This window comes from Schistocerca piceifrons, chromosome 5 (assembly GCF_021461385.2).
Source record: "Schistocerca piceifrons isolate TAMUIC-IGC-003096 chromosome 5, iqSchPice1.1, whole genome shotgun sequence".
NCBI lineage: Eukaryota > Metazoa > Arthropoda > Insecta > Orthoptera > Acrididae > Schistocerca > Schistocerca piceifrons.
The window spans coordinates 22,177,942-22,466,299 of record NC_060142.1 but is presented as its reverse complement, the minus strand read 5'-3'; the positions used below and the strand labels follow the sequence as shown (position 1 = coordinate 22,466,299).

The window sequence follows — 288,358 nt, the reverse complement described above, 5'->3', positions numbered from 1 at the left end:
TGTTTTCAGTTTCTGGAATGCCGCTTGGCAATCGGCCGACCACACAAACGGAACGTTGCGCCGACGTAATCGGTGCAAGGGGGCAGCTATTTGTTCAGCATTGGTTCAAAGGGCTCTGAGCACTATGGGATTTAACATATATGGTCATCAGTCCCCTAGAACTTAGAACTACTTAAACCTAACTAACCTAAGGACATCACACACATCCATGCCCGAGGCATGATTCGAACCTGCGACCGTAGCGGTCGCTCGGTTCCAGATTGTAGCGCCTAGAACCGCACGGCCACTCCGGCCGGAGAAGCAATGTGCAACTCAATGTACAATTTGTTCACCTGGCGTTACACAGACGGTGGCAAAGCACTATTTATTACATTGACACTACTATGCAAACCATCTGCTAGAACACTGTCTTTAACACTGAACAGAATGTGCGTGTCCAGAAGCACGAGAAGCAAGTGAGTTCCGTTTACGCCGTTGGCACACGGATTATACATGTCCAACCCGTCCACAATTTTAACAAGAATAATTACGCGATGGGCAATTTTCGCGTTTGTGACGCACATGACACTTTGGGCACGATTTCAAAGGTGCCCGCGAAGAAGCAACCTGTCTGTTGTGACGCAAAGGCTGTTGGCGGGGACGCCAGCTACTTCCGCCTTGGTGACTGGGAGCACGCGGTGTGCGCGGCAACTGCGTCCGTCGACGGTCGCTCTGTTGTACACAATGTCCGTCCGACACACGACGAACGGTAGGCAAGTCAAAACTATTTGGAGCACTTTCACATGCAGCTCTACTCTCCAAGACAGCTACGAGACAGCTAGAGAGGGATCGGGGTCCCGCAAAATCTGTTCCCTTATGTGAATGTCTTGCACATTCTGAGTTATTGCGTCACGAATCATATTATCTGCAAAACGTTTTCCACAGTCGCAAGCAAAACGAGAGACACGAGTGAAGCCCTTAAGGTCAGTGATCCACTGTAAGTTTGACCCGGCTGTTTGCGATAACGAAAAAAATCTGAATCTGGCCGCAGCAACTAGAGTTTGCGAGTCAAAGTACTGCGATAAGGCCTGGATGCACTGTTCATATTGCAAAAGTTCAGGTCGGGAGGCCGGGAAAAGTTTTTCCAATAAACGGTACACTTTAACACCGGCGGAGGCCAAGAAAGTTTTAGCTGAGCTAGGTGTTGGTGTGCTGCCATGTGCGATTCGAGTAAGGCCGTATACTCTTGCCAAGTTTCTTCCTCTTGATTGAAGGCTCTGTACGGTGGCGTGCAGGTTGGTCGGTCCGTTCGGCCGACGGCAGCAGGGGAACTCGATTGCTGCTGCGCTGCTACGAGTTGTTGCACGCCAGACAGGAGTTGTGTCATCTGCTGCGTCTGAAAAAGCAAAATCTGTTCAAGTGTGACTGTGGATGCACTAGGCGTTTGCGCCGGATTGCTAGAAGCAATGGGTGGAGGCGCGGGAGTAGCCATGCGTTGAGAACAAGATACCAATAAATGAAACAAAGGTGCGAAGCGCTCCAAACTGTAATCAAAAAATGTCCACAAACAATTCTGTTAGTTTGGTTAGGCGCAAGCAAGAAACAATTTGCAAATGGTGCACAAGCGGAAAGCGAACGATGAGGCAAGTGGGGTTGACCGCGGCGTCGGGAGGGAAGGTCCGATGGCTTCTCCAAAAGCCTCGTCGCCACTTTTGTGACGGCTCCCGAACCCAAGGTCCTCGGCTGTACTTTTGGGGCAGCTACCACAAATTGTATAAAGCTTGGCTAGTGAGCAGGATGTAGCTATGTCTGTTCGCCGAAAAATAATTAATGACCAGAATTTTTCCAGCTAGAATGAAGAGATAGCTTATCTTTATTTCTGACGAAACGTGCACCAGCAGTACAAGTCCAAGTAATATCCAAGAGTAATCCGTGTACTGAGCCTAGTCGAATACAATAGCAAATATAACACTGCAATGGCTCCCCTATAAACTCCACGAAAGGCCAGCAATAGACAATCGACAGTAGACTGTCCGTCTCGGGGCCAGCGCTCCTCCTTATATGCAAAAGGCAGAGGGCGCTGCGGACCCGAGCTCAGCCATGGCGCGACCTCTTCCGTCGTCGGTAACGCCCTGAGACGCCGACGGCCGCGACAGGAACTGTGGCCAGCGATGTCACGGTCAGGGCGCGCGTGCGCGAGTTGCTTGGTTGGTTGGGTCCTTGGATACAAGAGAGTGTTCATGACTAGGATGCACCAGGATACGTCAATCGGTGGAAACTGGAGCTATGTGGCCCTCAGGTCAATATTTACAAACACTTTTCGATCCGCTAAATGGGCCATGATGTCCTGTACCTTGGGTATTAGGCATGCATCAGCAGCTTAATGGCTCTTGATGAACATCTTGAAATCTACACAAATGCGTAAGGTACCATTTGATTTTTCAATAATGACAATAAGTGTGGCCCACTGGCTGTCTGGGACTGTAGTAAGGAAGCCCTCCTTTTGTAGGCACTCTAATTTCTCCTGAAGCTTAGCCATAATTGCAAAAGGAACATTTCTAGCCTTATAAGACATTGGAATTGCCAATGAAAGAAGGGTGACATGGGCTTGAAAGTGTCAAACGCCCGAAGAAGATTGTGAAAATACGGAGTCGAATCTTAAAAAAAGGTTCTTGGGGTATGGGTTTGTACTAAGGTAGTTGACCGTGGTGCAGAGTCGTCAATTCCTAATCCAAGTGTTAAAAAAGTCCATGCCTAAGAGACAGACAGCTCTTGGGGCATCCAACACCAAAATCCTGGCTGTGATATTCTGTGACTGATACTTGGACTGCAAATTGTCCAGTAATTTTTGTAAGGTCATTGCTGTAACTCCCTATAGAGGTATCAAAGAGTTTGGAAGGGGGTGCCCCACGCTATAATATGGTCCCTAGTCAACAATGGTCCTGGTGGACCCTGTCTCTGTCTGCAAGGAGATGGGTGTGTTGTTGATTTTGATCGTTAAAGAGAGACTTTCTGCAGTGTGCAGGAGTGCTGACTGAACATACGCTACTTTTGGATGCAGTTCCTTCATGTTGTCTGTCCACATGTCTAAGGCGTCCATGCGTGAGCAGCTCACTGACATCTTCAAAAGTGACTGAGACTTCAGCACTATGTTCGGATTTCCAACAACAGGTGCACTTTGCTAACTCGTAATGACTTTGGTGTCACTGATGACTCATAAAATAATGCTGTTGGAGACAATTCGATGTGCCGTGTCTCTGGGTGAACTTTGCTACGTCAGATCAGTCAGATGTTTGTAATTGGGATGGAGGACGACGTATTGTCTGATTTGCCAATACTTGTGAGGGGTTCTGTAGGTAGCTGAAAACTAAAGGGATTGTTTGAATGCCCTGTTGAGAGATGTTTCTGGACGTGTGTGCTTGAGTTTCAAGAGATGGGTTCTAAGACTGTCATCTAGGTTGCGCACTAAAATCATATCTTTAACTAATGGAATTGCATGTGATCGCTTGCCTTGGATCACTGCACTGGGAACGGCGCACACGAGATAAAGCCTGTAGAGCGGCAATCCATTCTCTGTGTGATTGGACTTTTTTACAGATAAACAAAAATGTGGTGGGCTGCCGCCATGTGCACTTGAGAGTGAAACTATTCAAATAAACTTATCTGCAATTTGTCGTATGGCAGGTCATTGCAATAGGTAATAAATGGCCAGGTCTATATAGACCAAAAAGAAAATGTTGCTCATCACTACCTGAGAAGCTGTGAGTCAGGAAATCGTGCTCTATGTGTACAATGTAGTTTCCTCATGATTCGAACTTCCTGTTGAGTGGCTGGAGGGCTAGTGGCGCCGACCAGAAACCCCTGACTGTGGAGCTGATCTCGAAGAGACGGTAGTAGATTTTCAGAGGCAGTATGGAGATGGCTGCCAGATGCTTGATTAGTGGTTTGTGGTACGCCGAATCTGCCGGACTAGCTTCAACACTTGTGCAGATTGATCTACCGGTTCTATTATGCTGTAAGCAACGTCATGATGAGCGTGCAGTCAAGTGGAAGACACGTGCAAGCACTGACTACATGGATCAGAGCAGATGTGTGAAGCCGGTTTTCTTCACAGTTTCCTCTAAAACATCCAGATTAAATAACGTCAAGAACAGTGTACAACTCTGGTATGTCCACTGTTGGCGGCACAAAATGTACTGAGGTAGCAATGATTGAAAAAGTCCTTTTATCAACATTAACAGCACATCTAGTCAAATGTGTATTGATACAAAACATGAATTAAGCCACTTCTTCAAATGGAACAATAACAATTCTAGTGCATGAATGATGGTTAAATTCTAACTGAGTCTATATTCCTTAAACACTCTTTATGAAGGTCAGAGTACTGTAGGGAGCAAAATTGTCTAAGTCTGGCATGTAACCATTTGAAAGTTAAACAGGAATAAATTTACATGTCCAGAAGTCTGCTACGACGGCAGAGTTCGCGTCTTCTTCGGTGAGGAGGCCACAAGCATTCTAAGTACACAGCTGGAAGCTTCTGGGTTCCCAAAATCAGACGTGAATGGCAGCAACATTGTGGAGGTGGCACTCCACTGTGAATCCAGATTGAAAGAATCCGTGAGAAATTTGTCTCCTGTCCCTCGAAACTTACTCAGAGCAAACTGGTCTGGTTTGTTCTCAGCACTACCCTGAAAATCACACAGGGACTGAGGCAGATCTATTTTTGAACATGTGCCTTATGCAAGAGAGTAGAACCGTGTGGCCTGCAGCCCCTATCGGCGCTTGGGATGGCTCCTGGAGGATGGTATGAGCGCAGCTGCCTGAGTTCCAGAAACTTGTCCCCTCTGTGTTAGGCGTCCTCGAAGCGCTGACACTGCAGGAGCTAAGCCCGGTATAGCAAACCCTATTTCATTCCCCACTACTCTTCATAATCGTTCAAATGGTTCTAAGCACTAAGGGACTTAACATCTGAGGTCATCAGTCCCCCAGACTTACAACTACCTAAACCTAACCTAAGGACATCACACACATCCATTCCCGAGACAGGATTCGAACCTGCGACCGTAGCGGTCGAGTGGTTCCAGACTGAAGCGCCTAGAATCTCTCGGCCACAGCGGCCAGCACTACTCTTAATAATGGGTTCAGTTCGGTGAGGAGACGTTTGCTGTTTTAAAATAGCACTTTTAAATATGAGGGGAGGAAAGCGATGTTAGGGTTTGTTAAATACCTATTAACGCTGCTCCAGCACAATTGAGTTTTTCTTCCTTTAATACTGACATTGGTAACTTTGAAATGCAGTTGGTGGATTTAAAAAAAAGGCAAACCATTGTGGAGATCGAAATTTGAACGCCTTTGTGGTGCTGTAGAAATATTGGGGAGAAACGAATGTGATCTTAATTAACAGCACAAATGGTAACCTGTGCAAGACTTGGAGAATGAGGATATGTTTATTTTTAACATCTGGAATTGTTTTTCTGAGCTGAAAAAACTAGTTTTTGCTGTTATGCATATTCGTGCGGATAATCATTTTTGTTATGGTCAGACTAAATTACAGTCGTTTGACTTCTTTAACTGCTCTGGGAGATGGCTCATTGGAACTGCAACAGATGAGATATTTTTTACATGAGTGATAACACTTGATGCACTAATTAACGAACTGTTCTCTTGAAGTACAATCTTCAACATTTGCAAAGGGACATTTCCGTCTGAGACTTGAATAACACCGGTCCTGCTTGATGATGTTGATTGCTTCAAATGGTTCAAATGGCTCTGAGCACTATGGGACTTAACTTCTGAGGTCATCAGTCCCCTAGAACTTAGAACTACTTAAACCTAACTAACCTAAGGACATCACACACATCCATGCCCGAGGCAGGATTCGAACCTACGACCGTAACGGTCGCGCGGTTCCAGACTGTAGCGCCTAGAACCGCTCGGCCACTCCGGCCGGCTTTGATTGCTTCAGTTGAAGTCACGAACTGTGCAGAGCGCACCATGCTCGACCTCTGTACGAGGATGCTGCTGTCCTGAGAGAGAGGGCATATCTCCTTAGCCTCTCCCATTAGTTGTTGCGGCGGGCCGGGGTGGCCGAGCGGTTCTAGGCGCTACAGTCTGGAACCGAGCGACCGCTACGGTTGCAGGTTCGAATCCTGCCTCGGGCATGGATGTGTGTGATGTCCTTATGTTAGTTAAGTTTAAGTAGTTCTAAGGTCTAGGGAACTGATGACCACAGATGTTAAGTCCCATAGTGCTCAGAGCCATGTTAAGTCCCATAGTACTCAGAGCCATTTGAACCATTTTAGTTGTTGCGGATTACAGGAGAAACGTGACGTCGGCAAGTGGAGGGCTGATGTGTGGAAGCTGGTGAGGAGGCAGGCAGGCTAACTGTAGCTGATGGGGGCTCCCCGCCCACGTCCCAGTATCCACTGTGTAGGCGACTGAGAACAAGGGTCGAAAAACCAGTAGCAGGCTGCAGGCCCGCATCCAGGGAGGCAGACGCTGTGATCGGCTGGACGTTAACAAGACGTTACGGAGTGACGTGACGATCTTCCACTGGCAGCTCGCCCACGGACGTGGGTTCGGGTAGCTGGGGGGAGTCTCAGCGACAGTGGCGTCAGTGGCGGCGGCGAGGGCAGTGGCGGCGGAGTGAGGTGACGTCAGCAGTGGGGCGTCGATCTCCGTGCTCCGCCGGTCGCGACTGACAGAGGGACGGATGGGTAGCGCAGCGTCGTGCTGCGTCTGCGTGCGGCCGGATCACTGACGTACCCGTAAGCAGCACAGCTCGTTTCGGTGGCGCTGCCGTAGGTCAGTACAGCCGTGTACGACATAAAACAAAAGTCCGATTGCTCTGGTAATGACACAATGCTCCCAACGCTGTTTCTTTCCAAGGACTTTGCAGTACACTTCATCCTGCCTCTGAAACTTTCTCTCATTGTGTGTAACAATTCTCTTGTGGCGGCCGCAGAAGAGGCAAGAGGGCATTATGCCTACAGTCGTGCAACAATTCTGCCGGCATCTTCCCGTCATGTGACAAGGAGTGGTAAGAGGGCAGAAAAATTTTCAGTGCCTGCTTTAGTTTGTTCATCCATGTTACTTTTGATCGTTAGAACAAACTGCTCATCCTCCCTGTTTTACTGTAGATGAACAGGTGCCGTGGTCACATGGTGTATACCACTGGCGGAAGAAAACCGTTAGAGATCAGCAGACGTGAACCGTGGGTTATTGTCCGAGACAATGAATTCAGGAAGACCTCAAGACAAAATATTAGCAGACGAAGCCAGTACCGTACTTGTAGTAGCGAGAGATGTTATCGGGACAACAAAAGGAATCTTTCCATAAGCATCTACCACTAACAACCATCTCATGTTCTAGAATAGCCCTCGAAAATCAATATGAATGCGTTGCCATAGTCCAGACAGAAGAGGCCACTCAAAAAAAGCGGAGCTTACTGATTTTCTATACAAACTTTGCAATGAGTGGTCGTGTGTTGCATCTGGGCGACCATACCTTACGAAGTACAATGATGGTAGGCGAGTTGCTTTGAGCAAACTATCGGCAATGACCTCGGTGCAATAAAGAGAGAACTTCCTGGTGTAGTGATTGAGGGATCACAACCTGTGCATCATCTTTCTCTGTGTGCAAACGCAACACACCTGATCATGTGGAAAGTGCATGATGGTGCAAAAAAAAAAAAAAAAAAAAATAGCGACACACCACTGGGTCGGGGATGTCTTTCGAGGTGCATGGCCATCCACGACGCACGTATTACAAAACATCCCGCAAGGCTGCGCCAGAAAATAGTGGAAGCGACAACAAGACAGAAATGGAGAAGGAAATTTGAAGAACTTTAAAATACTGAGAATCGATTTAAATACATAATTCCTCAGATAAATCAAATGCCGGGCTGGTGCTCAAAAATGGTTCAAATGGCCCTGAGCACTATGGGACTTAACATCTGAGGTCATCAGTCCCCTAGACTTTGAACTACTTAAACCTAACTAACCTAAGGACATCACATACATCCATGCCCGAGGCAGGATTCGAACCTGCAGCAGCAGCGCGGTTCCGGCTGAAGCGCCTAGAACCGCGCGGCTGCACCGGCCGGCCGTGCTGATACCAAATGGCAACTAAGACAAGATGTAAGTTTTCGAATGTTGGGCAGTGGGTGTACACTACAACTACTACTGATAATTGGACAATATCAGAGCCTAGTGATACTGGTTTTGCGCTGTCCAAGGTAGGACAGGTCTATCAGGTTTGAACAAGGTCAACAAAAGCTGATCATATATCAGTAAATAGAATTTCAGACCGTACAAAACTGGTGGTATTTTGTAACACCAGAGACGATGGTGAGAACCTCATTCTCAAGCTGACTGTAGTTACATTGTGCGTTGTTAAGAGTTTTCAAGGCAAAAGCAATAGGTCTGGCGGAAGAACCAGCCTCACGAAAGAGCACAGTCCCAATCCCATAAGAAGACGGATATACAGTTAACATTTAGCTGTGTCAAAATGAACCAAACATCCGCGACTTAAAAATACGTTTTTCAAATGCTGAAATGCATTCTGCCATTCTTGGGACCACACAAAAGGAACATTTTTTCGGTGGAGCCAGTTAAGTGGAATAATTTTGGTATGATAGGTAAGCTTCCGCATGACTGATCGGAACTCCTTAATGTTCTGGGGCGCCAGCAAATCTCTAAGAGCAGCCAAATGCAAAGTAATTGCATGTAGACTCTATGGATTAACTGTACTATCCAAATACTTCAATTCTACATGAGAAACATTTTTCCTTGCCGAACTTTAAGCCAGCTGCAGAAAGAACTTGAAACAACTAGTCTAAATTTGCTAAATGTTTATGACGACAGTATCTTCTAAATTGTTTGTAAAAGAACGGACTTTTACTGTTAACTGTTCAAGGAAGCACAGAAAAGTTCTGGGCGCTGAAGCACTCCCAAATGGTAACCTCTGAAACTGGAACAAACCTTAGTGACTGTCTGGCACGAAACATTGCTTGGACCATGCAGGGCACTCACAAATCTTTTGTCGGTATCTGCTTAGATACCATGGGGCCCCAGTCTTTGTAGCACCACGATTTAAGGTCCTGGTTTTCCATTTCACTTTCAGTGCTCTCCATGCCTTTCCAGTAATAAATATATTGTCCCCATTGTTGAGTTTGACTTGCCACTGTTTTTCCAAATTTTTCCGATGCGTGAATCATGCAGGGAAGGTCGTCTAATGTGGCATCTGTTCGACCTTATACGTTTCCACCTTAGCACCCTTCCTCTTCAGTTAGGCAGTACGCCAAAAACCCTGCATGGTAGCCTGTACATTGTGGTGGGGTCGTCATGTACATGCATGGTAACAGCCCCTGACCCTGCTATGATCACACTGTTGGTAGCTGAGCTGATACTTCCTCATATACTCCAAACAGTATGTGCCCGTCGTGACTGGGGCATTAGAACTCTGAGCAATGGATTACTGGCCAGGTAGCCATTGCTAAGGTTGGCTGGCGCCCATTAGGATAGCCCTGATTCAGATAGCAGGTGGCACGATAGCGGATGACTTGCATATGAAGTGAATGAAGTTTTCTCCTGCTGGTACTCATACAGCCCCAGCAGTCTTTCAGGAGAGAACTCGTTCAGCGTAGAGAGATACGAAACCAGAATGTTTCCTTCCTTGGTTACACTGTCGGAGCTAAGTGGCAAGCAGAGAAATATCACCCACAATACGTGGTTTGTACAAGAACAAATGGGATTTTTTTTTGGCCACAATGCTTTTACACTTTGTAGAGACTATAAAGGACAAATTTTGGGAAGTTGCAGTCATCTCCAAAATAAAGAGAGGTGTCAATTTTGATTGGAACAGCATCACCTGCCTAGTTACAATATCTGTGATATGCTATCTTGCCACAAGTTGGGTAATATCCTGGTGACTGTCACTCCTCATAACAGTCTAAACATGGTTAAAAGCATCATTTTCCATTGTGATCGCTTCTTGCAGACTAATGATGAGCTACAGACCAATTTAGAGTGACAGGATTGTCGTTTTGTCCATAGGGGGCCAAAGGACAATAAGTTTGCTACTGGGGCCTTCACCTGAGCCTTTGAAGACGATCAGTTGCCTGAAATGAAAAAATGTGGTGGTATGCCAATGTGACACGAAACTATATATTCGCCCACCCCCGCTATGTGGTGCTTCAAGAGTATGAAATCCGGATGTAAGTCTTTGTGTTGTGACGCCAGCCCAGTCTGTAGCGATTGCGGATGTATGTTGCACATGAATGTCCCTTGTGCTCCTCCCACCCCAACTGCGTCAACTATGGAGAACACCACGTTCCCTTCTCACCAGACTACACTGTCTTTCAGTGAGAGAAAAAACATAAGAATGTAAAACTATGGACAGACTGACATACCGAAAGGCCAAGAACAATTTGAGCGCCTGCATCCTGCATACATGGCATTGTTGTAAACTACAGCTACGATGATGTCGTCCTCTCTGCCAAAGGTACTCTGCTCTATTATGCATCCTACAATGAACCCACAGGGTCGTTCGACCATGTATCTTCCCCTCATCATGGGGGGGGGGGCTCCTCCTGTTGCTTTAAGAGCAACGGCTCCCCACCGACCAGGGACGCCGATCCCAAATAGAGACATCCAGTTCCTCACATGAGGAAGGGGCCCTTGGGACACACTAAGGTTTCTGTTGGTATGCAAACGCATATCAGCCGGTGGCTGAAGGAGCCACTGGCTGCTGGTTGTAGGGCTTTGTGGTCTTCTTAAGTCCCTGGAACCAATTCAGGAAAGCCCTCCCAGCCATCCAGATCCCCTAAAGAAAAGAAAGACAAAAAGAAGTCTTCCAAGATAAAGAAAATTCCAGTGGCCCCCTCGCCACCAGATTCCACATGTTCTGCTACTGTACCCATGGCAGTGAACGTGGTGACCCTTGAGGCTCCAGATCGCCCCACACTCTCTGTCACAGAACCTATGTGTCTTAATATGATACCTTCACAAACAGTGGCAGCAAGTGACCATGGGACATAACCTGCTTCCTAGGCCCCTTCACACCCTTAAAAGTACAGTTCTCCATTGGAATTACACTGGTTTTTTCATCACCTAGTTGAGATACATCTCTTAAGCCCCTCCCCTGCTTTCTGCATTACTCTTCTGGAAACTTGGCTTCTGTTTGTGGCTGCCAGGGATATTTTAAGAAACTTGCCAATTATGATAGGGTGTCAGGTGTCAGGCCATTGATATTTCTATTTGGGGCCCTATTCGTCTCCCATCCATCCTCTGGAGAGTCCACAATGACTTGTGTTGTAACGACCTCTTCCCAATCTTCTTGTGCCTCTGTCAATGTCCCTCGATAGACCTGTCGTTTTGAGCTCCTCACTAAATGGAGGCATTGACAATGCTGTCCAGAATGCAACAGCAGCCACTCTATTGGCAGCAGACTTAGTGATCCCCTATTCTTTGGGATCTCCCCCATACCTTGTGAACCTCAGAAATCACTGAGGCCATTGGAGTTCGTGGGTGGGCTCTCCAATACCATAAGCATCATCCATCAATGGAGCACATCATTACATTTAAATGGCTCTGTGCCTGGTTCCACCAGTTAAGAAAATGACAGAAGCAAGAAAACTGGGAATGGTATGCTTCAACCATTGGACAACGTACACCTCCTTTGGAAGTTTGGTTCAGGATGAGATGCCTCTACTGATACCAATCCTCCACTGGTGTGCTTGGTATTTCCTCGAACAGTGCTGTTTTCACTGATCCAGATGCCACAGCCGATTATTTTGCTCTGCATTATGGTCGAGCATCTGCATCTGACAACTAGCAGCCTGCCTTTTGTGTCCTTAAACAATGGATTGGGTGATTGCACTTAGCTTTAACAACATGCCAACTGGAGCCCTATAATCCTCTATTCAATAAGCACCTCATAGAGATAGACAGCAAACATCAAATTAGTATCACCAATGTCCTTTGGAAGCTGCTCAAATATAAGGTGAGCCAGCGATTTGTTGGCTTCTTGAGTCTCAGGACCACCATTCAAAGATGATTTTCGCCAAGGCCAATCCACTGCTGGTAATTTGGTTTGTTTGAAGTCTGGCACCCAGAAAGCTTTTGACAAATGTCAGCACCTTATTGCTGTCTTCTTCAGTCTTCAAAATGGTGACAACACATCCTCGCTACCTTAGATGTGTGGGGTCCCTGGAGCCCACTTCCAAGTTTTCTCTGGAGCTTTTCAGCACATCATACTTACCACATTTGAGTTGGTGCTTCCCACAGCATCCCCCATATCGAGGAGTGTGGGGTTCCATAGGGCTCAGTATTAAGTGTCCCTCTCTTTTTTTCGGCCAGAAATGGTGTAGTAGCAACTGTGGGGTCTTCAGTATCATCATCCTTGTATGCTGATGATTTTTGCTTTAATTGTCGCTGAGCGGCATTCAGGATAAGGAACATTGTTACCCTCATCACCCATTACTCACGACTATCCAGGATTTTCTTTCTGACCTCCATTAAACTCTATGTCTAGTCATGTTTGTTTGGACCCCTTGATAAGTTGGTATCTTAGGGAATGAACATATCGACCGATTGCCAAAGTATGCTATCAGGATGCCAATTTTGGAAATAGGGGCCCTGAACTGGACCATCAATTTGTTCTACGTAATCTACCGTTGGATGTCTGGAACTTGGTTGGCCCTGGACTCTCCAAATAAAGTGATGGCAAATAAGAAGACAACAACAACGTGGCAGTCTTCTCTTTACGCTTCTCACAGAGAATCCACTGTCTTTTGTTGGTTATGCATTGGCTACACATGGCTGATCCACAGCCACATTTTCCAATGTGCGGACCCACCTTATTGCTGATGTGGTGCCTGTCTGTCGGAGGCCCACATCCTATTAGACTGCCCAAATTTGTTTGCTTTGCAGTGATATCTTATACTTCCTGACATGCTACCTCTAGCGCTAGCGGATTATGCCAAAGAGACTGACCTGATTTTACATTTCACCTGTGAAGAAGGTTTCTCCTCATCTCTGTGAGGTGGAGCAGTTTGGCCTCATTGACTGCTTGAAGGGTTGATGTGGTACCCCTCACCTGCTTTGGTCCACGAATCCCATGGCAGCTCTTGCTTGGCAGTCGGGCTTGCTCCTACTCTTCCCATATTTTCATTCTTCTTGTTTCCTTATTTTTGCCGTTTTTAGTGTCTCATATTTCTTAAACTTTTATCACGTAGTCTGCATTGCTCATTTCCTTCGGGTAACCGACGGAGAGGTGGTGTTGGTGGGATGGAGAGGGCACATCTCCCACCACATACCACGCTCTGGATACCTCCAGCTGCATTGTGAGCAGAGTAGGTCGCCCACCATACCTTCCATCATTCCTCTCCTACTTCTCCTTTTTTTATCTCTGTTGTATTGTATCTTCCTTAGAATTGGGTTTCTCAGGATTTGCCATTAGTATCCTTCCTTTGAGGGTTATTCCTGGTTTGATAAATATAGGACGAAGGGGCTGATGACCACGCAGTTTGGTCCCTTTAACTCAGACAATCAACCAGTTAACTAACCAGTCATTGCTTGGACTGTTCGTCAAGCAATAACTACACATGCTTCTCACAAGTTTATTTTAGAAATATATCTGCGTTGTCCCAGTCCATCCATCAATTCCTCCAGACGCGGAGGAGGAAAAGAATCCACTACTGTTGTAGTGGTCATCACACAAACGCAAACCACCTGAAGACTTCAAAATGGCCAGTGGTAATGTCCATTGGCTGGCAGGAATGGGTTGGATAACCCCATTGTCTTGCCTTCTTTGCTATTCCCGAACACGTTTCTCACGTAATGCATGGGGGAAAGGTCGTGAAAGAAAAATTCAATGTTGTGCAGTTCACAGTTATGTGTGCTTCGAAGTCTGTAGCCCTTCCCACACGTGGTTCAATGGGTTCCTTGTACACATGCAGTACCAAAGCCAACCTCCGTTGAGACCACAGTTGTCTGAGGTTCTACAGTAGAGATAACTATTTTTAAACCTGGTTTGGTAGTTGCAGCATGAACACGTGTGTCTTATGTGTTCTGAGTGATAGTATCACGCAATATGGCTTCACTATAGTTAATTCCATATATATTTAAACTCGCAGTGTCTGCCTCTGAGTTCTGCTCTTCACCGTTTGACTGTCTGAGCAGTCAGACGAGCAGACAAAAAACATTAAACCATGCTGCTCCTACATGTATTTGACGGTGATAGTGTTCATCCAACAACTTCACAATATTGTCAAACGTGACTTTCTCGGGAACAGTTGTGGCACACAATTTGACACAGAGGCGATACACGTCTGGACCACAAAAAGTAAGCACTGCACTCCAAACTTTTCAGTTTGTAGGCGACGAAGTGTGCCTATATTTGCGCCATATAGTCCATTTTTGGTCTTGAATGCTGTGTGGGCGACATTTTGGAGCAGCTAGCGGTGGCATTGCTGCTTCCTTGTTCAGTAATGATGTCAGCTGGCTGACAGTGAGCATCAGGCGTTCAATCAGCTGTGCCTGAAACTGCGCAAGTTCCGTCAGGGACGTATCCTGTGGCGGCACAGACGTGGTGAAATACAGTAGGACACACACTGACACAACAGGATAGAAACAGGCAACAACTAGGAAAACATCTACAATTCGTATACGGGGCAGGCAACTGGTATGAAAGACGAGTAGAACAAGCTGCAATTCTCATGACCATTTGTTATGACCAGATGAAACTGCAGTCGCCCTGGCCATAGCTGTGGATTCGTTGCTTGCTTTGGGTGATGGCTTATTGGAACTACAATGGATGGAATATTAGTTCACTTAACTGCATAATGATAAAAAGATTTACTGAAGTTGATAAAATCCTTTGCTTCAGGAGTGCTTGCAAGTGTTATTGACTACTAAAGCATCACTTGATATACTAATTATCGAACTTCTCTGCCGGCCAGTGTGGCCGAGCGGTTCTAGGCGCTTCAGTCTGGAACCGCGCGACCGCTACGGTCGCAGATTCGAATCCTGCCTCGGGCAGGGATGTGTGTGATGTCCTTAGGTTAGTTAGGTTTAAGTAGTTCTCAGTTCTAGGGGACTGATGACCTCAAATGTTAAGTCGCATATTGCTCAGAGCCATTTATTTTTTCAAACTTTTCTCTTGAAACAGAATGGCCAACATTTACGCAAGAACATTTCCTCCTGAGAATCGAATAACACTGGTCGTACTCGACGATGTTGACTTCTTCAGCAGAGGTTACGAACTGGGCACAGTGTTTACATGCTCACCCTTATCTTCAAACTTCAGTCGCTTGTAAGGGCATTGTTGTCCTCACAAAGAGGTTGTATCTTCCTCAGCCTCTCCCATTCAGCATTGTGGACTGCAACGAGACATCGATAATGTTTGTGGTATTGATGTGTGTTGCTGACTTTGGTGTGGCGCCGCGATCTTTGGATGGGGCACCATTTTCAAGCATGAACCTTGTCAGGAGTAAACTGGGAAGTCGTCTTACTGATGTCAACTTGGAACTGTGCCTAAAATTAGATGAAATGAGATACCAACTCGACATGCCCACACTTTCCATGAAGATGCAAGGCTACTGTTCATATTAATTTAAACACATTTTAAAGGTTTCAGCCTCAGCTGTTGTTGACAAGTATTCACATTGTTATACAGAGTATTACAAAACGATATCGATAAAGTTGGAGGTATTGTAGAGGCTGTCTCGAAGAACAAACTGAGCATGAGAACCTGTGTATGGAGACGTCATCCGACAACGATACAGAGCACTAAAGTTGCAGGTGCAGGCGCCTGCTGCTAGGCCACCCTTTCCTCAGCAAACATGCCTTTGTACACCGACGGAATGTAGGCGACGTTGGATAACGTTTCCGGACACTGTTTCCTATCCTCAGTTTGAGTCTGAAGACACTCTCTACAAGGCCTCAAAGTTTGTCGGTATCGTTTTGTAACACCCTGTATGTTACACGACTGGCCAATTTCAGCCTTATGAACCATTTTCAGGTGCAGTTAGTGTCAATGTATTCTAAAATTATACGATCGCAAAACAGCGGACAATTTTGCAATACATTGACATCTGCTGCACTTGAAAATTGGCCGTTAGATGTGATAGAGCCAAGAACAACCGAAATGGAATCGTTTAAAATGCTTTTAAGAAATATATGGATATGATATCCCACATGAAGGAAATGTGCACAATCGTGTTTATATGTCATTTTTGGGATTTAATTTTAAGGGTACCTGACAATCTCATTTGATGAATAACTAATGTCGCTGTTAAGTATGATATAAAGTGTTATTCCCTGTAGCTAATCTGTAGTTTAACGGAAACATAAAACTTTACGTACAGTTAAAGAACGAAGATAGAGTGTTTGGTGTTGAAAAAGGTATGTTGAGATGATTGGGAGATATTCAGAGGATGAACGGAAGAAAATAGACGAAACAAATGTGCAAGGCGAGTATGGATGGGTGTTGGAAATGCTCGACCTCTTTGATTATACTTCTCTCAGACTGAATACATTTTTAACAAAGACCTACTTTGGAGTAACCTAACTTAATAACAATGTACGTGCCTATGTAGATATGTTTAAAAAATTCGGCTCTCAAACGAAATTTCAATCGTTGCACTGTTGGCTCTTGACACTATACCAGGGTATCGTAGGTGGTAAAACTCACTTTTGGAACAGACAGCTTGTTTTCCAACTGCAGGCCGGCAACCATCAGCCCCCTACCACTCAAGTTTCCTAGACGTGCACCCATACTTAAGCAGACTGACGCAGAGGCTGGGAGCATCAAAAAGCGAAACACTAATTTTTCATCCACTATTTCACTATGCTCTTAACATAATTCTTTGGTCAACAATGGTGAAAGGACACTCTCAGCTCCATGGAAGCAGTTCATGAGAAATGACAGTTTCTCAGTAATTTTTCAAATGAGATGATGAGCGACAAAAAAAGAAAGGTTTGGAGAAGCTTCCGCCGCTTATCCGTAAGTTATGAGATCAGTTAATCAATTCATTCTACGTTTCGGTACTCCTACTCCCGCGTGTCACATGTCAGATATGTGACCTCACAGACCGAAATATGCCCCCACTATGATGTTATTCAGAAGACAGGTTTCTATCAATAACCTTCATTTTATTTTTTATTGTCTGTAGTGTAAAAGATGAACGCTATTATTTTATACTTAGCAACCTGAGACAGGAATGCTTCTTGGACCACTCTGTATTTACCTCAACCATGCCAGTCAATGTCTGTGAAGTTCAGCGACGGTTAATCATAGCAAATTAACTTGGAAGGAACAATGGGAAAGCTACTTAATTATTAATACTGACAAATTCTCCCTTTCAGATTAATGCAAAATTTATTTTATAATATCTTTATCTGACTACTAACTTTTTATTACTGAGATTATAATTTTAACATTCTCTGCCTTCAGCTCAATTGATGTGAGGCGCCGTTGCTCAAATATGATTCACTAAGATATCACATGAATTGAAGCGTCAACGATATATAAAAGACATGTACCTAACCTTTTATATTCATTTATTTTATGTTAACATGAATTATGGTCTCTCTTTTTTTATTCTGAGGTCAATGTGCTTGTGGAATAGGACATGACTCTGCCCTCGTAGCCTAACTACTTTCAACAACCCCAAAAACTGAATTATTTACACTAATGCACAAATCACACACATTTATGGACAGTAAATTTTATGGTCATACAATTAGCAAATGCTCAACTGACTATGAAATGGCCTTCTGTGGCTCTGCTAACGGTATACTATGCCTTCCATATTGCTGGCAACGAGTTCTACACAACACTGGTGACTACTTTGAAGGACAATAACAGGTGCAAACATGTAACTCTTTTGTATCGGTTGTGAATAATAGTTGCCACTGTTTAAGTTTCAGCCCTCGAATTTAAATGCATATGATAACTTTAAGTTGCTATAAAATAAAGTCAGTACATTAATCCTAGAAATTCTTTGATTCTGTATGTGATGCTTTGTTCAATGGCCCAGGCATGTGTTCCAGAGTGAAATATTAGTTGCTATGTCTCTGAGCGGTACGTACCATATTCGCACTGACATGGCAACAACTGAAATATATTATACACCCGAACACATGCCTGAGCCACTGAATAACGTGTCACACGCATAGTGAAAGAATATCTTGGATTAATGCATTGGATTTATCTTATAGCAACTTAAAGTTGACACATGGACTTAAATGCTGCCATAAAACTAATTCCTGAAATCTGAAGAAATAAGTGAGTCATGATATGAACAGAGGACCTAAGTATCGACCAGATCTAGCTATTTAATTGACAGCCAGTCAAACTGACATGTCCCCCTGTCAATTAACACAATATATTACCTGCAAAAACAAGCGTTTTGATTAGCATTCTAACTTAAATATTTCAGATACTTACAAAGTTTGAGATGCCTTCTCATTTCATAGCACCAAACAAATACACTTGCTCTCCCCGATCCACAATAGCACTAACTAACAATCTCTTCCAATGCTGGGAATCTGACACTGATCGAACCTCGCCGCTCACGTCTTTGGTTTCATTTATCAAGCTGCAGAGTATCGACCTAGTAAACTTCCGACTACTCCTGATCTATGTTTGCCAAACGCCATTGAACCGTATCATCTTCATCTTTGCCTAGCTGTGGTGTGTCGTCTTCCGGAGCCTTGGCTTTGCTCTGCCGCGATTGGTCTGTTTGCCTTTAACTTTCGGAGGGCGCTGCGTTCTGTGGAGAGACCTGACGACGAGAGTATCGAGTGCTGCTGCCGGAGTGAGACGGGGAGTTTAGTTTCCGGTTGTGTGGCAGCGCAACGTTGCGGGAAAGGTGGTATAACTTCCTGTGAACGCACGTGATTGCTACGAGCGTGTGTACTCGGGACGGCGGCAGTCGTTGTGGACGGGCTGTGTGATAAGGAAGCTCGGCGTGGCAAATGTTGAAGCGGCGTGTCCGCGTTACTATGGCGGAATTGGGGTGATTGACATAACTCGAGTTGGTGCTGGTTGCAACCTGTCGCCGAATGCTTGTCTGCCTTCTGGACTAACGGTGAGAACTTCTTAACTTGATGTGTCTCACTCAATTTCTGCCCATGTCGTCGGGTGTGTTTTGCCCTAAGGTCGTGTGCCATGGTGTTTCGCAATTTTAGTAGAAATCCCGATTCAATGATCTGCTGTTATATTGTCAGGTGTAACTATCACTACAAAAGAGTGTTAACTCTCTGTGTCTTAATAACTGAACCTAAAATATGATTTGTGGTTGAAATTAATATTCTGACTCAAGTGCAATAACGATCTTGTATTTTACAATTTGTTGAGTGGTATTATTATTTAGTACTGGCCGTCACATTTACTAAGTCGAAGATTTACGAAGGCCAGTGGGTGTCATTAACAGTTCCTGCCTAGATAGGCGTTATATTTTGAACCATGTGTTTCAATGTTTAGTAATTTTTATTTTATGTGTTATTGAGAGTTGCTGTCATGCCCCATGTGGACGATTCGCCACGTTGGTGAAGTTTCTAGTCGTTCTGCTGGTGTGTGCCATATTGCTAAAGCAGGCAGTGCTAGCACAGCTGATTGTAAATTTTTCCTAGTCGTGAGGAGCACGGGTTGGTTTTAAGTGCTAACTCATTAACTTCAACCATTCTCAAATATTTATTACTACTGATATTCAGGCCCTTCAGCCCGAGTGGCGACGTCACTACCCCTTTTAGGTTATTAATATTACCTTGTTAGCTTGTTTCATTAAAAAAAAACTTTGGTATATGAGTTTGTCTTTTGGTCTGTACTGCTCCTTTGGACGAAGTAAATAAACTGTTGGTTTTGCATTCTTGTAGCATTATCAAAACAGCATTTGTGGTTGTATTTGATTGGCCCTTCTGGCCGAATGATTGAAGTCATTCCCTTCAGTAACTTATTGTATTGGTCAATAATTAATCAAAGGTGTTGGATCCTTCAGACCGTGATTATCTCCTTATGTTGAATCTTAAGGTTGTCATTCTGACATTACAGTTGTCAATGTTCAGCGGCCCTTCACGCGTGGAGTTTAAAATTTTTTTGTGATATATATATATATATATATATATATATATATATATATATATATATATATATATATATCAGTGAACAAGTGTTTTTTAATGTTTGATAAAATTAAATTGTATTTGAAACTGTAATCTCAATTGGGTCCACGTTTTCACTCCCTACAGCCTTTGAGCTCTGCTTACCTTACGTTTTGGTTACGTTTTCCCATACCACGACATATCAGAAGCATACTGTTGAATATTTCAAAATCCATGCGAGTAAGGCTTTCCACAAGACTGCTGTAATCGATGGTGACAATTTTCTTCACATGATTATGATCAAGACCAAAGATATAAAAATTTGCCTGGAGCAGTTGCCTGAAAACACAATGAAAGTTTTGTCTGTCTACGATCTTCAGAACCATGCTAATGTGTTTCGGTTTATACTTTCGTTGCCATCTCTGCTAGTGACAACAGCTACAAATCAGACTTAAAGAATACAAGTAGCAAGTCACATCTGAATGGGCTCCCCATGATAATTCATCGAGAAGAGAGGAGGGATGTCCAACCTGTGATAAGTGTTATGGTGAAACAAAGAGGCACCGTCTTTCTTTTGTAGTTTTGTACTTGAAGTATCTAGTAAATGGTTTACACATTTGTTCTATTCATATTTTGATTCCTGCCTTGACTTCAAATACACTATATAATCAAAAGTATCCAGACACAAGGCTGAAAATGACTTTCAAGTTTGTTGCGCCCTCCATCGGTAATGCTGTAATTCAACATGGTCTTGGCCCACCCTTAGCCTTGATGACAGCTTCCACTCTCGCAGGCACACGTTCAATGTGCTGGAAGGTTTCCTGGGGAATGGCAGCCCATTCTTCATGGAGTGCTGCACTGAGGAGAGGCATCGCTGTCGGTTGGTGAGGCCTGCCACTAAGTCAGCGTTCCATGACATCCCGAAGGTGTGCTATAGGATTCACGTCAGGACTCTGTGCAGGTCAGTCCATTACAGGGATGTTATTGTCGTATAATCACTCCGCCACAGGCCGTGAATTACGAACAGCTGCTCGATCATGTTGAAAGATGCAGTCGCCATCCCAGAATTGCTCTTCGACAGTGGGAAGCAAGAAGGTGCTTAAAATAATAATGTAGGCCTGTGTTGAGTTAGTGCCATGCAGAACAAAAATACGATCTCATTATAACACCACCACCTCCGAATTTTACTGTTGGCAGATGACGTTCACCAGGTATTCGCCATACCCTCACCCAGTCATCGGATCGCCACATTGTATTCTGTGATTCCTCACTCCTCTGTTCAATCGTACAATGTTTACTCTACTTACACTGAGCAAGGCGTCGTTTGGCATTTACGTGCGTGATGTGTGGCTTAAGAGCAGCCACTCGACCATGAAATTCAAGTTTTCTCACCTCCCACATAACTGTCATAGTACTTGCAGTGGATCCTGATGCACTTTTAAATTCCTATGTGATGGTCGTGATAGATGTCTGCCTATTACACATTACGACCCCCTTCAAAAGTCGGCAATCTCTGTCAGTCAACAGACGAGATCGGCCTGTACGCTTTTGTGCAGTACATGTTCCTTCACGTTTCCATTTCACTATCACATCGGAAACAGTGGACCTAGGGATATTTAGGAGTGGGAAAATGACACAAGTGACACCCAAACACCTGACCACTTTCGAAGTCCGTGACTTCCGTGGAGCATCCCATTCTGCTCTCTCGTGATGTGTAATGACTACTGAGGTCGCTGATGTGGAGTACCTGGCAGTAGATGGCAGCAAAATTCACCTAATATGAAAAACGTATGTTTTTGTGGGTGTCCGGATACTTTTGATCAAATAGTGTAAGTGTTGGTGTGGGACCTAGTCAAATGATTTTTGGAAGTCAGGTAATAATGCATCTATATCACTGCTTTAATCATTTACTTTGATGCTGTCATGTGAGAAAACGTCAGTAGAAATCCGCATGAGTGATGTCTTTGAAATCCTTGCGGGTTAACGTGGTGGCGGTTATTCTTTTGGAGCTATACTTTCAATGAGTATAATTTATATTTGCTATTCTAGCTATGTGACAGATGTACGTTGCAAATTCGAGATGTGAGTAATCTGCCCAAAAACAACTCTGAAGAATCTTTTAAATGAAAGCATATCATCAACATTTGAATCTGAGGCAGATTATTGCCTATCTGATGTGTGTAAGTAGTATGGTTGTATCAAGATACTGATGCATGGAAGGTTCACTGCCTAAAGCTGTTGTTACCTGTTCCAATACGAGATATATTAACTTTTAGTAAATTCACGAGAATTATTCAATTGCGACATTAAACGAGGCTAAGACAAGCTGTATGATTTCTATCAACATGTATACCAAAAAATTAAATTATTTGACGAAACATAGACTTAATTAGAATCATTGAGTTGATTTATAAGCGAAAGTAAAAAAATTTACTCCCTTCTTCTATTATTTTGATTAGCACCTCAACACCATCATTCTACCTGATGTGTGTAACATTTCATTTGTAAATACACATAGCTGTATTGTGTTCATAGTTGGCAATCAGTCTCCTGTGTCATGTGCGATACTTCCAAGAACTTTAGTTTTATGATGTAAAGTAGACACAGCAATATAAAGAAGATGCTGATATTCATTTCCTTTCTTGCATATACTACCTATCATTTCTAACTGTATTATTGCGTCTGGACACGTTTCAGCATTTCTTACTGTAAACAAAATGGATCTTTGGTACAAACTTAGATTAAGAACACTTTATTTTTAACAGTCTGTTCCCACGAGTATTGTATTATATTGCCAGCACAATACAATTTGCAAGGCAGGCAGCAGCTACCATCTGATAGTCAGTGGCAGTACTCCATTTAACGATTGAGATTGCTGATCATATTTTTCGTTATCTACTTTGGCAAAGTGCAATGTTGTTTCTATTTGCATGGCCATTTTTAATATATTATTAGCAGAATTGGGTTCTATTCCTGTAGAGTACTGATGTGTGATATGATTTGTTCAGTTATTGACTGGACTGCCTACACAATTTCCTAGTTCAGTTTTAGAGTTTCTGCGAGTTGTAATTCGGCAGACTGCCAGCTGTTCAGTTAGGACACTGTTGGCATCTGTCTGACCAGAGTTATGGCATGGCATGTTGCCGGGCGATATACCGATATGACACCGGGTTGAGGGAAATGAACTGAAGATGGAAAGAAGGTAAATACGGAGAAAGGAATAATTGGCTGTTGTACCATATAATATTACAGTTATATCCAATTTACCTGATACAGCAGCATCATATCTATTCAGGAAACCTGTGATAATACTTAATCTGTGATAATACTTAACTTATATTGTGATTTCAGACGGTAAACACATACAAGAGTGTGAATATTGATACAAACATCACTTCGTAATGAAACTATCTCTCCTGCATACATGTGAGTAAATTCAGCTTCCCCAGTGAGAACTAATGTGGTGTCCTCATCGCTACTATATCACACTGTAACTACATATAAAAAATATTGCACCATTTATATGTCTGACGTGGAAGAAAATTCATTGTTTGATCTGAAGCAAAGAGGCATTTTTAACCATAGAGCTTATGTATTAGAAATCCACGCATTGTCAATTTTAGAGTAGTTTAACAAGCACCACACACGAACCTACAAAATACTTTTTTAGCGATCTGATATTGTAGGAAATTAGTGTGTATAAGTAATGAAAAATCTTTCTATTTTTGTTGAGGTATCATGATAGGCCACTAACCTTATAGATATCTCCTTCTGTCACTATTGTACTGGTGTTGGTATAGCAGTTACATATACTGCATAAAGATAGATACAAACAATTCTCGAAAAGGTTAATTTTCTGTGTCTATTTACTAAAAATGCAAACAGTCATACAGTGGAAGTTTGTGTCTTTATACTCCAGAGAGGTGTGCTAAACTAGTAGATGGGCTTAGTAGCTTGATCAGCTCTGGGAAGTTGTGTAGCCTGGCGATGTCCAGTGGTGTACTTCTGTCATTACTTGTTGCCCACCAGTCAGCCCCAGCCTCCAGTAGCACTTTCGTCACCTCTGGGTATCCCCACCACGCCACACAGTGCAGCGGCGTCAGGCCACCCTCATTTGTGGCCCTCAGGTCGGCGTGGGCCGCCACCAACAGCCACACCACACCTGTGTGGCCATTCCACACAGCCCAGATCATAGGTGTGTCCTGATGCTGGGTGCAGCTGGCGTCCACCTCTGCCCCAGCCGCCAGCAGCCTCTTGACCACCTCGACGTCTCCTCTCTCTGCTGCCCAGTGGAGGGCGGTGGTCTGCCTGTACTCAGACCTCGCTGTCACGTTCGCTTCAGCCGCCAGCAACACCTGCAGCTCCTCCACGGCCCCCTGCTTAGCTGCCTCGATCAGCCTCCTGTCCTTCTCCTCTTGAGAAAGAGTCCTGCTCACAACAAAGATAGTCTGAAAATTTTCTCTCAGTGCACACTTCCGATTGAGAATATCATCATTGAAGCTGAACTGTGACCAGCTCTAAAAATAATAATCTCCACTAAGAGAAGAAAAATCTACAATTATCTCCCTTCTGTGATGCAGAAGAGTGTGGAAGTCTGTGTACGTTAAGGTACAGTGCTTCTACAGTAGCAGCTTCTCAAAGCCTTCATCCAGTCTTCAATAAAAATTACTACGTTCCACCTCTCCAGAAATTCAGTCATCACATTACGTCTCATGGATAATTGATGCTGATTTCCTTTGAACTCTTGATGCCACTATCAAGCAGTCGCTGTCCTCCATTGAAAAAGAGGCTTCACAAAGCCAACAGTAGCCCTATCTGTGCAGAAATCGGTTCTGACACTTCCAGATATGGCACAGAATATTAATTACGTCTCCAAATGATTAAAGAAAATATCCTGTCATTGTAGCAAAAGTTCAGCCCATATATTTGCAAATTTCTACACAACCCAGTCAAGCAGAAAGAGCTATTGTTTCCCACAACACCATGAAGTTCGAATGTTAGAGATGTTGCAGGGATGAAACTGCAGTTTCCAGCCCCTACACAGAAATACAGAAACTTTCACAGGTAAATGTGGTTGCACAGTGACAAGTATACAGACATGCAATTGCTCTCTCTCTCTCTCTCTCTCTTTCTTTCTCTCTCTCTCTCTCTCTCTCTCTCTCTCTCTCTCTCTCACACACACACACACACACACACACACACAACACGTGTACACACTCTAACCCCTACAATTTTGTTTCTGTGATGTGTCTGGAGGCAACGACAAACCCCATAGGCTATGAAAGTAAATTATAGTTTCAATGGCTTGTATAGACCACCATTCGAAGTACTGCTGTTAAGTACATATTGGCTTCCTGAATAGACTGTAGAACTCAACCCACCAACGTTTGTACTGAGAAACATGCAATGGCATTCGCAAGTGGCGGCCTCACTTCTAATGAGCAAAACAACCACTAAGTCGTACTGTGAGTGTGGAGAATGTGCACACGAAGTGACGGAACTCACCACATGCAGGAGGCGCCGATGTCACCAGGTGGGGGAGCGGGGCGGTCAGCCGTGGGCGGCTCAGCTGCGGCAGGAGTCCCGCTGCGGTCGCTCAGGTCGCCGTGTGGCTGAGTGGCTGGCGCACTGCACAGACAGACGCTGCCTCGTAAGTGTGTTCACATGGGCGCCAGAGGGCAGCTCACTACCGACAATTCTGTGGTGGGGGTGTCCACACCATTAACAGTACACATGGGGCGAACGACAATTGTGGGTCCACTAAGATGAATGACCCCATACCTGCACCTCACGTTACCAAACAACAGTTTGTACAAGATAAAGCACAAACGAAAGGCACAGACAGTGGACCGGATACAGGCTGGAGAGACGGATTTAAATGTACTTAATGTCGTACTATAATCATCGAATGGTGTTTGCAGCTCATGTGTTCGGAATCTGGGCTGTACGAGGGGGAAATAGGAACCTGGGGGACAGTAGGTGCTCAAATCAGCTGGGACACAAATTAAGAGAACGAAGGGGCACGGAATTTGTGATATTATAAAGCTATTCCATTCAAACATTTAACTGCCACTAGAAATATTACTACAGAAATTGAAATAATGCTCAGTACATAGATTTAATTCATACTGACCAACGAGCAGTCTCACTGAACAGGCAAATGTAAAACATCATGTGACTGAAGAGTTGTATGAGTGTGCGAGTAAAACCAGTAAAGTAATGACAGACATTGAATTTAATACATTTCTGAATGACAACTTATCAGAGGTATTCATTTCACTGAAATTAAAAAAAATTGTATCTCATTATTGTATTCAGTGGATCATATATATGAGACTGCGATTAGAAGATTTCATTAGGAATGAAGGAGTCAATATAACAAAATTAATGACAAAGAAGATAGAGAATGCTACAGACAAAGTATGGTGATTATACATAGAAAGTGGTCTGTGATTACTGCCAGCGAGGAGTAGGAACAATCTAAGTTCTGGAAACTGAAATATATATATATATATATATATATATATATATATATATATATATATATATATATATATATAGAGAGAGAGAGAGAGAGAGAGATATGAATAATTATATCACTGATTAATTATTTAAAGCTCTTGTTTGATGTAAGAAAATATGAAATATAGGACTTTGCGTTTTATGATTGCAATATGGAGATATAGTATAAATGGTTTGACAAAGGAACTATTCCAAGTGAGCCACTTGTCGTAAGTTTGAATGTAATGAGTTGATATGTGGGAACAACTGTAAGAGGACTTTCTGCGATAGTGCAATTAGACAGGAAATTTCCATTTGCTACTAATTATGAAGGAAATGTAGTAAGGGGAAATGAAATCAATCGTTGGAGACGTCCATATATCAAATGACGACTATACTATTGAAGTTGTGGCATGTATAGTTCTCTCTCTCTCTCTCTCTCTCTATGTCTCTCTCTCTCTGCGTGTGTGTATGTGTGTGTGTGTGTGTGTGTGTGTGTGTGTGTGTGTGTGTGTGTGTGCGTTTTAATATATGAAGCATGTGCAGCGAAGAAAACAGTAGTTAGGAATTACGACATAAATCCTTTTTAAGTTATAAAGAGCATTTCGATGTTACACACCTGAATAATGCAAACAGAATTATATTTGAACATAATGTGTTAGTAATGGGGTGTCTTGAAAAGACAGAAATGGTGATATGGAAATAGAGTACAGCCTTGATAGCCGGTAGGAGCGGCCGAGCGGTTCTACGCGCTACAGTCTGGAATCGCGCGACCGCTGCGGTCACAGGTTCGAATGCTGCCTCGGGCATGGATGTGTGTGATGTCCTTAGGTTAGTTAGGTTGAACTAGTTCTAAGTTCTAGGGGACTGATGACCTCAGAAGTTAAGTCCCATAGTGGTCAGAGCCATTTGAAGCATTTGAACCTTGATACATCTAAAGGAGAAATAGCTCAGGCAGGATACTGCCCCAATGACGAAAATTACAGTTTGTCAAGCGGCTCATTATATACTGCATGAACATTTTGATACATCTCAAAAAGAAAGGAATTTTATGAGTATTACTAGGAACTAGACTCGAAGGTAATATTTGCGCTGTGCTGTAATATACAATAGAGGTTAGTTCCATCTAAAGGTCTCACCAATACCGAGAATATTAGAGACGCATCAGTAATTGCAAGAAATGTGATATATGAAGTCCTAAAAGAAGGAAAAACTGCAAGATTCACTGGAGGGCCTCTGGTTACACCTCCCTTCAGCAAGAATTTCCTCAAGATCGTGTAAGCTGTACATACAAAGGTAAATCCTCTACTGGAGTCGCATTTCATTTAGTCCCCTGTCATAAATAGTGGGCAGATGTCAGACTTTTTCTGTTTTATTGGGATTCTTTCTCTCCACCGAATTAAACGGATTAGGTGATACACTGTCTCTTGTAGGATCTCTCTTCCCTCTCGTAGCGTCTCTGGAGGTAAGCTATCTATTCCTGGTGCCTTCCCTCTCTTCAACATTCTTATGACTTCTCCTCCATGCCCAGTAGTTCATTCTCCTCTGTTGGTACTGTCACTCCATTTTCTCTGTGCAGTTCTTCTTCCTCCTCTTCCTCTTCTTCCTCTTCATCTGCTGTCGCAACGCTGTTGATGATTTGGTCCACATTCAGCAGATTTTCGAAATAGTTCTTCCATTCCACCATAGCTTTCGTTTAAGTGTTATGATTTGTCCTGCTTGACTTTTGATCATGTCAATCCTTTCATTATATCATTTTTTGAAGAACCTGACTGCCCTGTACAAGTTTCTTGTATTGCCTACTGTTCTAAGCCTTGCTGCCTGTGTTATGTTGCTCTTTAGATGTTCTCGCTTTTCTATTTGGAAGACTGTTATTGCTTCTCTAGCTGTTTCATTGCATCCCAATGATGATCTTTCATCTAAGTCGGTTGCCAGCCATATCAGTTTTGCTGCCTTTCTCTTGTCGACTCTATCTCTACAACCACCATTAAAACAAGGTTGGCTTCTCCTTCTTCTCTCTATCGATTTAAGCACCTAATCTTGTTTTATCTGGTTCCAAACTTGAGCTTAGACCATGGCATGTCTACATGATGTCTCTCCTCATCCAGGGCAGCGCAACTGTTTCGAATTTCAATTGGATGTCTGTCCTTAATGTGACCCTCTTTCAGTATATCAGCATTTATTTTTGGGTCTGCTTCACTTCTCCCACAAGTACTGCAGTCCATTCTTTAATGAATAGTGGTCAACAAAAGATACTGGTCTGATCCTATTTCTGCACCTCTTTCAGGTATTATGTTCTCAGCAACTCTTCCATGTGTAGCATACACTAGTACATGGTCTGTTTAATTCTGAGTGTTTTGTGTGAGCAGCTTCAAAGTAGTCTTATAAATGATTTTGTGAGGAAAGTAAATACTCTTTATCCTTAGGTTATCTGAAGTTGCCAGAATGACTTGTCTTATCGGTTGTTGGTGGAGGGACTGTGTAGAATATGTGGGGCAGTGTAGGGTGTCAGAAGGACCTCTCTTCCTACTTTGGCATTGGCATCACCATGGAACACTTTCACATTGTACGAAAGTGCATCTTCAAATACCTTTCCACTTTCGTGTTTATCTTATGGATATGCATGATATGAGACTATTTTTTGGTTATAATACTTTCCTTCCGTTTATAACCAGCATTGACAGCCTTGAAATTCATGATATTTTCTCTTATCTTGTTGGCTAGTACAAAAACAACGCTTAGTTGATGTTTATTTGCTTTATTTACACTACGTACGTAGCTGCAGAACTTACCTTGATGCATCTGTTCTGTGTGAAATCTCGCCTCTTGCAGTGTCAGTATACTCTTCTTCATTTGGTACCTTCACAACTGCAGATGTGTAGACTGATCTTACGTTCCAAGAGCGACACTTCAGTGAACGATTGTTCTGTGATCTTCTAGCGCTAACCTTTTACTGTATGGCGTCGTTTCCATTCTTGTACTACACCGAATCTGAGGCTATGTATTGGCGTTTCGTAAAAACTGCCTGTTTCATTGTGCGGGTGAGTTTCACCACGTCCAACCGCCAACCTTTAGGATCAGGGGTTCCCACTCAGTCTGCATGACCACGCTTGACCTACCCAGCTTGGAAGACACTACAAGTAGGAAAGCTACCAACAGCGTAGCACTGTGGATCATTTTACCACGAAAGCCCCACTTCCAAGACAAGGTAAGGATACTTCTAAAAATACTGCCTGATTCCTCAATACTGCTCGATGAGAGAAAATGAACTTCATTATGGAAATTGTAGATGCATTGCACACATATGCCTAGAAAATTAAAGAGGAACGTGGAACACATCAAACTGTAGTAGTGATGTGTGAGTAGCGATTACTCTGAGCATTTGTCTCACTGTAGCTCAGATTTCTATGAGTGATGATTTACATCATGGTAATGTAAGGAATGTGGAATTTTGGCTATGATGCTCCCCTCCTTGAACTGCACTGCAACATACTACAGAGTTCCTGGGGCTGGTACTGTGCAACAGACTTGCAGCTCTTTGTCTTCTTCTCTTTAACACAGCATAACAACATTTGTAGGTACCTCAGCAGCAGAGACAGAAAACAGCAACAAAGGTTACTTTGCATAAACAGGTTTATAGTGACCGGACTTACAAAAGACAATTACATGTGTACACTCGATTGTTGTAGCTGCAAACTGTGCACGTCACTGTGTCTGTCTCTGTGCTGAGCAACATATCTTTGTGACCATTGCTAGAATGGCTCCTGCTGTCTTTACAGTCAATGGGCATTTTGTACAGATTATTGATGCCAGATACTGAAGAAGACCTCGGGGAAGAGCAGTTTGGATTCCGTAGAAATATTGGAACACATGAGGCAATACTGACCCTACGAATTATCTTAGAAGCTAGATTAAGGAAAGGCAAACCTACGTTTCTAGCATTTGTAAACTTAGAGAAAGCTTTTGACAATGTTGACTGGAATACTCTCTTTCAAATTATGAAGGTGGCAGGGCTAAAATACATGGAGCGAAAGGCTATTTACATTTTGTACAGAAACCAGATGGCAGTTATAAGAGTCGAGGGGCGTGAAAGGGAAGCAGTGGTTGGGAAGGGAGTGAGACAGGGTTGTAGCCTCTCCCCAATGTTATTCAATCTGTATATTGAGCAAGCAGTGAAGGAAACAAAAGAAAAATTCGGAGTAGGTATTAAAATTCATGGAGAAGAAATAAAAACTTTGAGGTTCGCCGATGACATTGTAATTCTGTCAGAGACAGCAAAGGACTTGCAGGAGCAGTTGAACGGAATGGACAGTGTCTTGAAAGGAGGGTATAAGATGAACATCAACAAAAGCAAAACGAGGATAATGGTATGTAGTCGAATTAAGTCGGGTGATACTGAGGGAATTAGATTAGGAAATGAGACACTTAAAGTAGTAAAGGAGTTTTGCTATTTGGGGAGCAAAATAACTGATGATGGTCGAAGTAGAGAGGATATAAAATGTAGACTGGCAATGGCAAGGAAAGCGTTTCTGAAGAAGAGAAATTTGTTAACATCGAGTATAGATTTAAGTGTCAGGAAGTCGTTTCTGAAAGTATTTCTATGGAGTGTAGTCATGTATGGAAGTGAAACATGGACGATAACTAGTTTGGACAAGAAGAGAATAGAAGCTTTCGAAATGTGCTGCTACAGAAGAATGCTGAAGATTAGATGGGTAGATCATATAGCTAATGAGGAGGTATTGAATAGGATTGGGGAGAAGAGAAGTTTGTGGCACAACTTGAGTAGAAGAAGGGATCAGTTAGTAGGACATGTTCTGAGGCATCAAGGGATCACCAGTTTAGTATTGGAGGGCAGAGTGGAGGGTAAAAATCGTAGACGGAGACCAAGAGATGAATACACTAAACAGATTCGAAAGGATGTAGGTTGCAGTAGGTACTGGGAGATGAAGAAGCTTGCACAGGATAGAGTAGCATGGAGAGCTGCATCAAACCAGTCTCATGACTGAAGACCACAACAACAACAACTGAAGAACTACTTCTAGCATATACAGAATTGAACTGAACCACTAACTGCAAAAAAGGTTAAAACAAATTATGAAGCAACGAAATTCTTGGCTCTCAAAAGATTGTTTTAGCTAACTTACTGCTAATAAACACAGTTCAATGTAGAGATTCAATGGAGTTTTTGTGAGAAGACAATGGAAGGATGAGCTACCAGAAAATAGCCATCAATGGTCGTGTATTATAAATCAGAAATAAATCTACAGAAAATAAGTGGCAACCACTGAGATGCAGAAGTTGATACACACACAAACACACACACACACACACACACACACACACACACACACACACGCAAACAAACACACAACTTCTGTGTGTCTCCTGTATGCACAGTATATGCCACTGGTGCTAACTGCATAGTTCTCGTAGCAATTATTCTTTTTACTTGAGAAACAAGGAAGCCACGTGCAAGTTGAAAATAGTATGGTCTGGGGTCGAACTGGAACACTACAAGACTCCAAAATACGTAGGAGTGACACTTGACAGATCTCTCACTTTCAAATGCACTGCATGAAATGCAAGTAGAAAGTTTCCACCAGGAACAATCTCCTGCAGAAACTGGCAGGATCACAGAGGGGTAGTCAACCTGAAACCATCTGCAATGTCACTATCCTATTCTGTGGCAAAGTATACCTGTCTTGTTTGATATAATTCAACTCGTGCCCAACGGGTGTGTGTAGCTCTCAACGAAACTTGCAGAATTATAACAGGTTGCCTGAAATCCACTCCAGTCGAATGGATTTACCACCTCGCAGGAATAACACCACCACCTGTTCAAAGAGAGATAGCTGTGAACACGTGAATGAAGGCAGTGGAGCGGGAAGTTACCCATCCTCTTGTATGGGTATGAACTGCATCCGCAACGACTGAAGTCAAGGAAGAGTTTCCTTAGGACATCAAAGGAAGTTAGATCCACTGCTGAAAAAGCTAGTTATAACTATGGAGGTCTAAGATCAGCCTTCCGCCTGGTTGAAAAAGAGTTGTTGAAGCTTTACCTGCAGGCGATGATCGGGAAAGGACAAATTGGAAGTCCCTGAACAGATTGAGATCAGGAGTTGAAAGATCAAAAGTTAACTTGGCAAGATTAGGATATACTGATACAAACGATATTTGGTGTGACTGTGGAGAAGAACAGACAGTTCGGCATATGCTTCAGTGCCGATTGCGCCCAGTCTCCTGTACAGAAGATGACCTTTAACAAGCAACAGAAAATGAACTGGAAATGACCAAGTTCTGATCGAAAGTATTTTCGTCATAACTGTATAAAATATATGTACATGTACCTGTATGTTTCTGACAAGATAATAATAATAATAAAACACACACACACAGAAGTGGGCAACATCTATGTGTGGGTTGTCTTGTGCTTACCTGGTTTCTGCTGGAGGACCAGACAGCAGCCTTATCACTCCGCCCAAATCTTCAGGCTGAGTATGCATCGCGTCTGTCCAGCCCTTCGTGCCCAACACCTCGAAAATGTGAGCCATTGTAAAGGCGATGGCAGCCTGCCTGAGGCAGATAAGGGAGTGCCTGACTGCGAGCACCGCTGTGGAAACCACATTCTCCATGGATAGCTGCGCGACCACCTGCTGCTCGCAGGCTGCCTTCAGGGGCAACACACTGTATCTGTCAGCGGCGATCAGCAGCAGGACAGCCGTGCCAGGTAGCTGGGGCGCGCGGAGGGTGTACATGTATGTCAGGAGCTGGCGCAGCACTGGGCCCTCCACGTCTGGGATAACGACTGGAGTGTTTCTGGTTTCCAGTGTTCCATGGCGGAACATGGTGGCGAATACAGGACTCCTGGCTGCCGGGACGGCCCTGTGGGCCACCAGACGTGTGTCACCCGCCACCAACGTCAACACAGCGCCGTCTCCAGCGTCCAGCAAGGTGCTCAGGTCCACAGCTTAAGTCTGATCAACCTCCTCATCTGGTACCAGTCTGGACGATTCTGAAACACGGTGTCACTGGGCAGCCCATTCTCTTACACAGTATGTACTATACTCGTATGAGCCGCAGGCAGATCTGCATCAGGCAGCAGCTGCTAGACGTTTTTCATTGTAAGTAAGTTACCACAATATGATCTCGTTGGTGTGTCAGATTGATCCTGGAAGTTATAACGAATGACCCCTTCTTTTTTTTTTTTATAGAGATACCGATACCATGTATACTATCGCTTTTTGCATAGGTGAAAATTATCTCAGCGGTTTCACTGAAAGAATTCATATGGTTTTGTATACGATGTTTTATATTTCAGGCTAAAATGTATAAAAAAGAAATTAACGTGTTAAAATCGGTATGTACTAAACGTTAAAATTACTGTTCTTTTAAGATAAATGAAATCATATTATTAATTTCACAATAAAATGTCAATTATTAAATTAGTTTTTGGAATTATTAATAAAATAATGATATAATTTGATGAAGATTCTTCTCCTCTTGAGAAAGTTTGTAAGCTCTTTCCATTTGTAAACTCTTGGGAAATTGTGATGACCACAGAATGTAGGTAGTAGTGGACATGCCTCTGATGAAAGTAGACGTTTTCCTAAACTTGTCAACAACAATGTAATTATTGGCTTTTTGAATGTGGAAAACGTAGAAACATTGTTATGTTGAAAGATGTGACAAAGAATAAAATTAAGAATAATACACACAAATTTTCATCAGTTATTTAATATCAGGATCTTAAGAAATCAAAAGTTTCAGCTGCAAAAATGTACTCCTAGACAAGACTTTGAGCCATCAACAACAACAATGAGATAATGAAGATAAGTAAAAAGTTCTTCTTTTGTAATCTTACTCCTCTCGAACTTTTCAAAATTTGTGCAAAGAATGAGGACTTTAATGGTGATGTGTAGGAGGGTAAGATTACAAGGTGAACAGCTGCAATTCTTTAACATTATCCCTTAAAGAATTTTGTAATTACTTAATGTGTGGCTGGAGATACATTGATGATGATTGACAGCTGTTTGTACCTAAATTCAAATAAGTCTGCTGAATGCATGTTAGGGGGTAGGAGCACTACCTATTGCTGACATATCATAATTTGTGGTGGACTGGGTCTCTAAACCAGATTTCCCCCTCATGTGAAAGTGATCCGCCCCACCATCAGGCTGTCTGTGCATGCTTCACAGACTGACCCAAACTTCAATATGTCATACTGTCTACATCCATATGTAATAGTATCCTACATTCACCACTGAATGCTCACAACGTAACTCTGTATTCCCACACTAGTGGGAATGAGACTGTGCAGAATTGAACTTATCACCTATTGCCTGGCTCGGCATGTTATATTTGCTTAATGTCTTGATAAAGAGACAGTGATGACTGAAAGCAATTCGAAATTACATCGTAATAAAATCGCAAATAAGTTTAAGCATGCAAATCTGAGTTCGAGTCACATTCCAGCACAGATTTTTATATGCCACCAGTGGGTAGTACATCTGTTCCTATAAAGCTGAATCCTGTTTACATTCGTGCAGCGAATTTATTTGGATCTAATTTCGAACAGCTGTCAATAGTCATCAGTGTCTCTTCATCCAGACATTAACTAAATATTACTTGCTGAGACGGGCACTAGATCATGAATTTATAGGTCTCGATTCCCCATAGTCTTGTTCTCACTAGTGTGGGAACAGAGATAAGCTGCGAGCATTAAGTGATGAATGTAGGAGACTGTAGTGTAGGGATGTAGACAGTGAGATATGTGGAAATTTGGGTTGGTCCATGAAGTGTGCATGGATGGCCTAATGGTAAGGCGGCCACTCTCGATAAGCAAGAAGTCTGGGTTCGAGTCCTGATCTGGCACTAATTTCCATATATCGCCAGTACGTGGTACATCTGTACCTAATACAGCTGATGCCAAGTTATTCGCATCCAGATAATTTATATAGATCTAATTTTCAAATTGAAGACAGCTGACAGGCATACCTTCTTAAAGGAAATCTCTCTAACAAAGGCACCACCTTCAAAGAAGGTCAGGTATCCAAATAATGAAGGCATTAGTATACTTAATCAAAACATAAGAGATAATAGAGATGAAGTTAGTGAACTCTTCTAGTGTCGATTCTGACACTATTTAAGTGATGTTCCGATAATGTGACAGTCCAGAGGCTTCCTTCATTTGGATACAGATTAGCTGGCTGTTTCTCAATGAGTTATTCGCAGAGTGGGACAGTAGCTATGCATTTAAAAAACCATACTCCATTTCAATCCCTAAATGTGTCAAAGTACTGCACTATATAGCTATTTGAATGATGTGCGAGGACAGTTGGATTTAGTGAAACTACACTTCTAATTATAGTTACTTTCAGGTCTCCTACCTCTGCCTTCAGAGCATTTCTGCTCAAGCTAGAGACTGTTCTCGTATCAGTTTATAGCAAGTACCAAAAATGAGTTGTGTGTATTTTTTCAACCAGGGTGCAGGGTAACAGTTGCACAAACGCAGACTATATTTTTATTCATTCTTCATTACTAGATGGGCATACTGTTAGAAAAAGGGTGAAAGGTCTTTCAGATTATGATACACAAGTTTTAACACTAAAACTTTTTTGTACTTAAACAAATGTTATATATAATTACAAACTATGTAGCAAAGCTAATCCAACAGGTTTTTTAAACCTCACTGCAGAACAAGAGTGGCAGTATGTTTATAATGCTAATAACAGAGATGACAAATATAGTGCTTTTCTTAACACATTTCTTATGTTATTTGAAAGCTGCTTTCCATTAGAACGTTCAAAACAGGGTACTAGCTGCAAAAGCCAACCAGGTTGGCTGACTAGTGCGTTAAGGATATCCTGTAGACCAAAGTGGGAATCACGTCAAAATGTTAGGAGTAGTCACAGCCGAACTACAATAATCCATTACAAACACTACTGTAAGGTAGTTAAAAACGTTGTTAGAAGGCAAAGACTTAGTGGTTTGCAAATAGAATAGCTAATTCACAGGGTAAAATCAAAACAATACAGTCAGTTGTGAAGGAAGTGTCTGGTCAGCAGCAGAAGGTGGAGGATAGAAAGTCAGTACATATTAAAAATGTTATTCTTACTGATAAGTGATTCTGAACATAACTGGTGAATTAAATAAAATCTTAATTTCTACAGGGAATCATATAATTATCTTGGAAATTGGCTTTCTGAAACTGATATCTAAAATATTACTCTGTGATAATGACATGGGGGAGACTGAGTCAATAATTAAATCACTGAAGACTAAGGACTCTCATGGATGTGATGGAGTACCTAGCAGAATGTTAAATTACTGTGCTGCACATGTTACCCCTGAACTTAGCCGTATTTGTAATTTTTCCTTTAGAAATGGTTTCCTGAACGATTAAAGTACTCAGTAGTTAAGTCACTTTATAAAGATGGAGAGAGGGATATTTCAGACAATTTAGACCTATTTTTATGCCCTCAGAGTTTACTTGAAACTTATTGGAATGGCTGTGTATGTAAGGATGATTGATCATTTCATCTCACATAACTTACTGTCAAATGTGAAGTTTGGTTCTAGAAGTGGATTAACTGAAAATTCTATGTTCTGTTTACTCTGTAAGGTACTGGAAGGATTAAACAAAAGGCTGCAAATGGCAGACATATTTTCTCATGTAACTAAGGTGTTTGTGAGCTACTCCCCATCTGTCATAATGGTCCAACTTTTGGAGCATTGTCTTATGATCAATGCAATCAATTATTTGTCCTGTTACTTTAAGAACAGATAGCAAAAGGTCATTCACCACTGTGCTGACAAAGGTATGACGTAGCATCGAAGTGGGTCATGGTTAAATGGAGTGTGCTCCAGGGGTCAGTGCTGGCGTCACTCCTATTCTTCATTTACATAAATGACATGCCTTCTATTATTACAGGTGATTCTAAAATATTTCAGTTTGCTGATGACGCTAGCTTGGGCGTAATGGATGTTGTGTGTAACACTTGTACTGTTTCAGATAGTGTAGCTCAAGACGTACGTTTTTGGTTTGTAGAAAATAAACTAAAGCTAAATGACAGCAAGACTTAGCTTTTACAGTTTCTAATGCAAAATTCAACAAAATCTGACGTTCTAATTACACAGAAAGTGCATATGATTAATAAGTCTGAACAGTTCAAATTTCTTGCTGTTCAGATAGATAGTAAACTGTCGTGGAAAACCCATGTTCAGGATCTTGTCCAAAGACTTAATGCTGCCATGTTTCCTATTAGAATAGTATCTGAAATAAGTGATAGTTCCACTTCGCTTATTTTCATTCGCTTATGACATATGTTATTATATTCTGGGTTAACTGTTTCAGTTTTCAAATCGTAGTTTTGGTTCAGACAATAACCTCTTGTCGATCCCTGTTCATTAGTGGGTATTCTGATGTACAACTCTCAATAGGTATATTCTTTGCTGTCGTTTCTTGTTAACAGTATCAACTTATTACGAAGAATCAGCAGCTTTCACTCACTTAAGACTAGGCAGAAATCCTATCTGCATTTGGATCGCACCACCTCGTTGACTGTTGTGCTGAAGGGCGAGCAGTAATCTGCTGACTCCATTTTTCAGTAAGCAAGAATCCAGAAATGTTAACAGTAAACCACAAGCTTTCAAATGCAAACTGAAGAGTTTCCTCACGTCTCAATCCTCCTATTCTGTCAAGCAATTACCTGAAACATTAAGCTAATTCTTATGTAAATATAAACTTACAGCTTGTCGTCGTTTTAGGATTCATAGCCGGCCGCAGTGGCCGAGCGATTCTAGGAGCTACAGTCTGGAACCGCGCGATCGCTACGGTCGCAGGTTCGAATCCAGTCTCGACCATGGATGTGTGTGATGTCCTTAGGTTAGTTAGGTTTAAGTAGTTCTAAGTTCTAGGGGACTGATGACCTCAGGAGTTAAGTCCCATAGTGCTCTGAGCCATTTGAACCATTTTAGGATTCATAATCATTTTATTTTCTCGATTATTATATTTCTGTTGTTAATTCATGTACTGACACGTTCCATGAGCATAGAGATTTGCTCCTCAATGTGGACCTACGGAACTAGACGCGCAACATAAAATAAATTAAAAGTGTCCTGATCACTGCTTTTGACAGCCGTCAAGAAACCATTAGTTGAGTCCAAAACCTCCAGTTTCGTTCCTTAATGTGTTCATAAAAGAAATAAGTCATCTCTACCTGATTTCTCCTGCCTACCTGCACACTGACTGGTTTCCAGTGTGGTACTGCTGAGCGATTATCGCTGTGATGCCACTGCGTGCCTACGTCCTCAAACGATTTCTGACGCCGTGATCTCACAGTAGGCACGAGCGGCTGTAACTCACTCGTGTGCACTGGGCCTAAGGGAACCGTGGGTGAGCCACACGACAACACACTAGACAGGCCGCCACGTATTGACCAGGGGGGTGAGGGAGGGGGGGGGGGCGAGGAGGTGCAGTCTGCCAGCAGCCAGCAACAGGTGGTGGGGCTGTGAGTCCCAGATGGCTGCACTAGTAAAAATGGTATCTCTCACATGGAACGAAAAAGAAAGGAAGGAAGATTGGGTTTAACGTCCCGTCGACATCGAGGTCATTACATGGAGCACAATCTCGGATTCTGTCAAGGATGGAGAAAAAGATCTGACATGGCCTTTCACAGGAATCGTTCTGGCAGTTGCCTGGAGCGATTTAGGGAAACCATGGAAAACTGGATGACCGAATGCTGGGATTGAACCACACATGGAACGATATTATCATTACTTCAAGGATTTGACAACTGCCTTTTCGTGTAATGACCAAATGAGCCTGAAAATGACTTAATGCAGAATAAATGATTGGTATTATCACTTTCATATTTTTTACATGATTTTATATATATATATATATATATATATATATATATATATATATATATATATATATATATATATAGGGTGAGTCACCTAACGTTACCGCTGGACATATTTCGTAAACCACATCAAATACTGACGAATCGATTCCACAGACCGAACGTAAGGAGAGGGGCTAGTGTAATTGGATAATACAAATCATAAAAAAATGCACGGGAATATGTTTTTTAACACAAACCTACGTTTTTTTTAATGGAACCCCGTTAGTTTTGTTAGCACATCTGAACATATAAAGAAATACGTAATCAGTGCCGTTTGTTGCATTGTAAAATGTTAATTACATCCGGATATATTGTAACCTAAAGTTGACGCTTGACTACCACTCCTCCGCTGTTCGAATTACGTAGGGATCCAAAGGGAACGGTGATGAACCTTAGGTACAGAAGAGACTGGAACAGCACATTACGTCCACATGCTAACACCTTTTTATTGGTCTTTTTCACTGACGCACATGTACATTACCATGAGGGGTGTGGTACACGTACACACGTGGTTTCCGTTTTCAATTACGGAGTGGAATAGAGTGTGTCCCGACATGTCAGGCCAATAGATGTTCAATGTGGTGGCCATCATTTGCTGCACACAATTGCAATCTCTGGCATAATGAATGTCGTACACGCCGCAGTACATCTGGTGTAATGTCGCCGCAGGCTGCCACAATACGTTGTTTCATATCCTGTGGGGTTGTAGGCACATCACGGTACACATTCTCCTTTAACGTACCCCACAGAAAGAAGTCCAGAGGTGTACACTGATGTGTAAACTCGCTCAGTACTCATAAACTATCTAAATAGCGCATAGCATGGCCTACAGAGCCGCTCGCGAAATAATGCAATCAACGAGCGCAAGCACAGTCCACTGCCTCCTGTGCAGTAGAGTACACAGGAGGTAGCGATAAGTGACGCATCAGTCAGACGTCAAACCGTGCACAGGCCCCCGCTCGGCTTCCGCAAGCGTGGCGGTACCCCCATTCATACGTAACACCTGAGAAACTCCTATCCGCTAGACACTGACGATGACGCGATCGCACATACGGTAGACGAGGCCATCAGCTGTCAAAGCACTCACAGACCTCAATTTAGGGCCGCGTGCCACAACACCTGCGAAGTGTGGCAGCTGCAGCTCGGGTGAAAGTAGCATCTCCAGGGGCCACTTGTCTTTACCATTGAAAGCACAGTTGCACAGAGCGTGTTGACACACACGTTCAACCGCACGTACCCGCTCCAACAAGACTGACACATCGCCATCTAAAACATTCTCAATGTTATTCCTACGTCACATGGCTTTGTGAAATAAAAATATCACCCTAGTCCAGCTCTCTGTAATTTTATAGTGCCCCAGAAATAGTTGCTCGCTTTCTTGTTGTCTCAGCTTCTATGCGCTAAAACCCCTACCCTAACAGAACCTGTTCACCAAAATATCGCCGAATCCAGTATTCCTCCCGGACATAATGTGATAGCTTTTCTGGTCTCTACATACACAAATGTTCTCACCGTTCTTATATCCCACCACAATCAATCGAGCATTTTCTTTCTGGGGATTTCTGTCATTATTTTGCAAAGATTGCTAAATTGCACCGACAGTTCCCTCAATCTATACACCCCCAACCAGTTCTTTCTTTTTACAGACGCTACACTCAGTGGTAATAAACTATTTTACACTGATCACTATTTTGCACCGACAACTAAACATCGCAAACTTGTCTACAGGTCATAAAATACATACGATTCTCGCAAGAATATTGGAGTGTCAAACCGATTTCCAACGAGGGAATACATCACCAAGTACTGTCTCGATCTAGTCAACACGCAGTTCATATCCTCCACCATACCAAATCATCCCCTTTACATCAGCGAACCAAAGTCACTCTCTCAGAACTGATGTGCAAAGACAGGCTCATTTCACCCCAGCAGAAACGCGTTACTGTTTCCGCTTTCTTGCTCGCATTTCTACAGACATTTCCAGACTCGTCCATTAAAAGAATAACCATATTTTCACGATAATATTCTACAATTTTCGCCGTACTTCTCGACATCAAGCACACAGCAGTAGCCTCCCGATCGCTAACCCAAAATAATACACAAGATATAGGCTGTAAATTCCTTCTCCACAAACACCAAACTTTAGCGACACGCAGCGTGCTGTAAACCATTGACTAACTAGAAACAAACAGAGTAAACATATATTTGCACCTCAAATACCGAAGTCGGTGGTGTAACAGACTCCAGATGATCAATATTGTTTACAAACCAACTAGGGTCCTTCCCACGTCTAGAGAACAGTCAAACGTGTGTCCAACTCACCACTATCGATATTCCCTCAACTAAATAAAGGCACCAAATGTACAGAAGCAGTCGACCGAAAAATTTACATGGGAGGCAATAACGCTCCACCGCAAACGCACCATCTTCTCAAAGTTACACCAAAGCGGCCCAGCACATACTAAGTATTAGGTCGCTATTCGGTCATCTAGAAGATGGTAAAGTTAACTATGATACATTCCTACACTCCAACGGGCCTCTGCATTCGGAAGACTGCTACCATTAACACGGGAACGCGAATCAATACCATCATAGACTGGCGCGCAGCCTCTTTCAGCAGGCAGGAAAAGCGCCAGGCTACCTGCGCCAAGCCTCTTCACGACTTACGGCACGGTCTTCTTGTCGTGTCGGAAATACCTGCGGGCTCCTCCCTTCCCATCTCTGGTGCACAGATAGCCTTTGACGTTGAACACTAACTGCCTCAGGAGTTATTAATCTGATGTTGCGGAATATTGTACCTCTGCACAAAGAAAGAGAGATAGTGCTTTGCAGATGCAGAGATAGTGCTTAGAGGATGACAGGAAGTGGATGGAGCGATCGCTTGAGATGAAAAGTATGATTTAATGGTAGATTGAGGATGCATTCTAGAGAGAGAGGGAGATGATGCTGGAGGTATTTTTAAATACTCTAGCGTCATCTGGAGAGATCTCTCTGTCTGTCTGTCTCTCTCTCTGTATCTCTCTCTGTCTCTCTCTCTCTCTTTGTGCAGTGCTATGTTTAGTTCCTGTGATGTCTTCAAGTTATGTATGTGGGTGAACATGTTGTCTCTTGCCACTCAGAAGACTGACTGACTGGACTTTTATCGAATGATCTACATTTACAGCACATACATTTATCAGTATGAGTTGCGAAGCATAACTTAACTCATATTCATTATTTCATGAAGTGTAGTTGTCTTCACGAAATATCAATGCTATTGACACAGACATCAGATGCTAACATGCTCCTTCTACTCCAGCACAGACATCTTGTCCACTAAATAATACAAACAATTACAACCATCCTCCTAGTCCAGCAGCTGGACTGAGTCCTTTTCCCGCCATTTTTCCACAGACCGGCATCTTGGATTATATTATGGGAGAGGAGAGGGGGACAGACTACAGCGCCCTCTGGTGGTAGTACTGTAAACTAGGTCATTTGGGCTCTGGACCTCGTGGTGAACTCACTGGAGGGAGCTACTGTCTATGACAACTCAAACTGTTTAAATGAACAATGCATGCAAAATAAAGACTTACGTCCATGTTGTCCGGCAGCTCAATACAGACTGAATCTTTCTCCCACCTATTTCCAGACGGGGAGGGGAGGGAAGGGGGAGGAGGGTGGGCAGGGTGGTTAAGTTAGTGGAGGTAGCCCAATTGACCTATTTTCCCACTAAAATTTGAACTTCCCGCCATGACGTCATGTGACATTGCCACATATATGGCCACCATCTTGAATACATTTGCCAAAAACGCAACATGGGGTGATGCCCACATTTCCTAAGAGTAGAATGGAGAGGTGTGTCAAACCAGTCTCCAGAATGAAGGCTACAACAAGCATCTGTGTTGTAACACCTTATTTTCTAGTTGGTGTATTCTGTCATTGTTTGCAACTCACTGACAGAATATATCTGATGTAAGTGGGAGGATGACGTGTGAGGAATACATAAACATTTGAAGTATGGGTAGTTGAAGGGTACAGGTTGGCTCTAAGGAGGAATTTCGTGGATGCAGTGTATTTTAATCTACTGAGCCTGTATCCAGCGCCTTTCCCTTTAATTTTCTTTGTACTGAAAATGTCATGTAGAGAGGCACCAGGAAACTAATGTACTGTGTTTTCAGTTATTCGTAGGACCCTCTTGTTGTTGGATACGATCTTTTTAGTTTGATTGCTTGTCATTAGCCATGCCTACATTGCCTGTTCAAGTTGTGGATAAACGAATATTTTGTGTATGAACAATGACAGTAATTCTACACTGTTTGTTTCACTAGTCATAATAAGATGAGTCTATTCTCTGGTTTTTTAATCTGTTTCGTTTTTCACGCAGTTCAATAGTTCGTCTAAGTGAGTGTAAAGCTCTTTACAGTTACTTGTGCGGCAATCTTGAACGGAGAGTAGAATATTTAGCTTGTTCGGTTTCTGTGCTAGCAGATTAATGAACTGTCGATGACAGAACAATATTAATTCACTTTTGTAGGGTAGGGTCTTAAACTCGACTTGCTTAGCAAATATTCCAGCTTGTTTGTGCAGGTGTTGACCTGTTTGTTAATTATGCCGCATGTTGGGCAGTGATACTGGTGTGCAGTCTCTGTCCTCTCATTCCACGACCGAGGTTTCGCGACGTCGGCAGTGTTGACTGTGTGTAGTAGTGGAGGCGTGACTGTTCCACGTGGCGTCACTGGCGTAAAACTTGTCGAACGGTGATCACCGAGTAGGGCTTATACACCACTGGCCATTAAAATTGGTACTCCACGAAGATGTGCTATAGACGCGAAATTTAACCGACAGGAAGAAGATGCTGTGATAAGCAAATGATTAGCTTTTCAGAGCATTCACACAAGGTTGGCGCCGGTGGCGACACCTATAACGTGATGACAGGAGGAAAGTTTCCAACCGATTTCTCATACACAAACAGCAGTTGACCGGCGTTGCCTGGTGAAACGTTGTTGTGATGCCTCGTGTAAGGAGGGGAATTGCGTACCATCACGTTTCCGACTTTGATAAAGGTCGGATTGTAGCCTATCGCGATAGCGGTTTATCGTATCGCGACATTGCTGCTCGCGTTGGTCGAGATCCAATGACTGTTAGCCGAATATGGAATCGGTGGGTTCAGGAGGGTAAAACGGAATGCCGTGCAGGATCCCAACGGCCTCGAATCACTAGCAGTGCAGATGACAGGCATCTTATCGGCATGGCTGTAGCGGATAGTGTAGCCACGTCTCGATCCCTGAGTCAAAAGATGGATGCGTTTGCAAGACAACAACCATCTGCACGAACAGTTCGACGACGTTTGCAGCAGCATGGACTATCAGCCCGGAGACTATGGCTGCGGTTACCCTTGACGCCGCGTTAAAGACAGGAGCACCTGCAATGGTGTACTGAACGACGAACGTGGGTGCACGAATGGCAAAACGTCATTTTTTCGGATGAATCCAGGTTCTGTTTACAGCATCATGATGGTCGCATCCGTGTTTGGCGACATCGCGGTGAACGCACATTGGAAGCGTGTATTCATCATTGCCATGTGTATCACGCAGCATGATGGTATGAGGTGCCATTGGTTACACGTCTCGGTCACCTCTTGTTCGCATTGACGGCACTTTGAAGAGTGGACGTTACATTTCAGAAGTGTTACGACCTGTGGCTCTACCCTGCGATCCCTGCGAAACCCTACATTTCAGGAGGATAATTCCTGACCGCATGTTGCAGGTCCTGTACAGGCCTTTCTAGATACAGAAAATGTTCGACTGCTGCCCTGGCCAGCACATTCCACAGAACTCTCACCAATTGAAAACGTCTGGTCAATGGTGGCCGAGCAACTGGCTCGTCACAATACGCCAATCACTACTCTTGATGAACTGTGGCATCGTGTTGAAGCTGATTTCTCAGGATCTATCGACCCAAATCGCGTGAAAATCTAATCACATATCAATTCTAGTGTAATATATTTGTCTAATGAATACCTGTTTATCATCTGCATTTCTTCTTGGTGTAGCAATCTTAATGGCCATTAGTGTATATTGTCTGTAGAATTTTCTTCTTGTTCAATTTTGCTTCCTATGCACGTTGGTAATATTTCTCTGTGTTACATTACATTTTTCTTAGGGCATAGCGGGTTGTATTTCTTGCACTATTTGTTGGATATAATAAGTTATAAGTGCTTTCAATACTTGATACGTTAAGTTGTGTGCTTAAATGTCTGAATCTGAAGTTTTCTATGATCGGATTTCCTGAGTCTATGATGGCTTTAATTTTTTCCTACTTTCTGTGGTTCATAGCCGTAGTTCGTATAATAAATGTGGCTACTCATTAGCTATGCTGTCGCCACATACAATCTTGCTTAAGTATATGGATGTGGTGTACGTATTACGTGATCTAAGATCGAAGTGCCATTGTGATTGATAAAGCTAATGAGTCATTTCTGATTCTGACGAGATTCAAACTGGCTACCAGAAGTTTTCCTTTTTTCCTGTTCGATATTTTTTAGCAAATATCGTGGATCTATCAATGTGTCTCCTGTGACTTTAGCTGGGCTGAGTGAGGGTACCTATTTAATGAGACGTTCAAATATCGTTGTGTGTCTTATAGTATGGTCTAACTTTTAATACGATTGTGTGGTGAATTTTTAGATTTTGCTGCAGGCTGCGTCGTATTACAGCTAGATGTTTTATATGAAACATCGAAAATCATTTCTTATAGCTTCTACAACAGTGTGATTTGGGTTGGTGAGGTCGGTAACAGATGTGGTTGTGAAGGTTGATTTTCTCTGCCTGGGCATCAGATATTGGCTATGATTATAATGGTAACTTCTCTTCCGAGAGTTTCTTCTAAGCGCTCGGAAGACCAAGGCATTGACAAAGCAGACAGTGACAATATCTTTCTCAGGCTTGAATGGAAACACTAATACCTGTTTCGTGGTGCCTCGTGTAAGGTTTAGGCCTTCTTGTCCATCCGCTAGGCAGTGTAGATATGGATCCTATTCCAGGCATGCGAGTTCTCCAATTAATGCCGTAGGAACTTTTTAGAAACTGATTATTATAGCATCCATTACAAGGCCCGCCAGAGTAGCCGAGAGCGCTAACGTGCTGCTTCCTGGAGTCGGGTAGGCGTGCCGGTCCCGGATCGAATCCCCCCGACGGATCAAGGACGACGGCCGATGTGCCAGCCAGCCTGGATGTGGATTTTAGGCGGTTTTCCACATCCCGCTAGATGAATTCCGGGGTGGTGTCCACTTTCCGCCTCAGTTACACGGCTCGCAGACACGCACTATTCCATGGATTACACTCGACACAGACAGTTGGGGTACACTAATTCCGTCCCGGGGGTACGGGGTGGCGGCAGGAAGGGCATCTGGCCACCCCTTAACCATTAACATGCCAAATCCGATTAGCGATGGCTGACCCTGCGTAACTGCGGGACAAGGCTCAAGCGATAGAATAGTATCCACCATAAGTGTCCTCCTTTCAAGTATAATGTTGAGAAGGACTGTGGTGAAGGCACAGAGAAAGTTTTGTGCTTGATTGCTTTCCTGATTTTCTGGATCAAAGAACACTATTGTTTCATCAATGTACTTAACGTTTTCAGCTATGGTGCCTGAGAAAGACTTTTTTGGGTTTTCTTTGCACTCCTCATCACCGTCAAAGTGATCAGCGCTGCAGCTGCCGCATTTTCGTGCTTCTTTTTGCGGGTATATTTTGCATTTTAAGAGGTCGATGGTTTCGACTGCGTTTTCGACTTTTCGATCTATTACAGCAGTTGTGTTGGAAAGTGCTGCAACTTCGACGTTATTGAAGAGGTAATGTTTTAGATGGTTCTGTGGTGTCACCGCCAGACACCACACTTGCTAGGTGGTAGCTTAAATCGGCCGCGGTCCATTTAGTACATGTCGGACCCGCGTGTCGCCACTGTGTGATCGCAGACCTAGCGCCACCACAAGGCAGGTCTTGATATACGATAGAGCACTCGCCCCAGTTGTACGACGACATTGCTAGCGACCATACGGACGAAGCCTTCCTCTCATTTGCCGAGAGACAGTTAGAATAGCCTTCTGCTAAGTCCATGGCTACGACCTAGCAAGGCGCCATTAGCCTTACCTACTTTGAGAGTTATAGTATAAATGTCTCAAGAAGAATGCTGTATTCATCAAAGAATAAAAGTTGAGTATAAAGCAGCTACGTACTTTTCTTGCTACCATTCAATAGTTATCCTGTTCCAGACTTGACGCCAGTCGGCGTGTGTGTACGCGTGCCTTTCTTTCGGCTCACCTCGCAATGTGGCGTAACTAGCTTGTTATGCCACAACAGGTTCAGTCTCGTGAGGTACACAGCGCTTTCTGGAATGGTGAGCCAGTACGTTTTGAGTTGGTTGTTTGTGACTCTATATAACCAGAATTTTTAATAGTGTCGGAAATGATGTGTACGGAAATTTGATTTAGTTTTTCCGTACTTTTAGGTCCTCCTTAGCTTTTTCTTTTGTTATGTCGAGGTCAACCTCGGTTATCGCAATAGCGAGACGGAGTCTGTGTAATTTCTCTTTTGCTTGCAATTTGTCGTGCTTCGTGATTGCTGTTATGGTTGCTTCAGATCGGTAAGTAACACGAACTGTTTTCTCGGGTTTCGAAATGGGTGTTTTGTGATGTTGGCAAAGTTTTTTCGTGATTTTTGGTAAACGACATGGTGTAACAGGCATTTGGTTTAGTGCAGGTTGAAGCGATTTGACAATTTCTCTGTGACCTTCTTCGTTTGTTGTTTATTGTCAGAACTGCCGCTGTGACGTCTTATCAGTGGCGTCATCCGGTCCTGAGGCAGCTGCAGGCTCATTCGACTCGAGGCAGCCGCACGCTACGCATCGCCATGCCGTACCGCCGTAGAAGATACATGAGGAGGACCAGTCTCATTCGGTGTAATTGAAAATGTATCCACTGTCTTGTACACTGAAAGTCTGCTCCTCCTCATGTATCTTCTACGGCGGTACGGCATGGCGATGCGTAGCGTGCGGCTGCGTCGAGTCGAATGAACATGCTGCTGCGTCTAGACACAGTTATCAAGCAACATGACGTCAGAACTTCCTGCCCCCACACGCGCGCACATATTGTAAGGTTTGTTAAAGTGGCATGAGATGTGTTAGATGCGCTGTAATTGGATCTGAATGTAACCAGTTGTAAACCTTGTTTCTCGTGAAAGTAGCAGGTTTCTCTAGTGGAAAGTTGTTTGTTTAAAAGTTCTGCATGGGATATAGATGAATGAGGGTGAAGTTTTTGTATTTCGTGTATCGGGTACCATGCTTGTGGCAGCTTTGCCTCTTTACTGTGTGTTTCTTGTCGGGGTTCTCTGCTAGTTCGCATAGTTTTGCGGATCTGGCGCAGACGGATTTCTTTGCTTCAGTTTTATGTGTGGAAAGCTGTTGTTGTATATCGGGAACAGGACGAGCATTTGTCGGTAGTGGCACAAGTTACACACGATGTAATTGGAAGCAGTTGTGTCTGAGTGATACGTGTGCTGGGGAACAACTAGGCACATGTAACAACTTTTCAGGTAATTTCGCCTGTTAGAATGCATCTAAAATAGCTCTTTTCCACATATATCAGCCTTAATATGTGGATTGCTTTCAGAAATTAATGCTTGATACGCCATGATTGAACACATTGCAACAGATGATTTCGTTGCCGCCCATGCCTGCTAGCTGGTTCGCCATTGAAGACCAGAACATGACAGAAGCGGCGGTAGGTAGTAGCAGGGAGTGGGCAATGGAGGGGCTTCCAGTCTGCTCCTGGTTCTGACTGGCTGAAGCGCCCACAAGTTGAATTTGTGGAGTGGTTTGGTGCTCGGGAAATCGACAAGTTGGGCACCAGCTCTCGTGTGGTTGACCCGGTACGTCATGGGATCTCTGGAGCGGAGTTTGTGCTGTGATGCAGTTTTCGCATCAGAGCTCTGGAGTGAGGGATGCTCTGCGACCTACAGGGTTACGATTCTGGTACGGAAAGCCGAGAAGGTATTCCGAAATGGGTTCTGGTTTGCGCGAATCGATTACTGCTATGGAATTTCCTCTTATTCTCTGCAAATGTTACAGGGTAAAGAGTGTGGACTTTTTCGAGAGTTGTAGCGCTAGGAAAAGTTGGTGACATCAGCTAAGACGGAGTGGCGGTTAGGATAAAAGTGACTGACTTTGACGGGATAATTTGACAGCGATTTTTTTAAAATTTGTTATCTTCCAAATCTGGGAGTGATGTTTTCTGAGTAACCGTTTCCTTATTGACTTTGAACGGTATTTGAAATAAAATGTTGTGTGGCGAGGGCCTCCTGGCAGGTAGACCTGAGCACCTGGTGCAAATCTTTTGAGGTGACTCCTCTTCAGTGAGATGCGCATCGATGAGGATGAAATGGGGATGATGAAGAATACTCAAACACCCAGTCCCTGAGTAGAGAAAACCTCCAACCTAACCAGGAATCGGCCTCGCCCCCCCCCCCCCCCCCCGACATGACAAGCCAGTGTGCTGTCCACTCAGCTACGGTGGAAGACACTTACGGGCAGTTGAGCGTGATGTAGTTAACTTGGCTGTGAGTCTTCCCAGTCCGGTGTTCGGAACTCAGGATCTTGACCAGAGGTAAGTGCGTAGCGGTAGGGCTATTAATCACTGAGTCTCGAGTGATGGGGTTCAATTCAGCCTCGCGGGTCAAGGCTTGGCAGGCGACCCCTGTGTCAGAGTGACTTTACGCGTGTATCGGCGCGGGACACTTACCTGGGTCGTCCAGTAAGCGCCTCCAGTGCACCACGTGACGGCTCTGGAGCGCCGCACGCCGCCAGGAGTGGTTCGGAGTTCGGTCTCGACAGTGGGCGGGGGGAAGGGGGAGCTGAGCCAGCGTGCCCTGGCGTGGGCCGCTCCTGCTGCCGGCGCCCCTCTGTTGTCAAGCATGCTGCTATAAGTGAAGAAGACGTTAGGAAACAGAAGTACAGGTTGTACGATATCAGTCGAATCTAATTTATATATTTATAAATATATATATATATATATACTTAATTAACATATGCTACGAATTACTATTATGTATTCCTTTGTAACTGACGTCCATAAGTTTTCTTGTTACATGACATCTAACTATGACCTTAATATATTTACTTTAAGTTTTACACAGCTTTATCATAATCCTACGTGGCATGTAGCGCGACGGTGCCCTTTCGGTGTTAATGCTTGCCGGCCGCGGTGGCCGTGCGGTTCTGGGCGCTACAGTCCGGACCCGCGGGACTGCTACGTTCGCAGGTTCGATCATGCCTCGGGCATGGATGTGTGTGATGTCCTTAGGTTAGTTAGGTTTAAGTAGTTCTAAGTTCTAGGGGACTGATGATCTAAGATGTTAAGTCCCATAGTGCTCAGAGCCATTTGAACCATTTTTGTCAATGCTTGTGTCAGTGTGATATGATATCCATGATATTTATGTGCCTTCGAAATCCTCAAAACAGTTGATTTCGGTATGCATGAACACTTATAATAAGATTTTGCTTCAGCACATGTCAGACTTTAAAATCCTCCAACATGTATATATGTCGTCGTCATTTCACAATGTACAGAGCGTTGCACTTGTCTAATGTTACTGTATTTCTATAGCGCACAGGTCTATTTTTGATGATGACATGTATGTTTGTCTCTGAATCGCACGACTACTCTTTTCGGGATGCAGTTGAAGACAGGCGAGAACGGTAAGGGCACGAGCGTCATTTTCATTGTATTCGCGATCACGAGGTGGACGGTGCATGTATCCATTTCGAGCTCGTTGAGTGCAATTTAGAATAATGTTTTCACATGGGTGTCGTCTTTTTGGGAAACGATCCGCATGCAACTGCGCAGCTGCAGCGTAATTGGTTTAGCATTCACCTAAAATTTACATCATACCAACAATCTCTGTAGGAGGATAGTGAGCCATGTTTCACTAAAGAATAATTTACTTTCGCCACAGTCGGGTGAGTAATGCAATTGTGAAGAGTTCCCTAACGAGATTGTAATACAATTCCGCCTCCCTCCATCAAAAACTGTGGCGGGTAGGATAGATTTTGTAAAAAAAAAATAGCTTAATTTGGCGTAATGAAAGAATTGGTGCACATTTTGTATCGATACGATGCGTCCTCCTCGGATCATTCTAAATAAATCGTAGTTCTTCGCCAATTTTAATTTTTCTCGATTTCAGCGCCATCTGCCACTGGTTTAAAAATGTTTCATACAAAACTAGATTACTTTTTATGGAGAATCCGAATCTGCGATAAAAATGGGTGTTTCCATTTAAGATTTAAAAGTTGCCCCACACCCCATCCAAGGGGGTGTGAGCTGGATTTCACGTGTAGTATCATTGGATGTCCCCCTTTGAGCTTACGAAATTGTCTTACCAACAATTTTACCTGATGTATAGTTTTCGAGATAATCTCATCCGAGACTTCAGATGGGCCACCCTGTAGATCTGACGTGGGAAACTGTGATTTCAATGCATCGATAGCTATAAGAGGTATCAAAGACGTTACATGGAAAGTTACGTCCAGTCAAAAGAAGGATATAGATTTATGTGGGAAATTAATATTTCTAGAGCCACAGTCATTAGGAGGAGGTATTTTCAATACTTCTCTCGTTGTACAGTGTCAACAGATTAGTGCTGCTATCGTAATATTTAATTGTAATTAAACTGATAAATATGTGGCTGGTTTCCTAGGACGACTCCGCTTCATATCCGGGAATGGATCATGGATCATGGTTTTAGTGCAGGTTTTTACGAAGTACCTTGCTCATGTGGTGACTGTTGGTGTGTGCAGCGTTGACTGCTTTTCAATACATACCAGCGGCCTCTGTCTTGTAGCTGAAATGTGGTGTGGTATTTGTTAGAAGGAAGGTGGATTTGTTGTTGTTACTATCTTATCAGGTGGTAGACCCTTTACACTCCTTGTTCTACCTGGTGTAGCAGAAGGAACCAGCTTGGGAATTCTATAGTATTTTAAGAAATATAGCTAACAGACCTGTAAGTGGTCGGGAATTACTTAATCATGACGACCTAAATTCCTGCCTAAATTTGAAATTACAACTATCATTTTAAACAGCACCGCTTCCAATCGCGATATTTGTTGTTTCCATCAATGGCATTGTTAGCACACTTCCGTCAAACCCCTCCCCTTCTACTGCATTTTCTTCAAAAATGGTTCAAATGACTCTGAGCACTATGGGACTTAACTACTGAGATCATCAGTCCCCTAGAACTTAGAACTACTTAAACCTAACTAACCTAAGGACATCACACACATCCATGCCCGAGGCAGGATTCGAACCTGCGACCATAGCGGTCACGCGGTTCCAAACTGAAGCGCTTAGAACCGCACGGCCACACCGGCCGGCCGCATTTTCTTCAAGGACATAGTGGAACTGAGCTGAAATATGAACTTCTTGCTATCATTTTCGTTTTACACCAGATGGCTTAACTGTACCAGCATCTGCCAATAGAAGATAAGGAAACACGAGACGGGGGAAGGACAGTTTTTGGAAACTGAGCGGCTGCAGGATCGTATCCCAGATAGCCCTAGAGTTTCCCATAAAATATGCTAGTTGTAGTGGCTACCAATAGGAATCAAGGGAATTTTTTACGCGTTGAGGTTATTGATTTAATTAATGTGTCACACAGTTTGATAGTGAGGGAGTGAGGGGATAGCGCAAATGGACTATTTCCAAGACACCTGTGGCCCTGGATTTTGGAGAAGTCTGAGTATTTACCAGCTATTATCTACTTTGTTCAATACAAAAGAGGGGTTAGTATGGTTGCCGGTGGCACGTGCCAGACGCTAACTGGTCCGGAAGTAACCACTTGAAGGAGGGAGAGAGAGAGAGAGAGAGAGAGAGAGAGAGAGAGAGAGAGAGAGAGAAAGAGAGAGAGAGCATGTGTTTAGACAGGAATTTCCCAGCTGTTATTGTTAAAGAACAGCTGCCACGTGATAGTTTGTCCAACAGGAAATAACTGGAGGGGCGAGGGGGAGGGGAGGAGGGTATTGGAGGGAGGAGGGATGGGGAGATTTCTTCCCTCATCGTCCTCTCCTGGTGGTATTGTGAACTAAATCAGTCAATATCTGCACAGCAGGGTGAGCACCTACAGCAGTTGCTTCCACTGAGCTGGAGTGGAAGGTGTATGATGGAAACAAAACAGACAGTGAATCTGATACCAAATTTCAAAGGAGGCTAATGCACAGTGTCATGCATTCCTCCAGAGATAATTGGCGCCTCCCAGCTCATGACTCAAATGGTTGCCAGCAGTCCGGCGCATGTGGTGCTGTGTGGTGGTCACAAAGGTGTGTGTGTGTGTGTGTGTGTGTGTGTGTGTGTGTGTGTGTGTGTGTGTGTGCGGGTGTGGGGGTGAGAGGGTGGGTGGGTGGGTGGGTGTCTGTTGTGTGTGTGTTTGTGTTTGAGAATGTTTCTTTTTTGTTGTTGGTGTAGATATCTTACTTTTGTAGATATCTTACTTTGTCATTGTCTTTCTTGCTGCTTCAGAATCGGTTTATTTTCTGAGCCCTTGTCCTTTTTCAGCATCTGAAGGGTGGTGGGTGAATATTATCCAGTTAAGTCAGATGCTGGCCACATCATCAAAGTCCACTAACGAACCCCTGTAAGATTACTGCCTTATAGTGACACTGATGGTATGTTTGTGTGTGTGTGTGTGTGTGTGTGTGTGTGTGTGTGTGTGTGTGTATTTCAGCGCTGTCAACACCTGCGTGGTCACCACTGTGAACAGCAGTGCTGGCATCCAGAGCATCGTCAGCGACCCCACCCATGTCAGTGTCCAGACCACCTCTGGCAGTGGCAGCTTCACCTCTCCCTACCAGTCGTTACACGTGCGACGACGGATGGGCCGTCGTGAGCGTCGCTGACACATGGGCCCTTGGGATGGGTTCTTCGTAGTGTTACTAGGATCAACTGTCAGCCAGCAGCAGCCACTCAGCCTGTTCTGACAATGAGGATGAGGATGCTCAGGTATGTCACAAAGAATTGCCATTTTCAGTGATCTGATGTGCTCTTGGAAACATGATCTTGCTCACTCGCATCAGTAACATGTTCGGGTATCAATACCCAGTTTTTTTCGTGAATGCTAGTCTGCCTGTTCTAGAAAGGGAACTCCAATATCTTAAAGGATCCACAGTATTCTACCATTAAGTGGCTCACTACGATATGCTGCGAGTTTACTCTCCCAAGTAATGAGTTGTGTCGAAGGGTACTGTCATACATAAGCGAGGTAATAGGGCGAGGTAACGCATCCCCGAGACCTATACAGTATTAGCATTCCGGTTTCCAACAAGGAGATTCGGGTAAAGTTCTCAATAAGGATCTGTATTTGGCCGTTCACGTAAGTGCAGGCTCCACGCATGTCTACCTTCCGAAGGATATTGCTGATAAAAATGCCATTTTTAATGTCCGAAATAACGAACAGTACTGCTTTATGTGGTCGCTTCTGGATTGCGAGAGAAACTATATAAGCAACTGAAAAAATACGAAAGTTATGACTAAGTGTTATGAACACGGTGGCATTAAACCCTCTGTGACCCCTCAGGACGATGGTAAGTTTGAGATGCAGAATCCCTATGTATCTACATATGTGTTTGCCTGAGAAAATGCAAGTCAAATGATGGTGTTGTTATACACATCCTCACTGAACCCTTTCACTTTTACCGAGCGAGGTGGCGCAGTGGTTAGACACTGGACTCGCATTCGGGAGGACGAAGGTTCAATCCCGCGTCCGGCCATCCTGATTTAGGTTTTCCGTGATTTCCCTAAATCACTTCAGGCAAATTCCGGGATGGTTCTTTTGAAAGGGCACAGCCGACTTCCTTCCCCGTCCTTCCCTAATGCGATGAGACTGATGACCTCGCTGTCTGGTCTCCTTCCCCAAAAACCAACCCCAACCCTTTCTCTTTTCTAAGGTTGATGGTCAGCGAGCGAAACATGCAGATTTGTTATTAATGCCTGCCGGTGACAGACAATATTGTCACGTAGAATAAGGTGTAATCAGATGAACGACGAACACTAACTTCACTTGACGAAGGTTTATTCAACACTTCCTTCATACAAGAGCGCGGGCCGAACTGCCTCCGACCAGAACACATACAGTATATACAGGTTGATCCATTGATAGTGACCGGGCCAAATATCTCACGAAATAAGCATCAAACGAAAAAACTACAAAGAACGAAACTCGTCTAGCTTGAAGGGGGAAACCAGATGGCGTTATTGTTGGCCCGCTAGATGACGCTGCCATAGGTCAAACGGATATCAACTGTGTTTTTTTAATCAGGAACCCCCATTTTTTATTACATAGTCGTGTAGAACGTGAAGAAATATGAATGTTTTAGTTGGACCACTTTTTTCTCTTTGTGATAGATGACGCTGTAATAGTCACAAACGTATAAGTACATGGTATCACGTAACATTCCGCCAGTGTGGACGGTATTTGCTTCGTGATACATTACCCGTGTTAAACTGGACCGTTTACCAATTGCGGAAAAGGTCGACATCGTATTGATGTATGGCTATTGTCATCAAAATGCTCAACGGGCGTGTGCTATGTATGCTGCTTGGTATCCTGTGTGACATCATCCAAGTGGCCGGAACGTTCACTGGATAGTTACGTTATTTAAGGAAACAGGAAGTGTTCAGCCACATGTGAAACGTCAACCACGACCTGCAACAAATGATGATGCCCAAGTAGGTGTTTTAGGTACTGTCACGGCTAATTCTCAGTAGCAGACAAATTGCGCGAGAATCGGGAATCTCAAAAACGTCGGTGTTGAGAATGCTACATCAACATCGATTGCACCCGTACCGTATTTCTATGCACCAGGAATTGCATGGCGACGACTTTGAACGTCGTGTACAGTTCTGCCACTGGGCACAAAAGAAATTACCGGACGATGACAGACTTTTTGCACGCGTTCTATTTATCGACGAAGCGTCATTCACCAACAGCGGTAACGTAAACCGATGGTCTTGCACTGGGTTTCTTGAGACACAGTCTGTATCTTGGTGTTTTCTTCCACTTTTGTACACTATGGTAATATCATACTCTTGAAGACGTAGTGTCCACCTGGCGAGTCGTCCTGTTGGATCCTTAAAACCTGTCAACCAACAAAGTGAATGATGGTCTGTAACAACTGTGAATGGCCTTCCATATAGATACTGTCGAAATTTTCACATGGTCCAAATCTCAGCAAGGCATTCTCTTTCTGTAGTTGAGTACTTTCTCTCGACTTTTGTAAGTGTCCCAGAAGCATAGGCTGTAACCTTTTCTTTTCCGTCAGAAATTTGCACCAGAACAGCTCCGAGCCCATACCCACTGGCATCTGTGTGTAGTTCTGTAGGTGCTCTCTCATCATACAGACCAAGTATAGGGTCAGTCGTCACAGCTTTTCGCAGCACATCGAAGGAATCTTGTTGACCACCACCCCTGATAAATTTAGCATCAGCCTTTAACTACTCATGGGGTGGCCTGGCTTTGATACAAAAGTCTTTGATAAAACGACTGTAATAAGAACATAATCCGAGGAAGGTTCTCACATCTCTAATAGTTTAGGAATAGGAAATTCCGTTACAGATCACACATTTTCTGGCTCTGGCCGCACACCTTCGTTTGACACAAGGTGTCCAAGTATTTTGATTTATTTTGCTCCAAATAGACACTTCCTTGGATCACGTTTCAGTCTGCCTTGTTGGAGACACTTAAGAACGGCCCTCAGTCTTTTTATACGTCCATCAAATGTCTCTGAGAACGCTATAACGTCATCTAAATAACAAAGAATAACGTCCACTTCAGGCGACTTAGAAGATTATCCATCATCCGTTCGAATGTTGCTGGTGCATTACACATACCAAACGGCATTGCCATAAACTCATGCAGGCCCTCAGGGCTGATGAAAGCAGCTTTCTCACGATCAGCCTTTCTACTTCGATTTGCCAGTATCCCGAGTACATGTTCATGGTTGAGAAAAACTTAGCCCCCTTCAGACAATCTAAGGTATCGTCAATTCGTGGAAGAGGGTAAACGTCCTTTTCAGTTATCTTATTAAGCTTCCTGTAATCAACACAAAAGCCCCAACTGCCATCCTTCTTCCTGACAAGGGTGACGACCATGGGCTCTGCAAAAGCTGAATGATATCATTTTCTCTACGTCGTCGCGAATTATTCGACGTTCCGTTGCTGACACAGGTATGCTCTCTGGCTTACTGACTGATGATCTCCAGTGCTAATCCGGTGCTTCACCATCGATTTGTCTAATTTGCTCCTCACCTGTAGATTGAAGCATTCAGAGAGCTCTTGAAGAATGGGAAGTAGCTTTTTCTGTTGTTCCTTAGTGGGATTTGGTGATAGTCGAATTAGAACATCTTGTCTCGTAGTGGTAGCACCAATTTCGCCCACAGACTCGGCGTGTGAGGTTTCTATGACGCTCAGCTGTTTATCAGTTAACGGCTCAGCGTTTGCAAGCGCACATGCGTCTTGGAAGGATCTGCGGTTCTAACTACCCACAGTTCATCGACTCCGTTCTTAAACGAGACGGCAGAGGCTGGGATGACCAAATTATTCATCAGTGGTATGCTTCACTTACATTCCACTACAAGATCCATGGGTTGATGCATGGCATGATCCGTGACATTTACCTGTCTGGTGCTGACTGCAGGAATGATCACTTCATCCAGCGCACATATTCTCCACACACTCAGATGTGCACCTTCCTCTCCACAATATCTCGTGTCGTCTAGCATAATCTTCGAGCGACCACAATCTATAATTGCCTGAGAAGCTTTCAAAAAGTCCCATCCGGGAATGACGTCGTGACTACACTTTTGTAGGACGATGAATTTTAAGGGCTGTGTATGGCCACTTATACTCACACGAATGGTACATCTTCCTATAAGTTTTACATATTTCCCATTAGCCACCTTCAGCAGAGATGTTTTGCTGTCGACGAGTATGGTTTTTTGCAAGTGGCGACGGTACTTGTTAGAAATGACTGAATATGATGCTCCCGAGTCCACAAGAGCTTGTGCTGGTCGGCCATCCATGAGGACAGCGACGTAGTTTCCTATCACTTTTGTAGTGATCGACGGCGGAGGATTTTTCTCTTCGGCGGCCTCACCTCCAAGGAAGGTGGCCATTTTTCCAGGTTTCCGCGGCTAGGTGACGGCTGGAGCTGCTAAATGGCGATGGAGACCTTGATCGGCGCGTTGGGGAGCGTCCTCTCCAGCGGCTAGCTTGCGGCGTCCTGCAACCACATCTTCATGTTCATCTTCGTCGTCCCAGAGTTGGCGTCGGCTAAGGTCGGTCTTCTGTCTTCTGGCGCGGGCGTCATCAAATATCCGCCGCCTTTCTCAACAATAGCGCACCACATGCCCGGTCGTCCGCAGAGGAAACATACTGGTTGATTATCCTGGCTGCTCGAGACGTCAGTCTTCCTTGGTGCCCAAACAGATTCCTCATGCGGCATTGTAGGAACATAACTCCGCCTGGGTCTCTACATTTTCACCGTTTTAAAGGGAAATGAAGGACGAGAGATTGGGTTCAATGTCTGTTCCACTTCCCCCATTATGACCTCTTGAAGCGCCTCGGGTCTTTGCTCGCCGTGCAATCCAAGTGCCTTCTGAACTTCTTCTCTCACTATCTGACGGAGACCACTTGTGAAATCAGTTTCTTCCTCCATTACAGACATCGATAAGACGTTTGGAAGCTGTTCAAACTTCTGGCGTGTAATTCTTTTTTGATGCATTGTCTCTATATACTGGCACCATTTTATGAAGTCGTCTGCTGTCGAAACTTCCTTCAGGAGTAGGGCTTGATACTTGTCCTCAGCAACACCCTTCATGAGATGTGCAACCTTATCTTCCTCCTTCATTCTTGGAACCACTATTTTACACAGCTCCAAGACGATGCAGCAGTTTCTCCTGGACGCTGTGACCTGCACTTTAATTCACTTTAGCCTTGCACTTCTGGCATTGTGTGTCGCCGAAATACTTGCACAGTTTCGCCTGGAATACTTCCCAGCTTGTGAACTTCTCCTCGTTGTCCTTGGCAGTGCCCTCCAAGTAGAAAAATACGTTAGCCAAACACACGGTATCATCCCATTTGTTAAATTTGGCTATACGCTCATATACCTCCAGCATCTTGTTTGGATCTTGGGAATCGTCACCAGAGAACCCGGAAGGGTGTCTCATGTGGTGGCACACAGTTGCTGTCATCGTAACGTCCTCTTCTTCTTTTGTCTCCGATGGGTTGCGATCTGTTGAATATTGCTCGAACTCGGGTTTCTTGTCACGTAAACGGCGGCTCTGTCGCGGCCTGTTGGGAGCGACTGTGTCGTCGATAATGTGCGATATCACAAGTTACAATACCCGGCGTTTCCATCAGAATAATGTCGCGTAGAAGAAGGTGTAATTAGATGAATGACGAACACTAACTTCACTTAACGAAGGTTTATTCAGCACTTGACATACAAGAGCTCGGAGCGAACTGCCTCCTTCCAAAACACACACATGGTATATATACAGTTACAGAACATTCCAGTACAATGATTCTTGACATTTGTGGGTACTTCTGGAATGTACTCGAACCGAATACAGAAATTAAAATGGTACAGTCCAGGACCCTCCATTCAGCTGTTTAGTATCATAACCACTACACCACTGTACTACTCAGCTTCTCCTGTGACAATATTTCTGCTGGATCTGAAGCATGTCCTGCCTTCTCTCTGCCCAAATGTTGAAGAATGCTAGTAAACGGAATTATTGCCCTGGGTACCTTAACTTGTTTCAAACGAGCGAGAAATTTATAAATCATCAGACAGATTGCTCTACCATGGACCTGAAGTTTCAGAATTTTCTGCAGAAGGAGCGAGTACCTTTTCCCATATATGCCTACAACGAATGCCTTCTCGCTGCTGTGGCGGGCTGATCCTGCTGTTTTAATGTTGCTTATCAAGCTGTATGCTCACACGATTCAAGTTTTAATCATTTTGATTCACAGGTTGGGGATAACCTGTAAATTATTTGCTACCTGATCTTGAAAAACTTGCAAGGAAAGTTGATGGCATTTATGACACCATCATTCCTAAGACCAAACCACAGGAGGATAAATTACCGTATAAGAATGCGGTTGGCGGTTATATTTCTGAGCAGCCATCAGATAAAGAACCGGACACACCACATAGGGATCATAGACATCTAACTAGCAAATTCCACAGTGCTGCCCACAATGCATGCAGCTTGAATTACCAATTCACAGAACGTATACATGTTTTCATCCACAGTTTGAGCGGGTATGATGCTCACATCCTAGTCGAGCCCCTGGATGATTACAGAAAGACCAGAGATCAGGTTAGTCTCCTACCTGACACCACTGACAGTTTTCAAAGAGAATCACTAATAAAGCTACACTGGTGTTCCTCGACCCACTGACATTCATGCGGGCACCAATACAGAAAATTGCTGAAGCGATGCCAGAGGAGGACTTACATCTCACTCAAGCTGCATTTCCCGATAATGCAAAGTCGCAGCTCGGAACGGAGGAGGAGTTTGTCCCATACGAAAGTCTGTATTTATGGGTGAGACTCAACGAAACTACCTTGAGCGAAATAGCCACATTCTTCAGCAAACTTTAATACACTGCCATATTGCATGTGGTGAACGTAAAGCAAGAGCTACATCTATAATTTAAATGAATATGGGAAACGCTTTATGGACACAGATGTGCGCTTACTTGCACTTCTGGAGTGTATGCGTGGAAACACACGAAATAGATCCTGCCTACTACTACATCACGCCAGGGCTTTCGTGGGGTGTTATGCTGAAAAGTAAAATGTAAGCACTGAACTATTGACCGATATTGACGTGCCATTGTTTTTCGAACGAGGGATTCGCCGCGGACTTTCTCATTGCGTCCATAGGCATGCCAAGTAAACAACCCACAAATGAGTGTACAATTAACTGAATCTGGTGATTTAAGCTACGTCGTGCACTTGGATGTTGAGATATTCGCCATTTTTGACTTCATTAAAACAGCAAATACGAGTAGTTAATACTTTCAGCCAGAAGGCAAATACTTGTTTGTAAATAATGATTAATGTATAATGAGGCGTGGCATAGCGACGGTGGAATTTTCTAGTGATGTAATTTGTCGTCTTTGGGCGGCAATAAAAACAGAAAAATACGGATAGATATACGATCCTTCACTATTTTGTTCGCGGGAGAACAAATGAAGCCTGGAGCGCTAAAAAGACTTGTACTGTTTTTCTGAAGTAAGACGGACGCAGATTTGTGGCAGTCTGATCTAATTTTTACTAAATGTATAAAAACGTGTATGTCTGAGTTGAGTGAAGTGTAAAGAACTGTTATAACTTACCGTGACGACGCACGAGCGACTCAAAGAAGACAATGGCTATATAAAAGAGCGCTAAATGGACATGATACGGACATAAAAATCTTCCGTCATTGTTGTATTAAGCTTAAGGTACGATATATGTTTTAGTTATAATAAATATTTGTTCTGGGAATACTGAATCATTTAGCAGTGCTCATTTCTATTATCTCCTCAGTATTATTTTCATTTTAATTATGCATTTTGCTAATATTACAGACTCCAAGATCAGCAGTCCAATGTGCGTGTTACATTGATAAAAAGAAAACTGTTTTATCGTCTTCTTGCATCAGCTTTAATATCGAATTTCCCTTTTGTGTGATGTTACAGTTGTTTTTGCGCCCTTAAGAACTTTCTGGTCCCTTAGGAAATTTTTTTTGTCATAACAATAACTTCACAACCGGGTATGATCGTATCTACGATCATGAAGTAATTAGAAAGACGATAACGCAACTTCTTAATCAATAGCACGCTAGTTGTGACTGCCTCAAGCCACGCGAAACCGCAAGTAAAAACTATTCACATCTCATAATGCAATATTTTATGACAATGGTCAATCCATGATTCTTACGCCAATTGTGATTGATAAAACAGTTAGTTAAATCTCAATTTCCAACTTTCCATTGAATAGCAACATCACTTCTATTTTGTAACATCACACTTGGCGCCCGAACAGGGACTTGACCAAAAATTAGTTCAAATTCTTGGAAAATTTTCTATGTGCTTGTGTTAATAAATGTTCTGTCGTTTCATGTACACATCGTATCTCTGTGAGAATAACGGTCAATAATGCAGTTTAATTACCGAGAGAAAAGAAAAGAAAAGAGACGTGAATTTGCTGAGACAACATAGCGGTATTCAAGCCATCAAAAAGTAAGTCAGAATTTTGCATACGCAGTGTAGTGCTTCAGTAGCAACGTTGCTTTTCCAAGTCGATCCACATCCTTTCTATCTCCTTCCCGCTATAGAAAATCTGCTTTATTTTATCTTTCAAAGTAAAATTCTTCGTAGTCTGATAACAGAAATTATTTCTCCCCATTGTTAGTATAGCTGTATTACATTTTCAACATGGTGGATAGTGTGTGCAATTTGCAGTGAAGAGCATCTTCATTCATTTGTCTGAAACGGTTAGGTTCCATCTTGTCTTCTTGCCAGATAGAATTTCATTTGTTGCTCACGCGAGAGCGGTGCTCTTAGCGGACTCACCACGTCAGTGACAAACGACGAAAGTCTTGCGTAGCACGTGGTTTACTGACGAAAATGGCAGTTAGTAAACAGAGACAGGTGACAACAGGAGACGGGAGTGAAGACGTTAATAGTATTCCATACCCTTTACGATCGCGAACGGTAGGTTCCCGTGTGGAAACTGAACTAACCATGTCTGTAACAGGGGAAAGTGACCCTAAAGTCCAAATTCTTCCCGCTGCAGCTACAAATGACCTCGGTGCGTTAATGGAAATGCTGAAACAACAGTTTGACGCAGTAAATGAGACTATAAAAACACAAAATGAGACTGTTAACGCCCGATTAGATGCTGTAAGCGAATCAGTAAAAACACAAAATGAGACTATAAAAACACAAAATGAGACTGTTAACGCCCGATTAGATGCTGTAAGCGAATCATTAAAAACACAGCTAGGCACAATCAAAACAGATCTGCATAAAGAAATTACGGCTGAATTAAATACCCATTTGGGTGAGGTGCAAACTAAGATCAGTGATCAAATTCAGAAAATGCAGAAACAGGTGAAAAGTGAAATAGCTGAAGTATCTGGAACATTAAACACAAAAATTCAGGCAGCTACCAAAGAAATAAACTCAGTTAGAAATGCAGTATCTGACATTGAAGGTGTAGTGGAGGATCTGTCGAGGCAGATAGACTCAATCAATATTGAAGAACAGGTTAAGAGCACCGTGAAAGCACACGCGGAGGCATTGTCGGAACACTACAGTGAATGGATAAAGGGTAAAGATATTTTTATCGAAAAGAAGGTCAGGGAGGAGCTTAGGGAGACTGTCAAGGATGTAACTTATGAAATCTTAGCTGCTCCTGGTAAGTCGGGAGACACAGTAGTTTCTGAATTGGGACAGATTCGGAGGACACTTACACGGGATCTTCCCGAGTGGAAGCAGCAAGTAGTGGACGAAGTCAGAATGCTGAGAAACTGTGTAGAAAATCCGCACACGCATACGCAAACTATAGGGAACAACTCTTTAGACGGTGACGAATGTCAGTCAACTCCTTATCGTTCACCGCCTGATTACATGCAAAACAACAGTCCTGTTGAGTCCCGAGTAGGGAAACTAAATGATCCGCCCACAATTGTGAGTTTAATGCAAGAGGAAAGTGTGATTAAGCATCGCACTTTTCCTGTTTTTCATCCGCAGAAGCGAGAAATACACCCCATCGTGTTCCTAAAGAATTTTTCCGGCATATTTCCCAGGAGCTGGACAGACAGACACCGTATTCAGTTCGTCACTGGCTTTATTTCTGGTGATGCAGCATTATGGGGAACGGAAATGGTAGACACGTGTAGGAATTATGAAGAGTTTGAGAAAATGTTCTTGGCAAAATTTTGGAGTAATGGGGTACAGCAAAGATTAAGGAAGGAGGTGTATGGTGCGGAAATTTTCAATGAGAAGCATGGAAGTCTCCGGCGATACTTTGAGAAGTATCTAGCAAAAATTAAATTCTGGGATTCTCCGATTTCTTCCAAGGACGTAATTATGATTCTCAAAAGCAAACTCCCTGTGTCTATTAGAGAGAAATTAGTAAATGTGTCCGAAGAAGACACGGATGTATTCCTTTCTGTGCTGGATTCCTTAGATTTAATTAGCGAGGATGTGCGCTCCAAGGTTGGCAGCGGCAAATTCTTCCCTGGCAGCCAGCAGAATGCATCGCACGCGGACAACAATGCGCCCAAGGAGAGAGCGAGCTACTGCGACCGCTGTTACCAACCTGCCAGCGGTTATCAAAACGCAAACGGCAATAACTTTAAACGGAAGCAGAAAACCAATTACAGTAATCAGCAGAGATACCACCCAATTTACAACCACCAGGTACAACATCAGTACGGAAACCCACCCTTTAATCCTGCGCCTGAGCAGTATGGAAATTCTCCACAAACTAGTGGTAATTTTTCAAATGGGCCAGTGTACAATCAAAGTTACAGGTCGAAAAATAGCAAGTGGCATGGGCAAGGCGGAGGCCACCCAGCACAACATAAGAACAACTATTCACAGGATAGAGGACCGCGGAACAATTTTCAAATGGCACCAAATGCGAACTTTCCTTCACAAGGAAATGGTTTTGCCGGCAACCAAAAGATCGGGCGACATCAGCCTTCTCAAGTATTCTATTCACAAGTGAATGCACCCAGTGGATTTTACCCCTTTACACCGGCATTTGTACCACATAACCAGCACCAATATGAAACGGAACAAACACTTAAGGCCATGAATGACAAACAGGTTAAACATCCTGCGGAAAATTAGAGGCAGCACCTTTCAGCCTCCTAGAGGTCGCTGCCGGTTCCAGTGGGGGTACTAACGAATACTCTGATTCTGAGTATGTTAATGCGATACGGTACGACCATGAGACCGACTTACGAGATGACCTTGCACCTGACCTAGAAGCTCAAGACATTAATGACATTTATGATGAACAGGTCCAGGCTTCGATTAAGATTTCTATTGCCAACATTCCTGTCACAGCCATTGTTGATACAGGAGCAAACATCAATGTGATGTCATCATGTCTCTTCAGACAGGTGTCTTCTGTTTCAAGAGTTTTATCATTGCCGATTCAGGGCTGCTCCATATCGGGAGCGATTGGTCCATTGAAACAGAGAGTTAGTTTACAGACGCAGCTTCAACTGCAGATAGAATCTGTTTTGGTTTTTTGCCACTTTCTAATAGTAAAGAACTTGTCAGTTCCATGTCTCTTGGGGATGGAGTTTCATCGACAAACAAAAGCAGTGATAGATATTGAATCTGGAATGTGTACCTTTATCGTAAATCAACAACAAGTTGTTGTTAACTTGTTAAGGAGTAAAGTGAAGGCAGTGTTGACATTGCATCAGGTTTGGAGACGACAGAGGACCGCCAAACCGTGCTTTGATCAGACAAATGACCTGAGTAAATGGGATGACATAAATGACAATGAGTATGAAGACTTACTTCCTGACACAGACGAGATCGATGCTAAAGCCAAGGAATCGACTGAACTCAGGGGGGAGCAGAAGTATGAGTTGTTCCATTTATTAGTAAGTTACAAGAAAATCTTTTCAAAGAAACCAGGAGTAATAAAAGGGTTCGAGTATAAAATGGAAGTGCTTCCCCACTCAACGTTCTGCAAAGCAAGCTATTCAGTACCCTACGCCCGACGAGAAGCTGTAAAGCATGAGATTAGGAAAATGCTGTGTTGGGATGTTATCGAGTTATCGAATTCGCCGTACTCAAGTCCCTTGTTGTCCGTACTTAAACAGGACGGTAGTGTCAGACTAGTACTGGACGCCAGATCAATAAACAAAATAATTGTACCGATAAGGACTCGGCCTGAAGCACTTGAGGAGCACTTGCAAAAATTTCATGGCATTAGATTTTTGAGTACACTCGATTTAAGAAGTAGCTATTGGCAGGTGAAATTGGCCAAGGAATCCAGAAAATATACTGCTTTTATATTTGCCGGCCGCTCATATCAGTTTAAGGTCATGCCTTTTGGTTTAAATGTAAGCTCGGGAATATTTATTTCTACTCTCGATTTTGTGTTAGGACCTGAACTTCTGCATGAGGTAACTGTTTATGTAGATGACGTGTTGATAGCCACTAAGAACTGGGAAGATCATTTAGCTATTCTACGAAAGGTGTTTCAGAGATTTCAAGAACATGGTGTTACAGCGAATCTGAAAAAGTCAAAATTTGGAAAACGTGAGGTAAAGTTTTTAGGTCATGTGATTACACCTGAAGGGATTAAACCCGACCCGGAAAAGTTGTCTGCGATTAAGAATTTCCCTACGCCGGTAACTAAGAGGCAACTAAGAGGATTTCTCGGTCTTTCGTCTTTCTTTCGACGATTTCTGTCTGGTCAAGTAATGAACAATCCCGCTTTGCACAATCTTCTGAAGAAAAGTACGCATTGGATTTGGACACCAGAGTGTCAGAAAGCTTTTCAGGCAATTAAAGATGGTCTTGTAAACAATAACATTCTCTGTCATCCACAAATGGACAAAGAATTTTGTATCACCTCAGACGCTTCGTTTGTTGGAATTGGATCTTGTTTGTTTCAGATTGAATTAGTAGACGAAACAGAGCAGATCAGAGTGATTAGTTTTGCGAGTAGGGTCTTAACAGAATGTGAAAAGTCCTATTCAGTTACTGAGCTGGAGGCACTTGCAGTTATTTGGTCCTTCAAGAGGTTTAATTATTACATTTTTGGCAGAAAGATAAAAGTGTTTACGGATCATCAAGCACTTTCGTATCTTTTGACCTGTAAATTACAACATCCGCGTCTGACCAGGTGGTGTTTATTTTTGCAAGAATACGACTTTGATATTGTGTATATAAAGGGCAAGGATAACATTATTGCAGACGCACTTTCTCGTTCACCAGAAGGTCTGCCTGAGACAAGTGAGTTGGTAGAACAGATGTCGAATTACAAAGTTCTTCTTATGCAGGATCCCATTCATAGAAAATATTTCTTGGAACTGTGCAAGCAAATCCAGACACTACAGACCACAGATCCTAAGTGGGGAAAAGTAATCAGACTTCTTCAAGAAAATCCAAACCATAAGTTGTCCAAATTCTTCAAGATTCATAATCAGGTATTATTTCATCGTACCTCTGTGTCATCAGACAACTGGCTTGTTTGTATACCTAGCAGTTTTGTCGAATATCTTTTGTGGTATACCCACATTTCTTGGGGCCACTATGGTCCAGAGAAGTGTAAAAAGAAGATTGCTACTTACTGTTATGTGCCCAACCTACATCGTCGGATACACAAGTTGCTAAAATTCTGTGTCATCTGCCAAAAGGCGAAAGCTCTGAATATTCCTACTTTAATTCCATTGAATCCGATCATCGCAGAAAGACCTAATCAGCTCATTAGCATTGACCTGGCTGGCCCACTACCGATGGGTAGGGGAGGTGTCAAATACCTCGTTGCTGTTCTCGACAACTTCACAAAATACGTTCGAATGTATGTTATGAAGACATCTTGTGCTCCGCCTATTATACGCTGTCTTGAAAATGACTATTTCCCTCGATTCGGAGTCCCCGAATCTATACTTTCAGATAATGCATCCAACTTTACTTGCCGCAAATGGCGTGAGTTTTTGGCCCATCACAATGTCAAGCAGATCTTAATATCACGTTTTAGGCCTCAGTCGAATTTGACTGAGCGGATCTTCAAGGAGTTTAACAGATTTGTTCGGACGTACATTCCAGACAAGCAAACTCGTTGGGTTGATTTTGTGACACCTTTTGAGGAGATAGTTAATAATTTGCCGCACACTTCCACAGGTTTTACTCCACACGAGTTGATATCTCGAAAGAAGGAACAGAATGAGTGGGTTGATCCTCTTCCCAAGATACCTAGCCCTGAGGTAGATCTAGATGTCAAAATTCGAGAAGCTTTAAGTTCCATTACCACCAATGCTCAATTAAGGAAGAAAGGCTATGATAAAAAAGTAAACAAAGTTGTAAATTACCATGTAGGTGAAAAGGTATTACTTAAGACTCATTTCAAGCCATCATTAATATGTAAGAAAAATCGCAAGTGGCAACATATGTACCAAGGTCCTTACCTTATTTTAAGGAAACCGCACATAGGGAGTTATTTGTTAACTGACCCGGCTACGGGGAGAGTAAAAGGCTTATTTCACCATCAAGACTTAAAGAAATTTTATAATGGTAGTGGTTAAATACTGTCGTGGAAATGAATTCTTGCTTACTGGAAATTTCCTTGTGTGAACTGTTAATGATAAGTATTGTGTTGAACAGCGCACTGACTACATGGTAACGGCTATTACATGTAAACTTTAAGTATTAAATGCTATGTATGAAAAAATTGTTTATAGTGATGGACATGAACCGATATTTCTTCAACAAGCTGAAGCAGGAAACTGGGGTTGCACCAAGAATTTCAACTTAATTTTAAGTTAGTATTAAAAAAAAAAGTGCTTGCGAGGCGATTGCCCGGAGCTATATAAATATGTAAAGGTGAGAAATGGAGAAGGATGCGTAAATAAGCACTTCTCTCAAGGTACAAGAAGATAGATTTATTTTTAGTAATGTAAGTACTTGAAGTTCTGTTGTAAAAGCCCAAATTACCTGCTTAAAAAAAAAAAGGTACATGTTCAAACACTCCAGACAGTGGACAGGAGTAGAAGAAATAGCTTAAAGTTCAGTTAAAGCGTGCTGTTAAATGGAAAAACAAGTGGTAACCCACATGTGTTCACGCAAGGAGACAATAAGCTGTAGTAAACTAAGTTAGGTGAAATACAGTACAAATAGAGGCAAACCATGAAGCATCAATAATGTAGCGTAAGTACTCCACGAGGCCACTAATTGCTATGAAAGTAAACTATTTCCCTGTGATCTGAGCCCAATGTAAAGAGTATATGAGGAATGTTAGCTGACGAATTGATTTCAGTAGAATCGAGGTACTAAATAACCACACAGCAAGCCACCTGTATCATAAATAAGTCCAAGTAAAGATCTTCAGAAGATCTGTAGTGTAATCTAGCGACCATTCAATACCCTAATTGAAGGCTAATCTAAAGAACAAGCAATGCAGTGATATTTAAACTTAATATTGACTATAACCTGAGTAAGACGTAGAAGTAGCAAAGTATGCTGTAATGAAAGAGGTTGAAATTTATATATGTGCCTATGTTTATTATGATAATTTTATTTACGTGCAGATTTTATTGCAAAAATGTCTCCTAAGACACTCCTCTTATGAAATCCATTTTCCTTCTGCCCGTTCCTTTTGATCCTGGTTCATTAACCCAGACCAAGGGTCGACTTGTAAAAGGCACGTGTGCTTCGGGGCAAAGCAGTGCTTATGAGAAATGAGACACGTAGCGTGATGAACTTCGCTAGCTTTGGTAATGTTTGTTATGGACCGGTTGCGTAAACCCAGTGAACTGTCGGTAATTCCATTCATGCGAAAAATAGTAGACACGCGTTACCCTATTTTTTTTAACAGAGAACGATTGCTGAGTACATGAAGCGAAGAGGGAGACCTATTGTTATCCAGTCTGCCCTCAAATTTATAAAAAAAAAAAAAAGAAAAAAAAAGATTCAGCGTTAAATGTGTACTCGTTAAGTAGTAGATATGCTGCGTGGCAGTAGAAAATGATCTTGGGTGCACTAAAGAATAAATGCAACGAGTGTTGCGAAACCTGTAGTTTTCATAATGAGGAGATGAGCACTTAAAAGAAAGTTTGAAAGAATATTTTTAGGTTCACTAGTGAAAGCAAATCTTGAGATATAAAGAGTCCATTCATAAAGCAGTTGTTCACTGGACTTAACAAAAGGAGTGACCATTAATTGTAAATATTAGCTCGTAAGTGATATTTTGTAAATAGTAGAATATAAGTCTTTCTATACCAGTGGAGGAAACGTGCAAAATTGATTGTTTTGTAAATGAACTCCATCGGCGAAGGAACTAAGCACGAATGCTGTGTGAAGATGCACACTAAAGTGCGACGTGCATAATAAAAATAACTGTTCACTGTATACTAGTGGTAGTGTTGTACTGCAAGTGTAAAAAAGAAGTCAAGGCTACGACAACAGGTGCAACGCAAAGTTCAGTGTTGTTCTAAGTGCGGCGACAGCTAAAACATTCGTCGTCACTTACCTGTGAGCCTCATGGGAGGCAGTTGACAGAGAAGTATGGAGGCAGCTTCAGTGTCTGGCTCCTCCGATGGAAAACGCGCGCGAGGTGTTTGTATCGATGCACTCGTGTGATACGAAGTTCACAAAAAAAAGGAGCACTCGACGACCACCAGCTCTGTTACAGCCTGAGCGCGAACGGATACTGAGTGTTGGAGCTCACGCAACACTGTGCAGCCGCTGTGAGTGGCTGACGTGTGGGTGACGAAACAATCCAAACTTTAAACTGCTAACCGCCATGACTTCCATCGTACATACTGGAGGAAAGACATTTGTACACTTGTGTGACTACATTTTCATATGTAAATTATGCAATTTTCTTGAGTTGAAGTTAAGATGAGTGAGAAGTAGATTGTTAGATTACTCAGACCTTAAAGCCATTAATACCGGCACTCCTGAACACTGCTAAAATGAATTATAATCCTGTCTCTTGATGGACAAAGAAAATGAATGTGCACTATAGGAAGACCCTAAACTCCAGACCAGTCCCGATCCTTAATAAATGTATCCAGTAGCTTGTAAGTCATACTAATAATTTTCCACTTCTTCTGTTTCATATTGTAAATAAAAACCCGGGAAGCCACTTGAATTCCTGGCACCACAGTGGAAAGGACAGATGTACTGCATGATGAACGCCGTAGACAGCTAACACAGAAAGTGAAAGCATCACGAAGTGTAGTGCTACGTTATTAAACTGTAATTGAACCACAAGGAGTCAACAGATGCTCGAACATTGTCCACTCTAGTTTAGTGAAAATAAGCACTCACTGTACTCATGTATTAGTTGTTAAGCTCAAGAGAAAGTAATTCCTGAATTCTATCCCCTGAAGTGCGAAATGAACGTTCACTTATTGTTATAAGCAAATATGGACCAAACTTAAAAATGCACATAAATGTTAGTCTTGGTATTATGGAATGAAGTGACTGATGAACAAAAAATGAAAAACTTTATTTTGAAAAATGATAAATATCTGATATATGTTTATAAATGTAATTTCAATTTAAGTACATGGTACGCCAGTAACATTATGTAAATGTCACACCAAAAATCACGAATATCTCATGAGGACATGAGGATCGAGGTAATCCTTCGGCATTCCCTCTCTCCTCATGGGAGGCAATGAGATATTCGCCATTTTTGACTTCATTAAAACAGCAAATACGAGTAGTTAATACTTTCAGCCAGAAGGCAAATACTTGTTTGTAAATAATGATTAATGTATAATGAGGCGTGGCATAGCGACGGTGGAATTTTCTAGTGATGTAATTTGTCGTCTTTGGGCGGCAATAAAAACAGAAAAATACGGATAGATATACGATCCTTCACTATTTTGTTCGCGGGAGAACAAATGAAGCCTGGAGCGCTAAAAAGACTTGTACTGTTTTTCTGAAGTAAGACGGACGCAGATTTGTGGCAGTCTGATCTAATTTTTACTAAATGTATAAAAACGTGTATGTCTGAGTTGAGTGAAGTGTAAAGAACTGTTATAACTTACCGTGACGACGCACGAGCGACTCAAAGAAGACAATGGCTATATAAAAGAGCGCTAAATGGACATGATACGGACATAAAAATCTACCGTCATTGTTGTATTAAGCTTAAGGTACGATATATGTTTTAGTTATAATAAATATTTGTTCTGGGAATACTGAATCATTTAGCAGTGCTCATTTCTATTATCTCCTCAGTATTATTTTCATTTTAATTATGCATTTTGCTAATATTACAGACTCCAAGATCAGCAGTCCAATGTGCGTGTTACATTGATAAAAAGAAAACTGTTTTATCGTCTTCTTGCATCAGCTTTAATATCGAATTTCCCTTTTGTGTGATGTTACAGTTGTTTTTGCGCCCTTAAGAACTTTCTGGTCCCTTAGGAAATTTTTTTTGTCATAACAATAACTTCACAACCGGGTATGATCGTATCTACGATCATGAAGTAATTAGAAAGACGATAACGCAACTTCTTAATCAATAGCACGCTAGTTGTGACTGCCTCAAGCCACGCGAAACCGCAAGTAAAAACTATTCACATCTCATAATGCAATATTTTATGACAATGGTCAATCCATGATTCTTACGCCAATTGTGATTGATAAAACAGTTAGTTAAATCTCAATTTCCAACTTTCCATTGAATAGCAACATCACTTCTATTTTGTAACATCACAATGTAAACAACTTATACAGGCAACCCATGCAACAACCTAGACCTGTCGAAGGGTTCGATGCCTCTCTGATAAGCAATGCACCAAAGTGGGTAAAAAACTCAAACAGGTGCTGGCTGACGTGAAACACGTGCGTTTTACAGATAGGTTTAACGTACCCTACAAGTTTGCATGACGAGCACAGTGATTTACTGCGCGTCCAGAGCACCGAGTTCCGGAAAACTGATCCCTCCTGAAACTGATGACAACGCTGGAGGCAAAAACAAGGTACATATTACATTAGCGTAATCTCCAGCATTGTCTCGGGTTGGGTCTAAATTGGACAGTTATACGCGCTATTTTCTTGCGTAATTGAAGGGATACATTGATTTAAACACAGAAAAGAGGGCTCACGCGACGTGTACATTTGAGAAAGATTTTTACAAGTTACGAGCGATGCATATTTTGGCAAAACTATGCAGAATGTCAGACAATAAGGTGAAATTCATTTAGTCATCCGTTGGAAGGGGCGTTTTGGCCTAGCAAATTATATCGCCATGGCAAACAGGTCACTGTCTTCAGCAAACATTTCATCACTCTGGAGATAACTAAAATTTCGCTAAAGTTCACGAAGTCGATTTAGGTTGATATGTACGTATTGGACCTATCCATACTAGACATGTACCAGTTCCATTGTGAGTTTGCAAAAACTCCCTTTGCATATTCAAAGCTACTTTATGTGGATACAGACAGCTCCGTGTACTGCGTGAAGGGTTGTGGTTCATATGAAGTAGTCAGTTGTCACCGTGACGCAGTTGGTACGTCTGGTTATGCGGCCTATAATTCTTATGGCATAACACTTGCCTTCACTAATGTTATTCGTCTCGGGAAAGACGAGAGGAATGGATCACCAACTGTGGAATTTGTAGGTCTCTACTCACAGATGCATGCGTACCATACAGAGAAAGGTGCAACCCTTAGATGCGCAAAGCGTGTGCGGCATACACCATCAATGGCCATCACGGTTGAAGGTTAGTGGAAGTGTCTGCACAGTGTTGTTGGCAGTGCTCCATCCCCAGCTCCAAACACGATAAGGTAGTTGAGTACTCAGTCACGAAGACATGAGGCGCACATTGTACTGCAACTGACAATCGGTCTGTCTCAGCATGATGACTAGAATGTCATTTGTTCTGACGGAATCGAATCCTTATTGTATGCACACTACTCACTTGGAGACTGAGTGTGCATGTGCGTGTATGCCTGCGAGCTTGTGTATGTTGTGTGTGTGTGTGTGTGTGTGTAAGAGAGAGAAAGAGAGAGAGAGAGAGAGAGAGAGAGAGGGAGAGAGAGCACTTCGTTTTTCTGCACACCGTTTGTTTGAGTGCACGTCATGCGCGTGAGTTAATCAGTTTTTGCTCGTCATTTGGGTGTTTTCTGCGCACCATGTTTGCGAGTTATGTTTTCTGAACATTGTCTGTGTATTATTTGTACAGGAGGTTACGTTTCTCTGCTGGTGGCCATACCAAAAGATATAACAGTTGCCTTAGTTACCTTAGTCTCACAGAGGAAAGCTGTAAAGAAACACTCCAAACTAAAGTGTCGCCAAACACGGATGCGACCATCATTATGCTGTAAACAGAACCTGGATTCATCCGAAAAAATGACGTTTTGCCATTTGTGCACCCACGTTCGTCGTTCAGTACACCATCGCAGGCGCTCCTGACTGTGATGCAGCGTCAAGGGTAACCGCAGCCATGGTTTCCGAGCTCTAGTCCATGCTGCTGCAAACGTCGTCGAACTGTTCGTGCAGATGGTTGTTGTCTTGCAAACGTCCCCATCTGTTGACTCAGGGATCGAGACGTGTCTGCACGACCCGTTACAGCCATGCGGATAAGATGCCTGTCATCTGGGCTGGTAGTGATACGAGGCCGTTGGGATCCAGCACGGCGTTCCGTATTACCCTCCTGAACCTACCGATTCCATATTCGGCTAACAGTCATTGGATCTCGACCAATGCGAGCAGCAATGTCGCGATACGATAAATCGCAATCGCGATAGGGTACAATCCGACCTTTATCAAAGTCGGAAACGTGATGGTACGCATGTCTCCTCATTACACGAGGCATCACAACAACGTATCACCAGGCAATGCCGGTCAACTTGTGTATGAGACATCGGTTGGAAAGTTTCCTCATTCAGCACGTTGTAGGTGTAGTCATCGGCACCAACCTTGTGTGAATGCTCTTGGAAGCTAATCATTTGCATATCACAGCATCTTCTTCCTGTCGGTTAAATTTCGCGTCTGTAGCACGTCATCTTCGTGGTGTAGCAATTTTCGTGGCAAGTAGCGTAGATTAAGAAATGAGACACCTAAAGTAGTAAATGAGTTTTGGTGTTTGAGGAGCAAAATAACATGATGGTCGAAGTAGAGAGAATATAAAATGTAGACTGCCAATGGCAAAGAAAGCGTTTCTGAAGATGAGAAATTTGTTAACATCGAGTATAGATTCAAGTGTGACGAAGTCGTTTCTGAAAGTATTTGTATGGATTGTAGCCATGTATGGAAGTGAAATATGGGCGATAAATAGTTTGGACAAGAAGAGAATAGAAGCTTTCTAAATGTGGTGCTATAGAAGAATGCTGCAGATTAGATGGGTAGATCACGTAACTAATGAGGCTGTGTGGAACAGAATTGGGGAGAAGAGGAATTTGTGGCACAATCTGACTAAAAAACAAAGGGATCGTTTGGTAGGGCACGTTCTGAGGGAACAACGGATCATCAATGTAATATTGGAGGGCAGCGTGGAGGGTAAAAATCTTAGAGGGAGACCAAGAGATGATTGCACTAAGCAGATTCAGAAGGATGTAGGTTGCATTAGGTACTGGGATACGAAGAAGCTTGGAGAGCTGCATCAAACCAGTCTCTGGACTGAAGACCTCAACAACAACAACAACCTACTAACATATTCGCTCGAAGAAAAAATTCCAAAATGACCAACGTGCGAATAGAGCTGTGAGATGACTGTCGCGTAACCTGATGACAGAATCAGTCTGATCCCTTGCTGCCAGTCCTCCTCTCCGCCTCACGCGGGGCCAGTCTCCGGGGCGCGGGGGCGGGTGGGCGCCGCGGCGCCCCCTGCGGGGACCTGACCGCCACCCCCTCCTCCACAAAGCTGGCCCCGGGGCGCCGCTTTTCATCCGGCCGATGTGCAATTTATGAATTATCCTCGCCATAAATAAAACTCCTTCTAAGCACTCTGCGGGACAACTTGCCGCTTTAGGGCCGAGCCGAGTAATACTGTGCCGCGATGGAAAAGGGTACAATAGTTTGTCACGTCGTCCACCATGGAGAGCTGTTGTCGGCGCTTTCCGTATGAGAGAAACGCTGAAAAAATTACTTAACGTCATTCTCATTCAGAAGGCACCATTTTTATCGTGGTAAACCGTAAACTGATATTCCTTTCTATGCAGAGACTAGTGATTTATGAATAGATAGAACGCTGCTCACGATACTATTCAAAAATCTGAAGGGAACGATTTCATTTCTGGGCTCGTTTTGTCATAGATTCTGGAAACAATGTAAACAGTACAATGAAAATACTAGAAACAATCAAACAGTTTATAGATGAACGCGTTAAAACAAAACTGGCACTGAAAGAGAAGGTCAGCAATCTACAGCGACCATGAAACAGCTAACCAGAGTTACAAATCTTTGCGAACATGAGATAGTTAAATCCAGAGCTATGAATCTTTACTGTTGACAGAACGTCGTTTCAGAAAAGGACAAATATATTTCGAAAATTAGGGAGCGGGTACGTCATGTAAACATGCCTTCCAGGATATGAGAAATCTTTGAACTAGGACATCCTTCAATCTAGAGTCAAGAAAGTCTGCTTATAAATATTTAAATTTAATCTTTAATGAATGGGATGTAAAAGAAGAAAGATATAAATAGAGATAAAAGTATTAGAGGCACGGGAATGTGGGTACATAAGAGATCCACACGGACAAGCTGGATGTAGAGGGAAAAAAATCAGATAGGCTAGTAACAGACATGAATGAAACGGTGAATATTACATATAACATTGACTTTTCAGTAAAACAACAAAACTGTCTCATATCGAAAATATTGGCGAATTGTTTCATTGGGTGATACATACACTATGTGATCAAAAGTATTCGGACGCCTGGCTGAAAATGAAAGTTCACGGCGTTCTCTATCGGTAATGTTGGAATTCAGTATGGTGTTAGCCCACCCTTAGCCTTTTGACAGCTACCACTCTGGAAGGTTTCTTGTGGAATGGCAGCTCATTCTACACGGAGTGTTGTACTGAGGAGAGGTATCGACGTCGGTCGGTGAGGCCTGGAACGAAGTCGTCGTTCCAAAACGTCCCAAAAGTGTCTATAGGATTCATGTCAGGACTCTGTGCAGGCCAGACCATTACAGGCATGTTATTGTCGTATAACCACTCCGCCATAGACAGCAGGTGCTCGAACACGTTGAAAGATGCAGTCGCTGTCCCCGTATTGCTCTCCAACGGTGGGAAGCAAGAAGGTGCTTAAAACATCAATGTACGCCTGTGCTGTGATAGTGCCACGCAAAACAACAAGGGGTGCAAGCCCCCTCCATGAAAAACACGACCACAACATAACGACAACGCCTCCAAATTTTACTGTTGGCGGTTTACGTTCGCTGGACATTCGCCATACCCACACCCTGCCATCGGATCGCCACATTGCGCACCGTGATTCGTCACTCCATGCAACGTTTTTCCACTGTTCAGTCGTCCAATGTTTACGTTTCTTACACCAAGCGAGGCTCGTTTGGCATTTACGGCCGTGATGTATGGCTTATGAGCAGCCGCTCGACCATGAAATCCAAGTTTTCTCACCTCCCGCCTAACTGTCATAGTACTTGCAGTGGATCCTGATGCAGTTTGTAATTCCTGCGTGATGGTCTGGATAGATGTCTGCCTATTACACTTACGACCCTCTTCAACTGTCGGCGGTCTCTGTCAGTCAACAACGATGTCGGCCTGTACACGGCCCTTCACATTGGAGACAGTGGACCTAGAGATGTTTAGAAGTGTGGAAATCTCGCGGCGGAGTTTCAATTTCATCCATAATTATTCCAAAAATCTAGATCAAGGCAGAAACGAGTATCTAATAATATAAATAACTTCAGTTAAAATCTTCTGGGTTATTAGGCCGCGTCATGTTTCTTCTAAAATGTTCGACGTTTCGACCCCTCTGCTGGGATCTTGCTCAGGATCTTTTGGTGTCCACTTCTGCTACATCACTGTCAGAGACGAGTGTCACGTCCACTTACAAAGGGGGAGTTTTCTGGCGTTCGTGCTGGAGAAGTGATAGTATTGGTTAAAATTCATATGGCTACCGTTGGTGGGTCATTGTCATAGGCTAATATTCCCGCTCTGATGCAGAAGAAGGGGCGTTGGTAGCTCATCTCCTGTGGATACCACTGGCGGTCCATCGTCATTGGAGAGAAAGCCACTATTCCACAATTACGCTGGTGGAGGGTTATTGGTTGAAATGTCTGCTACCGCTATTGGTTGGTCGTCATCAGTGACTAGATTCGTAACGGACAGAGCAAGAATGGGGCAATGTTTACCCATAACAGTATTGTCCGCCGAGATGACTTGCAGCGCGTTGTTTATGCCGCTCACACACCGCGGCCGCGTATTTACTTCGTTGATGGCGGGGAGCCACGATGCTGGAAGCCTATCGCCGTCCTCTCCATTGAAATTACATGCATTCTTAGAAATTTCAACCGCTTCCCGGACCTTTCTTCTATAAATGTTTGTTTCTTTAGCCAGTACACGTATGTTATTGAAATCGATGTCAGAGCCACAGTTCTCATAATGTTCCGTTACTGCAGATTTTGCACTTTGTTTTAGCGGCATGTGCCATTCGTGTTCCTTAATGCGTTCTTTAACAGTTCTTCCCATTTCCCTATATACAGTTTGCCGTAGCCACATTTCACTTGACAGACGCTTGCATTGTGGTGGCAATCAGGTGCCTCCGTTTTCCGTCGGAAAAAGTCTTTTATTTTGTTTTGACTAAAGAAAGATGTCTGAAGACCATTTTCTTTAAAGTTCTGCTTATGCGGTCAGTGACCCCAGAAACTAACGGTAACCTAACGGAATAAGAAGCCGGTTCCTCGTCGTTCTTATTAACGGTATAAATATTCCGCCTAAAAGCCCTGTCGATTGAATAACTATCATACCCATTTGCCTTCATTGTCTTCTTTAAAAATTCAACTCCGATTCCCAGTTGTCGTCATCGCTGATACGGAAGGCACGTGAAGACAGAGAGTTGAGTACTGCTTACTTCTGGGCTAGGTAGAGGTGCGAAGTGGCTTCTAAATACCTGTTTGTGTTAGTCGGCTTTCTGTACACTCTGTGACCTAGGGTGTTATAAGATCTTTTGTACACCAACACATCTAGGAACATGAGATCGACCTCCCTCTCAACCTCCAAGGTTAATTTGATTTTGGGGTGAATTCTGTAGTGTTGGCAGAAGGGCCAACACCGTGTTACTAGTAGAGGCCGAAATCACGCGTTTTACCTCACGCAGGTTGGCGTGAGAAGGGATGAACTATACTGACGTGAGGTCTGGAACATGACAAGGAATCAGTATTCAGAAAGCGGACGTAATTAGTTTCATACTTAACATTAATCCATTAATGATGAACGTCTCTCTTGACGGTACATGATTCACAATATTATCTGTTCAGAATAGTATAGTAACTGAATATGGCGCCTTGCTAGGTCGTAGCAAATGACGTAGCTGAAGGCTATACTAAAATGTCGTCTCGGCAAATGAGAGCGTATGTAGACAGTGAACCATCGCTAGCAGAGTCGGCTGTACAACTGGGGCGAGTGCTAGGGAGTCTCTCTAGACTAGACCTGCCGTGTGGCGGCCCTCGGTCTGCGATCACTGATAGTGGCGACACGCGGTCCGACGTATACTAACGGACCGCGGCCGATTTAAAGGCTACCACCTAGCAAGTGTGGTGTCTGGCGGTGACACCACAAATTCCATTTAAGAAATTGTGGAACTGTAGTAGAATTTATGGGAATCCCTTTTCCTGTCATGAAGTATGAACCAGAATATCCACTAGAACTAGATGAAGAAAGAGTAAAAAATCTAATAATTTGAGTTTCTTTTTTTGAATCACAAACAGTTGAAATAGCTGGATTAGAAGGAAAAAGAAATTTTGATCTAGATATACTAAATATTATAATTCTTCAGAATTTGATATGCCTTACTTTATTTTCATTGTTTTCCAAACTAATCAAAAAAATATTCAACTAATTGATTCTTCTTTATTTGATCATGTTAAATTACAAAATATCAATGAAGTTTTTTCTCAAGAATTTTGGAATCTTGATTCACCAAATAATTACCTGAAAGCATATGTTGCTTTCCCGGATTTTAAGAGTCACTCAATTGAGTGACGATGTCAATGTAAATCCCTTTGGTTTTAATGAGAATTATCCTATTTTTGTTATAAATATGTCTAGGAGAATGAATGAGCTAGCTACATAGAAAACTGCAATGAAATTAGTTGCTAGTTTTAATGATAAAATTACGAAAGATACATTTGCCTACATACTCATCCTTGATAAGAAAAATGTAACATATGATAATCAGCATAGAATTTTGAGTGAAAATTTTTAATGTTATTTTTTTATTCTATATAAATGGTTTCTCTACTGACGAAGAAAAATAATGCAAACAATTCTGATTGGTTTATAAAGATTTCGAGCTAGTGGAAAATGAATTGTATACATTATGGGACGTGAATATTTAAATACTAGATATGAAAGTAAAATTTTTATGGAGCTTGATAGTAAAATTAATTCGCCAGACAGATTTACTAAAGTAATAAGTGAATTGGACTTTGAATGTTTTGAAGATGGTGATATTAAACTTAAGTATAATGGAATGAAGAGATATAAAAATAATGATTACGTATTTCACGATCTATAGTTCATTGTTTGATTAATTTTTTATTGATTTAATTTTTTATGTTTTATTTTATTTTTGTGGGTAGGATGGTTTTGCTCAGTAGACAATCCCCGAGTGCACCCAGCCTGCCCAGTTAATACTTTTGATCACACAGTGTAACTGTGGAACAAGCGTTCAAAGAGGTAAGTCATGAGAAAATATAATTTTAATTCAAGGTCTCTATTTTAGAGACGTTTTAAAGGTCGAGGACTACTGGCCTTTTCACATGCCATGAAAAAATCATGTCAGTTTCCTTCGAGTTTTCCAACGGATTATGAGAAACCAAAGGTTTTTACGACAAACCAACATTGTTCAAATGAGATGGATAGTTTGTTGTGTGGAAAGGCAATTGAAAGTATGAGATAAACCTCAGGACAAACTAAAAACGTTCAAGAAACAGCAGCGTTGTTTAATCACTGTACTCATTTGCTCGGGTGTCTCGATTGGGCTATCGGAAGGCGGCTTCCTCAAAGTTATCTGGCTTCCTCTGGGATATACTCCACCAGTTTTTTTAAACAAATCTCAAAGGTTTCTTGGGTTTATCGCAACTTTTCCAATTGGGTATGCTGCACCGGTAGGTAGACGAACGACGTCGTTGCTTGGAGACTTCTTGGTAAGGACGAAGGTGTGTTTTTCCTCTGAATTTATTGATTTGCGTGTTTCATCAAGAGCTTTTGCGTCATACCTGTACGGGAAATGGGAACTGAACGTGAAATGACTGTGGTGGTGGAAGGGGAAGGATGAGATACGTACTAACCAGACGACAAAGGAATGCACAAACACGCAACGATCTCTAGGAGACCATGAGCTGGCATGCCGTCGTCTCTCACATTTTTAAGGTGCCATTGTCCGGACTACTGCGTTTTTAAACTCGTACTTATCAGCCGGAAAGTGGCGGACAACGGTCCTTTAACCATGAAACGATGCGGCTGCCCATGTCGAACTCGAAAATGCCAACATATGAAAATCGAGTAATCACTGATTGCTGCCCTTTTAACGTTCACCAATTCAAATAAATTAACGTAACTACTCAAGAACGCAGAACGCCTGAGCCATAGCGAATCGACTAGAAACATTTGTGACGGCTTAACAGTGGGGCCGAGGGGCGGCTGTGCACGCCAGATACGAATATTCGGATTCCTGAAAAGAACAAAGCTGAAACAGGAGACCAGCCGAACTGGCTGCGGAGGGAACGTTCGGTTGCGTACCATCGTGATGATGACGACGATGGCAGCCACGGTGACGCTGACGGCGAATGTGAAGATGGCGACGACGTCGGAAGAGACGAATCGCTTTTAGTCCAGGAATCATAAAATCGAAACTGTGGAAAAAACATAAAGGACTGACACACCTACCTCAAAACCCATATGGAATCGAGACTCTGTAACTCTGACTGAAAACAAAAAAAAAGGTTCAGATGGCTCTGAGCACTATGCGACTTAACTTCTGAGGTCATCTGTCGCCTAGAACTTAGAACTAATTAAACCGAACTAATCTAAGGACATCACACATATCCACGCCCGAGGCAGGATTCGAACCTGCGACCGTAGTGTGACTGAAAACAAATTTAACATATAGCACCTGAATTTGTGAAAATGAGACCATGCTTTGCTTGGAATCTACTAAGATTATTTATCTAGTATCGCAATTACAGCTATTATGGTGTTCTCAAGTGACAATAGCCAAAATTGTTATCGGAAGTAAATAACAAACGGTCCAAGCGGGCCATGCTATTTCTAAAATGCTGGAGCACTGTGGACGCAGGCAAACAGGAAATGATTGATGTCGAAACTCTACAAAATTATAGATATTGTCCCTCTCATCACTTTTATTACCAGCAATAGTTCGATAGGCTATTGTTGTAAGCCGTGCACGTGCTATTAATACATAATACTCTGCGGTATATACTTATTTAAAAAGCGACTTTTGTTTCGTGTGTCGCTTATATGCCAAAATACTTTTGTCTCCAACCACAAAACAGAGATGGTTACTCAGCGACATGCATGTTTGTGTGATCCAGGTAGTACTGTTACAAAATGAGTACAGTCACATGCAAGTCCAACGGATATAGCCAAGATTTTGCCGAGATATTTGCTGTTTCAGAGGATTCACGAGACAACACCGACACTGACATGTACAAAGCCCTGTACTACACGAAATGCAGAGACCGTGGCAGAAGCAGAAGACCGTAAAGTATGCTCTGAGATGGCGTTCACATTGCCAAAGGGAGCTGCACGTGAGAAACGCCGCGATCTTTTTATGTGTAGCGGCTGCGAATTCTACGGATATGGAGGTCATTATATCAGACCCTTATGCGGCCACCAGTAAATTCCTGTTTATTAGCGTGAATCAGCATACTATGGGTGCCTTTCCTCAGCAAATGCGGCGTGCAGATAGCGTTTGCCTTTTGCATATATTCACACAGAGCGACGCTAACACGGCAGCATTTCCCTCGGAGAGGCCCCATTACCATGGTAACCACTGTGCTAACGCAGAATAAACATTGCAACTGGGTGGCTGCGGGACGGGGGTGGCTGAGAGGTTGGGGGCGGCACCCCCGGCTCGTCACACCCCCGCACCGTCTGCCTGGCTTTCGCTCTCGGTTTCTGCGACGTCTTTTGCTGCAAGTAAAACGAAAAAACTCAGCGTCATTGTGTATGTGTATGTATGTATGTGTGTGTGTGTGTGTGTGTGTGTGTGTGTGTGTGTGTGTGTGTGTGTGTGGTGGGGAGTGGGGAAATGGAGGGAGTTGTATTGAAAAGAATGAGAGAAAGCGAGAGAGAGGAGGATGGGGGGAGATGTACAATTTACGCAAGAGGATGCAAAACTGACAGACAATATAGTTGCCGAGAAGCGCACTGATTGCGTATTGTCGATGATACATTAAGTGCGAAGATCCACACAACTACTTCCTCTTCCTTATAAAGGACAACGTAAATGACTGTGAAGCACTCGGTAATGCAATTGTGAGATCGTCCAGTGTATAGCCAAACGGAAATTCTGAAAATTACATTCACGAACGTATCGAACAAATGGCCGTCGTACCGTGGAACACAGTAGTTCGGCTGTGTGGCCATCTGCTGGCCCGCTCTGACTGAATTCTGTCGCTGCGTCAGAAAGCACAGGGGACGCCGACGTCACAGAGGCCCTGGTAAGCGCAATCGCCGAACTCCGTTCGTTTCAGTCTTCGTGCCGTCCACTGAATGGGGACTAATGAGCAAGCCTCCACAAACCAGATGTAAATCCCTACGCTCTGCACTGCAGTAGCTTTATTGCGCTGTTTGAGGCGTTCCCGATGATTGAGAGGTAGTCAAATAAAAACGAAGCTGGTGGAAAAGGTTATGTTAACATTATTTTCAAAACTAATCGCCATAACCCTCAATACATTTATCCCAGTGGCAGAGAAGACGGTCAATGCCGTTGTGCTAAAATGTTTGCGGCTGACTACGGAACCATGATTCTGTAACTAGGCGTGCGCCTCTTCATCTGTAGCAAATCTACGGTCAAAAAAATGCTTCAAATGGCTCTGAGTGGCTCTGAGCACTATGGGACTTAACTTCTGGGGTCATCAGTCCCCTAGAACTTAGAACTACTTAAACATAACTAACCTAAGGACATCACACACATCCATGCCCGAGGCAGGATCCGAACCTGCGACCGTAGCAATCGCGCGGTTCCAGACTGTAGCGCCTAGAACCGCTCGGCCACCTGGCCGGCTGCAGAATAAAGCCCGCCCACGTGTTACTAAGATTGTTTCTCTTACGCTGCAGACGTTTCGTCGGGGAACCCTTACGTATCCTCATCCCGATCTCTTGCCAGCGATTCTACTGTTTTTTTGAGGCCTGAAGAACGACATTTCTGGCCGTCGATTTGCTCCGGACGAAGAGTTGCACGCCTGGGTACAGTCTTTGCTGGGTAGGTAACTGAAAACATTTTCACACAGTCAATTAAAGGTATTAAATGGCGTTCACTTCTGAAATACTAAACAACTCGTGTACTTTTTCCGTGTATCGTTTTCCTTTCACTCCCCGTATGGTAACTACTCCGAAGAATATTCGTGCGTCGAGTCGTATGATGATGTAGAAAGTGGACAATATTTCAACGCGACAGGTGCTGATCATTTTGTGGTGCGACTGAGAACACTTTTTAAAAATTAATATTACTTCTCGTAACCCACCTTTAAAGGTAGACTCGCCTGTTCGAGTTCTGATCCACTGTAGCATCACGGTCTATCACTCAAATATTTGGTGAGGCGGTGTTACTGGGGCGGATGAGTCCCCGGTCAGGAGCAAATGTGAGAGACTACGAGTTACAGCAATTGATTTTCTTCCGAAAACCATGGTCGCAACTGGGAGTTGCGATCGTTTTTGCATTAATTCTATGGCAATATGACCAAGACAAGAAACTGGTACCATAACATATGTGAGAGTGAGTTTGCTTGTGTATGTGAAGAGTAAAGTGGATGCGCTACTCGTCACGCGGCGCTAGAAGTGGGCCGGGTCCTCAGCGGCGCGTCTAGAGGGCGCTGCTGGAGGAACGAACCACGGACCCGGCGGTGCGAGAATCCCACGCGTGTCAAAGTACCAGTTTCCATCGCGCTGCCTGGCTGCCCCGCCTATCTGCGTGTTCCCGCCAGACTCGTTTGTCTGAGGTCGACGATCTTAGCCCGACCAACGCCGGTTCCTATGCTCTGCTCAGCTGAAATATTTCGTCCCGGTTGATTTTGCCGTTCTGTACATCTATTTCGACTGCTTAATAAAGGACCGATTCCAAATAGACCGAGGCGGCTGAGAGAACATTGTACTTACGGATGAGCTAGCCCCTCCTTTTTTTACCTTTACGTACTGTACATCTATTGATCAAAAAGCCAATCCCGGTAGTTCGAAGAAAGAATAGGTCACACTCGTCTTAAAGAAGGGAATCAAAACTGATCCACAAAATTACCGACTAATATGCTTGACATCCATTTGTTGTATAATATTAGAAAATATTCCGTGCTCAAACATAGCGAGATATCTCGAACGGAATGGCGTATTTCCGACACTATCGGTCATGCGCAACTCAATCCGCTTACTCCTCACATGACATCCTGAACGACATGTATCAGAGCTGTCACGCAGATTCATTACTCCTTGATTTCCTGCCGGCCTCTGTAGCCGAGCGGTTCTAGGCGCTTCAGCCGGAACCGAGCTGCTGCTACGGTCTCAGATTCGAATTCTGCCTCGAGCATGGATGTGTGTCGTCTCCTTAGGTTAGTTAGGTTTAAGTAGTTCCAAGTCTAGTGAACTGATGACCTCAGATGTTAAACCCCACAGTGCTTAGGGCCATTTGAACCATTTGAACCTTTATTTCCGAAAAATGTTTTGCTTTGTACCACATGTAACCTTATTAACGAAACTACTATCGTGTAACGTATCAAGTGAAATTAGTGATTCAGTTTATACCTTCTCGGTAGGCGTGACGCAGCATGCTATCTTGGAGGGATAGTCATCGACAGGAGCAGAAATTATTTCAGCTGTGCCGTAGGGAAGTGTGTTGAGACAGTTGCTATTCACGTTGTGTGTTAATGACCCTGCACATAATATTAGCACAACCCTCAGAATGTCTGAAAAATCTGCACCAGTATTCAGTCGAATCTTCATGAGATTTCGGAGAGCTGCAAAGATTTTCCGTTCAAAATGGTTCAAATGGCTCTGAGCACTATGGGACTTAACTTCTGAGATCATCAGTCGTCCACTAGACTTAGAACTACTTAAACCTAACTAACCTAAAGACATCAAAAAATGGTTCAAATGGCTCTGAGCACTATGGGACTCAACTGCTGAGGTCATAAGTCCCCTAGAACTTAGAACTACTTAAACCTAACTAACCTAAGGACAACACACACATCCATGCCCGAGGCAGGATTCGAACCTGCGACCGGAGCGGTCGTGCGGTTCCAGACTGTAGCGCCAGAACCGCTCGGCCACCAGCGGCCGGCCTAAGGACATCACACACATCCATGCCCAAGGCAGGATTCTAAACTGCGACAGTAGCAGCAGCGCGGTTCTGGACTGAAGCGCCTAGAACCGCTCGGCCACAGCACCCGGCAAAGATTTTCGGAAAAATAAAATTGTGCGCTTCACAATGTTAAAAACAACGTAATATTTTTTGACAAAAATGTGAACGAAACACTGTTTGACTCGGTCAATTCTTTCAAATATGGCATGTTGCTCCATGGTTCGGTATCCGGGTTAAGCTGTACGTCCCCTATAGTGTCAGTTCAAAGGCTGGACGAAGGCAGCGACATACTAGATCCATCACTATCACGCCTACTGAGGCATAGTGCTTAATGCTGTTGCAGATGGAGTTCACAGCGGAGTGGTTCCGCTGGCGTGCACGGCCGATAACGGACTTAGACTCTGCATGGATCAGGCGGAGAGGTTATCCTGGACGCGCGCTGAAGCCGTTCTACCAGCGCGCTCCGCTGATGCGCCGGTCTGGCGCCGAGCCAAGTCGGGCGGGTTGCGTCACACACTCGCTAGGCGCTCAGCGGGCAGTGAGGTACTATGTTTTCGAATTTTTTCAAACTTTTGCATCCTTGAGCCCCCGGTTTTCGATGTACGACTAGCGATTACAGGAGTCAAGGATCACACTTTATTAATAATTATAGTACAAACTGATATTTCCAGTTACAGTTACAAGTCCTTTCATCCATACATGAATGTGGTGTTCAAAACAACTTTCGAATCTATGTCAGCCTTATGATGAAAAGCATCGATCACATAGCCTCAGTCGTAAACAAAGCGAGGTGGCACATTTCGGTTCATTGGAAGAACACCAGGAAAAAGCAATCAGTCTACAAAGGATATAGCTTATGAAGCACCGGTGTGAGCCATCGTGCAATTTATTAAAATGTATGCGACCCATACCAAATACAACCAACAGAGGATGCTGAACATAGAAAGTGGTCAGATACTGTCAGAAACATTTGTAAGTGTGCTGCTGAGTAGCTTGTGCGGAGAGATAACTGTTAAGAAAAAAAAAGAAAGTTGCGCCGTTTCCGAGTAATTTAGCACTGGAATTAGCCAGTCAGGCCGTCGTTTGGTTTTCTAAGACCGAACAAGAGAGTGATGCAGAAACTGTAAATGGGACGGTAGTAACGATCGAGCCCGAGTGAAATGCTGTGCAGTCTCTTGCACCATCACCTGCACTATGAGAACAGCTGACACTAATTGTATCTGGCGGACCGTTGCAATTTGGACGCGCAACGGCCTCATTGGCTAACTTCTGTGCTAGTTAACTTGGAAATGGCGTAACGAAACGAATTTTCTCCTTAACGAAAGGGGCAGCACGAATCGTCACGGGTTTGTGTGACGCATCGCATGGGAGAGTGTCACAGAGGAGCTGTAAAGTCGGTCGCCGTGGCCGTGCGGTTCTGGGCGCTTCAGTCTGGATCCGCGCGACTGCTACGGTCGCAGGTTCGAATCCTGCCTTGAGCATGGATGTGTGTGATGTCCTTAGGTTAGTTAAGTTTAAGTAGTTCTAAGTTCTAGGGGACTGATGACCCCAGATGTTGAGTCCCATAGTGCTCAGAGCCATTTGAACCATTTGAACGTACTGTAGACTGATCTAGCAGCCTTTAGTTTGATGGGAGGCAACAAAAATCTTTACTTTTCCCGCTGAACATGTGGAATAAGTAACATACTTCAATCAACCGTACACGTAATCAGATACTCAAACCCTCAATACGCCTTCATATTTTTTCTGGGCCCATTGCCTAGGAATGTGTTTAGATGTCTTCGATGGATTCATTACAACTTTCAGGAACAAACCTCGAATAGGACACAATGTGCTCGCGCCGCCCTATTTTTTATTCAAGTAACGATGTTTTGAATCAAATTACAACGTTACTGCAGGTCTGTCTTCCATATAACATGTTTTTTTCAGGCAAACTCTGAGAATAAAGTTCCTCAGCCAGCAGGTCCTGAAACACACGTTTTAGGAGATATGACCAAAGGACGCAGCAACGTCTGCTTCATTTCCATGACATCGTGTCTGTCTCTATACCAGCACTTTTTTTTTTTCGGAATGGAAGTGGAGATAACGTAGAGTTTCCTTTCCTGGATAACAGGCTGCATGTTATCGAGTAATCCGCTGAATTACAGGCTTATATCACTATCGTCGATTTGCAGTAGGGTTTTAGGACATATACTGAATTAGAACATTATGAAGCACATCGAAGAAAACGATTTATTGACATATACTCAGCACGTATTCAGAAAATATCGTTCTTGTCAAACAGAACTAGCTCTTTATACTCACGAAGTAATAAGTGCTATCGACAAGGGATGTCAAATTCAATCCATATTTTTAGATTTCCAGAAGGCTTCCGACACCGTTCCTCACAAGCGTCTTCTAACCAAACTGCGTGCCTACGGAGTATCGCCTCAGTTGTGCGGCTGGATTCGTGATTTCCCGTCAGAAAGGTCACAGTTCGTAGTAATAGACGGAGAGTCATCGAGTAAAACAGAAGTAATATCCGGCGTTCCCCAAGGAAGTGTTATAGGCCCTCTATTGTTCCTGATCTATATTAACGGCATAGGAGACGATCTGAGTAGCCCTCTTGGATTGTTTGCAGATGATGCTGTCATTTACCGTCTTGTAAAGTCATTAGATGATCAAAACGACTTGCAAAATGATTTAGATAAGATATCTGTATGGTGCAAAAAGTGGCAATTGACCCTGAATAAAGAAAAGTGCGAAGTTATTCACATGAGTACTAAAAGAGATCAGCTAAATTGAGATTACGCGATAAGTCACACAAATCTGAGGGATGTAAATTCAACTAAATACTTAGGGATTACAATTACAAATAACCTAAATTGGTACGATCACATAGATAATATTGTGGGTAGAGCAAACCAAATACTGCGATTCATTGGCAGAACACTTAGAAGGTGCAACAGGTCTACCAAAGAGACTGCTTACACTACGCTTGTCCGCCCTATTCTGGAGTACTGCTGTTCGGTGTGGGATCCGCATTAGGTGGGACTGACGAATGACATCGAAAAAGTACAAAGAAGGGCAGCTCGTTTTGTATTATTGCGAAATAGGGAAGATAGTGTCACACACATGATACGTGAATTGGAGTGGAAATCATTAAAACAAAGGCGTTTTTCGTTGCGACGGGATCTTCTCATGAAATTTCAATCACCAGTTTTCTCCTCCGATTGCGGAAACATTCTGTTGGCGCCCACCTACATAGGGAGTAATGATCATCACGATAAAATAAGAGAAATCAGGGCTCGCACTGAAAAAGTTAAGTGCTCGTTTTTTCCCGCGTGCCGTTCGAGAGTGGAACGGTAGAGAGACGGCATGAAGGTGGTTCATTGAACCCTCTACCAGGCACTTTATTGTGAATAGCAGAGTAATCACGTAGATGTAGATGTGATGGCTCGTTGGTTCACCGTGCATATAGCAGACAAAACATACTGCCTTTATGTATGAGTTACTTGCCGTTATCACGCGTTTAAGTTAGCCTGTGGTTGCGTGTGTCTGTTCCTAGCTGACATGAAAATTAGGACTAGATTGAAGCTCTGATCCATACCACATTCATGAGGGTGCACGTTAATTACATGCAAGGAAAGACGCTGAAATAATTTGGCCCCAGTGCAACCAGCCGTGAGCCGGGTAAACTTCACATAAATTAAATGAAGACAATGATAATTATTTCCCCTCCAAAGTAAAGACGATTAGAAATGCAGCGGAATTGTATAGTTCGGCGGCCGGGGTGGCCGAGCGGTTCTAGGCGCTACGGTCGCAGGTCTGAATCCTGCCTCGGGCATGGATGTGTGTGATGTCCTTAGGTGAGTTAGGTTTAAATAGTTCTAAGTTCTAGGGGACTGATGACCCCAGAAGTTCAGTCCCATAGTGCTCAGAGCCATTTGAACTTTTTTGTATAGTTCAATAGAGGAATTCTGACCTAGATTTATTGACTCAAAGACAAACATACACATGAAATACAAATATGAGCTGTGTGAGCATCATAAGCGCCACGAGTTATTGACAGATCTACGGACAAAAATAGATAGAGGCACAGTCAAAATCCAGTAGGGGCTTACATGAACAAACTGATGGGCAGCAATGAGATGCCACTTAATTATAACCGATGCTAACGTGTCAGTGATCGAACACTTTATCAAGCTATTGCCAACCAAGGGAAAGTAGTGCTAAGTGCATCCACTGTGAAGACGAGACTACCGCGTTTTGGCGTGAAATCGATTAAGGGATTCCCTGGAGCAGCGTTGCTGTTGTTGTTGTTGTTGTTGTTGTGGTCTTCAGTCGTGAGACTGGTTTGATGCAGCTCTCCATGCTACTCTATCCTGTGCAAGCTTCTTCATCTCCCAGTACCTACCGCAACCTACATCTTTCTGAATCTGCTTAGTGTATTCATCTCTTGGTCTCCCTCTACGATTTTTACCCTCCACGCTGCCCTCCAATACTAAATTGGTGATCCCTTGATGCCTCAGAGCAGCGTATACCACCATAAACAGCAAATTTCGGCGTGTAGACGACGGCTGCGATTCATGGCCGGTTGCGCTGTGACGAAGCTGGCGGCGTCTGCGGTAGAGGGCTCCAAACTCAACCGCGAAACTCAAATTGTCCAGGAGACCAGACAGGTAAGGCTCTAACAAGCCACTCTCTGACAAAGTACGCAAGAAACAGTAACGACCGACTCTTCCGACGATCAGGACGGCTTTCTCGTGCTCCGTTCGCCACAATCCCGCCAGAGCTCCTGCTCTGCTGAGCTAGAGGTTGGCCTTTAGTGGCCCATCGACAATTTTTTTTGCCAATCATGGCTATCAAAGAAAAATACAGATGTGCCACTACAATATTACATCATCGTAACCATCAATAACAGCTCTTCCCGACAATCTCTATGGCAGTCTTAATCATGAGCTGAGGTAAGAGTCAGCCTCCACCACCGCGAGATGTCTGCGTGGGAAGCTCTCGGCTTTGAGACATTAATGGACTGTGCTAGTAGCGGGGTCTAACCGGGGCACCGGAGTGGCGCACGCCCGGTCGAGACGGACGCCCGTTCCCACGAATTCCCAGCAGACAATGCCATAGCCATAGCGTATTTTCTCCGTCTTGTCTCAAAAACAAGTCACTTTGGACAAAGATGTACGTACGTCCTCTTAAAATGGTGTCCGGACCGTCCGCTAGCCGAAGATGCTATCACAAGGCGGGCCGCGGGCGACCCTCTCAGTTGGTTGCCTCGCGGCCAGCATCCCGCCCCTCCCCTGTCTGTTCAACGCTGGGTCGGCGCGGCTACTGAGTAGGGCGGCCTCACTTCTGGGGTCCGTCAGGTTTCTCCACTCTCCCATCGCCAAACGCGCTCAAGTCTGAGACATCCATAGCGGTCGAAAGGTGGATGAAGAAACGATTTTTTAAAAAATCATGTCCCTCACCCACGCAAATTATTTCGCTAATTTGCCGGTACAGAGCATCGAATCACTGATTTGCATTTCTTCCTGTTTCTCGGAGACATGGAGCGTGGGAGGAATGATCGCTTAAATGCCTCTGTGCGAACTGTAAATAGTCTAATCCTGTCCTCGGAATCCCTATGGGAGTGATACGTGGGGGCTTGTAGTGCATTCCTAGATTCATTCCTTAAAGGTGGATCTCGAAACTTTGTAAGTAGGCTTTTTCTGGTCAGTTTCCGTCTGGTCTATAGTGGTCATATGGGAATTAGCGAAGATTACAGAATAAATGGGAAGACCAGTTAACGTACCCTGAATTCGCCAAAAACGCCCCCTCAGGCTGATTGAGGAGACTGAGGATCATTCGAGTACTTATAAATATCGACGTCAGTAAAAAATCTCATCACGTCTTCACTGACCTCCTATAAACGCCTTTACTTTTTCTTGTAGGATTGGGAACCAGCCGTCAACGCCGCAACGTTATGATTTGACTAGCGCTTATAGTATAAAGATAAGAAGAACGGTTCTAGGAACTTGTTATTGCTTGTGAAGAGGAAATTTACCAAAACGTAATAGCTTTGCTGCCAACAAGTAACAACTAAAAGAATGGATGCTTGCTCAATGTGAACACGACTTGGTCACGGAATGCAAAGCACGGCGGGTGTTTGTATCTTTTACAAGCATCCAAAGATATCGCAAGTTTTTTGCCAACGTGTAGTCCACTTCTTTTCATTTGTACAGAATTAATAAGATTAGGACGCAGACGTTCACCTGTGGGTTGGTAGGCATGTCTGAACATAGACTGCTTCAAGTTGGGAGTGTGACATTACTGTCACAATGCGACGCTAGTGTCACATACCACTGTCAGTTCATTTCTACCGCTATTTCACGGTGTACTGGAGCGGCCTGTTTGGAAAGGCAGCTTTTGCCCGTCACGACGGTGTGGTCTGACGCCGGAAACGTCTCTACGGTCTTTTTTGTCGGCAGAAGGCAGCCTGTGAATCTGATTAGGTTACAGGGGCCTGTTCTTGGGATACGGGCAGTTTCAAGCGACCACCTCGTCGGCTGTTGAGTCCAGACAGGCGCCTGTGTTCCCTGTGGTCAGTGAACGTCGCGGCCGCCCCACAGTCCCCAGGAAATAACTGAGGACGACATTTCTGCCTTTCCTCGCGAACTTCAAAGAACCAGATGCTGTGGCGCCGTCCGTCAGTGTTGCAGAGTTAGTTGCGCTAGCTAAAAAGGTGCGGTTCAACCACTAGCATCGTGGCGCTGTGGACTGTATTCTTTGCAGGTAAAGTTTGACCGATCACGAAGTCACTGCTTCGGACCACCACTAACCTCGTGTTTAAAAAAGAGCGTCTTACTCACAAAAGGAAGAAACTCACGTGTGCTTTCCCCTGATTTTTCACCATTTTAGCTACAACTGTCGCCCAACACACTGGGAACAGTATGGAGTCGTCCATTCTCTGTAGAGGTTTTTGAAAGGAGGGTTGAGGACTATGAACCTGGACTTTTCTATTCCAGGCCATCTCAGCGAGGGGGTCACTTCCGGGCCCCCGTCTGGTGCCGATCGGCGCACGCCAACTGTAAGCGTCTTAAGTGTGGTGGCGCTACCCATATTCTGTGCAGCTCTTTACTCGCTTACCTTGCCGTGGAAATTGTGTTGCTTAACTTTACTATAATTTGTGGCTCATTGTTGTAAAGTTAACTTCGATTTTGCGACTTCACAGACAAGCAGATCTTGCCGCGCTTACTCCAAGCAGTCTTTTACAAAAATAGTTCAAATGGCTCTGAGCACTTCTGTGGTCATCAGTCCCCTAGAACTTAGAACTGGCCCGCATCTCGTGGTCGTGCGGTAGCGTTCTCGCTTCCCACGCCCGGGTTCCCGGGTTCGATTCCCGGCGGGGTCAGGGATTTTCTCTGCCTCGTGATGGCTGGGTGTTGTGTGCTGTCCTTAGGTTAGTTAGGTTTAAGTAGTTCTAAGTTCTAGGGGACTTATGACCACAGCAGTTGAGTCCCATAGTGCTCAGAGCCATTTGAACCATTTTTTGAACTTAGAACTACTTAAACCTAACGAACCTAAGGACATCACACACATCCATGCCCGAGGCGGGATTCGAACCTGCTACCGTAGCGGTCCCGCGGTTCCTGACTGTAGCGCCTAGAACCGCACGGCCACAACGGCCGGCAGTCTTTTACACGATGTGGTACCTCTGCACTGTGTTAGCGTCAATGAGTTTTTTTGACGGGATGAAGTCCATATACTCTGTACCTGTATAGAAGTCGCAGCATTATCACAAAGAGGTGCGACTGCGGATTGGAAGGCATGTCTGAACATAGGTTGCTCCTCTCCCAGATTGATCACTTTCGAATTTCCCTCACTTACTGCAAACTTGACAACACCCACCGTACACTTTCAACAACTCTCGTATTCTGCCGTATATGTGCCGATAGATCCGTATCAAGATCACACCTACCCAGTGTAGACGTCGTAGCCCAACGGAACTTGAACCACATACCCTGATCACGAAATAGAGTCAGAAATCGATCCATCCTTCAAGCTTTACCGGAACACTCGCCTCGCTCCTCCCCTCTGACGGCAATGACACAAACTACCGCCTGTAAGAGAAAGCGAACATCGGAAGGAAGTAAAGTTTGAGGCCATAGTTGAGCAGCTGAACGAGAATTTGGAAGCGACTCGCGCATTGCCTTCCTTCTTCTCGAAACCAGCGCGCCACATGCCTGAAGAGATTTAACAAAACAGCGGAAAATCAAAGTAAATAGCTCCTAAACCCGCTTTAAGTGACTTGAACAAATAGTGGAAAGTTTAAATTAGCTTAGCGCTACCGGCTATAAATTCTATTCGTTTTGAACACGGACCGAATGCCAAATAATTGAAGCATATGATTAGTAGCAATAACCACATCCAGAATAATAGACCTAGTGCGATTATTAATTCTGGAAAGCAACAGCATCCATCGTCTCCTCTTCTTCCAGTTAACTTTCCTGCCGTGAGGCACAGTGCCTAGAGCATGTAATGTGCAGCCTGAAAACGCCGTGTTTCCGCACTGTGAGGGTAATCACTCGCCTCGAACAGTAATTCAGTTTTCCAATTGTATTTAGAAGCTTTATGTAGTGACTTGGCAAGACAGCCAAGCCACTCGGAGGTAGCCGAAAGGCACGCGTTTAAGCTCACGCAGACTGGCGTGAGGTCTGAAACAGGACAATGTCTTGAGAATTGCAAATAAAGTACGAAGATCTTGGAATACTTAACTTCAATCCATAATTGCTGTACATCGCTCTTGACGGTACATTAATAACGATCTCAATATAAACTGGTAATGGCGCCTTGCTAGGTCGTAGCAAATGACGTAGCTGAAGGCTATGCTAACTATCGTCTTGGCAAATGAGAGCGTATTTGTCAGTGTAGCATCGCTAGCAAAGTCGGCTGTACAACTGGGGAGAGTGCTAGGAAGTCTCTCTAGACCTGCCGTGTGGCGGCGCTCGGTCTGCAATCACTGACAGTGGCGACACGCGGGTTCGACGTATACTAGCGGACCGCGGTCGATTTAAAGGCTACCACCTAGCAAGTGTGGTGTCTGGCGATGACACCACACTTTACGTACCACTGTAGTAAGGATGGTGAAAACATTCCATTGTGTTACTCTTAGTTTGAAAACTATCGGAATGTACATAATGTTCTTCAAGAAAATGCGTGAAAAAATATGTAAAATCACAATAGGTACATTTCGCGATAGCAGTATTTGGACAGTCCTCACAATCGCATTCGTGAACTGCTAAATCAGATGCCACATCAATCACATTCTTGAAGTCAGCAACATGTACAGAAGCACTGCACCCAGCCGCTTGTTAGGAATATTGACGGACAGGCAGATACAGTGGAGCAGACGGCAGGTTGTCAATAACAGAATGAATTTTCATCATGAAACTTCTATTTCTTATCCTTATTGCATATATTTTTGTGAGTGTGTGGGTTTTATTTTGTCAAGTTGCGCAATGGACTGATCCAACAAGTTCAAAAATGTGTGTGAAATCTTATGGGACTTAACTGCTAAGGTCATCAGTCCCTAAGCTTACACACTACTTAACCTAAATTATCCTAAGGACAAACACACACACCCATGCCCGAGGGAGGACTCGAACCTCCGCTGGGACCAGCCACACAGAATCCAACAAGTACCATTTGGCTCCTGCAAGAAACAATTTCCACCTCACACTACTGCAGAAGTCAGACAGACGCTCCTAATGTACCAACAAGAACTGCTTGAAAAACATTCAGCAACAAATATCTTCTGGAGTCGTCCGCTGTAAGGAAAAGACACAAAAGTACTCTATACATTATTATGTAACTAGTGGAATAGTTGGGTACAGGAATATTGTTAGTTAGTGTATGAAAAACATTGACAAATATTATTTATTGCAAAAAAAAAATTCTGCGAAATCAAGTGAAACTTTTTCTTATAAAAAATTAGTAAAATTCCGGGTTCTTTTCGGAACAGTAGATTGCCTCTTATGGATAGGAATGATATTATTTTACAAAGTATGGAAATGTTCTTTCCTCCCTTTTCTTTACGAATGTTATTTACTCGGCAGAATGGCTGAGAGCCGCGCCTACACAACTTGAATAACTTTTCTAGGTACGGTCAAGGCTGTCGCATGAAAAATGTGATGGAGTGTACTGTTATGGAGGACAGATGGGGCTTGCATACGCTGTAGCGCACAATACCATGAGCTGCGACGACTGCTGCCTGCATCACTCACTGCTGACAAATAACATGACTATCTGTTTCTATCTGGGTTGACCTTCGCCAATCAAACTCCCCCTATGCCTTGATGAAGTCAATGACTCCTATTCGCCCCTAGTCTAACTATTAGCGTGGTACACCGGTCAGATAACCAGTCCACCGCGATGCCATTCAGTACTTGCTTGCAGGCGTTTAACTAGTACTCTGTCTGTGTTCACACCGCACAGTAAGTGTGGCAACCAACATAGTGAACAATGCTTAATCGCGAGTGACTCAATACAGAGTGTCACTCCGATTCGCTAATGAGAGAGGTGCTCTCCCAGTGAAGTACTGAGGAGGAACTTAGTTCCTCACTCTTTGCGTACACGTGCAAGCACACTTGCTCTCGTTACGTGTTCCTGCTCCAAGAGCGACATTGGAACGGCCCCTTTTTCTGGAAACGTTGTAAAGGTATATCATTCGCTGCCTTCCCTCACTCCTCTGACTCTTTGCATCAGAAATATTCCGCCAATCAACGTTGTTCTTTTAAACGGGAGAAAGACGTTTCGTTTAAGTCGACCAATGCGGTAAGAGGTCCGCCAGTCACGATTACCTACTTGTTTCACTTCGATTTCTGTTCTCTTTTCCTTGTGTTTCCTTTCCTTTTTTAGTGTGTTTCTACTCCTCTTGTTTTGCATCTGTATATGAGGATTTGGAACTGCGTCAGGCCTGCGTCTTTTAGTCATTTTCCTTGTTCGCTGTCTGTCTTCGTCCCTTCACCGCATGTGTTCCTGTTTCTATGCCTTTTGGCGCTGATGACCACGCTGTTTAGCGCCCAAAAACCTCAAACCACACGCATACACACACGGAAATCTGTAGCATCTCCGTTAGGCGTATACTGTCTTCCTGTGAGAACTCCATAACTACGCAGTCGGTCCGTGAAAAAATGCGTCTTCTGGGCGCTCCCACGCAATGTAGTGGAATCTGCTTTTAAGCTGAACATGGGAGTCGTTACCCTTTCGCTCCGGAAAAAGCTGTCTTCTCTCTGGGCGGTTGCTTCAGCCGAAGTAGGTATGTTGTTGACCCAGCCCTCTGAAGGGACAGTCTTCCCAGTGGGCTGGTTTCCTCTTTAGAAAATTCCTGTGGCCGTCATGTTGTGTACACCAGCCTCGACTTTTTTCATCCTAAGTGTGCACTTGCGATTTACTTATTAGATTTGCATATCGCTTACATGAATTCATACAAAATTGACTTTATCTTATCGAGTTTGGGTTCGAATGAAGCCTCTTGATCTGCAGAGTACGATTGTGAGGATGGAATATGTAGGAAATGGTCAGGAGACCATGCCACCTTACATTTTATACTGCCATAAGAAATATGAACGAAAATGTTGGACGTGTTCTGTAGACTTTGGCAGAATGGTCATGCATTCAATGCCTTTACCCGCAACTGTTGTTGTGTCCTTGTGAGCACATCAAGAAACTAGAAGTAGTATACATGTCTGGTTATTAGCGAAATTGTTATTAACAGTATTCATGAAATAAGATTTTAAAGGGTCTTTTGACTTTTTTCCACTTATGCAAGTCTCCAAATGCATGGTTGATGGAAGAATGTGTTCAATAACCTTTTCAACTTTCGGGCCGAAAGTTTTTTCCTGAAGACAAACATACACTTACCGAAAATCCAACATCTATTGTGTAACTACGAGTTGCATTGCGTGCAGACTGGACCAAGGCAACTGTTGATTTTTCCCATATTTTAAGATCCAACCCACTTTGGTCAATGTTCCAAATGCAGTATAGCTGTATCTGTAAACTTGCAGTTTTGTGGTTTACTTCTCAGACAGAACCTCTTCGAGATCAGCGAATATCCTGTTTCTTTTCTTTTTTTTTTTTTTTTTTTAACAAATCTGGCTGTCATGAAAACAGTGATGTGTCTATGGCACATTCTGTATTCTTTCTTGAGACGTGCTATGAAAGTTGCAGAACTTTAAACTTTGTGTGCACAATTTCTCTTGTTTTTTGCATTGTTCAGTATTTCAGGCACCAGCAATGGGCACATTTTCTTCATTCCTGGCAATGTCAAATTCGGATAGAATGTGTTTATTTTACCTCCAGTTCTTTGATGGTCTTGTTTCTTCGAAATGGATGTTCATTGCCCCTCTTTTTCTCCACATAATCAAATATTTGTTTAACGTTCTATGTACCTTTTATAGATGGTTGTCTCTTCAATAACGAGCTGTAGGGTGCAACTTTACGTGGAGCTATGTGATAATCATTATGAACACGTTAAAGACGTTCTTCCGAAAATCTTGTCAAAATAGTACCAGTATTGAGTTTCTTTTCCGGTGAAGGTTCATAGTCACCAGGATTGTTAACTTCTCTTTGCAGAGTGATGCTTCTGCCATTGTCATCAGGGTTACAATCCCGAACACAATTAACTGCATTATCGCCTACAACGTGGTTCTCTTCATCCTATATCCTATCTAGTGTAACTTCAGTTGAGCAGTCAAATAAATATTCATGTTTCTGGATAATGGTTCAAATGGCTCTGAGCATTATGGGACTCAACTTCTGAGGTCATTAGTCCCCTAGAACTTAGAACTAGTTAAACCTAACTAACCTAAGGACATCATGCACATCCATGCTCGAGGCAGGATTCGAACCTGCGACCGTAGCCGTCTCGTGGTTCCAGACTGCAGCACCTAGAACCGCACAGCCACTTCGGCCGACTTCTGGATAATCAGATCCACCAAAATCAAAGCGTTATTACCCTGTCCTACACTGTTTTCCGTTGGATAACGCCTTTTTGACTTGAAGCCCACAGTATTTAAAACTTCGCAAACATTAAAGGTTTCGTTTATTTTTACTGTATGTTACGACAATAGTCACACACGTGTACTAAACACGGCAACTACTTGGTTAGGTAACTGATTAATTGGCATGTAAACCCCCACCCCCCTACTCGAAGACTGCAAGCGCTTTTGCGTACAAAGCGAGAACAACACAGTTACATGCTGTCGCAGGTATGGGTAGAAATGTGAGACGGCTCTGTGTACAAACATTTAAATACAAATTCCAGTTCGATTCGAGAGCCGTTACATCAGACAAGACTGTGGTAGCCAACGTTTTGGAGCTCCCTGCTCCTCCAAAGCTTCAGTCTGGTCTACTGCCCAGCGTTGTCACAATCACTGCTCCAGTTGTGGCTTAAAAATCTACCGAGGGCAAAAATCAAAGTTCAAGAGCCCATTACTGATACAGTTGGGAAATTAAAGTCTGACGATATCCTCGTCATCCTCTTTGATGTTCATGATTCTTCTGTAGAGATAATGGACTTCAATGTTGGACAGGGACCATCATTAGCCAGAAGACTGGACTGAGCCTCCACCCATTATGGGCTCTCCTCCAAGTTGAAAGACATGGTCAATGTGTAGTCCCCATGATAAATGACTCCAGTAGTACAATGGAACATAAATCAATTCAGGACTCAACTTTAGGAACTGAAGCTCCTGGCACAGGCACATCTGCTCTTCTTGTGTTTACAGGTAACACATTTCAAAGCAACTGATGCCTTTGTGCTATGGGGCTATACCCTCCACCGAAAGGATGACCTGACTGGGTAAACACCCAAGGGAGGGGTTGCTGTGATGTCTCAGGAGCTGTGCAGCCTTAACATTAGCAGTATTGGCAGTCTCACTCATTTCTCAGCTGCTACTGGGTCGTCCTCATCCATCGACCTCCGTTTCCGCTCTTCATCCCTTGCTGACTCAGCACAATGGGAAGCAACTGACGACCTTCGTTGCAGTGAACACTGACCACTGTGGATACACTTACTGGATGAAGGATTGCTGAGCAGAACCACCAAAATCGATGGCCAGCAGGGCTAACTGCATGCTGTTCAGCCAATTGGCTATTTTTGAACGCTGCAGCAGTGTCCAGAAATGGGTAGACCACATCACATGAGTGAGCCATCACACTAGACTTACCCATCACAAAGTCTTCGGATCATCTTAGGAGACGACCTGTAATCTGCAAGCGGCCTATGGCTCTTCGACAGCTTAAATGCCATATAACAGCGGATAACCACACAGCCTTTTGGTCACGAGAGCCAAGGCTCGACGAACAATTAAGGAGAACAAGAAATGGTCACAGAAAGCGTTCCTGGACTCTATCAATTGTTCCACTTGTTCTATAAAAGTATGGGAAGCCATTAGAAGGATCTCCGGTAAACACAATCGTTGTTACTAGGAGCACTGCTGAAACAGAAATGTCTCCAAACAACACTTAGAGACAACGGTCAGACAATGGCAGAGCATTTTGCTGCAACAACGGCCAATGGCAGCCAGGATCCAGCGTTTCACCACTAATGAACGACTGCAGAGAGGGGCAAGTTGGACTTCAGAACCCACACTTCTGATTCTTACAACTCTCCTTTCTCCATTTGGGAGCTGGAATCAACACTATCTGAGACTCGTCGTAGTGTACTCGATCACGACCAGGTCCGGTGCTACATGCATCGACATTTGCCAGCAGCGTCAAACGCCTCGAGTATTTTAATCTATATGCTATACCGGTAGCTTTCCCAATTGGTTGAGAGAGGCTATTCTGATAACTCTCCACAAGCCAGGAAAGGATAGTACGTGTCCCAATAGTTACTGGAGCGTCACCTTAACGAGCTATGTAGGAACGACCCTGGAGCGAATGGATATCTGTCGTCTGGTCTGTGAGACGCCTCAGCGCGCCTCTACAAGGAAGGCCAAGGAAGGCCTGGGGAAATGGGGATTGAACATCAATGGTTAATGTACATTTCAATTGCAATTTATTGAAATTTCACATAAATCACTAGACTTAAAATGCCGGCCGCCAAAACCAGAGCGTATAGTTACCAATTTCTAAATTCAGAGCACTACAAGGCAAAGATTACGTATAATGAAATTTACCAAATATTCTTTACATCAGTGAGCATTTGAGAGTAAAATTACGTAATCTTAACGGTATAGTCTTTAAACAGATTCAAACAACTCTTACAAACTTTTGGCACTGCGTGAAATAATGTACACAAACTTACAGTAAGACCCATTTGAACCTTAACTGGGCACATCCATGACATTTAAACGAATTTAAAGAATATCTTAAAAAAGACGTATACAGCAACTGTAATACGAAATTTCAAGGTGAATCTTTTGCGTGTAGAACAACAGTAATAAAAAATTTGAAGATGAAATTATTACAAACTATTCGGAGTAACCTTTTCGTACTGCAAGTGGTTTGCACCAGGCGGTTGAAACCATAGTACTCCACAAAAACGTGTCCCAGTATCCCACATTAAGTGGTTCTAAAACATACACAAGACTGTTATTACAAACACAATAAAATTAACAAGCGAAGTATAACGTGGCAACAAACAGCTGAATGTCACAGTCTGGGGATTAGGTTTAGGGATTAGGTAGACCCCTTCCTTCAGTACCAATCTGTGTCACAAAATTAGATGAGACAAGTAAACAAATCCTAGTACCAGGTGATACAACAGAGAGCTACAGTAAGTTAATATCGATTTTTTTCCTTTACAAAAAGTAGAAATTGTTTTAGTTGCAGGGCCGACACTACCAGTCTTAAATAGACAATACCATTAATGCTAAGAGAGCCCACGCAGAGCCAACCATAAGGCTGGCCGCAAGAACACATATGGAGCGTTAAAAATCACACCAAACTTTACGCTGTTCCCAATGGCAAACTTTACTGAATGTCAGATTGTATGCCGTTATATACTTGTCTCACCAAAGGAACAACGGAATAAACAGCAAACATGTAATTAGAAGGATGTTTTACCATGGAATGCTGAACATTTTCAAACAAACCAAATGGTTTAAATATCAAGATGATAATTAGTGGACAAAGGTTCCTTTCAGAGATCCACCCAGTTAAGGAGCATTGCCCAGCTTAGACCACCTTACAAGAAACTCGGCTGGTATAACGTATCGCAACTGCTGTTGCAACAGCGCTGCTGCATTGATAAATGCAAGGAACAACTTCAATCTCCTCACCAGGTATTAAAGAAGAGACGTAAACTTGCAGATTGCGGTCCCGTGGCAGCACGTAGAGTACAACTCTAGCACAGACGGCAGTTTGCAGCACCAGTCCTTCGGCTGCGGTGGAAAAGGCTCCTCTCCCCGCGATACCGCTATCTACGGCGGAACGCGGACCACACGCCAGCCGTCGAAAGCACAGCCGACAGCGGCGGACCGCCCGGTGTTCCGCACGCCCCACCAGCTTTCCAGCTGGGAACCGCCTGCCTCCTCAGCGGTCTGTCTGTGAGACAGCGAGCTCGCTAGAGACCTCTTAGAAGGCGCCCTTTGACGCCCATCAGGCAAAGATGAGCGCATACAAAAGCCCAGTGCGATTGGTCGATTCGCGAAACAGATCAGTCTGGTTGTTAGAGACCAGGCAGCTCCTTAGCCGCTCAGAGTGGTTTCTGGATATTTCGGTCTACTGTCGACAACCTCACACTACAGGCGGCTCTTCAGCAGGTTTTCCTGCGTTAACATCACTGTCTCTGTATATTCTTTGAGATTAGTAAGCTATATGACACTACTTGGAGACACAGTATTCTCATGGAGCTGTATCAATAGGCCTTCTGTGGTCACCTCGCCATCTTCATACGGTCATTCCTGTCTAAGCGGTTTTTAGATACTGAATTGGGAAGTGTTCTCGGATCGTTTTGAGGAGGTGAGTGATGTCCCTCAGGGCAATATTTTAAGTGTTGCCCTCTTTGCCCTAGCCATAAACAGTTTCCCATCTGTGGGAAGGAGTCCTGTACAGTGCTCTTCATTTTTAGTCGATTGGATCGTTTTCTGTTTCTCCTCCAGTGTTGCAACAGTTGCAGCTCACAATGTGGAGATTAGAGGAGTGGGTTCCGAAGGCCGCTTTCCAGTTTTCTGAAATGTGTGTGTATGTGTGTCCATTTTAATCGTTCCTGTCTTATTTTCAATTTACCTGAATTGCATTTCAGGTACTCCATTCTACATTTTAAAGACTCATTGAGGTTTCTCGGCCTCATTTTTGACTCGACACTATCGTGGTTATGACACTTGAGAGGCCTGTACATTCTTTGAGATTAGTAAGTTATATGACACTACTTGGAGACACAGTACTCTCATGGAGCGGACAGGGCACGTCTGCACGTCTGCACGTCTGCTCCAGTTTTATACGGCTTTCGTGCGTTTGAGGCTGGACTCTGAGTGCACAGTGCACGGGTGAGAGGGCCTTCTTGCCTGAAGGTGCTGACGCTATCCACCGTGAGCGGTTTGGGCTGTGCACAGGTGCTTTCAAATCGAACCCGATATCCGGTCTCTGAGCTGAGGCTGGGATGCGCCGCTCACGTTCCAACGGGAGCTCCTCACGGTGTGTCGGGCACCCGAGTTGCCTGCAGCTCTGACTTCACCTGCATACCACGCAGTTACCCATACACCTCTGGAATGTCTTTTCTCCCATCGTCCACGAGTAGCGATGCTGTTTGGGACCCTCGTGCAGTGTGCGCTTGAGTCTCTTGGTGTGGAGCAGGTACTGCAGAGGTTCACAGTAGGTTCAGATTTATTGCAATACAGGAGAGATTGTACTCTTGCATATGTTTTTAAAAGATTATTTTATGACATTTTAATTGAGTACCACGACTCTACAGCTGTCGCTGAGGATGGGTCGCAACAAGGGGACTCCTTTCATTGCTTTCATCTACATCTACATACATACTCCGCAATCCACCATACGGTGCGTGGCGGAGGGTACCTCGTACCACAACTAGCATCTTCTCTCCCTGTTCCACTCCCAAACAGAACGAGGGAAAAATGACTGCCTATATGCCTCTGTACGATCCCTAATCTCTCTTATCTTCTTTGTGGTCTTTTCACAAAATGTAAGTTGGCGGCAGTAAAACTGTACTGCAGTCAGCCTCAAATGCTGGTTCTCTAAATTTCCTCAGTAGCGATTCACGAAAAGAACGCCTCCTTTCCTCTAGAGACTCCCACTCGAATTCCTGAAGCATTTCCGTAACACTCGCGTGATGATCAAACCTACCAGTAACAAATCTAGCAGCCCGCCTCTGAACTGCTTCTATGTCCTCCCTCAATCCGACCTGATAGGGATCCCAAACGCTCGAGCAGTACTCAAGAATAGGTCGTATTAGTGTTTTATAAGCGAGCTCCTTTACAGATGAACCATATCTTCCCAAAATCCTACCAACGAACCGAAGACGACTATCCGCCTTCCCCACAACTGCCATTACATGCTTCTCCCACTTCATATCGCTCTGCAATGTTACGCCCAAATATTTAATCGACGTGACTGTGTCAAGCGCTACACTACTAATGGAGTATTCAAACATTACGGGATTCTTTTTCCTATTCATCTGCAGTAATGTTCATTTATCTATATTAGCTGCCATCCTTTACACCAATCACAAATCCTGTCCAAGTCATCTTGTATCCGCCTACAGTCGCTCCACGACGACACCTTCCCGTACATCACAGCATCATCAGCAAACAGCCGCACATTGCTATCCACCCTATCCACCCTGGGGCACTCCAGATGATTAACACTCACCATCGAGGACAACGTACTGGGTTCTATTACTTAAGAAGTCTTCGAGCCACTCACATACTTGGGAACCAATCCCATATGCTCGTACCTTAGTTAGGAGTCTGCAGTGGGGCACCGAGTCAAACGCTTTCCGGAAGTCAAGGAATATGGCATCCGTCTGATACCCTTCATCCATGGTTCGCAAGATATCATGTGAAAAAAGGGCGAGTTGCATTTCGCAGGAGCGATGCTTTCTAAAGCCGTGCTGATTCATGGACAGCAACTTATCTCAAGCAAATTCATTATATTCGAACTGAGAATATGTCCAAGAATCCTGCAACAAACCGAGGTTAAGGATATTGGTCCGTAATTTTGTGGATCCGTCCTTCTGCCCTTCTTATATACAGTTTTCGCTGTTCTTGCCCTCGAGGTCTGACTGCGTCGAGATTTTACTGTCTTCGATGCAAAATTATTTGCGATCTTGCGGCCACTGGAGCAGACGACATGTGCTTCATTTGCTAAATTCCTTGTCTGTTCCGATTCCCTGAGCGCCCTTCACTCTCTACAACGTTTGTACGCAGCAGATAAAATAGTCCAGAATGTCCAGAACGCCCTTCTCCACCCACAACGGCTGCGGAAGGAGGTGTGTTTCTGCTGAGTACCAGGGCACATGGGTATTGCGTGGAACGAAAGGGCAGATGTAGCAGCCAAGGAGATGTGTTACGATGCTCAGTTAGTTTGGTGCGCCCTCCCCCTGCATATTGTCGCCTCACAGTTGAGACACAGAGTTTTGCTTCGATGGGAGGATGAGATGCCGAAAGCGACAGACAATAAGCTCCGTCTAGCAAAGCCCACAATGCGCCGTGGCGGATCTTCTTGCAGCCACATCGGTGGGAGAATGTTCTCCGCCTCATCTCCACTTAGGCTACAGTGCTATGACGCACAGCTTCTTTTCTCAGAGAGAGGACCTTCCAGTGCACGGTGCTTGTGCCGTACAGACCACGGTGCACCACATGTTGTTAGACTGTGTTTTATTTTGCGACCAGTGCGCAGCGGGAGATTTGCAAACGTTTTGAAAGGATGATGTTAATTCCTCAGTTACAGAATTTTGTGCTGAGTAAAATTCTGTGTAATCTTAAGACTAGTTACATAAGGTGTGGACGGTTAAATAATACTTCGTCAGTCGTGCATCATATTGTACCTCGAAACGGTCTCTTTGCTATGGAACACGTGGTATCTGCGAATGGGGAGAGTTTCCTTAACATATTAATAATTTCCTCTGCCTTGAAAAGGAAAATTAGTGTTGGTTGCCAATAGCTTCTCTTTCGGTACGTTTCCAACTTGTGTTTGGATTTTGAAACACGTATTCTTAATTTGATTTCAATTACTGATCATCTGTACGTGGCAGAGCAATATCGAAGACGTACACTATTAAATACAGCATTACTAAAATTTTCTGGATAGCAATACTTTTGAATTTGGTTCAAATGGTTCAAATGGCTCTGAGTACTATGGGACTTAATTTCTGAGGTCATCAGTCCCCTAGAATTTAGAACTGCTTAAACCTAACTAACCTAAGGACATCACACACATCCATGCCCGAGGCAGGATTCGAACCTGCGACCGCAGCGGTCGCGCGGTTCCAGACTATAGCGCCTAGAACCGCTGGGCCACTCCGACCGGCACTTTTGAATTTGAATAAAATTTTTGTTCCTGGGTACATGCGCATGTTGTACCGTGGAACTCTTTTTAACATCTGGAAAAACCTTATCCCTGCCACCGGATTTGCCCTCTATTTTGCAAGACGAGGCAACGACTGTGGTTAAGGTCTTACGATTTGGTGTCCTGTCCAATTTGTTGCCTCGGATTTTAGGGAGAGGATTTTAATGTGCTGCTGGGTGACTGGCTCACCCAGGCTTTAGGTAAGAGGTCCGCCAGTCACGATTACCTACTTGTTTCACTTCAATTGCTGTTCTCTTTTCCTCGTGTTTCCTTTCCTTTTTTAGTGGGTTTCTTCTCCTCTTGTTTTGCCTCTGTATGTAAGGATTTGTAACTGCGTCCGGTTTGTGTCTTTTAGCCGTTCTCCTTGTTCGCTGTCCGTCTTCGTCCCTTCACTGCATGTGTTCCTGTTTCTATGCGTTTGGGCGCTGATGACCACGCTGTTTAGCGCCCGAAAACCTCAAACCACACACACACACTTAGTTGTAGGAGTAATTTCTGTAATTTCAGAAAAAAACTGCAGCAGACCTAAATTCGGTGCTGTCACGTCAAAATGGAACTAGAAAATATGTTACACTTAATATTACAGGGTTGGGTGAAGGCGAAGCTCTGAACGGTGTTCTGAGCTACAGTACTCTCCACCGTTCCTAATTTTCATGATGAGTGTATAAAAAAAGCTCTGACACAAATCTGAAGTTGTTTAATAGTAGCTGAAATGGTAAAATACGTTTTAATTTGTAGTCTACTGTAGTCATAGACTCTCGTCCTTATAAATGTTTTTATAAACATGACAGCAGTGACCATTTGAGTGGAATAAGGGAATGAGAAGGCGACGAGCGATGACAAACTCTCCAGGTACTTCGTCTTTTACGGCAAACTAGTCGGTCAACTTGGCTTTTGTTAAGACCGAGCGGCGGTAACCGTCTCCAAATGTATTGCGTGGAGAGCCGACTCTCATGGACGCGTTGCCCGGATATCTCTACACACAGACTTTATAGCGTCGGAAGCGACACGCAGTTTCGATCGCGTGGTACACATTTTTCATCCAACAGACGGCTCACAGATACTGGCAGCAAGTGTGACACAGATGTATAGCGCGCTTCGGTATTCATCGTTCTTTGTTAAGGATATCGCTATTCATGTACTCCAGTACCGTCGTGTCCGACATTTACATTCGCTTCTCCGTTCCTCGTTTTTCAGAACTTTTCCCGTTCCCCGTTTTTAATGGCATTTTCCTGTCTCCATTTCAGATATTACAATGAATAGCTGACAGTACTGCAAAGCCATCTCGCTCCGCTCTGAATGAAATATTACTACAAATGTCTTCTATGCAACTTTACCCACTGTAAACTAAATGGGAAGCGAAAACTCCAATATGTTTTCAGGCGAAGGGTGTCCATAGCCGAGCAGATAACACCGCAACAAAACATGGCAAGTACTGAGAAATACGAATATTTGCAAAAATCTTTATATACCACGTTACCATAAAACTTGAACTTCATTGCAAGCTGTAACGACTTGAAATGGTTTGTTTCACAGGATAATTCTTCCGCGGATGAGATTCTCTTATTTACACTACATTGTAATATTGTATCCCCTTTAAAGATAGGGTTTATTGTTAAAATATATCTAGTATGATAAAATTATTGTTTTTACTTACAAAACGCGCAAATTTACTTGCAAATAAACATGCCAAAAAGCTACTTCGGTTCCTGCCTACCTGCAGAGGATATGTGAACTTGGTTCCGAAGGTAATCAGGGAATAGAGGATGAAGCCTTATAAAATAAAAAAACACAAAAAAATTTGTAAAATAAATTTCATCTACAACCAAAGTAAAGGCAGTGTGTTCGAAAGTGAATTTAGAATCTGCTGCCGAGTATTATTCTATACCGTGGTGGCTCACCCTGTGCGTCTGGCATCTCTGTCTACATCTGCATCTACATGATTACCCTGTATTTCACACTTGAAGGTTTGGCAAGGCAAGGGTTCATGCAGTGACTTTCAGACTTTCTAAACTCTTTCACATCTTAAATAGCGCGTGAAAAACTTGTATCTTTCCCTGCGCGGCGCGATCTGTGATTTTCCTTATTTTATTACTCTGGTCATTTCTGTCTATGTAAGTGGGAGTCAACACAGTATTTAGACTTTCGGTAGGAAAAGGAGGTGATAAGAATTTCGTTAAAAAAGTCTCGCCGCTACGAAAACCACATTTGTTTTAGTAACTCCATCCCAACTCGTATATCATATCCGTGACATTTTCTCCTGTATTCCACGGTAATGGAAAGGAGCTGCCCTTTCTTAAACATTTTATATGTCCTGTGTCATTAATGTCTGGTAAGGATCCCATATCACGCTGCAGTACTGCAGAAGAGGGCAGTCTCTTCAGTAGTTCTGTTGCTTCGTCTAAGCGTTCTTCAGCCTCTTGTTCACTTCCCATAAAATTTCCTATGTGACGGTTCCAGCGAACGTTGTTTGTAATTGCAGTATTTAGGCACTTCGTTGAAACTGTCCACAGAATGCTGGAGCGGCTGCTGTTGCTCAGCCCTCTCCGGCACCTGGACGGCGGCTGTCATGGGGTCATCCAGAGAGTGGGCAGAGGCCGCTGGCGCGAGTTCCAGCTGGTCCACAGCGTGCCCAGTTGGGTTCACGACAGCAGACACCGCAGGCTATTCCATTATGTTCATATCTGGTTGCTGCAGGAAGGTGCTATCGGCGTTCGTGTTGGATGCTTGTGCTTTACCTTTATGGAAGTCGAAACTATTGCTGAAATGTTTACTATAACGCTGAACAATAAGTCTGGGAATGGTGTCCAGATACTGCATTTCCCTCAAATTACCATCGATGATGTTGAGGTTCGTCTGACACCCACACATGACAGTAAACAAAACCATGATTGTCCCACCTCCCTGCTGACCCTGTGGGACAGCATGCTGAGACATGCACGGGTAGGTGCAGGTATCTGCCTGCAACTATCACTAGGCGTCAGGAAAATTTTAGCCTTTAGTCTGTGAAGAGAAATCGACACCTTTGAACCAATTCCTAGACCAGGTTCTCCACTGCCTACCTTCCCCACATACCACGATGCTCAGTATCTGTGCTGTTGTTCGTAATGGACACCCAGAGACGAATGTGAGATGTGGACGCGGTTGCGTGGAGGCAACTATCCCAGTCACCTCCAGAAAGGCAGAGGGAAGTTCTGTAGCACTCTCCTCGGAGTACCTATGAACTTTAACCTGCACGTAACGGTCACCATGTGGTGTTGTTGACTGCAAGCGACCACTGCACTCTATATGTTGTGCCTCATGACAGTAGCTCAATTCTCGAATGACACTGCTGTTGTGTACGCCATTTCGGCATGCATGTGGTGATAGTTCTTATCACCATGTGGACATGGCCGAAGCTCTAAATGACCTGCCAAGATGTTGTTCTGACAGAGTGAAGGCTGTACACAAGCTGTAGTATCCCACTTACGATCTGAGGCACAGTGATAAAAATAGCTGTGTAAGTTATGAGGGTGAAACAACAGTTTTCGAACAATTTATTTAAAATAAAAGATTTCTTCGCAAAACTATTGGTTCATTGGCCACGTCAAAAAATCGATATTTGAAAAACCAGATGCACACAACCGATATGGCCGTAAGCAATAGGGTTGTATCAATCTCACCACACTCTGCATTGTTGCTAGATTTATCCAGGATGGCGAATACAAGATGTCTGCCACAATGACACCATGGGCTGTTACCAAATGTCTGCAAAGGTCAAGGTGAAACCAGTTCCATTTCCCCATCATCCCCAGCACCTACCCCACTTCCTGCCTCACCACTCCACTGCACCTGTTTTCAGGCAACTGGCTGGACCAGTCTATGAAGTCCATATAAATCTCCAACATGCCTGAACCAAAAAAGAAAAGGTGGGAAAGCTGCCATCACTGTTGGTCTGAATACTATAGCGGAAGGCTCACATCCAAAAAAAGCAAGTCGCAATCACTGTCGTTAATAATTATAATGATCCCCATATTCAATAATTTCCTTACTGACGTGTATCACTACAATTACACTAGGTCAGCTGGCATACGTGGTATATAACAGTCGAAAAACAATTTAAAATTGCTGCAGTTATAGCTGAGACCATTTCCATTACAGATGCGTATGAGTACATTAACACTCATGCTGGCTGAGTCAACTGACATGAACAACATATTCCACGTGTATACACACTCCAAAACAAATGCCTATCAAATTATATAGACCTCCAAACGTTAGACCCCCCCATCCAGAGGTTTTTCTCACACTGTGCCATGATTTAGAGGAAAGTGGGAAGGAAACACATCTTAATTAAAAAAAAAGGTTGGGATGGCATTATTCACAACATGCGCCAGAATTTGGCAGTGCATCGCGGTCCACAAGTGGTGGGTTGGGCACAGCACAGCTGCACTGGGCTGTCCCAACTGCTCATGGAGGAATAAGGGGGCTGAAGAAGGCACATGCGGTACTCTACCTAACCCCCCCCCCCCCCCCCCCCCCACTCCCCAGCTGCTACCGCTGCTCTGCAACAACCCTCAGTCCTCTGCCACAGGCGGCACGTCTGGTTGATTGGTTGGTTGGTTGGTTTGGGGGAGGGGACAAAGAGCGAGGTTATTGGTCTCATCGGGTTAGGGAAGGATAGTGCAGGAAATCGGCTGTGCCCTTTCGAAGGAACCACCCCAGAATTTTATCGAAGCGATTTACGGAAATCATGGAAAATAGAAATAGCGATGGCCGGACGCTGGTTTGAACCGTCGTCCTACCGCATTCGAGTCCAGTGTGCCTACTACCGCGCCACCTCGTTCAGTCCGCTATATCCTTGTAACAGCCGGCACACAGGGCAGACTCTTGAAAACCACTACCGTTGTCCATACATCATGCCACACAGTCCCTCTCAGTCGACTTGCGATCCTCAGTTCTTTCCGAATCACGTTCCAGCTGCCGAGATCCGGTGCCAATACGAAGGTATCTTAAAACAGGAATTTTCTCACCTGTACTGGCGTTTCGAATGTAAATTTATCATCACAATTCAAGACAAAAGTGTATCTAGCAAAACCTAGTTCCACCAATAGGTATAATAGGAATGTGATTTAAAACCGAGACCTTGGCATCGCTGTAACAGGGTACAGAGTGGCCAAGAAGAGGTAGTATGAACTCTCTCAAAGCTGTCCCATTAGTTCAGTTAGATGAGGCAGTGCCGCTGGGAACGGATATGCAGACTCATCGATGTTCAAGTTGCGTTTGACCGCACAATTTTTTTTCAGTTAAGGCATCAGGTTGTATCCAGTTTACAGCTTAACGTCCCACTGTTGCCTTTATTTAATCTTTAAGACATTGTGACAGATCAAAATTATTGTATTGGTTTACGTGTCTATCTTATTTCATCGTTTCAATCTACTGTAATAGCAGTCTAAGAAAAGACAAGGGAAAGGATGTGATAATTATCATTTCGTTGTAGCTAAGTCTGTGTTGATGAGTTTTTCTAAAAATAATCCATACTGTGTCCAGCCATGCAAGTATTCGTACAGAGGCGGCAAAGACCATCCACGCAACCTCAGTCGACAGCAGAGATCGGGCGCGCCAGAGATCAGCCTTGGCGAGCTGGCTGCTAGAAGATAAACCGGCGGCGGCCAGATTCTCTGTTTCACTTGTTAAGTGGCAATGGTACAGCCCTACATTTGTCTAAATTAACGGTTCAACTGTCGTACTGAAAGGGGTTTCAGTCAGTCAGTATTGAGGAGCTGAGGAGATAGTGAGCTTGGGTCGGCAAGGCTAGATATGTGTTACTGAATGTGAGTTAGAAAACGTTTACAAATGTCATGATTGATACCTGCCTGGAGCAAATTGCATAGATTATTTCGTCAATGTGTAATTTTCCTTGATGTCGTTGAATAAGTGTTGGAAGTTGTTCTTGGAATGAGTCTTGACTGAAATGCAGGGTTTGTTTCCAAATCTTGTCACGGTCAGGGTCTTCGTATTTTGTGTTTCATATGACGAAAGTTCAAGTGATTTTAAGTTGATACGGGCTTAGTCAATAGTAGTTTGTACGCTGTGTCCTTATTTGATAGTAGAATTCGTGAGTCTTAAAAATGCGACGACACTAAAGTATTCACTTCATCAACTTTGAAGTCCGTGTTACGTTGCCTGTGACGCTAGTTAGTGCACACGGCACTGGATCTGGGTATTGCAAATGGTTGAGTGTTGATTTATGAGAGCACAATCTAATATCAGCCGTGAGCGTAATTTTTTGAGTATGGAGTTGTATTATGAGTTGGGAACGTTACTGCGTATCTGGAGTAATTATCTAGCATTATTTCAGAAGCTTTTCTTTACAGGCGAATCAAGCACAGGAACACACGAATAGCAAATGAATTACTACAGACAGTGCATTTTGCCTGTATATATTGTTAGTGACAATAACATTGAGATGACATTGCCCCAGCTGAACCATTTCAAACCGAAAATTCCAACTGCTGCCATTATTTATGTAGCAAAAGTGATGAGTGACAATTAGATTTAGGATTTGCTAGTGGGTACACGAGAGAGAAACAGCTGAAGAGGCTGATATTTTGACTATCTAAACCTTAAAGTGAGATATAAAGTGGTGGCCTAACATAACATTTATTCTGAGTATTTTTTGTATTGTTCATCTCATTCAGTGTGGGGATTGTAGTTTTTTGCAGTCACTCATTCACAACTGACGTTTGGTCGTTGTAAAGCGTTTACACCTAAAACAAAGAAAAATAAACCTTCTTTCGTTAAAAATAAATTTTACTCCTTGAGTTATCAGGGAACTTTCAGTAACTAATTGTAAAAAAAGGAAGAATTTAAAAAGGAAACTAAAAGTTGTAGTTCTGACATTTAGCAAGTAGCGTAAGCACAGTCAAGTCAGTTATAAGATCTAGACAAATGAACTGAGAATAGTTAAACCGAAGATGGTCAGTTACCAAAACTAGCACCTTATAACGTAACACATTAAAGCAATTTCATAAGAATTTGTCGTTGATACATTATAATTAATTAAATACTAGTGCTGGTCAGAATATTTCTATAAGCTTTACTAAAGCAATGAACTTATATACAGAGAGTAAATTTGAAGTTGACAAACAAGAAGAACTCGAAAAATAAGCTTCGCACAAAAAAATGTGTGTGTGCTGATCATTTTCAAGGGGGACATCTGCTGGTGCTTAATTTAGCCCACCACCTCAGCCTCCTGGGGTTGGGATGGGAGGCAACTTTAAAATTTCAAACGGGAACCCCCATTTTTTATTGCATAGTCAGATTCTACATAAAAAACTACGTATATTTTGTCTTAAATATTTGTTTTGATTCTAGGTAGTTGGCGCTGTAATTCAAGAAAATCCATGTTCACATTTTTGTTTGTTTACAAATGTTGACCCAAATATTTGGGTCTACATTTGTGAAACTCTATTTCCTCTCTGTCAAACCCCGCCTTATGGGGAGAGAGGGAGAGTTTTAGCTATAGCGAATAAAAATTTACGAATAAATAACAATTTTTATTTATCCATAATCATTTACCAAGCAAAAATGATAATAAGTATAGTGTGAAATAATCAGTGAACATAACCTGCTAAACATTGAAGATGCTTCGATAGTGCTTTTATTAGTAGTGTACCTAGCAATAATTACTTCCATATTAATTTAAAACATCTGATAATTCTTTATAGACATGTGCTTTGTATTATTATTAAGACATCATCTTTGTATTATTATTAAGACATCACACTTCATGTCGGAACAAGCCTACAAGGATGTGATTGCACTCTCATGAAAGAAAGACAGACTGTATTCTGAATTTTATCAACTGGAAATTACTTTCGTTATGCAAAGAAATTTATGAAATAGTGTAGGCTCAAATGCCACCACAGTAATTTTCTGTCGTAGGTTACATACTACCATTTGGTGTATTCTTCTACAACACTGCTTCCAATCTGTAGTAATATTTACAATAAAATAGCTTGTAAATTTCGTTGATAACATTAAGATGGTCTACTCAGTGATGCCAGTAATAGAAATGTAGAACTTGTTATATTTTGCATCAGCTAACATATGTTTACAATTAGAGAGATGAGGTCACGACCTTTACATTACACTGAACTGCTCCAGTAAAAAATATTCTTTAGTCTTTTCACAGGTGGTGAGCGCTGTTGATAGCCTCTTAGGCGAATTGCTACATTGCGATGAATTTGCAGCTTTTAATTGTGGCTTGGACGGCGCCGAACTTTCCATCGGCATACTGAGCCAGCACAATAGATCTTGCTGCAACGTAATGCATTCTGTAAGCCACAATACAACAACTTCAAGCTGGACCACACAACATATAGACACTTCGTCTTCCTTGCATAACAGCTGCTTAAAATACTGCAGAATTAACAGTAGCAACTTTATCTCGTCCACCCGAGGCTTACATAACAATTATGCTCAGTTTTACCACCAAAATGTAATATACGTGATCTCCACTTCACACATAACCCGAGACTGTCTTCAACTTAGAGAACGTTCTAGTGAGTAAAAAGGCGGTAATGCTGCCGCCCAAACCCTTCCGCGGGGAAGTTCCTACTGATTATAGCTTAAAACTAAAGTAATTACCATGTAAATTTGTTTTTAAATAATTCCATCACAATTACAATCAGTGGCGGCCGCTGAGATATTCCATTGGCGGTGCCAAAACAAACATAGTTTGGTAGCATCGAACGTATTGCGGAATTTTATCGTATATTTGATAAGATGTTTTATCAAATAAAGAGTATTGGGAAACAGAAATAAACACTTATTACAACAGCGCCCTTCTTATACACTGTAAGAGTTTCATATACTCCTGGAGAACATGATAGCAAGCGTTTGTATAGGTGTTAACCAGTAAAGTTCAAAACAACCTATCAACGCTTTAACACTTCTCCTTATTCTGTCTGATGGCAGCACCATGCCATAAGCGTACTATGCTTGCTATAATACCTCACTGCCTTCGGTATATTGTTATCAAAATGGTTCAAATGGCTCTGAGGACTTTGGGACTTAACTTCTGAGATCATCAGTCCCGTAGAACTTGGAACTACTTAAACCTAACTAACCTAAGGACATCACACACGGTCGCGCGGTTCCAGACTGTAGTGCCTAGAACCGCTCGGCCACTCCGGCCGGCTATATTGTTATCCATCTATGCACAGCCAATACTCGTAATAACAAGTTATGAGAGAAAAACTGAATTATTCTAATGAAATAATTTATGTAAAGTGGTAATGATACTTGTATCATTATACATGCCCCTCCATTTCATCACAGGTTGTGTAACAACAACACGAGATGAACTGCCATAGAACAGTGTACATATGTAACATTATATGGTTGATTAAACATTTGTGCACTGTACTGACTCCAAACTCATTTTTATTAGAATTTAAAAATAATTTACCCAACGTACTTATATAAAGTGTTACACTGATGATTGTTAATAGAGCATAGCACTTTAAACCCATTACTTACGCAGTTGAAATTACAGTTTCACTTTTTTTAGGAATATATGGATTTTCCACGAATCTACTACGCTGTCGTAGAAGGCGAACAGGTGGTACTCCGACGTGGCGCGTCCCAGGTGGTGCATAGGGAGGTTCTCACCGGCTTGCCGGTGGACTTGAGCGAAATAAAATAGCTTTCGCGGACCAAACACACAACATCAAGCAATCCACTAGTGTCTGTTCTGGTATCCAGCGACTAATGGTCAGCGTCTGTTCATCTAGTTGGTGCGGCTGTGAAATATGGCTTGATCTCAACAATCAAGTCTGCAATCATTGTGATCTTTTTCAAAGATCACCGCAACTAAACTCAACTTGAAGTGACGATGATGGAACAAAAGGAAGTGAATCTACTACCCCAGGCCCCAGTCAACGCATTACATTTTCCTGTCATCGGATTCTGGGGCACCAGGGACATCATGAGGAAAATAATCGGAGCTTTTCAAAATTTCTTGGCAAACACTAAATTGGCACTCTCAATACAAACACACTCTTCAAAATTGGAAAACTAAAACAACTCACAGACATACTAGAAAAATTTCATATCAAAATTCTCGCCATTCAAGAGACGCGCTTCAGAGATGAAAATTACAGGATCTACAAAGGTAAACCTGTTGTCATTGTTTGGAACAGGATTTGCTTCACATAAATCAGTCATGGATAACATCATAGACTTCAGTTCCATATCAGAATGTATTTCCACACTCTCCTTCAAATCAGGTAATAAAGCATATACAATTATCAGTGCTCGTGTACCTACAAATGACCATAATAGAAAAGAGCCGCAAGAAGTTGAAAACTTATGGGAGGACATGCAATAAGTAACCAACAACATTCCAGAAAGACACGTGAAAATTTTAATGAGCGATTTTAATGCGAAATTAGGTAAAGAAAGAAAGTACAAAAAAATCACAGGTCCGCACTCAGCACACGTTCGAACAGACAAAAGTGGAGAACACCTCATAAAATATTGTCAAATTTTGAACCTCAAAGTTATGTCGATGCAATTTGAAAAGCCAAGACGAAAACTTACAACATGGAAAGCACCCAACACGTGTGGGGAGAGTTCCAGATTGATCATGTGGCCATTTTCACCAACTGTACGCGGGAAATTCTAAATTTCAGAACACGTAACGGATTTTTCGAGTTTGATCATTATTTACTACAATTTAAGATTAGGAAAATCCCAAGACAGAAAAAAACAGCACGAAACAAAATAGTCAAACCTGATCCGGCATACTTGAAGATAAACAGGGACAAAGTTGTTGAAAAGATTAATAGGCATCCAACAGTAACTTAGACAGACTATGAGAAAACAATTCAGAAGGCAATGCGATGGGGGTAACCTCCTAGGAAACGAAAACATAGCTGGTGGAACGCGAATTGTGATCTAGCCATTGAAAGAAGAACATAGGCATGGAAGAAATTCAGCAGTAACAGAATATCAGGAACATGGGAGGAATTTCACGAGATTCAGAAACTATCAACAAAGGAAATCAGAACAGAAAAACGGACATATGACAACAACAGGTTGAAAGAAATTGACGAAGATTTCAAGAGAAATAACACCAGAAATTTTTAAAGAACATTCAAAGAAAATATGAAAGGTTATCAACCTCCTAGCCTCTGCTTCCGAAGAACAGATGGATCCCTCGAAACGAACACGGAAGAAAATTCTAAAATTCTCAAACAATACTTTGATGAACTTCTGAATTGCAAGAAACTCACAGAAAAATTAACCTTCCAAAAGGCCACAGCCCACCCATATTATAGTCCACCCACAATAGAAGAGACAAACATCAAACAAATGAAAAATGACAGAGCAGCAGAAGATGGTATTAGTCCAGAGATCTAGAAGTTCCAAGATGAAAACATCATCAAGCAAATTTGTAAGATTATCTCAGAAATTTGGGTCACAGAGAAGTTGCCAGAGGAATGGACATGTGCTTTAATCCATCCCCTAAATAAAAAGGGTGCTAAGACAGATCCAAATAATTACAGAGGTATACCTCTGGTACCAGTCACATACAAAATTCTCTCAAAGGTGTTATTTAACAGACTAGAACCACAAGAAGTTCCGCAAATAGGGGAATACCAGGTAGGCTTCAGAAGAGGGAGATCAGGCATAAAACAGATCTGGAACTTGAGAAGGCTTTTGAAAATCAGACAGACAAGAAACACTGTAGTTACCTTTGTTGACTTTAAAAAAAGCATATGACTCCACAGACCGACAAACGCTCTCTGACATACTGGAAGAATATGGCATCGACAGAAAAAACAGGGCAATTATACAACAGACGCTCACAGACACCACCTTGAAGATTAAGTTCATGGGAGAAATTTCGGAACCCTTCCAGATACATACAGGTGTCCGACAAGGAGATGGGCTTTCTCCAATCCTGTTTAACATAGTCTTAGACAAAATTGTTAAACAATGGGAAGAACAAGTTAAAGGAATACAGCTAGGAAGAAGACGTGAAACAAGAACAATCATAAAAAGTCTGACATTTGCAGAAGACCTAGCCATACTTAGTAACGACACGAGGAAGCACTGGAACACCTAAATGAAACAGCTGCCAAAACAGGTCTACAGATAGCGTATGAGAAGATTCAATACACGGAACGACAAACCAACAATGTACACATCATGCAAACGATGTATGGATCCGTAAAAAGAGTCGAAAAATTTAAATATTTAGGGGAATACATACAAACAGGAGGATCAAACAAGGCATCCAACATAGAACGAACTGAAAGATTCCAGAAAGCGTACAGAGTCACATGCTCACATTATAATAAGAAAAGCATATCAAGACAGGCCAAAATTTGATACTACAAAACAGTTGTATTACCGGAAGCCCTAGATGCGTCAGAAACGACCACAATTGGAGCATCAGGCGTTATAGAAACAGAAAAAATAGAACGAAAAATTCTCAGAAAAATATTCGGACCAATACACAAAGATGGCATATGGATGAAAAGACCTACAAGTGAGTTTTACCAACACACTGACAGACTCACAGACATGATCAGAAAACGCAGAGTAGGTTTCTACCGACACATACAAATAATGGACAACACCAGGCTCACAAAGAGAATCTTTGATATAGTAAAACATTCAAGCCTTATAACAAATTGGTATCATGAAATAGAGGAAGACATAAGGCAGCTGGGAATCAACAAACAAATGATAAAAGACAGAAAGGAATTCAAAAACAAAATTACGAACGCAAAATTTATGATAAATGAGAATAGGAAGACGGGAGCATTATGGAAAGAACAAAGGAAACAAGAGCATAGTCGAAGGATGAAGAGGTTTTAGGAAGAGAAAAGGAAGAAAGGAAACAAGAGAAAAAGTGTCATCATGAGATATTTGAGTTAAAACACTGTCCATAAGGGAAAAATGATATCAATGAATTAATAAATATGGTTTTTATCAGCATATGTCATTCTTTGAGTGTTTGTATCTATTTTGTTAAAATTCCTATAAAGCCTCACATTCCTCTGCAGCTTTGACTGCCCAGTTACTAGCATCACCACTATGTCTGTTTTCAGCTATTATAACTACTTGTCTTGCTGGTAGTTCTTTAGGGCTCAAGTTCCTAAAGAGATCAACTTCCTAAATTACTTTGTAAATGTCACAGGATGTGTCTTAACTTTGGGATCAATTTTTTCTATTTATATCTCCAATTTGTTATGGCATGCACCTCCAAATGTAACATGAGGTGCTAACACATTTTTCTCTTCTAGCATATTTTACACTAGGATTTTATTTTTGCTGTCTATCTAAATGTTAATCTTTGCAACAGTTTCATTTAGTTTTCCATTCAATGATGCACCAAATTCCTTAATCCTATCATTTGATTGTGACTGTACTTTGTGGACAGTAGTTTCTATATTGTCAATATGTTCCTCACATTTAGATACTCTTTCATTCATAACCTTCACGTGCTCGGTTACTTCATCCTTTACTTTCTGGTCTACAAAGAATTCTACCTCTTCCTGTAGATCCTCTTTTAATGATTCACACATTAAACTTGCCTTTTCATGTGGCATCCTGTCCAGTTGCGTGACCAGTTTTGTTAGTATTTGCATTGCTGTTTAGCTTGAAATGGCTATATTGACTGATTTATTTGTGTTGTTAAGGACTGTTTCAATTGACTTTGTTCTTTCTTGACTGTCTGCACACACTGATTTAATTGTGTTGATAATGATTATAGCTTTTGACTCTGTTTCTATACTGACTGGACCACTTGACTTACAGTTTGCATGGTTTTATTTTGCAGTTGACTTTGTTGACTGAATTTCGTTTTTACTGTTTGTATAGTGTGATTTTACAACTGACTTTGTTGACGAAACTGTGTATTTATTTGTGTTAACATTGAATGTAACCTACCTGTTACTGTATTATCAATACTAAATAGGTTCAGATGTACACCCATATTTACTATTTATGCCTCTGTTTGATACCTAACGAACCCTTCCAAACCTCTTTGATCGGAATGTACTATTTCCTGCTTTTCATTCATATCTAGATTCATAATTGATTACTCTGAAGTTTCCTAGTTAATGTCAGTCGGCTCTTGTTTCTCTGTTACTTTTTCTATGCCCTCTGTTCTAAGTAGACAATCTATTACAACGTTTAGGTTTGCATTCCCGCCAACCACATCCATATTGCCTATGTTACCCAACAGTCTTTCCTTTTTTCCTTGTGGCAGCTTGTCAGGCATCTTGAAATATTTTCTGATATTAATTAACCAAAATAAACAATTAATTTTTGTAATGTTTTTACTCACGTTCACCACACTCAGTTTAACCTGTGAGAAGCTCCTCTAAATTATTTTTCACCTACAACTTCTTTTTACTTTAGTAAACGGTTCCTAATTTCATGTACTGAATTACGAAAAATTTTTGCAAGACTCGCTCACGTGTTCGCTAAACACCATTCTCACATAAGAAAGTCCTATAACTAGGAAGCCACGTGCAATGCTCCACCCAGATTTGTCCTAATATGGATACGTATTCTCCTGTAATTGACGATGAGCGACGATTGGATTCGTACATATTTGTGGGCGGACACTCGCGTGTAGTAAGTAATTAGAATTCAGTTTAGTGATCTCTCTCTCCGATGCAGAGCTTTTATTTTACCACAGAAATGGCATTTTAATTAAAGAAACCGACAAACTAATGCTATTTAAAAACAATGAAGAAGGGAACACAAATATTAACGGGCAACACTTAGAGATGACGGTATTGTACTGCAAATGATCAACATGGATACCATATATGTACAGAGTTTCTTAGCGGAAAACTGATTACTTTCATCTGCACAAAACACATCTCTAGTCAACTTGACACGTGTATGAACAAACGTACTGTTAAATAATCAGTGTATATAACCTACTTAGCCTTGAAGGTGCTAAGCTTTTGTGGTGGCGTTTATATTAGTGGTGTACCCAGTAATCATTACTGTCGTACTAATTTACAACATCTCATCATTCTGTGTAGAAACGTGCTTTGTATTGCAAGCTACTTTCGTCATGCACAAATAAATTTGTGAAATCGAATAGACTGAAATGCCACCACAGTAATTTTTTGTTGTATGTACGAAGAATTACACATTATCTTTTGGTGTCTTCTTCTGCAACACTGCTTCCAGTTTTTAGTAATATTTGCAGTAAAATAGCATGTAAATTTCATTGTCAAAACTAAGATTATCTACTCAGTGATGCCAGTAATAGAAATGTAGAACTTGTTATATTTAGCACCAGCCCACATATCTTTACCAACAGAGAGCTGAGGTCATGACTTTTACATTACACTGAACTCCACCAATAAAAAATATACTTTAGTCTTTCACAGGTGGTGAGCACTGTTGCTCGGCACTTAGGACAATTGCTACAGTATGATGAATTTGCACCTTTTAATTGTGGCTTAGACGCCGCCGAACTTTCCATCGGCATACTGGGCCAGCACAATAGAGCTTGCTGCAACGTAATGCTTGCTGTAAGCCAGAATACAACTACTTCAAGTTGGACCACAAAACATATAGACTCTTCTTCCTTGCTTAATAGCTGCTTAAAACACTGCAGAATTAATAGTATCAACTATATCTCGTCCGTCCGAGGCTTACATAGCAATTATGCTCAGTTTTACCACCAGAATGTAACATACGTGTTCTCCATCTCATTCTGAACACGAGACTGCTTTCCACTTGTACTTAAAGAACGTTTTAGTGAGTAGAAAGGCGGTAATGCTGCCGCCCAAACCCTTCCGCGGGGAAGTTCCTACTGATTATAACTTAAAACTAAAGTAATTACCATGTAAATTTGTTTTTAAATAATTCCATCACAATTACAATCAGTGGCGGCCGCTGAGATATTCCATTGGCGGTGCCAAAACAAACATAGTTTGGTAGCATCGAACGTATTGCGGAATTTTATCGTATATTTGATAAGATGTTTTATCAAATAAAGAGTATTGGGAAACAGAAATAAACACTTATTACAACAGCGCCCTTCTTATGCACTGTAAGAGTTTCATATACTCCTGGAGAACATGATAGCAATCGTTTGTATAGGTGTGTGTGTGTGTGTGTGTGTGTGTGTGTGTGTGTGTGTGTGTGAGAGAGAGAGAGAGAGAGAGAGAGAGAGAGAGAGAGACGAGACAGAGAGGGAAAGAAAAAGATGATTGTCTTAGCTATCTTTTTCCCACGTCTGCGTGAGATATAAGACGTAACACTAGCTCCGAACATCTCTCTCGCACACACAAATGCACGCGCGGGCACAGTGAATGTTCGATCACTTCTACACTCGATGACGTAGGGAAGACAGCTTCAAACTAATTAGTAGGAACAGTCATGGGTATCCATTCATCGCTCGTTCTTGTTGACAAATAAATCTGCCACTGTCAAACTGGAAGCTTCAATTTTACACATGAATAACTTTTCATGGGATTGCATCCCTAAGGTAGTCAGTCGTTCTTCTGTCATGGTGTTTCGTAGAAACGTTTTAATTCTCTTGAACACTGAAAACCACGCTCGGCTTCGGATGTCGAAATAGGCGTCGTTATTAGGAGTTTCAAAAGTTTAACAGTCTCGTTGAACGTGTCACAAAGTTCATCCTCTCATCCGGCGAAAGAAACGGATCTGCGCCAGAAACTGCTTTCAACTTATGCCCAGCATAGAAGACTTGAAGCTTACCCTTCTACTTTCTTTTTATGTGTCTGTATTTTCAAGGTATTTGTCTCGAAAATTTGTGTTGTATTTTTCAAACTGATTTACATCGAATAAGTTGGCTGCAGCGAGGCGTCCAGTGAACTGAAAACGTAGTTTTATTTCAAGAAGGACCGCATCGGATTCATCCAAAGCATCTCTTTTTTTTATGCTCATCAAAAATCAGTGGCCTCTTGGAAGGCTTCGTTTTGTCATTTTCGAAACTAATCACGTTAAGGATGGAGTCAATGTCGTCTCTGATGTTTTGCATTACCGATTCACAGTTCTGTATCTCTCGTTTTGTTTTGGTCGGTTCGGTTATCTTCTTCTTAAGCTGAGTAGAAGGTACGTCTGCATGAAGTATTATCTTAAAGAAAAATGATAGGCAGAAAATGAATTCGTTATCTTGCAATCTTTGTTTGTCCGAACCAGCTTTTTCAATAGGACAGTTTTATGCATTCACTTGTTTCAGTAACTTCCATAACGGTAATAAGATTTTCCCTGTTTCCAAAAACATCTACTATTCGTGAATGATAATTCCATCTCGTGAAACACACACGGTAAGCTTTTTTTAATAATACTGTGCAGCGCTTTTGATCCCTGTGGCGAGTTAGAAAAGAAAGGAGAAATAACTGAAAGACGTGCAAAAAAGACACGGGCTTTGCCATCAACAGAGGCTGCCGTAGGCAGGTTGAACTGATGGGTATAACAATGGACGTGTTTTGTATTTGGGTGTTCGTCTTTAATTAATTTATGAACCCCATTCGACTTGCCACTCATAACGTTTGCATCGTCGTAACTCTGAGCTATTAGTTTTGCTCGGACATCGCCAATTAATGGTCCAATTTCTTTCAGAATACTCTCAGCTATTGTATGAGCATTCTGACTTTCTTGGTTAACAAAGATCCAAAATCTTTTAACAGGCTATTCCGTCAACAACATAAAGAAAACTATATCCAGTTGAAATTCGCAAGACACATCTGTGGTTTCATCCGCGATCATTGCGACATAATCGGCACGTTTTATTTCTTTACGAACGTCATCATGGTACACTTCCAAAATACATTGTAGCATTTATTTCTGAACAGTCTTAGAAATGCCTTTGAACAGTGATGCTTGACTGGGATGAGCTTGAAAATCTTTACCCAGTTCCGTGCTGAACTGAATCAGCTCACGAAAAACCGCCTCATTTCGAGAGGCTTCGGACGCATCGTGGCACCTGACAGCCGGACCCAAAGCACCACAGAAGCGAACGCAGTTTACAGATAAATTCAATATATATATCTATTCTTTTCTACATTTTTGATGTGGCTGTCAATTATTTGTCTACACTGCGAATCTAATTTCTGCTGAAATAACAGACTAAGCACATTATTCATGTGTCCCACATTTCATGTACTTTCATTTTCGACCATATATGCCCAGTATCAGTTATTCCAGTCGTACACCAACTAACATCTCCAACAAATAACACACAAGGAAAGCAAAAAACAGCATTGCTTTCTTCATAGCCACAAATCCATTTGATCTTTTGGTAAATTTATGATTTAAAACTTACGCCGTCGTTCTTCTGCTTACTGCTGCAGATACATATTCTGGTGTCGTATACCTAGTTTTTTTATCTCAATTTTTCTCACTGAAGGTCCTATCACTAAATGGTGTTTTTAATAACTTATTAATTTAGCTCAAGTTTTCTATTTTCAGTCAGCCGAATTTTCCCTGTGCACAAAGATAAATACCGTCAAATATCTGACCGCACGACAGGTACAACGTATTTAAACACAACTGTATTACAAGAACGTAACTAGTATAAACGGAAATACTGCACTGTTTTTTTGGCAAACAGATGCTCAACTGGCGATGAATACGGTAGTTCTTTTCTTCGTTTGCAATAGCCCTGCTGTTGCGAAATATACCAGTATTGAAATAATGCTTCTTAGTTTCAAAATCTAAGGGCATAATTAATTCAAATTATGTATAGCTATTTACAACGATTTTTAAGTGTATTATTTATGTATTAGATATAATTAAGCATTAATTTGAGTTTAGGAATGCATTAGCATTAACTTTCAGTAAGGTTGTAAAACTGGATAACAAGGAACCGACAGCCTGATTTATTCTTACATGATCGCTAGAAGGGAGATCGTGCTTGTATAGGTTCTGCACTTTACTGCTCTCTGGCGGGAGGGACCAGCTCAAGCAACGTGTAGAAACCGACGGCTGAACCTTTCACGCAGTGTTTTTGAGGACAGAAGGCGTTAATCTGCAGTTGGCTCCAAGTTTCAGACAACTACCACGAGAGCGTGCGCGGTGAAATGCGCCTCTCCAAAAAAGAAAATACACACACCGAAACAATGTTTTATGCACAGTTCGCATAGATTTCTTTTTCTTTCTATTTCATACAAGTGGTGCCACGGCACAGCGGCACTAAGAAGCCACCCCTGATTACAATGATGAAAGCAGTTCTACAAAATACATATAACAATACACAAGTCATCATTTAAACAGTAAAGTTCAAAACAACACATGTTAAATTGAAGATTTCTCCTTTATCTGTCTGGTGGCAGCACTATAGAGTGATATGTGAGCTCACTTTGTCATTGTTAACGCTAGATGGCATAAGAACTCCATGGTTCCTCAAATATATGAGTGCCTTCTTTATATTGTTATCCATCCATACACGGGTAATACGCGTAACAGAAATTTACGATAAAAATTTTGTATTATTGAAATGAAAGAATTTACACAAAGTGCAAGCTGCAGCGTGTGTGAGCATATGCATGCACATGTGTCTGTCTGTGTGTGTGTCTGTGTGTGTGCATTGGGGTATACATTCCTCAACTGCTGGCTGATTTGAAACAACAGCTTAAAGAACAGAGATGTCATGTGCAATGTAAGTAACTCATGTGCATGTGCATGTGCTTTTTGTGATGCTCAATCTATTTTTGAATGAGTTAGTGGCATTTACGAATCTTTTCTTACATTACAGATAATGATGATATGTGTGTAGTGAAGTCCTCTTTCATGGCCAACAACACGGAGGAGTATTTGGTGCAGTTTACATTGGCTGCCGAAGTAGGAGGTTGGTCTGGCATGAATCATGAAGCCAATGAATAGAATGCAGCTGCTACAATGTGCTCCCTGGGTGAGGGTGTAGACTGTGAATGATATGTCTGTATGTACACTGCTGGCCACTGTAAATGCAACATCCTGAAGGAAGCATCCGAATCAAGTGAAATTTACACCATGGGTTTGCAGCGATGAGATATGCAACTGATTAGAATTTCAGCGCAGATGCACATCACGCGCGCCTGTGGCGCCACCTCATAGCGCCATTTAAGGCTTGGCGATTTCGATGAGTGTACGTTCGGCACGTGTGTTTACCTTGTGGTTGTTTCACAAGACGATCAGTTATGCCTCGTAGACAACAGCGAACATCGTTTGGTCAAGTATCCGAGTTCGACAAGGGAAGGATAGTGGCTTACCGAGATTGTGGATTATCATACAGAGAAATCGCTAGTCGTGTTGGACGAAACCAAACAACTGTAGTGCGGATATGTGACCGTTGGATGCAGGAGGGTACGACGGACCGACGTGGTCGATCGAATTCACCTCGGTGCACCACTGCACGTGCTGATAGGCAAATTGTGCGCATGGCAGTGACGGATCGCTCAGTGACATCCCGAACCATAGCACAGCACATTGCGTCTGTAATGCATCATCCAGTGTCTGCGCGTACCATTCGACGCCGTTTACAGCAGAGTGGTCTGTCCGCAAGACGTCCATTGCTTCGTCTACCATTGACGCAGAACCACAGACGTCTCCGTCGCCAATGGTGTGATGACAGACGGATGTGGACGGCAGAATGGAATGACGTTGTCTTTACTGACGAGGCACGCTTCTGTCTGCAGCACCACGATGGTCGGATTCGAGTGTGGAGACACCGTGGAGAAAGGATGCTGGACAGCTGCATTATGCACCGCCACACTGGTCTTGCACCGGGTATTATGGTATGAGGCGGTATTGGATATTACTCTCGCACGCCTCTAGTACGCATTGCCGATACTTTAAATAGCCGGCGCTACATATCCGAGGTGCTGGAGCCAGTTGTCCTTCCTTACCTTCAGGGCTCGGCCACAGCCATATTTCAATAGGATAATGCACGACCACACGTGGCACGCATTGTCCAAAGGTTCTTCGTCAATAACCAGATTGAAGTGCTTCCCTGGCCGGCTCGCTCTCCTGATCTTTCGCCGATAGAAAACATGTGGTCCATGGTTGCTCAACGAGTGACCCAGATTACATCCCCAGCTGCCACACCAGATGATCTTTGACAACGTGTGGAAGCTGCTTGGGCTGCTGTACCCCAGGAACACATCCAACGTCTCTTTGACTCAATGCCGAGACGTGTGGCAGCGGTGATCTCCAACAATGGCGGCTACTCTGGCTACTGATTCTGGCAGGAACCACATGTCACAGACGTCTGCAAACGTAATCATTTGATACTTGGTCAACATGTTATCTACAAAATAAATTTTGTTGTGCTACCTCTTGTCTTTCTTGGTGTTGCATTTACGGTGGCCAGCAGTGTATATTGATGTACTTGTTTGGGTGTGGACGGTTGTAACTTATAAATTGACTGCTATTTTTTTTCAGAAATACCGAATACATCATCAACCACACATGCAGGTAGCATGCAGTTACATATGGGTCACAACATGAAGGACAATGAGTTTTTTATGGCTGTAACATAGCCAAGTCACAATAGGCCTGTCGGTCTAATATATCCAAGAGGATGGACGATGTGACAAACAGCACACTCGATGATGCTGAGATAACATCACAGTGCAGTTATACAGACACTGATCATGCTTCTGGCAAGAACCAAACAAACTTATTATTTACTTCTACACACACACACACACACACACAGACACACACACACACACACACACACACACACACACACACACACACACACACATACACACATATTATTTTTTGAGAGTAATATATACATATCTCGTTATTTTAACTGCAGAATAATTTCAACAATCCAGAAGGTGCCTAGCGTGGCAACAACTACACAATCACAGTATCCCACTCTATCATCATGCTGCAGCCTACATAACTTCATTTGGTGCTGCCCATTGTCTCTACAACATACTCGCCATGGTGTAGGTCCTCTCACAGGAGATCCAGGTTCAACCTGCCAGTACCATGGCCCAGCTTAATTGTTATAATTGTCAACCTCCATCTTATAATTAAACTACAGGTAGCAGTGGCTTTCTCTCAACGCTACTACTAATGTAGACAAGCAACAGCTTAGTTGCATGTCACCTTTAAATTACTAGTAGTTGCATGTGAATTTCAAGACCAGGTCTAATTTGTCCACATTCTACTGCCACTTACTGAGATAAAATGCATTTCATGAACTCACGTCCACCATTTCTGAAAAGAGAGCTCTCCAAAAGTGTTCTAGATCCACAGTATTCATCCATTAAGTGAGGTGAAGTGTTATGTTGTGAACCGATGGATCACTCAAACCAAACTGGACATGCTGAGGCGAAGAGCATGGTCCATAGTTTGGAGAGGATAGTGTGATGTTGTGGGGAACTGCTACTGCTACATAGTTTTGAACTTTTACCTTCAGTCCCATATTGGGCCACGTTTCTGAAAGCCATACTAGCACCTCACGTGTTTTTAATCTATTAAATGTAGGCACATCCAACTATCTACAACTTCTAGATGATGTAGCTGCTAAATGGGGTTGTAAAAAGGTCCAAATGTCCAAAATCTTAAAGAATAGTTTTGTTTTGCACGGTCAGTTCCTACGTACCAGAGAAATAAGACAGATGCACAACTTCCACAAATTTCCAGAGAGGCGAAAATATTCATTGGTATTATAACTTTTAAGGTATTGATTTCCTGATTAAAATTTATGACATAAGGAAATTTGCTATGCATAATACTGATGCATCAGTCCATGTTTATGGCCTGAAGGAAACGAAGCTAGATACTTATAGCGAAGTTAGGAAGTCACTTGATCCCTCCATTTCTCTGATTTCACTGGGCAGCGTAAGTGGCATTTAGATTTGGTGCTAATCTACAAGAGGGAAAATTATCATTTTTGTTGGATGTCGCCCATATCCCTACTTCTTTAGTGCCAGTAGAGTAGTGACAATCATAAATGGCATTTTTGTCTGAACTCCTTTACTTTGAGCAGGTGATTAGCAAAGCATCTAAGTGATTGTCGTTGCAAGAAATGGTCTGTGCCAAAATACAAAAAAGAAAAAAGAAATTCTTGAAGTTTAAGAATGTTCAGAATCACAAGCATTGTCCGTTGTAATACATACTCACTTTGAGTGCCTCCTCACTCCTGCGATATGCCGTGAGGACGATACCGCAGCCTCGAGTACCACCTTCAAAGAATGACATAAGCTATGCGCTGCAGCACATTAAGTTGCATGCACGTGTGATTAGAGTCATAATCACTTAGATTCATTAATTGGGGATAATCTTGCCAAAGAGTTTCTCTATGAGCTCAAGCAACTTGCTCTTGATCAGATCTTCTGCACCAACAATCATATTACCAGATCATAGGAAAACGACAATTTACACACACATCAAAAAAAGTTTTGCATCACCTCAGCTCCGAGGGTTCCAGAACCTGTGCAGAGAACTGGAATAGAGATCAACATAAACATCATTTCCGCCTTTTTTGCTTCTCTTGAAAACCATACATTGCATGTTGTACCACCATACAGCGAGAACTTTAGATGTGGTGGTCTAGATTGCTGTACACACTGGTACCTCTAATACCCAGTAGCACGTCCTCTTGCATGGATGCATTCCTGTATATGTCATGGCATACTATCCACAAGTTCATCAAGGCACTGTTGGTTCAGATTGTCCCACTCCTCAAAGGCGATTCGGCGTAGATTCCTCAGAGTGGTTGGTGGGTCACGTCGTCCATAAACAGCCCTTTTCAATCTATCCCAGGCATGTCCAATAGGGATCTTGTCTGGAGAATATGCTGGCCACTCTAGTCGAGCGATGTCGTTATCCTGAAGGAAGTCATTCACAAGATCTATGAAGACGAATGCCTCGCCAATATGCTGCGATATGGTTGCACTATCAGTCAGAGGATGGCATTCACGTATCCTACAGCCATTAAAACGCCTTCCGTGACCACTGGCGGTGTACGTCGGCCCCACATAATGCCACCCCATAACAGCAGGGAACCTCCACCTTGATGCACTCGCTGGACAGTGTGTCTAAGGCGTTCAGCCTGACCGAGTTGCCTCCAAACACGTCTCTGACGATTTTCTGGTTGAAGGCTTATGCAACATTTATCAGTGAAGAGAATGTGATATCAGTCCTGAGCAGTCCATTCGCCATGTTGTTGGGCCCATCTGTACTGCACTGCATGGTGTCCTGGTTTTAAAGATGGACCTTGCCAAGGACATGCATGAGTTAAAAATTGATCTATACTATTTAATTCCTCACTATTTAGTTTAACATAAATTGAATTTGGTTTAATTTTACCATCTGTAACTTTGGTATGATCAAAACTAAATTTATTCATTTATATAGATTAAAAGTTAATAAAGAATTTTTTTGATAACCCCCATCCATTTTCATCAACATTTTATCCAATTCCTAACTTTCGTTTTCCATACATTATTACTCAAATTGCAGTTGAAGCTATTTTTACTCCTAACAAAGCATCAGAAGCATGCAATCTTTCTTCTGAAAATAACTTAAGTTTTTTATGAGCTTCATATCTTTTTTCTAAATTATAACTTTTAAATTCTAAATTAAATTTTATAAATTCTTCTATACAAATAATTTATGGAATATATATATATATATATATATATATATATATATATATATATATATATATATATATATATATAATAATTATGTACATTATATTATATATATTATAAATTATATAAATAAAATAAATATAAAATAAAATAAATTAGGTACAATAAATTATAAATTTACTATCTCTGTTAGCAATATCATCCTGTTTACAAACTTCGTATAATGGACTACTTCCTTGATCTCATCTAATTCTTCTTCTAATTTGGTCACTGGAACACAAAATCGATATCTTGTAACATGCATTTCGAATCTCAGTTTGACAAACTAACCCTTTTCCAAGTTTTTCACTTTTCCTAACCATGTGGGAAACATTATTCAGAAATCTAATCAAACATTGAGTTACGTTGGGACTATTAGTAATAAAATTTCTAAATTTGTTTGTCAACATCTGTATTATTCTGATTTTGTCATTATGATAATTTTTATTTCTTGTCAATTCTTCACCATGAATTACTGTTAATCTATCAATTAATTGATGAACATCATTCATCCAAATAAATTCAACCTGTTTTTTGAATATTATTTTACTAAACTTAAACAACATTTTCAAATCGATCATAAAAATTTTTTTCTCAAAAATTAGGAAAATGTTCTTCAACAATTGTTTTTATTAAATAATTACATTTATGTAATTAATTTGATCTCATTTTATTTGAATTACTGTCAGAATATACAGCATGTGAGTCGAATAAAATTCGAAAATTATTTTCTGAATCAAGAGAATAAAATTCTTTACTTAAATCATCCATAGGTAGTTCTTTTTTGTTAAAAGATTCATTAATCCGTCAGTACCTTCATATTCTTTTTCACCAATTTCTAATTTATCACCTCTGTATCCAATTGGATAGTTACTAACACATTTGAATGTACCAACAGATCTTAATCCAGAAACAATGAGTTCACTATGATTGATAAAGTGTAACATTCTTTCAATCATATTTATTTTTTAACATATTTTTTAAATTTTCTTTCTTTTTCATAATTCGCTAACAAATTACTTATTTCTGATTCACTTAACCACCCTAGAGCTAGAACATAATTTTCAGTCTTTAATGATATTTGTCCACAAGCACATCTAGATCTACATATATAGTCCGCTAGCTACCATTTGGTGTGTGGCGGAGGGTACTATTTGCGCCAAAGTCATATTTCCCCCCGTCTGTTCTACTCGCAGATTGTGTGAGGGAAAAACGACTGTCTGAATGCCTCAGTACGAGCTCTTATTTCCCTTATCTTTGAATGGTGATCATTGCGTGATTTCAAAGTTGGTGGTAATAATATATACTCTACATCCTCGGCATAGATCGGATTTTGGAATTTAGTGAGCAGCCCCTTCCGTTTAGCGGGTCATCTATCTGCAAGTGCGTCCCACTTCAAACTTTCTATGACATTTGTAATGCTCTCGCGATGGGTAAATGTACCAGTCATGATTCTTGCCACTTTTCTTTGAACCTTCTCAATCTCTTGAATCAGACCCAAGTGGTAAGGGTCCAATACAGACGAACAATATTCTGAGACTAGACGAACTTAAGAATTGTAAGCAATTTCCTTTGTTGAAGGACTGCATCGCTTCAGGATTCAACCAATAAACCACAATTTAGAGTTCACCTTACCCGTGACTTGTGTCATAAGATCGTTGCATTTGAGATCATTTCGAATAGTGACACCCAGATACTTAATGGATGTTACTACTTCCAAAGACTGGGCATTTATTTTGTACTCATACCTTAATGGGGATTTTCGCTTTGTTATACGCAGTAGGTTAAACTTACTAATACTGAGAGATAACTGCCAATCCTTACACCACGCATTTATTTTTTGCAAATCCTCCTTAATTTGTTCACAACTTTCGTGTGATACTACTTTCCTGCAGACTACAGCATCATCAGCAAACAGTCCAATGCCACTGTCAATACCATCAACCAGATCGTTTATGTAAATCGTAAAAAGCAGCGGACCTATTACGTTGCCGTGGGGCACACCTGATGTTACACTTGTTTCTGTTGAAGTCTGCCCATTCTGGACGACATACTGCTCTCTGTCTGTTAGAAAAAATTTTATCCAACCGCATATGCCATCGGATATTCCGCAAGCGCACACTTTTAGCAGCAAGCGACAGTGCGGAACTGAGTCGAACGCCTTTCTAAAGTCGAGGAATTTGGGATCCACCTGGGAGCCGGTATCTAGAGCGTGTTGTATATTATGTACCAAGAGGGCCAGCTGTGTCTCGCATGACCGCTGTTTCCTAAAACCGTGTTGGTTTCTGCAGATGAGTTTCTCAGAGCCTGAACACAAAATATGTTCCATGATTCTATAACAAATCAATGCCAGTGAAATTGGCCGGTAATCATGTGCATCCGATTTTCTACCCTACTTATAGATTTCTATGACGTGGGCCTTCTTCCAGTCCCGTGGAACTTTCCGCTGTTCCAATGATCTCTGATAGATGATGGATAAGAATGATGCTGTATTTGTAGGATAGTCAACATAAAAACTTACAGGGATATCATCTGGGCCAGATGCCTTCCTGGTGTCTAAGGATCTTAACTGTTTTACAGTCCCCAAGTGCACTAAACACTATGTCAGCCATCCTTGCGTTTGTTCGATAATTGAAAGGGGGAATGGTGCTGCAGTCCTCTACCGTAAACGAGTTTTTGAAAGGTAGGTTTAGAATTTCGGTCTGCTGTTTAACATCATCCGTTACATTACCCATACTGTCAGCAAGAGAAGGTACTGAATTATTTGTAGTATTGATAGATATTACATACAACCAAAATTTTTGGTAAGAATCTACAGATAAAATATTGCTTTCAAATTCGTTAAATAATCTCCCATTGACCTTTTGACAGCTGCTTTCATTTTGCATAATTTGTGTTTGTCAGCAGGGCAGGGACTGTGTGTAAAATGACTGTACAAAATTCTCTGCCTTCTCAGGAACTTCCCAATACGTTTGTTGAACCAAGGTCGCTAATACCTTCTTCTAGATTAAACGATCAAAAAGATCAGGTCTGTTTGTCACCATGATATCTAATATGTTCCCATCTGGAGTTGGTTTTCTAACCATTTGCTCAAGGTTGTATGTTGAGAGCGCTCCTACGATCACTTCACACGAGTCTTTGCTTCTGCCGCCTGTGGTAAACGTGTTTTCGCAATCAATGGACGCCAGATTAAAGTCTCCACTTATAACTAACGGATAATTTGGATATTTATTTCCTACGTACTTAAGACTTTCCCTGAAACGATCTGCGACGTTTGTTGCGGATGTTGGTGGTCTATAAAAACATCGTATAACAATGGTCACTCCTTGTATGGTTGACAGCTTTATCCTATTTCACAGTCTGACCCAGTATCGATCTCAACTGCGTTTAAACAGCTTTTAACTGCAATGAACACACCACCTCCCATAACATCAGTCCCATCCTTACTAAACACTGTCCACTCCGAGTTCCAAATTTCACTGCTGTTTATGTCTGGTTTCAAGCAGCTTTCAGTACCTAACACAATCTTGGAATTACTGCTGTTTATTTCGGAGAGTAACTGGGCGATCTTGCTACAGACACTTCGACAATTTACTGACATCAGATTTAGCATATTTAAATCCTCTGGAATGACCTGTTTAGGCGAACTAACAATTTTTAAAGTTGGCACACCCACATCAGTGTCATGAACTGGTAATTTTTCAGTCCAACACTTTGTTTCCCGTTCGGAGGAACTTAATCTAATAAAAACCCATGTGCACACCACAAGTCTTGTGCTACCGATGTAGCTGCTTCCTGTGTGTAGTGCACCCCTGATCTATCGAGGGGCGTCCTACAACCTTTCACCCCATAGCCTGGGTCGAGGAATTTGCAACCATTTTCATCAAAGAGTCGATGTAGCCTCTGGTTTAGATTGTCCACTCGACTCCAGACCAGAAGACCTCGGTCCACCCTGGGTACGATGCTGCCAATTGTCAGCTTGGCAGCGATCGTCAGCTTGGCCCTTTCGCCAATTTAGCCAGCTGTCGAAAGGACCCAAGTATTTCCTTGGAACCCCGATGACTGGCATCGTTGGTGCTGACATAATCTCAGCTGGCTGCACCTAGTACAAAAAGATTAACTCATCCAATAAAAGAAACTCATAAATGTGTTTCATTAGTTGCTTTCATTCAACTTCTTTAACTTCAAATATTACAACAAGAATAAGAAATTATATACTAACGCCGAAACAATGGACGCTCCTCTTCGTAAATACAGTTTGAAAAATGTAGCAAAATTTATGCAGTCGAAGAAACCTAATATACAGATTAAAGAAGATAAAATGAAAAAGCATTTGCTAATAATGTTCCTAAACTTATCCCATTAGAGCTCATAAATATTAATTTCAATCTAGCTGATGGAATGTTTGTTAGACATAATGATCATTTTTATAGAGAAACTAATATTATTTCTTCATTTAAACAAAATGCTGAATTTGGAGGACCAATTTATCCAATAAATATTCAAATTTTTCACATATTTCAAAATTGCTGCGTTTCAGTGACAACATGGTGGACATGAATGACCAGTTACAATATTTGTGAGACTGCTTTCCTAAGGAGAGGAGACAACCGAATCAGATCTTGCTTCCAGGCGAAAGAGGGAGCAACGTTATACTGATGAGTAGATTGTACAGCCAAGTACTTTTGCAGATTTGAATCGGTTTTGTACTCACTGAAACAACATTACATACCCTCTCAGTCCCTGAAATTTCGTTTTGTTCCCTCCTCCTTTTCCAGTTACCTGACTTTCTGTGTCATGCAGCGTATTTCAGGTGAGTATTAATTACTTCTACCAGTTTCTATTTTGTGTTCTATTTCTCTTGGTCATCGTGGGTTATTTTGCTCTCAGATGACAAAAAATATGTATTTGCCTAGTACCATATTCATTTCCTAATCTAATAACCTCACCGTTACGTAATATAATTTATTTGCACCTTACTTCCGTAGTATTGCATTTGTTGATGTTAATATCGTAGGCTATTTCGAGGACACTCTTAATTCTCTTATAAACTGACCTTCCAAGTCTTTTGCTACCTGTGAAGGAATTACAGTATCGTCGGAAGATGTCTAAGTTTTTATTTCTTCCTTATAGTTTCGCTTTCCCTTTCCCCCTTTCCCTCTCCCCTTAGCTTCTTCATTGCTTGCTCCATGTACAGATTAAACAACACGGGGATCGACTGAACCGATATTCCCTTCTCTACTACCGCTTCCTTTTCATGTGCTACGACTCTTAAAACTGCAGCCTGCTTTGTCGTGTAGATGCTCTATGACTCCCTGTATTTTATCCCTGGTAACTTCAGGTGTTTAATTTGTCACTCACTTCAATTGGCTGAGCACACAGAACTGAACACGTCCCGTTTTCCTTCTACGGACGCACGCACGTTCCTTCGCCCCTCTAACTACACAGACATAAAAACCTGCTCCCGGCCCTGACAAGCGTCACCGGTCGTGGTCGCCCAGATAGCGGCAGCCCCGCCGCCGACCATCGCGCCCACTGTGCAGACAGGGGGCCCCTCACTGCCTCACTCCACCGGCTCCCGCAGCCCACGAGCCTGCTCCCGCTGTCCACTCACCGTGAGTACTGCGTTCCAAGTCCTTCCCCGTCACTTCCAATCACTTCAACTAGTTATGGGACTTTTATAGAGTCCTAGGTTCTTACAGCACTCCGGACAGTTTACTTGAGGTTCCACTACACTGCACAGTTATAAGATTAATACGACGTCACTACTTGGATTACGCTGCAGTGTCTGCATAGTAGCCATCCTTGTCTGCGAGTGCTGAAATCGCAGCATGATCACAAATATCTGCACACCAATGTGTAATGCGGGAGTCACCACTAACGTCACGTGAGGCGGACCCGCCAGTATTAAAGGAGGCGGGCAGTACTGGGTTGTTAGTGGAGCAGCTACAGCTCCAGAACGGGTCTGTCAAGAGATCTTATCGACTTCAAATGTGGACTAGGAATTCGGTGTCAAGCGAGTAACAGCTCCACCAGGGGCATCTCAACTCTTCTAAAGCTACCAAAGTCCACTCTTGGCGATACTGTTGTGAACTGGAAAAGCGTTTGAACAACCATCGTTCTGCCACCACCAGGCAGATCTCATGTACCGACGAGCAGGAACCGTAGAGGAAAGGGGAAGCTGGCTAAAAAGAAATCTCATGAAATCAACAGAAAGATAATGTACATTCTTCGGGGCCTCCAGCGTGAAATGTGTAGCTGGTGACTTTACACATATATGAATCCAGGTCCGCTGCTTCAGTCGTATTTCCTTATTCCAGTTGGCCTATTATGCCAACAGCTACCACCGTCAGTATATAGAATTGTATCATTAGTCGCTTCACAGTTTTTAGTTATGTGTTATGGCTATGTATTGTGTGTATACGTTTTCTTTCTTCTCGTTATTCTGGACTTCCATTTCACATCGGTGGGCGTTGTCGCTTGTTAAATTGCTATGATTTGGTGATCTATGTTTTTGACAATTTGTTTGTCATTTTTCACATCAATGGATGCTGTCAAAAGTACTTTAGTTTATAGTTATATGTTAACAAATTCCTGACAGCTGAACAAGAGATGATATTGGTTCACAAACTTGCTTTATAGAGGCAAAGAACTAAGTTGGTTAATCGTTTAATCTTTGCTGCTAAATTTGTCTTTGACTATGAAGTGTCGGTGTTTATCCTACTTTAAGATTTCAATAAAATATTCTATACAGTTGTTACTTTTAAAATTTGTTTCTCGTTTTAGTACAGTCTATGGTTATTTAATGGTGGGCATATATATCACCATTTCTTTAAGAACGTTCACCATTAATCCCTTCCGTATTACGTAGAGGATTTTCGTCGCTTGTTCTATACGTTCTGCTTTGTGGTTCTCAGTCTGTAATGAGAAGGAAAAAATGGATACATTACGCTCGTAATTTCTCACGCACTCTCAATATCTAATGTCAATATTTCATCCTGTTCGACATATATAACTATTTTTTACAAATTTTACATTCGATTTTGTATAGGTATGGGTTGTTGTGAACTCGTAATTGCGTTTTCCCTAAATGGATTCACTGTAATTTTTCACTGGTTTATTAAGAGAATTTTGCTGTTGTATTGTTTAGTAATGCATTCAATATATTAGATATGTTTCCTAGATATATAATTTTATGTGTGGGGTTTCCGTTTCGTTGGTGATTCTCTTACAAATTTTATGTTGTTATGGATTTCGTTATGTGTAGTTTAGTGTTATTTCATAGATTTGAATTACTGTGTTTGGTATGAAATCGTTCTGTCGGGCAACATATTGGAGTACAGCAATTTCTTTGTGTATGGTTGATTTTTTGGCGGTAAATTGATCATTCTACTAATCATTGTGTGGAAATATGCATATTTATGCGCCTTATGACGACAGGATTTTGCATCTACTAATAGATAGTATCTTCTGCTCTCAAAATCCTTCATCAATAGTATCTTATGCTCCTGTTCTTCATTCGCAGTTCCAAGATCGGATTCCATATCTTCAGGTAGACGTGACAAAGCATCCACTATTTGGTTGTGCTTCCCTTGAACATATACTACTGTCAAGTTATACTCTTGAAGTGCTAAGGTCCATCGAGAGAGTCTCGCATGAAGTAACTTGCATTGTTGAAGAAAGGACAACGCTTGGTGGTGGCAGTAAACAGCCGTCCGCCCTCTGTTGGTGGTACTGGAATTTACTGAATGCCTGCACCACCGCTGGTGCTTCTAATTCCGTTGTAGTGTACGATCTCTCCCAACACGATGAAACTCTACTCGCAAACGCGATGGGGCAAGAGGTTGGTTGTCAATCAATATTCTTGATACTGAACAAGCACGCTCCCAGTCCAGTGGTGGACTAGTCAGACAACAATCCAAATTCAAGGTTCATACCAGGGTGATGCAGTAGTCTTGCATTTACAAGAGCATTCTTGGCATTCTAAAAAGCAGTTTGACATTCTCGCGTCCACCTCCATGGTCTATTCTTCTTCAATAACTGATGCAGCACCTCCGCATTCATAGACTGATCTTCAATGAAACGGCGAAAGAATGACGTCAGACCGAGATAAGATTTCAGCTGTTTCATATTGCATGGAGCCGGAAAATTCTTTATTGCACTGATCTTAGCTGCGTCGGGTAATATTTCTTTGTCGTCAATCATGTGTCCGAGGAACTTGACCCAATCGAGTGCGAAGAGAGTTTTTTGTAGGTTCGCAGTAGTTCTTGAGCTTTCAAAAGTTGTAAGGACTCTGGATAAGGGTTCTGTGTGGTCTTCCCATGACGATGTAACTATTAAAATATCATCAACAAAACAATGTCAGCTCATTTCCAGTTCCGGACCTAAAACAGCAGCTAATGATTGAATAAATACGCCGGAGCTGACATTCCGTCCAAAAGGTAAAACTTTGAATTGAAAACTTCGTCCAGCATATACGAATGCAGTATATTGTCTTGAATCGGGATTTAGTTTGAGCTGCCAATTGGACATTTGGAGATCTATGGTGGTGAAGAACCTTTTCCTGTCAAACTTCTGAATGAGTTCGTCAATGTTTTCCGAATGGGTCCTAACTACTAATAATAAAAGGCAATAAAAGCTGGTAATAAGTTGAAGTGGACGACATTACAAATCTATATTGGATAAGAGTCATAACTTATCCAATCAATCACGTGAAAGAGTATCTAGAAAATGATAGTCCTTAAATAATTCAGTTTAAATAATACAGACCTAATATTCAATTTCAACCAAGATCACGTAAATCTGCGTAATCACAATGGTAGAGACTTCCCTGAAATTGATAAATCATTTCTATTTGTCAAAATAACAAAGTCCTGTGCTTTTAACAAGGCACAAATAGCCCCGGGACAGCGGGAATTCACGTCAAAGTTCCCTGAAGCAATTCTTATGGTGATCGCTCACAGGTATAGTTCGTACCAACTCAATGAGTCAAAGTCCCACTTCCATTAGAAATCCATTAAATATGTAAAGTATTCACGACCTCTAGCTCAGTTTCCATCACTCACTCCTTTGCAATATCAACTCTCTCCTCTGTCACGTCTCGAAACGAAGCTCATCCTATAACCTCTCAACACCGTTTCAACACTCTATTTCTTACAGAAAACCCACCTTGCTCCCAAGAGCCATTCCTAGAATCCTAATGTCCCAAAGCCACACCGATCGAGCCAATAAGAAACATTCGCTCCCCTTCAAATAGCATGATCTGCTAAAAGCCGTCATGGACTGTGCGGCTGGTCCTGGCGGAGGTTCGAGTCCTCCCTCGGGCATGGGTGTGTGTGTTTATCCTTAGGATATTTTAGGTTAAGTAGTGTGTAAGCTTAGGGACTGATGATCTTAGCAGTTAAGTCCCATAAGATTTCAAACACATTTTTTATAGACAAGAGTACACATATAACCAAAACACATCTATTATTCACAGTGTAAGGAAAAGACTATAGTAAGAAGATTGAGTGTCACAGAGCCGGACTGGTTGCAGTTGCTTGCCTGTATTCCGTAGAGTTGACTGCAGTTTTCATTAATGGTATCAGTGAGCATATAGATTGGCCTCTCTGCATACAGTTGGCCGCACAACTCGTCCAGTAAATATGCATACAACAGAAGAAATACACAAAATATACAGATCACATAAATACAATACATACATTCATATTATCAAGGATATCCTGATAAGTTGGTCGCCAATTTTTCTCCCTTGGCCACTAGAACAAATATTAAGCATTCCCGATAAGAGTAAATGGAAAAGACAGGCAGCCTCGAAACTTTCCGCTGAAAAATTAATTGTAACTACTGTTCTCTACTATTACCTGGTCCTCTTTCCTTCCTAGTATTAAATGATTTAAATAAATCTGTCCTTTGTCGTTACGTTTTAGTGTGAAAATTGAAATTGACCTTTTCATGAAAAATAAAATATTTAATGCTGTGGATCTTAATTACTGTCTTCTTGGCTGAAAAAGAGAAAATTATCAATCTGTTCAGCAATGTCTCCGGTGCAACCGAGCGCACTCAAGGTTAAAGTTTTTCTTAACAGTCGGCGTAAGACACAGCTTTTCAAGATCTGCGTCGTAATGTAGCTCTGAAAAATTCTTGACGTTGTTATTGAAGAGCAATTCAGACAGATACCATTCTGAACAAATATGATTCTGTCGGTAGGGCAAGTTCCACAATTTTTCGCTTTTCACAAAAGAGAATCTGTTCATTCCAAAAGACCGTGATATTAAACAGGGGTTGCACAGTACTACCTAGCATTCAAAATCCTAAGTCTGCTGCTTGCTTGCACTTTATATCGTAATTATTAGGAGAGGAAAGATGAGCATAATATTCACTTTTAAACTCAGAAAAATTTTACCTTTTAAGATAACAATTATTATTTCATAAAACGTTCTTCTCAATGCACAGCTACCACGAGATTCATTTTCTTACAAAAGCGTATACTGACAAAAATTAATATTATCTTATATCGCGCAGCAATGGCTGCTGTCCTTTCCTTTTTAACAAATAGAAGTACACCTCCTTTTAAAATACTTTCTTCTGTAGTCAGGTCTCAGCTTAGAGAAGAAAATCTTTAGTAAAATCACGGAATACACAAATGTGTTAAAAATCACGGAACGCTAACAAGTCAACGCTATTATTTACAATGCTGCGCTCTCGCTAGCGAAAGCGATAATTCATTTTATGAACTGATACTATAGTCGTTGTTTGCTCGTCTAACTCTTCCATAACTTCCTTCGCCTCCTCAATAATACTAGCAAAATAGCCATCAGCATTAGCCCTCATGCCGTCGTACACCCTGAGCGTCGAATCTAATTTTGCTTTTGCCACCGGGACGTCCAAATGTTCAAATGTGTGTGAAATCTTATGGGACTTGAGTGCTAAGGTCATCTGTCCCTAAGCTTACACACTACTTAACCAAAATTATCCTAAGGACAAACACACACACCCATGCCCGAGGGAGGACTCGAACCTCCGCCGGGACCAGCCGCACAGTCCATGACTGCAGCGCCTTACACCACTCGGCTAATCCAGCGCGGCCGTGACGTCCAAGCAATGGTCTTGTAAAATTTTGCTGACTGGATGTGTTATAAAGTCACTCATTGTAAACGCACCTCGTTTGACAATATGACTGCAGCGAGTGTTTTGGGTGGCTTTTCAGAGTTGCGAAACGCTTGCTGGACGCTGTAAAGTACGATACTACTTCTCCAGTAGTACCAGGTGAGTTACAACTTTGCAACTGCGAGACACAGCGAGGTTGAGCTGATGACTTCGACACGGTGCTACTTGCGCGTTGATGGTTTTCTTTTTTGTTGTAGCCACAGCTCCTTTCAATTCTGACATATTAACTGAGCAACCATCACAGCCTATACCCACACAGGGGTCCAGTGACACTGAAAGGCTTTCCATTCTCCTTAGAATCGTAGTACCTAATACTTCACCAGTAACGCTACGCTCTTCATCTTGACTCTCCTGAGGTTCATCATCAATGTTTCCACTACAGTTATAGTCTTTATGGATGTCAACGAAACCCAAAAATCTTTCTTGTAATTTGCCGTGACCATCAACAGCTAAACTCAGTTGGGCGATGTGCTCTATTTCCGTAGTCTCATCGAAGATTATGCTGTAATAATATCTTTCAGTTCCTCCAGTATTCTCGATAACATCACTGTTTGACAGTATAATTAGGTTCGTTACACGTTGTTTTACTTATATAAGTGGCGTTCGCTTTAGTGGTCTCAAGGTGATGTTTTAGTTTCGATCTCCAGCGTCAGTTCTAAATCTTAGAAGAACTCTGAAGTTTCCTCGTTACTCACTATACATTCACGATCATTTTCATTTTCTAATAGACTCCCATCATCTCTATGCCTCCGCAGAGGAATATTTTGCTTTCCATGAAGTATGATTGGTTTTATTATAGGTACAAGACGATATCTGTTTTCATTCTGCTTTCCGTTCACTGCCTTGACAGTTGATTTACGACCTCAAGTTCGCGGTTGTCTCCTGTCGCCAAAAATAATTTTGCATCTGTTGACGTTCCTACGAGGTACTTGAGCTGGAAGTGGGTCTCAAGGTCACTATCTTTACCAGTAAGTCTGGAAAACTTTGTTAGTGGTTCAGTCACAGGTTTCTTGGCGACAACAGATTTCCTCCAACCGTTTTATTATTCACAAAAATTGAACAGTTAGTGCAAAGAAGTACCTGTTTAACTTGTGAGAACACTAGCTATGGATACTGTTCAAAGTGATTATGGTGCACTTGTCTGCGTTCAACCCGTCCTCTCTTGTTGTGCTCGGAAATAGGAAAGATATAACCTTTTTCAGGTTTCCTGTTTTATACCACCACTAATATTTCCTGACGCTAATATATCCAAATAATTGCCAATATCCGTGAGATTAAAGGAATTAGTCGATGAACTTTGTTGTGGATGTTTCGACGAAGTGCTAGGATCTGCCTGTACATCTGGTGATGTTCTTGCGGCTAAATGGTGACCGGAATCTTCAGATATTTCTACTTTTCTTTTTCTTATTACATAACGATTCATTTCATTATATTGTTACGACGTAGGTAAATTAGATGCAAGTTATTCTCGAATAAACACTTTATTCGCACTGAAAAATGCAACAATAGCACACTTAGCACTAATACACACACGGTCATATTCCGCGTATTTCTAACATCGCTAAGCACAACACTGACTGAAGTCCGTGGTAATAGCCAATAGTTGCAGTTGTTTACCTTTTATCACTTCCAAGTTATCGCGACGATTGTAGCTTTCTAACTGACTACCTGGCAGCGACTCTGCTTCCCTTGTACAAAGGGCGTTCAAAAAGTTTTGCACAGTCGTCTCTGATTTTTTATTTTTTGCAGGAGAGGAATGAAATTTTTTGTGAACATACTTGGAACATTCAGCTATAAGTTGGTGTATAAAAGTATTTTCTTTTACTTACAGGTGAGCCATAATGGACCGTGTAGTAGATGTCAGCTTGCGATAACGGTCGATGATGGAGTTCCTCTTCAAGACCGGTAATGACTCTGCCACCGATTCAGAGGAAGTTGCTTCCTGTTTATGGGGAGGATCCAGTGGATCGCAGTTGTGGTTGCAGAGGTTTAAAGAAGGTGATTTCTCTTTACTGGACAATTCACGATGCGGTAGACCATCGACGGCAGTGAGAGATGTGAATAAGGAGACCATTGATCAGATCATCCAAAATGACAGATGTGTGATGACACGATCGCTTGCTGAAATGATTCGTTTGTCACTGGGTAGTGTGATGTCACTGGTATAGTCAGTAGGGTATAGAAAAATCTGTGCAGGTCAGGTGCCTAGATTATTGAAAAGAGAAATGAAAACAATGAGGAAGAATGCGTGCGATGGTCTTATTAGGACCTTTATTGAAGAGTGGAAACAGTGTTTTGACGGCGTCATTGCCCAGGATGGAACATGCTTTTTTTTTTTTTTTTTTTTTTTTCGAACATGAGAGCAAAACCCAATCCATGTAGTGGCGTCATACGGGTTCCCTCGGAAGAAGAAACCAAGACTTTCACGAACAGCAGGCCGAAAGCTGATGGCCTTCTTCCTCTGGGATCAGTGTGGCGTTATTTTCATTGACTTTTTGGAACCTGGCTCCACAGTTATCTGGGACAATTACTGTCTGTCTTTGGGCAAGCTGCGACGTGCCATCAAGACCCACAGACCACAGCTTCAGGGTCACCTCGTCAGACTACACCATGACAATACCAAATCCCATGAAGTATTAATGACACAGGAGAAAATCAGGAAAATGGGTTGGAAAATTGTTCCTCATCCTCCCTACATTCCGGACTTGGTTCAAATGGCTCTGAGCACTATGGGACTTAACTTCTGAGGTCATTAGAGCCCTAGAACTTAGAACTACTTAAACCTAACTAACCTAAGGACATCACAAACATCCATGCCCGAGGCAGGATTCGAACCTGCGACCGTAGCGGTCGCGCGGTTCCAGACTGTAGGGCCTAGAACCGCTCGGCCAGCCCGGCCGGCTTTCGGACTTGGCTCCATCTGATTTTTACCTCTCTGAAGGCCCACCGGCGCGATAAATCATTTGATAGTGAGAAAGACCTTATTTCTTGTGTCAAGCGATGGTGTAAAAGTCAATCTCCAGAATTTTACCAAAGGGCATTTGCATCATGGAAAGAACGTTGGGCCAGATGCGTCACAGCTGATGGAGGCTACATTGAGGACGCTCAACGTATAGCTAAATGTTCCAAGTATGTTCACAAAAAATTTCATTCTCCTCCTGCAAAAAAAAAAAAAAAAAAAAAAAAATAGAGACGTCTGTGGAAAAGTTTCTGAACGCCCTTTGTATATACCGGGTGATCAAAAAGTCAGTATAAATTTGAAAGCTGAATAAATCACGGAATTATGTAGATAGAGAGGTACAAATTGACACACATGCTTGGAATGACATGGGGTTTTATTAGAACCAAAAAAATACAAAAGTTCAAAAAATGTCCGACAGATGGCGCTTCATCTGATCAGAATAGCAATAATTAGCATAACAAAGTAAGACAAAGCAAAGATGATGTTCTTTACAGGAAATGCTCAATATGTCCACCATCATTCCTCAACAATAGCTGTAGTCGAGGAATAATGTCGTGAACAGCACTGTAAAGCATGTCCGGAGTTATGGTGAGGCATTGGCGTCGGATTTTGTCTTTCAGCATCCCTAGAGATGTCGGTCGATCACGATACACTTGCGACTTCAAGTAACCCCAAAGCCAATAATCGCACGGTCTGAGGTCTGGGGACCTGGTAGGCCGAGCATGACGAAAATGGCGGCTGAGCACACGATCATCACCAAACGACGCGCGCACGAGATCTTTCATGCGTCTAGCAATATGGGGTGGTGCTAATAAAACCCGATGTCGTTCCGAGCATGTGTGTCAGTTTTTACCTCTCTATCTATATTATTCCGTGGTTTATTAAGTTTTCAAATTTACACTGACTTTTTGATCACCCGGTATGTCTCGGTACTTTCGAGAACATTCGCTTCCAGAATGCTGCCATGCAGTCTTTTATGGAGTGTGAGTAAATACCTACTGTGAAAGCGACAAGCCAATATGTACCTTACGACGTTTTAATACAAGAGCGAGTTTCCACTAAGGACGTCATTCGGCAATTTAAATGTATTGTCGATTCCGTTCTTTTCTACTGCATTCGACAGAGGGCATTAATAGTAACATTGCGTTTTTAGAAATCTTCTCGAAAGTCCCTATTACCGGAGATATACGCATCAATGGTTTCCCATACCTAAGTCGTATTACGAATTAGGTATGGCTAAGTATTGTTACATTATTAGTAAAAATATTGTTACGAGTCTGTAACAATATTTTTACTGAGAAATTACTGCGAATTACTGCTATTAATACTTCACAATCAACTGATCAATCACACTCTTGACTACACTACACACTTGCACTTGCTACAATTAGATTTTACTTATTCATTCTTCAGTCTTAATATTTCTGCTTCTGAATGTAAGCCAGCTTCCTACGGCGAATAGTCCGTATTTAGTAACACTACGTATCGAAGGTTCTCTGTACAAGAAAACAGCAGAATATTCGCGATTTTTCTCGAACAAACGCCAGACAGAATAACGTATTAATATCATTAGAATGGCCGCGACTTTTATCGTAGGTACGTGTTAGCTATCTATGTGTCAGACAGAAACGTAGAAAATACGATGACGCGGACGTTCGTGCTACATAGGAAAGTACAACTACTCGATAACTCGATCCAGTCGAGTCGACTGAATAAAGAGACGAACGAATGGTGTGTGGACTGATTGGCGGGGGCGGACCGGGTGGCATTGCAGGTGGTTCCGCAAGGGGGGTCGCGCCTCCCCCCCCCCCGCCCCCCACGCATATCCGCCACTGCATAGTGTGATAATTGTTTCGCTTTTAAACGTCCATCGACAGCAGAAAATGATTTGACGTTTGAGAGACCAGTAATTGGGTATCTCCCGATGTTGACGACTTACCTCGTTGTTCTCACGCAGACCCTATATCGTGCGTAAGCAATGTCCTCCTTCCTGTTTTCGACGTGCTCAGCCATCGAAGCGTTACGAAGATAACGGGTTGCGTTGTTTACTGTCTCATATCTCAGTACACGTCAGCATAGCGCATTTACAATGAGCAATTACGTCGCTTTCGCCTGACGTCAGCTGAGATAGGGCAGAACGAAGTTTCCATAAATGTAGCGTTAAAATTCACCACCTTCGCTGCTCTGAACTTCCGTGCATTTTACGACCAACATTCACATACTCCATTTCTTATTTGTTTTAGACACAATTACGGAACAGTGATCGTTAATGTGTGTTAAATTGGAAAAAAGCGTGTAATGTGTCACTCACTTTTCTCTGGGCATGGAAGGTCAATTTTTCAAAAAATTTACTATGACAAACGTACAGGGAAGTTCGTATTAATCTGATAGTAAAATTTGGACATTGGTGTATGGATAACACTAATAAGAATTATTTTAACATTAATGACTAAGTATGCCAACGGCCTTGCGCCAGTGATAGCACCTGTTCCCGTCAGATCACCGAAGTTATGCACTTTCGGACTGGGCTAGTACTTGGATGGGTGACCATCCGGTCTGTGGAGCGCTGTTGGCAAGCAGGGTGCACTCAGCCCTTGTGACGCAAACTGAAGAGCTACTTAATTGAGAAATAGCGGCTATGGTCTCGTAAACTGACATACGGCCGGGAGAGCAGTGCTGACCACAAGGCCTTCCATATCCACATCCAGTGACGCCTGTGGGCTGAGAGTAACACGGTGGCCAGTCGGTACCGTTGGGCCTTCCCAGGACTGTTCGGTCGGACTTTAGTTTTAATGACTAAGAATGAAAAGCTGTTGCTGTTAGTGTTCAGTCTGAAGATTGTAGCCTAACACGTGCAAGTCCATTCATTTTCCTATAACTATTGCAGCCTACATCCATTTCTTAACCTTCGGTGCTTCCACAGGTTACCAGATTGACTATTCCTTCATGCCCTAGCATGTGCATTATTGACTGAATTCTTTTTGTAGTTCAACTATTTATTTTTTTCCAACTCAGTACAACACCTCCTCATCAGATATTAGACCTACCACTTTAACCTTCTCTAGCACCACATTTCAGAACCTTCTATTTGTTTCGTGTCTGAACTGGTTTTTGAACAAATTCTACTTCCTTATATATACTTAAAGACAAAAACTTCCTCATATTTAAACGTATTTAATGTAAAAGTAGATCCTCTTTTTCAGAAAAGATTTTCTTAATATTACCAGCCCATATTTTAAATCCTCTCTACTTCGACCATTATCACTTATTTGCTGTCAAAATGGTAAAATTCCTCTAAACGCATGAGTGATTCATCCCTAAAGCTAATTGCCTCAGCATTACTTCATTTGGTTAGACTACATTTCACTAACCTTCCTGCAGTTTTCTTGGTGGGCATCTTCTAACCCCATTTCTTTTCCCTGAACTTCATTTCCTTCCCAAAAATATCACTGGTTTCGGTTACCACTTGCTCAGTGTACACACTGAAGAACATGAGGGTAAGTTACAACCCGGTCTGACTCTCTTCTCGACTTTTGCCTCCCTTTCATATTCAGCGACTTCTACAGCCGCAGGCTGGTTTCTATGCAAGTTGCAGATAACCTTCACTTCCCTATATTTTATCCCTCCTACCTTCAGGAAGAACTCCAACGAGTATCGTTCAGTAAACATTGTCAAAAAATTTCCCTATATCTACAAATACTATAACTTAAGTCTGCATTTTAGGAACCCATCTGTTAAGATGTGTCGTAGCGTCAGTATTGATTCTCATGTTCCTATGTTTCGCCAGAATCCAAACTAATGCTCCTTATCGTTGGCCTGTATTTATTTTCCTATTTTTCTGTAAACATTTCCTGGCAATTTCGTGCCTTATTATGGAGCCATAACTGATAGTTCAGTAATATTCACAGCTATCAACACCCTTTCCTGGCAATTTTAGTTATTTCGTACCTCTTTATGTCGGAAGATGTTATACGTGTCCCATATCTCGCACAAAAGATGGAATATTTTTGTCACGACTGTGTCTCGTAACGATCTCAATGGAGGGCATATCTTCTGAGCCAGGGGCCCTGTTTGTGAAATATAAGATAAATTACCTGTGATTCGTGTCTAATACAATAGAAAGAAATGTGTAATATCCTTCACTTTAATCAATAGACAGGATGTCGTTTGCTTTAAAGAGTCAGTTCAACCATTCGGTTATAGCTTATACCTTTGACCACAGGGCTGTTTTGTGCCAGGCAGAGAATAAATGATGTAATTATTTTATTTAAAAATTACTATGATTTTACTTTTATTTCCTGGGTTTGAGAATGGTCCAAATGGTTCAAATGGCTCTGAGCACTGTGGGACTTAACAGCTATGGTCATCAGTCCCCTAGAACTTAGAACTACTTAAACCTAACTAACCTAAGGACATCACACAACACCCAGTCATCACGAGGCAGAGAAGGTTTGAGAATGGTGGAGTTTAGTAAAGCATTGGTTTGTAATCACTTCTAGGTTGTGCAAATTACATTGTGACTCATCTATGTATGGCATCTCTGAAAACAAGCTGGCACATAACTGGACATATAATGTTAAACACGTTGGCGCCTGGTGTCAATTCCGTACATAAATACCTGTGAAATTGTCTGCACCAAGAAGGATACACCAGAGAGGAATGAACTGCGTATTGCAGAGTGTCTAAATGAGGGGAGTGGAGTTACAGATCCATACATATCGAACTCTGAGAATTAGATTCTGCTTGCAGCCACTACATCCTGCGGCCAGGGCTTCAAATCCTTGTGTGGTGTGATCAGAGAGCACACAGGTACAATTCTGGAAAGTGATCGTCCATATTGTTCCCATAACAGTCTGAGGAGCATCAACAGCTACTTGAGGACTCTAATAAAGTAGTTTCTGGCGAACCATTTCCATGACATGGCCCATAAACGATATGTTACGCAAACATGCTTGCCAGGGAAGTGATGATTCTTCGTAAAAGTGTCGGACGTACGTCGCCATATGAGGACAGTAATACGTCAGCTGAAATATGGTGTGCAAAAGTACCTCAAGGACTGCTCAGTCATGAACCTTCCTCGCTTCCTGTTGACATCGTCCTGAATATGTAGGAGTTGAGATAACGTATTGTATTCCAGAGCGCCTCAAACCAGCACAGTAATGTACACGGTTGTTCACTTGTATTCTTTATCAACGCTGCATGCAGCATTACATTCACCATGGCAGCTCTATATGTATCATAGGAACTGCATAGCTTTGATTATATAGTTGGTAAGTGTTTCTGTAGTGTTGGCAGAAGAGCCAACACCGTGTTGCTAGAGGAGGCCGAAATGCACGCTTTTAATTACACGCTGACTGGCGTGAGGTCTGGAACAGTTAAGGGAATAAATAGTAGGAAATAAAGTACGTAGTTGATATAATACTTAACTTTAATCCACAATTGGTATACATCGCTCTTGACGGTACGTGTTATAATCTCAATATCAAATGCTATGGCGCCTTGCTAGGTCGTAGCAAATGACGTAGCAGAAGGCTATGCTAACTATCGTCTCGGCAAATGAGAGCGTAGTTGTCAGTGATCCATCTCTGGCTATGTCGGCTGTACAACTGGGGCGAGTGCTAGGAAGTCTCTCTAGACCTGCCGTGTGGTGGCGCTCGGTCTGCAATCACTGACAGGGGCGACACGTGGGTCCGACGTATACTAACGGACCGCGGCCGATTTAAAGGCTACCACCTACCAAGTGTGGTGTCTGGCGGTGACACCACAGTTTCCAAGCAGCACTGTCATCTGCACAACTTGCAACCACATGCTCAGAAACATTGATGGCAATGTTGGAGCAGTACATCTCTGAGCCAGAAGTTCTCACACAGAACACAGTATAATATTGAACTGGAGGTAACTGAGGTAGCAGAAGTAAGTGGAGCTCCCCAGCATTTGCATTCCACAGGGAAGAAGGTTAGCAAGAAAAACAGAACAAGTGCTTTGTGGATGCTTTGTTTTTTGAGTAAGAGAATCGCTTCCGAAAATCTGGCTCATGAATTAATGGTGGATACATACTTATTCCACAATTTCGTAAAATGATTTGAGTGTTTCATAAAAACAATACATCCTACAATCTGCAAGGCCAATACCAATATGAAAAAATGTATACCAGTTACAACTGGATAGGCGACAACCCTTCGGAGTTTGGCTACTGGTGATTCATAGAGAAGTTTGGTGTACATCTTTACTAGGCGTTTGCAGTTTCCGTTGGAAGGACTATAGCTAGTCATTAAGGTAATCTCAAATAATAATAAGTAGTAAACGGGTAGGTTGAGCGAACTAGGGGATTATTTAATAAGAAAATCCACCCAACCTGAAAAAATAAAAATAAAAATTTACTCAGATAATGAACTCCAGATTGTGAAATTCGCATCAGTCCTTTATATTACTATCTTTGAAAAATTGGAAATCCCATTAAATTTTTAATCTATGTAAATATGAGTAATGTGAGTGATGAATTAGAATTAGTCATCTTTGTTAATAGAAATTATAAACCAAGAGAGAGGCTAGTTGAATGTAATATTTGCAAAAAATGTTTCAAACCATCTGTAATTATAGAAAATTTGAGAAGTCAGGATAATAATGACACTATTAATGTATTTATGCAAATTTATAAATAAGAATACAAAATGAGAGTCAATAGTTATGCTGAAACTGATATACGTAGAAATATGAGTGGATATAGGAAACTCAGATTCCCTCTTTTTTATGACTGTAAAAAAGCAGCAAATTATAATTTACCAATCAATAAATTACCAAAAATAACACAAAATTATGTCAAAGCCTATGCCTTATTATTAATAGTTCCTCAGTCAATAATTAGAGAATTAGAAGATAGAGAATGCAGTAAAAATCAACTAATAAATGCACATCAATGGTACAACAAATGCGATATGAATTTCATTCTTTATTAAAACATACAGAAAAATTATTTCAATCTTATTAAAATATATTAAATAATAAATAATTTTTAATATCCACAAGGCAGTGTATCATAATTTTCTAGAACTACTGTTTTATCATACTGAAATGTGAACTCTTACTTAGCCTGTTTGTTGACTAGATTTTTAATATCAACATCTCTAGTGATTTGATTGTATTCTAATTCTGTCTTTTCCTTTATTTCACTTTTGATTACTCTTACCAAAGATGTGTCATTCAGCTTTATAATATTCTTATAATTTAAGATGACTCCCTTTACTATTATCCAGGCTTTTTTTACCATTTATCTTATCATAATAACTTTTTGGGCCAGTTGAAGCCCATTCTGTAACTCAGTTATTTCCTAACTCATCAGTTCATCTACCTAACTTACAATCTGTTTCCACAATATTATCAAAATATACTACACTATCCGTTCCATAATATATAACAGATCCTTTTAGTTTATCTAACATATCACACAATCTAAGCTTTGCATTTGATCTAGTGAATGCAGCTATAAAAATATTTGTAGCTGTATTTTTTTCCACATAATAATCCCTGAAAGTGGCTTTATCTGAACTATATCGTTTTTAATGAAATTATTTATATTATCTAATTGATCATCGAATGATATCTCATAAAATCGCTGTAAATTTGCTATGTATTCTTTTTGATTCCTACTTTGCCTTTGCCCATATTTCCCACATAATGAATTAAGACATATCTTAGCAACAGCTCATTTTCCTGGACTTTCCATTATTCTACTGGGATCTAAGTCAATATTTAATTTCTCTTTAACTTTCTCGATATACTCACTATCAGTTTCAAAATCATGTGGACTGGTTTCTAATTTTATTTTCATAAAATTTTTCACGTAATTTTTAAATATGTTGCTTTTATTTCTAAAATCCCATTCTTCATAGACACCTGAAATTTTATATCCTTTTTCTACAGCTTTCTCCATCAGTTGTCCATATTCCAATAGAACTTCTTTCGTCATCGTTGTGAGTGCATTTATTTATTTTTTCTTGAGTATATATGACACAGAGAGGAAACAACAGCTTTCCATTTATGGTTACTCAAAAAACAGGATGATACAATCTTTTAGGTGGCACTACTTTACATTTTATTAAACCATACTAATTTTTACAATAATATCTTGGTCTATATATTTTTCTTGGGTGCCATTCAGGATAAAAATCATAAAATTGCACAGTAGGATAAAGACTACAACGTCAATATATTTTATTTTGGTGTTAACACCGTCTGCTTTAGCTCTTAATTTTACTGTATTTGTTTGACCACCATAAAAAGTATCTCTTGGATTCAATGGTTCGAAAAGTTTTGGTAACTGTGTGTTTTAAGCATCTTATACTCTGGAGAGATAAGCCAGTCACTTTCCCAGATTTCTACTAAATTATATCCTTCATTTTGTATTTCTGCACATCTTGTTAAAGTCTTTTGATAAAGATCATCCATGGTTTTTTTTATTTTTATTGCTAATCGTCTCATTTTTAAAACATTTTTTAGAACCATATCAAAATCAACCATGGTATTGATAAACAGTATTATTTTCTTCATTAAATCCATGTATGTTTGCCCTGGTTATTTTTACTCCTCCACCATTAAGACCATGCAAGATATTATGATTGTTGAAACCTGTTTAACCACCATATGGATTCTATACTATAATTTTCTTTTTGTGTTTATCCTATACAGTGATTGTATTTTCAGGTAATTATGAGATCTGTAGATAGCTATACAAACACCTGAAATTGTCAAATAATGGAATGGATCAATATTAGTTATCTCTAGAAACTGTTTTAATAATTCTGAACAACCTCTTCCCAATATATCTATTGCAGAATTACAGAACTCATTAATTTCTTTCTTCATATTGAATGCATAATTTTCTTTAACTCTGGACCTATGCCATTTCAGAAATTTTTCTATATCTTTCGGTTTCATAGTGTCAACACAATAATGTTGAGTACGTGGAATTGGTCATATGTAATTTTCATTTGCATGTGTATTCAATGAATGTGGAAAATATCTTTTCTTCAGTTCATTCAAATCAAATGTTTTTGGAAACTAATTAATGGATCTTGTTCAAAATTATTGCTGTCTATCATTTTTAGACCTAAGTGTTTTATCTCTAATAACATCAGCTTACTTCCCATGTACATGGTATATGGTTTTATTGTATTTTCAACGCAGTAAAAATGTTCAAATGTGTGTGAATTCCTAAGGAACCAAACTGCTGAGGTCATCGGTCTCTAGACATACACACTACTAACTTAAACTAACCTTGTACTAAGAACAAAACACACACACGCATGTGTACACACGCACGCATGCACACAAACACACACACACATACCAACACACACACACACACACACACACACACACACACACACACACACACACACACACCTATGCTTGAGGGAGGACCTGATCCTCTGGCAGGAGGGGCCACACATTCCCTGACATGGCGCCTCAAGCTGCATGGCCACTCTACATGGCTTCAGTACTTGACAATGAATTGTGAATCATATTTTTAGCATAGTGAGCTATGAAAGTGTAATACTTGTTTTTTCTGATATTACCCATTTACAGAATTCACCACTTGTCTTAAATTTATATACAGTATTTCTTTTAAAATTGTAAACTATTATGAGATTTAGAATATGTATACCAGTCATAATCAAACCACATGTATCTTTCTGTATAGGTACAATTCAATCTCTTAGGGAATTCATCTTCACAGCACTCAAACTATTTGCTGGCAACCATTTATTCACATTCCCAGCTTGGTAAACATAAAAATCTTTAAATTCTCCATTAATATAACAAACATGCTTATTACAATTTCGACAACCTTGTACTATAAAATCCTCACCAAATTTTTTTCACAAATACCATCTTTTTGCAATCTGTTTTGCATGCAAAATACATGATTTTCAGTTTTTTACTAGTTGATTACAGTTGATGCAAAGTTCGAAGTTATGTTCATGTTCTTTAGATCTCAAACAAATCATTTTAATCCTTAACGGTTATAAGTGGTATCACAACTTCTTAGTGAATTTTTAAGCATTCTTCATTGTAACTGTATCTATTGCAAGTTTTCATAGCATATCTTGTTTTCCACAGTTTCGTGTCCTAGGCCATTGCATGGTATACAGATTTTTCACTCTATTTTGAAATTATGTTTTAATTGTTGTTATATGGCTTATTACATTTACCACAGAACCATACTGATTCAAAGAAAGCCTTAATACGATTGATTACATCAAAATGGTTGACATCTTTATACTGACAAGTCTTTATTTCTTTCTAAGGCCATTGTAGAAAGCTAATTGAAATTCTCAGCATGTGCAATATTTAGCTCAATATCCAACAATTCTTCAACATTATCTCCTTCTCTAATTTGTGTAGTTAGTTCTCAACCCAAAATATTATTTTCATAGTTTGTTAAAGCCATTATAATTGCTCTAGGACAACACAAATTATCACTACTATTAATTCTTGTGCTACATCTTTTAGTGTCTTCATCTTCAACTAGATTATTGTTTTTTTACCTGCACCACCTCTGCCTCTAGGACTTGCTATCATCTGAATAATAAATGAAGTACCTGCTTTACCAATAGTCTCATCAGATGTTAATATATCTCTTATTTTGTCACACAAAACATGAGCAGCTTCTCAAGTATTATTTGATGTCTTATATCCTGCAGAAATTGTGTAAGACATTTATGGATTTTCCAATGTTATATTCAGCTTATCTCCTTTTCTAAAATTAATTAAGTTTTTTGCTACTTCAACTATAGAATTGAGTGCTTTCATTATATAATTTTTTTCACTAACAGTATTCAGTTTAGCAATATCAGCATCATAAAGACAATTTTATAATTAATAGCTTGAAATTTTTTGTTAATCTCGTTTTTATTTCTTTAACTTCAAAAAAATGCTTTTCCGATGGCTCAGTCTCTTTTCCTTGCTCGGATAGTTTGCTACTCAGTGGATAAATTTGATCTAGTCTCACTATTTTTTGTTCTCTAGGTAGTCGAGTTTTTCCAGTAACATCCTGAAATTTGTAACAATAATTTATATTAGGTACATGTTTTGTTCTTTACCTGGTCTTTCTGAATAATTCTGGATGAAATTGAAACTCCTGTAGCCCAATAGTACTAACTAACTCTGATTTCTTTAATGACATACTCATTTGAATAATTTATATAATCATTTATATTCATTATTCTTTTAACTTTAAAAACATTATAACTTCTAATTACTTTATAAATGATCTTCAATTCCTTATGAATATTTTTAATTATGTTAAATGTTTTTGAGTCTACTGATTATTGAATAGTTTTGATAAATGAAATAAATTCATTATCAGTTTTTGGTTCTAATGATGGAATTCTTTTCAAACTCATTATTGGTCTTATTTCCAAAAATGCTCATTTATTTAGTCATAATATCATTAAACTTATATTTTTCTTGCTGCATACCGAAGCTTACTTCAGCTGCTGGTGCAAATAGTTTAAAACAAACAAGCATAAATGGCCACAAATTACTCCATTAAATTTTGTAGTCTCTCAGCATTGAAGTACAAATCATACTTTCCCAATTTATTAAGGCAATATTGTAGCTTAAATAAGTAAATTATTATCTATTGTGATCTATATATTGAAGGCTTCTCCTTTACTTGCGTGGGTTTCGTGGAAAGATAACTGTTCTAAAGCGCAAGCTGTTGGCATGGGTTTGTTTTCGTTATCGACCACAGTAAGTTGTGTGATTATTCAGTAATTTCCGGGTAGTGTCGGTGTGGCTTTATTTTGAAGGGTATTGTGCATGTATAGTTTGCATTCGGTTCGTGTTTTCTGTGTCTCTATACATCTGTATAGTCAATTTTACATATTGTGCAGTAAAGTCGTTAAGTGGAGTTTCTGTTTTAATAAGAGTATTATACATATTTCAGTGTACCCCTATTCAAATTTGTCGTTAGAAAATATGAGCATCTTCAGTTTCTTACTCTTTTGTGATTTCCGCCACTGTAACCTACACCACCAATTAACTTAGCACTGTTTACATTTGCCTGCTGCTACATTCGCCTGACGCCCAGAAGTTCTCTGCTCATCTCACCAGAAGCTAAGTTACTTTGTACTAATTATTAACTGGTACAGTGGAATTATTTGTAGTGTATTTGTATTGTTTAATCCGCCATCATGTGTGACAAATGTGGATGTTATCGTAAATTAGTGAGCATGGGAGTGAAATGTCAGGATTGTGGATTGGTGTTTCACTGGGGTGATTATAGCAGGGTAGCTGTTATAGTGCCAGATGAGGTCTGTCAATGGAGTTGGAGGTTATGTACCCATGACAAGAAAATCGTAAAACAGGGAAAAAAGACATGTGCCCTCCAGGCTGAACTAGAAATGGCATACTTAGAATCAGACAAGTTGAATGGGGAAAGAGACAGTGAGAGCTTGGAACAGGTAACAAGTCGTAGTCAGAAGACGAAAACCCCAGAAATCACTTTCCAGATTCCAGTAAGCAATCAATTTGTTTTGTGACCTGAAGTAGAAGAGCCTCAAACAGTTTTTGAGCAAACTAGGGTGCAGCAGACTCGTAGTAACAATTGTAATGCTAGCAAGCAGAAAAAAAAGAGTTCTGCTGTCAGGTACCATTCATGGGAGAGGTGTAGGCCAGTTCCTATGGGATAGGCTAGGAGTCGAGTACCACGTCACAAGCATTGTGAATCCCAGTGGTAAGCTTAACCAGGTTAAAGATAACCTAGGGGTCTTGAGCAGAGATTTTGATGGCGAGGACCATGTTCTTATTGTAGTGACGTAACAAGACTGTTACGCCACACGGTAGTAGCCAAAAGAAAGGCACGCTAAACTAACGCTGTAGCCGATAGTGCACGCACAGCAATAAGCATACGGGCGTGAAGTCTGGAACATAAAAACTTATGAATGAATAAGAAGAAAAGTATTTAGATGCTTTTTACTTATCTTTTATTTAGTTCGTGGAATACATCTCTCTTGAATACTCGTAAGCTATAGTCACTGATACAACTGGCGCCTTACTAGTTCGTTGCCATGAACTTAGCTGATGGCTATTCTGTCTCTCGGCTAATGAGAGAGAAAGGCTTCATACAACTGGGCGATAGCTAGGTTCGCGTACAACTGGTCGGTAGCTAGGCTCTCGTACAACTGGGGTCGAGTCCACTCTCGTATCACGAGACCTGCCTTGGTGGTGGCGCTAGGTCTGCGATCACAGTGGCGACACGCGGGTCCGACATGTACTACATGGACCGCGGCCGATTTAAACTACCACCTAGCAAGTGTGGTGTCTGGCGGTGACACCACACTTATAGTAGGAGGAGCAGGGAACAGCCTGGCTAGCACTTCAGAGTGTAGTATTAGGTATTACCTGCATGTAATAGGAGCAGCAACAGCTCACACTCGTGTGAGGTTTCTGGATGTTTTGCAGCGCCATGACCAGCCTTGAGTTAATACAGCTGTCAACCATGTTAACAGAGAACTGGGGGGAGGGGGGTGTTACTGTTGGCAGAAACTAAATCTCGTATCTGTGCTGTGGCTGTTGATGCAATTGGGAAGTGGCGTTACTCTAGTCATGGCCCGCACCTGAATGGGGGGGGGGGGGGGGGGGCAGGATAGATTAGTTGCGCTTCTTGCAGAAAATGTAAGAAGGGCCACATGCACATAAGACAAAATACCTGTGATTACTGGAGTCAGAGGTAACGTTTTTTTGGTTAGGGTCATGTTATAGACAGAGAGTATTGAAAGAGATTAAAAAGAACAGTGCCATAATGTCTGTAGCAATATCCAAAGAAATAAAATTTGTGTGTTTCATTAGAACATTAGAGAATTGAAAAATAAGATAGATGAGCTTCTTGTATGCTTAGAAAATGGGGTAAATTGTGAAGGTATAGCTATTTTGTGTGTCTCTGAACACTATGTTACTGCAGGGATGGAGAAGTTAAATTTAAGTGATTCTAGATTAGCATCTTATTCATGCAGAGTCAACATGGAAAAAGGAGGAGTTGCTACTTATATAAAAACTGGACACTTGAAACAAATAGTTTTTGTGTAGGTCAGGTCCTTGAAGCATGTGCTTGTGAGTTTCTAGTCCAATATACTTCTATAGTAATTTAACGATCTACAGATCCCCTCAAGGTAACTTTCAGCTATTCATGAAAAATCTAGAGGCAATATTGAGCTTCCTGTCAGACAAAAGGAAGCAGTTAGTGGTTTGTGGTGATTTTAATTTAGATTTCCTAAAATATACAGATATGGAAAGTAAGCTAGAATCTTTGTTTGGTTGTTTCAATCTAGTATCTGTAGTCAATTTTCCAACTCATGTGCAGCAGGATAGTAGGTTATTTATCGATAACATTTTCGTAGACAGTGCTCATGCAGAAACTGTTAATGTGTATCCAGTTGTTAATGGGTGATCTGATCATGATGGTTAATGGAAATAACACATATAGCACCCTACAGGCTTGAGGCAGATTCATACAAGGCTGGGAGGCTTATTGATGCGAACCAGGATACAGAGTCTTAAGAGCAGCCTAGAAGAGGTAGTATGGGATGAAGTACACCAGAAAATGATGCTGATGCCAAATTTAATTTATTCCACCCTAAATTTGTCTCAATATTTGAGAGTTGCTTTCTTGAAATGTTATCCAAGAAAGGCATTACAATGTCAAGTAAGCCATGGATTACTAGGGAATTAAGACACAGAGTAAGAGAAGGAGGGAAATATATGTACAGACCAGAATAAGTCAGGATCCGACATTACTTGCTTGCTACAAAAGATACAGTAATATTTTAAGGAAAGTCATTAAGAAGTCGAGAAGTTTATGTGTCCTGACAGAAATTAATAATGCAGATAACAAGATTAAAACTATATGCAATATTGTGAAATGCGAGATAGAGCAGCCTGACAGTGCACAGCATACCATAGAAATAAAGCGAAATGATGATGTCGTGAGTGATCAATCACAAGTTACAAGTATTTTTAACAATCACTTTCCGAATGTAGTAGCAAAAATAGGATGAAAGGGTTCAGTCAATGAAGCAAAAAAATATGTTAAAATGTCATTCCCCAGGACTTTAGGTCTTTAGAAATAGCAACAACATCCACCACTGAAATTAAGGGAATTATAAATATACTAAAAAACAAGAGCTCATTTGGTGTTGATGGAGTCTCTAACAGAATTTGAAGTGTTGTTCTAACTTAATAAGAGGAGTCCTTAGTAATATATGTAATGATTCGCTGGCACAGGGAATTGTGCCAGACAGATTGAAATACACCATTGTTAAACCTCTTTCTAAGAAAGGGGACAAGAGTGACTTAAATAATTATAGACCAATCTAGTCACTGACTTCATTTTCTAAAATATTCGAAAAAGGTATGTATTCAAGAGTAGTCTCACATTTAAGTGAAAATAATTTACTCAGCATGTCACAGTTCGGATCCTTCACTGAGAATGCTATCTTCACATTTACCTGTCAAATAGTACAAGCCCTAAATAACAAATCATCGCCAGTTCGTATTTTCTGTGATCTTTCCAAGACTTTTGACTGTGTGGATCATGTTACACTCTTAGAAAAACTCACGTTTTATGGAATTGAAGGCTATACGCACAGCTGGTTTGAATCATACTTAACAAACAGAAAGCAAAAAGTTGTGTTGAATAATACAAATAATGTTTGGAGGGTGGTAAATTCTAGTGAACAGTGAGTTATGACAAAGGGAGTCCCACAGGGTTCGATTTTGGGTCCTCTGCTGTTCCTTATTCATGTGAATGACATCTTATTTAACGTTCAGCAAGCAGAACTAGTACTTTTTGCAGATGATGTGAGTGTTAAAATAAATCCCATTCCAGAAAAAGCAGCTGAAGATATTGTTAAGGATGTCTTCCAAAGAATTATTAAGTTGTTCTCAGAAAATGGACTCTCCCTTAATTTTGAAAAAACTCACTATAGCTAGTTCTGTACACCGAATAGAGTCACACTGATAATTGATGTAGCTCACAAATGGGGCTCAGTTAACAGGGTAGATATCTACAAATTTTTGGGTGGTCACATTGATGACAACTTGAACTGGATAAACCATATTACTGAGTTTCTCAAACAATTAAGTTCAGCTTCTTTCGCTCGTCATATAATCGGTAGTCTTGGTAATAAACAGATCAGCCTCCTAACATACTTTGCATATTTCCACCCAGTAATGTCTTATGGAATAGTTTTCTGGGGTAACTCACCACTCAGACATAAAGTATTTATTGCATAAAAGAGAGAAGTCAGAGTAATTAGTGTTGTTGACCTAAGGACGTCATGTAGGCACCTATTCAAGGAGCACTAATAAGATTCGTTATAAATAATCCATCTCAGTTTGCGATGAACAGTGATGTTCATACATATAACACTAGTGGGAAAAATGACGTTTACTGTCCATCACTGAAGCTGTCAGTTGCTCAAAAAGGAGTAAACAATTCAGCAACGAAAATCTTTGATCATTTGCCCAACAACATAAAATGTCTGGTAGGTAGCAGATCAAGTTTTAAATCTAGCTTAAAATCATATCTTTTGGACAACTCCTTCTATTCCATGGATTAGTATCTGGTAAAAAATTGATCAGTCCTGTGTACTTGATCCTTATTGGCTTTAATTTTAATTCCATTTGCTTTAATTTCGCCACTAGAAGGCAAGGAATAATAAATTGTAAAGTTATTTATTAATATAGATTAAAGATTTTTAAGGACTAATTTATTTACACTTCCCAACCATTATCATCCGCACCTAATACCATACCTAATTTTCTCTTTCCATACATTATTGCCCTAACTGCAACTGCCACTAAGTTTTCTACAAATGAAGCATCACTTGCATACATTCTTTCTTTTGCAGCTAACTGAAATTCTTTCTATGCTTTGTGTCTTTTTCGTAAATTTTCATTATCTCTACATTGTTTTTTCTACATTCTTCATCTAACTTACTTATTCCTGGATCACCACATGCTAGCCTTCCTTCTAGCTTAGTAAAAGGCCCACAGAACTAATATCCTGATAGATGCATCTCTGACATCGGTAAATTATTTACAACCCATTTGACTAAACCATCACAACGTTTTTCACTTTTCCAAAAGCTGTGTGGAAGATTATTCAAAGTTCTGAACAATTACAGAATTCCTTTTGGATTGGTGATGACAAGATAACTATATTTAATTTGTCAACATTTGCGTTTTCCAACTTTTTCATTGCGATAATTTTTGTTTCTGGCTTATCTTATCCATGAATTACCGATTACCTATCAATTAATTGACAGAAATCTCGGTTTTTATGTATATTTCTTTATTAAACCTTCACCAATTGTTTCTTCCTTAGTTTGTAGTGAATAATCTAATTATTTTCTCTCATTGCTGGAAAAAGTTATCAATAATTTCTTTTATCATATATTTATATTTACTTCCTCTATTCCATTTTATTTTATTTAGATTATTACCAGAATATAATGCTCCCAAATGGATTATATATCTGCAGAATTGAATAAATCACAACCAGGAAATAGTGTATTCATGTCTTTCATGGTTATTCGTCTTTTAGTTAAAAGATTCATTAATCCATCTATATCGTCATATGTCCCATCGACAATAGTTAATTAATCTCCATCAAATTTTACTTGTAATTTACCACTGAATTTAAAATTAGTGTGTCTCAATCCAAAAACATTTTCACAATGGTTAATATATTTTAGCATTCTTTCTCTTTCAATTTTTTTATCCTTTTGTTCTCTATTCTCCATACTTACTTAATTAATCTTGACTTTGATTCACTTAAAGCATAGTTACGCTGTGGAATTTCATATTGTTTGGTTGCTGTTACATCATTAAATTCTTCTAACTAATAGTGAGAAAAAGGAACCATTTCTTTTTCAATTTCTCTATTTTCTTCAATCGCTTTTAAGGCATTATCACCAAATCCTACAATTAACTGTTTTACTAATTCATTGCAACAATAAGTGGTTGACCTTCTTTTGTATATTTTTCATGATTTGATCATTGTGTTTTTCCCATTTTTAAACTTTTCTTGTAATTGTTCTTTTACTCTTCTGTTTTGTATAGCTTTTTTTAACAACTTCTGGATCATGTTTGACAGACATTTATCAGAAATGAAAAAAACATTAACTAAACATCCTGGCAGATTAAAATTGTGTGCCAGACTGATACTAGAACTCTGTGCAGAGTGAAATTTTATTCTATTAAAAAAACATTTTTTGCATTATGAAACTCTGTGTTCTATTTCTGAACCTATCTTCATTCTGTTTTCTAATCAAGTCTCTCATAAAAATCTAAAGTGATCTTTCCAATATTTCGTACACATTTCTGTTAAAATCATCAAACTTATGATAAATATGGTTTAAATTTGTGTAATCTTGTTTGAAAATATTCAAAAAATTAAGTGTAGCTCTGACTAATTGTTTTGGTATGTTTGAGTATGTTTGACCTAAATAAAACTTTTCTTTTATGTCTTCCTGTAGTAAAATACACTATTGGCCATTAACATTGCTACACCAAGAAGAAATGCAGATGGGAAATGGGTATTCATTGGACAAATATATTATACGAGAACTGACATGTGACTACATTTTCACGCAATTTGGGTGCATAGATCCTGAGAAATCAGTACCCAGAACAACCACCTCTGTCCGTAATAACGGCCTTGATACTCCTGGGCATTGAATCAAACAGAGTTTTGATGGCGTGTACAGGTACAGCTGCCCATGCAGCTTCAAAACGATTCCACAGTTCATCAAGAGTAGTGATTGGCGTTTGTGACGAGCCAGTTGCTCGGCCACCATTGACCACACGTTTCCAATTGGTGAGAAATCTGGAGAATGTGTTGTGTTGCCAGAAGAGCCAACACCGTGTTACGAATGGAGGCCGAAATGCACGCGTTTTAGATCACGCAGGATGGCATGAGGAGGTAAGAACTATACTGACGTGAGGTCTGGAAAATGACAAGGAATTAGAATTCAGAAAGCGGACGTAATTAGTTTGATACTTTAATCCATTGATGAGGAACGTCGCTCTTGACGGTACATGATTCACAATATTATCTGTCCAGAATAGAAACTGAATATGGCGCCTTGCTAGGTCGTAGCAAATGACGTAGCTGAAGGCTGTGCTAAACTATCGTCTCTGCAAATGAGGGCGTATGTAGTCAGTGAACCATCGCTAGCAAAGTCGGCTGTTCAACTGGGGCGAGTGCTAGGGAGTCTCTCTAGACCTTCCGTGTGGCGGCGCTCGGTCTGCAATCACTGATGGTGGCGACACGTGGGTCCAACGTATACTAACGGACCGCGGCCGATTTAAAGGCTACCACCTAGCAAGTGCGGTGTCTGGCGGTGACACCACCGAATGTGCTGGCCAGGGCAGCAGTCTAACATTTTCTGTATCCAGAAAGGCCCGTACAGGATCTGCAACATGCGGTCGGGCATTATCCCGCTGAAATATAGGGTTTCCCAGGGATCGAATGAAGGGTAGAGCCACGGGTCGTAATAAATCTGAAATGTAACGTCCACTGTTCAAAGTGCCGTCAATGCCAACAAGAGGTGACCGAGACGTGTAACCAGTGGCACCCTATACCATCACGCCGGGTAATACGACAGTATGGTGATGACGAATACACACTCCAATGTGCGTTCACCGCGATGTCGCCAAACAGGGATGCGACCATCATGATGCTGTAGACAGAACCTGGATTCATCCTAAAAATGACGTTTTGCCATTCGTGCACCCAGGTTCACTCTTGAGTACACCATCGCAGGTGCTCCTGTATGTGATGCAGCATCAAGGGTAACTGCACCCATTGTCTCCGAGCTGATAGTCCATGCTGCTGCAAACGTAGTCAAACTGTTCATGCGGGTGGTTGTTGTCTTGGAAACGTCCCCATCTGTTGACTCAGGGAAAGAGACGTGGCTGCACGATCTGTTACAGCCACGTGGATAAGATGCCTGTCATCTCGACTGCTAGTGGTACCTGCGCGACTGCTACTGTGGCAGGTTCGAATCCTGCCTCGGGCATGGATGTGTGTGATGTCCTTAGGTTAGTTAGGTTTAAGTAGTTCTAAGTTCTAGGGGACTGATGACCACAGATGTTAAGTCCCATAGTGCTCAGAGCCATTTTGCTAGTGGTACGAGGCCGTTGGGATCCAGCACGGCGCTCCGTATTACCCTCCTGAACCCAACGGTTCCATATTCTGCTAACAGTCATTGGATCTCGACCAACGCGAGCAGCAGTGTCGCGATACGATAAACCGCAATGCGAATAAGCTACAATCCGACCTTTATCGAAGTCGGAAACGTGATGGTACGCATTTCTCCTCCTTACACAAGGCATGACAACATCGTTTCACCAGGCAACGCTGGTCAACTGCTGTTTGTGTATGAGAAATCGGTTGGACACTTTCCTCATGTCAGCACGTTGTGCGTGTCGTCACTGGGGCCAACTTTGTGTGAATGCTCTGAAAAGCTAATCATTTGCATATCACAGGATTTTCTTCCTGTTGGTTAAATTTCGCGTCGGTAGCTCGTCATATTTGTGGTGTAATAATTTTAATGGCCACTAGTGTATTCTCTAACTACATCTTGATTTTCAAGAACTAAATCGTCAAATACTACTACTGAATTACCTTCACATTCTTCCAGTGGCATAATTTCATCATTATTTTCATAAAAGTATCAGTTTTTTTTTTGCAGTTGTCTTCAATTCTTTCACATCTTTTTTCAAATGCTCGATATTTTGGTTGATCTAAAGGTTTTGGATAAAGGTACAAATGATTAATATTCTTCCAGTTCAACCATCCAGGTGCTAGAACATAATTATCTGTTATTAATGTTGTTTTTCCTTTGATTGTGGTAGGAAGGGCGAATGGTCCACTTCGGTTTATTGGAAGAATTTCTTAAAAGTGTGGTTCATGTGAAAATGAAACTGCATACAGGACGCTAGTACGACCTATTCTTGATTATTGATAGAGTATTTGGGACCATACCAGGTTGGACTGAAGGAAGACATCGCAGCAGTTCAAAGGCGGGGTGCTTGTTTGGTTACTGGACGGTTTAAACGACAAATAAGTGTTATGGACGCGCTTGGCGAACTCGAATGGGAGGCAAATCAATGCTCTTTTCGAGGAATGCTATTGAGAAAGTTTAGGGATCCATCATTTGAAGCTGACTGTAGAACGATTCTACTGCTGCCATTTCGCCAAGAAAACATGAGAAAGTATCTGCTGGTGGAATGGGGAAGGAAATGATAGTAATGGGAAAGAGAACCCTCTGCCAAGCACAGTACGGTGGCTTGCGGAGAAGGTATGTAGATGTAGATTTCCGCCCTGGAGCATACAATGGATTTAAACTCAGAGAGATGCTCTCTTTAGTGACATGTGATATTTTTCTGTACGTCTCACACATTTCAAACTATCGTCTTTTGATATCACAGAGATACATACTAATAACTTTGTATACAAACGTTCAGTTCTCTGCAGCAAGCAGCAGCAAGATGGAGGAAGCGAGAGTAAGCAGTCTGCTCAATGCGTCGGAGTCTTGTTGTGCGCTAAAAGGAACTTGCAAATAGTGTATGTCTGCTCAGTACCGATAAAACTTGCTTACAGTCGGGTGGCTGGTACTACAGGCGCCGCCACTTGTTACAGATGTCGCTGGCTCCTCTCAGCCCCACCTTACTGCGCCTGGCGCTGGTCCTGCTACTGTGCCCTGCGGGCGCGCCGGTAGAGGGAGCGCGCATCTTAGTGGCTCTGCCGCTACGCGCAGTCAGTCACTTTCGGCTGAAGCAGCCGCTGTTGCACTCGCTGGCCGCCAGGGGTCACCAGCTCACCGTCATCTCACATTTCCCCCAGCAGCCGCCGCCGCCTAATTACACCGACATCAGCCTCAATCGCGGCGACTACCAAGGCCACGTTCCACCGCCTTACGTAAGTTGTCTGCACGCGAGTCGCGTGAAAAGTAAGCCATGGCGCATACGTCACAGCATGTGACACTATGGGTCAGATTTCTGGCGCGAAGCTGATCAGCCAGAACATTATGACTTCGTGTGTTCGAGAAGAGCTGTGGTGAGTATCTTCAACACATGGTGAAAGCAAAGTGAAACTATGTATAGACGTCGCACGGTTGGGCAACCACCTCTCATTACAGATGATGGACGTCTTAGGCTGGTCAGACTGGTAAAACAGGAGACCCATTTAACTGTGGCGGAACGAATATCAGAATTTAATGCACTGTTGGGTACAATTGTGTCTAAACACAGAGTGTACTGAAAACTCCTGCTATCTGTTCCAAAGGTGGACATTCTGACTGTTAGGTAGGTGGTCATAATTTTCCAGCTGATCATTGTATTTCAGCCGAATTTAATAATTCATGACTATACATTTCAATGCATGCAAGATATCGGTAGCATCTATCAAACGCCTTTAGCGGGTACCTTGTCAATTGCATATTGATTTCTTGTGGGCCCTGCATGGAGCCGAGCATTCGTGATGTATGGGAGGCAGGCCGACTACTGTGACTTCAAAATTTCGTTGTGTGGACCGTCTTTGCCTTTGACACACTCTCTCTAGCAGGGTGGCCTGCTAGACTGTCCCACTTTGCACAGATCGGGCAAAATGATGTGACACTAGTACAGAAACGCTTTCCCGTCGTGAGTAAGGGACGATTCCATCCTGTGGCTACATCAGTTGAGTCTGGCCTACTGACCTGAACACTTCGAGCATTCTCGTTACTCTCTCTTTACTACGAAGCATGCCATTGCAGCCTTAGTGCACTGTAGGGTCAGGGCAAGTTCTTCACAATCAGGCACGTATGATTGTATGCAATGCCATTAAATTTTTGTCAGGAGAGACAGACCAGGAAGACGAAATCTCATTAAAAATACTGTTATGGAGAGTCACAGGAACCACTAGCTACTCCAGTCACCCATAAACACAGTAAAGAGAAAGGGTGAAAATGTAGCTAATTGTATGAGTGTAAACCGAGGCTTCACTGCTTCAGAAAGATGAAGGAGAAGGAAAATTTAATTTTTATATAATATTCCTGAAGAACGTATTACAGAACTTACGCAACTTCGACATGACACATGTTTTTTATTTTAAGCTGTCAGTGCTGTAATAAGTGATATTGTCTGCTATACTAAATTTTTACCCCTTTCTTGTTTTGTGAGATTTGCTTCTGGTAGTGCCTGGCAGATCTTGTCAACCTTTGGTTGATCCTTTCTTTATGCATGTATTTCTGTTTCAGAGCTCTTAGCTATAAACTATATTTTATCGACTTCTCATGGCACTGACATTACACGTTAATACTATTGTATGTGCACCTGCTAGCTGTAACTTAAAAGTTAGGAGAGATGTGCATTCATGCATAAGTTTCAGCTGTTGAACCACACTTCCCCTAACCTGCAGTGGGCCCCGACACTACCGTTCTATTTCCCTTCCCCCTTCTACCACATAAGTATCTCGCTGTATGCACTGCTACAGTGCTAAGTAATATGATGCAGTTACCAAAAACACTGGAAATTATCGACTTTGAGGTTTTCCACATGCAGTTAAGAACAAAATGTTTCAGTCTATTCAGCCAAATTGTCCCTAACAAAATTATATAGCTGTGGAGACGAAATATGCTGTGGTATCATCACTTTTTATTCCTTTAAATAAATATATATTTGCTTATTGCATATAATTTCAAGTATGTATTGACTGTGATCAAGTCTTACGTTAACATTTTTGCAATACTGTAGTTCATTTATTTCAGTGGAATAAAATATTTCAATAAAAAAATTAAGTATAAAGCTTTCAAGCCTCATAATTTTTAGATTTTCGTTACAGGAAGTTTTTGAAATTTTCATTAAAATTCGACATTTATATTATATAATACAAATGAAAATTCACAAATATTGTACCATAATTTAAAAATAGATTTTCTCATGTCTCATTAGAAAACGAAACTATTACACATAGCAGATCAGAATCTAGTACGAAAATGAGATTCATCTTATATGGAAAGCACAAATAATTTACATAACAAGACATATCAGTTATGTTATTATTTTATTTCATTATACATTACTAGCTCATCATTTGGAATTCATGAGCCATCTTTGTTGGAGTTTGATTACTGTTCTTAAATCTTCTGTTAATTGTGAATAAAAGAAAGCTTATACAAAAGTAGAGGAAATGTGACTTCCAAGGGAACATACGCTACTCAATATTCTCATTTAGCTATTCACTTTTGAATGTCACATTTATACTCTAAATGTAAGGTTCTTTTATTTGGTGTTTCCCATCATTCTTCCAAATTGTATGAAGAAAATACACTTTTTCATACAAATACTAACTAAAAAGGAAAATTTATTTACATGACATGTGACTCTGATAATATTACTGAAATAAAATAAAACTAAAAATCTAACTCAAACACAAAATTTTTCTTCCTAACAGCTCTTGAGAAATTTCAGTGTACATCTTTCCCAGTCTTTTTGAGAACTACATCTTATTGCTCTTGAAGTCATCCTGAGAAATGAATTTCATATCCTATAAGAACAAAGGAAATTGGTGGTCTCCTCATAAGTGTTCTGCAGTTACTATCAACTAGTATGCATACTATGTTCAGAGACAAAGAAAGAGAAAAGTTATATGTTGCCCATGAAAGTCATAAGGCGGCCTAACTCTCAATAGTTTGTCTTGAAAGGAATATTATATACTGTGATTTAATATACTGAAACATGTCCAGTGGAGCAAAGACCATTTAATCATATGGGAAAATGTACTGGATCATATAAAAAAATTTATAAATCGAAGAGTATGTTGTGGTTTACTTCACATAATACATCTCTTTCCAAAGCCTAACAAATCTCACATTCAACATTTGCCTACCGACCATTAGCCTACCTACAGTCATGAAATAGGTTGTTTAGTTCATCGTCCCCACACACATCGAAAAAGATCTTGAAAACCCCTTTTCATGAGAGTCACCAACTTCCCTGTCCATTCAAATATCTCTCTGGATGGTCAATTCTGGCATCTACACTACTTTCCTTACTAATGATGTAACAGGCATCAGTGTCCTCTTTTATATCTCTGGAGATATGAATGCCAACAAGCATGAGTGCCATTCAGGATTCCCAAACAAGCTCCACTTGTATTCACTTCCAGTCAGCTACTTCCTCCAATCTCTATTCTTTATTTTTTTATAACTAACCTTGCCTCCCCACAAAACTATCTGCTATACTCATTACTCTAGTTGAGATTTTACCGCTAGCGTGCATGAAATTCCATTCTATTGCTACTCCTTTATCTCTTAACACACAGTGAATGTCCCAAGTCCATCTCCTCATCATGTACCTAATAAGATGACGTCACCAATGTACGTTTCCTTCACCAAACTGAAATCTCACACATCTTCTGGCACCAATGCCTCATTCACGACTGAAATCATTTTTATACATTGGTCCTTCAGTTCTACCACACATATGAGGGCTATTCACAAAGTACATTACGTTTTGGAATTAAAAATAAATAAAGTATTGGAATTTTTTTTAATTATAAACAGATGAAAGCCACACTTAAATACTACTTTTCTACATAGTTGCCATTTAAATGAAGGCACTTATCGTAGCGATGGACGAGCTTGGAAATTCCTTCGTCGTAAAATTCGGCCGCCTGCGCCTTCAACCACGTGGTTACCTCTTCTTGAAGCTGTGCGTCGTCATCAAAACGCTGCATAGCCAACCGCTTCTTCATTGCTGGGAATAAGTGGAAGTCGCTCGGTGCCAGGTCGGGACTGTACAGCGGATGAGGAAAGAACTCCCACTTAAAAGATTCGAGAACTTCACGAGTGGCATTTGCCGTGTGGGCCCGGGCGTTGTCGTGAATTAGCAAGATCTTTGAGCCCAAGTTTCCCCTGCGCTTGTTTTGTATTGCTCTTCTGAGGTTGTGCAGAGTTTGGCAATACCTTTGAGAGTTTATTGTAGTGCCTCTTTCCAGGAAATCCACAAAAATCACACCTTTTCTGTCCCAAAAGACAGTCGCCATCACCTTCCTTGCTGACATTGTCTGCATGCATTTCTTGGGTTTTTGGGGGGAATTTGTGTGCCCCACTGCATTGACTGCAATTTTGTCTCGCAGTTCACATGCTTAACCCATGTTTCATCACCAGTAACGATGCGATCGAGTAATGAGTCGCCATCTTTCTCGTAAACGTCCAAAAACGTTAACGCTGCAGCCATTCGCTGAATTTTGTGAATCTCTGTCAATATTTTTGGTATCCATCTTGCACAAAACTTGTGGTAACCAAGCTTTTCGGTAATGATTTCGTGCAACAAACTTCGTGAAATTTGTGGAAAACTCATAGAGAGTTCCGTTATTGTGAAATTACGGTTTTCACGGACCGCGGCATCGACTTTTTCGACAAGTTCGGCAGTCACTGTGCTGGGTCTTCCACTTCGCTCTTCGTCGTGAACGTTAGTTCGGCTATTTTTAAATTTTATGACCCATTGACGCACTCCACCTTCAGTGATTATGTTGTCCCCATACACTTCACAAAGCTGCCGGTAGATTTCTATTGGTGTACAGTTTTTTGCAGTCAGAAACCTTATTACAGCACGCACTTCACACTTCGCGGCATTTTCAATTAACGCTGATATTTCAAACTGTCACAGTAACTCAACGGAGTACAGCACGAACCTCTCACTAGCACGGCAGGATGCCGATCGAGCGGCGGAATGCCATGACACCAAGATGGCCGCGCTATCCCCACCCCTAACGGACACAAACGAAAACATAATGTACTTTGTAGATAGCATCGTATTTAAACTAGTCCAAGGCGCCGCCATCACAGTTGTAGCTATCAGATATAGATCGATGTGCATCATCACAAAAGCAATAAACGCGAATACTTGTACCTGATGACCAAGGACATGGAAGGTCACATCAACACATCTCAAAAATGATGGTTGTAATGTTTGAGACCTGTGATCTGAATAGTTTAACTATCTCTGAAAGTAGGGAGTAAAACACATTAAATAAAAAAAGATTATGTAAGGAAATGTTAAGAGAAATGCGATAAACACATTCCTGGAGCTGGCAATCGAAATCACTATGCACATGTTATAACAAACATATGATTCAACTAAACATTTCCAAGTAACCATCAGTCTTTATTTTTTAAACATGTAAATGAATGTCTCATCTTAAGGTGTATAAAAGTTTTCTTTTTCTTCTTTGATACAAAAAACAGGCTTTTGCATGTTTTCCCCAGAATATCAGAAAACCACAACAAAAGGCATCAACAGAGTCATTGAATAAGACTAGGCGTTTCTTCGTTAATTTTCATCACATTTTCATTATTTTTCGCGTACTTTCATTGTTTTTTGAATATTTTCACTGTTTTTCGAAACTGTCTTCTAATGACAGCTCTTTTGCCTATCATTTCGTCAAATTTTCTACCACTTCCCATGATATTTACCTGAAATTTCATAAGTTTCTCATTTTCTTGGAAAGTGAGTCAAAAAGTTCCAGCAGCTTGTTTAGTGCATGCCACATCAAGTCGCTGCACTCCCCAAGCTGGGCAAGAGGTGTCAGACAAAAAAATTATACGTAGTTCCAATCTAAAAATATAGTTCAGATATTAGACTACAAAAATACTAAAAATGCCATTATAAAACATTAAGATTAGGAAGACAAAATTAAATTTAAATAATTTACAGATGTCACAGATTATGACCACTGAAATATTGATGGAAGAACTGCATTTATTACCGATTCTGGCTTATATTCTCTCATTCTATCATCTAGAAAAGAAGCAGCATAGTAGTTTAGAAATGTTAACAAATGATATTTTACCATTTGCCATTAGAATATATGGTGAATATAAAGTGCAAAAAGAAAGAAGAACGACTTCAAATCCGATAATGAACTAAAAATTGAAGGAAAGCAGAAACAACAACTTGCTATAGAGTTCTAAGAAGACAGTCATTGATACTGGGGAGAATAGGAGAATAGGAATATGTGGCACAACTAGACTAGAAGAAGGGATCAGTTGGTAGGACACGTTCTGAGGCATCAAGGGATCACCAATTTGGTCTTGGAGGGCAGCGTGGAGGGTAAAAATCGTTGAGGGAGACAAAGAGACGAATACACTCAGCAGATTCAGAAGGATGTAGGGTGCAGTAGTTACTTGGAGATAAAGAAGCTTGTACAGGATAGAGTAGCATCAAACCAGTCTCTGTAGCGAAGAGCACAACACCACTACAAAAAATTAAATACAAAAAAAGTGAGATCTGTTTAACTATTTCTGAAGAACTTTAAGCAGAACGCTGAGAAGAGGTACTCTATTGAGTTTCTATAAGGGTTTGGCCATACCAGCCCCACTCTATGGATGGGAAAACTGGACTAATAAGAAGAGAGATGAAAAGAGAACAGAAGAATGTGAAACGAATTTCCTCGGGGATTTGGCTAGACGTACTTGGATGGATAAAAACAGAAATGATGAGTTCCGAGCTAAAGTGAATATACAAAACATAACTGACGTTATAAAACAATGTAAGACATGAACTTCTCCTGGCGTATACAACTTTCAAATAACTTCCGGGAATTCAGCCAAGTAACACTTTCAGCGACCGCTGATATTTCAGCGGGAGAACACCCCGCCATTTTCAAGGCAAACTGCAACGGACAGGCGATGTACATGCAAATTTAAAACCTCGGTTCTCGGATTGATGCATGAAAGATAACACACACACTGAACACAAGTGCCACCAAAGATAACCAAAGTCAGAGCTATCGATAGTGAGACTACGAACTCGCAGGTGAGGTAGCATTGACTCTGTCCCTCTGTTTTTTGACAAGGGAGAGAGCCGGATACCAAACAGAGTTTAAACAAAAACCTCCATCCCTGTTAACGAGGTTACTCGCTAATCTAATCTCAACTGCCTCCTTAATAACACTGTCCCTATAGCTGGACGTGCATTCCAATATCTCAATGTTATTATTCAACATGGGGTGACCAGTTTGCAAGTAATGTTCGGCAACAGCAGATCTACTTGGCTGCTGTAATCATGTGTGCCGTTTATGCTCAGTACATCGGTACTCCACCGTCGTGATTGTCTGATTTCACTTGGGATTGGTTGGACGGTGCCTCATGGGCTCAAGCTGACTGGGAATACAATTCGTTACTGCCCGGCATTTGGAAAAGTTTGAACGTTTTCATTCGGTGGAGTCTACTGTTATATCTCGATGTTCTGTGGTAAATCTCACAGAGAAATCTTTTGACGACGCAACCTTATCCGTGCTTGGTAAGGGTTTAAATTTGCACCCACTTCGAAGAGTTTGCCGGTAGTTGATTTTATTAGTTCAATTGAACAGGCAGTTTGCAAAGTACCTCCTGACGCTGCAGAGGAGGTTAGGAGGGAGGCATGCCGTGTGTTGACTAGGGTTCGTCTACCCAAGAGTAATGTAACAGTGGCAAAGAGGGCTGCTTTACGCTCTCTGAGACTTGATCCTGATATTGTTATTTTACCTGCGGACAAGGGCAATGCCACCGTTGTTTTAAATAAACAGGATTATGTGCAAAAGATGCAACGTTTACTATCTGATTCAGCGTATCGCAGAATCGACACTGACCCCACAAAAAGTGTTGAGAGAAAGACCAACAGGCTCCTGAAGAAAAGTGGTTTGTGGCAGGACACTATCAAGAGTCTTAACACCTATAGTGCTGTTCCCCCTAGGCTAAATGGCCTTCCGAAGGTTCACAAGGAAGGGGTTCCTTTCAATCCTATAGTGAGTAACATCGGTGCTCCGATATATCATTTAGCCAAGCATCTTGCTTCTCTGTTGAGTCCACAAGTAGGTCGGTGTGAACATCATATCAGGAACTCAGCTAATTTTTTAAGTCGCTTGGAGGGACTGCGGTTGAATGACTCTGATATTGTAGTGAGTTTCGATGTGGTCTCTCTCTCCACTCGTGTTCCTCTGCCTGATTCGTTGTGGTTAACTAGGTTTGGTGCTGAATTAACTAATCTCTTTCGGCATGTGTTGACATCCATTTATTTTTTTATTTAGTGGCCAGTATTACGAGCAGACAGATGGAGTTGCGATGGGTAGTCCGTTGTCTCCTGTGATCGCAAATTTGTTTATGGAAGACTTCGAGGAACGTGCATTGGAGTCGGCGCCTTTCAAACCCACCTGTTTATTTAGATATGTTGACAATACCTTTGTTGTTTGGCCTCATGGTAGGGAGAATTTGAATGCCTTTCTAGAACATCTGAACTCGATCCACCCGAACATTCGTTTTACGATGGAGGTGGAAGAAGATGGTGCCTTCCCTTTCTTGACGTGTTGGTTGGGAGGAAGGATGATGGATCATTGGGACATGCAGTCTACAGGAAACGTACTCACACCGACTTGTGCTTACAGACTAATAGTTGTCACCATCCGGCTCAGCGTGAAGGGGTACTTCGTACCTTGGTACACGGGGCACATGTCGTTTCTGACGCTGAGACTTTGCCAGTTGAGCTGTCCCATTATGAAGTTACGTTTCGTCAAAATTGTTATAGTGATAGACAGATTGAACGTGCATTGCGCTATCGACCACCGTACATCAGGTGATTGATGATAATTCTGAGCCAACACGTAAGTCTACTCCTTTTAAACTTACGTAGGAAACACTTCCAACAAGATCGGTCGTATTTTACGGAAATACGATGTGAAACGTGTTTTCCGAGCTCCACCTAAAATAAGAGCGCTTTTGAGTTCTGTTAAGGATGATCTTGGTGTGCGTAAGGTGGGTTTATATTGCATTCCTTGTAGCTGTGGCATGGCATATATTGAGCAAACTATCCGGACCGTGGAGGACGGATGTACTAAGCATAAACGGCACACACGATTACAGCAGCCAACGTACCAGCCATTGTGGCTCATTATGTAGACAGCTAGGACATCTAACTCACATCCACCATGGAGCTATGGTTCGAAATAAGCCCTTCATATACAGGGTGAAGAAAAAATACTGCACTTGAAAGTGGGCATGCGATTCCTGAACCAGATTCAATGCAGAAGTTTACCTAGCAAAAACAGGTTAGATGCATTTTGAAAACACATGTATGAAAATGAGGAGCTGGGGACACAGTCACATCACACAGCACATCTGAGTATCACCCCAAACTAACGTGGCCGGCGTTTAGAGATATCAGCGTGTCTTCTATTACTACCACAGGTCCCATGCAAGCACAGGAGTATGTCTCCTACATCATAATGCTGGTCCCACCAGCCTGCGTCCATGGCGCGTTGCGTGTTTCGAACAGCCGTTCACCCCGACGACAGCGCTTTTGGAGGCGACCATCGACCTAGTATAGCAAAAATGTGATTCACTTCAAGAGCTGACACATTTACATTGATCGAGGGTCGAATATGGACGGTCCCATGCCCACTGCAATCATAACTGACGATGTTGTTGATTAGTGCATGAACACGTAGGGGAGTTCTGCTGTGGAGCTCCATGTTCAGCAACGTACGATAAACAGTGTGCTCTGAAACACTTGTGCTGTTTCGGCAGAGATGTCACGGATCACCATCTATCCTACTTTACAGAGGAGACCATCCTCCAAACACCATGTTCTGTGAAGAGTAGTGGACGTCCAGCCATTTGGTGCCTAGTGGTTGTTTCGCTATCCTTCTACCTCTTTCCATAGATGCTCACGACATTAGCACATGATCATTGGACCAGCTTCTCCGTTTTCGAGATACTCGTTCACAGGCTCTACTTAATAACAATCTTCTCTTTGTCAAAGTCGCTTATGTCAATGGATTTGCTCATTTGCAACCCTTTTGCTAGGTTGATCCCGTCCGTGTCTGCCGTGTTGCCACCACCAGGCTGCATCGGACGTCTCATTGGGCAGTCGTCATAATGTTTTGATTGATCGGTGTAGCAATATTGCAATAGTTGGCTTTTACCACAGCTGTGAACATTATTGATTATGAACAAGTGATACATATAGGTTACACCGTGGGCACTGCCGTTTTGCACATTAAAAAAGGGTCAATTCTGCGCCAGTCTTACATCCTGCATGACAGTATGACATGATGAATTTTGTCTTTGTCACTGAACGTGGTGTTCGTCGAATGTGCTACAGTATCTGTGGTTGTCGCGGTTCCTGCGCAGCTGCCGGTGCAGGAGGCCACCCTGGTGTCCGGGGTGCGGGACTGGGCTAAGCTGTGGTCGCTCACGGCCGACTACTGCCGCGCCGCCTACGCCGCACCCGCGGTGCGCCGGTTGCTCGCCTCGGCCGCTCAGTTCGACCTCCTGCTGGTGGAGGTCTTCTCCGGGGACTGCATGGCCGGCCTCGCCCGCCGCTTCCGCGCCCCGCTGGTCGCCGTCGCCTCCTGCGTCGCCCCGCCCTGGGCCCGCGACAGGGTCAGTAGCGCCGCGATGCAGGCCGCGTCGCCCCTGTCACGTCTCAGAGCGTTCCAAAGCGCCAGGGGCAGATCCGGAAGAGACAGAACTTTGCAGCGTCGTGAGGAATGTCGCCAGCGAGATCCAAGGGGCGTCGCATCACAAACAGTTCAAGAGGCATATTTGGCCTTTTTTATAATACAACAGTCGCGCTGTGAATATATGCTGTTCGAAAGCACCAGCACATTGATAAGCTCGAAAACGCGTCATTTTTTGGTACGACTAGTGAAAGTTTAAAATTGGTTAATGATATATCGCTCGTTGAATTATTCAGGACACGTTAAGGGAAACACGAGGAGAAAATCCGTCGAAATAACGATTTTGTTGTGTTAACTTGTACTATAATCCTTTCTCAACCAGTCTATGTGTGTTTTCTGGATGTTTGGCGCATATTAATGAGAAAACAGCGTCACTCCCTTTTCTGTCTGATGTCAACTGAGCTGTTTATACCAGCTGCAAAGGCACGTTCTTTGTCTTCATTTATTATTTCAAGACTGTTTTGCAAGATGATCAACACAGTGCAGGCGCAGGCAACAGCTGAACATCGGTTCAGCATCGTGTTTTCATTTCACTCTTAGTAGTAATCTAAAATATTACTTGATTTTAGGAGATAATCTTATTGTGTTCATAGTTATATTTTATTCGTGAAGATCGTAAATATGTGCAAAATAAGGTTGTCTAACAGTAGCAAGAGGATTGAAGGTAGCAGAAGATACCTGTTTTTCACTTTGTCCAAAAGGCCCTGAGTCATGGTGTAGATATCAGAGAGCTAGCATTAGTGAATGTAGACATAACCATCCCCTACCAATGTCAGTAGCACATAAAAGCTATCTACAGAGACTTGCTTGCTTTATGAATCCATGGGAAAACTCAAAATCACAACCAAAGTTTCAGTAACCGTATGTGGGAACAAGTGCCTAAAACAGGACTTTTCGGTCTCAAACTCCTAAAAGTATTGTGTTTCAGTGATGGATCATCCAGCAAGCTAAAAGTGTTCAGTGATACACATTGAGCCTGCGGTGAACATGAAGAATGTGGGTCTGTCAATTGACCAGCTGAGGGTGTGCGACGCAGAGGAAAGTGCCCTATAAATGACAAAAGAGGCCAGAACTCAAAACAAGGCCCCAAACATAAGCTCGAGCATACAGAAACAGGCAGTGGGGACAATTATAAGTATGTATGTAGGTTGAAAAATTGTGTCAAAACTTTAAATGCATTTTTCCAAATTACGAGATTTTTAGTTTTAAATACAATTTATATCAATGAAACTTTTAACAGAGATTAATGTCACCACTTCCATTAAAAAGTATCAGAACTGTTTCAATAAAACAAAAGGATTGAGAAATAGATATTTTTTTTTTTAAATGCCAATTTTTGATCACATGCCCTTTTGGGGGTTTATGCCAGGTTAGCCGAGAGCGCTAATGCGCTGCTTCCTGGACTCGGGTAAGCGTGCCGACCACGGATCGAGTCTGCCCGGCAGCTTGACGACAGAGGCCAGTGTGCCAGCCAGCCTGGATGCGGTTTTTAGGCGGTTTTCCACATCCCCCTAGGTGAATACCGGGCTGGTCCCCACGTTCCGCCTCAGTTACACGGCTCACAGACATCTGAACACATTTCCACTTTTCGACGGATTAAATTAGACACAGACAGTTGGGGTACACTGATTCCGTCCCGAGGGGTACGGGGTGGTGGCAGGAAGGGCATCCGGCCACCCCTTAATTTAACCTTGCCAATTCCGATTAACCATGCCGACCCTGCGTCACTGCGGGAAAAAGGCACAAGCACAAGAAAAAAAAAGGGAAAGGAAAGCTCTTTTGGGGGTTTATACTGTAACAACAGTGCTACTACCACATAATCTCTACACTTTGATGAACATATCACAACTTATTTATACCTCAAATTTGGTTTCTTTTGAACAAATGGTTTTTGAGAAAAATGTACCAACCTTAATGTGATCAACCATAGGGAATTCGCTCATGACCAGGTCCTTTTACAGTAAAAGACTTTAACTGTAAGTTGAGTAGAGACGATAGCTATTTTATATAGCTCTGACAGTTCGTGTCCTTCTTCCTGTGTGTACATTGATCAGCCAGAACATTATGATCACCAACCTACTATCGATATAAAACCGTCCAGGTGATATCAGCGTCACGTGGCAAGGAATGACTGCTAGTCAGAGACACATGGTGCATATAGTACCAGTGAGTGTGCTACCAGTGTGTACAATTGGGAAGGCGTCTGATGTATCTGACTTCGACTGAGGGCAGGTTGTGATGGACCAGAGGCTCAGTACGAGCATTTCGGAAACTGCACAATTTGTAGGGTGTTCGAGAAGTGCTCGAGTGACTGTGTTCAACACGTGCCGGAACCGCGATGAAACCACTTATAGATGTCGTGGGGGTTTGGTGACCACCCCTCATTACAGATGTCGGACGTCATATGCTGAAGAGATTCGTAAAACAGGACAGGTGGTGCAATGTGGCGAAACTGACATCAGACTTTATTTCTGAGCAAGGTACAAGCGTGCCTGAACACACAGTGCACCAACTACTCCTAACGGTGGGCCTCCACAGCTGACGAGCCATTCAACTGGCAGTCTTAACACCACGACATCGACAACTAGGACTGAAATGTGCACGTTACCATCAGCACTGGAAGAAACAGCTCTTTGAGACCTGTACTGCGGGATGGAAACAAGCTGGTGCCGGCTCGATTGTGCTCTTGGCATAACAGGCATTCTTTGATCAAGTGGAGGCACCATAAAAGACAAGGAGTATCCTACACTGTTTGAAATCCACGTAACAACTTCATGACGAGCATGTTTCCCTACGGCATTGGCGTTTTTCAACTAGATAATGCGCCCTGTCACAAGGCCAGGGATATAATGAAGTGGTTCGAGGAACACTGGAGAGTTCCGAGTGATATGCTGCCCCCCCCCCCCCTTCCCTCTGCCCAACTTGGAATTTACTGGGATTAGGTGACTTGTGTGTTCTGATGTGGTGCCGATCCCCCCAGCTGCCTATTAAGGCCTCATGGCTTGCATGCTACGATGCACATCACCGCTATTATATGTGCCAAAGATGGACATACCCGCTGTTAGGTGGGTGGTTATCATGTTCTGGATTTCCTGTGTTCTAACTCACCTTTGGAATTTATTTCAAATTTAAAAGATATGTTTTATGTAATATTTTATGTTATGTACGTAAAAGAGCGTTCTCCATTCAGGACTTAGTTTGTTCTATTTTATGAACTTGTCAAGTGACGTGGACCAATGAACTGAAAGATTGCAGTCAACGAAACACCTAGTTCGCTAGCAATTTGTATTTATTTGTGCATCCAAAAATATTTCCAGTTTTTAGGATACATAATGCCTTCGTAAATGTTCTGTAAGAATGTAAACAGGCACGCACCCACCCACCCACCCAACCACCCACACACACACACACACACACACACACACACACACACAGCACTCTTACAAGGACCACAGAAAATTTAACATAAATACTGCACATGTTAAGTTATTGCTTTCTGCTTTACGTACAAGAGATCTTTCATTTCTTGCAGTACGTGATTTTTGCACTTTGTTGTTACAAATCTATCTTGTGGAAAAAATTCTGCTAAAGGACAGAAGCACAGATCTAATAAAAATAGCTTTAGGGTTTTAGTAAAAAGGGACGATGACGAACTAATTTTTATTGTCTGTGGAAGGTTATTAGATATTTGCATCGCACTACTTGTAATTAAAGTTTCAAAAGCTAATGTCGTTCCTGATGCCACATGGAACTTTTCATTTTGGCTTGTACCATGTTCACGAGCATCGAATTCTTTACGTGTACTTGAGACAGAAGAACATAGGATGCATTTGAGAAGGGATGAGAACATAAGCGTCTTTGAAGGAGGTGACCTAGCAATTTTGCGTGCATCCATTTTCTAGCAAAACTGTTCTTTACACGCCATACGTTAATACGAGGGTGGTTTGAAAACTTCTCGGAATCACCACGAGAAGTCACCGCTAGCGCAACGAATTGTTCACTTGATATTCATTGGGTGTTGCCCGTAAACACGTGCCACGTCAGTGCTCTGTGGCAGTGACGTAACTCTGTTATTGTTCCCGTGTAGTGATTTGCGAAGATGGAAAAAATCGAGATTTGAGCAGTGATTAAGTACTTCGTAAAGAAAGGTGTGAAAGCAAAGGACATTCATGCCGGTTTTCAGAATACACTGGAGGACTCTGGTCCTTCATATTCAACTGTTGCCAAGCGGAAAAATGAATCTAAATTTGGTCTGGAGATCTTGGATGATGATCCGCGCAGTGGCCGGTCAAACTGTGTCACTCCTCCAGAAATCATTGCAAAAGTGCACAAAATGTTCATGGAGAATCGCCGATTGAAAGTGCGTGAAATTTCCCACCCTTGCCAAATGTCATCTGAAGGGATATATCACATTTTAACTGCAGAATTGGAAACGAAAAAAATATCTGAAAGATAGGTGCCGCAACTCATGACGCGCGCCCGCACACATGTGCCGTCGCCATGGCAAAATTACACGAACAAAGGTATGAATTGTTGCCACACTCGACCTATTCACCTGATACGGCTTCGTCAGACTTCCATCTCTTCCCAAAACTGAAAATACTTTTTGGTGGACGAAGATTCACTTCAAACGAAGAACTGATAGCCGGAGTTGACAGCTATTTTTCAGGCCTGGAGGAAACTCGTTTTCGATATGGGATAAAGGCACTGGATCATCGTTGGGCCAAGTGCATTAATCTACAAGGAGACTACATTGAAAAATAAAAAAAAAAGTTCCAGTGCAGCTTTTTCTATTCCGTCCCGAGAACTTTTCAAATCACCCTCGTAACAACAGGCGCTGGAGAGCTCTAAGGTCGCAAACCATGATGAGGAGCACTTTACATTCCGCGTCACGTGTCAGTTCCTTTCTTAGTGCGCACTAGCCTTGTGCGCATCACGATGGAAAACACGTCCCGTGTGAGGACAGCTTTACCAGATAAACTTCCAGGATATGAACATGGCACATACGCGCTAGTCTAGTAAAAACTACAGAAATGCCGTTTTCCAGAACCATACTGTCAGGTTTACCATTCTATACACTAGTAATTTAACATGTGGAACCGGCCGGAGTGGCCGAGCGGTTCTAGGCGCTACAGTCTGGAACCACACGACCGCTACGGTCGCAGGCTCGAATCGTGCCTCGGGCATGGATGTGTGTGATGTCCTTAGGTTAGTTAGGTTTAAGTAGTTATAAGTTCTAGGGGACTGATGACCTCAGAAGTTAAGCCCCATAGCGCTCAGACCCATTTGAACAATTATCATGTCTAGTTGAGGAATTTCGTTAAAGGTGTTCACATACTTCCGCAAGTGTTGTTGGTTGACGAGTTGCACGAGGCACTTCTTGACTTCTTGTCCCATCACATAGCACAGGAGCTCGACTAAAGCGAAGTCCAGAGATCGTGCTGGCCAGGGAAGTTGCTGCACGTGTTGCAGAGCACGTTGAGTTTCAAGGGCAGTGTGTGGGTGACACAAAACCTTCCCGGTGGAAGACTGCCAAAAGAACGGGCCCAACAACAATCCGCACGTACCAAACGCTCGTTAGCGTACTCTCCAGAAACACTAAAGGTTAACGAGAGTTGTAGCTTATCACACAACAGACTGTAAGACATGCGGTAGGGCCAGAGAGTCTTGGACGAACGCAGCAGGCCTACGTCGCAAGCGCAAACGACAATCACTTGCGTGCAGGCAGAACCTGCTTTCGTGGCTGAAGACCGCGGCGCGCCACACCATCTCCCAAGTGGTCCTCTGACGACACTGGTCGAGCCGTGTACGTCGACGCTGTGGCGTGAGTGGATGACGGGCTAGAGGTGTGCGTGTCCGTATTCCCACCTCTAATAACCGGTTCGCAGCAGTTCGTGTTAACACGCCTGGGTTCACAAAGAATCTTAATTCTACACTACTGGCCATTAAAATTGATACTCCAAGAAGAAATGCAGATGACAAACGGGTATTCATTGGACATATATATTATACTAGAACTGACATGTGATTACATTTTGACGCAATTTGGGTGTATAGATCCTGAGAAATCAGTAACCAGAACAACCACCTCTGGCCGCAATAACGGCCTTGATACGCCTGGGCATTGAGTCAAACAGAGCTTGGATGGCAGGTACAGGTACAGCAGCCCATGCAGCTTCAACACGTTACCATAATTCATCAAGAGTAGTGACTGCCGTATTGTGACGAGCCAATTGCTCGGCCACCATTGACCAGACGTTTTCAATTGGTGAGAGATCTGGAGAATGTGCTGGCCAGGGCAGCAGTCGAACATTTTCTGTATCCAGAAAGGCCTGTACAGGACCTGCAACATGCAGTCGTGCATTATCCTGCTGAAATGTAGAGTTTCGCAGGAATCTTCTGTATGGTAGAGCCACGGGTCGTAACACATCAGAAATGTAACGTCCACTGTTCAAAGTGGCGTCAATGCGAACAAGAGGTGACCGAGACGTGTAACCAATGGCACCCCATACCATCACGCCAGGTGATACACCAGTATGGCGATGACGAATACACGCTTCCAATGTGCGTTCACCGCGATGTCGCCAAACACGGATGCGACCACCATGACGTTTTGCCATTCGTGCACCCAGGTTCGTCGTTGAGTACACCATCGCTGGCGCTCCTGTCTGTAATGCAATGTCAAGGGTGACCGCAGCCGTGATCTCCGAGCTGACAGTCCATGCTGCTGCAAACGTCGTCGAACTGTTCGTGCACATGGTTGTTGTCTTGGAAACGTCCCCATGTGTTGATTCAGGGATCGAGACGTGGCTGCACGACCCGTTACAGCCATGCGGATAAGATGACAGTCATCTCGACTGCTAGTGTTACGAGGCCGTTGGGATCCAGCAGGGAGTTTCGTATTACCCTCCTGAAGCCACCGATTCCATATTCTGCTAACAGTCATTGGATCTAGACCAATGCGAGCAGCAATGTCGCGATACGATAAACCGCAATGCGAATAAGCTACAATCCGACCTTTATCGAAGTCGGAAACGTAATGGTACGCATTTCTCCTCCTTACACGAGGCATCACAACAACGTTTCACCGGGCAACGCCGGTCAACTGCTGTTTGTGTATGAGAAAAAAAAATGGTTCAAATGGCTCTGAGCACTATGGGACTTAACATCTGAGGTCATCAGTCCCCTAGAACTTAGAACTACTTAAACCTAACTAACCTTACGACATCACACACATGCATGCCCGAGGCAGGATTCGAACCTGCGACCGTAGCGGTCGCGCGGTTCCAGACTGAAGCGCCTAGAACTGCTCGGCCACACCGGCCGGCTGTGTATGAGAAATCGTTGGAAACTTTTCTCATGTCAGCACGTTGTAGGTGTCGCCACCGGGGCCTGCCTTGTGTGAATGCTCTGAAAAGCTAATGATTTGCATATCACAGCACCTTCTTCCTGTCGGTTAAATTTCACGTCTGTAGCACATCTTCGTGGTGTAGCAATTTTAATGGCCAGTAGTGTACTATGATAGCTGTGCGGTCTGCCGTTGCTACCCTAACAAGACGTCTGTTCTGGCGGGCGTCTGTGCTGTGTAGGCGTCCAGAACCACGTCTACGGGTGTGAGAATGTTCACGTGACCATACCAGCATCGTTGCACAACTGACGCAGCACACGCAACTTACGCGGCAGTCCTCCGAAGAGACAATCAATCCCACCACTCAGAGAACCACAATATGATCCCTTCGAGACTCGCTCATTTGACTGTAGGAAGCACATCTCCGTGGCATGGTTGGAAGTCTGCTTCACCCACCTGTGCCACACTGACCCTTCTGGCTCTGGTGGGTATACAACCAAGCTATCTAATGGCGGACGACGCTGAAACCGTCATCAGTACATCTACTGTGGCCCAGGTGATATACTGTGTGGTCGGGTCAAAATCGATGTCATTTTTCCAGGAGCATTATTTTTTTCCCGGAGGTGTATTTTTTGCCTATTAATTTTCAGACATTTCATTTCCATCTCTTATGTCATCGTCTCTCTTCTGTCACATCTTCGTGCCGAGAGACTGAAGTTGTCGTTGAATCCCATGGCTCATAATGCTTTTGACATCCGTAGTCCGTTTACTTCAAGCTTCATTGCAAACAATTACAATTACACAGTACCCTTGAGTGTGAGGCCGCAAAAGGCCAATTATATTTACGGCATTCGACAGCCCACGTACTGTCTGCCGCGCAACCAAGATATTGGCTACTAATAGCAACAGGGGGCAAGTTTAGAGTTGTACAGTGGTGAACGCGGCTGAGTTACTTAATCGACAAGTAACTCACAAAAGTGCTGCAGTGCTAGTGGCGTTGATACAAAGCAGAGCAATGTCAGCGATAAACAAAGCAGGCATTGCATTATATCTTCAACAACAATTTCAGAAGAAAGCAATGCAAGGAATTTCAGAAGAGTGTGAAAGACGTGGCAGAAGAAATATTAGCGTTTCTGCAAGATGAGTCAGTGGAATGTGTGTTGTCCTATTAGCTCTACCTGTGAGGCTGATCCCGGCGGAGGTTCGAGTCCTCCCTCGGGCATGGGTGTGTGGGTGTGTTTGTCCTTAGGATAATTTAGGTTAAGTAGTGTGTAACCTTAGCGACTGATGACCTTAGCTGTTAAGTCCAATAAGATTTCACACACACATATTAGCCCTACTGTGCGGAGGAGTCCATGAGGAATACAATTAAGATGATAAATGCTTAACAATTGAATGTGATACTGAAACGGGTATCGATGTAGTCCACCATCCTTGCCAGACGGGGAGTCACAAATCCCGTCTCCACTGAAACATAGTAAGGACGATAGTAGTCAAAGGAGCGGGTACTTACCCGAATTACGTACTTGAAAAATCATCCGCAGCATAGTAAAAAAACAATAATGAGCAAATTTCGAATAAGTCCGCAGCAATGTGACCGTGTAATGCATAAATAAAACAACGAATATCCAAGGGAGGACAAGGCTCACCTGTTGCAAAACTTGTGTTACTGCGTTTCAAGGGTGCTCGGTACAGTTCACAGTGTGTGCTTGGTAGAGACCTACTAGGTTATGCACATCAAATGGCGCACGACATAGGTTACAGTGGTTTCCAGGAAAGTTGTCGATGGTTGCACAACTTAAAAAAGTGCTACGGAGTTGGAAGATGTGAGGTAAACGAAATTTCAAACAAAGCATCGACGTGACGATGCACAGCAAACTGTGGAATCGGCCCGAAAATTCGTATATAAGATAAACAAACATATCCCATTGTTCAGGAAGGAATTTCTTTTCAACTCAGACCAATCAGAATTTGAGGAGGAAATGCATAGGAAAGGAACAGTGGAAATTGGAGGTAGCAAGAGAGTGATATCAAGCTCAGCTAACGTCAGTTCGTAAACAATTATGGTGATTGTTAATCTTGGTGGTAGATTGGCTGGAAAATTATTTATAGTGGTGCGAGAAGCTGTAGATGCTCTGCTCCATACGATTCTTTCTAGTGTGCCTTATCTTGCAAGTACAGTAGGGAAGACTTACGTCATAGCAAGCATGAGTGGGAAAATGGGCGTAAGAGAACTACAACTATGGTATGAGCACTGATTTTGGCCAATAGATGCTCTAAATAACTTGCTTTTGCTTGATTCCTGGTCCGTGTAAGAAAATCCTTCAAAGCAAAATATCCCTCCTGAAAAGTTTGTGACGTTGCTGTTGATACCACATGCAAACAGTGGACAAATCAGTCTTTGGATGTTTGTTTTTTCCATGCCTATAAATCATATTGTCCCACTGACTGCAGCTACGCCTTAAATTAAGACAGTTTCACAATAGGCTCCACGAGACACTGTTTCGCATTTGGTTGCATGCAATCACATTTCATGAGTCTCATCACTCCTTTGCACGTGTATGAGTGTATACTCATTCTTTAAGAGTGAATACCTACCGAACGTTCTGCTCGGTTTGTAACACACAAGGAGTTTGCCTTCGATGTTGATGGTGCGAACCTTTGTGATCACTGTGGCGCGCCATTTTTCGTTCGGCGTTCGCAGTGCAAGTTAATGGTTTGTTTCCATCATTTCTTGAATGTCGACGAGGTTCATTTTATGAAGTGTAATACACACATCACATAGAAGGACGATCTCTGCATCTCCCGAATACTCATTTACCATCGCTCTCGTGATGCACATGGTGAGTCATTAGCAACTAATATTTATCCTGTCATAACTTTTAACACTAGACTCTCAAATGAACCTTAGTAAAGACTGAACATGCGACCTCGCACTCAATGTGTTACTTGTTAGGGGCAACGAAGCACGTATACATTTCTCATGCCCTTTTTACTTCAATGATTCCTCCCGTCCGGCGCACCGTCTTCATTTCTCTCTGTGCAGTGTTTGTGCTCAGAGCTTTACCAGCGACAATACATTACTCAAGCTCTGCGATGACCATGTAAGCATTTTGCCGTTTCGCAAGTGTGTTCCTCTTTTCTGCGGCTCTGTAACTTAGAAATGTTTCAGGGTTAAAAGAGAGCACGGTTTACTTCCAGTACAAAATCCATGTATTTCTGTTTTGCACCTGTGAACCAGAGAAAAGCCAGACTGTTTCTTTTTTGGTCAACATATATGTCTAACATTTTTCTGATTGCATTCCCGCTAAACCTCGAAGGTTGATTTTAAAGGTATTTTCGTGACAACTCTGGTTTATTTACGTGTTTATCTAATTTCGGTGTGAGCTGGAGGCTAAGCTTCAGTTATTCGGAAGTTGACATTGCCACTGGTGAACCTCTGGATGGCACACAGTATGTTCTCTTGGAAATAATAAAGGTTTCAAAGTACTCAAATAAAACAGAGAACTTCTAGCTCTGCACTTCAGTGATTCGGCGACTGTCGATTGCTGCTTAGTGCTTTGATTTATCCTGTACGTGGAGATTACAGATCCACACTAGCTCTATATAGAGTTTCCATTTTATCCTTATTCGTGCAGTTTATTATTTAGAGTTTAGTATACGCAGCACTAGTCTCATACATTCGTTCGCCTCCCTGTCTAGTGCAGTGCAACGGTTCATGACCGAGCGTGAGTAGTTCCCACATAGATTGGAGCAGCACACTGCTTGAATTTCAGTGAATTCATAGTCTTCCAGACATTCACATCATCAGACCATAATTTTTAAAGGATGACATGCAAGTTGTGCACACTAATATAAAAAAGCTCAAAAAGGAGCGTCAAAAAGAAGCGCCTTTTCCCTGATGCTGTTGGAATTGTTGATACAAGATTACTAAGACGAAACGTAGCTTTATTACCCACCCACATCATGGCAGTCAAACTACTGCTCCTGAGACCATGTTTCTCCTCTTTACATACATTCTTCGAGAGGAAATGATTTTGGCATAAATTTGCTTTTGGTGCGTGGTGCTCCAAATTATTTAATCTTCTCCGCCACATAAAATAACATAGTCAGAGAGTTGGAAAAGTTGTCTGGAAGAGTCCTAATGAGGTTTTAGTTAGCTGAAGAGTTGCAAACTCAGTAACTCCCGGCACTATTCTTCCTGCGTAAGAGTTTAAGAGTACGTTCACAGCACAGTTTAAACTCCAACTGATGGGTTTATTTTTGATGAACAGTCGCACACGGTCAAGAAACTGAAACTTCGTGTTACTCAGAGAGTTTTTGTTTAGATAATGTATGACAGCTTTAGTTTTGAAAGCAACATCATCTGTGCAGACTGGTTTGCATTGTTTGCAAAATCGTGATGTTTCCGAATGTCCTCATACCAATCAAGAGACATTACCAGTGCAAGGTAACGAAGAGCTACATCTGGTTCTGAAGACCGATTCCTTGTGAATGATGGCAGAATGTGATACGCCATAACAAGATTCATTCAAAGATAAACTTACATGTCGGCTTCGTCAGTCGTGAACACGGTTTATTTTTGTGCAGCACATAAGATTCTCTTAGGAATTGCCACATCAATCACAAGCATTTTGATGTTCGCTACAGAAGAGTAAATGTCTATTGGCATTAGCACCTTTCCACTATATTCAATGTCGAACAAAAGGAGTTTGCGAAAATCATTCACCTCTTTCTAGTTGCCATTGCGAAGTTGAAATATTCTAGTCTGTTTGCATTCTGGAAGTTTAGGGAATTCAAGTATACCATTATTATTATCCAGAACTTTACTCTGATCTCCTACAGCATTTTCTTCCTGCTCTTCCTTTACATCTATAAGCTGTGGTCATTTTTTTTTCTTTTTGAGTCTGGAGAAGCAATATTTCAGTATTTTCTGCCAAAAAGTTTTGCTCAACAGTGGCTTGTTGTCCCTCCCTGCGTTCTTACTTTTGAAATAGTGGATTGGGCTGGCTACTCTGCTTTCTTTATGGTGCTGCACTGTAAGTGTTTTCCGGTTCTTCTATCGCAACATTTCTATTAACACTTTGGGCATTCTAGGAATATGATATCTACTTCATCTAAAAGAAGGTTGTCTACATCATCACTGTCATTTTCATAGAGTACTAGAAGAATTTCTTTAGAGTTGAGAAAGAACTCCCATTTCCTGTAAGATATGACGAAAGTGGTGTTTCATATTCTAAAAGTATTTTGATGCTCAAATTAATAATAATTTGAATGAGGATATTTCTTTATTCGTTTACCTTGAGTTCTAGTTTAAAAGAAATGAAAATATAAACAGTTAACATTTTATAAGGACTATGGACTCTCTTTTTCGCCAGATCGAGGCCATTGTAAATCTTAGAGGGTTACTGTTAGCGTGTTGTGTGTTGGGGGTGTGATGGAGGGGTGGCTAATTTTAGGTCTAGTGTGCTTACAATTCCCCACTTTTGTCAGCACCATTATCGATTCTTTGCAGTCATTACTTCGGCGTAATGTAATGTATGCCAGTAACATTAAAGTTTATGATTGAGAAAGTAGTTCATGTCTATTAAAAGTATTTATGTTGGCAGCATCCTATCCAGTCAACGCAAAACAATTAAAACAGTTTGTGTTTTGTAGTCTGCTACCAGATAGTTCCCAATGTTACCCAGCAAAATAGTGTTTATAAATCAGTTAGGTTTTACTAACTGAAAAAATCAGTCTAGGAGAAAAATCTTCTGAATCATGCCATAAAATTCTGTAAAGGAGTCTTGTTACAGCTGTATGGGTATTTAGGTATTGTTATTAACAACAATCACAGTTAAACCTAGCTTTAAAATGTTGGCATTCAAATGAATGTTGCTCAATAGTAAATGTCAGAAAAGATGCTGGTGGCATTACTGGGTAGCTGTGTGTTGCAGATGGGCACCCCTGACCATCCAGCCTACATGGAGAACTTCTTCCTGCCGCTAGTGGCACCGCTGGGTTTCTGGGAAAGGACGGCCAACACAGCGTTCTACCTGCTGTCGAGACTGGGCAACCGGTGGCTGTCGGAGCGGGTGATCGACGCCGTGGAGCGGGCTGCGCTGGGCAGCGAGGCGCCGCCCACCAGCCAGCTGGTCCACAGCACCAGCCTGCTGCTGCTCAACAGCCACTCCAGCATCAACCAGCCCGTACCGCTCATGCCTGGCGTGGTCGAGGTTGGGGGTCTCCACATACAACAGCCTAAGCCCCTGCCAAAGGTCTGTGCCACTGTCTCACCTCCGGAGTAACAAGCTATTGTGCCACTCAATACGTGTGAGATTTGTTTAAGCCATTTCCCTAATCCTATCGCTTCCCTCTTATCCTCTTTATTTCATCATGATTGGTACCTCCACTACCATCGAATGGTGGCTTACACACTCATATTGAGGCCCATTATTATTTCACCATACCATTAATTACAGCTTTTAGCAGCCTCATATCTTAAAAGATGGAACAAAGAAAGACAAATATACACTTATAGTATTTTTAATTTTAGAGAAAATGTTTGATTGGAGTATTGTCTTTCAATTTATGAAAGTATTAGGTTTAAACTACAGGCAGTGAAAGGTTATTCAGAACAGACTGCAACTAAAGGAATCATATGATATGATAGAAGAGTTGCAGTTATGAAGGAAGTGAGACGGGTTTGTAGCCTATCACTGATATTATCCAAAATTTATATTGAGGTACTAGTAAAGGAAACATAGGAAAAAGTAAAGGAAACAAATAAAACGCTTTTGAATGAGAATTTTAGTGTATGTTAACAAATAAAATATTTAAGATTGCCGCTAACATACTGTATATACAATTTTTGTTTAAAATTGTGTATTTAGGAGAAAGAATACATATGGGACAAATAATTTGTATAATGTTTAAACGTGCTGCTATAGTAGCTAAACTAGACACCGAGAAAGAAAAGGAAATGACACTTATTTTTCAGCACAGCATTTTACTTTCTCACAATCGGTATTAACAGAAAACCTGTATGCTGTTGTTTACAAAATATACAGCTGTCTGAACGTTTATCAGACTATCGTGTAAAAATGTGAAGTAAGTTGGTCAGAAAATTTGCATACTGTTGCCAACAGCTTTTCTCTGTTAACAGATTTTATATATACACATACACACACACATATATATTTCAAAAATTGGAAGTAAGTAGGTTTCTCCTTTGTATATTATGTAAATGTTTATACACTATATACATACTTCACGAATAAACAGCCTATATCAGTCCAAACGTTTAATAGAGTATCAAGTAAAAATCTGAAGTAAATCCGTCCAGAACTGTTGAAGAGTTTCGGTAACAACGTTAGAGGTGGCAAAGAACTAGCAAGAAGAGTAAAAATGGGTGTGTATAGAAAGGAGATTATAAGATAAACACCAATATGAGTAAAATGTGGGTAATGGAATGTAGTCGAATTGAATCATGTGATGCCGATAAGATTGTACTGAAAAACGAAACACTTAAAATTGTCAATGTGTTTAACTATTTGGGCAGCAAAATAAGTGACAATAGCTGATGTGGAGAGAGTACAAAAACAGCGTAGCAATAGCAAGAATAGCTTTTCTGGTAAAGAGAAATTTCTGACATGAAGTATAAACTTCATTGTTAGGAAGTATTTTCTAAAAATAATTGTATTCAATGTAGCCTTCTACACAAGTAAAATATGGATGATAAAGAGAAGAAATAAGAAGAGAATAGAAGGTTCGGAAAAATTCGTGTTGTAGAAGACTGTTGAAGATTAGATTGGTAGATCGAATAACCCAATAACTGGGGTAAATAGAAACTGATAGCACAACTTGACTAAATGGAGCGTTTGGATGATAGGACATATCAGTATGATGGCTGTGCAGGTATGAGTCCAATAATTTCTGACCCCCTCTCCCATCTATTACCCTCTATGTCAACCCCTTCCTTCTCTCCATACCCTCCGGACAAAGCTGTGCATATAAATGGTCAGGTGGTTTCCTATTGGCTATAGGGCAGATAAGAAGTTTATTTAGGATCCTTATCGCCATAATTTATTACGTAATTAACAAACCCAGCAACGCTTCACAATCGCCAAATGTACATGTGAGTCTTATGTAAGTCCTAATGTCTTTCTGCACCCTCTGTCCGTCTCCTCCTTCCCCTAGCTCTGTCCTCATTCTCCTTCATTTTGTATCTCTCCACCTCCCACTTCTCTCCACCTCCTCCAGAATCTTTCTATCCATTTCATCCATCCCCTCTCTACGCCCATTCTCCCCTTCCCTCCCTGGCCTTCTCTACTTCTCCCCCTCTCTCCCCTCACCACCTTGTTTATTATTATTGCCAACGAAACCTCGACTGCGAACTGAAGTAGCTTAAATTGAATGGATGAACTGGTTGGGATCATTAATATATGGAGTATGAGAGACCTGTCCTGCTGCTGGGTTTGTGAGCATATTAGCATTAATGACATTATTTCGCATAGTCTCGATCTAGAAGTAGGTCATATTAACCTTTCCTTTTTTCGGTTAAAACAGACTGCGAGGAAGAATACAAAACAGTAGATAGGTCTGTATACAAATTTTGTTTAAAATTGTACAGAAGTAGATAGAATATACATGGGAGAAACAATTTGCCTAATGTTTAAATGTGCTGCTGTCGTCGTTAAAACGTACTGCAAGGAAGAAAACAAAATCGCATGCTTTTTACAGTACAGCATAACACAGTGTTTTACTTTCTCACAGTCGGTTTTAACAGAAAACCTGCACGTTGTTGTTTAGTAAGACATACAGCTGTCTGATTGTTTATTAGATTATCACCCAAAAATTTGAAGGATGTCGATCAAGAATTTTCGAGGTTTTCGATCACAGTTTCTCTGTATTAATATGTTATATACATTTAAATAAGTAATATATGTAGGCAGGCAGTGCTGCACACACGCACTGCGAGAGCTGAGCCAGTAACCAAGCCGCCCGCCTCAGTGCCATCCACACCACGCTGCTGCCGGGCTGTAGCCACCACTCCACACAGCACCCGAATTCCGGGACGCGCTTCTGGCCTCCATACACGAAAGACTATCTCAAAGGCTATGGACGAGCACAGTTCGCGAGCGATGAATATTAACTGTACATTTCTCGCCAGAAAATTACTTCTAAATATTCAATTTTCCGATTCGTCATTATGTCTGAAGTTCAGTTCACGTTTGGCGCGTTTCTTAGGTCGTACACTAGCACATGTGGAATATTGGAAGCATACAGGAGCAGCTATGGCTTGCGAGTCGTGCCATCAACGTGGGGAATCTACAAGGTAGTGAAACAATCGCAGGCAGTCATGTACAGCAATATGTATGCTACAGCGTTGTTCTGCGATCCGTCTTGTCTTGCTACAGCGCCCGTGGAAATAAAGTGGATGGCTGTTCTGTCTACACTTTACTTAAATTCTGAACGGTCCATACCAGTTGTCACAAGCTTAGGCAGAACACCGATTGGTAGTTAGGATCAATGTCATCTCTTTTTTTCCCACAGATTCAGACATCTGTCAGATGTATTTTTTTCCATCTACCAGCTGAGTTAGTATGGGTACAGTTTACGTTTGACAACTGGAATAAATTAATGACTTGCTCGTTTTACTAACCTCCTGACTCAGATAATACAGTTGCTGAACAGTTCAAAGGAGAACTTGTATTTCTTTTCAAATAGGTATCCCGCCCATACAAACGTAGTTGGTGGTGACTTCAATCTGCCCTCGATAAGTTGGCGAAAAAACTTGTTTAAAGTCGGCGGTAGGCATGAAACGTCTTCCAAAATCGTAGTGAACACCTTCTCAGAAAATTATTTTGAATAATTAGTTCAGGAGCTCAACCATAGTGTAAATGGTTGCCAAAACATACGTGTGCTGTTAGCAATGAATAATCATGACCAGACAGGGGGCATCATGACAGACACGGGGATTGTCGGCCGCAAGGTTGCTGTACCTCGACTGACTGCCGTAACATCGGAAACCACCAAAAATAAACGCGAAAAATTTGCACTTGAAAAAGCAAATGAAAATTCTTTTGACACCTCCCTTAGAGACAGTCTCCCCTTCTTCCAGTCTACGTAAGGGTTTACATTTAAAGAAATAATATCGAAGGCAATCGAGAGATACTTAACAAATAAATTAAAAAGAAATGGTACTAGTCCGCCATGGTACACAAAACAGTTCAGAAGAGTGTTGCAGAAGCAACGAGAAAAGCATGCCAAATTTAAAAGAACATAAAATTCACAAGAACGGCAAAGTTTTACTGAAGTACCAAATTTAGTGTAAACTTCAGCGCGAGGTGCTTGTAATAATTCCCACAATGAAGCTCTGTCTTGAAATCTGGCAAAAAACCGAACGAAATGTTGCATGGAAACGCAATCAATACCTTCACTGCGGGACGACAACGGTGATGCTGTTCACGACAGTGCCATTAAAGTAGAGTCACTGAACACGGTTTTTGAAAATTTCTTCACAAAAAGGACGAAGTCAATATCCACAATTCGAATCAAGAACAACTGCCAACATAAGTAGCTCAAAAATAACTTTCAAGGCAAGGCCTCAGTTCCAGAATGTACACCAGGAAGGTTCCTTTCAGAGAATGCTGATTCAATAGGTCCATACTTAGTAATTAAGACTGGAAAGTTGCAGAAGTCAGGGCAGTACACAAGAAAGGAGATAGGAGTAATCCGCTGAACTATAGATATATATTACTAACGTCGATTTGTGGTAGGATTTTGGAAAATACACCGTGCTCGAACATTATGAATCACATAGAAGAAAACGATTCGTTGACAAATATCCAACACTGATTCAAAAAAAACGTTGTTGTGGAACACAACTAGGTCTTCACCCTCACAAAGTAATGAGTGCTAACGACAGTGGAGGTCAAATTGAGCCCATATTTTTAGATTTCCTGGAGGCTTTTGACATCGTTCGTCACAAGTGACTTCTAATTAAACTGCGTGCTTGTTGAGTATCGTCTCAGTTGCGCAACTGGATTCGTGGTTTCCTGTAAGAAAAGTCACAGTAGGTAATAATTGACAGAAAGTCATCGAGTAAAAGAGAAGTAATATCTGGCTTTCCCCACGAAAGTGTTATAGGACCTCTGTTGTTCTTGGTCTACATAAACGATTTAGGAGACAATCTGAGCAGCCGTGTTAGATTGTTTGCAGGCGATGCTATCATTTATCGTCTTGTCAAGTCATCAGATGATCAAAAGCAGTTGCAAAATGATATAGACAAGATATCTGTATGGTGGACAAGTCACAGAGGACTCTAAATACTGCAAATTGTGAAGCCATCCAAACGAGTACTAAAAGGAGTCCGCAACGTTTCAGCTACACGATAAATCATACAGATTTCTGCGCTGCAATCTCAACAAATTGTTTACGGTCTATAATTACCAAGGCCTTAAACTGAAACGATCACATAGATCAGGGCTTCCCAACCTTTTCAGCTGGCGGACCGCTTCTTCAGTCGAAAATCCATGGCGGACCCTAGTCAGTCAAGAGCACAGTAACTTTTAATTTCAGAGCGAAACTCATCGGAACTGAAAGCTTCTTAATGCAAGTATCATGTTCCCAATGATACCCCCACCCTCTCGAAGTATCAATAGTCTTTGGTTTAGAGATGAATGAAAACAACTTGAAATTAACGATCCAATTTGAATTCCCACTGTATCCAGCCACTTACTAGTGGACTTCCTCCCTTTGTTCAACACACTATAGCCTGATTAAAATTACTTGGTAACTGACATTTCACACGTTGGAGCTGCCTTCCTCCGAGAGCAATCAACGTCACATCCAAACTGTCCGCTGTTGACAAGCTGCTGCCTGTGGTCTGTTCACTTCCACTGTTTGTGTTTAGCTACTGTTGTGCAAGGAGCATGCATATTTCGTAATAGTCGTGTATGTGTGTGTGTGTGTGTGTGTGTGTGTGTGTGTGTGTGTGTGTGTGTGGTTTTTCGTGAAATCTGAAGAAAAATGTTCAAATATAAAGTCTATGGGACTTAACCGCTGAGGTCATCAGTCCCTAGTCTTACACACTATTAACCTAAGTTTAACTTCCGATAAGGACAACACACACACACACACACACACACACACACACACACACATGCCCGAGGGAGGGCTATAACCTCCGGCGGGAGCGGCCGCACAATCAACGACGACATGGCGCCCTAGACTGCGCGGCCATTCCGCGCGGCTGTAAAGAAAAGAGGCAGACCCATGATTCGGGATACAAACACATTACGAAAGAAAAGAGGCCTAGGAATTACCTTTAAAGGGCTATTGTGACATCTGTTGTGCAATGTGTGGAAATACATTCACTCAGTTTACATCATCATCATCTTGGACAGTTTCCAGCCACTGGCTGGGTCTGTCGGGAACACAAGCCTCTCCACCGTGTTCTGTCTTTCCACCATTCCCCCTCTTCCACCTTCGTCCAGTTCTCTCCTCTTCTCATCACACATTCCTTCACTCCCTTCACCCATCTATCTCTTGGTCTTCCTCTGGGCCTCTTCCCCTCCAGTTGCAGATCAAACATCCTCTTTGGAATTCTTCCCTCATCCATTCTCTTCATGTGTCCATACCACTGCAGTCTTGATTTTTCTATCCTGTCCTGTACTGGTTCCTCCTTTAGTCTTTCCCTCACATACAAATTTCGCAATCTGTCTCGTCTTGTTACACCCAACCTGCTCCTCTGGAACTTCATTTCACTAGCCTGTATTCTACTTTTGTCGCTTTTGTGCATTACCCATGTCTCACTTCCGTATGTCAATATGGGGACAAAGTAGGTTCGGTATATAATTCCCTTGGATTTCTGTGGCACCTCCTTGCTCCAAATAAGCCCCCTAATGCATTTGTAGAACTGCCCTGCTTTTCTGCATCTTTCATTTATTTCCATTGCGTTTCCCCCCTTACTTTCAATCACGCTTCCCAGGTACTTGAAGTTCTCTACCACTTGTAGTTTTTCCCCTCCACAAGTTATATCCACATTTGGCCTATTCTTCTTCCTTGTTGTGACAATTATTTCACTTTTCTTTGCAGAGAAATGCATTCCATATTGTGCTGCCGTTGCCTCCCATGCATCTAACTGCTCTTGCACCTCCTTCACGCAATTTCCCCATAACATCAGGTCATCGGCAAAAAGCACTGCTTTTATTTTATGATCTCCAATTGCATCTGATACTTGCTGTAGGATTTCATCCATAACAATAATAAACAATAAAGGCGAAAGTGCACTTCCCTGTCGCAGCCCATTTTCCAGCTTGAACCATGCAGTACGTTCCCTCCCCACTTTCACACAACTCTCACTTCCCTCATACATTTCTCTGACTTTTCGTGTGATCTCTTCATCTATCCCTTTTGCGTTCAGCACATCCCAGAGCTTGTCCCTACAGATACTATCATACGCCTTCGCAATATCCAAAAAGGCCATGATTAAGTCCTTCCCGTACTCATAGTGCCTTTCCTGCAGTTGCCTTACCGCAAATATGAGGTCCGTTGTTGATCTTCCCGGTCTGAAACCGTACTGCTCCTCTTGCAGTCTACTTTCAATACTGCTTCTTATTCTCTTCTCCAGCATCTTTTCATAGATTTTTCCACAGTGGCATAGCAGGGTGATTCCTCTGTAGTTCTCACATCTCCTTTTATCCCCTTTCTTGAAGATCGGGACTATAATTCCTTTCTTCCAATCCTCAGGAATTCTGTTCTCCTTCCACACCACCCTCAGCACTCTGTATAGCCACTGGGTTCCTACTTCTCCTGCTGCTCGTATCATATCCACTGTTACTTCGTCCCAACCTGGTGCCTTGCCCCCTTTCATCCTCTTTATGGCTTCTTCCACTTCATTCCAAGTTAGATCATCAATTTCCCCACTATTATAATCGTCTGCTGCCTTAGGCTCTCCATCGCTGTTAGTTACCTGCTTGGCAGCATTCAACAGATCTTCAAAGTACTCCTTCCAAATCTTTTTGAGCTCATGCATTTCCTCCACAACTCTTCCATTATTATCCATGATCCTCAGGCACTCGCTTCTGTCATTCCTCTTATTTCTTACCATGGTGTAAAGTACTTTTTTGTTCCCTTCACTGTCCTCTTCTAACATTCTTGTCCATTTTTCCATCCACTTCTTCTTCTCCGCCCTTACTATGGTCTGTGCCGCTTTCTTGCTTTCCTTATATTTTACCCTAGCTTCCTCTGTTCGGGTCTGGAACCATTCTCTGAAGGCTTTGTTCTTTCGAAGTACTGCCTCTTTACATATGTTGTTCCACCATGGGGTTTCCCTACTTCTCCTCTTTGTGCTAGTTCTTCCGCACACAGTCTCAGCTGCCTCAACTAGAGCCCTCTTAAAATCGCCCCATTCTTCTTCCACTGTTCTCTGATCTTCCTTTGGCAGCTTCTTCCTGATCAGTGTCTGGTACTGGGTCCTCCGTTCATCCTCTTTCAGCATCCATGTCTTCAACCTTTTCTCCTGTATATCTGTTGCCCTCCTATCTTTTTTCTCTCTTAGGGTGGCTACCAACAGCCGATGGTCGCTGTCTAAGGCCTCAGATGGTATGACCTTAACATCTGTGAGGCTGCTCATCATCTGCCTGTCCACTAGTACATAGTCTACTACTGAAGTTTGGGACCAGTCCCCACTGTACCAAGTTATTTTGTGACTACTCCTCTTCTTGTACCACGAATTTGCGATCGCCAGCCCATTCCTCTTGCAGAATTCCTGCAACAATTTTCCTTCTCTATTTCGGTTCCCCCAGCCCTCTGGTCCCATTATCTCCTCGAATCCTTTCCTGTCTGTGCCAACATGTGCATTGAGGTCCCCTATTATAATCTGATTTCCTCCATTTAGCTGCTTTTGCATGTCATCTTCAAATTCCTCCTTCTCCTTTTTTGTACACCCCACCTGTGGGGCATATGCTTGGATGATTTCAATGCTTTTTCCTTTCACCCGTACTCTGGCTTTTATCATTCGATCATTGATACCTTCCACCTCCTCCTGCAGACCCTCTCTGACCACTATTGCCACTCCATTTCTTCCCCTCTCATTCCCTATCCAGTACAGTTTACATCCTTTACTTAGTGGTTTTTCACCAACTCCTCTCCACCTAGTCTCAGCAAGTCCCAAGATGTCCAATTTCCTCCTTTCCATCATTTCTACAATTTCTTCTAACTTCCCAGTTAGAGTTCTTACGTTTAAGGTGCCCAGCCGTAAACCATCTCGTAATCCTTTTCCATTGCTTGGTCCGTTTCCTTTAAATCCGTTCCGTGATCCGAGGCATGTTCCCTTTTTGAAAGCAGTTGATTTATCCACTACTGGCTTGCTAGGCCTATCGCAGCTTCACCAGAGCCCCGTTAGCCGTCACGTTTCAGGGTTCCCATAGGGCCTTCTCAGCTACCGTAGCGGTCCTGGGGCACACGAAGTCCCCGCTGTACATCGCCCCTAAAGGCAATCCCCTACTTTGTGCCGTTGCCCATCTCCCACGACTTGGACGAGGGGTTGGACTTATGGGAGACACTCAGTTTACATGCGTTTCCAAAACCGGATTTCGTAAGCCGATGTCCAAGTTCCGCTTTTGGTTGGACAGGTAAACACTTCAGAATCGATTCTGGAAATCTGCTTTTATAAAGCCGTTTTCCTGTTCCACAATCGATTTTCGCGCCCATGTAAACAGCTCGGAAAGTCTAGTTATTTTTCTGTCTTTGCGTATCTACTGAACGGCAGCTGTCAGTCCATAGCCGGCAGCTAGCAGGCGGCGTTGCAACAGTGTACTGTCAGTTGGTAGCTGGCAACTGGCAGGCGGCGTGCCAACAGTTTAGCCACAGCTGACAACTTTGACTACTACTTGGACACTATATCGTGGCAGTCAGCCTCGACTGTCAACAAATTAGGAAAACAGACTCTCTTATTTCTATATAAGAAGACAAAGCATTTCACAGAACGTAAGAACTTTTTTCTCAAAGGAAACAATTCTGGCATAGGAGGTTTACCACAAGATGCACGTGAAAGTCCTCATTTGTTTACGCTCGCAGCCAGTTGCCAGAGTATTAGCAAGTAATTGTAATTGAAGTTTGGGCAGGCCAATTTTAACTGAGAGGACGGAATATATTATAAAGAAAGGAAATTGGCTTTAGAGATCATTTTAATTTTCGTAACAAAAATATCAGTGCCAACAGAATTCAATTAATAATTATTTTGTAAATGACAGAAAACTGAAACAAAATTCCTACAGAGTTATAGTTCAGGTACGTTCACTGAGCGTCTACGAAGAAAAATGCTTTCTTCTTTTCTATACATGAGTCTTTAGGAATAATAATGGAAACCTAATGTGATGTTTGAGGGTGCTTCTGCTGACACAGTTTTGAAAAGTTGGGTTCAATTCTTGACAACTGGAGACGGACGTCTGGTTCCGCATTTAGACAGCTTCGGTACTTAGTTTTGTGGGCAGCATAGATCGAGAATCCAGATTCACACATGTATGTTGTGGCAAACGGAAGAAATACACGTTTTGCCTTTTCAACAAGGGGGTAGTGTTTCTTGTTATCCAAACTGATCCAAAAGTGTGAGTAACCGTCAATGTCAAAAGTTGATTTCAAGGTAGGGTCTGTGACAAATGACTGGGTTGACCACCCATTCGTATTTCTGCAGCTTCACATCTTCAGCTGTTGGGAAATAATGCCACAACAATGACATCAAGCTTCGGAGATGTTCCAGAATTTGATGAAACAAATTCTTCCCAAGCGTCAATGTTTTGTTTTTGAAAAACTCCTCGAAACTCTCTGCCCAAAAATTGATTTTCCTCTTGAATTCTCGAACTTTGTCGGTAGCAGTGACCTTTGTTTCACTTTGCCCTTGGAGTGAAATATTCATTTCGTTCATTTTGGAGAAAATATCTGACAAATAGGCAAGTATGCACTGCCAATTTTCGTCATTAATAAGGTCTGCTAATTTGGTGTTATGCTCCGAAAGGAAAACTAAGACTTCCAATCTTAATTCGTACAACCGAGAGAGTACATTCCCACGTGAGAGCCATCCCACTTCTGTGTGGAGAAGCAGGGAACGATGAAGGCTTCCCATATCTTCACACAGTATTGTGAAAAGTCTTGACTTCAACGGCCTTGATTTTATGTAGTTAATGATTTGAATGGATTCGTGTAAAACTTTCTTGGACGAAACAGGCATTTGTTTCGTAGCTAAAGCGTATCTGTGGAGAGCACAATGACAACTGCTGCGGTTCTTGGCGTTTTCTTTTATTTTTGTTATTGCTCCGACTGCAGGACCCGTAATAGCTTTTGCACTATCTGTGCACACATCTATGCAATTAGACCCTGAAACTTTGTTAGTCCTTCAAAAATCATCCAATAGACGGAATATTTCAGCATCTGCTGTGTTGGCAGGAGTTGCACAGTAGGAGGTCCTCCTCAAAACATCCAGAATATTCATAACGGACAAAAGCGAATAAAATCGCTAATCCTGCAACATCAGTGGATTCATCCAAGAAGCAATATCATTAACACACGACTTTATGAGATTTTCTGCAATGGTATGAGCTTTGCCTGTTTTTGCCACTCGATAACTAACCAAGAAAGAAGCTTTTAATGAATTTTCATTAATTGTTTTTGCATGAGCTTTCATTTAACGCTAAGAAACATCTAGTTCAGCACTCTTCCTTTTGAAAAACTCGATGTCTTTAGCGTGGAAATCCGGGTGAGTACCTTCAAAATGACGGCGCCATTTATCTGGAACCATTGAACTGTTCGGAAGGACTCGTGCAAAAATCACACACTGAGCTTTACCCTCCTTTGTGTCCATAAAGCCCATTCCTAAATAGCTTTTGTTGTATTTACGCTTCTTGGTTATTCCACTTCCACAGGACGTTGCAGCCAATGGAGTACTTGCAGCGTTTTCACATAAGAAATCCGGCTTTTTGTGATTGTTCTTCCTTTGGTCGTCCTCCCTCCTCATTCATTTCATCCGGAAACTTCCCTTGTTGTGAAGGCGATGGAGGAACTGCACCCTCTTCAATGATCCTGACTTCAGCTACGTTTTGGTTTATGTGGTCATTCCACTTTAGGTCACTTCATATGGTTACTTCCACTTATTTTTACAGTGAGATCGTACAGAACTGCATTTCTCGGTCTCCTTATGTACACTAGGTACACTACAGTGAGTTACATTCGGTGTCAACCCGCAGTTCGTGCAGGGAAACGTTTGTTTTGCTAGGTTTGATAGTATTAACTTATAATTTAAATCTACATCACGATGCACACGTAAAATGTATGTTCTCGACTGCTGATATGTATCTAATTTTTTCCTGTAAACTGTCCACCTTATCCCTTGTTACCTCTGTTCCTTCTTGCAATTATTCAAGCCGACAGTGTTCGGGAATTTTAATTTTATCTTTTATTTCCTACACTACGTTGTTGTTTAAGCATGCCACATTCTCTTGGGTGTACGTTGGCAACTCTCCTACTTCACATTTCTGTGTAATTTCCATATACAACGTTAAGTTTACGACTTCTACAAATGGACTATCATTAAATGTATTCATTCCCTCAGTTATACGTTCCACAAACGAATTTCCTATTGCTAGATGCAAAACATCCAGTCCACCACATTTAGAGACAATGTAGCCAGCCGTATAGACAGTTGTTTCTCCCTCGCTGTATTTGCGATTTTAACAGGAAAGGAAATGACTATTAGTTGTACAGGGTACTCTTTGACACACAACATACGATTCCCTGAGGAGTGTGAAGGCGGATACTGTTGTGAATTGGCAGGAGCCAATTCACGGAGTTTGGAGGAAGCCGAAAGGCACGCGTTTAAGTTCACGCAAACTGGCGTGAGGTCTGGAACAGGACAATGTAATTAATATAGCCCTAAGGTACGTTGCTGCTGGAATACTTAACTTTAATCCATAATTGGTGTACATCGCTCTTGACGGTACATAATTACAATCTCAATATAAACGGGTAATGGCGCCTTGCTAGGTCGTAGCAAATGACGTAGCTGAAGGCTATGCTAACTATCGTCTCGGCAAATGAGAGCGTATTTGTCAGTGTAGCATCGCTAGAAAAGTCTGCTGTACAACTGGGGCGAGTGCTAGGACGTCTCTCTAGACCTGCCGTGTGGCGGCGCTCGGTCTGCAATCACTGACAGTGGCGACACGCGGGTCCGACGTATACTAACGGACCGCGGCCGATTTAAAGGCTACCACCTAGCAAGTGTGGTGTCTGGCGGTGACACCACAGATACAGATGCTGTTAAGCAGAATCAGATAGAAATTGAGGTTTATAAATAGATTTTTCGTGTATCCTTTAACATAAACGTCATCGAATTCATTATTTAACTACATAAACCGCTTTCCATTCCTATTTACTGTAAATACAGATATCTCGTATTCAGTTGTGTCTAAATTTCTTCATGTAAGGTACTCAAAGTAATTTGTAGCCCTTGCTCGCACATCTGCAGTGACCTGCCTTTTATCTAATAGCGGATTATTTCTTTCCTTCATGGCTGTCTTTAACATATACTCCAGTTTTCGTTTTTTGACTTGACCTGCTTTTTTCTAGTTTTCGTTTCCATACACATGATACACGAACTGTACTCTAGGGAATAATTTATTTGGTTGGTAACGGGTTTTAATCCGTTCAGTATGTTGCTACTGTTTCTTAATGCGCTTGGAGTGACATTATTCATGGACACTAGACCTAATTCGGTAACATACATATTTCACAGTACTGTGGAGAAAAGTACCCTAGGTTGAGATACATATGTTAACTTGAGTGTAACACTAATGTATAATTGTCTTTTTCAGAGTCTGTATTAACAATCTCCGTTTAGTTTACAGGTAAATAATTAAAACTATAGGCAGACGGAACATATCGGTATTTATAATCTTTTCTCGATCTTGATTGTCCAGAAGCTTCACTCGCACACCAGCCATCTTCTGTGTGCTCTTATTGCATCCGTAGACAAGTCACTTAACACTACTTAATACAACGCAGTATGTGTTTTGTAAGCTATGTGCTAATTTACACAACGTAGAAGTCACTGGAATACAGTACAATAGAGCATACTATAAAGACTGCTTGTTAACATTTGATACACTTATGTATTTTTCCACAGAATCAAACACATAATTCACTTCACAGTCATATATAAGCTTCTGTCTGGTAATACCACGCACTTTAGCTAGGGAAGATGACAAATACTTTCATATCAGAACACTCTATAAGATAGTTGAAGTGGTTACTGATAACTTTGTTCACTCCTGGGTCTGCGATATGGTACATAAAGTTGTTATACATATGTACTTTATAATTGGAGCATATTCACATCGAACAGTTTATTTCATCTTTCTTATCGTTGTTTTGTGTGGCAATCTTTTGGGTAGTCTTCTGGCACACAGAAATCGTGAGTTGATATTAGATTGCCACACAAATCCATTTCCTTAAAAAATCCAATTAAAAAATATTGCGCTATATTCAGGTCCATTAGGTACACGATTCTCTTACAATATTTCTGTCTTTTGATGTGTTAGAACATCTGCTTCAATACTGGCCAATTTGATGTTATACGGTGTAGCGACACGATTATTATATTTCCTCGTAATGGTTTCTAGGGCTTCCTTGCCAATTTTTTCCAGTGCGCCACTTTATGTCATATTACTGGTCCCATGCAGAAGAAATTGTGTTTTTGCCTTGACACCCTATCTCACCGATATGCACTTGGAGTATTTGCCACATATATAACTGTTAAACACACCACAAATATCCTTCTTTAAGATTAAACATCTTCCCTTCTTTAATTGTTCTTGACAGTGCACGTGATCACATATTTTAACCTCCATAATGTTGTCACACAGCAGTTCTGTAATGGATGGAAACATATTTAAATTTTACTTGCTAAGAAGCGTACTATTTTCTGTGTAATTTATGTAACCAGCGTCTGTACGAAGATTGTTCAGGTTCTCTAATTATAGACACAAACCGAAGCTTACGTCAGTTGGTCTTACCTAATTCTCTGATACCTGAGGGATGCTTAGCACTTTAGACAGAAATGTGTTGAACTTCCTGTTACCACAAATGAGTGAACAGTTGTGGCTATCGTAGTTTATGATACAATGTAAACATGAACTTCCAGACACATGAATATGTCACCAGTTCCAGTGTACCTCATACGTTTAGAGCATGGATTCTGTCGTGTAGTTCCATAAAGCTGGAAAGTCGTAAATGCGTAGGCAACAATTTAAAAAAAAAATCATTTTTATGTGAACCTTGGTATTTACACAAACTTAAAATTTTCCTTAAGTGGATGTTTTAGAGTACAGCATAATAGTATGCATACAAAACACGTAAAGGTTGTTTATCATAATACACGAGTGTGTCTATAGGTTACTGATTTAGAAAAGGAAAACGTGTATTTTAGCCTTGTACCAAAGAAAAATGTGTTGTTTTCACATCTAAATTGTCTGTATTATTTTGTCAAAAACACCCGCCTTCTGCTCAAACCGGCATCAAAGTCGCCCCCACGTTACATTGAGCCAAACACTAGAGTAACGTCTGACATTAACACTCGAGCGGGCGCGCCTGTGTGTAAAGTGAGCCAACCACAAATATCTCTGTCTTCTACCATTCTATTATTGTTTTTGAATTGTGAATTCATAACCATTTCTTCATTACTGCTTCAGCTAACACGGTGGTAATTTGTGTTGTCATATGTCGAAGTCAGCAGCAGTAATATAAAATAAACAGCGAGCTAGGAGAGAAAAAATAAGTTGTTGTTTGGGATCTGATGCAACTTTGTTGTTAAAGCTTCTAGTGGCTCTTTTGCAGCAGAGTCTTATAATTAAAGTCTATTTTATTATTTTCATTTATTTATCGAAATTTTCCTCTATACAAAAGTTTTTCTCCAACACAGCAAATACCCGAAAATTATTACGTTTAATACACGATATCTTAACTTATCTCCTCAGGAGATATATCTCCCTCCATGTGTTTCGATCTTGCATATTTTCTTCCTCTGCACTAGGAATTCTCATTGTTAAACGCACATTTTGGAGCCAGGTGGTCATAACGTAACCTCTTCACGTCTTTCCCTCCGGTTTCCATTCCAGGATTATTTTCGGTATTCTGGGTCCTCCATTCTTTTTACATGCTCGCACCGTAGCAACTTCCTTCTTTCCATCGTGTCATATGTTCTTTCTCTTACTTCCATTCTCTTCATTATTTCGCCGTTATTAATTTCTTTTCTAGAAATTCTTGCTGATCTTCTCGAGAAATGTATTTCTACTGCTTGTAGCCTTTTTACATGTTCCAGATTTGTAATGCAAGTCTCCACTCCACAAACAATTATGTTCTTTAGTATCGATTTAAATATGATTCTTTTAGTTCGGTTTATTATATTTCTGCTCCATAAGACTCAGTTGAGCAACCCAATGACCTTTCTTCCACTGCTAATTCTTTTATTAATTTCTACCTCTGATTTTCCCTCCAGCTCTAAAATGGATCCCAAATAACAGAAAGTACTGTCATTTTTCTTCCCCCCTATGTATAGGTCATCTGGATCATTAGTGACGTATTCGGGTTTCTGATAATTGATCTTCAATCCCCAGTTTCTGTATTCCATTGCTAACTGGCTACATATATAATTTGCATGCTCCCTGTCTTGTGCTATAGCTACTTGATCATCGTTGAGACGATTCCCTGACAACCATCGCCTTTTCGCTGTATGTTCGTCCCATTTCTCGTCTGCGTGAACAGGACGTTTACATGCAAGACTTCTAAATCGTCCCAAAACACGAACAGGCGAAGCTGCTGAGGTCGCCGTGCTCGATGCCCCAGCCGTGTATCCTCGAGTCAGCTCACGGCGAACTCAACGTGAAGTTAATGTCTCGAAAACATGTGCACATCGCGTTCTGAAACGTCATAAATTCCATCCTTACAACGTTCATTTGCACGAAGAACTTCATGGAAATGACTTCAAGAATACGGTTCAATTTTGTCAGTGGGCTTGGGAACAAATTCCGACTCATCGTAATTTCTTCTCAGATGTTCTTTTTACAGATAAGGCTTCAGTCTCCACCAAAGGAACTGTCAATATGAGAAATATGCATTATGGGTCCACTAACATTTGTGCGACGGCTCCGACAGGTAGAGCATCAACGTCCATGGGACGTTAATGTTTGGCGCGGAATAATCGGAGATACCACTATCGTACGTTTCTTTGTGAGTGGCAAACAAAATTTCAGACAGTATGACCAGTTTTTAAGACACACTCTTCCTGTTCCCTTCGACGCCGTAGCTCTTAATCAGAGGATAGAAGATGGTCATATGGTATTAGCATGATGGATGTGCTGCACATAACCCCTTACGAGCACGACAAATTCTGGACCTTAAATACCCTGGTGTGTGAATTGGACGTGGTGGGCTTGCCCGAACTCCGGATCTTACACCGTTCGATTCACCATTGGATTTTTTTTTCTGTGGGGAGTAGTCAAGAATGTTGTCTACCAAAAATGTTCCAACAACACAAGAGAACATGCAGCAACGCATTACTGAAGCGTGTACAGGTGTCACGGAGGAAGAAGTAGCCTGACGTAGGGCGTCCGTCATTCACGGACTGACCCTATGTATGAAAGCCAAAGGTCACCAGTTCGGGCATGTGATGTAAATGCTCTGTTTTTCATGTAGTGGTAGTACCTCAGTAAAAGGTACTATAAAGGGTCACATTTCTCCTGCATTGTCATAAGTACTGTAATAAGGTACTATAAAGTAACAAGATTAAGTTACTGTACGGTGCAGTCCTGTTGCATTCAGTGTTTATTGGCAACATGTTAAATGTTGATTTAGTTAATGAAATGCACTGAAGTGATATTTAAACTAGAGATGTTGTGTATTATTTATCATTTCCATAGGTACTAGTTTCGCGGACAAAATATCAGCCGCGCGGGATTAGCCGAGCAGACTAAGGCGCTGCAGTCGTGGACTGTGCAGTTGGTCCCGTTGGAGGTTCGAGTCCTACCTCGGACATGGGTGTGTGTGTTTGTCCTTAGGATAATTTAGGTTAAGTAGTGTGTAAGCTTAGGGACTGATGACCTTTGCAGTTAAGTCCCATAACATTTCACAAACATTTGAACATTTTTGAACAAAATATCAGAGTGTGACACATTTCTGAATGGCTCTTGGAGAAGGTGAGTGTATTCTTGAATAAAATGTGCCTGGTTCCATGTGAAAAATTTAAACTGTATGCTAGTAAATCCTACATCTGTGAGGATAAATAAAACGTTCACTGACTAACGAAAACATTATGACCACTGCCCCCCGCGACGTTAGACGCCACGTGGTGGCGTTGGGGGCGCTTGACGCCGAAACAAAAGTATGTAAGTGTAGCGGACAAGGGCAGGGGATCACCCTAGCGAGGATACGGGCTCCAGATGTGGAAACCCATTGAGATAAGGGCAGATTATTATTATAAGAGACTGTAAACGAGTATCTCGAAAACGGCGTAGCTGGTAGAATATTTACGCGTTGCTGTCGTGAGCACCTATGGAAAGAGGTAGAAGGACACTGAAACTAATACTTGGCACTAAGTGGTTGGACGTCTACAACTCTTCATTATGTGGAATATATGCAATGCCACCCATGTCAACAGTATTTAGTTTAATTCTCAGGAAGAGATTGGTTTAGACCTCATGCCAGTCTGTGTTAGCGCTCGTAAAAGTGTAGGACAAACTTTGGAATATGTCTTAGCAAGGCAGTTTGACCACCAATAGGAAATGCTTTCTATTAACGACGATTATTCACTGTAGTAGCAAAAAACAATCGAGTAGAGATCACAATGACAATACTTGCAGTCCCATAATCTAAATGTAATTGAAGTTGCACTGTATTGTGTGCACTGTTACGTGGGTATCCCAGAGTTACGGAGTGAGGGCGAGGAGTCCAACTATGACGAGCAACCTACGTATTGCTACCCAGAAAACCAAATACGCATACTTTATTGTGTATATTTATTAAATTATTAGTACTGATGTCTGAGATACAACTTCCAAGCCCGAGAAACACGTGGAAGAACATAATAATGCTACCAAAGCATGGGGAGTCGCCATAATATATTGCATCGTTTGAAGTAGAACTAAATTAAGACGTCTGTATCGATAAAATAACAGGCATAATCTAGTCTTAGGCCCTCAGTTCACAGAATATGCACTCTCTGTAGTAGGAAACGGCTCAGAACGTATTTTTTTTATATGTGCACACACGAGCAACGTTTTTGAATAATCGATTTCCACATTAAATAATTAAAATTATAGACAGGTAGGAAGTATTTTACACATGCCAGACCCAATTAGTAGAAGATCCGTATAAAAATCTGGGTAAAGGCTTAAAACCCGTTCGGTTATGACTTCTAAAATATGTTTGTAATTACTCTATTTTATGTGCATGCTGTGATGTGGATACCCTAGAGGTCATGGAGAGGATTGATGTCATTTTTCTATCTGTATACATGACGTTACTGATGGAGCAAATTCACTTTCAAGGCACCCGTACCATTTTGTAAAAGATGAGTAATTGTTTATTTAAACGGTAATAACGCACGACGGCATAATGTAAACCAGAGGATGGACACAGGAGGCCGCAGGCAGGCAGATGTAGCTGTCTGGACGACCCACACGGTTTAGCTCACACTAGGCTACCGCACAGCGCCGTAGCGAGGAGATACGAAGAAGAATCAGCGCTGATGGCTTCTTAGGCGACCCATCGCTAATGTACATTCACTCCCCACCAAAACACTCCAATATACATATGTCGAAATCTGTAAATTTTCCACAGCTCATACCACCAGAAAGAACAATCGAACATATTGGTTTAAAAATTGGACAAATGCCAAGAAGTAGTGTCTGGAGCTAATGTAAGTGTTATAGATAAAAATTATGTCATCCGTATTTTCAACACAGCACCTTTTTATCCTCTATCAGCAAACTCCGTCGTTAATTTCTAGCCCTATCGCATTACATTTGTGAGACCATGTTTTAAGACTTCTGTCTACACAGATTTTAAATAATGTTAGTTACATGGGGAAGCCTTGTAACAGACTCTTGCCCGTTCTAAATTTCTGTGAAAGTGTGCTACCAATTTTCATTTGACGTATGTTACCTTTATACATTTCTTGTATTATTTTTATGTTCGCGGTATGTAATGTTTTCCAAAGTAGTTTTCTCAGGACAGTATCATAGGCCTTTTCTAAATCTATGAAAATGAATCCTATGTTTTTTTATTTTTTCTCTACGTTTCTCTAAGATCTGTCGTAATATGAAAATATTGATCTACCACTTGTGAAGCCACTTCGTTCTTCCAGGGCTTTAAATTTATTTCCAGCTTATTTTTACTTATTTCCTAAAAATTTTTTTTCCCCCCCATGAACTATGGACCTTGCCGTTGGTGGGGAGGCTTGCGTGCCTCAGCGATACAGATGGCCGTACCGTAGGTGCAACCACAACGGAGGGGTATCTGTTAGAGGCCAGACAAACATGTGGTTCCTGAAGAGGGGCAGCAGCCTTTTCAGTAGTTGCAGGGGCAACAGTCTGGATGATTGACTGATCTGGCCTTGTAACATTAACCAAAACGGCCTTGCTGTGCTGGTACTGCGAACGGCTGAAAGCAAGGGGAAACTACGGCCGTAATTTTTCCCGAGGGCATGCAGCTTTACTGTATGATTAAATGATGATGGCGTCATCTTGGGTAAAATATTCCGGAGGTAAAATAGTCCCCCATTCGGACCTCCGGGCGGGGACTACTCAGGAGGACTTCGTTATCAGGAGAAAGAAAACTGGCGTTCTACGGATCGGAGCGTGGAATGTCAGATCCCTTAATCGGACAGGTAGGTTAGAAAATTTAAAAAGGGAAATGGATAGGTTAAAGTTAGATATAGTGGGAATTAGTGAAGTTCGGTGGCAGGAGGAACAAGACTTTTGGTCTAGTGATTACAGGGTTATAAATACAAAATCAAATAGGGGTAATGCAGGAGTAGGTTTAATAATGAATAAAAAAAATAGGAGTCCGGGTTAGCTACTACAAACAGCATAGTGAACGCATTATTGTGGCCAAGTTGGACACGAAGCCCACGCCCACTACAGTAGTACAAGTTTATATGCCAACTAGCTCTGCAGATGATGAAGAAATAGATGAAATGTATGACGAGATAAAAGAAATTATTCAGATAGTGAAGGGAGACGAAAATTTAATAGTCATGGGTGACTAGAATTCGTCAGTAGGAAAAGGGAGAGAAGGAAACATAGTAGGTGAATATGGATTGGGAGGAAGAAATGAAAGAGGAAGCCGCCTAGTAGAATTTTGCACAGAGCATAACTTTATCATAACTAACACTTGGTTCAAGAATCATAAAATAAGGTTGTATACCTGGAAGAATCCTGGAGATACTAAAAGGTATCAGATAGATTATATAACAGTAAGACAGAGATTTAGGAACCAGGTTTTAAATTGTAAGACATTTCCAAGGGCAGATGTGGATTCTGACCACAATCTGTTGGTTATGAACTGCAGATTGAAACTGAAGAAACTGCAAAAAGGTGGGAATTTAAGGAGATGGGACCTGGATAAACTGAAAGAACCAGAGGTTGTAGAGAGTTTCAGGGAGAGGATAAGGGAACAATTGACAGGCATGGGGGAAAGAAATACAGTAGAAGAAGAATGGGTAGCTCTGAGGGATGAAGTAGTGAAGGCAGCAGACGATAAAGTAGGTAAAAAGACGAGGGCTAATAGAAATCCTTGGGTAACAGAAGAAATATTGAATTTAATTGATGAAAGGAGAAAATATAAAAATGCAGTAAATGAAGCAGGCAAAAAGGAATACAAACGTTTCAAAAATGAGATCGACAGGAAGTGCAAAATGGCTAAGCAGGGATGGCTAGAGGACAAATGTAAGGATGTAGAGGCTTGTCTCACTAGGGGTAAGATAGATACTGCCTACAGGAAAATTAAAGAGACCTTTGGAGAGAAGAGAACCACTTGTATGAATATCAAGAGCTCAGATGGCAACCCAGTTCTAAGCAAAGAAGGGAAGGCAGAAAGGTGGAAGGAGTATATAGAGGGTTTATACAAGGGCAATGTACTTGAGGACAATATTATGGAAATGGAAGAGGATGTAGATGAAGAGGAAATGGGAGATAAGATACTGCGTGAAGAGTTTGACAGAGCACTGAAAGATCTGAGTCGAAACAAGACCCCAGGAGTAGACAACATTCCATTATAACTACTGATGGCCTTGGGAGAGCCAGTCATGGCAAAACTCTACCATCTGGTGAGCAAGATGTATGAGACAGGTGAAATACCCTCAGACTTCAAGAATAATATAATAATTCCAATCCCAAAGAAAGCAGATGTTGACAGATGTGAAAATTACCGAACTATCAGTTTAATAAGTCACAGCTGCAAAATACTAACGCGAATTCGTTACAGACGAATGGAAAAACTGGTAGAAGCGGACCTCGGGGAAGATCAGTTTGGATTCCGTAGAAATGTTGGAACACGTGAGGCAATACTAACCTTACGACTTATCTTAGAAGAAAGATTAAGAAAAGGCAAACCTACGTTTCTAGCATTTGTAGACTTAGAGAAAGCTTTTGACAATATTAATTGGAATACTCTCTTTCAAATTCTGAAGGTGGCAGGGGTAAAATACAGGGAGCGAAAGGCTATTTACAATTTGTACAGGAACCAGATGGCAGTTGTAAGAGTCGAGGGGCATGAAAGGGAAGCAGTATTTGGGAAAGGAATGAGTCAGGGTTGTAGCCTCTCCCCGATGTTATTCAATCTGTATATTGAGCAAGCAGTAAAGGAAACGAAAGAAAAATTCGGAGTAGGTATTAAAATTCATGGAGAAGAAGTAAAAGCTTTGAGGTTCGCCGATGACATTGTAATTCTGTCAGAGACAGCAAAGGACTTGGAAGAGCAGTTGAATGGAATGGACAGTGTCTTGAAAGGAGGATAGAAGATAAACATCAACAAAAGGAAAACGAGAAAAATGGAATGTAGTCAAATTAAATCGGGTGATGCTGAGGGAATTAGATTAGGAAATGAGACACTTAAAGTAGTAAAGGAGTTTTGCTATTTAGGGAGTAAAATAACTGATGAAGTAGAGAAGATATAAAATGTAGACTGGCAATGGCAAGGATATCGTTTCTGAAGAAGAAAAATTTGTTAACATCGAGTATAGATTTAAGTGTCAGGAAGTCGTTTCTGAAAGTATTTGTATGGAGTGTAGCCATGTATGGAAGTGAAACATGGACGATAAATAGTTCGGACAGGAGGAGAATAGAAGCTTTCGAAATGTGGTGCTACAGAAGAATGCTGAAGATTAGATGGGTAGATCACATAACTAATGAGGAGGTATTGAATAGAATTGGGGAGGAGAGGAGTTTGTGGCACAACTTGTCGAGAAGAAGGGATCGGTTGGTAGGACAGGTTCTGAGGCATCAAGGGATCACAAATTTAGCATTGGAGGGCAGCGTGGAGGGTAAAAATCGTAGAGGGAGACCAAGGGATGAATACACTAAGCAGATTCAGAAGGATGTAGGTTGCAGTAGGTACCGGGAGATGAAGAAACTTGCACAGGATAGAGTAGCATGGAGAGCTGCATCAAACCAATCTCAGGACTGAAGACCACAACAACAAGACAAATTTCTCGACAGTTTGAGCAGCTTTTGCGATCCCCTTTCTTAAATATAGTACTCTATATCTACATTTACATGGATACTTTGCAAATCACATTTAAGTGCCCGGCAGAGGGGTCATCGAACCACTTTCACAATTGTCTATTATTCCAATCTCGTATAGCGCGCGGAAAGAATGAACACCCATATATTTCCGTACGAGCTCTGATTTCCCGTATTTTATCGTGGTGATCGCTCCTCCCTTTGTAGGTCGGTGTCAACAAAATATTTTCGCATTCGGAGGACAAAGTTGGTGATTGTAATTTCGTGAGAAGATTCCGTCGCAACGAAAAACGCCTATGTTTTAATGATGTCCAGCCCACATCCTGTATCATTTCTGTGACACTCTCTCCCATATTTCGTGATAATACAAAACGTGCTGCCTTTCTTTGACCTTTTTCTCTGTACTCCGTCAGTCCTATCTGGTAAGGATCCCACACTGCGTAGCAGTATTCTAGAAGAGGACGGACAAGCTTAGTGTAGGCAGTCTCCTTAGCAGGCCTGTTACATTTTCTAAATGTCGTGCCAATAAAACGTCTTTGGTTAGCGTTACCCACAACTATACTAATATAGCCTAGCTTTATTTTCGACGGCATTGAATCTCCATGCAACATTATATTGGAAAACCGTGTTATTCGTTTCACAATTTTGTCATCACCACATTTTAAGAAATCTAGACTGATACTGCTTGATCCAGATGATTTATCATTCTTCCCTGTTCCTAATACCTCACTCACCTCACTTTCTAACATTTGGATGTCCTCCTCTTCCTGTTCCTTTTCTTGCAGTAATCCTTTCTTCAGATACTCTTCTCTAGTCGCATTTACTAAATTCTGGAAACATTATTCCATTTCTTTTGGTGTTAACAGTTGAAGATTTATTTTGGCTTCGTCTCTTGTCGATGTCCTAATACTGACCACGTTTCTTTCGCTCTAACAAATCAAATTTGCTATTGACATTGGCACATGTCTGTTCCATGCTTCATTCTTTGGTATCCTGATTTTTATCACTTTATTCTTCGTTACTTTATAGATTGTTCTTTTATTTTGGATTTACCATTCAACCACTATTTCAATTCGTTCCTCTTTTCTTTAACTGCCACCTCCATTTCTTCCGACCACCATTCTGTCGAGGGCTGTGATTGTTTCCCTATATGCCCACCACCTCTGTTGCTATATTTACAACAAAGGATTTTATGTTTTCATATATTTCCTCTATACTTCTTTCATATGTTGCTTCCAAAGTTCTTCTTATTGTGGCAGCAAAGAATGTTCGTATACTTTCGTCTTGCGGACTGTCAATTTTGATGTGTATGTTTTGAGCTTTCTCAGCAGAATTCGTTTTAATGTTTTTAGAATCACTTTTTGCATTCTTCCATGGCCAAAAACTCTATAAGTTCTAACATCTGTTGCCTTGAAACTACTTGTTTGTCTTATTAAATTACAGAATGAAGTTCTCTAGTATTCTGTTGCCAAGTATATTACGAATATCCTTGTGTTTAAAAAATGTGTTGGAATTTTCAGATCAAACGGTTCACAAATTTCAGTCAGTCATTCTCCACTGTCACTATATTCTGTCTCTCTATGTTTTCCCACTGTCGGGCATGATTCTCTAATTCCTCCTTATCCGTTCATATGCCCCATGATCATCAGTTCATTCCTCCTTGGGATCTTTCCGTAGTCTCCCTAAGGATTGTTCAGAAAGTACCTTTCTCGTGGTCTCTTGCATCATTCGTGGGTGCACATACACTAATAATTACAACCACCCTGGGATATAGAGTCATTTCTACCACAATAATACGTTCATTAACAAATTTTCAATTTGTGGTTCTCTTTTTCCATGCTTTCTTTGTCATAATGGAGTCTCCTGCTTTGGCTCTTACCGCTTTGGACATCCCTCTCCAAGTATGTACGTAATTACCAAGTTCTCCTTTGCCTGTTCTCTTGCTCTCAGAGAGTATGACAATATCCGCTTTGAACCTGGCAAATTATGTGGATAATATATTCAGTTTTATGGAGATACCGTGCACATTCCAGCATCCAAATGTCATTTTTCTTTTTTGCTCGCCGTTTCGTCGTCTAAGATTCAATTTTTTCCGAGGCATATTATTAGGTTTTTTAGCATTTTAATGTTTTCATATTAGTGAGGAGCTGGTCCGTGCACAACCCCAACCTGGGGGACCAGGTAATTTATTCTGATGCCCTTGATTTGCTAATATCACGCTACAAAGTAGCAGCCGCTAGTTTTGGTCCACCACAGGTATTTTACTTCCTCAGTACCCACCACACCTTGTGAGCTTTCCCCTATCCGCCACTTGCGGAGGCGCCTGATGGGAGACCAGCAAGACACGGGAAATTTACGTTATTATTGTTTAATTGAACAGTGTTTTAGCTCATGTTATATGAGTTTGTTTAAGCACTTACTAATTAAACTAAGATTAAACTGTGCTTTTCCTCTTACATATCTACCTTGGTAACATAAAGGCAGCTACTCTTTACATGTGTATAAATTACGCAGTGTGCCCACTCCTGGTATGAAAGTCAGCGCACCTTCTCGACGGTTAACAGTTGTTTGGTGTTTCCTAGATTTTTACTCAGTTATTCTATACAGTTGCCTGGGTGGGACATCTTGAATTAAAAATACACTTAGGTTGATACTTACACCACTGAATTTTCTTCCTGTGTAGATGCTTTGATATGTTGAATATTACTATACTAAGCATATAAAAAACACATTTGATTGTCATAATACACATATGTGATAACAGTTCACTGATGGTAGATCACAACCATTAGCGACTTTGCAAATAGACTTGAGCTTTAACATTTTACTTCACAAGGATGCAATGTAGCTGTCAAGCTTCTGCCATGAAGCAGATAACACCAATAAAGTGTTTTACAGCTGATTCTGATACATCTGGCAGGGTTTCACATGGTGGTACCATATAATATGGCAAATCACAATCATCAAAAAAGTTTGCAAATACGAAGGCTATTTGGAAAGTAAGTTCCGATATGTCGCGAAGTGGAAACCACTGTGAAAATTGAAAATGTTTTATTTGCAATAGTAAGCTACATCTTACAGCCACTTATCCACGTAGTAGCCGCTCCGACTTAGAATTTGTCGTAACATTGTACCAACCTTCCAGTACCCTCGTCATAGAATGCAGCTACCTGTGTTTGCCGCCAATGCTTATCTATGGCTCGTTGTCCGTGCCAGAATTTTGCCTTCATAGCCAGCGGTTCATGTGAGCAGAGATGAAACTCAGGACAAACCAGTTACGATCCGTGTTGTGAGTCACCATCAATGCCCCTGCACTAAGCGGACGAGAATTGTCGTAAAGGACGAAACGCATGACAGTTATGTTATGTGGGCTGCACGAAATCAGGCGTAATGTCTCACCAGGCCCTCATATTTGGCGGGAGACACTATTCTGTAGGCATTTTTACGTCTTCATTGAGCGCTCAGCATTGGAAAGAGCAACGTGTCGCGATCGACAGCCATGGTAGAGACTCTACCCAACACGTCTGCGCAAAATACATCAGATTTTCACAGTGGTTTCCATTTCGTGACTGATCGGAACATACTTCCCGAAGAGGCCTTGTACATACAGTTTTGCAGTAGGAATCACTTTACTGTGCGATGATGAAAGTGACTATCAAGCTACAATACAGAGTGTACTTTTAAACTTCCCAAATTTCGCAGACGCAGGAAAAAACCAACAGTACTTATGATAATGAAAGTGCACTGTATGCTAGAGCATCTCAAAGAATTTATTTAATAATCAGCAGTAAACTTTAACATATGTATGATTTGTAGCACAAAATATGCTGAGTTTATGTTAAATTTCTTGCCATATTCCTCGTTTCATGTCCTTGGTCACTGTTGCATTCGCATCAGTGATACAGTACCTTAACATAGGAATGTCGTCCACTTTTGTCTCATACATACAGTTGTTCACGAATTCCCACAAGAAAAGCTCTATTGTGGTAACGTCGAAGGAACGTGGTGGCTAAACAGTGGGTCTGATCTAGCGAATGGGAAATTTCGTATGCAGTACTTTCCATTAGCGGTTTATCAATATTGCGGAGACGAAAGAAGACGTTGGGACGAAAGTCGTAATCTGAAGATATGCAGAATGTTCCACCATGTCCATTCAGTGTGTTTCCTGCAAAGAAGAACGGTCCAACAATCCTGTCGTGCCTTAATGCACACCAGATGTTCAGTTTAGGCCTGTCACAAACATGTTCGATAACAGTGTGTGGACGTTGCAAGAACACAATAGGAACCTTATGCCGATTAACCGTTCTTGATGCATGAAAGATTGCTCTATCTTAGAATAAACATATTTGCAAGGAGCTGGCATTCATTTCAATACGCTGCAGCATTTCTGTAGCAAATAGTTGTCAGCATGGTTTGTCGTTCGGCATCAGATGTTGTAGAATTTGCACTTTGTAGCCATACAGTCGAAGGCGCTGGGGTACATTAAATTGTCTAGATGCCTGCCGAATCGACTTACGTGAACTTCTGAAAACCTCTTGTCCATTGTGTCTTCTGTGGCTCTACGGCGTGCACTGCTAGTGATTTAATCACCACGAGAGCAATATTGAGAGGTTAAAGGATCTCCACTGATATGTGAGAAGCATTGTACGTCACGCTGAGGTTTACTGTTGAAAAAAAGGGAGAACGTTCCAGGAAGGGTTCGGCAACGTATATCTTTATCCAACATGCGAGTTGCAAAATGACCACAACGAGAAATTAGAGTCGATACTGGTAGGTGTTATATCTCAGCTTGTTAGGAAACTGCTGTAGACTGTACAGTGTTTAAGTAAACTCAAAACGTAACGCCATCCTCATTATGTAAAGCCACACTGTAACAAGACAATAATCGCATCGCATTCTACATCACTTGGTGCGTGATTTCCTACGATGTCATATCTCCCGATGACTGTGTCGTGATGCCTCACAAACTCTGCCGAACGGTATGTGTGTCGTGATCTGGTTGCAAGTGGTGTGGTGTGAACTGTGATGGGCTCAACACCTCCTGCAACACTTGCACTGCCAACACATAGCATCACTCGTAATGACCACAGCATGGGAGAGGACAGTCCTGCCAGTGCGTACACTCGCTGGTCGCGAGTGGCAGGTAAGACCCAGTGAATATTCGTATAATAAAAAGGTTGCAATCGTACTCTTCCTTCCTACTACATTTAGTGTAACCCCACGACCACATAAAAAGCACCTATGGTAGTTCTTAAACATGAAGTTTGGTATTATCACTGTAATAAGTTTAAACGTAATTAAGCCTGCAACCTATCAATATGGTTGTTAAATAGCAAAATTGTACTTGGCTTAAAACAAATAATTCCCTACATTTACACAGTGTAATTTTTACATAGCAAAAGTGTGCGTTGCTAAATCTCCACAGAGCAGTTTGTAAATTAGCAAGAGTGTAATTTCAATAAAAAACGAACCACATCTCGGCAGCGTACTTGTTATGTAGCGTACTTTATTTAAAAAAGTTTCTTGCATATTCAAGTGAGGCAACCTACAAAGTAACTGGCCCTTTAGGGTACAGGTGAGGGGTGGGGGTGAGAGGAGGAGGGGTATTGTGTAAGAGCGAAGTAATAAATTATAGTGATATCTATCCTACATTTGCACCATACTCAACCAACGCGTTAACAGTCCACGTAACTGGGAAACAAATTATACAAATAAAGGCCGGCCGCGGTGGTCGTGCGGTTCTAGGCGCTCCAGTCCAGAGCCGCGCTGCTGCTACGGTCGCAGGTTCGAATCCTGCCTCGGGCATGGATGTGTGTGATGTCCTTAGGTTAGTTAGGTTTAAGTAGTTCTAAGTTCTAGGGGACTGATGACCACAGCAGTTGAGTCCCATAGTGCTCAGAGCCATTTATACAAATAAGGGTAATAAATTGGGCAATAAATTATATCGATAAAGATTCTAAATAAAAACCTTATCTCTTCTCCAGCCAGCAAGATAGCAGTTCTCCATTTATGTGTAACGCAATTGGTCTAGAGGGGTCGGTGAGGGGGATGAGGTTGATCTTGGCGGTGACAAGGTGGGATGGGGGACCCAAAACACTGGGCTCGCACCAGCACAGCCCTGTACACGCATCCTGAGGCGTGGAGACGTCGTCACTTTGGTAATGGAGGTATAGGTGGGTGCGGTAAAACCTATAGAGTATGACGAAGGCTGAGTTACGGTAAGTAGTTTCGTATGGAAGGAGCTCACAGCATATATGCAGAGATGAAGAGGCTTGTACGGAATAAATTCTCATGTAGAGATCCTTCAAATCAGTTTTAAGACTCAAAACCAATATAACAACAGCGGATTCATGTCACCATATGTGCCAAACCGAACTATCTCTTCCTGTTTCGTTAGAGCAATTTTCTTCTCCCAGAGAGACCCCAGATAGTTTCCTGATATCTGCTTTGTGTTTTTGTGTGCAGCCACTGAATTTATGAATTAATTTGACGGGTGCTGTGTGACTATTTGTTGAAGACCCGAAACATTGGAGTCCATGGCCAGAATGTCTCACTCCACCATCTGCTATGCGGTACTCTTGTGGGCTGTCGTAACTACTTGCTTAAGATTCCAGACTTTGGAGTACACATACAGAGTTCCTGACGTCAACAACCCCTATGTCCTCCATTTAACAGACGCACCACACTTCCTCACAAGTTTTCCAATGAACCTAATTCTTTCATTCTTCATTCTTCATACTGGTTGTACGTACTCGTCACATGTCATTATGCATCGTAGTGTTAACCCTGATTATTGAAATGACGAGACGGGCTCTGGAATCTTACCATTGTAGATGTGATAATACGCTCTCTGGATCTTTCTCTTTGATATGGACGTTATATTCCATTTATGCACATTCAAAGAGAACTGACATTTAGCTCACTAAGCAAGAATACAATCTGAGCAGCACTGCGTTCCCTTATGACCTTCCAGCGACGATTCTTCCCAGCCCACAATAATACCGTCAACGTGGGTGTGATAGCGATGCTGATACTACATGATAAATCAGTTATGTATAGTAAGAACAAAATTCTTAAGCGTTTAGTGACCACTTGTTGACAAGCTGCTTGTTGGTTTTTGTCTCGGGTTCTTCGGCCGACGTTTGTTTGATGTTTTTCTAAAGTTTTTCCAGCACAAGTAGCTGGAATTGTTAAAGTTTCACCTGCCATTCATGGTCAGTCCACCACCAGCTGTGGGCGATGAGCCTTGAGAACGCCAGCCACTTGTGCTGGGGAAACGTGAGCAAAATCATCAAACCAACGGCGGCCGAAGAACGCGAGACAGAAGTATGTATACTGCGAACATTAGCAGTTATGATGCTTTTCTTTGGGAACAAAAAACAGAATGTACTTTCATTTGTTGTGATCATTCACTATGTACTATGTGGTATGAGTCATAAATTCTTCCAAATATTTTTGAAGATACTTTAAATGATAGTATATCTGTGGGAAATGTATAAGGTGGTACAGTTTCGAAGCCCTTTCAGCCATCTCCGAAGATGAAATTTTTACCAGCATATACTATTTTCAAGGAATCGTACGAGGAAAAAGAAGAAAAAGAAAATGAAGCGTTAATGATTCTCTGAGAGACGTATCCTCTCCTTCAAGAATACTGTAAAGCCAAGCGTGCAACGTACTCAAGGGTCGTAGAACGTACGAAAGCTTTTGATACTACACTGAATTCCTGTACATGCGTTAACATATCTTACTTCGGAGAGAGGAGACTTGCACTCTTTTCCAGTCATACCAATGTTTTCCGTGCCTGAGATACTCTTGAGGAATATGAGCTAAGTACGAGAGTAGTCTATAGCGTTGTATGGATTCGACAGGTTCTTCTGCAGAGTTAAATTTAAGAAGGCTTAACTATGTTTCAGTGGAAAGAATTGTTCATTGTCTCTTATTTGTGAGTGCGTAAGGTAGAATTTAGTATTTCGACATTCTGTCAATTGTCTTCAGTATCAACGCCGGACTGAACTGTGATAGACTGAACTCAAGAGTTGAGTTCCGTTCATGGAATTTACGGAAGACCAGAATTCCCAGGTAAATATTCCGTTAAGATCTGAGTGTGGAACTTTTACTCCAGAATTCACCCATTTTCCTTTTTACTGATGCACGAGTTACCATTAATTTTGATGTTTTAACTCCCCTGAATTCTCTTTTAGGGTGCTAGTGTAACAATCTGCATATTCGCAACATCCTTGGACTAGTTCCATTAAACGAATGTGGATGTTTGAGACCCTTTTGTTCTTTGTAGTCAAATGTTTGTGTAGAGCTCTTGTATCGAGTGTTTTAGCCTTAACCATAACTATTTCACGTTCATCAAATTTGTTGGAAATATTCTTGCTATGACTCTTATGTAGCATGTTAATACCGTCTATCACTTACTCGTAACTCTTCGGATGAGCTTCTTGCGTTTGGTGCCTCTAATAGTTGTAACAAAGTTGTTGTTGTCTGGGTCATCAGTTTCGAAGACTAGTTTAATGCAGCTGACCATGCTAGTCCATCCTGAGTAAATTTCTTCATATCTGTGTATCTACTACCACTTACACCATATGAGCGTATTTACTGTAGTGGAGTGTTGGTCTCCTAAAATTCTTCGCCCATTTCTCGTCTCTACATAATCAAATTATTTATTTCATTGTACCTCAACACAGGTTCTACTATTCAGTTTTTGCCGTAAAGGTCTTTTCCCCTGTATCTCGATTCAGTTTCAAAAGTTGTCTATGTTTCATTCCAGCACAAGACGACACTGGAGACAAATGCTTCCAGAGAACTATGTCACCCTTCTTCGCTGTTCGTCATTCACTTTTATGTAATATATTATCGTAAATGTGTTATATATTCTGAGGAAAGTTTTTCAGGTTACGTATTGTAATGTCTGTACATGTCTCATTTTTAGGTAGTTTTCTTCCACAAAACAAAAATGATCTACTAGTTTTAGTGACCCATTTCCGAATCTGATTTCGTCAACACCACCTGATTTAGTTGAACTACACTCTTACACTCTTGTTTAACTTTTGCTGCCATCCATCTTCTAATCTCTTTTCAGGCCATTTGTGTTCCACTGAACTAATCTTGCAAGTGCTTTGCAATCTCTGACAGAATTACGATTTCATCGGCAAACCTGAAAGGTTTTACTTCTCCTATCTGAACTTTAGTAATGTTTCCATATTCCTGGTTGGTTGTTTTCTCTCTTTAACCCCTGGCTGCTGTACAGAAACATTTGAGATAGCCTGCGACCCTTTCACACTTCATTCCCAGTTACTGCGTCCCTTTCATGTACTTGGACTCTTAGAACAGCTGCCTGTAACTGAATGTGTCGCGAAAGAGTAACAAATTCTCGAAATTTTCGGCGCCTCATTTCCAGGTAAACAGAAAGTTTCGAGATTATATCCCGTCATGTGTCTCAAGAGAAACAATGCTAATGTAAATAATTCTTGTATCTTCGTTACGTGGGGTGTGGTTGGTGCAGCCTCAGTGTTGGACTACTGTTCGTGGTGGTGACAGGAGCTGCAGCAGTTGTTCGACTCGAGCGAGCGCGGCGTGGTGTACTTCAGCATGGGCACGCTGCTGCGCGTGGACAGCCTGCCCCGGGATCAGCTGCGCGGAATACTGCGGGCGTTCGCGTCGCTGCCGCAGCAGGTGCTCTGGAGGGCCGACCACACGCTGCTGCCGCCGCTGCCGCCCAACGTTCACACTTCCGGCTGGCTGCCGCAGAACGACGTCCTCAGTGAGTGCCGCCCCTGCTCACGGGCGTCGGGTCGGGGCTGTACAGTTGTATAGGATACTGTTGTGACCAGGTAGAACTACATTCGTGCCGGCTGCAGTGGCCGAGCGGTTCTAGGCGCTACAGTCCAGAACCGCGCGACCGCTACGGTGCCAAGTTCGAATCCTGCCTCGGGCATGAATGTGTGTGATGTCCTTACGTTAGTTAGGTTTAAGTAGTCCTGAGTTCTAGGGGACTGATTACCTCAGAAGTTAAGTGCTCAGAGCCATTTGAACCATTTTGAACTACATTCGTCCTGACACAACTGTGGGTTCTCTGATTTCTCTAGGGCAATGGTCGTCACACTAGAACACGTGAAATGTTAGATCACTTTATTACACAAGTAAATAAAAGATTTACTTAACTTTAACACACTTGTCTGCCACAAGAGTACTGCATAATTTACAACTGTAAGAAACTACTAAACCATCACTTGATCCACTCATTAACAAACTGTTCTACAATATTCGCCATTACCATCACTACAAGTTCATCTGAAGCTTTAACCACTTCTTCTTTGTAGACGATGATGTTGATTGATTTAGCTCACATCTCGAACTGGGCAGCGTTCTTGCTAGCTCGGCACTATATTGACTTCAGTGTGAGGGCGCGGCTTTGCTAAGATAGGAGGCATGCTCCTCAGCAGCACTTGCCATACATCGCTACACACTCGCTGCTATCTGTCGCACCCATCTGCATTGCCAGCTTCGGTGTGGCGACGCGATCTCCTTATGATACTACAGGTAGGACCCAGTTTTCAGCATCAGATGGTTTCTCACCGCTGTCCATCTGTGCCAACAGGTGCCTGTCAGTCCAGAGCAGCCTGGCTTACAAGTTCTGTTTAAAAATCGACGAACATATATCGATGAGCGAACACATTGTGACCGCGGTTCTGCTTGATATGGATTATACAAGTCCTGGACAGCACTCCATGGACGTGTAGCAGCAGATGTGTAAGCACAGGTAAAGCAATGGTTGGTGGTTTACAGGCACACAGCTCGTACACGGTATGTGTTCCAGTGGGTAACGATCAGGTACATTTGCTGACAAGAGGTCAATATCAGTTCTTTATAATCCCCCTCAAATCAGTGTAGCACAATACCGACCTTGCAACACGAACAGTTATCCTACTAGAAGAAGTGATCATCATAACGAAAGACTACAGCAGGTCTGCAGGTAGTTCACTGCTGTCTCGATGCCTTCAGTTGTCACCACGCATCTCATGGATCCCCAACTCAATGAATCCCACGGCGCAATTCTGCCCTCACCAGACTCACAGCACATGTGACACTGTGCACGTTTCTCGCAGCCATTCACCTGGGCAACGGCCTGTCAGGACCCAATCATCGATCTCGTGTAACAAGAAATGCGATTCATTCGCCAGGTGACACGTGTCTATTGATCTACGGTGAAAAGTCAATGATGCTTACTGAAATCATAACTGACAATGTCGATGGATCGACACAGGAACAAGTTAAGAGTCGTGTGATGTGGAGTTCCATGTTCAACAATGGTCTTTGAAGGGTGCGTTCTGCAACACTTGTGCCTGCACTAGCAATGTACCCTGTCGCCAGATCTGCCACAGATCGCTGCCTGTCCTGGATTACACGGTGGGGGATCTTCGGAAATCTATCTTTTGTGATGAGACGTGGTCGTCCAGCCTACTCGTTATTTCACCATACTTCAACCACCTTCCATAGATGCTCACGACAGAAGTACATCAGGCGACCAGCTTCGCCATTTCAGATATACTCGTTTCCAGCCGTAGCGCCACAACAATGTGTCCTCTGACAAAACCGCTTATATAACTGGATTTCCGCATTTGTCGCTCGTATCTTTGATGTAATGCTTGCCCATTCGTCTCTCTTCCGCTATCATTGTTTCCTTACTGCGTCACGTTCCCACATTACCACCAGCAGGCATCAACCTCACGGTGGGCTGTGGTCATTATGTTTTGCCTTATCTGTGCATATGTTATGTGTGTATGTTGCTACGTAGCTGTGAACTATGTGGGTATATTTAAACCAAACTTCATACATATAAAACTCAGTTTGCAGGAAAACTGCTTTTGGGTAATAAAATCCTAGCACCCTCATAGGAGTAATGGTGTGACACGCAAAAGTTACCGAAACTGAGTGTTATTAGTGTTCAAATGTTTCTCCCCAGTATATGATACTAACAAAGCAACATTGATAGAGAAGGTAGAGACCCACAAAAATCCACGTGGATTCATTTAGTAAGCCCGAAAGCGTCTCTGAGAAGCTAGTCCAATTCCATTGGCGTCTGCTGCGAGAAAGGCATTCCGCGTCACGGTGTGGTTTACTACTGATATTCCGAAAGTGAACTTCCCTACAAGAGTCAGTTTACGGTGCTTCCTCCTATATACATCTCGCGAGAGGAGCATATATGTACAGTATATTTTGACAGCTTTGTGCACAATAAGTTGTTCTTCCCATTCGTGGGAGCGAAGCAGTTGGTGGAACTGACAGTGGTACAAGCAGAACCCTTAACCAGAAAGCATAAGCGCGTTGTAAAATTTGGATGGGAACATCAGGGTTTGTAGGACCGTTCGTGACAGTCCAGAAGACAGTCTAACGGTAGGAGCAGGTGAGATGAGGTGTGGAGCTGCAGCTGGCTGCGACAGTGGTGAGGGAACATGGAAACATCGCGAGAAACGCATCCTACAACATAAATGCAGATGATAGTGAAGCCTTCCGATTGCTATGTTGTATGTCACTATGAATGACACCTGTCCAATGTGTCAACCATGATCAGAACAGTGTTCTGTGCAGCTGTGAGTGCATTACGTCGAACCTAAGAGAAACTGAATACGAGCGAATTATCCGTGCTCTATGGTGTGTATTTCCTTGACCAAGATAGCTGGAGTGTTTGTTACTTCAAAAAGCATCTTACGAAGATTAATACCGCATACAGGGAAAGGCGAAAAAAACGTCATCCACTGTGTCACAAAACGGACGAAAGTGCAAGCTGGGTGATCGTGACAGACACTCACTGAGGGGGAGCTCGACAAAAAATTAAGGGACTGGAGAACTGGACGCCGCACTCGCGAACCCTGTCAGCACCAAAATAACATCAAGGGCGCTCCATAAGCATCGAATTGCAGGGCGAGCTCCTATTCCAAAACCACAGATCAGAGATGCATGCGACTGTAATACGAAAATTTGGTTCTGAAGCCATAAGACATGGCCTATGGACCTATGCAAGCAATTCGTTTGGTCAGATTTGTCTTGTTGCACGCTGTTTTCAGCTTATGGCCGAGTTTACGTCACAAGAATGGAACATGAGAATGGGGGTAGCAGTTCGATGACGAGTTGGACATCAATATCGTGGTATTCTATGGGCTCCACGGATACCCCGCAAGGTCACATTACTCATAAGGAATGTCCAATGGACAACATTCGTTCCCCAATGCTGATGCTGTGTTCCAAGACAACTGAGACCTGTTCATACGGCTTGCATCGTCCAGGACTGTGTTTCGCGAGCTCAAGCGCGAACTGTCACCTCTCTCCTGGCCACTGAGTCAACAGATACATCCATTATCGTCACCTGAATATGCCACAATTTTGAGGGAAGAATCGTATAAGATTCCCCTGAAAAGTATACAGAACCCGTATTTACCCACTCTGAGACGACTGGAATCTGTTTCGAATGTTAACGGTTCTGTCACACTGTATTTGACCGGGTAATGTGTTTTGTTTTCGGTATTTCAACATTTTAGTCCAACCTCTGTATGTCTAAGCATTTAATAGTGTGATTTGCATGAAACTATTTTCACCTTTCCATTACACAGTAAAATCGTAATATACATTCCATAGCTCAACAATTAATATGTCTGGCGTTATGCAGCGCTTTTTTCCATAAACAGTCTCATGATGTATGTAAAATCATAGTTGGAATAATTAATATACACTGAGAAATGCGATCCTTAACAGTAATAGTGATTGCCGGTAGCTGACTAATCTAACTCACAATTCATTTACTATTTTATTCGAATTTTGATGCCTTATATAAATAAGTGGTTGTTGAAAGCAGATTGGGATGAGGCGGCGGAGTTGTGGAGTCAAGTAGGGCGCTACCCTAGGAGCAGTTGTCTGTTCTCTGGAGGGAGAGCTGGGAGGTACGCACGTCAGTTGGCTCGCAGACCACTGGACAGTCTTTTGCAGTGCCGCTGTTGGGTGCCAAAGCAACACTGGCAAACACAGACAATATCTTCTGTGGGTGGCGCCAGGCACCATACCGTGACCGTTATTACAGCCAAGAAGTGGAATGGAAAGAAATGCCGTTTTTGGCAACTGCCAAGAAGGAACTATTGTGCACAAAACGTAGAAAGCTGTGTTTTGTGGGAGGTGCCAGATGCTACAGAAGCTATCTGCAAAATATTTTACAGGCGTGAGATGTTGCGCAAACTGACTTCACGAAAACCAAATTTTATGCTACCTAAGAACTGCCAGGGTTGGCTAATGTGAATGAACTGGAGGTCAGACAGAGAAACGCGATTGTGCAGCTAGCAGCAGCCTCCTTAGCCACAGAGAGAGGCGTCTTTGTTCATTGTTGAATGGTAGATCACATGTTACTGGTTTACTGCGTAAGAAACGCTTTTACCCGTTGACATTTGGAAGATTCACTGTGCAGCCGCCGGCCAGGGTGGCCATGCGGTTCTAGGCGCTACAGTCTGGAACCGCGCGACCGCTACGGTCGCAGGTTCGAATTCTGCCTCGGGCATGGATGTGTGTGATGTCCTTAGGTTAGTTAGGTTTAAGTTGTTCTAAGTTCTAGGGGACTGATGACCTTAGAAGTTAAGTCCCATAGTGCTCAGAGCCATTTTAACTGTGCAGCCAATGCGAGTAGAATAAAGGTAAAAAATGTGGAACGCGAGATTTTCCTTTAGCAGACACTAATAACAAAACTTCTTCTTACTTCTCCTCCATAGAAAGCTGTCATAGCTTCACCTCTGAGAGTCTTGACCACTAACGTCCACCACTACCGCAGGTGTACCAAGGGACTTGGAGAGATTTCTGGCTGATTTGCACTTAGCCAGTGACAAGAGTCGTTGGTGTGCTGCCAGATTCAGTGATCAGCTTCCTTTCAATTCCGACTATAGGTTCAATGCATTTTCTTCTTTACTACTATCTCCTAACATCATGGTAATCGTGGTACAACGTCACGTTTCCAGTTGAACCGTTTGCGCGATTATTAGAATCTTACTCCAGACACTTTTATCAGATGTCCGAAATTTTCCTAGGATAATATTTTCATGGCTTGGCGATTGTTTTCTCTAACATAATTCATTGTATTTCTTGTTTCATTTCACAGTCGTTTAATTCCTAATTCATTATTCTGGATGGTGTTTCATTAAAGGATGACAGAGTTACAGGGCTCAATTTCCACACTTCCAACTTTGAATCACACGAGCGTAGGCTAGCACTGGGTGTCATGTGGAGGACCAGAATTGAATCTGTGGTACTTCCAGAGACTTTTCTGTGGTGCAACGACTGGAATAGGGTACACTTACTTCCGTGAAGCCAATTGATAAGCTAGACGAACGTAAAAAATTACCGCAAGATCTGGAAAGCTTATAAGAGCTGGTAAGGGAATGAATACACTCACCATATCCAGCTGACGCCATACGGCACTGGATGACTCGGCGGCCAAAGTGCGCCACTCGTTCAACAGAATCAGGACGTCAAGTTCGTAAAACTTCGTACTGTTCATGCAGACTTGGCACAACTTCTATATTGCGGCTTGTATTCTCAGTAAGTCTTGTTACTAATTATCTCACCTGGGAGTACTATTGCACGCCAGCTTTCTCTCCCACATCTAAGCAGGTGTCCTTGATAAGTCAATATCAAATATGTACAGTAAATTAGCAACTTATAGTCTAAATGATAATTAATTGTAACGGCAGTAACAGTATGTACAATAACGTGTATGTGGGATCTAAGAAATTTCTGTTTTACTTCCTGATTACTTTCGTGTGGAATATGAGCAGCAATGTCTAACAGATATGTGAGGTAACAATGCAGAAGAGATAAATGCTGGAGAGTTGACAGGTCAGACGAAGGGCGAGAAATAATAGTATAAGATTGGCGGATGAAATGGAGAAAACAACACAGAAATAGATATGGCTGAGAAAAGCATAGATTGTGTGTAGTGCGACAAGGAGACTGGTTCCATTTTTGACAGAAGGAAAGCAGCCGCAGTAAGCATAAAGAGAAGCTATGGCGATGACAAGAGGGACAGCTCCAATCTCCTCTTGAATGCAGGGTGGTTTCAGGCACGATGTATGTTACAGGGTGGTAGGTTCTATTAGTCGTATGGATGAAACGGACAAGTATATGAAGAAATATTTGATGTTATGCAAAGTACAGCTAAGATTCCTTCTGTATCCATAATGACACTGCATGCGAAAATCATATTGCTTATCCAGTCGCATCGAAGCTACGTTTAGGAAGTACTGATGTGATCAAACTGCGAATGTTGCAGGCATATCTTACCCTAGCATTTCCAGCTAGCTCTACAAGTGCCGTGTTGAGCTACGTCACGGTAGTAAAAATTTGACAGAAGTAAACATTGGATTACTTTTTGTTTAATTTGAGATGTAAATATTTTTCCAAAACTTGGATGGCATAAAAGCAGGAGGGATATATCGTGTGTCCTGTAACAGTGAAAAGAAATCTAAAATGTCTGTAAAGAAGTAATCTTTAGTTTGAGACACTATTGGTAGGGATACTTCCCTTAAGACACTGTCGATAAAATGTTTAGTAGTGGTTGTTTTTCGAATCACCAGTCTTCTGATTGGTTTGGTGCCGCTCCCCCACATATCTCCTGTGCCACCCTCTTCATCTCAGCGTGGCACTGGCAACATACATCCTCAATTACTTGTTGCGTTAATTCCAATATCTTTCTCCCACTGCTGTTTTTACCCTCTACAGCTTATCTAGTACTATGAAAGTTACTCTGTGTTGTCTTAACACATGTCCGATCATCCTACCCCTTCTCCTTGTCAGTGTTTTCCAAATAGTGCTCTCTTCGTGGATTCTGAAGAGAACCTCCCACTTCTTACTGGTCCTCCTAAGTTTCAACATCTTTCAATATCACTACATAACAAACGCTTCGATTCTTTTCTTTTTCAAGTTTTCCCACAGTCCATTCTTCACTACCACACAATGTTGTATTCCAGGAATACATTCTCAGAAATATTGAAATACTGCAGATCCTTTGGATTCGCCTTTCCTTTCACTTTTGTAGCAGGCTATGTTACATTATACCAGAGGCCAGTAATACAAAGTTTCACAACTGCTTTCGCAGACTCACGACGGCCCGACACCCGGACACCTGTTCTCGACCAAGGAGAGTACATTCCTCCGATTCTTTGGGTGTTTTCGTGATGCCTTCTGTGGACCTTCCTGTAATATCAGTATCACCTAGGTTTGTGGAAACATTTCGCCTCAGTGGCCGAAATGGGTCAGCACTGCACGATTCCCAATACTATGTCGCCGGGACAGCTGTTGCGTTTTTTTGGGGTGACTTAGGCACCCAAGCTGTGCTACTTCCTTAGTGGGAGAGCAGCAGCGTTTTCATTGTGACGCTGGCTGTGATGTCAGAAAGCATAGTGGTGGCTGCCTGTTCAACGACGTGAGATGTGTTAGGATTGGAGGAACAAATTTTGCACGTCTTCTGGAGGGAAGCAGCTTGGTACACACAGACGTCCGGGACTGGTACATGAATGCCGTACCGTTTTCGACGCGATTTTTAGCTCTTGGTGCGTGCCCCATGTGGAGTATTTTACGGATTTGAGAGGAGTGTGAGGATACTATTATTGGTGTGTTGGATGTGAAGGAGAGAGGAGTGTTGGAGAGTGGATTCTTGCAGTGGCCTTGAACAAGGAGGTGGATTCGGACGAGAGTAAGAAATGGAGACCCACAATGGAGCCGACGCAGAGGCTCACTGATGACCACATTCTAGAAATCTACATGCACGTGGTGAGCAGTTCGGAGCAGCGGCAATAGGAATCTTGAAGGTGAATTTCACCAACTGTACTGTGCTCTTACAAAAGCAGGAATCACTAATTTAAATATATGGTTCTAGCTTTGGTATTATCAGCTATAATGAATTAGTTACAGTAATAGCGCATAATTCACAATTAAAGTGAGAAGCAGAGTCGCTTTTCCACCCTCTTCGCAATTTTGTCAACTGTGCATCTGTACACACTTAATTTTATTAAAGAGGTGCATGAATATAACAGACATGTTTTGCTGCTCTGTGTCTCATGTCTTCTGGAAATAAATATGTCGTTATCTTGAATGTCATCTGTTTTTCAACTAGGCAGCATTACTTTGGTAAATTTTATAAATTACGTTAACCTATGTTTGGAGTAGTACGAGTAATCTTGAAGTAGAGTTCATGATGCCTACCTCAGTTTCACTGCTCATGGCAGAAGACTTTTTTCATTCCTGTTTAGATTTCGTTGGGTTTAATTTTACAATAATGTGACTGAGGGGTGGTTCTGTTTCGTAGAAATCATCTGATGAAGAGGCGCATTGGCAGTAGGCACATACCTGCCCATCAGATGGGTAATTTCATCTTTAAATTAAGGCCAATGCTTGTTACTAATATATTTTTTCAACCAATAATTCCCTTTTTGCTTTTCTAGCCAGTTTTCTATGTCCTCCTTGCTCCATACATCACGTTATTTTGCTTCTAATGTAGCAGAATCCCTTCACTTCTTGTACTTCATGGTCCCATAAGTAGATGTGAAGTCTACCACTGATAATCTTGTTTCTACTACTCCTCATTTCTTTCTCTTTCTTCATTTTCTCTCAACCTGTACTTACATTCATTAACCTATCCAGTCGATTCCCAAGTCCTGTAGCTCAACTTGACTTTCACTGATGATAGCAATGTTATCAGCTAGTCGTATTGTTATTTTTTCATCCTCAGTTAGACACACTTTCGAAATTCTCTTTTATTCCCGTCACTGCTTCTTTTATGTCATGATTGAACAGTAGGGAAAAATAATGCGTTTGCAGTCTTACATCCTTTTCAATACGCGCACTTTGTTCTCAGTCTCGATAGTGTCTATCACAAATATCACTTGAGTCTAGCACTGAAATTTTAGTACCCATGTCGACGGTATTCGGCACCTTCGAGTCAAGAGTGAGAGACGATGATACCCTGTGACTGTACTTGTGTGGCAGACCACCCCAAGACGGTGGCGTTCATCACGCACGGCGGGCAGCTGGGCCTGCAGGAGGCGGTGTGGGCGGGGGTGCCCCTGCTGGTGGTGCCCGTCAGGTCCGACCAGCGCCACAACGCCGCCGCCATGAGCCGCCGCGGCGTCGCCCTCACCCTGACCGTGGGCCAGCTGACGGAGCACAGCCTTCGTGACGCTCTGGACAGCCTCATCAACGACACCAGGTGAGCGCGCCTGACGAGCTGCACGTTTCTACCAAACCCGACCACGTGACGAATGACAGGGCACAGTGTGCACGAAGCTCCGGGCTGTCTCGCCAATGGCACTATGTGCTGGCACCATGAACGGCCTCGACCCTGCCCTCGTGGCAGCTGGCCGAGCACAGAGTGCATCAAACTCTGGACAGGTTCGACAACGACCCCAGATTACCTCACTTGGTGCTTGGGGCACCATCGCCAACTCGTAAGGCTGCAATCACATCCGATAATTTGGTCGATTGTTGATATGGTATTACGAACTTGTTGATAGTTTCATGGCCACTTGTTAATGTATTGCCTGTTAGCTTCAATCTCAGGACATTCTGCCAACGTTTGTTTAACAATTTTCCTGAAGTTTAGCTGGATCGAGTGCCTGTCAAAGGTTAACGCCCTATTGCTGGTGGTGTACTACAGTCAATCTCGCGGCCACAGATTTTCTGTATCTGTCACACCAACGCCTGAGGGCTTTTCCCATTATAGCTGTTGCCCTCGCTTTGTTACTTGCAACGACCCATCGCTGCAGAACGGGACATCAGGATCCGTTTACCACGAGGCGTTATTCTTGTCAAGTGTGGCGTTTGTCCCGTACATTCCCAGGGTGGTGCATATAATGGGCCGTATCTTTCGCAAACGTGGTATAAATTTACGATATGACCAAGAAAATAGAAGAGTGCTACAGATCAGCAAAAGAGGCCCACTTACAATGTTGGGAATGTATCACATACAGAGTATATGTGGGAAAGTCTGTACTGTAATGACTGGAGAACCCATCAGATCCAGGATAATTGAATACTAACATTATTACAGGTTGGGCCAGATGAGGAAACAAGCTACTGCAGAGCAAACGCTGTCTGAAGCCAATCGCACAATAAAATTTGCTGACACTTAGGTTCCTACTGTGAAACAGAAGCCATAGAAGTTCACAGACCTGACAATAGTTTAAACGAGATACAAGAAAGCCCTTGGACAAAGGGATACTGTATTCCTGTGCTACAGTGAACGACCACTGCAGGTAGCAAGGGGAGAAGCACAGTAGTAATGATGACGTGTCCCACTGACAAGTCCTGAGAGGAACTGAGAGGACTGCAAGAATGCGAGTCAAATAACTTACTTGGCAGAAGGTCTGGTGGTCGTGGGCTGTCTTCTGTGCACTGAAAAGAGGGCTGTAGGGTGAGTTAGAATACGGAACTCGGCTGGGATCTCAGGATACACTGGATGTAATCATAAATCATTGCATGAGGATATGTACACTAGAAGCACCCCTGGCACATCCGTTTTATAAACAGTTCTATACACAAAGTCTACTAACTGCCTTCTTAGTAGTATAACTTCTCACAGCTCCCTAAGTCACAATATAGCAGAGGTGGGCGCACCAGACTGAGTGTTCACTACATCGAAACGAGTCTGAGCCCCTCGTGGTTATGCAGCACTGCACTACAATCTCACAGCATCATAACTCCAGCTAAACCATACCTGACCAACTGACCAGCTGCTCCATCACTGCCATCACTGCCGTCACTGCCATCACTCTATGGCGGCTAGCCCTTTTATAGGTGGTAGTGCACCTGGCACCACTTGTTCTAGAAGTTTCCAGTACTCTCGAGCATTGCGTGTGTGTTACGCGGCAGCACGTGATGCCTACGTGACAAACAGTCCTTACTCCGCTATGTTCGCTGTGTCCAAGGGTTGCAGCTTGTAACGGCTCTGGAGCCTCGTGATGGGACATAGTCCGCTCTTGTTAGCAGAGTAAACATTACACATAAGCTACGTCCGGTCACGTCCGCCTCGCTGGTAGCAAGAATTTCCAAGCCTACATCTAACTTGATTTTTAACCCTGTTTTCTATCATTCGAGACAATGAGCAGCGTAAAGCTCTCAGACGTTGGCATACGTATGGTCTCTGGCCACGGGTTCGACGCTAGTTCGCCACCGGAAGTCGAGGGTGAACCTTTGGCGATGCCAGCCACTTATGCTGGCGAACCGACAGCAAAATATTGTAAATAAAAGTCATCTGACGAACCCTAGGCAGGCACCAACAGACTATCTACAAGAGTCCCCTGCAATTCACACTCAGGTGCCTGGCAGATATATTGTATGATAGTATAATTTAGCGAACAAAATACAGTGCAATTACTATCGGACGAGATTTCTGACTGAATACGGGACTTCCTAGCAAACAAAACTCAAAACATCGTTCTTGACAGGGCGAAACTGACAAACCTGAAAGAAACTACATGGCTACACCGAGCTATTCTATGGGACCTTTATTCATTATAATGTATATAAATTAGGGTGCGAATAACAGTAGAAACTCCATGAGGCTGTTTGTAGACGATGTTGTTGTCTATGGGCTGCAATGTCAGAGGCGTGTAGGGAACTGCAGATGGCTGTACAGATGACTGCCACTTGGCACTGAGGGTAAATAAATGTGACAAACTGATCATTTGCAGACGAAGTGGTCTGTTACTGTTCGATTACACTATTGCATATAAGTCAATGAAACCAACCATAAATTAGCTAGGAGCGACCTAAACTGGAATGCTCACATAAAACTGATTGTGTGGAAAGCAGATGCAAGCTGCAATTGATGGGAAGAATAGGCAGGAAGTGTGATTCGTCCACTAAATGAATGGCCCACGAGGCACTTGTTTGACCGATTCTTGAATGCTGCTTTCCAGTGGTGGAGCCCTACAGGTTGGGCTAACGGAGGAAGAAGATCCAACGAAAGGTGGAGCCTCTCGTCACAGGTTCGTTTAGTAGGCATAAGAGCATTACGGAGTCACTCAACAAACTCCACTGGCAGAGGCTAAACGACAGGCGTCGTGCAAAGAATGTTTTTAAGCAACCCAGAAAAGTTTACCGTTGAAATTCCGAAAGTAAGCTCCCACTGAGATTTTGGAAACCTATTACCTCCTCCCACAGAAGTACATCTCGCTCTCTCGCTCTGTGGCCACAATGAGAAAATCGGACAAGTCAAAGGTCGCACGGAGCCTTATCGACAACCGTGCGCATCAGGGACTACTCGCGAACGGAACAGGGAAAGCTAGAGGTGACGTTAGCGCCAAAAGTACCCTCCGCTAACGGTCATTCTGAATTTTAGTTATTTTGCAACGTATTTTTGGCTACAGCAGGATAGTATAAGTATCCTCGCATCTGACTACGGTTTGCAGATTCTTGGCTGGAATACTGGAAATACCAATGTTTTATTTTCCTTTCTTAAAAAAAAACCTGTGAATTTGGCTGATCATTCCGAAATGTTATTACTCAGATTAGGAAATCAGCTGAACCAAACTGTTATGTGTTTTGCATGTGGTTGTTAAATAAGACGCCGGTAGAGTAATTAATCGGTTCATGAATTTTAATGTCAGTCTAACGTGGGTTCCCTGTCTAATGACCGGTTGGTTACGTGTAGCTTGAGTTCTTTGGTATAATACTCGCTTATGGGATTTTATGTAGTATATGATTAATTTGCGTTAACGGGGCAAATAATGTCACTTCATCACTCGACATTGACTGTACTGGCAGAAACTTCAGGATCTAATATAGTACCAGAAACTGTGGTTTCCAACATGCTAATAAAACTGCAGTGTTACGTAAGGTAGCACAAACTGTGAGTTCCAATGACCTAGCAAAAACTGTGATTTTATCTTACTTGCAGAAATTGCTGTTTCCAAAACACTAGCAGACCCTGAGGTTTCTCTCGCACTAGCAGAAACGGTGGGTTTTATCAATCACAGAAGTTACACTTTCCAATTTAGTAGCAGGAACTGAAGGTTCCATTACACTAGCTGAAATTTCGGTGTAATATAAAAATATGTAGGTTCCATTCTGCCAGTAGAAATTGCGGGTTCCAAAGTATTAGCAGACACTGTGGATTCCATCGTGCTGAAAGAAATCGTAGATTCCAGCGTGCTAAGAGAATCTGTGGGTTTCAATGTATTAGAGGAAACTACATCTCAAACATATTAACAAAAGCTGTGGGTTCCAACAACCTAGCGGAAACTGCATGTTCCATAGCAGTATCAGAAATTTCTCTTTGCAGTGGGCTAGCAGAAACAGCGAAGTTCAGCATGCTGACAGAAACTGTGTGTTCCACTGTGTTATGAAAAACTGCCAGTTGTAATGCACTAGCAGAAACTAAGGGATCAATTGCACTAACTGAAACTGCGGCTGTACTATCAGAATCTGCAAGTTCCTTTGTGCTAACAAAAACTGCATATTCCAATATACTATCAGACACTGTACTTTCCGTTCTGATATGAATTTAACAAGGACGTTAATTAATGAGAGGACAGAATCAACAAGTCTTAATGTAACTACTGGGTAACAACTTGAACATCCTTGGATTATTCAAAATAAAATCTTCATAAATTTACTACTATAATCTTACAAATTACTAGAATACTACAAATTACTGCAACGCTAAAAATTACAAGAATACTACAAATTTTCGTAAATTCCTTTCTTTTGACAAAAAACATTTACTAGCTGCAAGAATTAAACTTTGTTTCTTTTCCTATTGAAACAGTGCAACATTAGAAAAGGTTAACCCCCAGTGAGAATCCAAATTTTGCCTTAGGTTCCAAAAGTATTACAAGAAGAAATGCAAGAAGATGTTTACTGATTTAAAACATTAAATTTTCTCTTTCTACGACAGTGTAACTCCAGGATAAGGTTCATTTACGCCAAGAAACCAATTTTCATCATATTCCAAAAGTTGTACAAGGAGCAATTTACTAATTTAAGGCATTAAATCTATTCTTATTAAAAGAGTGCAACTCTAAAACACAGTTCATTTACATTAAGAAACCGAATTTGCGTAAAGTTACTAAGGATTACAAAGGTAATTTAGTCACCTCAGGTATTAAATATTTTCTTATTAAACAGTGCAACATGTATATTCTCTTTATCCTTCCAGAATTTCAAGCAAAACAATTTACTCAAAGGTGTGCCTTAGGCTACAGTAAATCACGTGGATCTGGCCCGCGAACGGCACGTACCACTCCGAGGTAGACCTAGGACACCCGATACGCAGCGACAAGGCATGGAGTTAGCATTGGATCAACTACGACATACATAAAACCTCTCTTAACCCTAGAACGGTCGGGCCACAAACAGTTTCGAGAATGGTCGGACTGCGTCTGTGGGACACACTAAATAAAACACAACAAGTGAGGAACAGTATATTTCCAGGAAATGGCAGATTTTTATTTTGTTAAGGTACTACTTAATGCTATATTGACATTATTTTAACCTTTTGAATTATACAATACTGTAAAAAAGCAACTGAAAAAAACATACTTCTTTGTAGTACTAGGTGTATGTCAACTGGAAATACAAGTAAATTTGATTCATTTAGGACTGTAAATGAGAATAAGTTGTAGAACTAAGAAGCAGAAATGTTGAAATTTCACCATCTAAAAGGAAATTGTGAGTATAATGAATAGTTTGTAAGATATCTTCCTCTAAAATTATCATTTTTCGAAACAGTCGCCGCAAACCACTTCAGCATGCGTCAAGCATAGCAATTCCTTCCAAACTTTGCAGAAGTGTTTGGTTTTGCATCTTCGCCTTTCCTCTGGTTGTCGATCTTCAACTAATTTTTTTCTTTGGTGCCGGAGTGGTTAGAGGCAAGCCTGCGAATTTATCGCAGGAGGTTTGGCTGGGTTGCACGCATTGTCAAATATGGTGTTATCAGAGACTTTCCTAGGGTTCTGAGGTATTCTCTTCTAACTCAAATGTTTTTGTTTGCTTTGAATACAATGCAGCCACTGAGAGCTGCAGCGTTCAGCAGCTGAGAAAAGAGTGAAAGTCCAGCGTCTTGTCCCTCTAGCAACAGTATATTCACCACACCTAGCATCAACGACATCTACGCCGCCCTTTGTAGTACATTATTATGCCTGGTTTTTTCTTTTAACAACTGTCACTGTCAATTTCATCACAATGATACGTTGACGAAAAAGCAGTACTGGATGTTTCATTTTGGTGCATATGAGAGTAATGTGACATCTTCCTAAAATCTAAACATACGTGGGTACTCTTTTTCAGACTTTCTGGCTAAAAACTAACCTGGAATTTCGGGCTTATTTTTTTAACGTACCAAGAGCAGTAATAGTCTTTTTTTCTGACGACTGGGTAGGCAGTAAACCAATTACCTATTATCAGCTTTCTTCCAGACCCTTTTACTGAATCTACAAGACGCAAAATAACATCATCTGCCTTATTACTGATTTTCTATTGTCCTTGTGGCTGTGTACATCGATAGACTTCCAAATATTTTGCGTAGCATGTTTTAGAAGAAGCCAGGATGAAAACCTTGATGCCATACTTGGCAGGTTGATTTGGGATATACGAGAATTTCGTCCAAAGTAACGTTTTCTGCTGGAGAAACATATGCACTGAAGTTACATACATCAAAAATGAATCTTATGGCAGCAAGAATATCTTGTGCTTTTCTTTCTTTCCTCGTTTGGACGTTGTCAAATCTGATACAAAGAGTAAAAATCTGAATCTTTCCAATGACATACTTGCTCGAAGGGTTTCTATTCCGGTCGCATCTGTATCGCAAAAGTCTTCGATATTCATTTTACCGCCATGCAATGTTCCAGCTAAGTAAAGTAGGACAAAATATGCCTTCTATTCATCAAAACTTGTAGACCTAGCCATATTAGGGCCACTTGTATAATTGTTTCGAACTGAATGAGTTATAGATAGTGGTTGATTCAGGAACTAAATCAATCAATAGATTGGTAAAAGGTAAGTGCCATGAATCCAACGGTGACTATACATCTATCGCAGCTCGAATGCTTCAAGGAAAATGCATGGTAACTATGTTGTGACGTCTTGTTCAAACAATTTGTGGGAAACAACTTTTTCTCCAGTTAGTTGCTCCGATCCTTCCTTTACAAAATCGCATAGGTGATGTACCTGAGTCAGTTATGTGACATGTACCTGAATCAGCAACGGTAGGTGCATCGGTGCTGGCGGAAGACTGAACATCTTCCACTTCAAATGGTTCAAATGGCTCTGAGCACTATAGGACTCAACTGCTGAGGTCATTAGTCCCCTAGAACTTAGAACTAGTTAAACCTAACTAACCTAAGGACATCACAAACATCCATGCCCGAGGCAGGATTCGAACCTGCGACCGTAGCGGTCTTGCGGTTCCAGACTGCAGCGCCTTTAACCACACGGCCACTTCGGCCGGCTCTTCCACTTCAGCACCACCTATTTCACTATTACTGTCCTGATCACTGTTTATATCGAACTCTGGGTTCTTGTCACAATCGTCTACTTCGCTCTCATCATCATACAAAATTCGGAAATTTCACTGTATGAAAATTTTGTCTTACCATTTTAATCTGTAAACTATTGACAATGATAATTCGGTTTTAGGACATCACAAATAGTTCGCAAAGTAACTCAATGACAGATTACACCGAAATAAAAATGGGATAGTACTGACCGAAATGTGTAACGTAAACGTTCGGGCTGGATCTGACAGAGCAATGCCCTTTTTGGAAGACTGCCAAACAATGACTTAACAGAAGAAAAACCTCATTCACGGCGTGAATGTTTTTCTCTCGGATATTACAAGAAGTTGTCAGAGTGCTCCAGTCAAATCGGAAACTATAAGAATGTAAGTTCAGTGAAACAAAAGCTAGTGGGCCTCACACACACAGCCCGACAATTTTAGGGTCAAATAAAGCAGGGATCAAACAGCAGTTTACTGCCCCACGTCAGAAAACATGTCCTCAAGGTTAGAGCAGAAGCTGGCACGAGAAATTTAGTATCATCAAAACACAAACCTTAATCTCGAAAAAATTTCATATTGAAGTTAATCAGGCGTGCCAAACAATGTAAGTCTCTATCCATGGTGCAGCGCAACGGCTACGGGTTACCTCAACCTTGAACAAGTGTTCGGCTAGACAATTTGAGTTAAACACGCTAACAATTATCGAGCACTTCAGTAAGACCGAAGGATCACTCAGGCAACTATTAACTAAAACTTGACAAGAATTACAAATCACTCATACTTTCGCACAACTGTTGTTATTGTTAGCTCCTTGATAAACAAAAGTTGAACAGTTAAAGTAAGGCAACACAAAAAGGACACAACATCCTTTAAAAGAATAAAACCTAATAACACTAAAAGACTTATCTCCCTGCAGTATTTGCCTTTTTAGTTTAAGAGTGATCAGGTATAATAGTTCCGGTGGCTTGCCTACAAGGAAGATGGTTGAGCATACGTGACAAAAGTTCATAAATAGACATTATGAAAGCAGGGCAGCAAAACGGGTGGCGGAGAACAGAACACGAAGCAACCAGTAGTCACTCAAAAGCTTCCGGCCGGAACGAGTGTCATAGAAATGCCAAAGAAGGCCCACCATCAAAACAGGTAGCGGCAGATCCCAAACTCTGTCTTCGACCGAGCATGGCACGCAAGTAGGATCAACAACCGCTCCGACTGCTCGTCAAACGGCCGCAGGAAGCGCCGCAGAGGTGTCTACCGGCAGCGTCAGCGGGAGGGAACGGCTGCTGGAAGGCGCGCACGCCGGGCAAGCTGCCTCGTGCGCCGTCCTCTGCACGAGCCTTCGCCCGACTGTCGCTTCCATCATCCCTCCGTCAGAGAGTGCTAGCTCTGCACATACCCAGAATCAGTGCTCATATTCGCCAGGTAGGAGGTATTGGTCTCGCACACGGTTCACATAGTACAAGAAGGAACGCTAGTTTCCAATGTACTGACAGAAACTGTGGGTTCCGACATATTAGCAGAAACTCCATCGTCAAATATACTATCGGAAACTGCCGGTTCCAACATCCTGGTGGAAACTCTTGGTTCCACGGTACATCAGAAGCTGTGACTTCCAGTGCCCTTACAGCAACTGTTGGTTCAGTGGTATTAACATAAACTGGAGTTTGAAATGTACTAGCAAAAGCATTAGGGCTCAACGTACTAGTATAAATCGCGGGTTTCGTCATATTAGCAGTTTTAACGAACTAGAGGGAGCGGCATTTGCGCTTGTACTAGCATAAACTGCAGGTTCCCTTACAACGAAAAATAATTAAATGAAAAGACACAGCACAGTGTCAGAATACGCGTTGGAACATTCAATAAATCAAGCCTTCTGTCCATACTGTATACCAACTAGATTCCTTTCAGAGTACGCTGATGCAATAGCTCTGTACTTAATACAACTGTCAGCTCGACGAACGATCTGTACCCAAATACTGCAAAGTTGCACAAGTCACACCACGAAAGGCGATAGTATTAAACCACAAAATTACAGGCCCATATCATCAACGTGGATATGCAGCAGAAATTTGGAACATATCTTGTGGTCAAACATTGTGAGTTGCCTCTATTGGCACGTAGTCAACATGGATTAAAAAAACAACGTTCTTGTGAAACACAACTAGGCCCTTCTCACACGAAGTGTTGAATGTTATTGACAAGGGATTTCAAATTGATTCTGTATCTCTAGATTTCCAGGACCCTATTGACACTGTACCTCACAAGCGGCTTGTAATCAAATAGCGTGCTTGTGGAATATCGTCTCAGTCATATGTCTGGCCAGTGTGGCCGAGCGGTTCTAGGAGCTTCAGTCTGGAACCGCGCGACCGCTACGGTTGCAGGTTCGAATCCTGCCTCGGGCATGGATGTGTGTGATGTCCTTAGGTTAGTTAGGTTTAAGTAGTTGTAAGTTCTAGGGGACTGATGACCTCAGATGTTAAGTCCCATAGTGCTCAGAGCCATTTGAACCATTTTTTCAGTCATATGATTGGATTTGTGATTTCCTGTCAGAGACATCACAGTTCGTAGTAATTGAATGAAAGTCAAAGAATAAAACAGAAATGATTTTCTGAAGTCCCCTAAGTAGTGTTACAAGCTCTCTGGTGTCCCTTGCCAATATGAACGGTTTATGAGACAATGTGAGGAGCCGTCTTAGGTTGCTTGCAGATTGTGCTGTCATTTACCGTATAGTAAAGTCGTCAGAAGATAAAAAAAAATTCAAAACGATTCAGAAAAGATATGTCTCTGGTGCGGAAATTGGCACTTCACCCTAAATAACGAAAAGTGTGAAGCCATCGACATGAGCGCCGAAAGGTATACGCTAATCTTCATGTACACTATAGATGAGTCAAATCTAAAGGCCATGAATTCAGGAATGACAGTTACGAACAACTTAAATTGGAAAGAACACATAGAAAGTGTAGTGCGGAAAGCGAACCAAAGACTGAGTTTTATTGGCCGAACATTTAGCAGATGCTACAGGTCTGCTAAACTGACTGCCTACGCTACGCTTGTCCATCCTCTTTCGCGGTACTGCTGCACTGTGGGGGATCCTTACCAGCTAGATTTAATGGAGTACATCGAGAAAGTTCAAAGAAGGGCAGCACGTTTTGTGTTACCGAGAAATAGGGGACAGAGTCTCACAGACATGATACAGGATTTCGCTGGACATCATTAAAACAAAAACGTTTCTTGTTGCAGCAGGTCTTGTCACGAAATATCAATCACCAACTTTCTCCTCTGAATGCGGAAATGTTTCGTTAACACCATACTATGCACGGAGAAACAATCATCATAAGAATAAAAGGAGAATCGAAGCTCGCACGTAAAGATATAGATGTTCGTTTTTACCGCCTGCGTGGAATAATAGGGAATTATTGTGGAGATGCTTCGATGAGTCATTTACCACGCACTTCAGTGTGATTTGGAGAGTAACCATGTAGGTGTAGATGTAGATGTAGAATTATTTGCCTCTTCTCTTTCGTAGAACGCCGTCACTCGTATCGGCGCTGTTTCAGCTACCGTGAGCGCATGAGGGAGCTGTCGGTGCTCTTCCGGGACCGCCCCCGGCCGCCTCTGGAGGAGGCAGTCTACTGGGTGGAGTACGTGCTGAGGCACCGGGGGGCGCCGCATCTGCGCCCCGCCTCCCTGGACCTGGCCTGGCACCAGCACCTGCTGCTGGACGTCGCCGCCCCCGCCCTGGCCACGCTGCTGCTCGCGCTGGCGGCCGCCTACGTCGGCCTGCGCTGCCTGCTGGGCGCTCTCTGGAGAGGCGGCGCGGCGCGGCGGCAGGAGGTCAAGAGGGACTGAGCGACAGGAGGCAGCGCTGACCCTCCAGCCCGGTTAACATTCAGAGGCGATGCCTTGCATTCTATGTGCAGTGTTACTTGCTGGTTGGACGTGTTCTGGTAGAGAGATGAAGCTACAGTTCCCAAGTTATCACCTGAGATATTTTCAACAGCAGTTCCCAAGAACAGTCATATTTTCGGAAAGTTGGCTACATTTCGCTAGGAAACACTCTGTAATACTGACTGACCAAGTTCCACTGACGAATAAATGAAACTTGTAAATGCAGCCCGTCAGATGTATTATGTAAGATTTTTCCATGCAGCATCATGCTTTTACACATTTTGTTTTTAATTTCTGTGCTCAGAAAGTACAATCATTACGACGACAAATGGAAAGTAATTTTTTTTATTGAATCCTTAATCTAAATCAGAGTGATATGTGTCTTCGTTTGCAAATGTTGTGTAAGCGTAAAATCTCTAAGTAAAGAGTGAAAAACACTTTCTGCCTTTTACTTGATTTCAGTTTTCTGCGAATTAAAAATAAATGGTGATCCATGGACTGCAGCAAGTATTCTATTCAAGATATCTCCGTAATAAATTGAGAAACAGCAAAGTTTGAAATTTTATGTGTTGAAACACACAATGAAACTTATATCAAAAATGTAAAACATTCAACGTAGGTTTTAGTCAATGTATACGATATTCTAACGTCAAAATGAACATCCTGAACCAGTCCTCCCTCGTATTTTTTTTCCTGTAATAGTGATTTGTCAGGGCAAAGAGTGTATGAAAGAAAATTTATGAAAAATTCACCGGAAAGGTCGGGGATCTGGATGATATTTATGCACGAAACTCTCAACAAAAGAGAGTTCTGCTGCGACATTTGTTCAGAAAAAAAGCTACTTTAAGTTTGACAGTTCTGCTATCTCATGTTTTCATAACAACAACAAATTGCGTATTGAATATTCATATCTTGCGAAAGAGAAAATATAATTGAAAACAATAATTCAGTGTGTTAGCGGTCGTGATCACATCTTTGGCGTGTTGTAAAGATTGAACTGACGTGACTTCGTGGAAATTTTCTGGTTTGCGGCCGAAAGTATGCAGTGGAACAAAACTCGCTCTTAAAAGTTGACGAACAACGTGACTGAAGAAACCTTAATTGTAGGTAAGATCGATAGCGAGTATGTTCTATGTTCAATACTACTGATTCCAACCGACTTGCCGTTTCAATTTAAGCATGTCAAGTTCCTGGTTCGTCTCATATTTGTAGCGATCATTAATAAATCCTCAGGCCAGTCGTTGGAAGAGTGTATTTTATACCTTGAATTGCAGTGTTTTTTCCTATGGGCTGTAGTGTGTGGCGTGTTCGTGAGCCGGCGCCATTCGTTTTCTCCCTGTGATGTTGGATGAATCCCTTCTCGACCAACTCACTGTCAGCAGTGGGGAAACTATGTTCTGCGCCACTTCCGATATCAAATTTATCAGTAAATTAATTAAATTCCGACAGCTGATTGATCTATGATCTTAACCAATTGTTCTGCTTAGTGCTTTTCATGCAACCTCTTCCGTTTCACTTAACCTACAGTTCTGCTAAGTGCTTCATGATCCCCTGAGGGTTGATTTAAGACCGCCTTAGCATAATCAGTCCTTCCCCATCCATGTCTCCCCCTCTTCTGGGAAATCTCCAATCCCTCACCCTCCGCCTCGCAAATACAGGCACACATTTGATATCAAATAACTGATTAACTAAATAAATTGATCAATTAACTAATCCATTCCCCTCTTGAAAATCCCCCAGCCACCCCCTACTCCTCTTACTCTCCCATATATGGAAACTAAAGGGAAAATGATTTAGTCTGTGCTGGAGAGGAAGCATCTCATGATATACGACATTGAAGTCATTGGCAATTACATAGCAGAGGATATACTGTTTATTTATAAAATTCGATTTTCAGGGGCTGGATCTTTTTATTTGGCTGGAAAAGCACACATTCAGAAACTACATTTCCTAATTACATAATTACACAGCTGCAGATTGGGTTGTTGTCTTGTTAGAAGATTTCAGTGTGTGTGTTCACCTTGACGTGCAGGGATCCACTGAGCTAGTGCACAACGCCACCACCAGAAGATGCCCCATCCCCAACCCTCGCTCCCAGCCTCCCCACAACACCCAGACGAAAATGGTTGGAAGAAGATTCAGGCTGTGCTGGAGAGCAAGGATCTCACAACACGAAATTCAAAAATGGTTCAAACTCCTCTGAGCACTATGGGACTTAACTTCTGAGGACATCAGTCCCCTAGAACTAATTAAACCTAACTAACCTAAGGACATCACACACATCCATGCCCGAGGCAGGATTCGAACCTGCGACCGTAGCGGTCGCTCGGTTCCAGACTGTAGTGCCTAGAACCGCACGGCCACTAGGGCCGGCACACGAAATTCAAATCAATGTTAGTAAGATACTGATGTATATTCTTTATTGGAACATTTTCCAAGAGAGGGGGCTCCCCCACTTGGTTAGACTTCACGTATGAACTTGGCTTCCCATGACGTAATAACTGTAACCACAAAGGTACAGAATGAAGTGCGGCATAGTAGCAGCGTATGGAATCTCCTGCACGTCTCTCTGTCGTTCGGGGGCCGCCACTGAGGTCATAAACAGTACAGTGTCCTAATTAGTGATCATGATACTAAATACCACTGACCAAGGGCCGGATGTCGGCCTCCTATAATCTTGCGACCTGAAACAAAGCGTCAAGTGGATGTATGCTGTTGATCGGGAAATTCGAGACACGCTTCCTGTCTCTGTCTTCCTCAAGTGGTTACTCTCTCTTTGTGTGGTGAAAAAACGTCTCCTAACAAACACATAGCCATTATCATCTCGCCTAGGAATGCTATGTTCCTATCCGACAATGCTGGAGACAAAGGGGGACCTGACGCAAGCTGGATATCAGGAATAGTGGGAAATATTCAATTATTATTCCATTACTATCAAATTAATTGTTAACCATTTACAGGAGTCAAGATCGCTGAAAGCATTCACCACCACCTTAGGATCATCCTTCTTGGTAATAAAAGATGCATTCTACGCCTGAATATCACTTACTCACATTATGTAAACCAAATAATTAAATTAGCGCCACAAACAGATCGTAGTGCTAAATATGTCTGAGCTCTTCTATGTGCAGACGTTTGACAACACAAGCAGTTCCTCCACCACAACGTTTCCAATAAACATATCTAGTGAGAAAGATTTTACTGAAGACACACGCGAAGAGCGCGCCTACCACCGTTCACCACACAACAAAGAAACGACTGTGCACATCGAACGTGAAGCACCAATCTCCCGGTATTCCCACGCCTGCCGCACCGAACTCTCAGAGGTCAAGCAGTCATCCGATCAATTTTCCCCGGGGGCTCACCACTCTGAGTTCATACTTGGCTACCATGAGGCCCCAGCCTTTGAAGCACCACTTCCATTTGCGTGGTGCCTGTCTATCCTTCTGCTATTCATTTTTCCCTTCATTGGGGAACATGTCTGGGATATTTCTGGGAATGTGTTCGGAGGTGTTATAGCCTGACATCACTACTGCCTTTTTTTCTTTGTACTCCATCTCCCACCCCTCCTCTGCTTCAGCATCTGAGGTTCTTCAGTGATTCTTCTTCCTCCCTGTGCGTTCACGAAGTCTGGCCCACGCGTTTGATGTTTAACGGGTGACTGGATAACGTGTCGTTCCTAGCCTCAGGTCGACAGGAAGGGTCTGAAAGCATCCCCTTGTACCAGCCCAGGCCAAGGTGGGGGTGACAGCCTGAGCTGTTACCCTCACAAACTGCCAAATGGTCCCTCTCTCAGGATTTCAGAAGGTGTGACATAAGGTGTGAACAATCACCTAAGGCAGGAGAGACCCGCTCTGAGTGAGACCCCGGGTTGGGAAGAGCACACCACAGGAGACACTGGCAGCCATGTGGGATTTTCTCGCAATGAACCGACCATCACAGTCTATGTCTACTAAATATAAACGGAATACGGCTTCCCAGCTGTACCTCAGTTCCTCGTGTTGTCATGTGCTGAGGAAGGTCAATCCTTTGTTACTGTTAAAACGTTTATTATTCAGAAAGGTATTGATGCAGCTGCAGGCCCTGTGAAACTCTGTTCTCATTTACGTAATGGTACTTTGCTTTCCGAGACCAATTGGATTTTCAGGACCTGTTCAGGGAGTCGTAGCAGTCCGTCGCCTAATGCAAAATATTGATGAAACCTTAGTGCCTACCCACACACTTTTTCTCACGTTTCGTAGAGTAGTGTTTCTATCAATCTTGGTTATGAAGCCGTCACGTTCTGACTGTACATTCCAAACCAAATTCGTTGCTACCAGTGTCTAAGTCAGGCTCTGGAAGAGCACCAAAGGGCATGGTGTGCATTAAAGTGACCAAGCAACAAAAAGATGTGAGGGAGTTGATCAATAAGCCTGGTGACACCAAATGACGAACAGATGTAGACACTGTAAAGAGAAAAGGTGAAGTGAGGAAGGAAAATGTGGATTAAAACAACTTGGAGCAACGTGTTTAGTAGATGGTTTGACTATGAACATCATCCTTGTGATCAGCATAACACCTGTATGAAATGGAATGCCATCGTCAGGCAGAAGGTCAAAGTGGACCGGAAGGAAATGCGAGAGGTCAAAGCAGTCACGAGGATGCAATTTTGTTTCTTGGAGGCAGATAACAAGTGGACACCGTGATTCCAAGAGCAACCATAATTCCTCGTTGTTTGATCTAATACCACAGACTTTTCATTGGAGGAGAGATGGGGAAAGAGGAGAAGCGGAAAAATGAAGGGCCGTCACCGCGGCAGCTGCCAAGGACTCACTGCTGCAGTGCGCAGAGCCTGAAGGATCCTCTTCCATTAAATCTACAGAAGCGCCGGCATTCTCTCTGGGTTAGCCTGCGGATTCCATGGCAGAAAAACGGCTGGCAAAATGGAGGTCGACTGGGTGAGGGTATCACATGCCGACAGTGTTGAAGAGGATCTCTGAGTTGGTGAAGAAGAAGACCTTTTGTCTTTGTTTGACTTTTTAGAACCTTTGTGGTTGAAGACTGTGATGTAGATTGGCTGAAGGTACGTCAGAAGTCTTTGTAGGAGTGTTCATTATTTCCTGTCCAGCCTCCTTGTCGTGAAGCATGGGGTTTCGCTGCTGAGGCGAAGATTTGGTAGTTTGTTGCACAAGTGGAAGAGAAGGAGAAAGGAATGCTCCCATGACACTGGGTGATTTTACAACTGCAGTACCGAATTTGAGGTCGAAAGTCTGCATAGCCATGTCCATCACGGAGTGAGGCATAGCAAGAGAGGTACAGTAAATGATAAAACGCAGGACTTTCGACAAGCCCACAACCTGGGAGCGACAGGGTAACGTACTTTTTCTTTCAGCCGAATCTTCTGGATGGCTGCTCATCGGAGGTATATGGGACATTCTCAGAATGACGCTGCATGGTCGCCATTGCAATTGATACAGTGAGGAGAAGGAGGTGGCAATCGCTTTTGTGAGCATCCATACCACAAGTAACACATTTGGCTTTGTTTTGACATGACGTATTAGTGTTGTTGTAACGGAGAGGCGCCGCTTGGCTCACCTTCTCAATCAACTCAACCTCATTTGTCTTAACACTGCAGCACCCACGTCCCTTTCAGACTCCGTGCACACCAGTTCCCATATGGACTTCCCGTTCTGTACTTGCTTGTCGTCTCGAGTAGTCCATTCTTCGTGACATGTACTCAAGCGACCATTTCCTGCGTGCTATCCATTTGCTGATTACTGCCCCACCTGCGTGTTAACCCCGTTGGTAGCTTTCTAAGGCCGATTGGAGGCTTTACTTCTCCCTGGCGACCTTAAACGAATGACATTTCCCCAGTTGTGATGACCAGGTAGAATACCGTACAAAAATTATCCTTACCACCGCAGAATGTTCCATTCGTCACAGTTCATCTTTATCGCTTGGTGTACTGGTGTTTCACGATGCAATTCACAGATGGAGATGTGCTCTCTGCGTTATTAACTGTCATGCTGCGATGGCGAACTCTGTTTGTTATAAACAGTTACATGCGCAGTGTTGTATTCTTTGGGACAGCAAAAAAACTAGCTGGATTTCATTTACTTATTCTTCTCTTCTGTCACGTGGTCCGACTTCCAACAGCTCTCTGAGACCAAGGTCCATTCCCCAGTTTGTGGCCTGAGCGTAGTAGGTGATGCCATTGTGGATCTCATTGCTACTTTCAATACCTTAGGCTGCTATTCTGAGGAGATTTCGAGCTCTACCCACCATCATAACGCCGTCCTCCTTCGGAACGAGTGGTGGGGGCTGAAGTGATACCATTCTCCTCCCAGAATCGTAAATACTGCAAAGGTGTCTTTGCTATGACAGAGCCAAAAAATGGTTCAAATGGCTCTGAGCACTATGGGACTTAACATCTGTGGTCATCAGTCCTCTAGAACTTAGAACTACTTAAATCTAACTAACCTAAGGACATCACACACATCCATGCCCGAGGCAGGATTCGAACCTGCGACCGTAGTAGTCGCGCGGTTCCGGACTGAGCGCCTGAACCGCTAGACCACCGCGGCCGGCTGACAGAGCCAGAGAATGCTCTTACTCCTTCCCGATCTTCCGCCCCAAGGCCGGACGATGTTCGCATTCAGATGTTGCAGCACGCTTCTCTTGTGGACAGGCACTTTCCCTTTAGTATGTACATTCGCGTTGGGCAGATGGCATGTTTTCAGGCGCTGGAGCGAAGCCACAGTCATATCCATACCTAGCCCTCGTAAGGAAAAACACGTAGCTACTACCCCATTTCTTTCATCAAAGGCGTTTTGAAGCTGACGGGGAGTATGATTCAGTCATGGCCAGCTGATATGGTGGCTCGAGTCTCGCAATTTACTGACCACTACACAATGTCGATTTTGAGCGCGCCGTTCTGCAGTGGACCATCTCGTCACTTTCAAATCTACATAATGAAAGATTTTCTGCGGAAATAGCAGAAAATGACCGTGTTTTTTGATTTTGAGAAAGCCTACGAAACCGGCTGGAGGATGTATCGTCCGTACGTTATACAAGTGGAGCTTCCAAGGTCACCTGTCCCATTTCCTTCAGGAGTTTTTAAGAGACCGAGTTTTCAAGGTACGTGTGGGCTTTGAATTGTGGGACACATTTATCAAGGAAAGTGGGGTGCCTCAGGGCTCCGTCCTGAGCGTCGCCCTCTTTGCTGTAGCCATTAATCCCATTGTTGCCTGTCTCCTGCAGGGAAACTCCGGCTCCGTCGGAGGCTTCGCGATCTTTTTCTGTTATCAACGGACTTGTCTCCTTTAGCGGCGTCTTCAGAGATGTCCCGGTCGGCTTTAATCGTCAAGCACTGACAATTACTTCTGCTTTTCTTAGAGACCCAGAGCAGTGATTCCTCATATTGGTGGTAAATATTGCACTCAGGTATGTGATCGCAGTTGTGGTGTCCTAGGTTGGAGTCACCCCGATCTCCAAATCTTTGGACACTACTTCTTTCATTTTTATGGCTTAGGGAGCATAGTCACACGTGGATCAAGGGGGTATTCTGCAGGACTTAAACATACAGAGAACTTATAGTAACACTCTGTATACAATTGCTTAACATACGTTGTGTGTGGTAGAGATTGTGTTCTGTTCGTCGGGTTAGAGGAGTATAGCATTTATGCGTTTGTCTATTCCCTCATAAATTTTCGTCGTTTCATGTATTTTCCGTTGCTGACGATAATTTTATAGGACTGATGCGAGCATAGCACAATGTCTGAACCGTAATCGGATGTGAAAAGCGGGCGCTGTATGCCTATGGAAACATTATATTCCACGCATCATGAAGAATCTATATTTTCTCTTGTTCTATTTTCCTTTTTTTTTGTCCTTTGGTGCAGTAGTTTTATGATCTTAAATTTTCTCGCAGTAGCGAGTGTGATAGAAAACTTTCAAGGTGAATGTATGTCATGTAGTACATATATATTCCCAGTATTGGTGTATTAACAGTGTATCATTGCACATGAGTAATATATCAAAAACCACACTGCTGTAACGTTATAGCATGCTTAACTGCTGAACCGTGCAGCCTTACTAGTGAGTGTTTACGTTCTACAATTATTTCTCTCATCCCAGTACCTCTTTGGTATGGAATGCAAGCACTACAACAATTCTACAGAATTTATAGCACAAGAGATTTACGTAACACCTTCCTGTTGGAGCTCCATAAAGCATAAATTATATGTTCCTTCTTCTTCTTAATCGTCTTTCAAATGAATTTGGCTCATATCTGCTATACACAAATAAGGAGTACTAATCTCCTTAGGATGGAAGCATCCAGAGAGATCATGTGTAATTGGAGAGGTGATGTGAGTACGTTTGGTAGTGGTACAGGTACCCTCCACTGCAAGTCGTATGAAGGCTTGCGAAGTAAGCGTTTTGATGTAAACATAAATTTAGTGTATCTATTAAGTCATCACTCGATCCATGTATAGGCACACAAAAGATACAGAAGAATGTTGCCTCTTATTTATCGAGAAAACAAAATATGAAATAGTTAGATGCCGATGAAGAAGACCATGCTGTAACAGGCTGGTGTCGTCGCGCAGCCGCATCTGGTCCCCCACTTACGACGAACTGGCATCCGACTAGGACGACGGAATGACACTCACTCAAGCTCTCTCGCGATGTCGTGACCGAGAATATCTCGGTCCGCAGATACTTGCTACCGGCGGTTCACTATACCACAGAGAGGACAATGAGCGCAAATTACTCGCTGTACAGTGGATGCAGCGTTCTGCTGCACCTCCAGTAGAGACATCCTAAGAGGTCGTTGCACTGGAGCGGCACTGGCTGGTGTGGCGATGCAGGACGTCACAGTACTGCCAGGGAAAACTCAGATAGTGATGGTCAATCAAGCAGTCACTGTCCTTCTCAGGCAGACTCTGCCAGTGGTGGCTCGCTGTGAAGAAACCAGTGTACTGCCGCAATCACTCCTGCCAGCCATGCCTCCACTAGAGCACTTCTGGCTGCTGCCCAGCCAGTCATTGCAAAGTAAGATGCCATAGACCTGCCTGAAACAAATCTGATGATCCTGATGTATTTTGTTCGGTCATGTGCGTCCCACGAAGTCGACCACATGGAAGTTTCGCAGGTCTGGTGCAAGTAGTCAGCAGCGACAGTTGAAGACGACTTTTTGTCTCCAACCACCTCTGCCAAATGGCAGCCAAACAAGAGAACAGATGATGTGAGGCCGATAGTGAGAAAAACTTCGACCCATCCTCTGGTTGTCATCCAGTGGTGTGAAGTCAACCAATATTTACGATTGATGATCCAAAGGTTGACAAACATCAAATTGATCTGTGTCGCCAGTGATGACTTCTGTAAGATCTACCTGGTGATCACACCACGCTCACACTCATGACCTACATCTGCATGGAGGGGCTCCATTGCTTCATGCACAATGCAGAGCCTCTCCAGCTGCTGAGGTGTTCTTCTGCCTCATCCCACTCAAGATGGACCATCTCAGAGAAAAACTAGTGGCCGTGGGCTAAAGTGCCTAGGATACTGAAATCATATGGTCACTTAGGACACGCATTAACATGTCAATGTTACTTGTCATCCTGGTGGACAATGCTGACAACCAGAACATCTTGCAGGTTATGCATGTTGCTGACATCACAGTCGATGTTGCTGCTTCTTCAGTCACGGCCTTGACCATATGCTATGATACTGTATGATGCTGACCTGTTGCATTATGTACACTGGATCAGATTAGAACTATAAGTACATGAAGAAGAGGGAGGACCCGCTGTAGTGCTGTAATTGCAGTGAACAGCATGTGGCCAGTTACCAAGGCTTCACAGCCTTGAAACATCGCCACTGAGGCGTCAGGTTGGTATGGTAGGTGCAGCCCAGCACTAGTTTTGCCAACAATGCCAGTGGGTGGGCATCGGCCCCTCCCACCCTCACCAGCGCCTATCGCCACTGTATTGGTCCTGCCACATCCACCTCTTGCCACTTCATCAGTGGAGGTGACTGTCAGCCAGCCAGTCTCATCAGCTGCCCCTAAGACTTCTTGTGGGCGTGGCCATTGTCAGGACCGCCTCCCCCCACCACTACCCAGAAGCCTGCCAGTAGTGTCTCTTGCCAGGCAGCGCTTGCTGCTCAGGCACAGCCTGCCTTCTTGGTCTCAGAGGCACCCATGGTCGCTGCTGTTCTGACCCCAAAGGTCGGCACAATAGAGCTGCATTCCCTGCTGCATTCGCCTACCACTCCCCTGAGACAACTCCTGGACCTCATCACTCTTGTCATATCTACCCTCCAGGTCGCCATTGCTGCCACACCGTAAGACCACGGACAACGATAATATTTGTGGCCTTACTATCTGCATTTTCAACGCCATAAGTCTCCATCACAACGTTTAGTTTCGCTAGTGTCTCCGGTATAATGATGTGGCCACTGACGCATTCCTGATTTGAAAAACTCACCTCAAGGTGGGAAGCTCCATGTGAGAGGTCAGCTTCAGCAGCTACTCTAGAGACAGGCCTACTGCAGGCAACAGGATGGCTATCTCTGCCATGATGTTGCTACACCACTATCAGGCCCACTTGCCGCAGCTGGTGCTTCTAGAGGCGACAGGTGTGGTGGTTAACACATCGACCAGTAACATTACTTTCATTGTGCCGTGGCAGCCGCCTAGACAACTGTTGAACGAGGCTGACGTCGAAGCCTTTCTGGCTACGGGGGGCAGATTCTCATTACAGATGACTTAAGTGTGAAGAGCACACAGTGGAATTCCTGCCTCACCAACACCAGTGGGCTTCTCCTCCTCTACGCAACGCAGAGGCATGACCCTTTGACCCCACTATCTACCCTGCCAGAGGCCAGCTAAATGTGCACAATGTTATAATTCTCAAGGGGATAAGGAAGCACACGTCCACTTCTACAGTCACTATCATGTCCTCTAACCACCTCTTGGTGATCTTTGACATGGATGTGGTCAGCGCAGGGATGCCACCTGGCACACATCGTACCAGCAACTTGATGGCTAGTGCTATTGTGTGGAAGTTCTCGGCCTAGATGCAATGCACCAACCCTGGACTTGGTGTGGGGTTTGGTGGTTCTCACTCCTCTCACCAAGGGGCCACTTTGAGCAGCGGCTGTTGCCACTCTTGGTCGGCCTCCATTGCTTCTGTCCTTATCTCCAGGCAGAAAAATGGGAGAGAAACTAGCTGTTTCATGAATGGCAGTTCACTCACCAGCCGGCCACCAAGAATAGTTTCAAAGGTTGTGCAGGGAAGTCAAGTTCGCTGCCGAGGAGCGCCGCAACAGTGACTGGGTGGACCTCATCTGCACGCTCAATGATGGCAGCGCCTGGCACGTCATTCAGAGCCTTCTGCGACGCCAGCAGCTCGTCCTGCTGCTCTAGGACGGCCAGGACGTCGTCTGTGAAACACACACGAAGGCTAGTGTCCTGGCTGACGCTCTAGAGGCCAATTTCACCTTGTTACCGAATGTTGACTATGACGACCAAATCCAACTGATAGCTGGTTTCTCAGAATGGGGCAGGATAACGTTACGATTGTGGATGGGGCAGTAATCAGTTACTCTCGGTTGCCCAAGAATTACTTAAACTTTACTTAAGGAAATTAAGATTTTAAAACAATCAACAAAAAAAGAAAAAAAGAACACTGTTGACTGTATGACGGCTGAAGGCCTTATCACAGGGAGAAAAAATTCCACAATTTTGGAGCCAAAGGCCACCAACAATAACCTCAAACAACATACAGCTGAAGGCCTGAATTATAAGTCAGAAGAACAATTTCAAATAGCACACATTTCAACAAATAATTTGCTTTTAAAACATGTTTTCTTTAAAAAAACTTATTGTAAAACGGCTGAAGGCCTTATTATGAAAGAGGTGAAATTATTGCTCGGCTGAAGGCCACACTCAACTTCAAGTCGCAAACTGCTGAAGGCCTGAATTAGAAGTCTGAAGATAAGTTCCCAATAGCACATATTAAAATAAATACCTTGCTTTTAGAACAAGTTTGCTTAACAAAACTTACTGTAACACGGCTGAAAGCCTTATCACCACAAAAGTGAAATTATTGCTCGGCTCAAGGCCACACACAACTTCAAATGGCTCTGAGCACTATGGGACTTAACATCTTCGGTCATCAGTCCCCTAGAACTTAGAACTACTTAAACCTAACTAACCTAAGGACATCACACACATCCATGCCCGAGGCAGGATTCGAACCTGCGACCGTAGCGGTCGCACGGTTCCAGACTGTAGCGCCTAGAATCGCTCGGCTACTTCGACCGGCTCACACAACTTCAAGTCGCAAACTGCTGAAGGCCTGAATTAGAAGTCTGAAGACCAGTTCCCAATAGCACATATTAAAATAAATACCTTGCTTTTAGAACAAGTTTGCTTAAAAAAACTTTCTGTAACACGGCTGAAAGCCTTATCACCACAGAAGTGAAATTATTGCTCGGCTGAAGGCCACACCAACAATAATTAGAAAATTACTAATATCCTTAAAACTAACATCACAATCTAAGGAATCAGGACAAGCAGTTCTCAGAAAGTGTTCCAAGGGTCGGCCTGGGAAGGTAACTCAAACAGAAGATGAGACAGGAAGCCAAGCGTTGTACTCACGTAACACGATGACAACTGAAACTAGGGGCAGATTAATCGCCGACCGACCAACTAACAAATTCGCCTAACGTCCGATCACCAGTACAACGATGGAATATTTTTAGGCAAGGGTGAAGTGACAGACACGTCATAAGAAAAACCCAAGGACGAAGGAAACACTAGAACCACGGTAGACCTCCCAAAAAAAATGCACAGTAGAATAAAAGAGGCTATCGAACTACACGCTGTGTAGGACAGCATCAACACTACGAGGAAAGGTACACTGCCAGGAAAGTACGCTAACCTCCAGGGCAGGTAACGGGGGCGTTAGCGGCCACAAGGCGGAAAATATCGCTGGTTGCACTTCATTAATAAGAATAATACTACATTCAATGATGAATAACAAAAGGGAAAGATAGCTGCAATATTTCATCGCCTCCAAACACTTCACTCGTCGCCGCCAGGCTTAATGGCCCTCGGAGCAACAATCCACCAACCAAAGGCGAGGTCTCAGAATAGCCGAGGTTGCATTAGCAGTTAACTCTTCACTCAAACTGAACGTCCAGGATACAGTCTGCAACGAAGTGGTCACTCTCGCAGCTACCACTCCTCGATCCCTCAGTGGCAGCACGCCCCCAGCGGCACCGGCTTGCCCTTGCGGTGCACGGACCTGCTCGCTGCTGCGCCCTAACAGAACTGATCTCCTTTCGCAACTCTCTTCAAATCCAGTACGCCGAAAGCATTGAAATAACCGCTCATTCAAAAACATAAGAAAACAATTCCACCAACAACTCACCAACCAGTCACTGTGAAACAACACGGACGAATTACATGTCGGCACAAACACAGAAAGGCCAGAAGCGGTCGGAAGAACAAATGCATGTCATCCGCTGCGACGACCGACCGAACGACCAACAGTCGGCCCCATTCAGTTCAGGCACGGGAAAGATCCCAGTATAAATCGTCGACTGACTACTTATTGCCATGAGGTCACATCGATGGGCGGAGACACACACACACACACACAAGTGAAAATTGCACTACTCAAATATCACGGTCCTTCAACTAAAACTCGTTGAACCCGGTCCTTGACGTGGTCGTGCACTCTCGCGAGCACATCGTTCGTCATGCATGTGTGTCGCCAGCGGTTGGGCGAGTACTGGCTGTCTGACCCTCACTGCTGCTCCGTCCCACCTCAACTAGCTCGACACACGACGACCTGGAGATACTAGAGGCTGCTCCAAAGATGGTACCATAATGCGCGCTATCGATAAGCGCTGCTGCTGCCACTCACGGGCAGACAAGGTGGCCAAACGTAGTGGCTCCAGTGAACACACTAAGAAAACGAGACGCCACTATCGCTATTATAAGGTGCCAAGCTATGAACGGTATCAACGCGAGCCGCACATGGTTCATGAACTTTTCAATGAACGGCTACCTACCTTCCTGGCCACCCATGACGAGATCGATTCCATCCACCCAATCTCTGAGGAGGAATTTGTAGTGCATATTAGATTCCAAGACACCACGTGAGTAGGAGGAGGTGGTGGGATCACCAACACTCTCCTTAAGACCCAGCTGCCATCAGCATCGGGCTGATATCTTTATCCAGATTCTACATTCAGGGTTCTACCGTTCTGTGTGGAAACATGCAGAATTGGTCGCGACCCCAAAGACAAAGATGGGTCCTATGGTGGCATGGACTTACCGCTCATCAGTCTCCTCCTGTCCTTCAAAGCGCTTCGAGATGCTTTACCTGTGACGCCAATAGGGGCATGTCAATTAGGAACGCCTCATTCCTGACGACAAATCCTTCAGCATTGACCACACCACCTTTCACCAACTGCTAAACCTGGTTGAAACTGCAATGAGGGCGTCGGAGCGGCGAGTGTACCCTTTACTCCTGGACATGTCTAGGGCCTCTGACTTGGTATGGAATGATAATCTCATTTACAAGGCCTTTGTACATGAGATCCTCCTGCAGTCCTACATTTCTGGCAGGACCTTCCACTTATGGGCTGGAAAAGGCAGTCTACCATGAGGTTACCATGTGTAGGGGCGCCACAGGAGTTGATTCTCAGTCCCTTGTTGCACTCTCTGTACACTGCTGATGCATCACAGATGACACACGGGGAACTGGTTCCTTACGCCGATGGCACGATGTTTCACCCACAGTATGGACGTCGACAAACTGGGTCACCAGCTCCAGCTTGGCTGCAACACTTCGGGTGCCTGGGCTACCGAACGGCTGCTCAAGTTCAATCCTATCAAGAGCCAAGCGATCGGCTTTATGTGACAAGAGGTGCAGCTGGCTCTCCTACCAATCACCATGGCCCAATACTGCAACTTACTGTGGGATTAAACTCGATGAGCACATCACCTGGCTGCCACATGTCCACGAGATCTGGGACGGGGAAGGTCTATGTTGTCGATTAGGTGCAGTCTTTTCTTTGTTGTTCCTCCACCCCTGTTGTTTTCTTTCTATGATTTTCAGCAAGTCACTGCCGATGCCCTAGCTCCATAGTGACAGTGTACTCTCATCCTGTCCAATTCCGCTTACTATGTTCATGCCTCCTCATGTTACTTCAACACATGGGATATTACTGGCAGTGCACATGAGACCAGGCATCGCCTCATCATTTAGACAGATCTCGTAAGTGTGTTGGAATTGGGAAAGAAGGAGACATTCACGTAGGTAAGTTGTGATGAGTGTGCATAGTCACTGTCCAACTAAAAGAGCACATCTTCGTAACATAGAAAGAACTCTATCACGTAACCCCACTAAACAGTGTTTCCTGGAAAACAGCAGTGTAGGTCACATTCCTGGAGCACATGAATGCCACTGCTCAACCTGTACGTGAACCGCTGCCACAGAGATGGTAGCTAAGCACACCTGTGTGGTGGCACTTGGCCTGGAGGTTGCGGTTGTCATCCTGACGTGCGCTGAAATTGTAAAATTTTCCCAACATGGGGAGGAAGGTGGCGTAACGTGCCAGATGACGAGACATTGTGGAAACGTCCTGTATTAGATTCCACGGGTGTACAAGGGCGGTTTTGGCGACCCATGCATTGCAAGGGAATATTAAGCTGTGTGCCAGCAACGAGTTTCCCCCTCTCTCTTCTCTCAGCATCCCCCCCAGGGGCTCAGCATTCCTTTGCTGGGTACGGGCTTGGCGACCCCAGGTTTCCTGAGCTGGGGTCTGGTAAGCGCCGCCAGTCAGTCCTCTGTCGCCGTAACCTCTGAGCATACTTCAGCGACCACCGTGCGGCGCGGCGGTGGAACGTTGTGTGTCTCACGGCATGGGGATCTTGGCTTGACTGCCCGGATCGCGAGGACGGTAAACCTCTATAAAAACCCCTCAATCTTACGGTGTGCTGCGCGCCTATAAGATGCATGGCTGTTGGGGTGGAACAGTCGCAAGTGGGCAACCTCTGGGGTACCTGCCGCACCCCAGTTGTATAAGGCTTACCTAGGCACGCGGGGCTCTGTCTAGGTGGACTTCTAGTTCCCTAGCTGCTCGTGGGACCGATATGGATCCTTCGAATTCCTCTTTTCCTCCTCCCAGCGGAAAGGGTGGGCCGCTGGAAGATTCCAACACCCAGTCTCTGAAGAGGGCTCGTGCAGTCAGTCCCCTTGACTGCAGCACATCTTTGACAAGTAAAGTCTTTAGTAACAGAATGCATTTTGGTAATCAGAATGTGTTTCTCATTGTAAAACGGAAAGAGGGTAGTTTTGAGAAGGTTTCGCCCTTCTATATACAAAAGGGTCTGGAGGGCATCTGTGGCTCCTTAAAATCAGTGAAGCGTTTGCGTAATGGGACCTTGCTCGTGGAAACTTCCACTTCCCAGCAAGCCACTAACCTGTAAGCTGCTAAATACGTTGGGGAGTATGCCATAGACGCTGAACTGCACAGCACCTTGAATTATAGCAAAGGTGTGGTGACATGCCGGGATCTAGTCGACATTCCCAAAGACGAACTGCAACGTGAGTGGGCTCCAGAAGGTATCGTTGATGTTCAACATATCATGAAGAGGGTTGATGGGAATCTTGTGAAATCCGACTCTTTTATTCTGACCTTCAGTAGCACGAAACTTCCAGACCATATTAAAGCTGGTTTCCTTCGCCTTAGTGTGCGGCCTTATTTCCCGTCTCCAATGCGTTGTTTTAAATGCCAGCGTTTTGGGCATACCACCTTCGGGTGTAAAGGCGAAGTGACTTGTGGCAACTGTGGTAAGGCTGCTCATGAAGGAGTTGGTTGCTCGTCTCCAGCTAGATGTATCAATTGCTCTGGCAACCACCCTGTGTGGAGTAGGGACTGCCGAATATTTTCAGAGGAACAAAAAGTCCAGGAAATAAAAACAACCAAGCGTATCCCCTATGGTGAGGCCAAGAAGATCTATAAGTCGATGCAACCTCCCACATTTGTTACATCTTTTGCATCCCTGGTTCAGAAGCCTACTCCAAAAGTCGATGCCTCGACGCCGACCGAGGTGGTGAGTGTTGGCACTAACATCTGCAGCTGTCAGTGCACTTGCAACGCAGCCAGTGTTTCAGAGCCAGTAGCCCCTACTCGACTGGCAGACAAAGGTACAGTGGCGAACTTGGGCCAGCCCCTGGCGCCTCCAACAGCTGCGGCTGTTCCCAAGCCCAGTGCGCCAATTCCCACTCCCACATCCGCTCCCCCAAAGCCCACCACACCACAGAAAGCTCCTGTACAGCAGCAACAGCGGGTCAAATCCCGTGGTAAACCATCTGACCATGCAGATGTTGTTTTACGTGAGGCTTCCTCTGACTCTTCCCCAGAGTTGATGGAATACGATATATGTGTGGGGCAATCATCTCGCCCCACGACTGCTCCTCCACCTGCTGCGGTCTCCCCGCCTCGTTGGAGAGACAGGATGAAGATGCTACCCCCATCATAGATGGCTCCCATACTTCAGTGGAACTTGCAAGGGTTCAGGACGCATGTGGAAGAACTTCGTCTACTATCTCAGGATAGACCACTGTGTCTATGTCTCCAGGAGACTTATTTCCATCCATCATACTCCCCTGAGATACGAGGCTATACACTCCACAAAAAGGACGACCTGCGTGGAGAGAGAGCTAGAGGAGGCGTAGGTATTTTCGTCAGGACGGACTACCACTCCTCGCCTCTCTCACTTACGACGACTTTACAGGCCGTTACTGTGTCCGTGCACGTGCGTCATCCATTGACTGTATGTTCACTTTACTTGCCCACACATGATGCTCTTGATGAAGCGGCCCTCACCGACCTTCTTACACAGCTCCCCCAGCCATTCATTATTTGTGGTGATTTTAATGCCCATAATGTGCTTTGGGGCTCTGCAATTACCTGCCCCAGGGGTAGAGCAATTGAGAGGCTTCTCCTGTCATCCTGTGCCTACTTGCTCAATGGAGGACAGAGTACTCATTTCTGCACGGCGACTGGGTCGTTCTCTGCCATTGATCTCTCGCTTTGCTCTCCAGCTCTTGCCGCCAGTGCTCACTGGGAAGTGGTTGCTGACTTGCACGGCAGTGATCATTTCCCAATCTGGATTCACCTGCCAGATGGCGTGGGCCCCGAAAGGCGACCACCACGATGGGTGCTCAGTGGAGCTGACTGGACACTTTATAGCCAGTTGGCCCAATTCGAACGCTGTGCGAATGTTGCGATGTGGGTGGATCATATTACCAACACGGTCCACCACGCCGCTGCAGCATCCATTCCGCAGACCACAGGCCACCGGAAGAGGCCACCTGTGCCTTGGTGGAGTGCCGAATGCCGCTCTGCAATCAGGACCAGGCATGCGGCTCTGCATCGGTTCAAGTGTCGGCCGACTGCTGAGAATCTTGCAGCCTTTCGGGTGGCGAGGGCAAGATGTCGCCGCATTATTCGTGAGAGCAAGAAGAGGTCGTGGCAAACGTTCCTGAACACCATTAATCGTTCCACCAACAGTTCCATTGTGTGGGAGACCATCCGGAGAATTTCTGGCAGAGGAGGGAGGTGCCCCATAGCTGCTGTAATGTCTAACGGCACTCTCCACACGGATCCGCGAGACATTGCCCAGACAATGGCAGCGTATTTTGCCACAGTTACTGCAACAACCAGTCAGGATCCAGGTTTCCAGCGCCATAGAGTGGTTGCTGAGAGATGTAGTCTGAACTTCTAGTCCACCTCTCATGAAGTTTACAACTGCCCATTCTCTATGTGGGAGCTGGATTCTGCATTGTCTGGAGCTTGTGACACATCCCCTGGTCACGACAGGATCCATTACAGTATGCTATGGCACCTCACAATGCGCAACAGAGAACTCCTCCTCGCACTTTTTAATGACATTTGGGCGTCGGGTAACTTTCCTGACGCGTGGCGTGAGGCAATTTTAATCCCTTTTTTAAAACCTGGGAAGGACCGCACGAGCCCAAGTAGCTACCGTAGTATTGCCCTCACTAGTTGCATAGGGAAGACCTTGGAGCGGGTGGTCAACCGCCGCCTTGTCTGGATGTTAGAATCCCGGCAACTCCTTAGTCGCTTTCAGTGTGGGTTCAGGAGGTTTCGTTCCACCTTCGATAACCTTGCCCTCCTGGAGGCGGCTATACAACAAGCTTTCCTCCGCCGTCATCACCTTATAGGTGTATTTTTCGACATCGAGAAGGCCTACGATACCACTTGGAGGCGTCTCATCCTGGAGCAGCTTCACGAATGGGGTTTTCGTGGTTGTCTTCCTCTATTTATTCAGTCTTTCCTCTCGCCACGATATTTTCGATGTCGAATTGGTGACGTCCTGTCTGATCGATTTGAGCAGGAGAATGGTGTCCCTCAGGGTAGCGTTTTAAGTGTGACTCTGTTTGCCATCGCTATTAATAGCATTACGTCCATAGTGAAAAGTCCTGTCCAGTGTTCTTTGTTTGTGGACGATTTCTCTTTGTTCTGCTCTTCTTCAAGCCTTGCAACGACAACTCGTCAGTTGCAACTTACGATTAGGCGTTTGGATGACTGGGCGCAGAAGAGTGGATTTAAGTTTTCCACTGAGAAGTCTGTATGTGTTCTTTTTAACCTTTCTCGTTCGATTTTAACCTTTCCTGAGTTGAGCTTGAGGGACACTATTCTTACTTTTAAAGACACGGTGAGATTTCTGGGGCTCATTTTTGACTCGAGGCTCACGTGGTTACCTCATCTTAAAGACCTGAAAAGGCGGTCACTTAAGGCTTTAAGTATTTTAAAACGTCTTAGCCACAGTACATGGGGAGCTGACAGGACTTGTCTGCTCCAGTTTTACAGGGCGTTTGTGCGATCTCGACTCGATTATGGGTGCACGGTGTATGGGTCTGCGAGGCCTTCGTACTTAAAGATTTTGGACGTTGTCCACCATGAAGGGCTTCGGTTGGCCACTGGGGCATTCCGAACTAGCCCCATACCAAGCCTCTGTGCAGAGGCAGGTGAACCGCCACTTCATATGCGGCGACGGCTACTTACGGTACGCCAGGCGTATAAAACTTTGTCCACACCCTACACACCTGCATACCATACCGTTGCTCAGCCTCCTCTGGCACGGTTGTTTCATAACCGGCAACGTGCGACGCAGCCCTATGGGATTCGCGCACAGGATTGCCTCGCTTCGATGTCTGTGGCTGGTCTTCGTGTTTTACGTCGTGGTTGGAGCAGATCTCCATCTTGGCTCCTCCGGCGTCCCCAACTTATTTTAGATTTGACTCGTTTTAAGAAGGATGGCACGCCAGATTTTACATTCCAGTCACTGTTTCTTAACATCCCCTTGCAGTCAGTCATCGCTGCACTCCACAGGAAGCGCATGGAGTTGTGGGAGGACGAATGGCTGGCGGTGACGGCCAATAAACTGCGGTCGGTAAAGTCAACCTTTCGGCCGTGGCGTTCCTCTTGCCGGTTGCTCAGGTGGGAAGAGGTGGCCCTCACACGTCTTCGGATCGGGCACTGTCCTCTCACACATAGCTTTTTATTACGGCGGGAGGATCCTCCGTTTTGTGATGCTTGTGGTGTGCACATCTCTGTCCGGCACATTTTAACAGACTGCATTTTATACCATGATGACGGGCAGAAGCACAAGTTGATGGGGATCTACCTTGTGTTTTAGCTAACGATGAGGCGTGTGTGTCTAGGGCTTTTAAGTTTTGTGATGTGTCTGGACTCTGGCCTAAACTTTTAGGCTGGAGGTTTTAGTGTGTTGCAGAGTGGCTGACTCCTCCCTTTTTTCCTTGCGGTCAGCCAGCCACTTCCATCTGCTACATTGTTTTAGCTCCCTCTACCATTTTCTTCCTGTGTTCATGTTTTACTGCTGACGCCCTGCTTCATCCCCCGCTTCGGTGTGGGTGTGCACATTTTTTCAGTGATTGTTCCCCGTGTTTTATGTTCCGTTTTATGTAACTGTTCTGAGTTTTTTTCTTGACACCCGTCTCACTATGATACTGCATGGGCGCTGAAGACCTTGCTGTCGTGAGCCCACAAGCCCCTCTACTACTACTACTACTACTACTCTCTCAGCATCACACAACACTGACAGGATACCACCCCAGACACACCCATTACAGTCGCCTGTACTCATCTGCTATACAGAGCGAGGAAAGTTGCCATTGTGCACAGGGGAAGGACATGCTTTTCAGTTAGGTGGGTGTATCTCAGGGTATCCCATCCATAAAATCCTCATCACTCTTTCTTGTATGTCGCAGTACACTGAGATAACAAAAAGTTATGGGGTGGTGGCATACACATATACAGATGGCTGTAGTATCACGTAGACAATATAGAAAAGGTCAGATCATTGTCGGAGATCTCATTTGTACTCAGGAAATTCACATGAAAAGGTTTTGGCTAGATTATGGCTGCACTCCGGAAAATAACAGACACTGGGAGCTAGACGTATGGGACATTCCGTTTCGGAAACAGTTAGGGAATTCAATAATCCGAGATCCACAGTGTCAAGAGTGTGCGGAGAATTTGCAGATTTGAGGCATTACCTCTCACCACTGACAATGCAGTGGCCGGCGGCCTTCACTTAACGATCGAGTGTCAGTGCTAACAAACAGGCAACACTGTGTGAAATAATGACAGAAATTAATGTGGAGCGTGGACAGTGGACAGTGTGGCAAAATTCGGCGTCAGTGGGCCACGTCAGCAGACGACCGAAGCGATTGTGTTTCCTAACAGCAGGGCAGCGACTGCAGCGCCTCTCCTGGACTCGTGATCATTACGTGTTGGGTCTTAGCCGACTGGAAAATCGTGAGCTGGTGATATGAGTACCGATTAAAATAGGTTGTCGTGGCAGAGACAAACAAAACCATGGACCAAACTTGTCAACAAGGCATTGTACAAGCTGGTGGGGGCACCACAATGATGTGGAGTGTATTTACATGGAATGGACAGTGTCCTCTGGACCAACTAAGTCGATCATTGACTCAAATGGTTATGTCTGGCAGCCTGGAAACCATTTGCAGCCATGAAACATAAGCGACTTCGTACATAGGATGCAGTTATTTCTGATGTGGAGTCCCTCATTTCACCCGCTCCTGTGTCAAGTATCTCTCTCGGTGAAGACTCTGTCAGCGGCAAATACAGGAGTTTTTTGTGCCTGTGGAGCGGATTTGATAGAGTCGCAGCAGGGATCGGGTATGTCTGACAGTCATCGTCGCTGCCGCCTCTCCCCCTCCCTCCTTTCCTCCCACCACTAAACCATCCCGGATATTACAGTCTGACGAGCAACGACGTCTTCATGTCTTCGTGTCTGCTACCATCGACGGTTTACGCAATCTTCGGAGTTCCTGCCATTGAATCTTGTACTGCAAGAGTTACCCCACGTTGTTACAGTCTTTCCCCCTCGTGAGCCTGATGTTCTGCTCCTGTCTGCCATGCTGGATGATCCAGTGGAGCAGTTTACTCTTCCCTGTCCAGGGAGGGCAGATTCAAATCTTGTGTTTGATCCTTCTACCCTTTTGGTTCCTGAGGCGATTCTACGTCACGGCTGGCGCACACAGCACGTCGAACCGGATCGTGCAAGAAATTATGGTGTAAGTGTTCTTCAGAGAGTGGAACTACTAGTCCCCCTCACTCGCTTGTGGTCTCAGCAGTCGCTTAGTGGCCTTTTATAATGTAGCGCCTGAGGATTCGACGGGCACTGTTCTATTCTATCGTGAAGGTATTACTTTCACAGACACTGAAGTTCCCGCTTCTGGTCACGGGATCAGTTGTCTTACAGGGCGTGTAAATAAAGTTTCCTGAGCAGCGGTGCGTGCGCAGACAGGTCTCACCATCTACGCCAGGTGGTAGGGGGTGTTGGCTAAGCAAGTCAAGCATCGGCATTCGCTGGCGAAACGTTGGTGTGAAATCATCGTGAGTGTTGGGAGCGTCTGTTTCGAAACGTCGTCGAGAAATCGGAGTTTCCAAAACGCAGCGCCTCTTGGAGCAGCGGTGTTCGATCAAATTCTGTGTAAAACACAGTAACACTGGTACGGAAACACTCGAAATGATTCAAGAGGCCTATAAAGAATACACCATGTCACGTGCCATGATTTTCATGTGGCACAAGAGGTTCAAAGGTGGCCGTGAAGACTTGGCGGATGATGAACACTTTGGAAGACCTTCAACGAGCAGAACGGCGAAAATCTGGCCAAAGTTCGTCACGTTTTAAACAGTGACTGACGCCTCAGCATCAGAGTGATTGCAGATGAGGTAGGTTTGAATCACCTAAGTGTGTTTCAGCTAGTAACGGAAGATCTAATGGTGAGAAAAGGATGCTCGAAAGTTGTCCCTAAAGCGCTCTCGGATGAACAGAAGGGATGGCGCCTGGGTGTTTCGCTTGAAAGGCTTGATCGTTTACAAGCTGAACCTGATTTTTTGGACAAAATGTTCAGTGGTGATGAGACCTAGGTCTTCGAATACGATCCAGAATCGAAGAGGCAAAGTTTGGAATGGCACACCTTAGCATTACCAAAGTCGAGGAATGCCCGCATGCGCAAGTGTGAGTTTGTGCCTGCCAGACAGACTGTCAGTGGTCAGACTGGAGTGATCCGCCGTTTGAGGGATCGAGTCCATCGAGTGTGCCCGGAGAAGAAAGACGACTGAGTGCTCCACCATGACAGTGCGACCGTTCACACCTGCTTCGCCGTCACTGAAGTTTTGACATGGTTCAAGGAGGTAACGCTGCCGCAGCTACCCTGAAGCCCCGACCTCGCCTCCAGTGACTTCTGTTTGTTCCCTCGGGTGATGAGAGGCCAGAAAGGGAAGTGGTTTGACAGCATGGCAACGGTCCATGAGGCTTCGACGACAGTTTTGAGTAGCATTGTGGTTAAGCATTTTCAGGGAGCTTACCGGCGATGGAAAGCTTGTTGGCAGCGGTGTGTGGATTCTCGAAGCACCTATTTTGAAGAATTTTAGTCCGATGTATCATAGTATTCAATAAACAGTGTGTTCTGAGACTAGTGTTGAAACTTTATCTACACACCCTATATTTTACACCGTACTCTAGTTGTGGTTTATGCACCTTCTGCCACTGGTTAAACGGTGGCGTGCTCGAAATTTTACAGAGAGGAGTTCCCTTATCTTTTGCATAAGAATCCTCGGATCGTTCTTCTGGTTGGTGAATTCAACTGCGTGGTGCATTCCACTGACCTGTGCCCTCATTTTAATTTTAGTCGTGAGCTCTGTGAATTGGTTCATATGATGTGTTTTAAGTGTGTCTCGAACATAAATTTACAATGCCAGTGCATTCACATTTTTCACTGCTTCGTATGGTAGCAGAATTGACAAGTTTCATATGTCCGATGGTTTCCGCCGTCAGATTCTTTCTGCGTCTTACACTGATCATTGTACGGTTGCAGCGGCTATCAGTGACACCTCACAGCCCTTTAAATATTGCCGTGCTCAGTGAATGCTCGACGTTTCCCTTCTTGCTGATAGTCCGTTGATCCCGTGACTGCAGCTGAGTTAGTGTTTTGACTGGGCTCGGTAGAGCATTTCCCCTCCTTATTGCGATGATGGTCTCAATATGCAAAGCTGAGAATCCATGAAACGATTATATGCTGTTGTGCTGAAAGTGTGAGAGACATTCGGAACACTTATGAGATTTATTACATAGTTGTTCGTGCATGAACAGGTGATATCCCTTTGAGGGTCGATGACACTCAGTTAAGCTGCTGGTGGTTATTAAGCAACAGATTAAAGTCTTGAGGGTGATGGATATGCCACGTTCTCCAGTTAACAATGATCTGACATGCTTGTACGATATGATTCGCCATCAGACTCGCCAACGTCGCTCTCGTATTGCCTCCCCCACTGCACAATGTGAGGTGCCTCGGCCTTTAAGATCAACAGTATACAAATCTTTATGCATCAGATGACACCGAGGTCAGCTTTTCCGATGCTAGTTTTGCGACTCTCTGTGCAATGACTACGCCTGACCAGAATATTGATTTTTTAGCGGATTTTCAGGAGGATGAAATTTTTTCTTTGTTTCTCATCCCTCCTAGCACAAATTCCCTAGTCCGGAAGGCCTTTCGAAAGAATTTCATTTAAATTTTAGGCATCACTTGGTTCTGGTTTTATTTCCATTTAAAACGAGATGTTGTGGTGGAGAGCTAAGCCTGTGAGCTTCAAGGTAAAGATATCTGTTCTCGTTCTGAAGCATCATTGCCGTTTAACAGCAACTGATTTCTTTCCCTTATGCACTCGGTTTTGACCACAAAACTTTGGCACAAGCTGCGAATAGCAGAGTGTCCTTACCGCTTGGCTGTGTGATTGGTAAACATCCATGTTGCAATCCCAGGCCGTACAATTTTGACTTTTGTGGCATTGTGTGGTGATGTGGTTTCTATGCGCGTTTACCTTCTCATATTTTGCTAAAACGTTTGATAGTGTCAATCGGCTGTTGTATCGTGTTGGCTTTACATCTCCTGCACATGAAGTTCTTTTGAAGTTCTACGAGAAAATTGCAGCGTCACTGTTGGTCACTGGAGAACTGACGCCCTCAGTTATTCTCCGTCGTGGAATGCCTCAGGTCAGTCCGCTCTCTATCTCTTTGTTCGTCGTGCTGTATCTTGAACCGTTGTGGCGGCAAGTTGCTGTCAGGTTTAAAACTCTCAGGAGGGAACCTCACAGTTACGGCATATGTCAATGACATTGTCGTTCTTCTTCGTCGAGTGAGGAAGTTCCCTTGTTAAAAGTGACAATTGGTGGTTTCTGTCATACTTCGGTAAATGAAGAAAAATGCAAATTCCTCGACCTACGCTGCTTCGAGGACGCAGTCCTTTCTTGGGCACGTTATGTGAATCGGAATACATCTCTGGGGGTCGTTGAGCGTTGTCCACTGAAGATGGGGGGGGGGGGGGGTTTGAATTGGAAATTTGTTACTGATAAAATTCAGGGTGCTGTACGAAGCTCGCTTATCATTTTGATGAAAATATGGATACTGGGTACATATATTTTGTGTAAGGCATATTATATCTCTGCCAACGGCCTTGCCGCAGTGGTAACACCGGTTCCCGTCAGATCACCGAAGTTAAGCGCTGTCTAGCACTTGGATGGGTGACCATCCAGTCCGCCGAGCGCTGTTGACAAGCGGGGTGCACTCAGCCCTTGTGAGGCAAATTGAGGAGCTACTTGATTGGGAAGTAGCGGCTCGTAAACTGACATACTGCTGGGAAATCGGTGTGCTGACCACATGCACTCCATATCCACATCCAATGCCGCCTGTCGCTGAGGATGAGACGGCGGCCAGTCGGTACCGTTGGGCATTCATGGCCAGTTGGGACGGAGAGTTTATATTATATCTCACAGATCTGCCTCCTTCCCAAAACGGTAGAGAAGAAATTGAGACACCAGTGTTGCTGTTTTGTGTGGAAACGCCATATAGTTAAACTACGCTACGAGATTCTGACGAAGCCGTGCACAGAAGGGGGCTGCATCGTATGTCGGAGGCAGGATACTGGTCGTTACCTGTGAATTACACACTACCACGTCAAGACTTCACCCTCGTACAGCCAGTGACTCTTTTTTCAGCTGTTGACACACTCATTTCAAATTCCGTCACATTTCAGAATTTTATATTTCTATGTGCTATCTTGACACGGAAAATAGTCACGCTACAATTCCTGCTTGTTCATGAGGACAGGGTGGTCTACTTCAATCCCTTTGAACTGTTCTCACCGCGTGTGCATTCGAAGGTTGTATGGACCCGCATTAGTCTCCCGATTCACAGAATGTAAGTGGCTTCCTATTGGTACAAAGTAATCAATAACTTATTAGTTACCATTGGACTTAATGATACAGCTACATGCTGTTGAACACGCTTCTGCATTTACGCACCTGCAGTGGTCAGCTGGCGAACTGGCTCTAGCTGCAGAATCAACTTGGTTTTCACACCAGGACTTCTGTCACTGTTTACACCAACGACATCACCATGTGGCTGGATTCCGTTTGCTTTCCGAAATCGAAGACAAATTCCATGGTGTGGTTAACTGTTCATTTGGTAAATTTTTTTGTCGTTCGTGTGGGGGAATGTCTTTTCTACGTTTCAGCAGTACGTGATTGTTGCATATAGGGACGGTACGCAGTTGCGAAAATATCAGACACTTTTGCTAAGATGATAAATCTCTCGTTTACGGGACTGAATGTTGGTAAAGGTGGTCGCTTGGTGTGACCCTTATCTGACAGAGATCTCGAGCTGCCCTATGTGGTATACTGACCTCTATCATTTCTCTTCTCTATCACGGAGGGGTGTTTCGCCTGTTCTCTGGGGAAAAACCAAGTTTAGGCACTGTTTTGTCCTGTATCTATTCGTTGCTGCACTTTCAGTAAAAAGAAATCGATCCCACTTCAGACGAAGGTTTTCAGCAGGCATTAGTAAATCCTATTTACCTCTGGTTACGCAAAATGAACAACATACGATTCCACCCTGGTTATAAATTCACATTTTTAAAAAAAAGTCGCGGAATAGAAAAAAGGAGTACAGAACGATAATCCGATGATCTTGGGTTCCACGTCTGAGAGAACTACTTTGTTCTCTTCTTTCTTACGTCACTTACACTGGAAACAAACCGAAATAATGCTCAATACATTCTATTTATTAATATTTTCAGGAAACGAATGGAAAGAAAAGACTGGATTGTACTTACAGAGTTCAGGAGGACTCTGCGAATAATTTTTCCAGAAGTCACTGTAATCAAAGCATCTGATCAATTCTCATTCATCGATGCCAGTCTCTTATATTCTCCTCGCAGGTTGCTGGAAACATTCGATTTATAACCGAAAAATGGACTAGAGAAAGGCAACAGTAGTTCTGGTGAAACAGCAGACTGAACAATGTAGACCCCTCCCATACAGCACCAGATGCTATAAACCCTTTTGAAAAATTATTGTCAACAGTCCACGTATGCCTACAAGAGGTTAGGGCCTCTTTTGGAACGACTACGCGGTAAAATACACTAAAATCGTCATTACCTCATCAAAATCTGAATAACTTACTAGAGCCTTACACAAAAAAACTTTTTGACTGATGTCGTGAAGCCCTAATGCACGAGAACAAATTGCTTGTAGCAACTGACTCATAGGGGCGAGAAAAAAATCCACAACACGATGACGTTTTTGAAGATTAAGAAGGATTTCCATGGTCCAGTATTAAAGTGATTCGCCCAGATGCACTCCACTAATGGAACCACGTAAAGTCTATTTTTATGGTCAGACAAAGAGTGTCATCAAAGATGTTCTGAATTGAAGAGTAAGAAAACCAATGTGCACTCCGTGTGCATGCCGAGTAATTCCAGATGTGGAAAGGGTCCTCCCGGATGCCATGAAGAGCACAGGGTCCAACCAACTGCAGGTGGTTGCTCACGTCGGTACTAATGATTTGTGTCACTTTGGAAAAGAAGAGATTCTCTCTGGTTCCGAGAGGCTAACATAAGTGGTAAAGGCTGCTAGTCTTGCTTGCAAGATGAAAGCAGAGCTGTCCATATGCAGCATAGTCGACAGGTCCGATTGCGAACCTCTGGAACAGAGCCGAGAGGAGGGTCTGAATCAGAGGCTCAGACGGTTCTGTGACCATGTAGGCTGCAGCTTCCTCGACTTGCGCCAAAGGGTGGTTGGCTTTCGTGTTCCTCTGAATAGGTCTGGTGTCCACTATACGCAGGAGGCGGCTACACGGGTAGCAGGGGCTGTGTGGCGTGGACTGGGCGGGTTTTTAGGTTAGAGTGTCTCGGGAAAACCCAAGAAGGGCTTCGGTCACAAAGGGTGCAGGCTGAACACAGGATCCATTGGTATAACAGTTATCGTAGCTGTGTTGGGAAAGCACCAGAGCTCCAAGCGCTAGTAGAAAGCACTGATGCTCAAATCGTCAAAGGCACTGAAAGCTGGATAAAGCCAGATGTAAGTTCAGCGAAAATTTTTGTGAAGAACCTAACGGTGTTCCGAAAGGATAGGCTAAACACGGTTGGTGGTGGCGTGTTTGTTGCTGTCAGAAGTAGTTTAACTTGTAGCGAAATCGAACTAGTTACTTTCTTTGAGTTAGTATGGCCAGAGGTCATTGTTGGTAACCGGAATAAAATAATAATTGGATCCTTTTACCGACCTCCCAATTCAGATCATACAGTTGCTGAAAGTTTCAAAGAAAACTTGAGTTTGATTTCAAACACGTATCCGACTCATATGATAATAGTTGGTGGTGACTTTAATTTACCCTTGATATGTTGCCGAAAATACATATTTAATTCCGGAGGTACGCATAAAATATCATCCGAAATTGTGCTAAACGCATTCTCTGAAAACTATTTCGAGCAGTTAGTCATGAGCCCATGCGAATAGTAAACGGTTGTGAAAACACACTTGACCTCTTAGCAACAAATAATGTTGAGTTAATGACGAGCATCAAACCTGATTCAGGGATTAGTGAACACAGGGTTGTCGTAGCGAGATTGAATGTTGCAATCCCCAAATTCTCGAGAAATATACCTATTCAAAAAAGTAGATAAAAATTCACTTGACACCTTCCTGAGAGACAATCTCCACTCATTCCAAATTAATAATAAAATTTAAGCCAAACTAACTTCGTATGAAATTGTTTGAGCAACAGAACAAAGAGAACCTAGTAAAGAATAATTTGAATTAGAAGATCAACCAGCAATTATAACAGTATAAACACCTAATCTAGTACAGCATAAAAAAACAAAAATCCATAATAAAAGAACATATATAAGTTAAGTAAGGGAAAATCACTCAAACAGCCAAGGAAATTATTAAATTAAAAACAGGAGAAAAGTAATAAAGTAAATAATTAGATATAATAGAAATTGGCTGCTCCTTACAAATTAACTTCGTAGCATCACTAAAGGGTTGAGGAATTCCGGCAAAACCTACTTTATTTGGACCCTTTCGAATTTGAATGTAACCTAAAACCTTACGCTCTAATAAAGTTAAAAAAGCAACACTAATTAAAACACAAATAACTAATAAAAGAAAATTCAAAATAAACATAAATAAATCATAAAGTATCAATACTGTTTGTAGAAAAAAACTACATAAATGAATCCTAAATTCAACACATTAATCTGTCAAAATAGTAATTTAATTAGTATTAATCAATAAAATAAAAAATATTTCAACCGTATCGTCCTTTCGTACTAATATGAATTAATAATCTTAGGATAGAAAGCGACCTGGCTCACGCCGGTCTGAACTCAGATCATGTAAGAATTTAAAAGTCGAACAGACCTAATTACTGGGCTACTGCACCCAAAATTTTTCTTAATCCAATATCGAGGTCGCAATCTGCTTTGACGATATGAGCTCTCAAAAACAATTACGCTGTTATCCCTAAGGTAACTTAATCTTATGATCATAAATTATGGATCAAAACAACAAACATAAATAAATGATATAATAATGAAGAGTTTATTTATTCTTCATGTCACCCCAACAAAACATCATCATTAAATATAGAAAGACAAACAAAAAACTATATAAAAATAAAATGTTAAGCTCTATAGGGTCTTCTCGTCCTAAAGAAAAATTTAAGCCTTTTGACTCAGAAGTTAAATTCAAAAATTTATTAAGAGACAGTTGATTTCTCGTCAAGCCATTCATTCCAGCCACTAATTAAGAGACTAATGATTATGCTACCTTTGCACGGTCAAAATACCGCGGCTCTTTAAAAATCTGCTCAGTGAGCAGGCCAGACCTCAAAGTATTTTCAAGAGGACATGTTTTTGATAAACAGGCGGAAATCAATTTTGCCTAGTTCCTTATAATAAATTCACAAGGTAAAAATTATATACAAATAAATATACTAATTCTATCATTATTACAAAAATTTCAAAATTAAATTTATAATCTTAATAAAAAACCTAAAATAATTATAAAATCAAAAATAAAAATAATGAACTAAAACGTAATCTTAGAGATAGCTGGTTTAAAGCTTACTATTATATTTTATAAAACAAATTATAGGTTATTAACTTCAAAGCTTATCCCTTAAAGAATAAATAAGTTAATATTTATACCTAAAAAATTAAATAAAAACAATTAACTTCAAAAAATTAAATTTTTTCTTAAGAAACTAGATATCTTGGGAAACGATTAACATCTCATTTCTATAAATAATTTAATAATAATTATGATACATTAACTATAAATTATTTATAAATCAACCCAAATCCAGACAAGTAAAGTAAATACTAAAATTTTGATAAACCCTGATACAAAAGGTGCAATAAATAAAATCTACTTTTAAAAATTTAAAATAATATTTCGTAAAACAATTACATTACCAATAAACTATAATCTAAAAAATCAATTCTACAATATATACTAAGACAAAATTCGACAAAATTATTTTTATTAAATAATTAAATAAACAAAAAATAAATGTAATAAAATAAATAATCAAGATATCCTGATTTGCACAGAAAAATTTTCAGGGTAAATGAAACACTTTACTAATAAGTTATATCTTGAAACTCTTCCTAGATACACTTTCCAGTACGTCTACTATGTTACGACTTATCTCATCTAAATTGAAGCTAAATTAAAATAATAAAATAGAATAGTCAATAATGAGAGCGACGGGCGATGTATACACTCCTCAGAGCCAATATCAGTTAAATTAAATAAATTAAATTACTATCAAATCCACCTTCATTAATAGTATTTCACCATCAAATCCGTTATAAACAAAAATCTATTGTAACCCACCTCCTCTTAATTATAAGCTGCACCTTGACCTGAAATATTTTATAATTATAAATCTTGAGAATTATAACTCTAAAAAGATTGTCTGATAACGCAGATATACAAACAAATAAATTAAGTAGAGTAAATCGTGTATTATCAATCACGGGGTAGGTTCCTCTGAATGGAATGAGATACCGCCAAATTCTTTGGGTTTAAAGACCTTAACTAATAGTACCCTGGTAAATATAATTAACATTTAAAATAATAGGGTATCTAATCCTAGTTTATTATTCAAATTTCACAGATTCATAAAAAGAGCTATAAATAAATTTTAACATTTCACCTTACAAATTTATATTTTAACCCTAAAAATATAAATAACTGTTTAAACCAATAATATTCACTTGTATCAATCGTATAACCGTGGCTGCTGGCACGAATTATGCCGATACTAAATCAATTGCTAAATCCAAAATCACTTGATAATTAAATCAAATTACTGCAAAATAGAACATTTAGTTTAACAAAACTTACATATAATACAAAGAAAAAGTGAATAAATTAAGCAAGAATAAAACTTTTGGAAACAAAATAAGAAATTTAAAAATTTATAAAAATAATGAAAAATAAAAGATGCAAATATTTAAAGAAAAAAAAGAAAAAACACAAAAATGACAAAAAAAAAGGAAACGCGCCCTAGGATGACCACAACAACTTCTCTATTATATATAAATAAAGATTAATATGGAACATGTATACCAATAAATGTATTATATTCTTTCTTATTTAATCTTTCTTTTCACTAATAATAAAGAAAGATTAAATAATATAATAAATATATTTTATACAATTATGTAAATTAATGTAATATGGTATTAATATAAAATTAACTTTATATTAAGTTAACTTAAATATTAATTAGTTAAATAATCTAATTATAGATAATTTATTAATTTATATGATCATAATTAATATACTTATTTATATTAATATAAAATTTTATATTTAATAATATTAATTATATTTATTATATCCAATTATAATAATATTTAATATTAATTTACATATTATTATATAAATTATAATATAATAACCTATTTTAAGCTAAAAACATAAGTAGCTATAATCCTAGGTAAATAAATGTATTAAAATAATCATTTAATAATTATAAAATAACATTATAGGTATTTAAATTTAATTAAATGTAATATATTAATATAAATTATTTATTATATATAATATATATTCAGATTATCCTAAACGAGATAAATTAATTAGAAATAACCAAAATAATACATAAACAAATTTTAAAAAAAATTTTTAATTTATATATTAAATATAAATGAAGTGCCTGATTAAAGGGTTACATTGATAGGGTAAATCAAGTAAATAAAATTACCTTCATGAAAAAGTAATAGGAGCTTCAAGATGAAATAACTGTTTAACACTAATAACATGGCAAAAAATTGCCCCAATAATGGTACTATCTTATTGTATTCAACTAAGAACTTTCATTTGAACAATTATTATTCTAAGAATTATTATTGGGGCGATAGGTGGTTTAAATCAAACATCTCTACGACAACTTCTAGCATACTCCTCAATTAGACATTTAGGGTGAATAACTAGATCCCTAACAGTTAGAGAAAACATTTGAGAACTATACTTTGTTATTTATTCACTATTAAGATTAATTATGCTCTTATTATTTAAGCAAATAAATCTATTTTTTATAAACCAAATTTATTCAGCCAGAAATATAAAAACTGAAATTAAATTCATAATATTTTTATCCCTTTTATCCTTAGGTGGTTTACCACCATTTCTTGGATTTCTACCAAAATGAATTGTAATACAATCATTGATAGAAAATAACATAACAACTATTATAACAATTATGGTTGTATTAACTACAATTACACTTTATTATTATATACGTATTAGATTCTCAGCCCTAATTATGTCATACACAGAAAATTCGTGATCTATAAAAATAAAGTCTCAAAAATCAAGAATTATTCTTCCTATAACAGTAATAATTTCAACAATAGGATTAATCTCAACATCAACCTTAATCTCATTATACTAAGGACTTAAGTTAACCAAACTAATAACCTTCAAAGTTATAATTAAAAGAATAATCTTTTAGGCCTTAGTAAAATTTTACACCTCTAGAATTGCAGTCTAGAATCATAATTGAATATAAGACCTAAAGCATGGTAAGAGAGAAACATCTCGTAAGTAGATTTACAGTCTACCACCTTAAATTCAGCCATCTTACCGCAAAAATGATTATTCTCAACAAACCATAAGGATATTGGTACTTTATACTTCTTATTTGGAGCGTGAGCAGGAATAGTAGGAACATCAATAAGAATCCAGAATGAGATTTTCACTCTGCAGCGGAGTGTGCGCTGATATGAAACTTCCTGGCAGATTAAAACTGTGTGCCCGACCGAGACTCGAACTCGGGACCTTTGCCTTTCGCGGGCAAGTGCTCTACCAACTGAGCTACCGAAGCACGACTCACGCCCGGTACTCACAGCTTTACTTCTGCCAGTACCTCGTCTCCTACCTTCCAAACTTTACAGAAGTTTGGAAGGTAGGAGACGAGGTACTGGCAGAAGTAAAGCTGTGAGTACCGGGCGTGAGTCGTGCTTCGGTAGCTCAGTTGGTAGAGCACTTGCCTGCGAAAGGCAAAGGTCCCGAGTTCGAGTCTCGGTCGGGCACACAGTTTTAATCTGCCACGAAGTTTCATATCAATAAGAATACTTATTCGTGCTGAACTTGGTCAACCAGGATCTCTAATTGGAGATGACCAAATTTATAATGTCATTATTACAGCCCACGCATTTGTAATAATTTTTTTATAGTAATACCTATTATAATTGGTGGATTTGGTAATTGACTCGTACCATTAATAATTGGTGCACCAGATATATCGTCCCCACGAATAAATAATATAAGTTTTTGATTACTATCGCCTTCACTATCCCTTCTTCTTACATCTTCTATAGTAGATAATGGTGCTGGTACAGGATGAACAGTTTACCCTCCTCTTGCAGGAGCTATCGCACATGGGGGGGCGTCTGTAGACCTAGCTATTTTTTCACTTCACTTAGCAGGTGTATCATCTATTCTTGGTGCAGTAAACTTCATTACAACAGCAATTAATATACGATCAGAAAGTATAACTCTAGACCAAACACCTTTATTTGTCTGATCTGTAGCTATTACAGCCCTTCTCCTCCTTTTATCGCTTCCAGTATTAGCAGGGGCTATTACTATACTATTAACAGATCGAAATTTAAATACATCATTCTTTGACCCTGCAGGAGGAGGTGACCCAATTCTATATCAACACCTATTCTGATTCTTTGGGCACCCAGAAGTTTACATTTTAATTCTGCCAGGATTTGGAATTATTTCTCACATTGTATGTCAAGAAAGAGGAAAAATTGAATCATTTGGAACATTAGGTATAATTTATGCTATATTATCAATTGGACTAATAGGATTTATTGTATGAGCACATCATATATTCACAGTAGGAATAGATGTTGACACACGAGCATACTTTACATCAGCAACAATAATTATTGCTGTACCTACAGGAATTAAGGTATTCAGATGATTAGCTACACTATATGGAACTAAATTCAAATTCAATCCACCGTTATTATGAGCTTTAGGATTTATTTTTCTATTCACAATTGGTGGATTAACAGGATTAGTATTAGCAAATTCATCACTTGACATCGTATTACATGATACATATTATGTAGTAGCCCACTTCCATTATGTGTTATCCATAGGAGCAGTATTCGCAATCATAGGAGGTGTTATTCAATGATACCCATTATTTACAGGATTAACTGTAAATAATACATGATTAAAAATCCAATTTACAATTATATTTATTGGAATAAACTTAACATTCTTCCCTCAACACTTCCTAGGACTAGCAGGAATACCACGACGATATTCAGACTATCCAGATGCATATACATCATGAAATGTAGTATCAAGAATCGGATCCACAATCTCTATTGTAGGAATCATTATATTCATTGTAATTATATGAGAAAGAATGGTTACAAACCAGGCAATCATATTTAGAGCTAATATAAGAAGATCAGCAGAATGACTACAAAATAATCCGCCTGCAGAACACAGTTACTCAGAACTACCATTAATTTCTAGATTCTAATATGGCAGATTAGTGCAGTAGATTTAAGCTCTACAAATAAAGGTTTGACCTTTTATTAGAAAAATTCATTAATGGCAACATGATCAAATTTATCCCTTCAAGATGGAGCTTCACCATTAATGGAGCAACTATCATTCTTCCATGATCATACTATGGTCGTATTATTATTAATTACAGTAATTGTAGGCTATGCCCTAAGTTACATATTATTCATTGCCTATACAAACCGAAATATACTTCACGGACATTTAATTGAAACAATCTGAACAGCACTACCAGCAATTACACTAATTTTTATTGCACTCCCATCATTACGACTACTATATTTACTTGATGATTCAGTAGACGCAATAATTACAATTAAAACAATTGGACGACAATGATATTGAATATATGAATATTCAGACTTTATAGATGTAGAATTTGACACTTATATAACACCAGAACAAGACCTAGAAAACGACGGATTTCGACTTCTAGATGTAGATAACCGAACAATTCTACCAATAAATACAGAAGTACGAGTATTAACAAGAGCATCAGACGTTCTACACTCATGAGCAGTGCCTGCATTAGGGGTTAAAACTGACGCAACGCCAGGTCGACTAAACCAAGGAACATTTACAATAAACCGGCCTGGACTGTTCTTTGGACAATGCTCAGAAATTTGTGGAGCAAACCACAGATTCATACCAATTGTAATTGAAAGAACTTCAGTAAACTTATTTATCAAGTGATTATCTAAGATAATCTAAGGAGTTAGTTAAAATATATAACATTAGAGTGTCAATCTAAAATAACTAAATAATTAGTACACCTTGAAATACATCAGATGACTGAAAGTAAGTAATGGTCTCTTAAACCAAAAAATAGTAAATTAACGACTACTTCTGATGGGGAAATTCAATCCAAATCCCTCAAATATCCCCCCTCATATGATTCTCCCTATTTATTATATTTTCGACTACATTAATTTTATTTAATCAAATAAACTTTTTCTCATTTAAACCAAACCTTATTAAAAGAGCAGAAAAAAGAACAATTAATATAAAGAACGTGAATTGAAAATGATAACAAACTTATTTTCAACATTTGATCCATCAACTAATATCTTCAATTTATCATTAAATTGAACTAGAACATTCTTAGGATTATTATTAATCCCATCAATATTTTGACTTACACCATCACGAATTAATATTATTTGAAATAAACTAAACTTAACCTTACACAATGAATTTAAAACATTACTAGGACCAAAATCATTTAATGGAACAACATTCATCTTCATTTCAATCTTTATTATAATACTATTTAATAATTTCATAGGATTATTCCCTTACATCTTTACTAGAACAAGACATTTAGCATTAACATTTGCAATCGCTCTACCTATATGATTAAGATTTATGTTATTTGGATGAATTAATCATACCAATCACATATTTACACACCTTGTTCCCCAAGATGACCTGAAGAACGGCTATGTTTTTCAGCACTCTTGTGCTGGATCTTGTGTTGGTAAGACTTGTCTTAGGTGTGCTCCATAAAGACAAAAGAGTGGAGACATGGTATGCATGTGAAATACTTATGAGTAGTTTGGAATAATAATTTCTCTATTTCAGGAACTTTTGTGTGGAGAATTAAATGTCAGGCAGGTAATATTAAGGGGATCATAGTAATCTTCGGAAGTGACCAACGGTCACAATGAAACCACATGTAGCAATAAGTTGAAATACTTCCGAGTGCTTAAGTTAAGCTGAATTATTGGCGTGTGTACTATAATTTGGAAATATTTAAGAAATGGCGTGTGCAGGGCTTGAAATTAGAGACGAGTACTTCCACGTGGTGAGTACTGTGTGAGTCTCAATCTGTGTATGAGACAAAGGATAAAGAGAAGTACTCGTCCATGTTATCAGTTGAGGACTCGCGTGTGTGACGAATATGTTCTTAATATTACTTTGCGTGTTATGTTTCCATGTGACGCTTGATTCAACTATAATACTCTGAGAGCGAAGCAAGGTGAGTAAGCCGTCTATCCAGCAACGCCACTTGGCTTGGATTGCACAGGAAGACGTGCATATATCCTCCAGAGTTCATAGTAGGAAAGAAAAGCTACGAAGTGGGGAAGTGTCGTGTGAAACTGGGATGAATTCTAATTGAAGTGGGAAATCTGAAAGTGATGTGATTATAACGTTGTATCTATTCCTTGTGTTGTATTCCATGTTGCCTGTGTGGTGCATTTCATGTAATTTAAGTATGTGTGGTTTTTCATGGGAGAGTAGCAAGATAGGTTCAGAGGTAGTGGGTTATGCATGTTCCTTTTGTACCGCTCGGTCTGGAGGAAATTTTCGTAATGATGTGTGTGAGAGTCGAAGTGTGAGATATAGGAAAAGATCCGCCATCCTATCCAGAAAGTGCACTGTAGTGTTAGATAATTACGAGACCATAGGATAGAGAATCACCAATGTAAGGTCATGCCCACTGGGCGGAGATTCTCATGTGCAATTGTTGTAGAAAAGGTAATGGTGTGTTTAGGTTATAGAATTTATCGGAATAAAAAAGATAGTGAAAAGAAAAAGATTGGTGGCCATTTCCTTCGAATTGTATGTTGTCATGATATCCAGAATTTATAATGTGTGCGCCGTTCATATTCAGTGCGATGGTCACGTGTTGATCAAAGCCGCTGGGTAAGAAAGAAAATGTGGTATTGCCAGTGTGTAGTGAACAGTCAGAGTTGTGTAAATTACTAATAGTCAGATGTGCGTTATCCGTTGCGTAATATTCAAACAGGAGAATAATTTGTAACTTAATTGTGAGTACTAGAGCTCATGTTACTTGATAAATAAGAATGAATCCACTCGTTAGGCAGACCACTCATCTTGCAGGCCTGACTGCTTGATGCCACAGTATGAGCAAGGTAAGTGGGTGCCTCTCAAAATGTAGAATGTACATCGAAGTCGGTGGATCTACATTTACATATGTAGATATGTTTGGCCCAATGTAGAATGCCCCCCCCCCCCCATGAACCATGGACCTTGCCGTTGGTGGGGAGGCTTGCGTGTCTCAGCGATGCAGATGGCAGTACTGTAGGTGCAACCACAACGGAGGGGTATCTGTTGAGAGGCCCGACAAACGTGTGGTTCCTGAAGAGGGGCAGCAGCCTTTTCAGTAGTTGCAAGGGCAACAGACTGGATGATTAACTGATCTGGCCTTGTAACATTATCAAAAACGGCCTGTTGTGGTACTGCGAACGGCTGAAAGCGAGGGGAAACTACAGCCGTAATTTTTCCTGAGGGCATGCAGCTTTACTGTATAGTTAAATGATGATGGCGTCCTCTTGGATAAAATATTCTGGAGGTAAAATAGTCCCCCATTCGGATTTCCGGGCGGGGACTACTCAAGAGGATGTCATTATCAGGAGAAAGAAAACTGGCGCTCTATGGATCAGAGCGTTGAATGTCAGATCCCTTAATTGGGCAGGTAGTTAGCAAATTTGAACAGGAAAATGGACAGGTTACGTTAGATATAGTGGAAATTAGTGAAGTTCGGTGGCAGGAAGAACAAGACTTTTGGTCAGGTGAATACAGGGTTATAAATACAAAATCAAATAGGGGTAGTACAGGAGTAGGTTTAATAATGAATAAAAAATAGGAGTGCAGGTAAGCTACTACAAACAGCATAGTGAACACATTAATGTGGCCAAGATAGACACGAAGCCTATGCCTACTACAGTAGTACAAGTTTATATGCCAACTAGCTCTGCAGATGATGAAGAAATTGATGAAATGTATGATGAGATAAAAGAAATTATTCAGGTAGTGAAGGTAGACGAAAATTTGTTGCGGGTGACTGGAATTCGAGAGTAGGAAAAGGGTGAGAAGGAAACATGGTAAATGAATATGGATTGGGGCTAAGAAATGAAAGAGGTAGCCACCTGGTAGAGTTTTGGACAGAGCATAACTTAATAATAGCTATCACTTGGTTCAAGAATAATGAAAGAAGCAAATATACATGGAAGAATCCTGGAGATGCTACAAGGTGTCAGATAGATTATATAATGGTATGAGAGAGATTTAGGAACCAGGTTTTAAATAGTAAGACATTTCCAGGGGCAGATGTGGACTCTGACCACAATCTATTGGTTATGAACTGTAGATTAAAACTAAAGAAACTGCAAAAAGGTGGGAATTTAAGGAGGTGGGACCTTGATAAACTGACTATACCAGTGGTTGTACAGAGTTTCAGGGAGAGCATAAGGGAACTATTGATAGGAATGGGGGAAAGAAATACAGTAGAAGAAGAATGGGTAGCTTTGAGGGATGAAGTAGTGAAGGCAGCAGAGGATCAAGTAGGTAAAAAGACGAGGTCTAGTAGAAATCCTTGGGTAACAGAAGAAATATTGAATTTAATTGATGAAAGGAGGAAACATAAAAATGCAGTAAATGATGCAGGCAGAAAAGAATATAAGCGTCTCAAAAATGACATCGACAGGAAGTGCAAAATGGCTAAGCAGGGATGGCTAGAGGACAAATGTGAGGATGTAGAGGCTTATCTCACTAGGGGTAAGATACATACTGCCTACAGGAAAATTAAAGAAACCTTTGGAGAAAAGAGAACCACTTGTATGAATATCAAGAGCTCGGATGGAAACCCAGTTCAAAGCAAAGAAGAGAAAGCAGAAAGAAGGAAGGAGTATATAGAGGGTCTATACGAGGGTGATGTACTTGAGGACAATATTATGGAAATGGAAGAGGATGTAGATGAAGATGAAATGGGAGATACGATACTGCGTGAAGAGTTTGACAGAGCACTGAAAGACCTGTGTCGAAACAAGGCCCCAGGAGTAGACAACACTTCATTAGAACCACTGAAGGCCTTGGGAGAGCCAGTCCTGACAAAACTCTACCATCTGGTGAGCAAGATGTATGAAATAGGTGAAATACCCTCAGACATCAAGAAGAATATAATAATTCCAATCCCAAAGAAAGCATGTGTTGACAGATGTGAAAATTACCGAACTATCAGTTTAATAAGTCACAGCTGCAAAATACTAACACGAATTCTTAACAGACGAATGGAAAAACTGGTAGAAGCCGACCTCGGGGAAGATCAGTTTGGATTCCGTAGAAATATTGGAACACGTGAGGCAATACTGACGTTACGACTTATCATAGAAGAAAGATTAAGGAAAGGCAAACCTACGTATCTAGCATTTGTAGACTTAGAGAAAGCTTTTGACAATGTTGACTGGAATACTCTCAAATTCTGAAGGTGGCAGTGGCAAAATACGGGGAGCGAAAGGCTATTTACAATTTGTACAGAAACCAGATGGCAGTTATAAGTGTCGAGGGGCATGAAAGGGAAGCAGTGGTTGGGAAGGGAGTGAGATAGGTTTGTAGCCTCTCCCCAATGTTATTCAATGTGTATATTGAGCAAGCAGTAAAGGAAACAAAAGAAAAATTCGGAGTAGGTATTAAAATCTATGGAGAAGAAATAAAAACTTTGAGGTTCGCCGATGACATTGTAATTCTGTCAGAGACAGTAAAGGACTTGGAAGAGCAGTTGAACGGAATGGAGGGTGTCTTGAAAGGAGGACATAAGATGAACATCAACAAAAGCAAAACGAGGATAATGGAATATAGTAGAATTAAGTCTGGTGATGCTGAGGGAATTAGATTAGGAAATGAGACACTTAAAGTAGTAAAGGAGTTTTGCTATTTGGGGAGCAAAATAACTGATGATGGTGGAAGTAGAGAAGATATAAAAGTGTAGACTGGCAATGGCAAGAAAGCATTTCTGCAGAAGAGAAATTTATTAACATCGAGTATAGATTTAGGTGTTAGGAAGTCGTTTCTGAAAGTATTTGTATGGAGTGTATCCATGTATGGAAGTGAAACATGGACGATAAATAGTTTGGACAAGAAGAGAATAGAAGCTTTCGAAACGTGGTGCTACAGA

At 42.2% G+C, this 288,358-nt stretch overlaps 1 protein-coding gene across 1 annotated transcript; it reads left to right on the top strand.

Moving 5' to 3' along the window:
• Window positions 1-137,685: 137,685 nt before the first annotated feature.
• Window positions 137,686-246,747, top strand: LOC124798603 (UDP-glucosyltransferase 2-like). The gene is made up of 7 exons (XM_047262076.1): window positions 137,686-137,774; window positions 168,003-168,281; window positions 178,513-178,764; window positions 192,129-192,449; window positions 225,510-225,732; window positions 234,987-235,206; window positions 246,051-246,747. Exons 2-7 carry the CDS (start codon window positions 168,003-168,005, stop codon window positions 246,340-246,342), a joined length of 1,587 nt encoding a protein of 528 aa, XP_047118032.1. The 5' UTR covers window positions 137,686-137,774; the 3' UTR covers window positions 246,343-246,747.
• The last annotated feature ends 41,611 nt before the right edge of the window (window positions 246,748-288,358 follow it).

Bases quoted from the DNA above. Each gene is read 5' to 3' on its own strand.
- LOC124798603 (XM_047262076.1), top strand. From the start codon at position 168,003: ATGTCGCTGGCTCCTCTCAGCCCCACCTTACTGCGCCTGGCGCTGGTC. The intron at 178,765-192,128 runs GTCAGTAGCGCC...TGTGTGTTGCAG, and splicing joins CGCCCTGGGCCCGCGACAGG to ATGGGCACCCCTGACCATCC. The intron at 235,207-246,050 runs GTGAGCGCGCCT...GCGCTGTTTCAG, and splicing joins AGCCTCATCAACGACACCAG to CTACCGTGAGCGCATGAGGG.